This window comes from Dendrobates tinctorius, unplaced genomic scaffold (genome assembly GCF_039654945.1).
Source record: "Dendrobates tinctorius isolate UK_male_01 unplaced genomic scaffold, ASM3965494v1 ptg000160l, whole genome shotgun sequence".
Lineage (NCBI taxonomy): Eukaryota > Metazoa > Chordata > Amphibia > Anura > Dendrobatidae > Dendrobates > Dendrobates tinctorius.
In genome coordinates this window covers 1,381,827-1,612,286 of record NW_027361827.1, presented here as the reverse complement: position 1 = coordinate 1,612,286, position 230,460 = coordinate 1,381,827, and the positions used below count along the sequence as shown (strand labels likewise).

Sequence of the window (230,460 nt, the reverse complement as noted above, 5' to 3'; positions counted from 1 at the left end):
GAGTATACTCGTTTCTTGGGTTTTCCTCCGAGTATTTTGGCGTGCTCTGAGATTTAGTTTCTGTTGCCTCAGCCGCATGATTTATGGCTGCTAGACAGCCTGAATACATGTGGGAATTCCCTAACAAACAGGCATTCTTCACATGTATTCAAGCTGTCTAGCAGTCGCAAATCATGCAGCTGAGACGACGAAAACAAAATCTCCAAGCACGCCAAAATACTCAGAGGACACCCGAGCATGCTCGGGAAAACCCGACCAACGAGCATACTCACCACTAGTCAGGTCTCATCTTTTAGACGCTTCACGTCTTTGCATGACGTGATTAAAGAAAGCTCATAAATACTAAACATACGAGTAGCAAGTACGGTAGTTTTGATATTGCAGTGCATATGTTAATTTTTTGATCATTTCTTTGGCACTTTTTTAGGAAAGTTATTGTGACCAAAAGAGTGTATTACTAACAGATCAACTTTGAAATTTATTTTATAACATTTAGTGTTAATGGGGGAATAGAAAAGTTTTGTAAACCACTATTTTAATCAATAATAATTTCTATTTTGTTTTTTAATAAATAAATGCAATAACACTGGTATACAGTGATTTTGGTGCCAACGAGGTCTGAAAGGTTTTATGTTAAGTTTATGGTGCTGATTAGGAATATGACTTCAGTTTTGCAAGGTTGGCTCTTGTTCCTGAGATATTTAAGAATTAATTACAGCAGAATTCTGGCTTCAAAATGTCACTTTTACAACATTGTGAGCCTACAAATTGAAATGCAATATAAATATATGGGATATTTCATTACCTAAGATGCAGATAAAGAGTCAAAAGACCGAAAGCTATTGTTATCACACACAAGTCACATTGGGGGATTGCATTATTTTCACGGAGGAATTATATAAAAAAAAAAACTAGAACAAATGCAGCAAAACTAATGGGATTTTTGAATTCAGCCCCATCAAGATACCCTACATCCATTCAAGAACACTTGGCACCTGAAAAGATTTTTGTAGACCTTTGTAATCAATCAAAGAAATTAATGCAAACTGACACATGAAAATGTATTTGTAATTTCTTAATAAAAACTCATCAGCATTGTCCAGGTTGTGGTGTTTTCTGTGGTTCTTTATCAGTGTAAGGACTCATTCAGACTAGCGTATTGTATTACGTGGGCTGCTCATGTGCGTAAATATAAAGGAACAGGATAACCGCCAACTGCCCAGACCTCAAGGCGCAACCAAATACGCCTACCATATACATATTAGTTGAAAATCGAAAATGTGGATATTCTCATAATTAGACAATAAGTAGTAAAAATACTGCAACATAGTTATCACACATTTATAATTCTGTTTCTCACATTGGTTGAGAGTTTGTTCCCGGAAGTCTTATCACAGCATGTTGGCCAATATGCAGAATCTACTGTGGACATGCCTTTCAACTTGACATCAATTTTCTGGACATTAACCCCTTCACTACCAAGGGTGGTTTGCACGTTAACTCCCGGGCCAATTTTTACAATTCTGACCACTGTCCCTTTATGAGGTCATAACTCTGAAACGCTTCCATGGATCCCGGTGATTCTGACATTGTTTTCTCGTGACATATTGTACTTCATGTTAGTGGTAAAATTTCATTCAAATAACTTGCGTTTATTTGTGAGAAAAATGGAAATTTGGCGAAAATTTTGAAAATTTCGCAATTTTCCAACTTTGAAATTTTATGCCCTTAAATCACAGAGATACGGCACACAAAAAACTTGATAACTAACATTTCCCACATGTTTACTTTACATCAGCACAATTTTGGAACCAAAATTTTTTTTTGTTAGGAAGTTATAAGGGTTAAAAGTTGACCAGCGATTTCTCATTTTTACAACACCATTTTATTTTTAGGATCCCTTAAGGTGCTCAAAACAACATTCCAGAAGTTTATTAACCCTTTAGGTGCGTCACAGGAATTTTTTTGAATATTTAAAAAAAAAAATGAACATCTAACTTTTTTTCACAAAAAAAATACTTCAGGTTCAATTTTTTTTATTTTACCAAGGGTAACAGGAGAAATTGGACTGTAAAAGTTATTTTGCAATTTGTCCTGAGTACGCTGATACCTGATATGTGGGGGGGAACGACTGTTTCGGCGCATGGCAGAGCTCAGAATGGAAGGAGCGCCGTTTGACTTTTTCAATGCAAAATTGGCTGGAATTCAGATCGGACGCCATGTCACGTTTGGAGAGTCCCTGATGTACCTAAACAGTGGAAACCCCCTACAAGTGACCCCATTTTGGAAACTAGACCCCCCAAGGAACTTATCTAGATATGTGGTGAGAACTTTGAACCCACAAGGGCTTTACAGAAGTTTATAACGTACAGCGGTACAATTAAAAAATCATATTTTTTCCACAAAAATGATCTTTTCACCCCAATTTTTATTTTCCCAAGGGTAACAGGACCCTAAAAGTTATTGTGCAATTTGTCCTGAGTACGCTGATACCCCACATGTGGGGGTAAACCACTATTTGGGCGCATGGCAGAGCTCGGAAGGGAAGCAGCGCCATTTGACGTTTTTGGCTGGAATTGAGATCGAACATCATGTCGCGATTGGAAAACCCCTGATGTACCAAAACAGTGGAAACCCCCCACAAATGACACCATTTTGGAAACTAGACCCCCTAAGGAACTTATCTAGATGTGTGGTGAGAACTTTGAACCCCCAAGTGCTTCACAGAAGTTTATAACGCCCAGGCGTGAAAATAAAAAAATATTTTTTTTCCACAAAAATGATATTTTTGCCCCCAAATTTTTATTTTCCTAAGGGCAACAGGAGAAATAGGACCCCAAAAGTTGTTTTGCAAATTGTCCTGAGTAGGCTGGTACCCCACATGAGGGGGTAAAACACTGTTTGGGTGCATGGCAGAGCTTGGAAGGGAAGGAGCACCATTTGACTTTTTCAACGCAGAATTGGCTGGAATTGAGATCAGACGCCATGTTGCGTTTGGAGAGCACCTGATGTGCGCAAATAGTGGAAACCCCCAATTCTAACCCTAACCCTAGCCCTAACCCTAATGGGAAAATGGAAATAAATACATTTTTTTTATTTTATTATTTTTCCCTAACTAAGGGGGTGATAACTTGGGGTTTGATTTACTATTTATGGCGGTTTTTATGCTTGGCGGCTGTTGCATGCTAAAAGACGCTTTTTATTGTAAAAATAGTTTTTGCATCACCACATATTGAGAGCTCTAATTTTTCCATATTTTGACCCACCGAGTTATGTGAGGTCTTATTTTTTGCGGGACGAGTTGACGCTTTTATTGGTATCATGTTCGGGCATGTGACATTTTTTGATCGCTTTTTATTTCGTTTTTTGGGACGCAGAATTTACAAAAACCAGCGTTTCATGAATTTCTTTTGGATGGTGCGTTTACGCCGTTCCGGGTGCGGTAAAATTTATAAGGCGGTTTTATTCTTTGGGTCAGTACGGTTACAGCGATACCTCATTTAGGTAGTTTTTTTATGTTTTGGCGCTTTTATGCAATGAAAACAATTTTATATAAAAAATAATTATTTTTGCATCACTTTATTCTGCGAGCTATAACTTTTTTATTTTTTCGCTGATGATGCTGTATGGAGGCTCGTTTTTTGCGGGACCAGATGACGTTGACAGCGGTACCATGGATATTTATATGCGTCTTTTTGATTGCGCGTTATTGCACTTTTTGTTCGGCGGTATGATGATAAAATCATAATTTTTTGCTTCGTTTTTTATTTTTATTTTTTAAGGGGTTCGCTTAAGGGGTTAACTATTGGGACAGTTTTATAGGGCGGGTCGTTACGGACGCGGCGATACCAAATATGTGTACTTTTATTGTGTTTTTTTTTATTTCCAAAAAATGAATTTATTGGGGAATATTTATTTATTTATTTTTTTTAATTTGTTTAGCGATTTTTTTTTTAAATTATTTTTACACTTTTTTTTTTTTTTTACTTTATTACAATGTCCCAGGGGGGCATAACTGTCCTGTGACAGATCGCTGATCTGTCACATCACAGATCACTGTGACAGATCAGCGATCTGTCACAGGCACTGCACAGGCTTCCTCATGCCTGCGCTTTGCAGGCACTGAGGAAGCCAGCTTCCTGCAGGCCCCCGGAGGTCCCCGTCGCCATATTGGATCCGGGGACCTGCAGGAAAGGAGTCCCCCGCAGCAGCGCTGCACATTGCGCTGCCGTGGGGGGCTCAGGGAAGCACGGAGGGAGCCCGGAGGGAGCCCTATGTAAAACTATCATCCTTTTTTCATATCCCATTGAATATGATTGATGGAAACTCATTATGGGAGGATGTCTCTTTTATTTGGTTGTTAATAATAAGCAAGCTAATGTACTGTTCATATATAGATATTGCAAAAAATTTTTGTAATTTATTTCCATTTGATTTGTTATGTTGCAGTATTTTTACTACTTATTGTCTAATTATGAGAATATCCACACTTTCGATTTTCAACTAATATGTATATAGTAGGCGTATTTGGTTGTGCCTTGAGGTCTGGGCCATTGGCGGTTATCCTGTTCCTTTAGATTTACGATATGCATCTAGTGGGCCATAGTAAAATACTTGTGGAGAGACTCTTTTATTATGGCTGCCCGCTTTTGGTCCACAAAAAAATGGGCGCGGTCCTGTGCGCGTGCGCAGTGCGGTCGGTATCGGCGCACTATGTTCCGGCCATCTATTATGAGTCGCGCGCATTACAATGACGTCATATGGGTGGTTGTTTACCACGAATACACGCGACCCTTTTGATGGCGGCAGACCATTCTGCAGACGCCGCCCGACCCCACTCGGCATGCGCCACTGTGATTACCGGCACCTGGGACTTTGTATGTATGTATATATATATATATATATATATATATATATATGGGCTTGCGATATCAGACAGACACCTCCCCTTGATAAAGCTGTGGCGAAATGTGCGTCTGGGTTAACAGCGAGGCGTCCCCCTCTTCATATTTACATCATGGGAAAGTGGCAATGAGCATATATGACACTATGGGTATTATCCCCTGGGATTCTATATGGCCTTTATTTGCATATGCTCCAATTGTTAATGTGTAGATGGTGACTTTTCTACTTGGGCACCCTTATGTAGCGTTCTAGTACAATAATCTGGGTATATTGCAATATTTTTGTAGGACTCTGCACATTGAGGTTTGTAATCTCACCTACACTTACCGTATGTTTTTTTGCCCTACCCTGTACTTGTAATGGTGACTCCTCACATGCTATTTTTTCTGGATTGCTCCTTCAGTCTACCTCGTATATATTTATAAATGTTTGATAAATTTTAATATATTATAATAAAGATTCATTTTCTATGCAATTTACAAATTTTTTTTGTGGTTTATGGCTACTCCATTTTTTCTCTATAAACACACACATACAGTATAATACAACCCCCTCCACACACAGTATAATTCAGCCCCCTCCACACAACAGTATAATGCAGCCCCCCACATTCACAATAATGCATACACACAATATGTAACTCTCCTCATTCCTCATTCCCCCGCTGCACTGGCTTTTGCAGAGTGTCTCATCAGCTCCACTGTTGAAGCATGGTGAGTCAGAAGCAGAGCGGGAGTGATGGGAGAGGGAGCATTATCTGACGCTCTCTCCTCTATCACTGCTTTCAACTGTGTCGGCATCTATGATGCCGATAAGTTTAATGCGCGATGCAGGGGCGGATCTTCGCCCATCTTACTTACGGGCCCCATAGTGGCCGCGTGGTGTGCCACTATTAGCTGCACGCCACTGTTTGGGGGCCCCTGGAGGAGCGGGGACACTTGGCAGCTGCCAGGTCTGCCTGCCCGTAATTTCAGCCCTACAGGCATGCCAAGTATTGGCATGGTTCTGATTGGCCGGCACGGCACGTGATGCTCCCTGTATAAATGCCGGATCACGAGTGCTGCCACCATTATGCTCTTATTAGTGTAAGGATGCAACTGGAGTGAGTGATAGATTCTGACTGCACATTCTGCAAAAACGCTGTGTGTACTCTGCAACTCCTATATGTGCTGTTTCTGTGGTAAATGTCGCTGTGTGTACTCTGCAAACCTGTCTGTGAGAGTACTGTGCTAAAAGCTGCTGTGCATACTTTGCACGCTCTGCCTGTGGGAGTACTATCCATAAGCCGCTGTGTATACTCTGCACCCCCCTGCCTGTAGTGGTGCTATCCTTTAAATCCATCTGTGAGAGTACTGTGCTAAAAGCTGCTGTGTGTACTCTGCACCCTCCACCTGTGGGAGTATTGTACTTTAAGCCATTGTGTATACTCTGCACCCCCCACCTGTGGGAGTACAGTCCTTTAAGCCATTATGTGTACACTGCACCCTACACCTGTGGGAGTACTGTCCTTTAAGTTGCTGTGTATACTCTGAACCCCCTACCTGTGGAAGAACTGTGCTTTTAAGCTGCTGTGTAAAATTCTGCACCCTCCACCTGTGGGACAACTCTGCTAAAAGCTTCTGTGTGTGCTCTGCACCCCCAAACTGGGAGTACTGTGCTTTAAGCCACTGTGTGTACTCTGCATCCTTCGCCTGTGGGAGTACTGTCCTTTAAGCCGTTGTGTGTACTCTGAAAACCCATCTGTGAGAGTACTTTGCTAAAAGCTTCTGTATGTACTCTGCACCCCCACCTGTGGGAGTACTGTCCTTTAAGCTGTTGTGTATAATCTGCACCCTCTGCCTGTGGGGGTATTGTATTTTAAGCTGCTGTGTATATTCTGCACCCTCCGCCTGTGGTAGTACTCTGCTAAAAGCTTCTGTGTACTCTGCACCCCCACCTGTTGGAGTACTGTGCTTTAAGCTGCTGTGTGTTTTCTGCACCCTCCACCTTTGTTGGTTTATATTTCACTTTTGTACTTTTGTCTTGAATACACAGACATCCCTTTGAGCCTAGATATATTAGGTTTGGCTCTTTATTTTATGTCACTTTCCCATAGGGCAAATATAAAGAAGGTGTAATTACACATTTTTTCATATATGTGGACCGTTGTGTATGCTGTTTACTAAACCTATATAGGTATATATTTTAATCAATTTGAGCACACATTGCTTTTCTATATGTATGTACCACTATTATATAATAAAGGTATTTTAATCTCATTTATGTTTTAATATTTTAATTATTTTAAATATTCTTACTGTTGACCATAAATTCGGGTTTTTTCTTTTGGTTCGGTATGAGACTACTGTGCTGAAAGATTCTGTGTGTACTCTGCACCCTCTGCCTATGGGAGTACTGTTCATTTAAGCTGCTGTGTGTACTCTGCACTCCCCGCCTGTGGGAGTACTATTACCTTAAGCCGCTGTGTGTTTTCTAGTAGTCTGAGAAATAATTGATTGGTGTCATCATCTCATTGCTATTAGTAGGCCCCAAAAATAATTTTTCAGGCTTGCTGTGTTTTTTTGCACTACTTTTGCAAATCAATATATCACATCCTCGGTCTCGTTGCCATTTCTAGGCCCCAAAAAGAATTTTTCCAGACTGACCTGTATTCTTATTAGTCTGGGATATAAAAAATTGGCATCAGCCATCTCTATGCCATTAGTAGGCCAAAGAAATAATGTTTCAGGATCACTGTGTGTTTTCTATTAGTTTGTGAGAAAAAATAATTTTCATCAGCCATTTCGTGGCCATTTCTAGGCCAAATAAATATTTTTTTTGCCCCGTGTATGTTTTTAGTAGTCTGGGAAATAAACAATTAACATCAGCTGACTTGTCCTCTGCAGCGTTATTTGTTGAGCAGTGCGTCTAAAAAAATCTGTATACTCTGAATAGTCTTTTTAACTAGTAGTGTGTCTAAAAAAAAAAATATCTACCCTTCAGCAGTCTCTTTCTTTCTCATTTGTGGGCCTAAAAATAATTTTGCTCTATTGCTGTGTCTAGAAGAGTAGTGTTTCAAAAAAGTTACTCAACTCTGCAGCCGTCTTTTTGTGAGTAGTGTGTCTGAAACAAATTTGTTTTTTACTCAGCTGCTGTATCTGTACAAGTTGTACTGTTCCTTAAAAAAAATAATGTGCCTAAAAGCAGCTCTGTATTCTGCAGCTGTGTTTGTGAAATTAGTGTGCTTAACGAAAAATTATACTCTGCCTCTATACCTGTATCTGTGGGAGTACTGTGTGTAAAAACAAATTTTTCTACTATGGAACCGTGTCTGTGCTATAAAATCCTGTGTGGGTACTCTGCTAAACACCCTCTATCAGGTGATGGTGCTGGATGTTGAGACATGCTGAGCAAGGTTTTGCATATTATTGCCAAGCTAACCATCCCTTTCCCAGCTGCGCTGGCGACTTCCTCCTCCTGTGGCTTGTGCTTCCACTGAGCCCCCAATGTCAGGTAAGGAAGCAGTCAGTAGTGCATCTACCAGCATGTGCTTGAATTCCCACATTTTAGGATCCTGCTCTAGTGGCGGAAATAAGAATGACATGTTGTGCTTGTAGTGGGGATCCAGGAGGCTGGCCACAGAATAATCAGCACTTGTAACAAGCCGTGCAACTTGGTGGTCATTGCGCAGGCAGAGCAGCATGTATTGCCTCATGTGTACCAGGTTGCCCATAGACAACGACAAGCTGTCTTCGGTGGGAGGTGTAGCGTCTGTGTCTTATCATCTGTATCCCCCAGCCATGCTCCAGTGATGCCAGTGAGCTGATTTGAGTACCACCCTGCCCTGAACACAATTGTTCCTCATCCTCTTCCAAACCTGAGCCCTGGCTGGACATTTGTGTACCTTGCTGCTGTTGGTACAGGAACACATCCTCAAAGATGTGTGGATGCCTGGCCTGATAATGTTCTGAATGGTCCCTGTTCCTCCTCGTCTTCTACTTGTGCCACCACTTTATCAATCATTACCTTAAGCTTTGTTTTTTCTAGGAGGCATAGATGTGGGATAGTAACGCTGATGATGCGTCATCAGTGCTGGCCATCTTGGTGGCGAAGCGCAATACGGCACACATGTCCAGCATGGAAGACCACTCGTTGGTCGAGAAATGGTGTTGTTTTGCAGAGCAATCCTACGTACTCCATTTCAAACTCCAGTATTGCCTTCTGCTGTATGCACAGTCTCCATCATGTCCAAGGTGGAGTTCCACCTTGTGGGTATGTAACATATGATAAAAAAAAGCCAAGAAGCCAGCGCTGCCTATGGTCAGCACACAATACATAAAGTGCATATGCACATGTTGATTTCTAACTGTACTTTAAAATGAGACATTTAGCAAACAATTGATCAATTCTTTGAGCCACCCCGTCACGTCACAGCATTCTCATATGGGACAGTCCTACTCTGTTTTTTATATACGCGGTGCCATTACGGCCTTTTAAATGTATTAAAAAAAGACAATATTAAATGCAAACATACCCGAAGCATTTCTGAATCACTCCCATGGCGCCAGAAGGGCAAACGCAGATAGAGGCAGACGAGGTCTGGACATGACATCTGGACATTTCAGATCTGACCTCCACACTGCCAAACCAGCAACCATAGATGAAGGGTGAAATAGGACCAGACACAGGTGCATATTCAAATAGAGCCTATGGGGGAGGCCGACATGGCACAGCGTACATAAAAAAACGTAGAGTAGGACTGCCTCATCTGAGAATGCCGTGACGTGGCGGATGGCTCAAAGAATTGATCTATTGTTTACCAAATGTCTCGGTTTAAAGTAGTTAGAAACCAATATATGCATATGAACTTTATGTATTGCGTACTAAACATAGGCAGCGCTGGCTTCTAGGCTTTTTTGATATTGGTTTGTGGCTGACCCCCACTTTTTGCCGTGCGTGCTTGGTTATGCACACCATTTTATCTGTCTTTATCGTCATTGATCTAGGCTATTGTACACACTTACAGCAGCCCTACCCTCCCTCATAGGCTCCACTTGATTATGCATCGGTCTTGGCCTGTTTCACCCTTCATCCATGGTTGCTGGTTTGACAGTGTGGAGGTCAGATCTGAAATGTCAGGATGTTGTCCGAACCTGGTCGGCCTTTATCTGCGCTCGCCCTTCAGGCACCATGGGAGTATTTCAGAAATGCTTCAGGTACGTTTGCATTTAATATAGTCTTGCAGATTTGGTGCAGTGTATGTGCGAAGCTCCACCAAACTCCCAGCAAGCTCCAGTGACCAGCACCACCCACTCATTGGCTGGCAGTAAACTGCACCATCACTCATCTCTATCATCATTCCAGCATTGGAAAGAACACAGCAGTGATCCTGTATTTGTGAAAGCAGCACAATACATACATACATACACCCCCCCAACACTTCACGCTGTTACAGCTGCTGATTGGACAGGCTGCTCCCATCAGTATTTGTGTCATTAGAGACACAGTGCCCACACATACACTGCACCAAATCTGCTGCTGTGTGAAGACATCAGTGACACAGAGCTATCTCATTCACACAGCAGAGGCTTTGTCACAGTCTGTTCTCACTGCTGCCAGCAGCCTTGGACAGTGATGGAAGGAATTACTGATAATGAGTTATGTATTGCAATCATGGAGTGGCCCAGAATACAGGACGATTTTCACTCCTCACTAGTTTCACTTTGCATAGATAACTGTTCAGCGTGTGTCTGGGGGAGGAGCAGCTGGGTGGTCTGCTCTGAGGCTGCTGGAGGGGGAGAATTCGTTACTGTGTGATGAGGGCTGCTTCATGTGGACGGGGAGGGTCTGTAGCTATGGAGGGTGGGGTTGTTGCTATAGAGGGCATGTTTGGAGTAGAGTAGGAGGTTACGACTAGTTCTCATTTCAATGCCATAACACCCCCCCCCTGGACGTTCTATTCAGAATATCTAGAAAACCGTGCAAACTAGTGACAGAAAGTAAATTACTTATTGTCATAATTCTGCAGCCCAGATATGTACTGAGATTATGTGAAAAGCCCGGACAACCCCTTTAAGGGCCGGCCGTGGTGTCCAGTAGAAGCCAAGTTAACTGCTAGGCTTTGACCTCAGCGCTTTTGCACCCTGATCCCTCTTTTGCTGTGCAGCTGGGGCAACATGACCACCACCTTTTCCTCTGAACTGCCCATATCACCCGTATGGCCTTGACTCCATGTGTGGTCTAGAACCTCATCATCCCACCTCTCCAGTCTGTCTTTAACTCTGCTGCCCTACTAATGCACTTCTCCCCTCTGCTAATCCTCTCATTGTCTCCCAGTTCCATAGTGTATCCACTTCAAGCTACTAACACTGACCTACGAAGCTGTCCATAATCTGTCTCCCCAATATATCTCTGAACTACTTTTATGATATCTCCCACTTTGTAATTTCTGGTCCTCCCAAGACATCCTTCTCTCCTCAACAATCATACGTTCCTTATCAAATCGCCTGCAAACTTCTAAGTATCCTGTAGAATTTTGTGGCCCAAAATGTCCGATTATCCCATACATTCTGAAATTTCAAACAGGTCTTGAAAACCCATGTCTTCAGAACAGCTTACTACCTACAATGGCCTCGCTGCCATCTCACCAACACAAGAGCTGCTGCAGCACCCGAACCTACTATCCGCTTCCCCATTCTGTAGAATGCAAAGCTGCAAGAATAGGATCAGAACCCCTCTGTACCTGTCTCTATTAGTTTGTTCATTGTAATTTGTGTGTTTTGTATGTAACCTCTCTTCATATATAGCACCATGGAATCACTGGAGCTCTAAAAAAATGTACTAACAATAATCCTCTGCATTCTGTTTCACTCAATCCTCAACCCTGCCCTCATTGCCAGACTACAGCAGAAAGCTGCAGCACTTCACACGTTTCATCATCATCAGAGATGTGTTGCGGTGGTGCACTGACTTCACTACAAGTGATTGGGCATCAGTGCACTCAATTTCTTCCAATTGTTGGCCAGGTCTAAGTGAATGGACTACGGAACCACAGCCAGCAGTCACCAAAAAGCAGAAGTGACTGCAAGGGGGTGAGGTGGAAGACAGATGCCCATGGGCCGCAGGAGCAAAATCTGCGCTTTCAGAAGGGGACCGGGTGGAAGCAGGGCTGTGGAGTCGGTAAGCCAAACCTGCGACTCCGACTCCTCAATTTCCCTTACACCAACTCTGACTCCAACACTCTGACTCCCACATATATTGCTTATATTTAAGTGAAAAATGTATTGTAGTACAATGTGAACATCAGACATTTAATCATTTCTATGATCCAATAATCAAGATATTTAGATAGAACATAATATCTATTTATTGGAATACAACTTTAGAACTTTAGAAAAAAACTAATAAAAATTGTAAATATGTAATACACTGTATACATGTACATGTATACGGTACAGACCAAAGTTTGGACACACCTTCTCATTCAAAGAGTTTTCTTTATTTTCATGACTATGAAAATTGTAGATTCATTCTGAAGGCATCAAAACAATGAACTAACACATGTGGAATTATATAATTAAAGTGTGAAACAACTGAAAATATGTCTTATATTCTAGATTCTTCAAAGTAGCCACCTTTTGCTTTGATTACTGCTTTGCACACTCTTGGCATTCTCTTGATGAGCTTCAAGTGGTAGTCACCAGAAATGGTCTTCCAACAGTCTTGAAGGAGTTCCTAGAGATTCTTAGCACTTGTTGGCCCTTTTGCCTTCACTCTGCGGTACAGCTCACCCCAAACCATCTCGATTGGGTTCAGGTCTGTTGACTGTGGAGGCCAGGTCATCTGGTGTAGCACCCCATCACTCTCCTTCTTGGTCAAATAGCCCTTACACAGCCTGGAGGTGTGTTTGAGGCCATTGTCCGGTTGAAAAATAAATGATGGTCCAACTAAACACAAACCGGATGGTATAATAGCATGCCGCTGCAAGATGCTGTGGTAGCCATGCTGGTTCAGTATGCCTTCAATTTTGAATAAATCCCCAACAGTGTCACCAGCAAAGCACCATCACACCTCCTCCTCCATGCTTCACCGTGGGAATCAGGCATGTAGAGTCCATCCGTTTACCTTTTCTGCGTCGCACAAAGACATGGTGGTTGGAACCAAAGATCTCAAATTTGGACTCATCAGACCAAAGTACAGATTTCCACTGGTCTAATGTCCATTCCTTGTGTTCTCTAGCCCAAACAAGTCTCTTCTGCTTGTTGCCTGTCCTTAGCAGTGGTTTCCTAGCAGCTATTTTACCATGAAGGCCTGCTGCACGAAGTCTCCTCTTAACAGTTGTTGTAGAGATGCGTCTGCTGCTAGAACTCTGTGTGGCATTGACCTGGTCTCTATTCGGAGCTGCTGTTAACCTGCAATTTCTGAGGCTGGTGACTAGGATGAACTTATCCTCCGCAGCAGAGGTGACTCTTGGTCTTCCTTTCCTGGGGCGGTCCTCATGTGAGCCAGTTTCTTTGTAGCGCTTGATGGTTTTTGCCAATGCACTTGGGGACACTTTCAAAGTTTTCCCAATTTTTCGGACTGACTAACCTTCATTTCTTAAAGTAATGATGGCCACTCGTTTTTCTTTACTCAGCTGCTTTTTTCTTGCCATAATACAAATTCTAACAGTCTATTCAGTAGGACTATCACCTGTGTATCCACCAGACTTCTGCACAACACAACTGATGGTCCCAACCTCATTTATAAGCCAAGAAACCCACTTCCCACAGGACACACCTGTGAAGTGAAAACCATTTCCGGTGACTACCTCTTGAAGCTCATCAAGAGAATGCCAAGAGTGTGCAAAGCAGAAATCAAAGCAAAAGGTGGCTACTTTGAAGAACCTAGAATATAAGACATACAGTATTTTCAGTTGTTTCACACTTTTTTGTTAATTATATAATTCCACATGTGTTAATTCATAGTTTTGATGCCTTCAGAATGAATCTACAATTTACATAGTCAAGAAAATAAAGAAAACGCTTTGATTGAGGTGCGTCCAAACTTTTGGTCTGTACTGTGTATATATACACACACACTATGACTTATCTCGGCTAAGATAAAGCCTAGATCCTCAGGCTACATTCACACTATGGTCGTAGCCAGGATCAAACCTGGGGGGGGGGCAGAACCTCATGCTGTTCCGCAGAATTTCATACTGCACACCTCAGCTGCTGCAGAACCTCATACTGCACACCCCTACACTTGAAAATAAAGCCTGCACATTAAGAAGATGTGGTGATGAATGCAGTCTATTTATTCCAACTATCAGTTGATGTTGATGTTACTGAAGACGAGCAATGCCTGTCCTGGGCGTCCTTTTGGGCAGCTATGAGGTGTACCTGACTGGTGCTAAAAAAAGGAGTGTTAGTCTGTGTGCTATCCGGCTTTCATTCTTTTTGGTACAGATATGATATAGACAGATATGGATAAATGGATATATAGATAGAGCAGATTTCTAATCTGCTTTTGCTATTGAAAACATTAGCTATGAGCTCAAAAACCTTTCAGGTGATGCGGTTTTTTAAAAAGCTGATCTGCTTTTGCAACTGAAAAACGTATCCTCAAAAACCGCAGGAAAAACGCTGTGTGTGAATGTAGCCTTAGATCAGGAATAGAACAGTCATTTATAGGACATTTCATAACTTTCCCAAATTCCTATGAAAAAATATTCAGCATATTCTGCATTGAACTACTGTACCCAATTTTTTATGTATTTTAGGAGTCGGAGTCAGTCCATTTTATACCGACTCCAACTCCACCAAAATGAGCACTGACTCCGACTCCACGACTCTGACTCCACAGCCCTGGGTGGAAGACCAAGCAAAAGAACTGAAGGCACTCTCAGCCAACCAATCAAAAACCACCTCAACTTGTTCTGGCTTCACTTTTTTTCCAGCGGTACTTATGCCTACGAAATTACGCAGAACGTCCTGACGCCTCCGTGCACCTGAGGAAGGTGTGTCATTTGGGCACGTAGCAGGCTGACTCCAGACTACATGACTCAGACCCCACAGCACTGGTCACTACTGAGCATGTACATAAAGTGCAGCACAGATTCATCTCAACTAAAAGCCCATATCCTTACATCAGGAATAGAACAGACATTTCATAAATTCTTAGGATTTTTTTTTTTTACAGCACATACTGCTTTGTACTACTATACCCAATTTATTTCCCCTATTTGATGCTCTCCTCATTGTTTTCAACCAAAAAAGTGGAGAGTATTACACAGCTTGTATACACACAGCAGCATATGCGCAGTAGCATCTATTAGCAAACGATGCTCTCAAATTGCGCACATGCGCTGACCACTATGTTCCAAGCACCAGTGTGGGAGCGCACACAAGACGATGAAATAGTCACCGCTGAACATAGCAACGATCCCACAGCAGTCCTTGGAACACAGTGGGCAGCACATATACAGATTGAGAGCATAGCTTTCCCATAGATGCTACTGCGCATGCGCCGCCACCATTTTGTTGGAGCAAAAGCACAGGCACATTATTTAAAATAGGAGGCTAGTCAATGAAGGTTCAGTGAGTTGTCATTTAAGTCCACAATGATGACGATGAGGCCAGAGCACCGAGAAAAAAAAAAAAGGACCTATCCACAGGCACGTCCCGGAGCATAAGTATCTCTAACTCAAAGCTGCAAACACAGATAAAACAAGAGCCGCAAAGCCGGATTTCTTCAACACAAGTATCATTTTAATCAGTGTAAAAGCGCCAACCTGCAATGCCTGTAGTTTACTTAGCAAAATCCTGATGACAGGTTCACTTTAAATTAATTTCCTCCCGGCAGCGGCGCTTTCACTGAGGCAGCTGCACGGCTTTACAACACTATTAGCCTGCAGATTAAATCGCACATCAGCAGCTTAATAGCGGTTTTTAACATGACAGGTTCTCTTTAATGTAAAACCCCCCAAAATATTGAAAACATGCCAAGTGTTTTTATATGTAGGATAGGATATATAGAGAGGGGCCTCATTCAGACACCAGTTTTTCACATATGCGTTCGATCTTTTTACCCAGGGGCTATTCACATGTCAGAGTTTTTTGTGGACTGAGTAGTCACCAAAAAATGAAGAGGTCAGTTTTTGATACTAGCCCAGATCAAACTCACCAATTCAAGTCTATGGTCGCAATTCATCAAAGCAATCTTGCTTTGAAAAATCTTCAAGTTGGGAAAACATTTTGTAACTTTTTTTAACCCTAGTTTCTACCAGCTCTCTGAAAATGGGGGCATGACCCCACAGCTCGTCAAATTCATAACAAGCTATGGTGTTCCTTACGCCAAAAATCTTACTCCATTTGAGGACTCCTGTGAGAGGCTCCTGATTCATTAAGAAGTGTGATCTTGATAAATCAGAAACATGTGAATCTTACATGTCCTCTCATCGAGGCTGACGCGAAAATCCCTCGTCTTCATGAATCGATGCCTAGGAGTCAGTGAAAAACTTAGCACATGAATGATAATCTAGTGCGGTCAGTTTGTAATGTATGTTTGAAGCTTGAGAAACCCCCATCAGTTTTTGGTTGCTTACGGGAAAACTGATGGTAAAAACTGACACTGGTCAAACACTAATGAAAATCAAATACAAAAGACTGAAATTGGTATTTTTTTTACACCTGAAAAAGCACCGATGTCTGAAAGGTCACAGGCTATTTTTTTATTTTTTAGTACAAGTCAGTCTTTCATAATCTTTTGCCATTTAGAAAATGATTGTATAGTAAACAGATCTGGAAGAATTACATGCACAAGAAATACACACCAAACAAGACAGAAGGTAAAACTTTTATATTTTAGCAGCAAAAATACCTGTTTCAAATTCATTAAATTAATTATTGAAATAAGTCAAAGTACTGTAGACTTATATAGTGTTACCAAAACTTGATTTAAACACTGACAACAAATTGCATTTGTCACGGAATATTTAATATAGATCTGATATACACTCAATATAGGACTGAAATCAGTGCAAATTAATACAAAAAACATGTACATAGATAGAAGCAGTCTTGCAAAAAAATACAGTCTTTCTGCTTGAGTCCTACTAAAGCGGAACGCTTTTAAATACAAAACTTTACACTTCAGAAACAAAATTGAAAAACTTGTATAGTTCAACACAAAGAGGATAGCAAGGTAGACACGGGTAACGCCAAGAGAAGTTGATCTTCAAGCTTAAACCACAAGTAAACGTGTGAGATACACTAAAAAGGCAACCTGACAAAATAATGCGGTTATTAAAATCCCATGCAGGTTGCTATAGGGCTCAAAAGTCCCAGGTAATGAAATTGGCAGGTTGAGATGGTAGATGATTCTGACTAGTGATGAGTGAACGTGCTCCGACAAGATGTTATCCGAGCATGCTCGGGGTCTAACAGTGACTTCGGCGTGCTCGAATCTTATGTTTGAGTCCCCGTGCTTGTTTGGTGGGCAATCCCCACATTTGTTGTTACTGTCGAACAGCTGCGGAATATGCAGCGTCGGAGACTTGAACATATTTTTTTCAGCACTCCGAAGTCACTTGGTTAGCACCCGAGCATGCTCGGATAACACATTATAAATACACTAAATGCGGCTCTCACTAGTCATCGGACATGGCTGCAGTGCTGATTAGCCATGCTCTCCTCGCTGTTGGCACAACCGCTCTGCCTTGATTAGAACCAATCGTCATCGACAACAGGGGGCCCTTTGTAAAGATCTCTGCGAGACACATAGCATCCTGCCCATGACTTAATAACCACGTTTGCTTACCAGATCCCCGTAAGTGCATATACACAAAAAAAGATGAAGGCAGCATAAAACACAACAATGGCACAGTGGCAGGGTTATAGTATGTGAAGTATGCCAGCTTATACAGCAGTCAGTGTTGGTTAGAAAACACGACAATATTGCTTTAAAGTGTATTAATAATGACCAACCACCAATGCAACACCCTGAACAGATAAATATATATGCGGGATAGGTTTAAGGTGCTTGGAGAACACTGCGCCTCATACACAAGCTAATGCAAATCAAGTTTGCCATGAAAAAATAGACTAAATCCCCAATATATAAACTACTAAAATCCTTACAGTGGTTTGTGTCTGGTACAATGTATTGCAGTTGACAGGCAAAATAAAGTGCAACATGGCCTAAAGGGTCACTGAGGTTTATGTTAGGTACTTAATAAAGGAGCCACTATTGCACCCCCGATGTGTCACATACAAGACTTCATGGGAACAAACCTATTTCAGGGTTTTCGGTCGGTTATCCTACTAATATAAAGGGTCAACCTCTGGCATCCAACTGTATGGCAAACGGAGGAAAAGTTCAGAATTAGTGTCCAATATAGGGACCCTTTCATTTCTTAATTCAGACTTCACCTGGCTTTAAAGTGTTGTCCACTACATAGACAATACAATTTAATGGGAAACCTGGTATCTTATTTTAATTTAGAAGGGGGACTACTACATCTTTAAAAAAGGACTGCTAAGGTAGTGAACAACCCCCTTAAGGATATTTTCATGACAGTATATTAACATGTGGTTTCCTAGTAACACAGCAGTTGTCGCAGTTACAGTGCCACTTCCACTTTGGTAGCTTGTGACTTTTTTTTAGCACCTGTGCATAAGAATACATACAACAAAGCAAGAGTTGTCAAGATCTGGGTAACCCACCTGAAGTTCTCTCCTATGTGGGTAAATCCTCTACCCACAGCCCGGTATAGAGGTGAAACGGTGTGGTTGGAGGCCCACTATACATGTTTAGTCTGCCTGGAAATAAATGACTGCAGGAAGAAGGATAAAGAAGGATGTTTCTTGATCAATAGATCAGAGGCATTATTATATTGCGTGATGGGGTTGTCATTGCATCCCAGTAATGGAGTCTAAGGGGCCCAAAAAATCCCTTTGGCCCATATTAGGATACATTGGCGGCAAGTTGGCTCAATGGTTAGCACTGCAGCCTTGCACCCCTGGGTTCAAATCCCACCAAGGACAACATCTGCAAGGAGTTTGTTCTCCCCATGTTTGCGTGGGTTTCCTCCGGGTTCTCCAATTTCCTCCCACCTCCCACATTTCAAAGACGTACTGACAGGGAATTTAGATTGTGAGCCCCATTGGGGACAGTGTCAATAATGAGTGAAAAGCGCTGTGAAATTAATGGTGCTATATCAATGAGTAAAATAAATAAATTTAAAGGGTTTTTCACATTTAAAAACAAACGATTAAAGGGAATCTCTTTGTAGGATCAACCCTTGTAAGCCATCTATATATGGGCATTTAGGTCGTAGGAAGTTGAATAAAATGATACCTTGTAAATTAGCCATTAAAGAATATGGATCAAACACTGATCTGCATGAGAATCTACCTCTAGTGCTTATTTTTAAGAAAGGGCTGTGTTACCAGTGTGAGACATGAACTAACACAGTGCAGTAAATTTGAATTTGTAAGAAGACAAAACACATTTGCTGCAGCTCTCACAGCTCTGCTGTATTGCAACACTGTCTACCTATGAGCTGGAAGCTGAAGATGAGAGGAAAATGCAGATGTGTCAGGTATAATCACACACTGCTCTGCAGTGAGATCAGCCATTTCACATCACACTGGTAACTTCCCCTTCATTATAAGCTCTGGAGGCAGAGTATCATGCGGAAACGTGTCAGGCCCATAGTCTGGAACAGCTCATTTACATATAAATATTGATTTTTCTGCAGATATCAGAAAGCTGGATAAAAATGAAACCTAGAAATCGGTGATTCTCATATTTTATGACCTAAATACCAATTTGGCTTAGGAGCATTGATCTCATTGATAAATTCCTTTAAAACACTTGCAAAACAACAAACTCAGAAAGCACTTACCACCCTCAATGCAGTGCCAGCTCTCCATTTTGGAAGCAGTAGTGATGTCATGATTACAGCGTACATGACCACTGCAGCCAATCATTGAGCTCAGCAGCTCTGCTGATATACACAAGACAAGCTGCTGAAATCAGTAATTGCCTGCAGTAGTGTTGAGCACTGTATTAGTGACATCATTGATGGAGAATGTAATTAAAGACCGGCACAACGGAGGAGAGCTGGACAAAAGGAAGGGCGAGTGATATCAGACATTGTTTGCGACCCACAAGCTTAAAGTTTGCCCACTGTCTTAAATTATATTTTCTGAAACAAGGGATGTTAATCTGGTGCAAATGAGTACCGTATATACTTGAGTATAAGCCAAGATTTTCAGCCCATTTTTAAAGGCTGAAAGTGCTTGTCTCGGCTTATACTCGAGTCATATACCGGGGGTCGGCAGGGGAGCGCTGGTGTCAGATCATACTTACCCCCTCCTGGTGCACGGTCTCTGCAGCCCCTGCTTCTCCCATGGTCTTGGCGCCCCGGCTCTTCCTGCGTTCAGCAGTCAAGTGGTACCGCTCATTAAAGTCATGAATATGCGCATATTCATGACTTTAATGAGCGGTATCACATGACTGCTGAAACCTGGAAGAGCTGTGGCGCCAAGACCGTGGAAGCAGGGGCTGCAGAGACCGTGTGCCAGGAGTAGGTGAGTATGACAGGGGGAGGACGGGGAGCAGTGCAATATTCACCTGTCCCCGCTCCACCGCTGCGCACCGCTCTGTCCTCTGACTGTGACGTTCAAGTCAGAGTGCATGATGACGTAGTCAGTGTGCGCTCTCTGCTGAACGTTACTGCAGAGACCCGGCAGACAGAGCGGGGTGCGGCGATGGAACGGGGACAGGTGAATATCGCCAGTGCCGGGGGCCTGAGCAAGCGGCAACACCAGCACCTGGCCCACATAGCGCGCCGGTGTCCCTGCCTGCTCAGGACACCGGCATCTGGCCCCCAGCGACGAGAGGTGAGTATGTCATTTTTTTTTAATAGCAGCAGCAGCAATATATGGTCTGTATTTATCTATGGAGCATCTTTTTGGACCACCATTAACCCTTGTGCAGCACCACCCTCGGCTTCTACTCCAGTCAATAAGTTTTCCAAGTTTTGTGGTAAAATTAGGGGTCTCGGCTTATACTTGAGTATATACGGTAATTGGTTTTTATGTGAGAGAATTAATCTATAGGGTGGAGTTTGTAGATTAATTTAGTGAAGGCATGGACAGCCATATTCCTTATAGTCGCTTGGCAGGAAAAATGAGGTCTGTAGACGAGACTTACTGGATTAGACCTACATTAGGAATATTTATTTCAGAAGGATCACAAGTTAAGACTGTAACCATCACATATGCATATATTTTACATTTATTCCAAAGTAATTTATCCAAAAATAATTTACAGTGACAGATGCTCTAAGAAAACGTTACACAAAAGTGGGGATTCCTATGAACTACTTAGACCTCAGCTTTTTGTAGGTAAGGGGTGGGGGTTGTCATCTACTAGTATGAGAAAACTAGTCAGGCTAGTCCAAATATAAGACATATTTAATTCTTTTTTCCTAGCTATGTTCCTTGTAAGTATCTATGGATGCCTGCATGAAATGTAATGATACACAGATTTAAAAACACTGAACAGTTACTGGTCGTCAAAGTAATATCAGGCGGCTGCAACAACAGCAGATCTGAATTTTCGGTATGTGAAGGCACAATGGAATGATGAGGCTAGTGAAAATTACTACATAAATATAAGGTTTGAATTTGTCATGCTGTTTAGTAGATTTTTATTACAAATGGTAAATTCAGCAGCTTAGAGTATTCACTAAAGCTATGCTACATATTTCACAATATATTAATTCGATTTTAATCCTAAAAATAAACTCTGAATCACAATTTATACAGAAAAAAAAAATGTTATTACAGAAAAAATAAAAAATATATAAAATAAAAATAATGCAACTAGTCAGTCACGTTGTTCATGATGTGCTATATTCATTACACACAACATATTGGATTACAGCTTACGCGGTTTTCCCATAAAAATATTGTTTTAACCGTATCTGATGTCACAACAATCACTTTAAATATTTAACAGACAAATTATGTTGTGTAAGAATGTTATGATGAATTAAAAGGGATATCTAACTTTCAGGACATTTTTTAAACTTCTAGACAAATATTTAGGGCTAAAAACGATTTTTTGCAATTGGGTTTCATTAAAAAGTTTGCCCCGTTGTTTCAATAGCCTCTGTGTATTGCACTGTCTATTGCTGGCTGCAGAATGAGTTAACTGAGAACAGTCTGGGAAGTTGGGAACTAGCTTTTCTGTTGTTCTGAACTCCTCTCAGCTGAGAAAGAAAAGGCCTGTAACAAGAATTTTTTTTTAAAGAAACCCAAGTCTAATAATGACTTTTAGCTGCAAATACATGCATTTAAGAAAAAAAAAGTCCCCAAATGTCGATTTTTTTTTTCTGCTTAAAAGAGCTATTTTTCTTGGAATAGACAAATGATTAAAGCGAACCTGTCATCAGATTTGGCCGCTATGAGAAACGGCCAGGGTTTATGTACAGCATTCTATAATGTTGTAGATAAGCCCCCGGTCCGACCTGCAAGATAAGGAAAATAAGTTTTGTTATACTCACCCAGGGGGGTGAAGGTCTGGTCTGATGGGTGTCGCAGGTCCGGGTCCAGCATCTCCCATCTTCTTGCGACGCCGCCCTCCTGTTTGCTTCATGGCTCCCAGGCATCGCACTTGTGCGCAGGCGTACGTCTCTGCCCTGTTGAGGGCAGACCAAAGTACTGCAGTGCACAGGTGCTGGGCCTTTCTGACCTTTCCCGGCGCCTGCACACTGCTCTGCCCTCAACAGGGCAGAGGTGTACACCTGCGTATAAGCATGATACCGGGGAGCCATGAAGCAAGCATTAAGATGGGAGCCGCCGAACCAGGACCTGCGATGCCCATCAGACCGGGACGCTCCGGAGTATAATAAAACTTATTTTTCTTATCTTGCAGGTCGGACCGGGGGCTTATCTACAGCATTATAGAATACTGTAGATAAGCCCTGAAAGGCAGTGGCTGCATCTAATAGCATCCAAAACAGCTGACAGGTTCGCTTTAAGGGTGTTGGCCAATGAACATTTACCACCTTTTAATATAAGTGATAAATGTATAATCACTTGGTGTCCAAATGCTGGGTCCCTACTGTTTAGGAGAATGGGGTCTCCATTATAAGGCTGTGTGCACACGCTGCGGATTGGGGTGCGGATTCATCCGCGCAGATTTTGTAAAATCTGCAGGTCAAAAGACCTGCGGTTTTACCTGCGGATTGCTCTGCGGTTTTGCCCTGCGGTTTTTCATCTCCTCAATAGAGGAGATGGCAAACCGCAGGAGAATCCGCAGAAAGAATTGACATGTCAATTCTTTCTGCGGATTGAAAACCGCAGATAATCCGCGCGGAAAATTCCGCACCGTCTGCACTGCGGTTTTTGATTCCCATAGGGAATCATGGTACTGTACACCGCAGCAGAAACTGCTGCGGGTCCGCAGCTGCCAAAACCGCTGCGGAACCGCAGCAAAATCCGCAGCGTGTGCACACAGCCAAAGGGTCATAGTGCACATGCAAGACAATGACTCCATTCATTGGATTCCACATGACAATAATAATTGTAAGAAGTTTAGCACCTCAAACCTCACATTAATTATAAGTTTGGAATAACTTCAAATTACTCCTAAAAAGAAAGTTTCTGTAAAATGTACACCAAACAGAGAAAATAGTTATTCCACAGTGTAAATGGATTACCGTATATATTCTTTATTTACAAAAACAAAAATATTTTCTAACAATTAGCACTGAGCTAATGATTTTATTCTGTTTTACAATAAATAATTATATTTTCTTTATTTACATTACAATTTAACTGGATCATTGACAACATTCAGCTTACACTAGGCTAAAGAATGGGAATTACACGCGTGGATGACCACACGTCCTGCCTTAGAATTATTAATTTCAGCCTTGGTGCTTCTATAAAGTCATTAGTGCCTCGGAACTTAAAGTGTAATTGCCCATTTAGAAATATATAAAAATGTCGGAAGTTTTGATCAGTGGCGCTCCTCGCTCTGCTTCTCTTGAGAGACTAAAGATCAGCTCAAAAATGTGTTTTTTTTTCCAAATAAAATACCCTTTTCCTGGAATCACATTAATTTGTGACAAATTTATGAAAATGTTGCATGGGGGATTACAATCTTTATGCAAATTAAGTATGTCTAGAGGTTTTTCTTGAATATTTATGTCACTTGAGTAAGATAACACAAAAATTATGTTACATTTTTAAAAAGCCATATTCATAAATGTGTCTAAATGCTGGCCAAGCTTCAAGCCACTCCAACAATGGCTCTAAATTCTGACACAAGTGGTTAATAATAGTGATGAGCGAGTATACTCATTGCTTGAGTGTCCTCTGAGTATTTTGGCGTGCTCGGAGATTTAAGCTCCCGTCACTCAGCGACGCTACAGCGATCCCGACAACGATACGACCTGGTAGGGATCGTTGCTGCGTCGCTATGTGGTCACTGGTGAGATGCCATACAGTCAGATCTTCCCAACAACGCAGCAACGATACGGCAACCCGTAGCAACCTTTGTAACGATGTCGGCGGTCGTTGGGACCCTGTCACATAGCAGCTACTCTGACGATTCTGACCTTGAATCGATGCAAATCCACGTCTATGTGTCTCACTTCTGACTCGCTAACGAATTCATTGGTAAGATGTCAAACATACCGATGCATGCTACCCAGTGGGACCTCAACGATCAAAAAATGTCCAGGTCATTCTGACACGACCAGCGATCTCAGGGGGCCTGGTTGCTGCTACCTGTCAAACGTAGCGAGATCGCTTTTGTCGTTGGTTTTCCCGAGCATGCTCTGGTGTCCTCCGAGTATTTGGACTTCGTTGTCTCAGCTGCATGATTTGCGACTACTACACAGCTTGAATACATGTGGGGAATGCCTGTTTGTTAGGGAATCTCCACATGTATTCAGCCTGTCTACAAGTCGCAAATCATGATGCAGCTGAGACAACGAAATCCAAATACTTGGAGGACACCCGAGCATGCTCGGGAAAACCAGAGCAACGAGTACACTTGCTCATCACTAGTTAATAAATATGTCCCACAGCATTAGGCATTATTTTGGACTGAAAAGCACTCAAAAAAGTAGCAAAAAACTTTCTATTGACCAAAACACCCAAGGACCAAAACTTGTGAGCTAAGGCATCAACCATTGTCAGAAAAGTACAGTTACACATTAAGCAGACATTTAAAGGCCAATATCCTAATCTAGAAATACTTTTAGGCTATGTGCCCACGTAGCGTTTTATTCCGGACACTAAAAACCGGACTCCTTCCCAGAAATCGCGCGTTTTTACCGCGATTTTCGCGTGCGATATTCAAGCACTTTCCAAGCGATTTGAAGCATCGCTTGGAAAGTGATTGACAGGTTGGTCACACTCGTCAAACATAGTGTTTGACAAGTGTGAGCAGCTTTTTACTATTGAGGCCGCCTATGCGGCATCAATAGTAAAAGATAGAATGTTAAAAAGTATAAAAAAATCGGGGTATATTTACCTTCCGACGTCCCGCGCTGCCATCCCGGGCCTCAGCGTTCCCAGCGATGCCTTGCGAGACCTGTGATGACGTTGATCTCGCATTACTATAGCGATCTCGCGAGACCGCTAGAGTCACGCAAGACTACGTCATCACAGGGCCTTGCCGATTTTTTATTTTTTATTCTTTTTTTTACAGGGGTATGGTACCCAGGGCCTGGAGGACAGTCTCCTCTCCTCCACACCGTGGGTACCAACCGCACATGAGATGCTTAACTTCCTGCATGGTGGGCATAGCCACATGCGGGAAGTAAGTGATTCTCATGCATTCCTATGGGTGCGGAATCGCGGCAATTCTTTGCGATTCCGCACAAAAGAAAGATCATGCTGCGATTTTTTCCGCGATGCGATTCCGCCGCGGAAAAAAACGCAGCATTAGCACAGCATGTGTGGAATGCCATAGGAATGCATGGGGGGCGGTCTGTACACGATTTGTAAACGTTTTTGCGCCGAAAATCGCGGCAAAAACGCTTAAAAATCGCATCGTGGGCACACAGCCTTAATGTTCCATATAGTGTCTATTTTTAATAGGTACACGAAGAGTAATTTGAAGCTTATGTGCCAATAGATAAATAACGCAAAATGCTTTGTTTTCCCAAACATCAATGCTTGTAGCTGCATAATGGACGTTCAAAGCCTGCGTACTTTAGACATGTGGTTGAAATGCCCACTTCTGAACTTTGGCTTGATTTCCCCCTAGGTAGTGAAGGGATAACGTAAAATTATGTTGCTGCAGCATTTTCTGTACAAAATATTCTAGCATCATGTCTAAACACAATGAATACAGCCTTCCACTCATTTTTACAATATAAACATATATAAAAAAAAATCTTTGCTTCCGCAAACGTAGTAAACAGATAACTAATATAAAATCATAGTCAAAATACCACATACTAAGAAGTACAAAGACTATAGAACTCCCCACTTACTGAAGGATTAGTAGGACACCTCTCAGACGTACACATGGACTTTTGTTGTACACACACATTAAATTGTTACCAGCACAATTACGTAACACAGTCACACAAACGGTACTTTGGTAAAACCTGATCACTAGGTTTAAATTAGAATAAATATAAAAATAATCTATTGCGCAGAGCTTACTAAATGGTCCACAGTTGCTGAATAAGTAATCACACATGTTTCATCAGTGGCAATACATTGAAAGGAATAAATTCTTCCTAGAATCACACACTAAAAATGGGAACTTTATTCTAAGCCACTTCCTTTTCAAATCTGTTTAAGTCTTAGCTATCACATAATCCTTGGCAAAATCAAGTTTTCCTCGTATAGCCGAAATTCTAATAGGGAAATACCGATAAAGCTTTTTTGTTGGGGGGTGACTCAAATATTTAAAAAATACTCATTATATTACGATTACCACTGAATACAAATATATGTTCTAAAAACAGTGCTTTAAATACAGTACAGAACATGTATGGGAATTGTTAACCTGCAAGCTGTTTAATAAGGCGGGTCACTAAATGGTCAGTTCAGGCTCCCTTCCTACTTGGTTACTGGTTCAAGTGTTTGGACATTGTGATCACCGAAGGGAGAGACTAGCACAATTTACCCTTGATACATCCAAGCATAACCACAACAGTAAATAATCACCCAGTGCACAGTGTGTAAGCCACAAATGTTCACATATGCACCCTGACAGCCATGTTGTAGCATGCAGACGCTACCTGTTAACCCTAGAGTAATATCTACAGTACTACGGTATGGATACAAGCCTACAGCCCTGATTATTTTATTACTAAAACGGTCACTGGAAGCTGCAGGGACTGCATCACAAGAAAAGTATACTATGGAAGTAGCATTCTGTAGCAGGGTCCCTCAGAAGGCATTTTATGGGACCTTGGTCCTCTAGTGCCTCAGGTCTGCACAGCAGTGTTTTACTGAGAAGTTCCAGTGTGCACTCTTGCTTTTAGCTTCCATTGTCATTGGAGAGAGTAACAGGATCTCCTTTTGATTCTTTGGAGCTCGATGAGGTTTTCTTCTGCTTCTGCTTAGATTTCTTTAGCATATGGACCTAAAACAAAACAAACAATCTATTAGATATATGCGATGACTTACATGTACTGGATATCAAAAGCCGTGGTGCTTGTGTTTAGGGTTGGCAACATCCCATTGCAAAGGACATGAGAAGACCAGCACCCAGGTGTAAGTTTGCAGATTTCGTAGATTTTATTCCATGCTCTTCATAAAACAAACAAGTGAGTGCCGGTCTTCTTATGCTACTGGATATCAGAGAGAGGATTCCAGACACCCTCTATTATCCAAACGAGAAAGATGCTGAAAAGATCATTTCCCTGTGCACTTGGCACGCTCACTAATAATCAATGCCAAGGGATAAGAGCAGTAGAACCTAAACGGGTCTTTCTTTTAAAAGAACATTCATTGACAACATTATTAAAACATGTATGTTGATTATCTTTTCATATAGGTACAGTGGGGAAAAAGTATTTAGTCAGCCACCAATTGTGCAAGTTCTCCCACTTAAAAATAGGAGAGGCCTGTAATTGACATCATAGGTAGACCACAACTATGAGAGTCAAAATGAGAAAACAAATCCAGAAAATCATCTTGTCCAATTTGGCAAGATTTATTTTGCAAATTATGGTGGAAAATAAGTATTTGGTCGCCTAAAAAACATGCAATATTTCTGGCTCTCAGAGACCTGTAACTTCTTCTTTAAGAGGCTCCTCTGTCCTCCACTCATTACCTGTAGTAATGGCACCTGTTTGAACTTGTTATCAGTATAAAAGACACCTGTCCACAACCTCAAACAGTCACACTCCAAACTCCACTATGGTGAAGACCAAAGAGCTGTCGAAGGACACCAGAAACAAAAGCCTTGTACCAGGCTGGGAAGACTGAATCTGCAATAGGCAAGCAGCTTGGTGTGATGAAATCAACTGTGTGAGAAATAATAAGAAAATGGAAGACATAGAAGACCACTGATAATCCTCCCTCGATCTGGGGCTCCATGCAAGATCTCACCCCATCGGGTCAAAATTTTCACAAGAACGGTGAGCAAAAATCCCAGAACCACACATGGGGACCTAGTGAATGACCTACATAGAGCTGGGACCACCGTAACAAAGGCTACCATCAGTAACACACTACGCCTCCAAGGACTCAGATCCTGCAGTGCCAGACGTGTACCCCTGCTTAAGCCAATACATGTCTGGGTCTGTCTCAAGTTTGCTAGAAAGAACTTGGATTATTCAGAAGAGTACTGGGAGAATGTCATATGGTCTGATGAAACCAAAGTAGAACTGTTTGGTAGAAACAAAACTCGTGTTTTGAGGAGACAGAATGTTACATCCAAAGAACACCATACCTACTGTGTAGCATGGGGGTGGCAACATCACGCTTTGGGGCTGCTTCTCTGCAAAGAGCCCAGGATGACTGATCCGTGTACATGAAAGAATGAATGGGGCCATTGAAGATGAAACTTGGATGGGTCTTTCAGCATGATAATGATCCCAAGCACACTGCCAGGGCTACAAAGGAGTGGCTTCATAAGAAGCATATGAAGGTCCTGGAGTGGCCTAGTCAGTCTCCAGATATCAACCCCATAGAAAACCTTTGGAGGGATTTGAAAAACAGGCCCAAAACATCACTGCTCTAGAGGAGTTCTACATGGCATGGAGGAATGGGCCAACATACCAACAACTGTGTGTGCCAACCTTGTGAAGACTTACAGAAAACGTTTGACCTTTGTCACTGCCAACAAAGGATATAACAATAATGAGAAGAACTTTTGTTAATGACCAAATACTTATTTTCCACCATAATTTGCAAAATAAATCTTGCCAAATCAGACAAGGTGATTTTCTGGATTTGTTTTCTCAATTTTGACTCTTATAGTTGTGATCTACCTATGATGTCAATTACAGGCCTCTCTCATCTTTTTAAGTGGGAGAACTTGCACAATTGGTGGCTGACTAAATACTTTTTTCCCCCACTGTACATCAGGCCAACTCAAAAGTTTGTGTGAACAGAAGTTTCTTTTGTACATGCTGAACAGCAGTAATAGGCAATGCATTTTTCTTTTACAGGACGCCGATGTGTTCTGTTTTTTACTCCTCTAACCTGCGGGGATTAGATGCCTTTATATATAGTAAATAAATTATTTGCTTTTCATAAAGTATTGCTTTCCTCAGAATTCAAACTCAGAACTTCTACCATGGCAGGTAGTAGGATTAGCAGTGAGCCACACTAAAGCACTAAATAATATTCTCCTTTGTTATGGGCACATTGCACTGGTATATAGAGGTGTACATTTTAATGAATTTGGTGCAAAAACATCAGTGAATACAGAATAAAAGAAAAAAAGAAAAGGCTTTAAAAAACACCCGCAAATGATGGATCAGTCCCTTAGTCCATCAGAAATATACCATGACTTAGTGTTCAGTTTTTGCTTTTTTAAGGTCTTACCTTTGGTCCTGCAGCAGAAATAATAATCTGTCCTGGTGGCTGAATCCAGGGCTCACCATCTACTTGGACTGGAATAGGTTTTAGAAGTGTAACACGGAAGTAGGAACCCTGGGCAATTCGAATACCTGAGCGAAGTCCTCCTTGAACTTGGCCCTGGCCATACAAAATGCAAAAAAAAAAAATGCCAAAATTATGTTAAAAGTCATTGACTTCCAATAGCAATGTAAGGCTGGGTTCATACTGCGTTAATGCAGTCCGTTTAACAGATGGCGTTACACCGCGGCATAACGCGATGTAACTCAATCCGTTAACGCTGCCATTCACTCCCATTACCGAGCGCATCGCTAACGCATGCCATAATCGGCATGCGCTAGCGATGTGAGGTCATTCTGTGACGGACCCACAGACGCTGTCTGCAGCGTCCGAGGGTCCGTCACTGCTAGCGCAGATGAAGCATCTGCGCTAGCGATATAGCATAACGCGATCACGTTATGCTATAGCGTTATCACAGTCCGTCAACGCTATGCGTTGAACGGACTGCATTAACGCAGTATGAACCTGGCCTAATTACGTCACAATTTAGGATAGACAAGCAGCAAGAAGAACCATAATGCACACATTTGTGCTATAATTAAAATATAAAAAAAATATGTGACTTAATAGCACTGTTGACAGACTTACCATATGAACTACTCCAGTTACACCAACAACTTCAAGCAGTCCATCATCTATCCTTGGCTTACCATAACGATTATCGTTATCAGAGCCCCACAAATCAGCTCCTGAACCCCAACTGACAAAAAAAAAAAAAAAAAAATTCAAATTTGGCTTAATCTCTTTAGAAATTGTTTTAAGGGTTTCACATTTATTTCTGGGTAACAATAGGTATTATATAATTAGTGATATGATAGCTGCACTAGAGCAGATTTTTATGTGACACTTATGCAAATTGAAGAGTCATAAGAATATTAAAGAGCTAAAAAATTCTGTAGCACAGAATATACAACTTATCCAGAAAAGTTAAGTTTATAAAATATATATATATATATATATATATATATATATATATATATAAAAGACAAAGTTATGACTCTCCGAGATCATGGGAATTAAAGAAAAATATTGCACCATCAGAGACTAAAAGTGGCTGCACAAGTATTGGGTTAAAGAGGACCTGTCCGCAATCCTAGAAAATAATTCTATACCCATAACATAAAAATTTAGAGGAATCTTTTCATAAACCTTTGCCAGGCGCAGTGTTCCACATTTCCAGGATGTGTAAACACATAGCCCTTTGATCAGGAGAAAGGTAATAAGCTGTTGTAAATTCAACTGAACATTTACAAGATGAACAGCATATAGTTTGGGAAAAAAAAGCTACAAATAGTAGTTATTTTACGGGTATTCTATGTAATTACTAGAATAGACATGTCAGGAGAGCCAAGAGCCCTCGTTAAGATTCCATAAACGGTTTCTAAGTCTAGGAAACTGGTCAATCTCATTGGCAGAAGCGATATTTTGGTTATCTATTGTTTGCTTGGTTTTTCGTTTAACCCCTTAGCGAGGGAGCCAATTTTGACCTTAATGACTAGGCCAAATTTTTGAAATCTGACCAGTGTTCACTTTATGTGGTAATAACTCTGGAACGTTTCACTGGATCCCAGTGATACTGATACTGTTTTATCATCACATATTGTACTTGCGTTTAATTGTCAAAATATTGTAAATCTGGCGAGAATTTATAAAAATTAGCAGTTTGAAAACTTTTAATTCTTATGCCTTTAAATCAGAGAGCTATGTCAAACAAAATGGTTAATAAATAACATTTCACACATGTCTACTTTACACCTGCATCATTTTTTAAACACTTTTTAATTAGGAAGTTAGAACGGTTAAAAGTTGACCAGCAATATCTCATTTTTCGAACAAAATTTACAAAACCATTTTTTTTTAGGGACCACATCACATTTAAAGTGACTTTGGGGAACCTATATGACAGAAAATACCCCAAAGTGACACCATTCTAAAAATGGCACCCCTCAAAGTACTTAAAACTACTTTCAAGAAGTTTATTAACCCTTCTGATGCTTCACACGACCTAAAGCAACTTGTGAAAGGAAAAAAATGAACATTTAACTTTTTTCACAAAAATATTATTTGTTCGTTTGACAAGGATAACAGGATAACAGGAGAGAATGGACCTACAAAATTGTTGTGCAATTTCTCCTGAGTACACCGATAGCCCACATGTGGGGGAATACTACTATTTGGGCACACTGCAAGGCACAGAAGGGAAGGAGCACCGTTTGACTTTTGGAACGCAAAAATGTCTGGAATCGAGACAGGACGCCATGTCGCATTTGGAGAACCCCTTATGTGCCTAAAAAGTAGAATCCCCCACAAGTGACCCCATTTTTGGAAACTAGACACCTTAAGGAATGTATCTAGATGTGTAGCAGCACCTTGAACCCCCAGAAGCTCCACAGAAGTTTATAACGTAGAGATGCGAGAATTAAAAAAAAAAAAAAATTACTATATCACATTTTACCCACAAAAATGTACGTTTAGCCCCAATTGTTTTATTTTAACAAGGGCAACAGGAGAAATTGAATTCTAAAATTTGTTGTGCAGTTTCTCCTGATACTCCATGTAGAGGAAAAATAGTGTTTGAGTACACGGTAGGGCTCGGAAAGGAAGGAGTGACATTCTGGAACGCAGACTTTGATGGAATGGTCTGTTGGCGTCAAGTCACATTTGGAGAGATCCTGGTGTCACAATGGATAATAAGAGAAAATGGATTCCATAATTTGTTGTGCAATTTGTCCCGAATGCGACTATACCCCATATGTGGTCATAAACTTCTGCTTGGGCACATGGCAGCGCTAGGAAATGAAAAAGCACTATTTGCCTGGGATAGATTGTGAATCCCATGTCGCATTGAAGAGCCCCTGACAAGAGAAAACAGCAGAAACCCCCCACACGTGACCCCATTTTGGAAGCTAGACCAGTCAAGGAATTCATCTAGGGGTGTATGTAGTGCGTATTGTGAACCTATAGGTGCCTTACAGAATTTTATAACATTTTATATGTGGAAATTGTCATTTTAGTGGTAAAATGTAATTTTTTTATTTGCTGCAAATTTGACAGGTAAACAAGGGTTAATAGGCAAAACTAGACCCCACAATTTATTGCACAATTTCTCCTGAAGGCGGTGCTGCTCCATATGATGTCAGAACTTACAGTTAGGCAACATGTCAGGGCTGAGAAGGAAGGAGCGCTGCTTGGCTACTGGAGCACAGATTTTGCTAGAATAGTTAACGGGCGACATTTGCGGAGCCCCGAAGATCCCAGAACAGCAGAAAAAAAAAACCGAAAAGTGACCCCATTGTAGAAACTGCACCTCTCAATTAATTAATCTACGGCTGCAGCGACTATTTTGTAACATCCAAGCAAGGCGTGTTTTCTGGAGAAATGCAAATCTGCCAGTCTAGTCTAGTTATCCCCATACAGTGTAGAGCCCCCATATACTGTAGCGCTCCCATACACTGTGCCCAGCTTGTGCTTCTGGCGATACACACCCGTAAATTAAGTGCTCTCTCCGTTACAATAATGCCAAACATGTAGCTGCTTACTGTGGTTTAGGCACAGTGGGGCTCAGAAGGAAGGCGGCATTTAGATTTGGGAGGGCATAATTTACTGGATTTTATTTATGGGGATGGGACTCGCTTTTCCAGAGTCTTTGTTATAGTAGTTAAGTGGTGACCCCCTATAGTTCCCGTGACAAATGATGGACCTGAATGGGGGCAGTTTTTGTGGGGGATAAATTAGGGGGTTTTATTGGTAACATTTTGGGGTACATAATATTTTTGATTGCTTTCAGAATAAGACTGGATCTTGTGTTCTACGCTGAGCAGCAACGTTGGGGTTTCTGTGTAAATCCTACAAAATTGCAATTTAAACAAAACCTCAGACGGAATAACCCACTATAATGAGGCAGATGGAGACACTTTGTATTCAGTTTGGCACCTGTCCGGTGGTATCGATCTTTTTAGGCGCGCGAAGATCTGTAGTTGTCCACACTTGTGCGCTAAAAGAAAATCTAAAATGATGGGACACAGCAGGAACAGAGACCAGTCCAAAGTTACTCCATCTGCCTCATAAGTGAGTGGTTCTGTCCTGGGTTTTTCTGAATTGTGGTTTTGGGGAATTTACATGGAAACCTCAAAATAAGCGCTCAGTGGAGAGCGCAGGACAAATGTGAGCTGAGCCTTATCCCGATTTTTGTGAGGTAGAATGAACAAATAGACAGCAGTACACAAATAGTTCTTTTTATTTTTGATTCCCCGTGTGGTATAAGTGATAAGGCGGATTTTTCGGGTCCATGCGATTACAGCGATACCAGATTTACCGTATATACGAGTATAAGCCGAGGCCCTTAATTTTGCCACAAAAAATGGGAAAACTTTTTGACTCAAGTATAAGCCTAGGGTGGGAAATGCAGAAGCTACTACTAAATTTAAAAAATAATAGATACCAATAAAAGTAAAATTAATTGAGACATCAGTAGGTTAAATGTTTTTGAATATCTACATTGAATCAGGATCCCCATATAATGCTCCATACAGTTCATGATGGGCCCCATAAGATGCTCTATACAAAATACGTCCCATATAATGCTCCATAAAGTTCATGATGGACCCCAAAAGATGCTCCATATTAGAATATGCCCCATATAATGCTGCATAAAAGGTTAATGATGGTCCCATAAGATGTCCCATATAATGCTCCATAAAAGTTGATGGCTCCATAAGATGCTCCATAGAATAATATGCTGCTTTATAAAGATTGATGGCCCCATAAGATGCTCCTTAGAATTATATGCCCCATATGCTGCTGCGATTAAAAAAATAAATAAAAAATGACACTCACCTCTCGTCGCTGGGGGCCAGGTGCCAGTGTCCTGAGCAGGTGGGGACGCCGGTGCGCTATGGGGGCCAGGTGCCGGTGTCACTGCTGGCTCAGGCCCCCACTTGTGATATTCACCTGTTCCACCGCCGCACACCGCTGTGCCTTCCGGGTCTCCGCAGTGACTTCAGGTAGAGGGCGTGCACTAAACACGTCATCGTGCCCTCTGACCTGAACGTCACAGCCAGGGGACGTGGAAGATACAGCCCAGTGGTGGAATGGGGACAGGTGAATATCGCATAGCTCCCCCGTCCTCCCCACCCCCCCCTGGTGCGGTCTCTGCTTCTCCGATGGTCTCCGGCACCGGCAGCTTGTTCCTGTGTTCAGCGGTCACGTGTACCGCTCATTTAAGTAATGAATATGCACTCCACGCCTATGGGAGTGGAGTCACGTGCATATTCATTACTTTAATGAGCGGTACCACGTGACCGCTGAACACAGGAAGAGCTGCTGGCACTGGAGACCATCTGAGAAGCAGGGAAGTGCAGAGACCGTGCTAGGAGGGGATGAGTATGATTTGACAGCCGCCAGCTCCTGCTGCTCCCCCTCCCCCGCCGACCCCCTGGGACAATGACTCGAGTATAAGCCGAGAGGGGGTACGTTCAGCCTAAAAAAATGGGCTGAAAATCTCGGCTTATACTCGAGTATGTTCGGTATATTGTTTTTTTTAGGTTTTGCTTCTATCACACAGTAAAAATGCTTGTTTATGAAAAGGAGGTTTTCTTGTCACCATATTCTGAGAGCTATAACTTTTTTATTTTTTGACGAAAAGAACTGTATGAGGGTTATTTCTGGTGGGACGAGTTGCAGATTTTTTTGGTACCGTATGGGGTACATAATATTTTTTGATCGCTTTTTATTCAGAGTTTTCAGACAGAATTAACAAAATCAGCAATTCAGTTATTTTTTTGCGTCATCCACTGAGTGGTAAAATTGATAAGACTGTTTAGTTCATCTGGTCGGTACGATTACAGCGATCCCAGAGTTATTTTTTTTATGCTCTTCTCTTTACAGACTAAAAATAATATTTTACAAAAATGAATTTTAGCATCATCATATTCAGAGAGATGCACCTTTTTTTTTTCCAGAATGAGCCGTATTAAGGCTTGTTTTTTGCGATTTTCACTAACCGGAATAAATGATGTGTCAGTTTTATACAGCGGATCGCTCCAGACGCGGCAATACCAATTATGTGTACTCTTTTTTTGTCCTAAAAGCTGCTTTTTGAGTGTTGAAATGGATTTTAGTGACTTGTGTGCAATTTTTTTTGTACTTTTTTTATGTTTTCTTTTTTTTTTTTTTTTACTTAGTCCTACTTTGGGACATGTATAATTTTTATTTTGATCACTTGTCTCATACACTGCAGTACTCGTGTGTACAGCAGTGTATGAGACTGACTGTGCTTCTTGCTGGAGCTTACAGGCCACAGTACCCTGGGGGCCATCATATGACCTAAGGGTACCATGGTAACCATCTGGACCCTTGATTCTCAAAGCAGGGGTCCAATGGTTATTAAGTGAGTCTTGTGACATCCTTGCAACAACTTAAGTACAGCTGTTGTGATTGACAGCCGTGTTTAAGAGGTTAATCAACCCCCGATCGGTCGCAAAACCAGCCAGGTTCGATACTGCAGTGTCAACGGTCATGTACCGCTGACACCTGCACGGTGGCGCTATTCCCTTATTCCCCATCTTAAAATGGCAATGAGGGAATTTGTACCCTTAGCAACTGCCATTTTAATGCGTATTGGCAGTCCTTAAGGGGTTAATAACGTCAGCATAGTTAGGACTTTACTCTTGCTTCTGGTTAGGAAGTACTTTTATAAAAATAAGTTTATCAACTGTTACACTGGAATGAACCACAAATTTTGGTTTTCACAAAGTATGCAGCTTGAGTGTTTTCAGATCTTTTAGGCTAATGTTCCCACAAAATCAATAGTTGGTGAGTTTTCGATGTTGCAGATTTTCTGCACCTATTATGTAAATTAGGTAACTTACATTTTTTTCATTGCATCTCTGAGTGTGTTAACTTGAATCCTTTTTTATTGCTGTGATTTTGATTTGTCCCTTTGTATGCCATGCTGGATATCACCTTCTCAGCCAAATCCTGACTGATGCCCACCCATTCTTGTCTAATCAGTGCTTGGCATTTATCATAATTTCTGAGCTTTTGTTTGTCCACCTGCTTTTTGAGGACTGATGACAGGCTCTCAATGGGATTAAGATCTGAAATTTCCTGGGCATGAATCCAAAATTTTGGATCACAGACCCACTTCGTTATCTCTTTTGCCTTGTGACATGGTCTCCATGATACTGGAAGATGCATTGTTCATTACCAAATTGCTCCTAGAAAAAGTTGCTCTTGGAGGATGTTTAGTGACCATTCTTTATTCAAAGTAGTGCTTTTAGGCAAAATTGTGAGCGAGTCCCACCCTTGGATGAAAAGCAACCCCACACATGAATGGTTTACTGTTGGCATGTCACAGGACTCATGGTGTCACCTTTAGTGATGAGCCAACATGTTTGGACAACGTGTTACCCGAACATGCTCGAGTGTTAGCCGAGTATCTTGGCCATGTTCGAATAATATGTCCGAGTCCTCACGGCCATTTGATGCGGGGATTACCTGATTGTTAGGCAATCCTCGCATGTTTTGTGGCTGTCTAACAGACGCAAAACATGCAGCCGTAGGGTCTTGAACATATTACGCGAGCATGCCCAAGATACTAGGATAACACGTTAACAGAGGTTCATTCATCACGAATCACCTTTTCGTGCAATAATTTCTCTAGATGTCCTGAACTGTTTAAAGGGGACTTGATCAGAGAAAATAACTTTACTCCAGTTCTCTGGGGTCCAATGTCTGTACTTCCTGCAGAATGTAAATCTGTATTTGTTGTTTCTCTTTAAAAGAAGTGGGGTTTTATTTTGCTGCCCTTCTAAACACAAGGCCAGCCTCCAAAAGCCTTTGCCTCACTGCGTGTGCAGAAGCGCCAACACTTGCTTGCTGTCATTACTAGGCAAACGTCAATGGTGTTTAACAGATTCTGTGTCCTCTTTAACAGACGATCAATGAACTTACTGATCTTTCTCGGGTCCACTGTACATTACTTTACAGCAATTGAAACACTCACTTTGAATGGGTTTGTGTGAATAAGTTAATTTTCATGGCAAGAAATGACTTTGTAATTCATCTGATTATCCTCCATAATAATCTAGATTTAATGCCAATTACCACTAAAAGGCAAACAGAGTTCTATATTAAGAGAAGCATAAAGTCTAGATCGGGAAGTAATTATGCCCTCATATGGAATACTGTGTCCAGTTCTGGGCACCACTTTTTATAAAAGACATTACAAAACGTCGGGGACGGTTTAGTGAGTACTGCATTGAGAAGGGGGTTGGACTCTAGGACCCTTGAGGTCCCTTCCAACTCTAATATTCTATGAACTTTAAGAATTAAAGCAGTTAATTTTGGGAAAACTAAAATTTCTGTGAGTCTCAAAACTTTTGGCCACGAAAGCACATGAAAAAAACAAAACTGTTAATACTTTCTCATATTCACCCCCTTCCAAAAAATGAATGAAACATTGAAATCACAACTCTGGTCTTATTCATAAGAATGTCAAAACTAGCGCTTCTGAAAAATGGATGCCTATCTTTGTACAGAAACATGACTAAACACTAGTAAAAGTCTTGTAAGTTTAGCTGTTGGTGCTCCAGCATTCACATACTAGAACATGAACTGTAAAGTTGTAAGGTGCTATTTCCCGACATAATTTGGACCCAGTAGGCATCATATGACATAACTGCCTGAATAGACAGGCTATAGCGTTATTAAAGGGACTGCCCAGATCAGTGGGGGTCTGCCAGCAAACCATGATTAGCTATTAGTTGGTCCCACAGCAGTTACAAGTTAACAATGTACAGAACTGGAACAACATTGCTCTGTACACAGAGTAGTGGGCATTTTCAGGTACTACAGGTCCGATTACTTTCAGTTCATTCACAGCTGACTTGCAGTGAGCAGTCACTTCATGGCCAATGTGCAAAGTTCCAGCTCCGTTTACTCTTAGCTTCTGGACTCTGTGATTAGTTGGGTTGTCCTAGCCAGCCCTCTAATAAATGTAAACATTTAAACGTAGATATTTTACTTTACATTTAATCTAGAAATAAGCGTCAATTTTGGTTTATCACATTATCTACCTGGGAATATTTAAGAAGATAAGTCCTTCAATATTTGGAAGCTCCACTTCTTGCTGGTCAACCTGAAGCTTTAGATCTTTATGTAAATTTCGATTGTGACTTAGCTTCTGCAAACCAGCTTTCACATACACGCCTTTGTTGTGGAACCTTGAAGATAAATGCCATATGTATGGTATAAGTGAGAGGCAGAACACGCCTAAAATAAAGCTGTGTGTGAAACACAGAAGAAAATTACCTGCTATTGAATTTTCCAGGCTCAATTTCACGGGCATGATGAAAATCTAAGCTTAATTCAGCATCAATCCCAATCCCACAATAGTTGTTCATTTGCACAATCTAGAACATAAAAGCATTGGTAAAAAAAAATAAATCATAATTTTCACTGCAAAGTGGTATCCAAAATTGTAATTCCGCAAGGAAAAAAAAACTGTCTTTATTGACTGAGCAGACGAATTAGGACTTAATTTCTTATGGCGCATTAACACTGTCCAGTTATAATGAACATTATTCCTAGGAAAGCTTAATTTCCAATAATTGTCCAGTGTAACCAGGTCACCATTCACTGAACGAACAAGCAAAACAAAATGCTAGTCCATCGGGTGAAATTATTTTTTAAGCTGGTTTAAAAATAATGGTTTCTGGCAGAATGTATGGACACAGAATGATCTATTACCTGTCGTTCTGTGCAAATGGAAAATATGGTCAGCCTGACTTAGGGTACCGTTACACCTAGCGATGCACCAGCGATCCCGACAACGATATGGATCGCTGGTGCATCGCTAAATGGTCGCTAGTGAGCTGCCACACAGGCAGATCTCACCAGCGACATAGCAGGGGTCGGGGGTCGCTACTTACCTGTCAGACGCGGCGATCCTGACGTCCTCCCGCCCGTGTCCACGCGTCGCTCGTCGGCGCCACAGGAAGCGCCCGACTAGAAATGGTCCAGGATGTTCTTGCGCGATCAGCGGGGGAGCCGGTCGGAGGTATCAGACATAGCGATATCGCTAGCAATATCACTGCTACGTCACAAAATCGGTGACGTTACAGCGATATTGTTAGCGATATCGCTATGTGTAACGGGGGCTTAAATATTGTACTATTGTACGACTGCTGATGGGCAAAGATGTAGCTGACCAGCAGTCATTGGGTAAGTGGAAACTTGCCCACAATTCTTAATATACATTGATAAACAATTCTAATATTAAATATCAGCCTAATGAAGCGACTATCTGATTAACTGCTAAAACCTGCAGTTATTCTCAATATTGCCTCCCTAATATCAATTAAGCATAGAAACAAATCAATTGTCTGATAAAAAGGAAGCTAGCAATAAAGCCGCTAATTCTACCAATAATGTTAGGAGAGGCCAGCTAAGATTAGTTTTGTCATGAGAGGATACCATTAGCATTATAGCCAGCATCAAGCATGAATAGAAAAGACAACCATCATACCTTTGGTGGTTCAGGTTCAGATATACCATTTTCCATTGAATCAACCACCTCCTGAGCATCTAGAAGTATGGTCCAACGATCCATGAGGACATTTTCAGCTTCATCTACAGATATGAGGATTGAAAATGGATCCTCACCAGTATAGCCAGCTCCCCATCGAAGAACTCTCCCTAGATCATTTCCTAGGGAAAAATATGCAACTTTATCAATTTCTACACAAATGCATCAAAATTTCAGGTCACTTATTAAAAAAAGCAGCTCTGTAGATAGCATTTTACCTGGAACACTTTATTTACATTTCCATTGTGGCCAACATTTATAATATAAATCACAATGCATAGCCAAATCCAAAAAATGATGGATACCTCTGGATGGACCCCACTGATTTATAACCTCAATCTACCAGAGCTTGGACACGGTGTAAAATGTAGAAATCAAGAAGGAATGACTTGGAAATCTCTTATAGCCATATCATATTCCCAACAGAACATACAACACAGATTAGAAGATGTAAGTCAGACATTTTTCCATTTCATTTGAAAAAAAAATTAACTCATTTAGACATTAATGGCAGAGACACATCTCCAAAACGTTTGGAGAGAACTAGGTCTATCATCTTCTACTTACAGCAGTCTGAAAATGTCTGGGAAATAGGGTGGCAAATTTGTTGAGTTTTAGGATAGGAATGTTGTCTCATTCTTGTCTGATGTAGGATTCTAGCTGCTCAACAGTCCTGGGTTTTTGCTGGATTTTTTTGTCTCATACTCTGTTAAATGTTATCTGATGATGAAAGGTCTGGACTGCAAGTGGCCATTTCATCACTCGAACTCTTCTTCTGTGAAGCCATGCTGTTGTGATAGATACTGTATATGGTTTAGCATACTCTTCTTGAAATATACCACCCCTTCCCTGAAATAGATGTTGTCTGGATGGAGCATATGTTGCTATAAAACATTCATGTAATGCTCAGCATTGATTGAGCCTTTTAAGATGTGCAGGCTTTTGAACTATGTGTTGAGAACAAGATGGATGGTTCCTCTCCTCTTGATTCTGCAGGACATGGCATACATGGTTTCGAGAAATAATTTCACATTGTGATTAATCTGATCAGAGAATAATTTTCCATTTTGCCTCAGTCCATATTAAATTGACAGCAGAGTTTCTGGATTCTGTTGATATGGCTTCTTCTTTGCATGTTAGAATTTTAACTTGCATTTGTGGGTTACACAAAGTTTGCTCATGCCTGTTTTTAATGCAGTGCTTCCGAGGACTTGTCGTTTGCTAACATGTATTTCCCCAGAATCTCTGAATTTTTAGCTGTTGTGTACTGTTGATGGTGAGATACCCAAAGTCTTTGCAATTCTGCAGTGATAATTTTTTTCTGTTCCAGAATTTTCAGATGCAGTTCACAAATTAGTGAACCTCTGACCATCTTTGCTTCTGAGAGACTCTGCCTCTCTAACATGCTCTTTTTACAGTCATGTGAAAATTGACCTTCCAGCTCTTAGTAACACTTACGTTTCCAACTTTTTGTTAACCCAACCTTTTTGAGCTGGGGTACTGCCATCAATTTCTAAACGAGTTAGTTTTTTCAAATGATATTGAAACAGGTATGTCAACTTCTGAGGTGTTCTATGTTCTGCTGTGAAAAAAATGCCTATTACAGATTTCCAAATTACTGCATCCTTTTTTCTTTACATTGTACACAGCATCCCAACTTTTTTAAATTGAGGTTCTACAATGGAGCAATCAAGTCCCATCAATATATTCATCATTATTTTTCTGGTACATGCTGTGGATATTGCTATCAATAGGAAACTGACGGTAGTGATTTGTGTTTGTCACTTTCATTAATCTAAGTTTGAACAATGACAAATTTGAAATAGGTGAACAAAGCCTTGTAAATACAGTTTTACTTTTTTATCTTTTCCATGGTTTTTATTCCAAGAATGATAGTAGTATAACAAACTTCACTAAAGTTTGTTCATGATTGACTTAAACAATATTTTACAATGTAAAATATCTGCAATGCTATTTTACATACCTTTCAGAAGTGTCACCCTATTTCAATAAGTGAAATTTGAAAACTCTATCCTTATTTATAGTACTGCAAATTTACAGTGTCTGAACACATACAGTTACACATTAATCATAGAGTTATAGAATGTTGGAGTTGTAAGGGATTTCAAGAGTCATAGAGTCCAACCCCCTGCTCAATGCAGGATTCACTAAACCATCTCAGACAGATGTAATAAGTTATTGCAATAAAGGCCAGTATACTGTACATTAAAATGCACATTGTGATAAAGGTCATTTTATCTAGAGAAAAAAAGTCCTGAAAAATGCTTCCATTTACCTGTTCCAAGAGGAAGGACAGCTATAGAAGGTTCTGTACAAACTAACTTGTGCCTAATTTCCTCAAGGGCACCAAGCACCCATCCAACTGTACCATCACCACCACAGACAAGTACTCGGAAATAGGGAACTTGAGAGAATGCATGAAATCTGTAAGGGTAAGCACAACTTTAGTCATTATCCAAACTGAAGATTAGGCTGCATAGTATTCTTTTTCAAAATATTCTTGAAGCATTTAATTATATAATCAAGATTCATTCACTCATTTATAGTTCAACAGTGCAATACCTTGGATCATGTTACTTCTGTTTGAAATTCTGGTAATTGGTCATTATAATGCTCCTCTTTTCTTTTAAGTGTATTGCTAGGAGGCCTCACAATACCTAAGTGATGGCGACCCTCCACAACCACAATTTTCACACTATTGGAATCAAAACTACAATGACTTCAAAGCTTTAACTAACAGACTGCTAACATTATGCTCAAAGGTTGCATCACAGAAAGAGATAGCATATCCCAAGACTTGTTCAGGGAGGGTCTGACTCCATTGACCCCCCCCACTGATCATGGGCTTGAAGGGACCATACTGCTGGTTTATCATGATGTCCCTTTCAGTTATTATCCGACCCTCCCTAGCTACAAACTATGCAAAGTCTGCAGCATGGCTCCAGTTACATAAAGCTGAAAGATATCCAAGAAGTATCATTTCTCCTTGAGGAGAATGACATGCTAAGCATGTCGAGATGAGGAGACTTAAAGCCGCAATGCTCCTCTGGGAAATACGCTAATTATGCAAATTGTCTCTTCAGAGAGGAAGAGGACTAGAACTCTAGTGCCACCTATTGGAAGTAGCAATCCTAAAAGTCAATGTCGATCCTTTAACGAGCCTTGTCACATGACTTATGATAAAAGCCAAGCCAGAATCTCAATTTGCAGACACTGTGTTTCAGGATACTGCCCCTCGTCAGTGCAAAGTGTGAGATCTGAAGAGACAATTTGCATAATTAGCATGAAGCTGAAAGCAAATCCTAGTAATACTACATCTATACCTGTGTAAATAACCCTTTAAAGGTCTTCTTCACACATTACACTTTTACTGTGAAAAAAAACAATTTTACTGCATCTGCAAAGTGAATGAGATTTCTGAAACTCAAGCACATGCTGCTTATTTTTTTCCTTGCAAATCAGAATCTTCAAAGCTTGTCAACTCTCAGTGTTTTTGCAGTTTTTTTCACCATGGAAATAAATTGGATAAAAAAAAAAGGAAAAAAAAAAATCATCAAAATCGTGTATTTTCCTGTTAAAATCCGCTGTAAATGCTAAATGTGTGCACATAACCAAAGGGGTTGTTCACCACTGGGGAATGGTTTTTTTTTTTTTTTTTTTTTTAGAACTTAACCCCTTAGCGACCGCTGAGTAAAACTCCGCCGCAAAGGGGTAGCTGAAGCCCCAAAAAATATGATCACAGTTGGATTTTCCAGTGTCCGATCACATGATTGCCGTTATTCAGTGAATAACGGCGATCACCATAAAAAGTGTGCCTGCTGCTGCAATGGTTTCTCTCTCCTCTGACATGATACAAGTCAGAAGAGAAAGAAATGATGCCCCTCCCAACCTCCGCCATCCCCGGCCACTCCTCATCAGTCCCCTGCCCGGCGTCACCTTCCTGGAAAAAAATGGTGGGCGCAGATCTGCTGGCCAGTACCTGGCAACTATAGGACATTTTTCCTCTTGGTTCCCTTTGATCACTGTAATAGGGTCTATCACAGTGATCAAATTAAAACACCCTTAGTTAGATAAAAATGATAAAATATATAAATATTTTTTCCATTCTTTGCAGTTGGGCTTAGAGTTAGGTTTAGGGTTATGCAAACTGGAGTAGCGAGTACTTGTGCTCAACAATAATGATGACATTCAATATGACGGACTGTGGGTTCAAAATGCTTACTATACCCCTGGATAAAATCTTTGTGGGGTGTGGTTTCCAACATGGAGTCACTTGTGGGGGGGTTTCAACTGTTTAGGCACATTAGGGGCTCTCCAAATGCAACATGGCATCCACTAATTATTCCAGCAAATTTTACATTCAAGACGTCAAATGGCACCCCTTCCCTTCTGAGCCCTGCCGTGCGCCCAAACAATAGATTTCCCCCACAAATAAGGTATGGCGTATTCAGGAGAAATTGCAGAACAAATTTGGGGTTCCATTTTTTTCCTTGTGAAAATAAAAAAGTTTGGGTCTGAAGTAATTTTTTGTGAAAAAAATGAAATATTCATTTTTTTCTTCCACATTGCTTTAGCTCTCGTGAAGCACCTGAAGGATTAATAAACTTCTTGAATGTGGTTTTGAGCACCTTCAGGGGTGCAGTTTTTAGAATGGTGCCACTTTTGGGTATTTTTTGTCACACATACTCTTCAAATTAATATCAAATGTGAGGTGGTCCCTAAAAAAAAATGGTTTTGTAAATTTTGTTGGAAAAATGTGAAATCGCTGGTCAACTTAACTCCTCTAACTTCCAACTAAATTACGGTATGTTTCCAGAATTGTGCTGATGTAAAGTAAACATGTGAGAAATGTTATTTTTAAACTATTTTGTGTGATGTATCTCTCCGATTTAAGGGCAGTAGAATTAAAAGTTTGAAAATTTAGACATTTTAAAATTTTCCGCCAAATTTCCATTTTTTTTCACAATTAAACACAAGTCACATCGAATACATTTTACTACTATCATGAAGCACAATATGTCATGAAAAAAAACCTCAAAGTGACACTGTTCAGAAATGCAAAATGTAGCCTTGTCATTAAGGTCAAAATTGGCTCGGTCACTAAGGGGTTAAGTAATTTTTGCAATTTGGTTTCACCCAGCAATAGACAGTGCAAAAGGGGGCAAACTATGCAGTGTTCCCAAAGGTGAACTACCTCTTTAATGTTTTACCTTTTTTCATAAAAATTCTGATTTGTACGCAAAATAAAATACACTTGTTCTAGAATCATAGAATGGTAGAGTTGGAAGGGACCTCCTGGGCCATCTGGTCCAACCCCCTGCTCAAAGCAGGATTCGCTAAATCATCCCAGTCAGATGTCTGTCCAGCCTCTGTTTGAAGACTTCCATTGAAGGAGAACTCACCACTTCTCGTGGCAGCCTGTTCCACTCATTGATCACTCTGTCAAAAAGTTTTTTCTAATATCTAATCTGTGTCTCTTCCCATTCAGTTTCATCCCGTTGCTTCTAGTCTTTCCTTGTGCAAATGAGAATAAAGTTGATCCTTCTACAATGTGACAGCCCTTTAGATATTTGTAGACAGCTAAATGAGATAATGTTTTCTGTGCTAAAACGACTACATGCAATTATGAAAAATCTGTACACTGAGTGGCAGCATAACTGCCTAATATATCTGTATGTAGACAAGAAATACCATTCCGCATACCAGGTACCCATCGCTGTTTCTGAAAATGATTCTTAGAATTCTTTGAGATTTAGCAAATAAATGTGTGCATCAGTTTCAGTTTGCTTTTCTGAAGAAAGAACCTAGGTGCTATCAAAATGATAAGTATCTGGTATTCATAAATTGCCCTAACACCAGGGAATAATCCAGGAAAATCAAGTTATGCAATCTTTAACACCGCAACTCATAACACTTAGTCGGAAAAACAATAGGTGGCGGCACTGTACTGTTTTGTTCTTAAGAGGACTATGGAGTGCTGACAATAAGCAGCTTCACATACATAGTAACTTGTGTGGATAGTAAATGTCATGGGTACAAAATAAAACGATTTAGTCATGGAATAAAAAAGTAAGGGTATGTTCCCACGGTCAGCAAATGCTGCGGGTTGGGTGCTGCGTACATCCACAACGTCCAACCCGCAGCGGCCAGATGTTACAGCATAGTGGAGGGGATTTCATGAAATCCATGTCCACTATGAGTGCACAGATGCCCGCGGATCACCTGCGGAGACGGACATGTGGCGCGTCTTTCCAGACCGCAGTGTGTCAATTTATCTTGCGGAGACGCTAGTCTCCACAGGATAAATCTCACCTGTCCAATGTATTGGATGCGGTGATTCCACACGGTTCAATGAACACATGCAGAATCCCTACGTTCAATAGCCGGCAGCGCTTTGGGACACAGCGGACATGTGCTGCATCCAAAGCGCTGCCAGTTACTGACCGCGGGAACGTCCTAACATACTGTATGCTTTATTGTGCATTCTATTGTTTCTTATTATGGCTATGTACAGAAACATTTTTACACATCTTGTATACAACTTGTACTCACTAAGACACTAAAACACATGACGCGTATATGGAGGAATGCTTATATCTCATTGGTAATAGTCCTGACGTTGCAAATGAACACAATAAAAGAAAGTACTGGTAGTTAAATAGTGGTAGAAGTGATCATTCATACAAAACTAGGACACAAAAAACAGCAAGTCTTTTCTAGTGGATCCCTTAATGCATTACAGCAACTGGCCAGAATAGCAATTAAAATCATCCATGAAGTCTGAAGGAATTTAATTTCCGATCAACAACCCAATAAAAGTTCTTCTGATCACAAGGGTACTCCTGGACAGGCAGTAAGGCAATGTTTCCTAAAGTGATTCCCTGTGAATAAACTGATCAGAAATGGTCATTGTGATCAGCTGTAATCTGCCAGAGAGCCTGACCACAAGTGCTCAATTTCTCTGGACTTCCCCCCCACCACAATGTTAAATTAATGAGCCACCTATGCAATGCACAGATTCCTAAGGGCCCCCTAGAGAGACCCTAACTGATGGAGATCCTAATAGGGAATTTAAGAAAAAATGTTTTCAGAAGCCAATGTCACTCAAAAGTTGAATAATAAGTTTTATTTCTATGGCACCAACATACAGAGGGGACTTGTACAGACAAAGACTTTGCAGACTAACACATAACACAGATACCAGGAAGGCCGTGCCCGCAGGCTTACAGAAGGGCTACTGCTGCACAGTGACAAGCAAGCGAAAGCTTCAGAGAATTTATATATTACACTGGAATGTCTCTTTACTACTTTCTAGCAGCTAGTAATGATAAAACTTGGCTTAGAAAGCTCCATGCATATCCAATCAATATAAGGTATTAAATAACAATGTTGGAGACAGAAGGCAGCAGTAGTATAATGTCTCTCTAAGGTGGTGGACTAGGAAAGCTTTATATATATATATATATATATATATATATATATATATATATATATATATATACATACATATATATATACATATATATATATTTTTTTTTCTTTTTATCCATTTTTGGAAATGTATATAGCCATCATACTGTATTATACATTTTTGACTGTTTTAGGCCTTTATAAATGACTTAATCAAAATGAACTGATGAAATAAAATTGAATGTTTGTCTACGTGTGTAACTTTTGTACAACCACTTTGTTATTTCAGACAAGTGGAAATTTTGAGTCCTGCCCCAGACTAGCCGTTTGCCTGTTCCCGGAGTTACAGGAACACAACATACACATTCCTGTATCTGTCATCTACGACACCTGCATCATGTTCTTTCCATTATTCAAGTAGGAAGCTTTCACCAGCTTTTGAGAAAACAGAAACCACAAATTCTTGACACAAGTGATTTTCTAGTAAGTAGTGCCAGAACCTGCTGAAATATCTGGCAACTACCGTATTATCTTCTGGCGTATTAGACGACTTTTTAACCCCTGAAAATCTTCTCAAAAGTCGGGGGTCGTCTTTTATGCCGGGTATCGTTTTTATTGAAGCAAGCTACAGGCGTCGGGAACGCCCGGGGTATGGAAAAAAGAGAGTGTGGCCTGCGCCGCTTCACTGCAGTCCTCTGTAGAGATGGGCAAACCCAAACAGTAAAGTTCTGTACTATTCAGGTGCCCGGACACCAGGTGTTTGTCTCGCTGCCATGTGCATGACAGCGCGTCAAACACAGCTTCTGATTGGCAGGGAAATCATCCCCGCCGGTCAGAGAGGCGCGGTTTCCACACTGTCAAAAGACAGCGGGAGCGCTCAGCTGTGATCGGAGGTATAAACTTTACCCCCGGTTACTGGTGTCAACTGAAGAGACAACCGCTCCCATCATCCAACAACATCGTCTTATACGCAGGAAAATACGTAAGGAAAAAGTTGCAGCAAAGTTTGGGCATTAGTGTAAGCATTTGATGAAGCCTATAAATAAAAATGTACACATATGTTTTATTATAAACCGAAAGAACTTGATCGGCTCTTCCTCCTATATTATACATACATTTACAATGGGGGAAAACGCTCTGACTTACAAGGCATCACAAGGTGTGAACAAGATTTGTGAAAAGGGAACATTTATGTTGAAGCAAAACCTATATTCCCTGCAGACTGTACTCTATCCTGCCATTTGTAAATGGCAATTCATTTCTTTGTAACATGCCGCCAATGTCACTACTTAACCCCTTCAATATAAAATAGACAACATACCCGGGGAGAGGACCTCCGTTTGTCAGTTCAAAAACCTGATGTGGATTCAACAGTTTGCGAAAACTGCAGAGCAGATCACGGCCCTTGAGACCTCCGCTCTTAGGGTTGACAAATACTAGAAGAGGGCAGGAAGTCGGAGGTAATTTTTCATGCTAAAAAACAAACAAAAAAAGAAACAGTTAAATTAAAACATATTATAGATAAGCTAATCAGGAATATATTTACTACAGTAGTGAAGGTCGCCCACCAGAAGAACTTACCTGACACTTAGTCCTGTCGTATAAGCCATTAAACCATTCAAGGAAAGATGTGAAAAGTTCATGCATGACACAAGATAAAACTGTCCTAATTTACTACAAAACCTAAACTACAGGGCAAAAGCTGCTTGTAACTGCATGGTCGGCTCATATACACTTCAATCTTACCAGGCGAGTAGAATTTCCTAATGTATCATTGACTGCTTTACTAAACTGGCTTCATCATACTACCATGCACACTGGGTAGGCAGAGCATCCTCTGTAAAAAAAAAAAAAAAAAAAAGCTACCGTATTCCAAAATGAATCAACAGATATTGCTGCAGGATTAGGTAACAGTGAATGTAACCTTTATTTTTTACGTCATTGCACCATATGTTCTAAAGCACACATGTCAAAGTCTGACCCACAGGGTGATTATATTTCGCCAGCCACATGGACAGCACACTTTCAAATGCATCGGCATCCTGGATGCAAATTCAGTTTCAAGCAATGATGGAAGAGGGAGTTGTCCCCTCCTTCCATCATTCTTCCTCTGCATCTGACATCTCAGTACAGTGGAAGCAATGACATCACTATTTCACACCCGCTGGACCGAGCAGTGCAGAGCTTCAGAGGACTAGCTGCAGAGACCTGAGCAGCAGGGAAACAAGGATAGGTGGCTAATTATTTTTTTTAACGTGAGGACTATTATACTTTACAGAGGACTATATGGGGTAATTGTACTGTATGGACGACTGTCGGGCTCCTTGTACTGTATGGAGGATTATGTGGGGCCCATTATATTGCATGGAGGACTATGTGGGGCCCATTATATTGCATAGAGGACTATGTGGGTCCCATTATATTGCATGGAGGACTATGTGGAGCCCATTATATTGCATGGAGGACTATGTGGGTCTCATTATATTGCATGGAGGACTATGTGGGGCCCATTATATTGCATAAAGGACTATGTGGGGCCCATGATATTGCATGGAGGACAATGTGGGGCTCATGATATTGCATGGAAGACTATGTGGGGCCCATGATATTGCATGGAGGACTATGTGGGGCCCATTACATTGCATGGAGGACTATGTGGAGCCCATTATATTGCATGGAGGACTATTTGGGGCCTGTTATATTGCATGAAAGACTATGCAGGGCCCATTATATTGCATGGAGGACTATGTGGGGCCCATTATATTGCATGGAGGATTATGTGGGGCCCATTATATTGCATAGAGGACTATGTGGGTCCCATTATATTGCATGGAGGACTATGTGGAGCCCATTATATTGCATGGAGGACTAGGTGGGTCTCATTATATTGCATGGAGGACTATGTGGGGCCCATTATATTGCATAAAGGACTATGTGGGGCCCATGATATTGCATGGAGGACAATGTGGGGCTCATGATATTGCATGGAAGACTATGTGGGGCCCATGATATTGCATGGAGGACTATGTGGGGCCCATTACATTGCATGGAGGACTATGTGGAGCCCATTATATTGCATGGAGGACTATTTGGGGCCTGTTCTATTGCATGAAAGACTATGCAGGGCCCATTATATTGCATGGAGGACTATGTGGGGCCCATTATATTGCATGAAAGACTATGTGGGGCCCATTATATTGCATGGAGGACTATGTGGGGCCTATTATATTGCATTGAGGACTATGTGGGGCCCATTATATTGCATGAAAGACTATGCGGGGCCCATTATATTGCATAGAGGACTATGTGGGGCCCATTATATTGCATGGAGGACTATGTGGGGCCCATTATATTGCATGGAAGACTGTGGGGCCCATTATATTGCATGGAGAACTATGTGGGGCCCATTATATTGCATGGAGGACTATGGGGCCCAATATACTGTGTGTAATGCTATGTGGGGATGACAGTTGGGGCATCATACTGTGTTGGTGCCACCATTTTTTGTCAGGAAGGTTGAGGGGGGGTGCAATAGGGTCATCATACCATGTGTGTGGCGGGTACTTTGGAGGAATTCATTGTGGGGATATCATACTGTGTTTGGGGTCACTTTTGTTGGCATTATAGTTGTCATTATACTTTACTACCTGTACTATTTATTAAAGTCTTTTTTACCCTTTGTTATTACAAATTGAACTTCGGCCATTCAGCCATATGCTTTTTGCTGCTCTTAGATAACATATTATTCCGGTATGCCCCTTTTGTGATTAAGTTATTCTAAGATCTATTAATGAAAATGTATTTTGTGCATCTCACAACCCCTTCAAGTTTGTTTCCATACTAAAAGGTACATTCTTATATTTGATAACGAAAAATCTTCTTCAATTGTAGATATTTTTTAAATAAATAACAAGGTCGGCCCGCGACTTTATCCAAGTTTTTAATGTTGGCCCTCTGTGAATTTGAGTCTGACATCCCTGTTCTAGAGAGATTCTTTAAGCTGACAATACACTTCAGACAACATTTGATGCAACTAGATATTTTCATCAGGATCAACTGACTATCTAATGTGTATGTGGGTCTCTGAACTATTTTTTGGCAGCAGTAGTCAGGGGAAATCCGGATCAGGCATGTTGGATTTCGCCCTGCTCAATGAATTGTTACTGCAGGAGATAAGATGATGCTGAGTGGTCTAGCTTATATCCCCCTCTCCAATAATAAAATATAATGCTCATTAGGGCAAGCGCCATGTTTAGGATAGAATAGGGAGGAATAACAGGCATCACAAACGTATGGACTAGTTTAAAAGCTTTAAGCCGGGACCACGTTTTTGCCACGTGACAGTGGCTCTGTCAGGGATTCGGTCTGAAGCCTGAAAAACGGTACAGATGTATCTGCCAATGTGGCCACTGACTTTAATAAAACAAGTGGAGACACTTTTTGATCTGTCTGACCTAATTTTTTGTTCATGGCAGCCGTTGAAGTGGGCACAAAAGCAAGTTCAACTGTGCTCTGTGCATGCCTCCAAAAGCCACAACCAAAAATTAGGTCAGACCATAAATCGACTCTGGTTCGTCAAAGTCTATGGCCCTGTTGGCAAATTCATATGTCTTCATCCCATTTTTCAAGTGGAAGCCCAAATAGCGCCACTGATGTGTGGTAAAAATATGATATGAAGAGAGCCTTTCAAAATCTTTATTTTTACGACTATGATACTACATTAGGTGTTCACTACATGATCATCAAGCTGTGCCAGCTCCATTCAGTATATGCTCTGAATGTAAAGTATGAATGTCAGAAGTAGATAAAACCTGTAATAAATGCTGGATTATGGATCTCTTGGATATTGGTTTTGAGCTTGCATGAAGGGCACAAAGAGAAATGTTTCATTAAAACTTAGCTTCTAAGAAATCTGCAATAATTCAATAACTTCAACAACACTGCTGCCCCCTGTGGTAAACTGTGTTACTGGATGTAACTAAAGAGAGACAAAAAAAACTGACTGGCACATCCAAACTAATGTGAATAGGTGCATACCAAGAGGAGCTACCCCCATATACAATATACAAAGAATGGTTGCACTAAAATTTGGTGGCCAAATATTATCTGGTGGGCAGATAATATTTGGCCAAATTTTATGCTGAGAGTCTCATATTTTTTTCTATAATTCTAAAGCTGTATTGCAATTCTAATTACATATATTCCACATTGATATGCCTTAGCATGATAGAGTGCAACCATTCTTTGTATAATGCATGTAACTAAAGTCAGATAACATCTATCAAGGTCAAATCTACAACAGCAAGGAAGTAGAGTAGAAAAAAACTACATACACAAAGTGAAAGTAGTTAAGTGAAACCTAATGCAGAAGCCTCTCGTAAATGACAGGAAATCTGATCTAAAATACAGTCATATGTTAAAGTTTGGGCACCCCTATTATTGTTAACCTTTTTTCTTTATAACAATGTTGTTTTTTGCAACAGGTATTTCAGTTTCATATATCTAATAACTGATGGACTCAGTTATATTTCTGGATTCAAATGAGGTTTATTGTACTAACAGAAAACGTGCAATCTGCATTTAAACAAAATTTGACCTGTGCAAAAGTATGGGCACCCTTATCATTTTCTTGATTTGAACACTCCTAACTACTTTTTACTGACTTCCTGTAGCACTAAATTGGTTTTGTAACCTCATTGAGCTTTGAACTTCATAGCCAGGTGTATCAAATCATGAGAAAAGGTATTTAAGGTGGCCACTTGCCAGTAGTTCTCCTATTTGATTCTCCTATGAAGAGTGGCATCATGGGCTCCTCAAAACAACTCTCAAATGATCTGAAAACAAAGATTATTCAACATAGCTTTTCAGGGGAAGGATACAAAAAGTTGTCTCAGAGATTTAACCTGTAAGTTTCCACTGTGAGGAACATAGTAAGGAAATGGAAGAACACAGGTACAGTTCTTGTTAAGCCCAGAAGTGGCAGGCCAAGAAAAATATCAGAAAGGCAGAGAAGAAGAATGGTGAGAACAGTCAAGGACAATCCACAGACCACCTCCAAAGACCTGCAGCATCATCTTGCTGCAGATGGTGTCACTGTGCATCGGTCAACAATACAGCGCACTTTGCACAAGGAGAAGCTGTATGGGAGAGTGATGCGAAAGAAGCCGTTTCAGCAAGCACGCCACAAACCGAGTCGCCTGAGGTATGCAAAAGCACATTTGGACAAGCCGGTTACATTTTGGAAGAAGGTCCTGTGGACTGATGAAACAAAGATTGAGTTGTTTGGTCATACAAAAAGGCGTTATGCATGGAGGCTAAAAAACACAGCATTCCAAGAAAAACACTTGCTACCCACAGTAAAATTTGGTGGAGGTTCCATCATGCTTTGGGGCTGTGTGGCCAATGCCGATACCGGGAATCTTGTTAAAGTTGAGGGTCGCATGGATTCAACTCAGTATCAGCAGATTCTTGACAATAATGTGCAAGAATCAGTGACGAAGTTAAAGTTACGCATGGGGATGGATATTTCAGCAAGACAATGATCCAAAACACCGCTCCAAATCTACTCAGGCATTCATGCAGAGGAACAATTACAATGTTCTGGAATGGCCATCCCAGTCCCCAGACCTGAATATCACTGAACATCTGTGGGATGATTTGAAGCGGGCTGTCCATGCTCGGCGACCATCAAACTTAACTGAGCTGGAATTGTTTTGTAAACAGGAATGGTCACAAATATCTTCATCCAGGATCCAGGAACTCATTAATAGCTACAGGAAGCGACTAGAGGCTGTTATTTTTGCAAAAGGAGGATCTACAAAATATTAATGTCACTTTTATGTTGAGGTGCCCATACTTTTGCACTGGTCAAATTTTGTTAAAATGCAGATTGCACATTTTCTGTTAGTACAATAAACCTCATTTGAATCCAGAAATATAACTGAGTCCATCAGGTATTAGATATATGAAACTGAAATAGCTGTTGCAAAAACCAAAACTGTTATAAAGAAAAAAGGTTAACATTAATAGGGGTGCCCAAACTTTAACATATGACTGTACAGTGGGTACGGAAAGTATTCAGACCCCTTTACATTTTTCACTCTTTGTTTCATTGCAGCCATTTGGTAAATTCAAGAAAGTTCATTTTTTTCCTCATTAATGTACACTCTGCACCCCATCTTGACTGAAAAAAACAGAAATGTAGAAATTTTTGCAAATTTATTAAAAAAGAAAAACTGAACTATGAAATGGTCATAAGTATTCAGACCCTTTGCTCAGACACTCTTATTGAAGTCACATGCTGTCCATTTCCTTGTGATCCTCCTTGAGATGGTTCTACTCCTTCATTGGAGTCAAGCTCTGTTTAATTAAACTGATAGGACTTGATTTGGAAAGGCACTCACTTGTCTATGTAAGACTTCACAGCTCACAGTGCATGTTAGACCAAACGTGAATCATGAGGTCAAAGGAACTGGCTAAGGAGCTCAGAGACAGAATTGTGGCAAGGCACAATTCATGTATGTTATTCATTCACACGGAAGGACAGAAAGTAACTGACAGATACAGGGCCTGAAGGCATCACTGTTACAGTCTTTATGTTAGCATTTAAGCTTGGTGTAGAAGCTTTACCTCCCTACTCCAGCAAAAACAAGTGATAGTAATGTTTCCTTATCGGTTAATAGTTGGGTTAGTATGCTCCCAATTTTTTTTTTTTTAACAATTTTCTAAAGAGATGTCCTTAATCTAAAGGCCCTTTTACATTTAGCGATGCACCAGCGATCCGACCCGGTCAGGATCGCTGGTGCATCGCTAAATGATCGCTAGTGAGCTTTCATACAGAAAGATCTCACAGCGATGCAGCAGCGACGCAGCGGACGATACTCACCTTTCACACACAGCGATCCTAACGTCCTCCCGCCCGCCTCCACGCGTCGCTTGTCGTCACAGCAGGAAGTCTCAGCAGGAAGCGCCCGACGAGAAATGGAGCCGGACATTCTCGCGCGATCAGCGATGGACAGCGGGGGAGCCGGTCGTTGGTAAGTATCACAAACCCATATAACAACCAGTGACGTTTTAATGATATTGCTAGCGATATCGCTTAGTGTAAAACCCCCTTTACTCTGTACAGAACGTCTTACCAAGACACAGGTTTACATGCTCCTCTTCACAGGAAACATTTTTTCAGAACAGCCTATTTACAGAGATACAGCCCAGCAATACACCATAAGATTTAAATACTTGGAATGCTGTGCTGATCCAAGCGTTCACGTATCACGTAAAAATGATTTTTTTAAATAATAGCCATTAAGATGACAACTAAGCTTACTAAGGTTTGCAAAAGCTAACTCTAATTAAAGACAATTTTCATCTCTTTGGAAATAAGTAACCGAGGTCACAAATAAACAAGCATTGTCCCTATCCGACGCAGAGACTCGTACCCTGATATGTGGGATTATAGTAGCCGTTAGCTGCTTGTTGTTAACAGTAGTGTCTTTTGCTAGCATAAATATTCGCTCCGCCTCAGAAAAACAGGAGATCTGCAACACAACAGCACCTGGAAAAAATATATAAAATAGTCAAAAATTCTACAAATATTTGGACAGCGTCTGACTTTTCTCATTAACCCCTTCCTGATATGTGACATACAGATACGTCAAATGTCAGATTCCCATGTACAGAGCAGGCTCGGGCTCTGAATCCGCACCATACCTGGAAGATGCCAGACACAGCTGGCACCTTGCAGTAACAGTGTGCATGCACTGGCTCTTAATGGCCCCCTGTGAATCTGGGAGAGCCAAAGGGTTGTCATGGCAGTTAGGAGGCCTCTGCAGCTGTGAAGCTGTGTGGGCTGGACAATGAATTTAGGGTATTTCCATACTGGAATGGGGTCATCCTAGCAGAGAAGGACAGTTTGGGCATATGTAATCTACTTATTTCCAACTACGAGCATGTATAACATTTTGTACATGTGATAAACAACACTCCAATATCTAAGGGTACCGTCACACTTGGCGACGCACCAGCAATCCCGACAACGATGCGACCTGGTAGGGATCGCTGGTGCGTCGCTACGAGGTTGCTGGTGAGATGTCAAACAGTCAGATATCACCAGCCACGCAGCAACGATACGGAAGATACAACGGTCTCTCAGACCTGTAGTATTGAGGTCGTTCGTTGTTGTCCCTGTCAAACACAGCGATGCATGCTGGCCAGCGGGACACCAGCGATCAAAAAATGGCCTGGGATATTCGTGCACGATCAGCGACATCGCAGCAGGGGCCCAATCGCCGCTGTGTGTCACACGTAGCAAGATCGCTGTTGCGTCACAAAATCGGTGACGCAACAGCGATCTCGCTATGTGAGATGGAGGCTTTACTGATAAATACTTAGCATTAAGTGTAGCTTCTGTCCTTTGCTGCTATGTTACTTTTTGCCATGTGATATATAGTATGTTCAAAGCATTATATAGGCTTCATAAACTTTTTGGTCTTCTACCTGAAATTATTTGGCAGCTTTTTAGCCTTTAGTTGTTTGCTACAAGACTGCACCATGTGATTTTATAGGTGTATATTCAGACACAAAGCAAGGAAATATGCCAAAACATATAGTGGCATGTAAAAGTTTGGGCACCCCTGGTCAAAAATACGGTTATTGTGAACAGTTAAGTTAGTTGAAGAAGAAATGATCGCTTACAGGCCCAAATTTAAAGGTGACACATTTCCTTTGCATTTTAGACAAAAAAAAAATAATAATATATATATATATATATATATATATATATATATATATTTTGTTTTTCATCTTATATATATTGTAAAAATTACAAAAAGGAAAAAATATATATATTTTTGCTAAAGTACAAAGGAAATGTGTCATCTTTACCTTTAGCCCTTTTAGAGATCATTTATTTTTCATCTTGCTTAACTGTTCACAATAAGTTATTTTCACCAGGGGTGCCCAAACTTTTACATGCCACTGTATTATGCACTTAAAATTTTACAATGCCTTGCCAGGCAACTATAGAAATTTCACATAGGAAAGGCTACATTCTAAACGGTACATTACCTTGAGGAGCATAAGCTGGAATGACAGTAACCACATTTTCTGTAAAGAAAGCAAGACATTTCAAAATTATACACATTAAATATTAAAGTTGGTTTGTAACTAAATAAGTGAAGCAATCCATCCACAGCATAGATGATAAAAGAATGACTGCTGGATGTTCCAACAGTCATAAGAACAGGAGTCCCTGAGATCCCACTGGCCCTGCACAATGCGATCCCAGGTGGACCAATGGGTTACTTTGACCGCCACAGGACTGCAGAAGACCCCTGTTGCTACTTTGTCAGCACTCCTGTAAAGATCAGCTATAGGCTGACTTGTACTTTTGAATAATAACACCATTCATTTTATCATGTGATGTATTGTAAAGTGGGGAAATAAATCCAAGTGCATTGAAATTGCAAAAAAGTGCAATTACACAAATTTTTTTTTATATATTTACATTGTTTATTTACTGTATCTGTTAGTCCCATTAGGGGACTTGAAGCTGTGATCAGATGATTACTTGTACTATATATAGCAGTACATCATCACTGCTACCTATAGCTAAAATCATGGTCTCCGGTGAACGCTAGCTACAGGCTGGCTTTCATAGGAGAATTGTCATGAAAAGCACAGAGGTCTTCAGCAGACCTTCGACTTTCATGGCAACCCATCGGTGCCCCGTGATCACTTCATGGGTGCCAACAGGGCCCCTTACCGGCATGTGTTAAATGTGGATGTCAGTTTGATAGCGGTATTTAACAAGTTAAACAGCCCTGTGTAGAGCACCGCTCAACCTGTGGCTGTTAACAGGCACATGATGGCTAATGCAATCAACTGGCCAGGAAAACCCACATCAAAGACAGGGACACGACATATAAAGCAAATGTACATCATATGTTGGGAAGGAGTAAAAAAAAAATGTAATACGTAATCAAACCATCATTTGAATATGAAATTGGTAAACTCACTATACAAACAGCAAACCCTCACTAAACTCCAGCAAAAACAAATTTGTTATAGGTCTTGGAATGGGGATACAAGCATAAAAAAAAAAGATCAATGCATGTTTAGCATCACTGCTATGGTACTGACGTGGACAATCATGTTTCCAGGTCACCTTTACTGCGCAACAAACGCCGCAAAAATAAAACCGAAAAACCGATGGCGTAATTGCATTTTTTTCACTATTACACTTGGAACTTTTTCCTGAGCTTCAGTATGTTATATGGCAAAATGAATGGTGTTATTGAAATCTAATCTAACTCGTCCTGCAAAAAACAAGCCCTCACACATCTATGCGGATGGAAAATTTAAAAAGTTACAGTTCTCTGGCCACTAGACGGGACTTGTGAGAACCACCTCTTACCTGAGCACATCTGTGGCTCTTCTTTTGATTAGCCTTCCTGGATCACCATCATTCCTGCAGTATGGCCCACATGTGGTGTCACTCATGGTCAGGTAATCAAAAGAAGAGCAGTGGGTTTAGTCCATTCTACTGTCACAGATTAGTATCATGAACGGTGATACGGAACATGCGAATCGAACCTCTCCTCTACCGGTGACGTTAGATTTACTAATACAATATTTGTCCCTAAATGTGCAGTGAAAGCCAATGGTACATGTCAGCATAGTGAAATCTGTCAGCTTATAATCCCAGCCTTCTTCTCATCTTAGATTGCATTAATGGGCCTTAGAAAGGATCACATTAAAATCAGATGACCTCAACGCACAAACAGAGCTCTTTAAAGTCATTATCTCTAACAAGCGATCAATGATCTCTCTGTCCAAATCGAAGACCAAGAAAGTTTTACATTTCATTCCATAAGAAATTCTGCTCACCCTTTATTTCCAGGCTGTCTTTCAATATATTGCTATACTCCTCATTAGAAAGTAACACTGGTAGGCCAATGAGCAAGAGTTCTACTTTAACATCAGGCTTTGTGTTTTCTTCTAAGTAAAATCTGGTCTGGTTCATTTGCCGGATAGAAGTCTAACAAGAAAAAAGTTACACAAATTGTCCAGATTTGTAAGGGAAAGTTTGCTGGTTCTGAATAATTCACTACTAACGGATTGTTTAGTCATGACATTATCATGATTAGAAAAGACTACTAACCTTCCGTATGTCTTGAAGTCTGTCCAGAATTAACTCTTCAGCTGGCAGAACCATTCTCTGCACTAAGGAAACACAGTGACAAAAAAGATCATTGTTCTGCTTAACTAAAAAATAAAGGTTCTGACTCAGAAAACGGCAAATCCTCAAAGCGCACAGTGCATGTACTGGGGAGATTCACAAGTCTGCAGTGACTGCAGGTATTCATTTAGACCGGGTGACCCCTGTAATGCCATGTTTTGTAACAGTCATGCCTTTTTATGTTATTATTAGTTATTGTGGATCATAGAATGTCTTTAATAAAACAGATGAGGTCCTTGTATCACTACAAAAAGCATGAAATAATCATCTTCTGAATATGGGCAATACTTCTATATTACACTTTATTTTAGATCTCACTGCAGCATAGTTTCACCATAATAATACTAACGCTAAAAGCAGCTGTGATAGACTAGTCTTGTCTATGCCTATAGTCTGGCTTTGCAAACTATGGTAGGTTTTCTCTGAAACAACAATGTTTCAGGGTGAAACATACCTGACTGTAGTCATGTTGTCAGATTCAGCCTTTTCGGGGTCCAGGCAGCATAAATCTAATGGCAGGTTCCCTTTCAATGGTATTTTTTGGTAACTAGTTACCGCATTCCATCATGTGTGGTCAGCTTCAGGTACAGCTCCAGCAGTTTTTGCATAGGTTTATAAATAAAATCGAATATTGTATAATAAATGAGCTCTTTAGCTTTGAGGCCACCGTCACACTGTCAGTATTTAACATTAGTATGTGTAAGCCAAAACCATGTGAGGAAAAATCAGAGGAAAAGTATAATGGAAACACATTCTGCATTTATCACCCACTCCTGGTTTTGGCTTACAAATACTGACCGAATACTGAATGTGTGCATGTGGCCTAAAAGTTCAGATTTACATAAAAAACTGGGTCCATCATCTCTTTGAAGAGAAATATGTTGCTTCTTACCTTGTTTGCTGCTCATAAGAACTTCTACCAATCTGAAATTCTCTACATTTTCATTCTGCAAATTAAGACATGGCATCTATTATGGCATTTCGAACACTAAACCTATAAAAGTAACACTATAAATCTTTACGTTCAGTACAAAATACCCAAATGCCTAACCATGTACCCTGCTACTAAAACACACAATCGCTTTGTGGAATAGCCAGGAATAACTGGAATTGGTTTTAGAATTGGTTACGTGGAGGCTGTTGGCACACATTTACAGTATCAATATTATATGACATAAATGTACGCTCAGTATCTGACCTCTATAATTCGCTTCAATCCTGGGACAGGAGATCAAATGCCCTGCAATCTACTGCAATTCCAAGAATGGACAACCACATGATCTTAAAGGAGGGTCCTAGCAATCAGATAACCCACAGGCCCAACATTTATTTATCCGATTGCAATAGACAAACTTTGCTTACGACTAAGGGCATGTGATACGTCAGAAACGCTTCAAGGTGTTTTAATGTTTATTTTTCCAGGATTTACCAGTTTTTAAGGATTGCTAAATAATTACAGACGTTAAGACATGTTCTAATCTAAATTCTGATGTAGATGGTGGTCATGCTGGCTCGTGAATGAGCTTTCCAGTGCCACTGCCATACCCATGTGAGTCCACAATGGCTGTTACAATGGTACAATCTGGCCATGCATGGCTTATCACACTGGGCGAGAACGGACAGCTAAGGATGCATCGATCTTGTTAAACGAAACCTGCCAGCAGGATTGTGCACAGTAACCGACACACAGTGTCAGGTCGGCGCCGTTATACTGATTACAATGATACTGAAATCTATCTTGTGATTTTTGTGTAATCTTTATTTTCAGTTAATGTTATGCTCGTGCTCCAGGGCGGCCTGTGGGGGGGGGGGGGGGTCTTCACGTGGTGCTCTGATTAGGTATTTATACTGATGGGTTATGACAGGTCACTGATCCCTCACTAACCTGCCCCCTATTTTACATACTAAATATTATATATATTGAAAAATAAAATCTACTTCAGCAGGCAGGTGGCGTACCTGCACTGCAGCATGATCGCATGTATAATGTGCATTTAATTATTTTATTTGCTGGTATAAATAAACACCATCTTGCTACAGCATGAAAAAAAAAAAATTCTCCACCAAGATGGCACCACGGGCACCTGCGCAATAGCATTTATCGGATCACCAATAGATGCTACTTTGCCGGCGCTGTCATCTTAGTGGAGACAATTTTCTTTTTCCCTTAGCATGATGGCGCTGATGATGCCTACGCAATAGCATCTATCGGATCACTGATAGATGCTACTGCTCAGGCACGGCCAGCACCATTTTGAGACATTTTTTTTCTGAATTCATACCAGCAAATAAAATAATTAAATGCACACTATACATGCGATCATGCTGCAGCGCAGGTGCAGCCGTCTGGCTTCCGAAGGATATATTTTAATTATTTTTTTCAATATATATAGTATTCAGTAAGTAAAATTGGGGTCAGGTCACTGAGGGGTCAGGTCACTGAGGGATCATTGACCTGTCAGAAGCAATCAATATAAGCACAGCATCACAAAGACCCCCCCCCACAGGTTGCCCCAGAGCACGAGCATATCATTATCTCAGAAACTGAAAATAAAGTTTACACAACAACCACAAGACCGATTTCATTAACCAAGGTATCATTGTAATCAGTATAATGGCGCTGACCTGATACTGTCTGTAGGTTACTGTGCACAATCCTGCTGACAGGTTCCCTTTAAGCAGCTGCACACCTATGTGTAATAAATTTAAAATAATGTAGATCATGTACTAGAGATGTAATTTCACTTGTACATTACAATTTGAAATAATGTTAAGTCACTAATTTGTATCTCTATACAGTATATGAATGCTCAAAAAAGTTAAGGGAACACTTGCGCATCACAATATAACCTCAACTCAATTAAACTTAAGCGATTATCAACCTGAGACATAAGCAACAGTGGATAAATTTAACTTGTCATGGCGCAAATGAAATTGGCAATGGTTAAAATGGGGAGGTAATGGCAAGACATCCATTGAAAGGGAATAATAGTTCTGCAGGTGGTGGACAGAAAATTCCTCTATACTTATCCTTACTAACTAATTCTTCTTTAGCCTTTCGATTTACTAGTGTCCTTTTAGCATGAGGAGTTATCTGCAGCCCATTTAGGTTGCACAAGATGTCCAGCTCCTCCAGAATGGTCCATGCCTCACGTGCTATCACAGATTGATTTGCTTTGTCCGTTGGTGCAGTCTCGAGAGCATTGAGCAGAAAATTGGACATGCGTCATTACATGAGGAGAGCCACACTTGGTCTTAGAAGAGCATCATTCCCTCAATAAAACTAGGATCTGCTTCTTTGTATGTGAAGGAACTGGAGGAGCACTGCAAGAACCCTACACCAGCAGGCTTCTGGTGTACATCTTTCTGACCAAACCGTAAGAAGGGTTGAGGGTGAGATTAGAGAATGAAGTCATCTAGGGGAACATGTGCTTACAGCCCAGCATTGTGCGGCTCCATTGGCATTTACAAGCAGTTTTCAATTGCAGGCTCAAACTGAGCACATCTGACAGACGTAATCAGTTTGGGCCCAGCAGCTAGACCCCCAGCGATTGGGAAACTATCACCTATCCTATGGCTTTTAAACTTGGGACACCCCTTCAACTTTATGAGCTATTTGAAATTCTGCCCTCAATTGGTTGATCATTTTGGTTTTAACTGACTGGTTGATACATCATTTTTTTCTCAATTAAATACACAATTTATATCACTTAAGATTTTCAACTTGAATGTTTCATTCCTCCAGATCTAATGTGTGATGTCAGTGTTACCTTTATTTTTTTTTGAATGGTATAATAAAAACCACCATGGTTACTTACCGGTAGCCGGTTTTTCCGGAACCCATGACAGCACACCTGAGATAGGGATCTGCCCCGCCAGGACAGGAACCTACTGAAATATAAGGGGCGACACCTCTCCCCCGCTTCAGAGCATTGAGAGGACTTCCCGGTTAGTTACATGTTTATCCAACACCACATCACACAAATACACCCTGTTAACGTGCACACCCATACGGTGAAAAGGGGGGGGGGGGGGATATACGGGTGCTGTCATGGGTTCCGGAAAGTAACCATGGTGGTTTTCCCTTCACCCATGACAGCACACCTGAGAGATTTTTGGAGACTTCGAACACCTTAGGGAGGGACAACCGCTTGCAGCACCCTTCTACCAAAGGTTAAGTCAGCAGAGGAGGATAGATTTAATCTATAGTGCTTAAAAAAGGTTGAGGGTGAGGCCCAGGTAGCAGCCTTACAGATTTGCTCAATCGATACCTCTGCCTTTTCAGCAGAGGAGGTCGCCACGGCTCTGGTGGAATGAGCCTTGATGCCGTCAGGAGTCGAAACACCACTAGCTGAGTAGGCTACACTAATGGCCTCCCTAATCCATCTGGCAATAGTCCCTTTTGATACTCCATAGCCCTTCCTGGCACCCTGAAAGGCTACAAATAGGGACTTGGACCTCCTCCACTGGCTAGTCACTAATATGTACTCTAAGAGGGCTCTTTTAACGTCTAGTTTATGGAATTTCTCCTCTCCTGGGTTTTTTGGATTCTCACAGAAGGACAATTTCCTGGCTACGATGGAAATTTGATACCACTTTCGGTAAATAAGCAGGGTCTGTTTTTAGGACTACCCTGTCCTGGTACACCTGGGTATAAGGTGGATTAACTGAGACGGCCTGCAAGTCACTTACTCTACGGGCCGATGTAAGGGCCACTAAAATAATGGTCTTTAGGGTGAGATATTTTACTGGTAGTTGTTGCACTGGTTCAAATGGCTCTTTCGTGAGAGCTTCTAACACAAGGTTTAAATCCCAGGGAGCTATTTTTGGTAATGGGATTGGTTTAGACCTCTGGCAGGATTTAATGAATCTGGCCACCCATCTGTTTGCTGCTATGTCTTCCATGACAGGCACCGCCGCTGTCAGACTGGGATCTCGTTCCAGAACAGGAACCCAAATGAAGCGGAGGAGAGGTGTCGCCCCTTATATGTCAGTAAGTTCCAGTCCTGGCGGGGCGGATCCCTCTCTCAGGTGTGCTGTTATGGGTGAAGGGAAAATGTTAATACTTCAAACAATGAAAACCCCTTAGAAAAGGAGAGAAACATTTTGTAGTACACAAAAAATAAATATATAAAAATTACCAAGCGTCCAAGCTGAGGCAGAACTTCTTGAATGACGCTTTGCACAGTGTTCTCATGGTTAACCGTAATGGCTATATAAGCCACACCCACTCTAGGAATAATAAATGGCAAACATAGTTAAAGCAAGAAAGCAATGCAGCAACACTAAAAAAAGCATGAAAAGCTGGAAATGGTCACTTCACATCCTTCTATTTTGATTTAAAAATAAATAAATGTGAATATACAAGGAAGTTTTGACCTTTCTTTAGAAAGAACATGATTCTATTCCTGTCCAACCCACAAAAATTGTAAGATGCCACTTTTCTTTAGGTTTGTTAGAAACATAGATGAAGGTTTTCCCTAGAAGAGTGGCGATAAAAGGTATCTGCAACTAGGATCAATCTCTGTCTATATGGGCTTGTAGGTTATAGAAAGTTAAATAAAATGATACCTTGATATCTGCAATTGGATGTCTTATTGCAGAGAAATCCACGCTATGTAAATGAACTATTCAGGGTTATGGGCCGGACATGGATCTCCCTGAAAATCTGCCTCCAGAGCCTATCTAATATATAAAGCTCAAAGTGTGTGTGTATGTATGTCCGGGATTGGCATCTGTACTGTCGCAGCTACAGCCACAAAATTTTGCAGTCACACGTCTGGACCCCGAGAGCAACATCCAACACTGCGGAGACACCATCACATGTTTCTCAACGCAGTGATTCTAGAGCAATGCCCCCATCGCTTATGGGAAATATGCAAAAACATGTACAGTGCCTACAAGTAGTAGTATTCAACCCCCTGCAGATTTAGCAGGTTTACACATTCGGAATTAACTTGGCATTGTGACATTTGGACTGTAGATCAGCCTGGAAGTGTGAAATGCACTGCAGCAAAAAAGAATGTTATTTCTTTGTTTAATTTTTTTTTAAATTGTGAAAAGTTTATTCAGAGGGTCATTTATTATTCAACCCCTCAAACCACCAGAATTCTGTTTGGTTCCCCTAAAGTATTAAGAAGTATTTCAGGCACAAAGAACAATGAGCTTCACATGTTTGGATTAATTATCTCTTTTTCCAGCCTTTTCTGACTATTTAAGACCCTCCCCAAACTTGTGAACAGCACTCATACATGGTCAACATGGGAAAGACAAAGGAGCATTCCAAGGCCATCAGAGACAAGATCGTGGAGGGTCACAAGGCTGGCAAGGGGTACAAAACCCTTTCCAAGGAGTTGGGCCTACCTGTCTCCACTGTTGGGAGCATCATCCGGAAGTGGAAGGCTTATGGAACTACTGTTAGCCTTCCACGGCCTGGACAGCCTTTGAAAGTTTCCTCCCGTGCCGAGGCCAGGCTTGTCCGAAGAGTCAAGGCTAACCCAAGGACAACAAGGAAGGAGCTCCGGGAAGATCTCATGGCAGTGAGGACATTGGTTTCAGTCAATACCATAAGTAACGTACTCCACCGCAATGGTCTCCGTTCCAGACGAGCCCGTAAGGTACCTTTACTTTCAAAGCGTCATGTCAAGGCTCGTCTACAGTTTGCTCATGATCACTTGGAGGACTCTGAGACAGACTGGTTCAAGGTTCTCTGGTCTGATGAGACCAAGATCGAGATCTTTGGTGCCAACCACACACGTGACGTTTGGAGACTGAATGGCACTGCATACGACCCCAAGAATACCATCCCTACAGTCAAGCATGGTGGTGGCAGCATCATGCTGTGGGGCTGTTTCTCAGCCAAGGGGCCTGGCCATCTGGTCCGCATCCATGGGAAGATGGATAGCACGGCCTACCTGGAGATTTTGGCCAAGAACCTCCGCTCCTCCATCAAGGGTCTTAAGATGGGTCGTCATTTCATCTTTCAACAAGACAACGACCCAAAGCACACAGCCAAGAAAACCAAGGCCTGGTTCAAGAGGCAAAAAATCAAGGTGTTGGAGTGGCCTAGTCAGTCTCCTGACCTTAACCCAATTGAAAACTTGTGGAAGGAGCTCAAGATTAAAGTCCACATGAGACACCCAAAGAACCTAGATAACTTGGAGAAGATCTGCATGGAGGAGTGGGCCAAGATAACTCCAGAGACCTGTGCCGGCCTGATCAGGTCTTATAAAAGACGATTATTAGCTGTAATTGCAAACAAGGGTTATTCCACAAAATATTAAACCTAGGGGTTGAATAATAATTGACCCACACTTGTATATTTAAAATTTATTAAAATTTAACTGAGCAACATAACTTTTTGGTTTGTAAGATTTATGCATCTGTTAATAAATCCTGCTCTTGTGTGAAGTTTGAAGGCTCTAATTTATTTGCATCTTATCAAACCTGCTAAATCTGCAGGGGGTTGAATACTACTTGTAGGCACTGTAAATCAATCAGCCGCGGAGACACCATCACATGTTTCTCAACGCAAGCAATGACTAGCCAGGTCCTACTCCACACTGATGAGGGGCAATACCCCGAAACAGCTGTCTGTGGATGGATACCATGTTTTGGCATAGGTGGTTTCCTTCATTGGAGACTGCCCTTCCCGTGGTTGTTCCTTCCCGGTGAAAGACCTGGCTAGTCATTGCTTGCGTTGAGAAACATGTGATGGTGTCTCCGCGGCTGATTGATTTACATGTTTTTGCATATTTCCCATAAGGGATGGGGGCATTGCTCTAGAATCACTGCGTTGAGAAACATGTGATGGTGTCTCCGCAGTGTTGGATGTTGATCTCCATGAGGTCACTCATCTTCATTTTCATAGTCTTTTACTAGGCATTGCTCCTACTAGCCAGTTTCCTACTACACACTGATAAGGGGCAATACCCCGAAACAGCTGTCTGTGGATGGATACCATGTTTTGGCATAGGTGGTTTCCTTCATTGGAGACTGCCCTTCCCGTGGTTGTTCCTTCCTGGTGAAAGACCTGGCTAGTCATTGCTTGCGTTGAGAAACATGTGATGGTGTCTCCACGGCTAATTGATTTACATGGACCCCGAGAGCGTCATAGGCTATGGTGTGAGGTGAAATTTTAACCCCGCGCGTTCCAATTCACCAAACAATTTTGCCACTATGTACATAATGGGGAAAAAGTGTATGTATGTATGTATGTATATGTCTGGGATTGGCATCTGCACCGTCGCAGCTACAGCCACAAAATTTTGCAGTCACACGTCTGGACCCCGAGAGCGTCATAGGCTATGTTGTGAGGCAAAATTTTAACCCCCCACATTCCAATTCACCAAACAATTTTGCCTATTCTTATTTCTATGGTGTTATTGTCCTTCTGTAAAGCTGGAAATAACACAATTTATTACCGTGCCAACAGAGACCACCCTTTGACACAGACTGCAGGGGGAGCCCAGTATCACACAGGATAGGATTAGATACACATCTCAGCAGTCAGTATCACACAGGATAGGATTAGATACACGGCTCTGCAGTCAGTATCACACAGAGTAGGATTAGATACACGGCTGAGCAGTCAGTAACACGATAGGATTAGATACACAGCTCAGCAGAAAGTATCACACAGGAGAGGTTAAGGTACACAGCTCAGCAGACATTATCACACAGGATAGGGGTAGATACACAAATACACATGTTGTTTATCAATAGGCTCTTGAATGAGTTGAAAATAAAATACTATCAATACTTGGGTAATCGTTTAGTTAATTTTTGTTGCAAATCTGTAGTGTTGAATATATGATGTGAAATGTTTTTATGTGCAATATAATCATTATAATTTGTTATAACTAACCACAGTTGGTTACTATGTCCAGGCAACGCCGGGCTCTTCAGCTAGTATTAAATAAAAGAGGGTGTTTGACATGTAATGGCTGACAGTCCTCTCTTCTGATCTACATGTCTCACACTGGTAACTCCCCCTTTAATATCTAAGCAGCTCTGGAGGCAGATTATCAGGGAGATCAGTGTCCAGCCCATAGATCTTAGATCATTTACATTTAAGAAAAATACTGATTTCTCTAGAATAACACATAGGATTACAGATATCAAGATATCATCTTACTGAACTTTCTCTGACCTACATGCCCATATAGATAGCTTAGGATGGTTGATCCTTCCGACACTCTTTAAGCTGTTTGAAATGTTGCAAAATCTTGCAACTTTTGATGTTTTTAACTTCGTCCATGCCAGATACACCAACTTTTTGAAAAGAGGTGTGAGCTTAGTGGGTAGGGTGCATGGCCGAGCAGCCTTAAAATTAATCATAAATTTATGTTACAATTAATTAGGTTATAAATTACGAAAGAACCGCACTGCTGCACCTGACTGCAGGACATTTCCTGCAGTGGGGCACGGCAGCTAAAACATGTGCCACATTCATTTGGCACATCTTACACCAACATACTCCATCAATACTAGAGTACTAAGAGACTTGATGAATCGGGACCATAATCCCCACTATGTGTACACCCTCGTAGAGATAAATCAATAAAATACTGTTTTAAAGTTCTTGTAGAGCACATTCACACATTAATAGGGTAGCAACACTATCAGCAGCATTCATCATGGGGAAAACAGCATGTGAAACTGAAAGAGCAGGTTGTGGTTTTAAATGTTACAGGGAACTAATACACAGCCTGTGGTCACTGTAGTTTGATATCTGAGCAATCAAAATGTAATAAAGTATTGCCAAGAAACAATAGTAACAATTAAAGTAGAAGTTTCTTGTATTAATTAGATGTAAAATCCTAATAAGAATTTTGAGTTCATAGAGGGGGGAATCCTCTAAAGCCAGAGCAGAGAACCAGTGATTTTAAGTTGTGGTACTACAAGGAAATTCAACACCACCTTATTTATGGTGGTCAAGAAGCTGGACATCTTGGGATCAGTTTCTCATCAGGGGACCCATCTAACAAAAATGGGTTGCCTAAAGCTTCAATAATGTCAAAACATAAATAATATATAAGCATGCCCTCTTAATTACAGGTGACAGATATACATAAGAGTGGCTGTACAAATAAGAAAGGCATGAAATGTATTGGGGAACTTTATAGACTTTATACCCGGAGTTTACATGTTTAGTTTCACTAATGGAGATAGAGGTTTGGAAACAACATATGGTCACCATGATTGATCATATTTTCTCAGATGAAGAATTCCTCTTCTGAGACCAAATGCAAATCCAATTCATATCACACATTCACCCTTTTACAGGTACCGCAGTTGAGGCATGAGTCAATTACCCCACCCAAGATAAAGGGTATCAAAATATCCTCTTATAGAGGCATTTAAAACCAGATGCTCTACAGGCAGAGTATCAACATTCAACACACATATATTAGGTGTTAGGCCCTCCATGACCCAACTTTCTGGTAAGCTGAAATGACAGTTTAATTTGTGCAATAACAGAAAAGCTTTGGTGGGAAGCACTTGAGTCCATTCCTCTAGTTTCTCCAGATGAAACAAACAAAATACTGCTACTTCAATTTTACATCAAAGTTACTCAACTCTTTCCAAGGTATAAAGAATGGGCAGGTTGTCACATGGTTGCTACAGTCCTCATGACGATTTTTTGTGCCTTCAAATGAGATTGCTCTGCCATTCAAAAGATTCTAATCTGAAGTGGTTGACATTATCACAGGCAGAAAAATTTCAGACGTATATATAACCATTTGGATCTTAGATGAAGAATTGTAATCTTATGATGATAGGATCTCCTTCAGAAAGATGCGCTTTATGGGGAGGAAGGCTACTGCTGTGCACTGGATGGGATAAAGATTGTCCTCTATACAGTGGGTACGGAAAGTATTCAGACCCCTTAAAATTTTTCACTCTTTGTTTCATCGCAGCCATTTGGTAAATGCAAAAAAGTTTTTTTTTTTCTCATTAATGTACACTCTGCACCCCATCTTGACTGCAAAAACAGAAATGTAGAAATTTTTGCAATTTATTAAAAAAAAAAACCTGAAATATCACATGGTCATAAGTATTCAGACCCTTTGCTCAGACACTCATATTTAAGTCACATGCTATTCTACTCCTTCACTGGTGTCCAGTTGTGTTTAATTAAACTGATAGGACTTGATTTGTAAAGGCACTCACTTGTCTATGTAAGACCTCACAGTGCATGTCAGACGAAATGCGAATCATGAGGCCAAAGGAACTGGCCAAGGAGCTCAGAGACAGAATTGTGGCAAGGCACACATCTGGCCAAGGTTACAAAAGAATTTTTGCAGTACTCAAGGTTCCTAAGAGCACAGTGGCCTCTATAATCCTTAAATTGAAGAAGTTTTGGACCACCAGAAGTTTTCCTAGACCTGGCCGTCCAGACAAACTGAGCAATCGTGGGAGAAGACCTTGGTGAGAGAGGTAAAAAAGAACCTTAAAATCACTGTGGCTGAGCTCCACAGATTCAGTAGGGAGATGGGAGAAAGTTCCACAAAGTCAACTATCACTGCAGCCCTCCACCAGTCGGGCCTTTATGGTAGAGTTGCCCGACGGAAGCCTCTCCTCAGTGCAAGACATATGAAAGAGAGTTTGCTAAAAAACACATGAAGGACTACCAGACTTGGAGAAATAAGATTCTCTAGTCAGATGAGATGAAGATAGAACATTTTGGTGATAATTCTAAGAGGTATGTGTGGAGAAAACAAAGCACTGCTCATCACCTGCCCAATACAATCCCAACAGTGAAACATGGTGGTGGCAGCATCAAGCTATGGGGGTGTTTTTCAGCTTCAGTCACAGAACGACTGGTTGCAATTGAAGGAAACATGAATGCGACGAAGTACAGAGATATCCTGGATGAAAACCTCTTCCAGAGGGCTCTGGACCTCAGACTTGGCCGAAGGTTCACCGTCCAACAAGACAATGACCCTAAGAACACAGCTAAAATAACAAAGGAGTGGCTGCCCGACAACTATGTGACCATTCCTGACTGGCCCAGCCAAAGCCCTGACCTAAACTCTCTGGAGAGACCTGAAAAAGGCTTTCCACCAACGTTCACCATCCAACCTGACGGAACTGGAGAGGATCTGCAAGGAAGAATGGCAGAGGATCCACAAATCAACTTGTTGCATTATCCCCAAGAAGAATCATGGCTGTATTAGCTCAATAGGGTGCTTCTACTCAATACTGAGCAAAGGGTCTGAATACCTATGACCATGTGATATTTCAGTTTTTCTTTTTGAATAAATTTGCAAAAATTTCTACATTTGTTTTTTTTCAGTCAAGATGGGGTGCAGAGTGTTCATTAATGAGAAAAAAATGAACTTTTTTGAATTTACCAAAGGACTGCAATGAAACAGAGTAAAAAATTTAAAGGGGTCTGAATATTTTTCAGACCCACTGTATGTCGATGAGAAAAAACATAATAATAAAGAATAAAGAGATTAAAAGTTCACTTCTACATGCCTCACAATGGTAACACCCCCTTTAATTTAAAATATACATTGAAGACAAATTCTCAGGGAGATAATTATATTTAACTTTCAATTACCTACATGCCCATATACACGACTTAAGGGGGCTTTACACATAGCGATATCGCTAAAGCGTCACCGATTTGTGACGCAGCAGCGATATCGCTACATGTGATACCTCCGACCGGCTCCCCCGCTGGCTATAGCTGATCGCGCGAGATCAGCCTGGTCCATTTCTCGTCGCAGGCTTCCTGCTGGCGCCGGCGAGCGAGCTATGGACGCGGGCGGAAGACGGCGGTCATTGCTTCGTCTGAAAGGCAAGTATGACCGCCGAGCATCGCTAGTGAGATCTGCCAGTGTGGCAGCTCACTAGCGATCATTTAGCGATGCACCAGCGATCTCGACCGGGTCGTATTGTGGTCGGGATCGCTGGTGCATCGCTAAATGTAAAGGGGCCTTTAGGATGGTAGAATCTGACCAATAGCATTGAATGTAAAACTGACAACATAGCGCTTTTCCAGAGTCTTACCTTTTAGTTAAATAAGCACTCCTCTCATCAAAATTTTTATTCTCCTAATATAATGCAATCATCATATATTATATGGCACTGCATACTTACAATTGGTTATTTTTCCTTTCTACCCAGCTAATTTTTTAATCACAGATTAAAAAAAGACTAGCTGAATACTTCTAAGCGCTATGTAGAAACGGGAGGTAAATATTCCCTGTAGGACTCATCAGTCACTGCAAAAGTCCCTGGCATGGGGGGGGGAGGCACAGCTGGGTCAGGAGCTGAAGAGTGGGATAATAAATGAAGGGAAAAGAGACTTCCTGTTTCTACACAGAGCAGAGGAAAGCAAGGAATTAGCTGGGTAGAAAGGAAAAATGAGCAATTGTAAGTGCACAGCGCTATATAATATAATGAATCCATATAGAGGAAAGGTCGCACTCAACAGAATAAAATATGGCTAATTTATTGACACATAGTTACATGTCAGGTCAGAGTGGAAATACAAGAGTGTTCACAAGCTGACAACGGCCGTTTCGCGCTGTTCTAGCGCTTCCACGGGACCCGTGTCAGCTTGTGAACACTCTTGTATTTCCACTCTGACCTGACATGTAACTATGTGTCAATAAATTAGCCATATTTTATCCTGTTGAGTGCGACCTTTCCTCTATATGGATTCAATGAGTTGATCGCTGCAAGGTCAAGCACCCAGGAGCTCTGGACGACAGCTTGCTGCCAGACATATACCACCAGCGGATACCTGGTAATAGCGGTGCCGTCCGCAATCTTTATTTTTGTACTTGCTATATAATATAATGATTGCAATATAATATGGGGATTAAAACTTTGATAAGATTGCTTCTTTAAAGCAAACCTGTCTGGTCCTCGGAACAGTGGGCGGCGCATATGCAGATTGAGAGCATCGGTTGCCGACAGATGCTACTGCGCATGCGCCTCCATTTGCTAAAGCAAAATATTTTTTTTTTGAAGACCAAAATATTATGCGCAGGTGCAGTAAGTAAAATAGGAGGCAGGTCACTGAAGACCTGTCATTTAAGCCCAGAATGATGATGATGATGAGGCCAGTGCAACAAAAAAAGCTCCACCCATGGGCCCGCGCCAGAGCACGAGCATCTCATTAAGTCAAAACTGCAAACACAGATTAAACAACCACAAGACGGATTTAATCAATCCAGGTACCATTTTAATCAGTGTAACAGCGCCAACCTGCAATGCCTGTAGTTTACATTAACATGACCACTGATTCATTACTGTCCACAGGGTGCATGAATCGGACACTGGCCCAATAACTTTAGCCAGGTTTTCTTTTTACACAAAAGATGTGGTGTTTCAGAAAGATCATGCATTTAAAAGCTGGCTGGGGACCTTGACGCTTGGGTGACTTGTTCAAGAAATCGATTTTTTACATCTTCTCCCCACCCCCCCTCCCTATAAAAAAAACATTTAGGGAGAGATCTGTAACACAAGGGGAGCAGGGTTGGGAGAATCTTTCGGGGTCTCACCTTTTGAACTAGTAACCCGAGCGGCAAGGACCCCGGCTAGCTTTTAAATGTCTGTTTTCTGAAACGATGCAGCATTTCAAATTAAAGTATACTCGCTAGAAGGGAAGGAAATGGGCTCCGATTCATGTTTTTTTGTAGTTTAGGCAGCATGTAGAGTGGGGGAAAAAGAGGGCACCAGCAAATCTCAGTCAGGATTTACCTGTCACATGCCAAAAAAAAGTCTAAGGACAAGCATCACCAAAAAATAAATATAAATAATTTGACAGACAAGAAAAACAAGTAAAAGCATATATGGCTATGACAAAAAAATATATAGGACTACAACACTATAGTGTTGGGTCTAATTCTTGGGAGTCTGCAAGATGTTAAAGTAGGCAACCAAATAAATACCAAGAAAAAATATACATTCATAATAGTGCACGCAACAGTATGCTACTGAGGGGAATAAGCTATGGCTGCTGAAGTAGGCCCAGAGTAAGGAAAAAGGTGCTATAAAGTGCTATGGTTAAAATAGCCAAATGGAATAACATATATACATTATATATATATATATATATATATATATATATATATATATATATATATATATATATATATATATGAAATGCCCAGGATATATACATCTTATGCAACCGAATAGAGATCAGGTAAAGTGTATGTGCAATAAATGGACAACTAATGAACACAATATCAGAAGCAAAAGATGCAACTAAAAATAACAGCCATAGATCCCATGTAATGAGGACTTGAAAAGGCATGCACTGCTGGCACAAGAGTGAAAAATAATCATCTGTACATAAAGTCTGTACAAGACAGAAAAACATATGCACAAGAGAAGAAATATTGAAGCTAAGTGGTAACCTGTAAGGATATACAGACAAGGATGCAGAGACTCCATGCGTATCACAACTCTGGAATTTGGCTTCATCAAGAGTAATGGTATAGTGGATATAATATATAAATATATTACCTGGATTTTGTTCCAGTCGTGCAGGATGGTTGTCAGAATCATAGATAGAAATGGCAGTTGTTAATGTGCACGTGAGCACTGGAAACAGAGTAAGAAATCCACAGCGGAATGCATCGCCTGCCCAGGAAGTGCATAACAGATCCGCCAAAAAAATGCAGAAGTGCCTGCACAGGTGCCATGCAGAAGATTTTCGGCCAACACAGGCGCAGAGGCATGGATGGCTGGGTTTCAAGACCCATCTGTGACCACTAACGCGCCTGCGCACATGGGGTATATAAGACAAGACAATACAAAGATACTGGCGCAAGTACTATCAAGTACAGTCATTCATACATCTATGAGGTGCTGACACAGCTGCACTTGCTAGTATACCTCTTTGGGACATTACTTATTTTCTTATTGATCAGTTTCTCACTGTAAGTGAGGCAGATACAAGGAAAACTCTCTCCCTGACGTGTCACAAGTCACTGGCAGATCTGATTATGTCTGCATAGACCCAGCAGCTATTGTTATGAATGAGTCACCGTAGGAGGCAAAAACAAAAAACCAGAGAAGTTGGCAGCTATCGGATTGCAGACCCCTGAACCTATTAACAACAACTAGCAGTAGCCGTGGGGGGTTCCTACGGTGCCCTAGACCCCTCGATCACAACCGGAGAACTAAATAGCCTAAAGACAGAAAGGGAAATCTAAACTGCCCCAGAGCAGACCCCAAAGCAATAGGCAGCCCCCAACATATAATGACGGTGAAGCAAGATGAAAAAACACTCACACAGATAGAAAGATAGGCTGAGCAAATGATGGGGCCAAAGCTAACTAAATAGGACAGGATAGAAAAGCTGCTGTCTGCAATCCGCCAAAACCCTATCAAAATGAGAGCCAACAGACTGATAGGGAAAAAAGCCCTGAAGACGCTAGGCTTCAAAAAGACTATATCAGTACTCAGGTATTTTCTGAAGACAGAGCAAAAAGGAATTCAGCTCACCACAGCAGGGAATGGCAGAAATCCAGAAAAACAAGGCAAAACAAAACCAAAACACAAATGCAAAAAGCAGAGCAGAAAACTTAGCTTTTGAGGAGCAGGAATCAGACTGGTCTCCTAGAATCCCTCAGGGAAATCACCAGCAAGGCAGAAGGGCGTCGGCTGCCTTATATCCAGTCAGCAATTCCAGTCACCCAGTCATCATCATCCTGCTCGGGTGCTTGGTAATCAGCCTCACTACCTTCCTTCACCAGAAGAGGGAGTTCATCAGACCTCAATGGTGAAGGGGAAAATGAACTCACAACAAGCTATACTGTAAGATAATGCGATAGCTGGGTCCAATAAAAGCAATAGCATTGTTCATGCTTCTATTCACTATACAGCCTCTTTGCACGCTATGTAATCCAAAACAGAAAAGCCCAAATTAAAAATATATTTATTTTTTTTAAACTGCTTAAGTAGCCAATGTGATATATGTCAGAGTGAGAATGGTGAAACAGTAGACAGGCAGCACAAAAAGTGCATTTTATTTTGTTATCACAGCTAAGCAGAAATACAAAGTAAAGTTTGCATTTGTTCATTCAATGATTTATTTGATATTTGACTGTAATCCAGGTAACCATAATAAGGTGGACATATAAAGTATGTATGCAGTAATAACTCCTGGGCATAACAAGCATGGAAGAACCTACAACACAGTTCAGAAACCACAAAAATACAGCATTCCGCAGTCACCACATCCTCCTCAAAATGGTCAATTGATATGATGACAAATGTCATACACCTTCCTGTTTTGAAGTAAAAACACACACTTAACCAGTGATTCCATGCATACACATTAACAGTAAAACTGAAAGGCACAGGAAGAACAAATTATTAAGCAATATACGCTGAGCAAATAAACAACGTTCAGTAAAAGATCAATGAAAACAAAGGTATAGTGGCAGCAACACAATAAAGATTTACCTTTCCTTGCTCTATTAGGAGACTAAAAATTATAAATCAGTCACAGCCTCAAGAAAAATCTAAAATCAGAGGCACAACTATAGCAAGCATAGGATACAGCTGGCTTTGGTGCTTGAAGGGGGCGCCCTTATTGCACAGGAAGTCACCAGTGCTTAGGATGTCCTCCTACACTCGAGGAACCAGTTATAGAGTTTACATTTTGGCAGAGTATCTTTAAGGGGTTATCCACTACTAGGGCAACCCATTCTGAGCTACAACATTCCCCAGTATCACATCACAACTGCCTTTATCCTGTGCCATTCCTGCAATGTTCAGAAAGTTGTGGGAAGCAGGGTGTGTTGCAGTCCGCGCTGCCGAGATTCACAAATCACCTGGGATACAAGATGTTGTAGCAGTGTACTCCTTTTTTTCCTCCTACGCGTTTCGGCGCCCTTCCTGGCACCTTCCTCAGGGATAACAGGTGCCAGGAAGGGCGCCGAAACGCGTAGGAGGAAATAAAGGAGTACACTACTACAACATCTTGTATCCCAGGTGATTTGTGAATCTCGGCAGCGCGGACTGCAACACACCCTGCTTCCCACAACTTTCTTAAGCTTTTTCCACGTGCGAGTGGTTGGTGGAGGTCCTGCAGCAGCTGATTCTGTGATATGCTCTCAAGCCAGTTGTGGGTTACACAACTGGAATAGGTGAGTGGAACTGTATTATACCGCTCATACTTCAAGTGTCACTAGTGATAGGGCACTATTGCGCCTCTTGTTCCCCCCACCATTTTTGTATTGATTCCTGCAATGTTGGCGCCTGATCTTCCGGAGCTCCCGTGACATTGTTATGCCACGTGAGCACTACAGCCAAACAGCAGCCGCTTCACTCTCGCTTCCTTCTGACATAACTGACATCTGGAGGAAGTTAGAGAGCGACAGTAGCTGTTTCGTATAAAGGAAGTGAAACTGAAATGTCCGCCGACTGTTATGCCATGTGAGCCCTGCACCCAATTCCACACGAGTTCTGGGACACCAGGTGCCAACATCGCAGGAACAGTGACCAATCCAAAAGCGAGTATAGGCTGTTTTAAACTTTTTCATGGGGAAAAACGGCAATTGAGAAGGGGATGTCCAAGCAGTTATGGCCCTAAAATCTCAAAAAAGAACAAAAGTCCCTTTTATAGTCTTTAAATTAAACTCCAATCTATTTGCTGCTACTTTAGAGTCACTGAAAGATAGAAGAGTGCATGATCATCAGCAGCGGAGTAACAACCACGGTTTCAATTGTCGCGACCATGTGGGTGGGGGTCCAATGATGGCAGCACAATCTTCAACTGGATGTGCATCCTCGAACGCACATTTAGCTGACTTGTACTGCGGTGCCGAAATCATTCAGGTCAGTGAGCGGCAAGACATGAAGACGGCCAATCAGAGGCCAGCAGCTGATGTTGGCATGCACGTGACTGGAGGGCCCATGGCAGTGACGTCATGCCCTCCCGTTGCTTGTAAGCTGAGGTCAGCTGCTGGCTTCAGAACAGGATGCAGGGGAGCATAGGGATGGTGAGTATAATGGCTTATTTTTTCTATGTATTAAAGAATAGCAGCACAACAGGGGACATATATCCTCATCATTCTATGTACTCCAGTATGGATGATAATATATATATATATATACACACACACACACATACACACTAGCTGAAGAGCCTGGCGCTGCCCCCGGGCATAGCAACTAACTACGGTTGGTTATTACAAATTATAATGAACATATATATATATATATATATATATATATATATATATATATAAAGCTCAATGTGCGTATGTATGTGTGTGCATGTCCGGGATTGGCATCCGCACTGTCGCAGCTACAGCCACAAAATTTGGCACAGTCGCACGTCTGGACCCCGAGAGCGTCATAGGCTATGTTGTGAGGCGAAATTTTAACCCCGCGGGTTCCAATTCACCAAACAATTTTGCCCCTATCTACATAATGGGGAAAAAGTGTGTGTGTATCAAGCCCCGCCCCCATTATGTCATAATGGTTGCCATGGTGACGCTGATGTCATCATAGGTTGCAAGCCCCGCCCCTCATTGTCATAATGGTTGCCATGGCGACGCTAATGTCATAATAGGTTGCAATGACGAAGATGCTGTCACAATGGTTGCCATGGTGACGATGATGTCTTACTAGGTTGCAATGGTGACGGTTATGTCATAACGGTTGCCATGGTGATGATGATGTCATAATGGGTATATGGGCACAGGACTATGGGATGGAGGATGTGTGATGGGTATATGGGCACTGGACTATGGGATGGAGGATATGTATGACGGGTATATGGGCACGGGGCTATGGGATGGCGAATATGTATGATGGGTATATGGGCATGGGACTATGGGATGGAGAATATGTATGATGGGTATATGGGCATGGGACTATGGGACGGAGGATATTTATGATGGGTATATGGGCACAGGCCTACGGGATGGTGGATATGTATGATGGGTATATGGGCACGGGACTATGGGATGGAGGATAATTATAATTTGTTAGAACTAACCACAGTTAGCTACTATGCCCGGGCAGCGCCGGGCTCTTCAGCTAATATATATATATATATACAGTGCCTACAAGTAGTATTCAACCCCCTGCAGATTTAGCAGGTTTACATATTTGGAATTAACTTGGCATTGTGACATTTGGACTGTAGATCAGCCTGGAAGTGTGAAATGCACTGCAGCAAAAAAGAATGTTATTTCTTTGTTTAATTTTTTTTTAAATTGTGAAAAGTTTATTCAGAGAGTCATTTATTATTCAACCCCTCAAACCACCAGAATTCTGTTTGGTTCCCCTAAAGTATTAAGAAGTATTTCAGGCACAAAGAACAATGAGCTTCACATGTTTGGATTAATTATCTCTTTTTCCAGCCTTTTCTGACTATTTAAGACCCTCCCCAAACTTGTGAACAGCACTCATACATGGTCAACATGGGAAAGACAAAGGAGCATTCCAAGGCCATCAGAGACAAGATCGTGGAGGGTCACAAGGCTGGCAAGGGGTACAAAACCCTTTCCAAGGAGTTGGGCCTACCTGTCTCCACTGTTGGGAGCATCATCCGGAAGTGGAAGGCTTATGGAACTACTGTTAGCCTTCCACGGCCTGGACAGCCTTTGAAAGTTTCCTCCCGTGCCGAGGCCATGCTTGTCCGAAGAGTCAAGGCTAACCCAAGGACAGCAAGGAAGGAGCTCCGGGAAGATCTCATGGCAGTGGGGACATTGGTTTCAGTCAATACCATAAGTAACGTACTCCACCGCAATGGTCTCCGTTCCAGACGAGCCCGTAAGGTACCTTTACTTTCAAAGCGTCATGTCAAGGCTCGTCTACAGTTTGCTCATGATCACTTGGAGGACTCTGAGACAGACTGGTTCAAGGTTCTCTGGTCTGATGAGACCAAGATCGAGATCTTTGGTGCCAACCACACACGTGACGTTTGGAGACTGGATGGCACTGCATACGACCCCCCCAAGAATACCATCCCTACAGTCAAGCATGGTGGTGGCAGCATCATGCTATGGGGCTGTTTCTCAGCCAAGGGGCCTGGCCATCTGGTCCGCATCCATGGGAAGATGGATAGCACGGCCTACATGGAGATTTTGGCCAAGAACCTCCGCTCCTCCATCAAGGATCTTAAGATGGGTCGTCATTTCATCTTCCAACAAGACAACGACCCAAAGCACACAGCCAACAAAACCAAGGCCTGGTTCAAGAGGCAAAAAATCAAGGTGTTGGAGTGGCCTAGTCAGTCTCCTGACCTTAACCCAATTGAAAACTTGTGGAAGGAGCTCAAGATTAAAGTCCACATGAGACACCCAAAGAACCTAGATAACTTGGAGAAGATCTGCATGGAGGAGTGGGCCAAGATAACTCCAGAGACCTGTGCCGGCCTGATCAGGTCTTATAAAAGACGATTATTAGCTGTAATTGCAAACAAGGGTTATTCCACAAAATATTAAACCTAGGGGTTGAATAATAATTGACCCACACTTTTATGTTTAAAATTTATTAAAATTTAACTGAGCAACATAACTTTTTGGTTTGTAAGATTTATGCATCTGTTAATAAATCCTGCTCTTGTGTGAAGTTTGAAGGCTCTAACTTATTTGCATCTTATCAAACCTGCTAAATCTTCAGGGGGTTGAATACTACTTGTAGGCACTGTATATATATATATATATATATATATATTTTTTTTTTTTCAAACAATGTGAAAAACATATAGCCAGCTCACCATAAAGGAGTTCCTCTTGATGCAGTAATCGGTGTTCACCCTATACTTTGCACGGATCCAGGCAGGGAGTATGCCCCAACAAATAGAAATATGAGGAAATTGGGGACTACATGTTTCAGCACTATGTGCCTTCCTCACAGTCCGTGCTGAAACATGTAGTCCCTTGCTGGAATGCTACTAATTGATTGGAGTTCCTCATACTTTTTATGATATAATGGATTAATAAAGAAGAAGTTTTTACAAATCTGGTGAACTTTCATCCTTTTGCTGGATCCCAATTTCCTCATATTTCTATATATATATATATATATATATATATATATATATATATATATATATATATATATATATATATATATATATCTCTGAGTGTATAGCCCTGCCCACGCCGCATAGCCACATTCACTATAATATCCCACATCATCCCGTCAGCCAGAGCCACCGGACTACTCCCCCTAATATCCCACATCATCCCATCAGCCTGGGGTCAGAAAAAGAGTGCTGAGTGGAATGGCCCTAACTTCCATACCAGGGATCCCTTTAATAGTAGCCTGGGCCGAGAATCAGAGCACTGAGGGATTTACCTTAACTTCCATACCGGAGATCCCTTTAAGAGAGGCCTGGGGTCTGTACCAAAGCGCAGAGTGGATGTGCCCTCACTTCCATTACGGGGATCCCTTTAAGAGAGCCTGGGATCAGAACCAGAGAGCTGAGTGGATTTGCCCTGACTTCCATACCAATGATCCTTTTAATATAATCCTGGGGTCAGATTCAGAGCGCTGAGGGATTTGCCCTAACTTCCATACAGGAGATCCCTTTAAGAGAGCCTGGGGTCAGTACCAGAGCATTTGAAGGCAATTGCCCTGACGTCCATACCGGGGATCCCTTTAAGAGAGCTTGGTGTCAGAACCAGAACGCTGAGTGGAGTTGCCCTAACTTCCATACCAGGGATGCCTTTAAAGGTACTGTCACACTTAGGCGTTTTGGAGCGCAGCGACGCCCTGCGCACGGCCGCCGCTAAGCCCCGCCCCCTGCCGCGCCCCGCCGGTAGCTCCGCCCACCGGCGCATGACGCTGCATGCGCCCTGCGTCCCCTATCTTTATCACAGGGGGCGCAGGCCGTGCGCAGTATGCGTTTGGCGGCGCATGCGCCTTTTTGACGGTGCGCCGACGCAACCAAAATGCAGCAGGTTGCGTTTGGCGCAGGTCGGCGCACCGTCAAAAGGACGCATGCGCCGCCAAATGCATACTGCGCACGGCCTGCGCCCCCTGTGATAAAGATAGGGGACGCAGGGCGCATGCAGCGTCATGCGCCGGTGGGCGGAGCTACCGGCGGGGGCGCGGCAGGGGGCGGGGCTTAGCAGCGGCCGTGCGCAGGCCGTCGCTGCGCTCCAAAACGCTAGTGTGAAACTAGCCTTAGCGATGTACCAGGGATCCCGACCAGCGATATGACGCGGTCAGGATCGCTGGTACATCGCTAAGTGGTCGCTAGTGAGCTGCCACACAGGCAGATCTCACCAGCGACATCGCAGGGGTCGGGGGTCGCTACTTACGTGTCAGACGAGGCGATGAAGACGTCCTCCCGCCTGCGTCCACGCGTCGCTCGTCTCCCCAGCAGGAAGCCCAGCAGGAAGCTGACGACGAGAATACACACACATACATATACACACACACCAGGATGGGGCCCTTGATAGTAAAATATATATATATATATATATATATATATATATATATATACACATATACACACACACACACACACACACACACACACACACAGTATATATCCATGAGGTCAATTTGTTATGTTACCTACTTCATCCAGCCAGGATAAACTTTGATGACTTCTCGCTCCTTCAACTTTGCCCTGATTAACCAAGCCTCAGGTGTCGTTTCCTTGAACACAGAACTGCCTTTGCCATCATCTGTAGCTCCATTCCTGTTAATGATGTCATCAGAAACCAACGTTTGCTGAGTCAGTGTCTGAAGTTCATAGTCTTGTGGGTCATCAGGAATGTAAAAAGCCCTCAAGGAGGCTTCCTGCAATATGGAGACAGAAAATGTTACATTTCCACTGTATTGAAATCTAACTAGCCATTTAATGTACTTCATGTGCATTGGTAATGATTTTAAAGTAACGTAAAAGGGGTTTTCTAGTTCTGGAAAACCTCTGTCCTCAGGTGCACTTTATTTTATAAAAAACAAACTGGCTTTAATCACCCTCCCCGGATCTAGCGCTGAATCTCTGCCACCCAGCATCACTTAGGCTAGGTTCACATTTGCGGATGGCCGAGCTGCAGAGGTCTGCGGACTTCGCCCGAGAAGCTTCGCCCACTGCCGCACCTCCTCCATCAAGCTCTGCCTACTTCCGCATACTTCTGTATGCGGCCGGCGTACCCTATCTTTAACATTGGGTACGCAGGTCGTGCAGATGTATGCGGATGCCTCCGCATGCGTCGTTTTGACGATGCAGCGACCGCATGAAAGTCCAACATTTTGCGTTCGACGCAGGTCGCTGCATCGTCAAAACGACGCATGTGGAGGCATCCGTATGAAGTGCGTACCCAATGTTAAAGATAGGGTACGCAGGCCGCATGCAGACGTATGCGAAGCTAAAGTAGGAGGAGCTTGATGGAAGAGGTGCGGCAGTGGGCGGAGCTTCACTGAGGAAGTCCGCAGACCTCCACAGCTCGGCCATCCACAAATGTGAACCTAGCCTTAGACAGTGCTCCAACCGATAACTGAACTCAGTGGCTCTCTGTGGCTTGTGCTGTGAATTTTGGAAGAGCAGCTGGGCTCAGTTAGGCTGTGTGCGCTTTTACCGCATTTTCGTTGTGTTTTTCCATCTGGATGTGCCACAAAACCCAGGGAGTCTTGACCAGCAAAGTGAAGGAGAATCCTGTAGTCTGATGCACACGTTGCTAATTTGTGACAGACAGATTTTGTGCAGATTTAAGGCTATGTTCACAAGTTGCATTTTTGCTTTCTTTTTATGCAAATTTTGAGCTGCATTTTACAGTACCAGCAAAAGATATGAGATTTCAGAAATCACATGAACACACATTGGGCTTTTTTTTCCCTGACTTATTTGGAAAACTGTAGCATGTCACTTATAATAATAATAATAATAAATTTTATTTTTATAGCGCCGACATATTCCGCAGCACTTTACATTTCAGAGGGGATTTGTACAGACAATAGACATTACAGCATAACAATAATCACATACAGTAGATTATAACAAATACCAAGAGGAAAGAGGGCCCTGCTCGCAAGCTTACAGTCTATGAGGAAAGAGGGAGACACGAAAGGTGGGTGGTAACAGTTACCCTGATTGTATGGACCAGTCATAATGTTAAGTGTGTAACAGTACAGACACAGAGGGCTAATGGAGGCATAAAGCATGTGGGAACATGATGCGGGGAACCTGGTTATGGTAAAACTTTTGGCTGTGCCACACAGGGATAGGTTAGGTTAATATGTTGAGGCGGTAGGCCAGTCTGAATAAATGCGTTTTCAGGACACGCTTAAAATTGTGGGGATTGGGGACTAATCGTATTGACCTGGGAAGTGCATTCCAAAGAATTGGTGCGGCACGTGTAAAGTCTTGGAGACGGGAATGGGAGGTTCTGACTATTGAGGATGCTAATCTCAGGTCATCAGCAGAACGGAGGGCGCGGGTAGGGTGGTATACTGAAACATGGGAGGAGATGTAGGGTGGTGCTGAGCCATGGAGGGCTTTGTGAGCACTTTTAGGCTGTGTTCACACACAGCGTTTTTTTTCGCGGATTTGCCAAAAAATCCGCTTAAAAAACGCTTAAAAGAAGCTTCCCATTCATTTTAATGCATTTTGCACTTTTTGTGCATATTGATGCGTTTTTTCCGCGAAAAAAATGCTTTGCGGTAAAAACGCAGCATGCTCATTAATTTCACAGATTTTTCTGCATTTCTTTGTGTCTGGGGCCGCGCGGAAAAAAAACGCATAAAAACTGCACTTTTTTTGCGCAAAAACGTGCAGAAAAAAAGCGCACGGTTTCTGAGAAGGAGTCCGGTTTTTATGCTGAAATTTTCTGCATATGTGTGCACATAGCCTTAAGCTTTTTTTTTTCACCTACAGAGGGTACAAAAAGTATTCAGACCCCTTTAAATTTTTTACTCTTTGTTTCATTGCAGCCATTTGGTAAATTCAAAAAAGTTCATTTTTTTCTCATTAATGTACACTCTGCACCCCATCTTGACTGAAAAAAGACAGAAATGTAGAAATTATTGCAAATTTATTAAAAAAAAGAAAAACTGAAATATCACATGGTCATAAGTATTCAGACCCTTTGCTCAGACACTCATATTTAAGTCACGTGCTGTCCATTTTCTTGTGATCCTCCTTGAGATGTTCTACTCCTTCATTGGAGTCCAGCCTTGGTAAACTGTAAAGATTTTTTTGCAGGCACTGTATAGTGATGAAATTACATAATCTCCCGATGAGTACATTTAGTTGAGATCTCTTACTTTTTAGTGGCCTGATATTTATTCTTTTAAAACTAAATATCATTTGGTAGTGAATGAGTAAAAAGTTTCTGAACGAGTAATGGGTTTCCGAATGAGTCTACGGGCTTGTTTACAAGTAGCAGTTTTTTGCTACATTTTTTCTGTCCATCCTTAAGAGTGGAAAAAACTTGGAATTTTATGGCAGCAGAATGAAAGTTCTAAAAGTCTCATTCACATACTGCATGGAAAAAAACAGCATGTCATTTCTTTCAGTGTATTAACTTCACTGTTTCTCTTTTAAAGGCTGAGTATCAAAAAATACAAATCTGTTCCAAGGAAAACGGCAAACTGCTATAGCTTCAGTGAATTTTTTTCAGTTACAATCAATAATGTGTAGGACAGGTGACATGAAAATAACATGCCATCTAGCAGCAGATGCCATTAAACTGAGTATTTGTCAACGGCAGGGACCCCTCATCAATATAATCAGTATGGATTAATAGCCATTTTAAAAAGGATACATAAAAACAATTTAAAAGGATCACAGTGTGACATTATATTACTATTTTAACAGAATTAATTTGCAAAAAAAAAAAAGAAGTTTCATGGTAGATATTCCATAACAATTGCAAGTAAAATGGGTATTAAGATTCAGTTTACCACCACTTCTTCACTTTTTGCAATTCTTGGAACTGAGATCATCCTAGGCTGATTCCGCTTTACTGAATCATGACCATCATATATCTTCAAACTCTGCTTGCCTAAAAAAAAAAAAAATAAATAAAATGACATGCTACATAGTACAAATTACACATCACAACTAACACATATGGAGCAAAATACAAAAAAAAACACAAACATTTTCTTCTATAACTCAGTTGCTCAATCTATGTAGATGACAATATGCATACACTGTACCTTTAACTTTATATAAAGCATGGCATTTACCGGCACACGCTGTATAATGGTTTTTTCTCCCCTTAAAGGGTTTTTTTTACGGAACAATAAAAGCCATATGGACGCGCCATACAGAGTCACACATTTTTCAAAGGGCCGTAACACGGATCCATACAGTATCCGCGCGTCATCCATAGTGGAGCTTTCATCACAGCTTTGCAGTACATGTGGGCCCAACGTCTGTTCATATTATTTTCACCCAGTTGAAAAAAACACCAATAACTTAATGACTGAGACGGCCATGTACACACACTATTTTGACCCAAGAAGCGACGTTAATCTTCATAATTAGGTCTTCCCCAGTGATGAGCAAACATGCTTGGATAAGGTTATAGGTGCTGTTGTGTTTGCTGTCATGCTACCATCACCATACACTACTCACAAAAAGTTAAACAAAAAGGATATTTGTCTTTTGGGTGAAATTTCCGAATGAACCTAAAATGCACTATAACCTTTTCAGGTGAACTTATTGTGATCTTCTCTAAAGTTATGAATAGAAATGTACAACTGTTCAATGTTTCAGTACTTTTTGCACAGCTCAACTTTCTCTTCTCTAACAAGGATCATAAAGGCAAAATTCACAACAGATGTTTGATCCATGGATTGGCCAATACATTTCAGGGTTCACTTAGAATTGGTTTTAAACAGTCCTTTACTTCATGTTGTTCACATTTTGCCATCATGAGACCAAGGTGACACCTAACAAATGATCAACAGTATCATAGAATCATAGAATGTTAGAATTGGAAGTGAATTCAAAGGTCATCGTGTCCAATCACCTACGCAAAGGATTGAATAAACCAGATCATCTCAGACAGATGTATATCCAGCCTCTGTTTGAACACTTCCATAGAAGGAGAACTCACCACCTCTTGTGGCAGCCTGTTCAACTCACTGATCACCCTCATTGTCAAAAAGTTTTTCCCAATATCTAATCTGTATCTTCTCCCTTTCAGTTTCATCCCATTGCTTCTCGTGTTTCCATGTGCAAATGAGAATAATGATGATCCCTGTACACTGTGACAGCCCTTCAGATATTTATAGACCACTACTAAGTCTCCTCTTAGCCTTCTTTTTTGCAAGCTAAACATTCTGAGAGCCTTTAACCGTTCTTTCTGGACATACTTTGCAGTTCTCTTACCATCCTGGTAGCTCTTCTCTGAACTTGCTCCAGTTTTGAAATGTCTTTTTTAAAATGCGGTGCCCAGAATTGGACACAGTATTCCACATGAGGCCTGACCAGGGAGGAGTAGAGGGGAATAATAACGTCACATGATCTATACTCTATGCTTCTCTTAAGACATCCTAGAAGTGTGTTTGCTTTTTTTATTCTTTTATTCCTTCAATGGAACAGTGAAGATCAGTTGATGTTACATTTGCTTTCTTCGAGAACACAGATGCAAAATAGGAATTTAAAAGTTCGGCCTTCTCAAAATCATTTTTTGACCACTTCACCCTATTCAACCTGTAAAAATCCTATAGCATCTTTGACTTTTATTTTGCTTTTGACATACCCCAAAGTTCTTTTTAGCTGCTTTTGATCTGCTTTGTAAGCCTTACTTCATTACTGGCTTTAGCTCTTCTAACTCTTGCCTTTCATTCCCTGCTAACAGCATAACAAGTACTTCTCACAAAATTAGAAAATCAGCAAAAAGTTTTTTTATTTCAGTTCTTCAATACAAAGTGAAACTTATTATATAGAGTTATTGCAGAGTGATCTATTTCAAGTGTTTATCTCTTTTAATGTTGATGATTAAAGCCAATGAAAATCCAAAAGTCTTTATCTCAATAAAGAAGAAGAATTAACAAACACCTGCAAAGGCTTCCTAAGCGTTTAAAAAGGTCCCTTAGTCTGTTTCAGTAGGCTCCACAATCATGGCGAAGACTGGTGACTTGACACATGTCCAGAAGGCAGTCATTGACACACTCCACAAGGAGAGTAAGCCACAAAAGGTCATTAATATAGAAGCTGGCTGTTCACAGAGTGCTGTATCCAAGCATATTAATGGAAAGTGGAGTGGAAGGAAAAAGTGTGGTACAAAAAAATGCACAAGCAACCGGGATAACCACAGTCTTGAAAAGATTATTAAGAAATAGCCATTCTAAAATTGGGGGGAGATTCACAAGGAGTGGACTGCTGCTGGAGTCATTGCTTCAACATTAAAACAGTAAGCACATACAGACGTATCCAGAGTCGCACTCCTTGTGTCAAGCCACTCATGACCAATAAACAATGCCAGAAGCGTCTTACCTGGGCCAAGGAGAAAAAGAATTGTATTGTTGCTCAGTGGTCCAAGGTGTTGCTTTCAGATTAAAGTAAATTTTGCATTTCATTTGGAAATCAAGGACCCAGAGTCTGGAGGAAGAGGGGAGAGGCACACAATCCAAGCTGCTTGAGGTCTAGAGTGAAGTTTCCACAATCAGTGATGGTTTGGGGAGCCATGTCATCTGCTGATGCAGGTCCACTAAATTTTATCAAGACCAAAGCCAGCACAGCCATCTACCAGGAAATTTTAGAGCACTTCATGCTTTCCTCTGCAGACAATCTTTTGGGAGATGGAAATTTCATTCTCCAGCAGGGCTTGGCACCTGTCCATACTGCCAAAAGCACCAATACCTGGTTTAAAAACAACAGTATCACTGTGCTTGATTCACCAGCAAACTTTCCTGACCTTAACCCCATAGAGAATCTATGGGGTATTGTCAAGAGGAAGATGAGAGACTCCAGACCCAAAAATGCAGATGAGCTGAAGGCTGCTATCAAAGCAATCTGAGCTTCCATAGCACCTCAGCAGTGCCACAGGCTAATTGCCTCCATGCCACGCCGCATTAATGCAGTATTTGATGCAAAAGGAGCCCCGACCAAGTATTGAGTGCATTTACTAAACATACCGGTTATAGTCGAGTATAAGCAGACCTGAGCATAAGCCGAATCACCTAATTTTGCCACGGAAAACTGGGTAAGTTTATTGACTCGAGTATAAACCGAGTATGCATTGTCTCTTTATCAATGTCCTGCTACGCGTGTCTCCCTCCATCCTGTCCTGGTATGTGGCTCCCCCGTTTTGTCCTGGTATGTGTGGCTCCTCCGTCCTGACCAATGTGTGGCTCCCCCTGTTGTATGCATGGCTCCCCGGTCCTACATGGCTCACCCTCAATCTCATCGTTGTATGCATGGTTCACCACCCCCCCACCCCCCCGCGCGCTGTCACATCTCCGTTGTCCCGGTGCGGTAGCTCTCCCGTGGTACCGCTCATTAAGGTAATGAATATGTGCTTCACGTCTATGGGAGAGGAGACGTGTGCATATTCATTACCTTAGTGAGCAGTACCACGTGACCACAGAGCACAGGAAGAGCTGCCGGCGCCGAGACAGAGATGCAGTGATGGCACGAGGAGGGCGAGTATGATGTCTTCTGTTAACCGGCGGCTGCAGCTTTCACTGTGCCACAGCCTCTGCTCAGCCACTCCTCCTCCATCACTGACTTTCTGGACAATGACTTGTGTATAAGCCAAGAGGGGCGTTTTCAGCACAAAAAAATGTGCTGAAAATCTTGGCTTATACACGAGTATATACGATTCATTTCAGTAGGCCAACATTTCGGATTTTAAAATAACTTTTCAAGCTGGTTTTATAAAGTACTCTAATTTACTGAGATAATGACTTTTGGGTTTTCATTGGCTGTAAGTCATAATTATCCACATAAACAGAAATAAACACTTGAAATAGATCACTCTGTTTGTAATGACTATATATGAGTTTCACTTCTTGTATTGAAGAACTGAAATAAATTAACTTTTTGATTATACTCTAATTCAGTGCGAAGCACTTGTATAATCTTTTTTAGATATGCCCCCCTCTTTCCATTTGATATACATTTATTTTTTCCTATTCAACAAGTGATTAATTTGTGTTCATCCACCCTAGTCTCTTTAAATGCTTCCAATTGTTCCTTCTTTTCAGAATTGTAACAGATTGTGCGGTGAGAATTTCATTTAGCACAAACTCCCATCCTTCTTGGGCATTTCTGTCCTATAGAATATCCAACCATTGGACATTTCCTACGCTCGGAGTCCATTAAAATCTGCCTTTCTGAAGTTCAACCTTAAAGTTTGAGACCTAGCTGGTCTTCCTCCTCTTGTAATCTAAAATTTGAGGATAGCAGGATCACTGCCTCCTAAATTCCCAGCCACCTTTACTCCCTCAACCATTTCCTACCTGTTGGTAAGATTTAGGTACAAGATTCCAAATACTCTTGTTCGCGCTTCTACTTTTTGAAAGATAAAGTTTTCAGCAAAAGATGATAAGAATTTTCTGGACCCAATACTTTTGCATGAGAGAGATTCACAATTCACACATCTGGAAAGTTAAAAATCTCCCATGATCAATATGTTGCACTTTTTTGAGAATAGAGACATCTCATGTAAAAAAAAAAGTAGTTCATCCATACCTTCATTCTGTCCATGTGGACTATATTAAACCCCTACAATAGTGTCATTTATGTTCTTCTCTCCTTGATTTCTTATCCAAACAGTTTCTACAGAGCTACCAGTCTCTGAAGCTTGGATCTCTGTGGAGATATACGTTTTCCTAACATACAATAGAACAGCTTCTCCCTTCTTGTTAATCCTGTTTCTAATAAATAAGTTGTAGCCTTTAAGGTTTGTATTCCAATCACGTGTATCATCACACCAAGTTTCAGTGATGATCATGAAATCATATCTCTCTTCCTATGTTAGTTGCTCTAATTCTCCTTGTTTCCCATTGTGAGGCTTCCAGCAGGATGTTCTCATACGTAAGTGGCCACTGAGCTTAGTGTCACAGATTGTCATCAGGAAATCGCAAGAGATACAGAGACATCAGAAAAATCACAGAAGGGAATAGAAGTGGTTATCCTTTGATTCACGCTGCCTGTGGTTGGCGCTCATAGCAAGTCTGCAATTCTGCTGCATAGAGGTGATTTGAGCATCACCTATAAGTAGCAAGAATGATCGTGAGGCTATTGAAGCATGCCAAAAGTAAAAAAAAAAAGTATTTAAAAATATAAAAATAAAATCATAAAAGTTCAAATTACCTCCTTTCTCCCCAATCAAAATAAAATAAAAATGAAACCTACACATATTTGTTTTTGCCGCGTTCAGTATCGCCCGAACAATAAAAAAAAAAAATTAACCTGATCGCTAAATGGCGTAGCGATAAAAAGAATCAAAACGCCAGAATAACTTTTTTTGGTCACCGCGACATTGCATTAAAATGCAATAACGGGCAATCAAAAGAACGTATCTGCACAAAAGAGGTATCATTAAAAACGTCAGCTCGACATGCAAAAAATAAGCCTGCACCCAACCCGAGATCACGAAAAATGGAGACGCTACAGGTCTTGGAAAATTGTGCAATTTGTTTTTTTTAGCAAACTTTGGAATTTTTTTTTCATGACTCAAATAAAAGAGAACCTAGACATGTTTGGTGTCTATGAGCTCGTAATGACCCGGATAATCATAATGGCAGGTCAGTTTAAGCATTTTGTGAACCTAGCAAACATGCCAAACAAAAAAACAAGTGTGGGATTGCACTTTTTTTGCAATTTCACCTCACTTGGAATTTTTTTCCTGTTTTCGAGTACACGAAACCAATGGTGTCGTTCAAAAGTACAACTTGTCCCGCAAAAAATAAGCCCCCACACGGCCATATTGATGGAAAAACAAAAAAAGTTATCGATCTGGAAATGGCAAGGTAGGGGTTTATCCATTAGGTTGCCATAGGTTGCTTTATTTTGGATATAATTTATTCTGGTCTGCTAGAAAGCCTGACAGCTTTTCCCTGCTTCTGTGCTCACTTTGTTGCCTTGTGCCACTATCCCTCCTTTTGGAGATAATTTGTTATTGCTCTCTTCTGGGAATATCTTAAAACTGTGGGAACTTGTTTGACTGACATCTATTTGTATATTTTGTTATTTTTGGCACTTATGTCTATGAGGGTTTGATGTTTTAAATAGTTTAATGAAATTTATGTTTTATTGGATTATACAGGGTTACGTCTCTGTAAACTGCTTTATAGTAATGTATACACTTGAATTCTACAATCTGTTAGTGTAAGCTGTGATGTAATAAAAAATAGCCAAGACTTGATTATTTGTTTACACTGAACAATACTAAACGGCTGTAGATAGCTTATGACTGACGGAGGTTCTACTTTGCAGCCCGAAAATGTGTGGAAGTCATCAAGAGGAGCAACTATCTTGCTATGGAGATAGTGGATAAGTCTCTCCCTTGCTTTAAAAAAATATCTACATACGCCAGAGCTGTAATGGAAAGCTCAAAACATTTTCGGGTAGATTATGTACTCAACATATTTACAATTGTTCCTGCTAATGATTTATTGGACATCAAATCTTCTAATTTGCTGTATCCGCAATGTATCTGATTCTTTGTATCTAATCATTAAACTTGATTTGGTTTAAAAATATTAAAACGGTCTGGATGCCACCAGGACCCTTATCTCACTTTCTAATAGTCTATTTCCTCTGAGGGCAAATCTCGGGACGCAGTCTGTTAATAACTTTAGATCTGATATTACTCAATAGACCTGCCACCGAAATTCTCAGGTCTTCGGCTTGCCTAAATTTTGTAAATAAGATGTTAATAAGGGATCCATAAATCCATATTTCTAGAATATTACATTGCATTACTTGCTCAAGCTATTTCATGAGCAGATTTAGTACGTAGCATTATAGTTGTCTGAGACGCCAGAGATTTGTTCAACCGCCTAATGAAAGAGAAATCGGGTGGTTAACCTCCAATACGGCATGGGGCCTGCACAAGGACAAAGCTGAAGTGTTTAATATTTAGCATATAGGCAGACAACAGACACTCTGCCTTTCTAAATAGCACTTAGCATCTATTAATAATTAAAGTAAGAGGCTATTCTTCTTCAACGGACATTTGTACTTTGAAAAAAAAAAAAAAAATGGAATCTGGAAAGGAAAGTGATCCTAAACCAAAGTGCACCAAAATGCTTCAGAATGCAACCAAGAAGTATACAGTTGACTGAGAATAGATCAGGTAGAGAAAACACAGTCGCCCCCACATATCTACCAAATCGACTTCAGAGCCTAAATGTCTGTGACAGAGTGGAAAGGATCTATAGATCAGTTATATGTAATGCACCGGTATTTTCCTTACAGCTAAAATTAGAAACAATTCCCTGCAAGAACATTTACTATGCCTAAAAGGATTTCCGGACACACACAAAGGATGTGGAGGGTTCTAGGAAACTAATCCAAGGTCTACTACACATCTCAGCTAGAGCCTTTCCTGTGCCTAACTGTTTCTAAATTCATTTCCTTCCACTTTTTATGTACATTTATAGGCCTGGGCCGATTAGGATTGTTGCTAGGCTTTTGTTTGGAGGGTTTACCTCTTGGTTTTATTGGAGTTATAGGAAATCTTGTTCTTCTTCTTATGTTAGACAAGACCTGCCATGAACTCTGGAAAATACGGCCAGACAGGATACTTAAAGAATATTCATAAAGTTAACAATCAAAACTTCTCGACTATGTTGTAAAAAATATATAACTAGGGATGTAAAACAATTATTTATTTTTAACATTTTTTTTTAAACATTTCTACCAACAAACTGATTTCAATACATTAGGTTATTTTGTGTATATAGAGATATTCACACAGAACTAAGGATGAAGTGGACACTCCAGATTATTGCATCGCCAAATGTGCTGGATCTGCAGAATTAGGAAACTTTAGCAGCCTGTTGTAAAAGAAAACTCAAGACTTTTCTGAAGAACTGAAATGACGTCTACTGATAACCACAGAGACTGCTGTAATTATAAAAGGATGAACATACAAAATACTAAGAAAAAATAGCTGAGATCAAAACAACTTTAAAATCCACTAGCAGCACTTAACCTCTGCACGATTTGATGCGGGATCACATGCTGAGCCCATTTCTTTCCACGCACGTTATGGCTGATGTAATGGGTTGCACTGACAACCAGGGGCTGCTGAACACCCTCTTGCCTGTTATTATGACCCACCTGTGAATGTCAGCATTTGGCTGGCTTTCATAGGAGACTGTGATTTCTGTTATACATAGTATGAAGCACTGCTATGTATAAGCACAAGCAATCGGGCAATCGCAGCTTTAAAGTCCTCTAAAAGGACAATTAAATACAGTAAAAAAAAAAGTTAAATAAAATATACATTTTTGGTATCGCTGTATTCAGAAAAGGCTAATCTATCAAAATATAAAATAAATTAATCCAATCGTTAAACTGCATAATGAAAAAAAAAACATCAGGATTACATTTTTTGGGCCGCCACATCACTGCAATAAAATTGAGCAAGAGGCGATCAAAGCAACATATTTACCAAAAAATGAAAATGGCATCAAAAGCAAACTCTTTATCATACAAATTTTTTATTTTTTATTTAAACACTTAAATAATATTGAAACAAACTATACGCTTTATATCTGCATACTTACAGTTGTGCTCAAAAGTTTACATACCCTGGCAGAATTTTTGCTTTCTTGGCCTTTTTTCAGAGAATATGAATGATAACACCAAAACTTTTTCTCCACTCATGGTTAGTGGTTGGGTGAAGCCATTTATTGTCAAATTACTGTGTTTTTTCTTTTTAATCATAATGACAACCCAAAACATGCAAATGACCCTGATCAAAGGTTTACATACCCTGGTGATTTTGGCCTGATAACATGCACAGAAGTTGACACAAATGGGTTTGAATGGCTACTAGAGTTGAGCGAAACAGGTCGGCCAGATTCATAAGTCGCCGACTTATGGCAAAGTCGGGTCTCGCTGCCCGAAACCCGACCACAGTGTCAAGTCGGCCATGCGGTCGGCAAAACGAGCGCCAAAGTCATATTTCCCAGAATGCTTGCACGTGACGTTTTTCAGCCACTGAGCAATGAGAAGACGTGCAGCGTCCGGGGGGAGAGAGAGAGATTTCGCGCACTTTAAAAAAGCGGTCCGGCATGTAGGTGTGTTAACTGTCCTCCATTCCCTGCCGACTTTGCTTCCCCATTGACTTGCATTGGGTTTCGTGTTTCAGTCGGACCTTCGACTTTTCACGATAGTCGGCCGATTTCGTTCGACTCGACTTTTGAGAAAGTCGGGTTTCATGAAACCCGGCTCGACCCTAAAAAAGGCAAAGTCGCTCATCTCTAATGGCTACTAAAGGTAACATCCTCACCTGTGACCTGTTTGCTTGTAATCAGTGTGTGTGCGTAAAAGCTGAATGAGTTTCTGCTATCCAGACAGACTCTTGCATCTTTCATCCAGCCACGGACGTTTCTGTATTGTGAATCATGGGGAAAGCAAAAGAATTGTCAATGGATGTACAGGAAAAGGTAGTTGAACTGTATAAAACAGGAAAGGTATACAAAAAGTTTTCCAAGGAATCGATAATGCCAATCAGCAGCGTTCAAACTGTGATTAACAAAAGGAAAAACAGGTGCTCTGTAAAAACAAAACCATTGTCAGATAGACCAACAAAAATTTCGCCCACAACTGCCAGGAAAATTGTTTGGGATGCAAAGAAAAACCCACAAACAACATCAGCTGAAATACTGGACTCTCTGAAAACCAGCGGTGTGGCTATTTCAAGATGCACAGTAAGGAGGCACTTAAAGAAAAATGGGCTTCATGGTCGATTCGCCAGAAGAAAGCCATTACTGTGCAAATACCACAAAGTATCTTGCCTACAATATGCATAACAGCATAGAGACATGCCTCAAAACCTCTGGAACAAGGCAATTTGCAGTGATGAGACCAAAATTGAACTTTTTGGCACAACCATAAACGTTACATTTGGAGAGAGGTCAACAAGGCCTATGATAAAAGGAACACCATTCCTACTGTAAAATATGGAGGTGGATAGCTGATGTTTTGGGGGCTGTGAGCTACTAAGGCACAGGAAACTTGGTCAACGTTGAAGAAAAGATGAATGCAGCAGGTTATCAAATACTGGAGGCAAAATTTGCAATCATAAGCCCGGAAGCTGCACATGGGGACGTACTTGGACGTTCCAACATGACAATGATTCAAAACATAAGGCCGAGTCAACCTGTCATTGGATGAAGTGAAGGTTCTGGAGTGGCCATTTCAGTCTCCTGGCCTCAATATCATTGAACCACTCTGTGGAGATCTCAAGCACACAGTTCATGCTAGACAGCTCAGGAATTTACAGGAACTGGAGGCTTTTTGCCAAGAGTGGACAGCTTTGCCATCTGAGAAAATAAATAACCTCATCCACAACTACCACAAAAGACTTCAAGCTGTCATTGATGCTAGAGGGGGCAATATATGGTATTAATAAATGGGGTATGTGAACTTTTGATCAGGGTCATTTGGATGTTTTGGGTTGTCATTATTATTTAAAAAGAGAAAACACAGTAGTTTGACAATAAATGGCTTTACCCAACCATTAACCATGAGTGGAGAAAAAGGTTTGGTGTTATTCATATTCTCTGAAAAAAGGCCAAGAAAGCAAAAATTTTGCCGGGGTATGTAAACTTTTGAGCACAACTGTACATGGAAGTCATATTGCCAGGTCATTTTTATCATATAGTGAACTGTTGTGAACGCTCTCGATATGACTTCTGAGTCGGGGCTCCCTCTGGTGGTTACTGTGGGTAGTGGAGCTGGCCGAAGTCTGCCACTTGACGACGATGATTGGAAATCTGGGGTTACTGACTGGAGTATTTAAGTGAGCAAGCTTCCTTCAGTGGCTGCTGGTGATTAGTTTCTCCCTGTGCATTCTGAGGTCTGTTGTCTCCTGCCTGATCCTGCATTTTTCAGTTAAGTTGTTCATTTGCTAATCCTTCGCATCTGATCTGGTTTTGCCTCTTTCTGCTTTGCTGTGAGGGTTCAGCGAGCTCCCTGCTGGGGCTGTGCTGGACCCCGCTCCATATGTTACAGTTTGTGTCAGTTTGTTCAGTCCCCTGTTATATTAGTCTCTTTTGCTTTGCTGCCAGTTCTCACCAGAATGCTCATATAGTGGGGGAGAGGTTGTGAGACCTCAGTGTTTTTTGTACATCAGACGTGTTGGATTTTTTAGGGCTTTTGTGTGATTGCAGACATTGTCTTTCCTTTCCTATCTAGTCAGTTTGGGCCCCATCATTTGCTCAGTCTATTTTCTGCCTGTGTTTGTGTCTCATCTTGTCTCACCGACAATATATGTTTGGAGGCTATCTATTCCTTTGGGGTTCTACTCCGGGCAGTTTAGATTTCACCTTTCTTGCTTAGCTAGCTCTCCGACTGTTCCGAGGCATCTAGGGCATCGTAGGTACGCCCCATGGCTACTGCTAGTTGTGTTGTTAGGATTAGGGGTCTGCAATCCGCTACGTTACCAACCTTTCTGGTTTCCTGGTGGCCTAGCCTATTCCTGCCATCCTCCTCGGTGACCAGTTCATAACAGTGAACATGGTAAATAAAAAAAATTCTTAAAATAAAAAACGGGCATGGCACTTTTTTTAAAAAATTTCGTCGCACTTGGATTTTTTTTCTTATTTTCTAGTACAATATGTGGTAAAATAAGTGGAGTCAATCAAAAGTTCAGCACTGAAGTTGAACCACTAATCTGAGTTTTCTGACCCTAGTGTTATATTTACCAACTGCTGTCTTCAGCTATTCCTGGCGCCGCTTCGGTCTTACGCCATAATCTTGTTACCTTAAATTGTGACCTACCAGAAGTTAGAAGTAACGGTCACAAGCTCTCAATGTAAGTCTACGAGAGCCTTGTTTTGGCTCTCATAGGCTTACAATGATTTGAGTAGTGACTTCCGGATCACCCAGCAAACACTGGAGCGATCCCGCAGGTCATGACCTGCACATGAAAGACCAGAACAGAGCTAGAAGCAGGAGAAGACTTAAGATTAGTTACACCACTTCATCAGGAAAATAAAAACTAAAACACACTGGAGTGGTGCTTTAACCCCTTAGTGACCGAGCCAATTTTGACCTTAATGACCAAGCCAATTTTTACAATTCTGACCATTTTCACTTATGTGGTAACTCTGGAACGTTTCAACGGATCCCACTGATCATGAGACTGTTTTTTTTTCATGACATATTGTACTTCATGCTAGTGGTAAAATTTCTTTGATAAGACTTGCATTTATGAAAATAAACAAAATTTGGCAAAAAAATGTTGAAATTTTGCAATATTCAAACTTTTAATATTTGTGCCCTTAAATCAGAGCGTCAAGTCACACAAAGTAGTTTTTTTTAAGGACCACATCACAATACCCAAAAGTGACACCATTCTAAAAACTGTACCCCTCAAGGTGCTCAAAATCACATTCAAGAAGTTTATTAACCCTTCACGTGCTTCACAGGAACTAAAGCAATGTGGATAGAAAAAAATAACATTTAACTTTTCTCACAAAAAATTTACTTTAGACCCAAACTTGTTTATTTTCAGAAGGGTATCAGGATAAAATGGACCACAAAATTTGTTATGAAATTTCTCTTGAGTACACCTATACCCCATATGTGTGCGAAATCCACTATTTGGGCACGTGGCAGGGCTCAGAAGGGAGGCAGCACCGTCTGACTTTTTGAACGCAAAATTGGCTGGAATCGACAGCAGGGACCATGTCGTGTTTGGAGACCCTCTGATGTGCCTTGACAGTGGAAACCCCCCAATTCTAACCCTAACCCCAACACAGCCCTAAACCCAACTCTTACCCCAACACAGCCCTAACCCTACTCCTAACCCCAACCATAAAGAATGGAAAAAAAAAACCACAAAATCGGTGACGCTTTAGGCCTCTTTCACACATCAGGTTTTCGCCGTCAGGCGCGATCCGGCGCTTTTGACAGAAACCGGATCCGGCGAAATGCAATGCCGGATCCGGTTTCCCCCCATTGACTTGCATTTGCGCCGGATGGCCATGCGTTTCATCCGGTTTTCGCCGGATCCGGCGCGTCCGGCTTTTTCACACAATGAAAGCCTATGAGCGCCGCAATGCGCCGGATCCGGCGAAAGCCGGATCCGGTTTTTTGGTCTGAGCATGCTCAGTAGCTCTGCCCACAAGACATATATAAAAGCAAGACAGTGGGACCCACAGCCACACCCAACATGCCACCCAAGACAGCAACCAGGCGCAGGAGAAGGCAGGAGACCACTGCAGCACCATCCGCACCACCACCACCCCAAATGGAGCAGCAAATAGAACATGCTGAGGAGGGGAGGCCAGCAGCAGATGAGAGACGGTAATTATCAAATAACCCATTCCTCCAAACTAGGGCTATTGAATATCAAGATATTCATTGGCCCTTTGTTTCTCTTTATTCAACAGCCGCCCAATAGATGCAGCAGCTGCAGCAGCAGCAATGGCAGCAGCTGGAACACCACCCACAGGCATGGAGTGTGGCCACCAGGAAGACAGCACATCATCTTCTGGGAGCCCTCCCTCGCATCGTCAGCGTTTGACGGTAAGTTTTTATTTCCAAAATCCATCTTCTCTGTAATATATGTCTATTCATTGCCTTTTATTTCAAAACAGGAATCACAAGATGAAGAGGAGCTCCCAGAAGAAGAAGGAAGGGGTGGACAGACACCTGGAGTGGGCTCACAATTGGTAAGTTTTTTTGCATCAAACGCAGAAACACAACATCACACTACACACAACACATAGAAAACAATGTTCTGCAGACCACACACAGCAAACAAATGCCTACATCCAAAGACATAACATTTTTTGTTTTCTTCTCTAGTCTTCCCAATCTGGTGCTTGGCCAAGAGGTCCTCGCAGTGCCTCCCAGGGTCGTCGGCGACAGCAACGCGGCGGTCACCAGCGTGTAAGTATAAATATTTTTGCTTTGTTTTTTTGCACTTTTTATTTCATTTCTTTTGTGGAGGCTAATTATGTTATTTTTGTCTTTTTCTTTAACAGCCTTCACAGCGTGCTCCCGACTCTGACGGTGAGGATGGAGGGATTGATGTGGACCGCCTCATCGATCTCGTCAGAGAAAGGGAGCCGCTCTGGAATATGGCTGACCGCCGCCACGCTGACCTGATCGTTACCCGACGACTCTGGGAGGAAATCTGTTCGCTCCTTGTTGGCCGCTGGGAGGACCTCGAAGCTCGGGCCCAGATTAAAGAGCGTAAGTATATACAGTACCGGTTGCTTGATGTAAACCAGTGTTTCCCGAACTCCAGTCCTCGTGGTCCCCACGGATCATGTGTTCAGGATTTCTATTTACTATAGAAATCCTGAAAACATGACCCCTGGGGACCATGAGGACTGGAGTTTGGGAAACACTGATGTTGTATACTAACCACTCCTTTCTCGTTTCAGGGAACAGAATTGTGAATCGGTGGCGGTCTGTGAGAGATCGTTTCAAGAAGGAGTTCAATAAAGAGATGCGGGCCCCGAGTGGATCTGGAGGACGCAGGAGCAAGTACAAGTACGCAGAAGCCCTATTGTTCCTCCGGGAAACAATGGTCACCAGAAGGTAAATATTACACACCACATGTGAAAAAAAATGTTATATGTAAAATTTTTTTTCAGCCAGGGCCATACCATGTCAGTATTTTAATTGTTTTTTTTTATTTTTATTCCACAGCACGGTGAGCAGCACTCGGGAGCCGGCACGTTTGGACCCTTCTGAGGCGATCCCTGAGGAGACCGGCACTGAGGGACACTTCGACCGCCCCGGTACATCTGCACCTTCCCAGCCTTCCCACACATTCGACCCATCTGTCCCATCCACCAGCACAGGAACATCGTGGCCGCCTACATTACATGAAGCTGCTGGTGAGGAGATCGCTTTCCCTTTACCCCACCCTTCTGCCCCTGCCACCTCTAGTACACCTGCGGGTACTGGGCGGCAGCGGCAGAGGGGTCAGGAAAAGACTTATGCGCCAGAGTTCTTGCATCTGAATGCATCTTTCCAGAACTGTCTAAAAGTCTTGTCAGAGCAAATCTCCGCAGGCTATCAGCAGATCAACTCCAGCATTCTGGAGGTGAAGACACTTCTGCAAACCATGCATTCAGAAGCAAGATCTTCGCCAAACCACACCTTTTTCAGGTCTGTTGTGGAGCGCATGGAAACGCTCTCTCCTGCCCAGCAGATGCATGTAATGCATTCATGCCACGCTGCTCTCCAGCAAGTTACCTCCCAACCTCCTCCTCCTCCCACCACAGTAGTTCCTCCACCTGCACCCCCTCCAGCCACTTTCCATCCTCCCCCTCCTATTACATCTACACCCCCTCCAGCCACTTTCCATCCTCCCCCTCCTATTACATCTACACCCCCTCCAGCCACTTTCCATCCTCCCCCTCCTATTACATACCATCCACCTCCAGCCACTTTCCATCCTCCCCCTCCTATTACATACCATCCACCTCCCCAGCACCATCCACCTCCCCAGCACCATCCACCTCCCCAGCACCAGCAACCTCCCCAGCACCAGCAACCTCCCCAGCACCAGCAACCTCCCCAGCACCAGCAACCTCCCCAGCACCAGCAACCTCACCAGTACCAGCAACCTCCACAGTACCTGCAAACTCCCCAGTACCAGCAACCTCCCCAGTACCAGACATCTCCCCACTTCCAGCAACCTGCCCCGTACCAGACATCTCCCCACTTCCAGCAACCTGCCCCGTACCAAACTCCTTCCCCATACAACTTGCCATCAACATCATCTGCTCCTACAGTCCCTGCCCAACCCTCCACTCCACCACCTCTTCTGCTTCCCACATGTCCACCCATTCTGTAGTTTTTTCCACACCTTCACCTCTAACTGTTCCTTCCCCACCACGATCCCAGTCCTCTCTCCACACTCCCAGTGTCGAAGTGTCCCGCAGCCCCTACAGCAGTATTTCCACCACACACTACACAGAATTATAATGTGTGTATTTAAATAAAAATGACCAGTTTTATGGTTTGAGTTTTATAGTTTCAAAGTTTTATTAAACAAGTTTATTAAAATTTTAAAAAAGTTTACTAAAAAAAACATTTTTTCAATAAAAGTTAAATTATTTTACACTGGTTGTCTGTCATTTCTTTCTGCGGCGAAAAAGGTTAAATACAGGGTATTTAAAAGGTGAAATGGTATTCAAAACTAGGTATGTAACTGTGGGTAAATTTTAGCTTTTTGCCACAGTTGTGTTCCTGGTTGTGTTTGAAGCAAAGTATTTCACCTAAAAAGTTGTGTTTATTGTTGGTGATTTCCTAACAATGTACACAACTTTTGTTAAAAGGTGAAATACTTTGCATAAAACACAACCAGGTACACACCTGTGGCCTAAAGCTAAAAATAGAGACCATGACAAGATAGCCAACTTTGGTTGGCAAAGGTATATACTGTTGGTACAGAAGGTACACAAGTTTGGTTAGGGCACAAATCTTTCACACTCTGTCATCCTGCCAGTGTACTCTGCCTTGAGGTGACAAAGTATAGTGCAAAATTGTCCCTCATTACTGAAACCGTCACAGAACTTCTAGTGGTAATGTCATGGTAATCTTGCAAGGTGGTTTCTTCAGAGGTGTCCTCAATGGAAATGGGTTCCTTGCAGATAACAAAATTGTGGAGTACCACGCACGCTTTGATCACCTCGTCCACAGTTTCTGTCTTGAGGTTGATCGCAGTCAATAGGACCCGCCATTTGGCTGTCAGAATACCAAAGGTACATTCAACCATTCTTCTTGCTCTTGTGAGGCGGTAATTAAAAATGCGTTTTGGTCTTGTCAATCCTCTGCTAGAGTACGGTTTCAAAAGGTGTTCTGACAGCTGGAAGGCTTCATCCCCTACACAGACAAATGGCATAGGTGGACCAGATGTTTGCGGCAGCGGTCTAGGTGGTGGGAACTGGAAGGTGTTTCCATACAGTTTACGCCCCACGGCAGACAGTTTGAAAACTTGAGAGTCATTGGAGTGGCCATAGGCCCCAATATCAACCGCAATAAATTTGTATTCCGCGTCAGCGATGGCCATGAGGACAATTGAAAAATATTTCTTGTAATTGAAATATTCCGATCCCGATCCAGCTGGCTTTACAATGCGGATATGTTTCCCGTCCACAGCGCCCAAGCAGTTTGGAAACTGACATATCTGTTGAAACTTGTCAGCAATTTCAATCCACCTCTCTGTTGTGGGCTCTGGTAAAAACTCTTCAGCTAAGGAGTCCCACAGTGCACGGCATGTGTACTTCACAATTCCAGATATGGTGGAAATCCCGAGTCTGTACTGGAAATGCAGTGACGAAAGGGATTCTCCAGTTGCAAGAAATCTGTGGGGAATTAAAAAACAATAAATTAGTTTTAAATCACAGCATTACATACCAAAACTGACCTATAACACTTGGAGATACAAATTACCACCAACAAGATTGCAGTGAAAGTGTGCTCTGATGCGATCATATCCAATAAATGTGGCTTACCTTAAAGTCACCATCAGACGCTCTGCGGGTGAAACAGAGAAGCGGCAATAGGTGTCCGCTTTTCTTATGAGGTGTGCAATGCGCTCCACCAAGTAATCAAAATTCTCCATTTTCATCCTAACGTATCCAAAAAATTTATCCGGGTTTCGTCGAAGGTCCATGCATAGTGTAGAATAGACCCCACGCGTCATTCTCTTGGCTGTGATGGGGTGGATCCACAAACGTCGTCTACGATGCCTGATGCGCTGCTGTCTCGCTCTCTCCTTCTCCAGAACAATCACACTCAAACGATTTGCCTCCGCTGTAAAATCCGCCAAATTCTTCAAAATATTTCCAATGACAACATCCATCTTCGCCAGTAACTTGCTCTTCTCTCCAACCTGCACTTTCTCCTCTACAACCTGTCAAAGAAGGGCTGTAGGAACATGCTATATATAGTTTTCCAGTAGCCAATCCCGTTCGGAAGGCCACAAGGGTCAATTTTAAAAACCGGATCCGGCGTAATCCGTCGAAAAACGGATAGAAAAACGGATGAACCGGATGAGACGGATCCGGTTTTGTCTGTCCAGAAAAAGACGGATCCGCCAGAAAACCGGATCCGTCACATCCGGTTTTACGAAACATTTGCCGGATCCGGCGTTCCGGCACGACGCCGGATCGCGCCTGACGCCGAAAACCTGATGTGTGAAAGTAGCCTTAGCGATATCGCTATGTGTAAAGGCCCCTTAAGAGGGACCTAAAACTATTTTTCCATTATTACTTTGGTTATATGACCACATTTATCAACTGAAAATTTGTCATATGATCCTGTCCCCGTTGTGGATTTTTTTCATGTATCTGTAGATATTTTTTGTTACAAAGGATCATATATTTGTGTGTTCAAGAGCATTAGTATACTATTATCAGTTTGTTAGGTCAATCTTAGAGTTTCATTAATCTCTATCTTTCATCTCTTTTTAATGCTTATTGTTTTCCCACCTGCATATCAATAGGTCTTACCAAGGACAGATTGGGATAGCCGACGCGGAGTGGGGGCGCAAAAAAAAATCGTTCTCTTAGGGTGCCAGCCTCCAATGTCAGGTAGCGATAGTAGGGCAATGTAGGGACCTGTGAGGTTAGGCTAGGCTAGTTTTAATTATGCAAAATTGTTATTGTACTGGGTGGAATTTTTATCAAGTATCTAATGAAGTTTCAAACTTTTTATGGGAATATATGTTTACACTAAGTCTTTTTCCCTGGTACTATTGGACATACGTTTAAGGACACACAGGTATAAAACCAGTTTGCACAGCCCCCAGCATTAGTTGGAGAACTGAGGTATGACAGAGTTGCAGGCGGCCATCTTGAGCAGCGTCTGCAGGAATGAAGAGTGTGTAAGGTTGTGCTGGAGAGGGATGTGGTGAAATCCCCTCGTAACAGGATCCGTCTTAGTGAAGAGCAGCGGCAGATTGAGGCTCAACTGAACCGGTATCCGAACCTGTCCAGATGCAAGGGAATTCCTGCTGTATAAGGTGTTAAAGAACAGAAAGGACCCAGGACCAGTGAAGTGAAAGGTGCCACATCAAGCACAAGCCTACTCGGCATTGCCCACCAGCAGGAAGAGCTCTGCATCCGTCTGCGTGTCCTGATTGTTTCATTCGGCGCAGACCCGGCAGTAAGAAACACTAAAAGCCCGCTATGATGCAGCAGTAAGTAAACATGCTCGCATCACAATATGCAACTAAGCCTTTAGTTAGTTAATTAGATATATATTGACTCTACGGACCACGGTTTTCCTACTAGAATCAACGGCCAGAAACCCTAGTTTTGTCACTAGGTTTTCGTGCTGTTCAGTAACGAAGGATTCTATACTACATATCGGTGCTGACACAGAACACCGTGAACTTCAGGAAGGACTTGTGTTTTCCTCTCTGCTCTCTGGAAGAGGAGTTTCTCTGTGGGACAATATAAGGTGGAGCAGTCACTCAGCTCCATTAGGCTTAGTCAAGGACGGGAGGGGAATGTTTGGTTGGGAAATAGGAATAGAAATATATATTCTTAAGATTGTGAACTACTGGTCAGTCCGTGCTTTGTACTCACTTAATGAAGCCAGTTTGCTCTCAGGGTGTAATAAGGTAACAGCGGCCGGTTCAGACAGGCACGCCAACAGGTAAATTCCCATACAGTAAATAGTAGAAACAGTTCTCTTTGGTGCCAAGCTGTCCAGCACAGTGGATATAGCCTTCTGGCAAAATGTTTGTTTGATAGCGTTTCTTTGTGTGTTTATCAAAACCGAGTAGGGATATCTTTGTTTCTAAGTAAAGCCCCCGTCTCACATAGCGAGATCGCTGAAGCGTCACCGATTTTGTGACGCAACAGTGACCTCGCCAGCGATCTCGCTACATGTGACACGCAGCGGCGACCGGCCCCCCCCCACTGGATATCGCTGATCGTGCTCGAATGTCCTGGGACGTTTTTTCCATAGTTGGTGTCCCACTGGCCAGCATGCATCACTGTGTTTGACGCCGACGAGCGACCTCGTTGGCGACGCAGAACTCAGGGATGCAGGCGGGAATCGTCAGAAAAGCTACTGTGTGACAAGGTACCAACGACCGCCGAGGATCGCTGGATGTTTGCTGCGTCGCTGAAGAGATCTGCCTGTTTGGCAGCTCACTAGCGACCATTTAGCGATGCACCAGCGATCTTTACCAGGTCGTATCACTGTCGGGATCGCTGTTGCGTTGCTAAGTGAAACGGGACCCTAAAATAGTTACTGACAGTGGGCTGTGTGGAAATTTGTTATTGTCTCATCTGTGACTCCACTGTATCCTGAACACCACCCTCGGTACATGATTTACAATAGAATCCTAAGGTACTGTATCAGGCTAACTAAGGGCACAAGCGATTATAGCACAATTAAATAACATACTTGAATCCGTAGATGTAGGCGTTTCTTTTATTGGTCCTTGTGTTGCTGTGTCTGTTTCATTATCATCATCTGTCAATATAAAAATAAATATCTAAATACTATTTTTTATTTTGCCATCCCCTATATTACAATCACTGCTGAAAGCACACTCAGTGTGTGGAGCTGATGATTTACAATACATGTGTTATGAAGACAAAACAAAATGTATAGGGAGTTTAAAACAACATGTGTTTAGACAGAAAGTGTCGTATACAAGGAGCCTAAAGGGAAACGGTCACCAGGTTTACTGCCACCTAATCTAAGAACAACATAATGTGGACAGAGACCTTGATTGCAGAGGTGTGTCACTTAAGCTGGCCATACACATTAAAGAGGGGTTCTGTTAGCACAGAAACCAAGTACAGTCCCTCGGTGCTTCACGATGTGGTCAAACATTTATATACACCTTCCTGCCTGCTTGTTTTCCATCTATTTCCGACCTTCTCTAGCGCTATGAAGCCAGAGCTGTCCAAAAAAAAAAAAAGTGGGGACTTGATGACGGGCGTTCTCTGTGAGCCATCCCCTCAAATAGCTCTCCTTTCATTGATTCATGGGTCTAAAACAACCATAAAGAAAGGAATTATGAGGTTCTGCTTAATAGCGGCCAGAACAATTATTCCCCGGTACTGGAGAGCGACATGGGTTCCGTCTGCGGTGGAGTGGGTGTCCGAGATGGATAGAGTGAACCGAATGGAGTCGCTGATGGCTCAAGATGATGAATCTGTGACTGAGCAGGGACAAATGTGGTTCCTCTGGGAGACATTCAAGGAGAGTTCGGAGTTTCCGGGCTGGTTAACTGAGTTTCCATAGTTTTCGTAGGGTAGCTGGGACCGAGGTTGGTTTATTTCCCCCTCCCCTTCCCCCATTTCTTACCCTCTTTCTCTATTCTCTTTCCCTCTTCTTGACTTTATTTCTCTATATCTGCCTTTTTCCTACACAATCTCAGAATGATTAGTCCAAAGGTTACTAAAATGTGAATGGACATGACGTGTCTGATTTGAGATATCTAGGATTACAAGCTTGTTTTGTCCCTCACAATGTTGTATCTTACCTGTCTGTATATTCTGATGTATTCATATGTATATCATCTTTCTGGATTGTTGTACCTTATTTTGAAAAGTTTACTAAACACATTTATGGAAAAAAAAAAAAAAGTGGGGAGGAGAGAAAGAAAACAAGCAGATGGGAAGGTGTATTTAAATGATTGCCGCCTCATGATGCACCGAGGGGGCCTGTATTTGCTTTCAACAGGCATTCTGTGCTACCAGAGTCCCTTTAAATGGCTGCTGCTGAACGATGCTTCAGCTTGATCATTCTGCTGACAGCCATCGCAACCGAAACTCTTTCATCCATAGGAGTGCTCATTCGGTCGAGCATTATTGTGTTCTTTATAAGAAAGTTGCCATCAGACAGTCCAAAATTGAATAACCATGATCTCCCCTGACGTTCAGTTGGCTGGCGCCCTTATACACAAAGTGTCCGCTGAACCAGTCAATCTAATGTGCCTGGTGGCTTTTGCTGGACCTTTTGCAGTAGGTTTCACAAAATCACTGTTCTACCGGCAGGAGATTGCTTAGAGAGGACTAGAAAACCTTCGGCCATGTAGTCTTCATATTAATTAACTCTCTACAACCTTGCCCTTCCACCACTGATTCGCAGCTTTTGTGTTAACTGTGCATAGGCAGAAAGTTGTCAGAGATGTAGGCAGAGTTATATGCATTAAATGCCACACCCAAGTAGAAGGGCCAGGAGGCACTATTAGACGCAGACATACAGTGGGGAAAATACCGTATATACTAGAGTATAAGCTGACCCGAGTATAAGCCAACCCCCCTAATTTTGCCACAAAAAACTGGGAAAACTTATTGACTCGTGTATAAGCCGAGGGTGCACAGTGAGTGGCCTCAGTTATCTGCAGTGTGTGGCCCCAGTTATGATGCACAGTGAGTGGCCCCAGTTATGATGCACAGTGAGTGGCCCCAGTTATGATGCACAGTGAGTGGCCCCAGTTATGATGCACAGTGAGTGGCCCCAGTTATGATGCACAGTGAGTGGCCCCAGTTATGATGCACAGTGAGTGGCCCCAGTTATCTGCACAGTGAGTGGCCCCAGTTATGATGCCCAGTGAGTGGCCCCAGTTATGATGCCCAGTGAGTGGCCCCAGTTATGATGCCCAGTGAGTGGCCCCAGTTATGATGCACAGTGAGTGGCCCCAGTTATGATGCACAGTGAGTGGCCCCAGTTATGATGCACAGTGAGTGGCCCCAGTTATGATGCACAGTGAGTGGCCCCAGTTATCTGCACAGTGTGTGGCCCCAGCTATGATGCACAGTGAGTGGCCCCAGCTATGATGCACAGTGAGTGGCCCCAGTTATGATGCACAGTGAGTGGCCCCAGTTATGATGCACAGTGAGTGGCCCCAGTTATGATGCACAGTGAGTGGCCCCAGTTATCTGCACAGTGAGTGGCCCCAGTTATGATGCACAGTGAGTGGCCCCAGTTATGATGCACAGTGAGTGGCCCCAGTTATGATGCACAGTGAGTGGCCCCAGTTATCTGCACAGTGAGTGGCCCCAGTTATGATGCCCAGTGAGTGGCCCCAGTTATGATGCCCAGTGAGTGGCCCCAGTTATGATGCCCAGTGAGTGGCCCCAGTTATGATGCCCAGTGAGTGGCCCCAGTTATGATGCACAGTGAGTGGCCCCAGTTATGATGCACAGTGAGTGGCCCCAGTTATGATGCACAGTGAGTGGCCCCAGTTATCTGCACAGTGAGTTGCCCCAGTTATGATGCACAGTGAGTGGCCCCAGTTATCTGCACAGTGTGTGGCCCCAGCTATGATGCACAGTGAGTGGCCCCAGTTATGATGCACAGTGAGTGGCCCCAGTTATGATGCACAGTGAGTGGCCCCAGTTATGATGCACAGTGAGTGGCCCCAGTTATGATGCACAGTGAGTGGCCCCAGTTATGATGCACAGTGAGTGGCCCCAGTTATGATGCACAGTGAGTGGCCCCAGTTATGATGCACAGTGAGTGGCCCCAGTTATCTGCACAGTGAGTTGCCCCAGTTATGATGCACAGTGAGTGGCCCCAGTTATGATGCACAGTGAGTGGCCCCAGTTATGATGCACAGTGAGTGGCCCCAGTTATGATGCACAGTGAGTGGCCCCAGTTATGATGCACAGTGAGTGGCCCCAGTTATGATGCACAGTGAGTGGCCCCAGTTATGATGCACAGTGAGTGGCCCCAGTTATGATGCACAGTGAGTGGCCCCAGTTATGATGCACAGTGAGTGGCCCCAGTTATGATGCACAGTGAGTGGCCCCAGTTATGATGCACAGTGAGTGGCCCCAGTTATGATGCACAGTGAGTGGCCCCAGTTATGATGCACAGTGAGTGGCCCCAGTTATGATGCACAGTGAGTGGCCCCAGTTATGATGCACAGTGAGTGGCCCCAGTTATCTGCACAGTGAGTGGCCCCATTTATGATGCACAGTGAGTGGCCCCATTTATGATGCACAGTGAGTGGCCCCAGTTATCTGCACAGTGAGTGGCCCCAGTTATGATGCACAGTGAGTGGCCTCAGTTATCTGCACAGTGAGTGGCCCCAGTTATGATGCACAGTGAGTGGCCCCAGTTATCTGCACAGTGAGTGGCCCCAGTTATCTGCACAGTGAGTGGCCCCAGCTTTGCTTCACAGTGAGTGGCCCCAGTTATCTGCACAGTGAGTGGCCCCAGCTTTGCTGCACAGTGAGAGGCCCCAGCTTTTCTGCAGTGAGTGGCCCCATCATGTTGCTGCTGCCGCTGCCTCCCTTACAAAAAAACCAAAAACCTGTATACTCACCTCAGTCGCTACCCCCTGCTCATCAGCGTTGCGCTCTGCAGTGTCTGTGCAGGCAGAGAGCGATAGCGCCCTCTGACCTGAATGTCACTGCAGAGGACGCAAGACAGCAGAGCGCAGGGACAGGTGACTATGCCTCCCAACCCCCCGCGTCCATACTCACCGGGTCCTGGCGCTTGTCTCTGCAGCTCCCCTGCTTGTTGTTCCATGTTGTCGGCGCTGCTCTCTTCCTGGTTCAGTGGTCACGTGGTACCCGCTCATTAAATATGCGCATATTTAATGAGCGGGTACCACGTGACCGCTGAACCAGGAAGAGAGCAGCGCCGACAACATAGAACAAGCAGGGGAGCTGCAGAGAAGGGTGAGTATGATCTGACACCGCCGCTCCCCCTCGGTATATGACTCGTGTATAAGCCGAGAGGGGGACTTTCAGCCCAAAAAAATGGGCTGAAAATCTCGGCTTATACACGAGTATATACGGTAAGTATTTGATACACTGCTGATTTTGCAAGTTTCCCCACCTAGAAAAAAGTCAAGTGGTCTGTAATTTTTGTGAAAGGTACACTTTAACTGTGAGAGAGATAGAAACCTAAAAGAAAAAAAAAAAGAAAATCACATTGTATGATTTTTACCCAATTAATTTACATTTTATTTGCTTGAAATAAGTGTTTCAAACAATAGAAAACAGAAAAACAGAACTTAATTTGGTACAGAAACCTTTGTCTGCAATTTTAGAGGTCACACCCTAAAAATATGATGTTTCCCCATTATGCTTCATGGTTGGGACAGTGTTCTGTGGTTGCACTCATCCTTTTTCCTCCAATCACCGAGTGGAGGTGATACCAAAAAGTTCTATCTTGGTGTCATCTGACCACATGATCTTCTCCCATGCCTCCTCTGGATCATGGGCTGGCATGAACAGGGAGACCTTGAGTGCCATGCAGGATTTCAATCCATGACAGCGTAGTGTGTTACTACTAATGGTAATGTTTGAGACTGTGGTCCCAGCTCTCTAAGTCATTGCCCAGTTCTTCCTGTGTAGTTCTGAGCGGATTCCTGACCTTTCTCAGAATCATCCTTGCCCCTTGAGGCGAGATCTTGCATGGTGCCTCAGACTTAGGAAGACTGACAGTCATCTTGTGTTTCTTCCATTTTAGATAGCTCTTTGGTCTTGGCCATGGTGGAGAGGTTGGAATGTAGTTAAGTTTGTGGACAGGTGTCTTTTATACAGGTAAGGAGTTCAAACAGGTGCAATTAATACAGGTAATGTGTGCAGAGTAGGAGGGCTTCTTAAAGAAAAGCTAACAGGTCTTTGAAAGCCAGAATTCTTGCTGGTTGATAGGTGATCAAATACCGTATATACTCGTGTATAAGCCGACCCATGTATAATCCAACCCCCCTAATTTTGTCACAAAAAACTGGGAAAACTTGTTGACTCGCGTATAAGCCTAGGGTGCACAGTGAGTAGCCCCAGTTTTGCGGCACAGTGAGTGGCCCCAGATAATGCTGCACAGTAGGTGGCCCCAGATAATGCTGCACAGTAATTGGCCCCAGATAATGCTGCACAGTGAGTGGCCCCAGATAATGAGGACAGTGAGTGGCTCCAGATAATGCTGCCCAGTGAGTGGCCCCGGATAATGAGGACAGTGAGTGGCCCCGGATAATGCTGCCCAGTGAGTGGCCCCAGACAATGCTGCACAGTGAGTGGCCCCAGATAATGCTGCACAGTGCGTGGCCCCAGATAATGCTGCACAGTGAGTGGCCCCAGATAATGCTGCACAGTGTGTGGCCCCAGATAATGCTGCACAGTGTGTGGCCCCAGATAATGCTGCACAGTGTGTGGCCCCAGATAATGCTGCACAGTGAGTGGCCCCAGATAATGCTGCACAGTGTGTGGCCCCAGATAATGAGGACAGTGAGTGGCTCCAGATAATGCTGCACAGTGAGTGGCCCCGGATAATGAGGACAGTGAGTGGCCCCGGATAATGCTGCCCAGTGAGTGGCCCCAGATAATGCTGCACAGTGCGTGGCCCCAGATAATGCTGCACAGTGCGTGGCCCCAGATAATGCTGCACAGTGCGTGGCCCCAGATAATGCTGCACAGTGAGTGGCCCCAGATAATGCTGCACAGTGTGTGGCCCCAGATAATGCTGCACAGTGTGTGGCCCCAGATAATGCTGCACAGTGTGTGGCCCCAGATAATGCTGCACAGTGTGTGGCCCCAGATAATGCTGCACAGTGTGTGGCCCCAGATAATGCTGCACAGTGAGTGGCCCCAGATAATGCTGCACAGTGAGTGGCCCCAGATAATGCTGCACAGTGAGTGGCCCCAGATAATGCTGCACAGTGAGTGGCCCCAGATAATGCTGCACAGTGAGTGGCCCCAGATAATGCTGCACAGTGTGTGGCCCCAGATAATGAGGACAGTGAGTGGCCCCAGATAATGCTGCACAGTGTGTGGCCCCAGATAATGCTGCACAGTGAGTGGCCCCAGATAATGCTGCACAGTGAGTGGCCCCAGATAATGCTGCACAGTGTGTGGCCCCAGATAATGAGGACAGTGAGTGGCCCTATCATGTTGCTGCTGCTGCCACTGCCACCTTACAAAAAAAAAAACAAAAAAAACTGTATACTCATCTCCTGCTGCTCATCAGCGTTGCCGGCTCTAGAACGGGGACAGGTGAATATGGCTCCCCCCCGTTCATACTCACCCCTCCTGGCGCTCTTCTCTGCAGCGCAGCCCCTGCTTGTTCCATGTTCTGGGCGTCGCTGCTCTTCCTGCTTCAGCGGTCACGTGGTACAGCTCATTAAAGTCATAAATATGCTCATGGTCACGAGTTTAATAAGCGGTACCATGTGACCGCTGAAGCAGGAAGAGCAGGGGCGCTGAGAACATGGAACAAGCAGGGGGGCCGCAGAAAAGAGCCAGAAGGGGATGAGTATGATCTCTGACACCCCCGATCCCCCTCCCCCACCGGTATATGACTCGTGTATAAGCGGAGAGGGGGGGGTGGACTTTCAGCCCCAAAAAATGGGCTGAAAAATCTCGGCTTATACACGAGTATATATGGTACTTATTTCATGCCATAAAATGCAATTTAATTATTTAAAAATCATACAATGTGATTTTCTGGTTTTAATTTTAAGATTCTGTCTCTCACAGTTGAAGTGTACCCACGATAAAAAATACAGACCTCTGCATTGTTAGTAGGTGGGAAAACTTGCAAAATTGGCAGTGCATCAAATACTTATTTTCCCCACTGTTGCGCAGTTTGGGTGTCACAGTCCTCCTACCCTATATTCCTGGCGCTCCCATCTACATTATATTTAGAGGCTGGAAGGTAGGTAGGTAGAGCAGACGCTGCTATGAACAATTCAAACGGTTTACTGGATAACGGATCAATGATTCACTGCTTCTTCACTATTGAGCCACAACACTGGACCTCGGCTGGATGACAACGGGACTGATACTCTGATATGGCATTTCTAGAATTGTGGCTTGGTCTTGCTGCGATGGGCTCTGTAGCTTTAGGATTATACCCTCGGTCTCCTGGACTACCTACCATAGCAGGCAGAATGCTGAGTGCCACTTGCCAGTATTCCGAACTGTCTGGGTTCTGTATTTAGATTTCTTCTGTTGTCGGCTCTTGGTTGTCAGGGCTCTGAAAAGCCTGTCTGGAAAGATACTCAATCCTAGCAGCCCTTGTACCCTACTCCTCACCTCTAGTCCATGTGTGACTCTCTCCAACTGCTCAGACATCCTCCAATAAAGTCCCGTGCCGACCCTTATACTGCCACCTGCTAGTCTACAGTGGTATAGCAAAGCAACAACTTACGTTTCATCTGACAAAATGACACCAGGCAATACATCAAAGCATGAATTTTTTCTAATGGCCCTTTCTGGGTCATTACATATACAGAGCTCAGCATTCACATAACTGCTAGATATGCAGAAGATAAAACACTGTTTTATCAAAACTACAGCAACCCATAAAGTGATACATCACTGGAATACGGTTCTCATCCCCTACATCATGCTCAGATGGTGGAACAAAAACCTGGTGACAGATTCCCTTTAACTAAATAAAGAAAAAAAGTACGGCTTACTAGGGATAATAGTGGATAACGTTGGGTGTTACTGTAACTCCATGAAACACATTAGAGTTATCACTGTGGCAACTCCACAGCAAAAATTGAAGTCCGCAGTGTAAGTTGGCATGCAGTGAATTTCAGATCTGCTATTCTAGTCCCTTTATGCAGCGGATTTTCTTTGCATATAGAACGAATCTTACCAATAGTAATAAGAAACTGCTGAGAGGACTTCAGTGTCACTCTTTCAAGCAATATGTGGAATTAGTTAAACATATGTATCCAGAGCAATGCATACTTAACAACTGAACTGAAGACAGTAATTGCAGTTCAAGAGTCAATTTTTGTGTAAAAAAATAAATAAATAAATAAATAAATGATATATTTAATTCTTCTTTTTTTCCTTGAAGGTACTGAAATAACAAAAAAGTGTGATCTGTTTTTTTTTTTAAAGCGTTGTTTGTGAATGGCAGAGTTTTCCAAAGTTTTTCTAATGTCTTTAGCTGCACAAAGCTGACATCTGTATACTACGTTCTGGCCATATGGACATGTAAGCCTCTGTCAACAATTCTGTCACATTTGACATTAGAACATCAGTCACATGCAGGACTTTTTTTTTCTCCATGCCAACATTTTGGAAAATACGACAAGACCCTGGCACACTCCATTGTAAATCAATAGGGTCTATCGAGAGTTGTTGTGATCAGCACAGAGGTAGATAAGAACATAGCATTATCGCATGAGCAAAACACTAGGGCTATGTTCACACGTAGCATTTTCAAAGCGTTTTTTTTTTCTGCAGCCAAAACCTGCTCGATTGGCAGTAATAACAGCGTTCGAAATGCATGTTTTGCTGAGTTGTTTTGTGTGTGTTTTTATGGTGTAGATTACGTGAGTGATTTTTCTACAGGATACACTTAATAAATGTAGTTTTATTCACCAAAAACAGAGAAAAGACATTGCAAAAGTGCAGCAAAAACATTGCTTTCCGTGGGTGAAAAAACGCTGCAAGAACACTGAAAGAACTGACTTCTGAACGGAACTTCAAAACTACTGCAGTTCACAAAGTTAGTAAAGAAAAATCAAGCATGTGCATTACATTTCTGAAAGCAGCTTCTTTTCTGCACAAACATACACAGCAAAAATGCTGCATGTAAACATAGCCTTATTTCAGTCATGTAAAATATGTTTTTAAAGAAGTTGTTCACTATTTGGACAAGTTCTTCTCATACCCCTCACTTGGCACAGACAAATATAATAAAGCCTATACCTACCTCCCATGCTGGCGCCGTTCTCCCTTTGGCTCCCGTACCGTTGTTGTAACACATCACGCCGTCGCCCAATCAGTGCTGGTGTTACGGTCCCCGACTCCTGTCAAACTGAACATGAAGAGGAAGTGAGGGCAGCTGCAGCCCGGACTTCCTCTTCATTATCAATTTGTCCGAAGGCGGGGACAGTAACACAGGCACCAATTGGGTGCCGGGATCATATGTCACAACCGCTACACGAGAGCACCAGGATCGCGAGTGCCAACACCGCTGGAAAAGCAACGGCACAGGAGGGGAGTATAGTTGTCTTTTCTTTTATTTTATCTGGGCCAAACATTTAGGTTAAGAAGGCATTGCCCGAGTACTGGATAACTCCTTTAAGGCCGCTTTCACACTTCAGGCTTTCGGTATCCGGCATAGTGTGGCGAAAAACCGGACTGCTGGATCCGGTGCCTGTTACGACCAGAACTGGCTTTTTCCCCGTGCTGTTTCATTGCTGCCGCATTGCGCCGGAAGGCAATGCGGCGCGTCCGTTTTTTTCCGGATCCTGAGAAAATAGCCAGTCCGGCGTCTGGAAAAACCGTTGCATGCAACGTTTTTTTTCCAACGACGGACCGGTTTTTCGCACTGCGCATGCCCGGAAACCTTCTCTGCCAGGAATATATCCGGCAGAAAGAAGGATCCGGTGTCTGTGTATGCGGCCGGATCCGGCAGTCCGGTTTCTCGCCGCCCCATGCCGGATACCGAAAGCCTGAAGTGTGAAAGCGGCGTAAGAGACTGACACTTTCTTGTTAAAGCATAGACAAAATAATTCTGAAATATATTACTAGAAGTAGCAGACTAGTAAAGTTTAGCAGAGCCATACAAACCATGTTCAGCTTGGAGACTCTCTGATATCCTAAAGCAGTGCATTTTACTAAAATTTCGAGACTGTAAAACAATACAGTTTGGTGGAAGCACCATATTTCGCAGTCTTCCAAATGTACATTCATGGTTCAGTATCACATAACAAGCTGCGTGAGCCTAAAAAATAAGAGAAAAACAAAATTAGGAATGTTCCAAATATTTGTTGAATAGATGACTCCACAAACCATGAGATGGTCACTGGGCTCAGCGGTCTCTAGGTAATCTCACTTTACTCCCACTAGGCAGAAATGGTACTAGCTAGCTACTCATGCTGTGCTGAGGGTGAACGGACTGTTGGGCAAATACAGAGGAAACACAACAGATCTGAAATTGAAGATGGATTCAGCAGTGGTGTCGCAAAAGATGAGCGACACTGTATTATTTTTTTGCCAAGAGCAAGTCTATGGAGATAAATAACTTCATCCTAGAAAACATCTGTAAAAGGACCTAAACATTTTCCTTTTTTGCACTATTTTTTCCTCCAACGCTTCGAAGAGTCATAACTTTTTTCTTTGATGTTGACATAGCAGTATGAAGGTTTTTTGTGTGGAATAAATTGTAGTTTAAAAAAAAAAAAAAAATCATTAATTTTTCTTATAATGCGCTAAAAAAACGAGAGAACAATTCCAATTTGGTGAATAGTTGAACAAAATCATAATTCTGCCATTGGTTTTTTGTCTTTCATTCTGCAGTAAAAATTACCTGAACTTATGTTTCTGCAGATCACTGCAATGGTGCCGATAATAAGTAATAAGTAAAACTAAAAAAAAAAAAAAAAAAAGAAAAACATGGTACATATTTTTAATTTTAGTGGTCAACAAAAAACAAGAACATTGTGAAACAAAATATTTTTTCTGCAAACAGAGCTGTTTGGGGGCTTGTTTTTTGAACCCTGAGATGACGTTTTTGGGGTAAATATGAAACTCTGATCACTTTTCACTGTATATGTTTTGGGGAAAGTGTGCAGACTGAAAAACAGCAACTCTAGGGCTTCATTTTTTTTCTTTTGACTGTTTGACCTATGGTTTAAACACTTGGGGTATGTTCATACGTTGCGTTTTTGCAGCTGCTTACAAAAAGCAAGTCTTGCTTAGTTTTTGGTGTGTTTTTTTACTGCGCTTTTGTCAGGGTACATTTGTCTCTTGTGCATGCTGATAAAGTTTAGTGCATAAGAAAAAAAAAAAATCTGATTTAACTTAAAACAGGTTTAAATTTTGGCACCAAAAACGCAGCAAAACCTGATAACTGCGTTTTTTGCACTACCCATTGCTTTCATTTTGCAAAAATACAGCTCTTTGAAAAAAAAAAAAAGTCAGGAATAAATTAAAAAAAAAAAGTGTGATTTCTGAAATTCCATAGATTTTGCTGGTGCTGTGAAACGCAGGTGAAAATATGCATAAAAAACGCTGCAAATGCGCAACATAGCCTTATATTTTAATGGATGAGCTTTTGTGGTCATGACAATATCTAATATGCTAATTTTGAAAAAATTTTCTGAAGGAGTAAAAAGGGATTTCAATATATATACACACACACACACACACACACACACACACACACACATACATACATACACACATTATATATATATATATGTCACATATACATACACAAACACATTTTTTTAATTTAATTTTTAAATTCTTCCCCCTTATTTGTTCCCTTAGGAGGACAACACACAGTATTGCTTTCCAAGGTGAAGTTGTCTCCTATGAAGCTCAAAAATGTGCGACACAAAAGGCAGTTATGATCACATGGAGGTTACAAATCGAAACTGATACGCAAGTGCATCGTCAATGGAGTCATCATTACATGCTTCTGTTAGAGGTTGATAATGACATTTAAAGAGAACCTGAGAGCATGATTTTGTGATGTAAAAGTAAAGATATGGCCAATAGCATACAAATTAAGCTGATACCTTTGTTGAGGAGATCAACTTTTTAATTCTTTTGTATCAGCATTTGAAGATTTCTTGTAATAAAATGTAGGTGCACATAGGCTTGACTCTTTTAAAAGATCATCTGTACAGGCATATTTTATGAGGGGTTTATATACGATAGCTAAGGGCTGAGTATAGCTTTTGAAGGACCAACTTTAGCCTTTTTTTAAATACACACAATTGGGCATGAAGCAACTACAAACACGAACATCCATACCTGAATGCCACACCATTCACATCTCATGCCCGACAAAACTTCAGAGGAACCACAAGTCTTTTTGCAGACCTCACAACGAGCACTTGAATATAAATTTCCCTCTCGCCAGTGATGATGATGTGTGTCCTATAAAAGAAAAAAATTCATTACCTTGATTTAAATAATGCCTTCAACCAAATATACAAGCTAATTATATGTCACACAAAAAGGTATTTACAGTGGAGACAGAAACTATTCAGACCCCTTTAAATTTTTCACTCTGTTTCAATGCAGCCATTTGGTAAATTCTAAAAAGTTCATTTTTTTGCCATTAATGTACACTCTGCACCCCATCTTGACTGAAAAAAATGAACAGAAATGTAGAAATTTTTGCAAATTTATTAAAAAAGAAAAACTGAAATATCACATGGTCATAAGTATTCAGACCCTTCGCTCAGACCCTCATATTTAAGTCACATGCTGTCCATTTCCTTTTGATCCTCCTTGAGATGTTCTACTCCTTAATTGGAGTCCAGCTGTGTTTAATTATACTGATAGGACTTGAAAAGGCACACACCTGTCTATATAAGACCTCACAGCTCACAGTGCATGTCAGACCAAATGAGAATCATGAGGTCAAAGGAACTGGCCAAGGAGCTCAGAGACAGAATTGTGGCAAGGCACAGATCTGGCCAAGGTTACAAAAGAATTTCTGCAGTATTTAAGGCTCCTAAGAGCACAGTGGCCTCCATAATCCTTAAATGGAAGAAGTTTGGGACCACCAGAAGTCTTCCTAGACCTGGCCGTCCAGCCAAACTGAGCAATCGCGGGAGAAGAGCCTTGGTGAGAGAGGTAAAGAAGAACCCCAAGATCACTGTGGCTGAGCTCCACAGATGCAGTAGGGAGATGGGAGAAAGTCCCACAAAGTCAACTATCACTGAATGAATTTAAGAAAGGAATGGATGCTTTTCTTGTAACAGTATAGAAGATTACGAATAACAGATTATAGGTAGATGGCTGACCCAGCTTAGGGGAAGGAATTTTTTTCCCTATGGAGAAAATTGGCTTCTACTCTGTGGGTTTTTTGCCTTCCCCAGGATCAACAATGCAGAACAGCTGCACTAAAAATAGGCTGAACTAGATGGACATAAGGTCTTCCTTTAGCCTTCAAAACTATTACTATGTATGTTACTGCAGCCCTCCACCAGTTGGGCCCTTTATTGCAGAGTGGCCTGACGTAAGCCTCTCCTCAGAGCAAGACATATGAAAGTCTGCATAGAGTTTGCTAAAAAACACATGAAGGTCCCCAGATTATGAGAAATAAGATTCTCTGATTTGATGAGGCAAAGACAGACCTTGTTGATGATAATTCTAAGCGGTATGTGTGGAGAAAACCAGGCATAACTGCCCAATACAGTCTCAACAGAGAAACATGGTGGTGGCAGCATCATGCTATGGCTGGTTTCACACTTGCGTTTTTTTGCGCTGCTTTTTAGCGCAAAAACACACATGCGTTTTTTCCTCTATACTTTAACATGGGTGCGCATATGTGCGCATACATATGCGAACGTACGCGCTTGTATGCGCATGCGCTTTTTTTGCAGTGTGCGCTCGGGCGCACAAAATGCATCCTGTTGCATTTTTTGTGCATCCGACTTGCCCCCAAAAAACGCATGCACACGCAATGCGTTTGTTTTACAGCAAAACACCCATTAAAGTCTATGGGTGCGCATACGTGCGCATTGTAATGCGCACGTATGCGCAAAAAAAGCATGTGTTTTTTTAAAAAAAATGTACCAAAGCCCGCAAAAAAACGCACACAAGCGCATGATGCGCTTTTTTCATGCGTTTGTGTGCGTAAAAATCGCGCAGCAAAAAAACGCAAATGTGAAAGTAGCCTATGAGGGGTGTTTTTCAGCTGTAGGGACAGGACGACTGGTTGCAACTGAAGGAAACATGAATGCGGCCAAGTACAGAGAGATCCTGGATGAAAACCTCTTCCAGAGTGCCCTGGACCTCAGACTTCGCCAAAGGTTCACCTTCCAACAAGACAATGACCCTAAGCACACAGCTAAAATAACAAAGAAGTGGCTTCAGAACAACACTGTGACCATTCTTGACTGGCCGAGCCAGAGCCCTGACCTAAACCCAACTGAGCATCTCTAAAGAGACCTGAAAATGGCTGTCCACCAACATTCACCATCCAACCTGATGGAACTGGAGATGATCTGCAAGGAAGAATGGCAGAGGATCCCCAAATCTAGGTGTGAAAAACCTGTTGCATCATTCCCAGGAAGACTTATGGCTGTACTAGCTCAAAAGGTGCTTCTACTCAACAATGAATCACTATATCGGAAGATTTGTGGATTAAAGTCCGCGCTGCCAGCTAATCCAAAACCAGATGTAGCGTAGAAATGAACAGTGGTTTATTCAACGCGAATTGGAGTCCACATGACTCCTTCCTCAGGATAATCACAATAAAACAAGTCTACTCAATACTGAGCAAAGGGTGTGACTACTTATGACCATGTGATATTTCAGTTTTTCTTTTTTAATAAAAAAAATTGCAAAAAATTCTACATTTGTTTTTTTTTCAGTCAAGATGGGGTCAGAGTGTACATTAATGAGAAAAAAATGAACTGTTTTGAATTTACCAAATGGCTGCAATGAAACAAAGAATGAAAAATGTAAAGGGGTCTGAATACTTTCAGTACCCACTGTACATTTTGAAAATGCAAAATTGGACACTGTCATGTGAATAATGCATATGTGGTGTAGTAACCACTGTGTCCGCTAGGGGGCGCTGTGTGGATGTCCCAGGAGAAAGGATGAATGGCAGAATACTGAATGGCCATTATGTATCTCAAAGTGGGTGGCTTTGAGATGGAGACTTATGTGTTGATCAGCAGTGATACTGCTGAGGTGCTGCTTTAATTTGTCAGGGAGAAGTCTCCAGGTAACTAGGGAGATGGGTGGGCCAGTTACCTACAAACCCACCAAAGGGAGTGTTTATAAGTGTCATAATAAAGTATGTGTGTGTGTGTGTGTGTGTGTGTGTGTGTGTGTGTGTGTGTGTGTGTGTGTGTGTGTGTGAAGGCTTGAAGGACCTGTGATGAGGTCATAGCCATGTGACCCGCTGGGCGTGGCTACGGACCATATAAGGCAACCAGAGTAGGTCACATGAGAGAGAGTGCATGGAGCTGATTGGGCCATGTGGAAGGTCCCGGCAGGCCTAGGTGGAAGAAGGTGCGCTACCCTCCTGAAGACCACGTGCTGAGGCTGTTGACCTGGGGAGGGATATGTATATTAGCTGTATGTGAGGAGGGATAAGCCTCCTGTGTTTGCTGAGGCTCCAGGACTGAGCCTGAAATCATGGACACTTATGCTTGCTTTCGCCTGAGCTAAAGGCTATTCCTTGTGTTATGTGCTGCTTTATGGGTTATGAAGAAATAAACCCTGTGAACTTTTAAAAGGAACGTGCCTCCTGGTTGACTCCCGTGGCTCCTGAGCGATTTGAATCCCTACACAAAATTTGCCTTGCTTGTTTTTTGGGGCACAGCGGGAGGAAGGGGGTATCTTTGAAAAGTTCAGCAAGAGTTAGAATGCTATAAATTATGGAAATAACCAATATTTAGCCACTACCATTTACTTACTCTCTATTCTACTGTGGTACCTGCTGTTGCTACAGCAATGACGACTTGTAAAGGCAATAACTGGTCTCAGCAAGAAAAAGTCAAACGTGGAAATATCAATGGTGAAACCAGTGATTTGTTGAAGTTTCCACATGAATGATGGACAGGGACTTTGGAGACTTCAACAGATAAAAAATTGTTGTAACCTATGACATTCCCTACTCTTGGCTAAGGTTTGTAATGTTCCACAAAACCACTTTAAAATATATTATGATTTCCCCGTAGTTGAGGAGCAGGAGCTGGTCTATGTTCATCATTTATTCATAGGTGCGGTACTGCCTTCTATAACTTCAGCCTCATAATACAGCGTTACCTTTCCATACAGATAAATCATTTTATGTCATGTTCTAACTGGGATTTCTTATACACTTATTATTTCTCTGAGTGAGCAACGTACTGATTGACTAGTGTGGGAAAGATGCAGCTGCAATGCAGCAGCCTCATAAAAGTTACTTAAAGAGTAACCGTCATTTTACTTCTTACTTCATAGAATAATAGTACACAAGAAAATAAGCAACTTTGCAATATAGCTGCTTCTTTCTCCACCAGGACTGATCATTATTTTGTCCTCCCTTCATAGAATCTCATCACCAGTAACCGCCATCTCAGTAATGTAAAAATCTGTCTTCACTGAACACTTATTTTACCCAAGAATTAAGAATTTTTAACATGAAAGATCAGACCAGGAGGAGAGGAAAAAAAAAAAAAAAAAGATTGCTCTGATAAGATATATTACAAAATTGTTTATTTTCATGTGCACTATTGATTTATGAAGTAAAAATTAAAGCGACGGTTACTATAAGCTTTCTGTGAGACCATTAACAATAACGGTAAATTCACACTCTGCAGGTTATGTTGTGGAAAGTTCTGCGGCGGTCTTTCCTAACTCAGCCCAGTCAGATGAATTGAATAGTCTTTCAGTTGGATATTCTGTAGCAGATTTCAGCAAAATCATTAGCTGAGCCCACTCCAGACACCTGACCCTAATAGTAGCCAAACTAAGCTTGTCTGATCCCTGTCAACCTCTGCCATTGGTAAAAAGTGGCCAGTGTAAACTCTTATTTTATTCCCACTGACCCCCAATGTATTAGTTTTTATTTTAAATAAATACACCAGACATATGGGCCTTTTTGTTTAGCATGCCCAACGTTCTAAACTTTATGATCGTAAAGACCATGAAGGTACAGGATTCTCTGGGGATGTGTCTTTAGATTGCTCTGCATTCTTACCTATTGCCCGCTTGTAAAGACCATAACATTAGAAAACTGAGCACAGTAAGAAACTGAAACGGAGTAGTGGATTTAAATGTGCGGTGTTTCAGTCCTTTCCTATGTAATGCTGCTGGAAAATGACCATGGGTCATGCAATTTGGATGACTAGTCCAAGGTCGGCCCTAATCGGCTTCCCCCTGCCCGGCTCATTTCTATTGACAAGTCTCTACCTATCTGTGATAGAAGCAGAGACCTGTCAATCTAAGGCAGCAGAGAGGGGAGAAGACCCTTGAGGAACAGCCTCTTGGACTAGTCACCTAACATATATGGTCCCCGGCTGGCTTTTCAAAGTATGTTTTGTCTGAACAGCCGTAGCAGCGTGTGTTTCATACTGTGCACGGTTCGGGCAGCATGAATTTCCTTTTAAACAAATATGATGTAAAGAGAAGAGCTTTTACAGTAATTATACAATTACAAATAATACACAGTGTCTGTACATGTAAAGTCCTGGAAAGTGTGGCGCATCGAGCACACACACAATTTAGTAGCAAAGGATAGAAAGAAAAAGTCCTTTTGCATCTATTTGCCAAGTAAGCATTGGCACATTTTTTTAAAGAAAAAATTTTAACGGCATTAAAAAGCAAAGTTTAAATGAGCAGAAGAAAAATAAAAACAAAACAAAAACCAGCATACATTTCAATGGTGTATGTTTACAACTATACAAAGTAGGTGCATGGATTAGCAGCAAACATGAACAAAACCAAACATCTATTATGCAATGGTAAATAAAAAATTATACCACTAATAACAGTGACATTATATTTTTTTATATAATGTCACTGTTATTAGTGGTATAATTTTTATTTACCATTGCATAATAGATGTTTGGCTCTTTTCAGGGAATGTTTGCTGAACAGAAATCTGTAATACAAGTAACAATAATATACACTAAAATCTGAAAACTACGACGTGTAGAATACCAGATGTGCCTAGGAGTTTACTGAGCTTACATGGTCATGTTGGCCATCATGGTGACACTGCCGACAATCACCACAAGTAAACAAAGAGCAGTCTGCATGCACGTAAAGTTCACAAACTAAAATATAAAAGGAAAATATAATTATTACATTTTATGGAAAATTGACTTGCTAAATGTTGCAATATTAAAGAACACGTTTACCAATGCTTAAAGTGAACCTGTCGGGTCCCCCGTGCCCCCAGCAGTTATGTCTGCATATGGAAATTCCCTGCCTAACAGTCCCTGCTGTTACATTATACACACAAAGATCTTTAGAAAAAGTATTTTTAAAGTCTGTTTATAATATGTAAATGGGGCATTAGTGTCCCCAGACTAATTGGACCCCTTAGCATGTTATCACGCCCCTATGGTGGGTGTACGAGTGTTGGCTTATGAGAGGCGCACTACGCATGATCGCAAGTTTCTGCACTCCCGGTCATGCAGAGTACGCCTCTCTGAAGCCGGCACTCGTACACCTGGCTTCAGAGGGTCAGTGCATTGAGGGAAAGAATGTGTGCGCATGCACAAGGTATATATAACACTGGCACTTGTATGCCATGTTATCGCACCCACAGGAGCATGATAACATACTAAGGAGGCCGACTAGTCTGGGGACACCAACCCGCCGTCGATTAGTTAAAGGCCTCATTTACATATCATAAACGGAGTTAATTACTTTTTCTAAAGATCTGTTTGAGTGTGTAATATATTATAAAAGGACTGTTAAGTAGGATATTTACATATGCAAACACAACTGCTGGTGGTTCTGTGGGCACAGGAGACCTGACAGGTTCCCTTTAAACATTTTTGAGAGTTAGGAAATCATTGTTCAATACTGCTAGTATTTTTATATTTCTACTTTTAGTATCTCCTTAAAAGGGAGTATGTCAATAGGTCCAACCCTCCCAAGACGTCTATATGGGCATGCAGGTCATAGGAACCTGAATAAAATGATACCTTGAGATCTGTGATCCGATGTCTTATTCCAGAGTAATACACATTTTTCTTACTACATAAATGAGCAGTTAAGATCTATGGGTCGGGCATAGATCTCCCTGAGAATCTGTCTCCAGGGCTTACTTTAATTTTAATAGGACGTTACCAATGTGAGAGAAGGAATGACTGACCGTCTGCTCTCCTGAGCTACTTATCTCACACTGATGAGACCCTCATTCATTTAAGTGAGTGTGCTTGGCATAGAGCGGTCTGCTTTGTTGCATTGCTGTTCCGATCTGCAAGGTATCACCAAGCATTTTCAGACAGCTGCATCGAGTGTGCCACTTGAGCTACCAGAGTGGACTGCAACGTTGTGATGCTATCCCAATCTGCCCTGTATTCAGTTAGCACTTTTCAGCTATAGCGGTGACAATCAGGTCAGAGCAGGAGAGCAATGTGACACTCCACTCCGCGCAATGCCCTACCACCTGAACGACCATCATTGTCGTGATGGTATCCCACTATGCTCTGTATTTAGTAACAGTGCTAGACTGCCAGTGCTGCAGCTGAAAAGTGCTTACCGAGCACAGCGCACAGCAGTGCAACAATGAACGCCTCTCTGCGCATTCAAAGTGACATATAGGATTGAATATCAGTCAGGGCTGAGGAAATTTCACTATGTCAGCAACTTGGTTAAAGAGAGCACAGAGCATCATTAGTGGAAAGAAATCAATAAAAACAGGTGGATACTGATGTTAATGGACATCAATCTGCCAAAAGTAACAGGCAAGCCAATACAAAGAAATCTAATAAGATATCTAGCATTGCATAAATTTGCACAGACTGGCATAAAAATGTATTTTCATGTCTTCTCCTTTTTAATAAATATGCAATAAATTACTACATTTTTAAATATAAACTATAGGAAAAAAAGGCCTTATACAGCAGTGTATCTGCTATTCTGTTACCCTGTAATTATTCAAAATATTTACAAATTTTCTCCAATTTTAATTTTGAAATTAAAGGGGTTCCTGCTTTCAATAAGAAAAGACCCCCCTATCAGCTTTGATTGCATGATATTTTACGTTGAAGGGAATCTTTCAGTAGGATTTAACTCCCAAACTATTTCTATACGCATGTAGCTCTTTCAAAGACAATAAAGCAATATCTTTACTTGGCCAGTCTGTTACTGAGAAATTAGCTTTTGAACTGATAAGCAATGGCAATGACAGATCTAAAGCCTCCGGCATTCCAGCTCTATTAGCAGCCCAGCACCTACTGCTCCTGCTTGGCTGATGGGGCAGTCAGTAAAGCAGGATGCGGGGGCACTGGGCAAGGACAGGGCTGGAGTGTCAGGCTTCAGATCTACCACAGTCCTTCGGCCTTATCTGCATATCAATCGAAACGCTGATTTCTCAGTAATGGAAGAACAGGCTGGCCATATAAAGGTATTGCTGGACTCGTCTTTGATAGAGCTACATGTGCATAGAAATAGTTTGCGGTGTGTGGGGGACGGAAGGGTGAAATCCTGCTGACAGCTTCTCTTTAACTGAGGATTTATCATAAAAATGTTCAGTAAGAGATAGGAAAGTCACAGTATTGCCAGGGCTCACTGGTCAATGATGTTCTCAGCTAAAAATAAACTTGTCTAACAATTTTAAGTTTAAAAAATCCTGTTGACAATTAAACAATAAGTTAGTAGGGGTAGAACATACGTGATGTAACAAACAGTTTATAGATACCAGTCAGTTTTTTCCTCCTGAAGGTTGTCAAACCAGCCTTTCTGGTGCCTGGAAGAACCATGTTTTCTTCTGTTCTTTCCATAAAGGGACTGATTTTTGTAATTTAAAGACCTCTCTAGGGAAGTGGTTAGACTAACAATGTATACACACTATTTTAGGCTGGTGTGAATGCTTTTCTGTAGCATACTCTGTCAATTGATACCATATGCAAGAACCCATGAGAAGGAGCTTGCAGCCTGGAAAGAATGGCAGTGTGAGATTTGTCAACTATCTCTTGCAGAGGACTTAAGTGACTGACTATGCTGTAACAACTGGGTACAGTTTATTAGTTACTAAAATACCAAAGTCTGAATTATACCAACACGGCAAAAAAGCGCTTCAAAACACAATAATGCTTTGTGCACCTTTTCTTTGAAAAGTCTTGTTTTGTCCTTTTCTCGGCCATTCCATGAGAATTTTTGGCCACTTTTTGGAGGGTTTTACTATAATTTTTGTGAAGTGCTATTTACTGTAGCTCTCGCGTTATTTTATTAATGAAGAAACTGCTAGTGGTTTTTTTTCCTTAAACAAAAACTATAGCAAGAGTCGGCCAGGCATCTTCCGAGCCTTCCCATTAAAGCGTATTGTAAAGTACACAGTGTCGTCCAAGCGGAAAACACTACAACAATGGCCAAGTCACTTCTTTTAACACTTGATGTTAGCAGAAACCTGATGTGATTAAAAAATTAAGTGCACAAACTCTATTGTATCTCATGTGGTTTCTGTGACAGAATTTGCCTGAGAAAGACTGTGTGCAAATACCCCAAACAAGCATGCAAAAAAGGTAAAAAATAAATTGATGATGTAGAGTAAAGCTCAATTCCCACCATGTGACCCAAGATCAGAATCTCTAATTTTACTGTAGGCCAAGAAGAGTAGATGAAGTAACTATAACCTGCAGGCTGATCGAGGGACAACTATTAAATTATGTGAATTTAGATTGATGTTGGGATAAGCTATGAGATCAGAAAATTCAAAGTGCATACAGTAAGCCAACGATGAGGAGGTCACAATAGCCAGTTCTATCAGAAACACCATATATCACAGCGTGGGCACAGTTTACTTATAGAGCTGTTTTGTCAGTGGTAACTGGGTGCAGAATAGTGAATATGTGGGTTATGCAATCAATTTTGCATTTCTTTCTATAAAAATAGAAAACGGTTTTTGCTTTTCACTTAATATGTGCCTATCTAGATGCATCTTCCTATAAAAATGTGAAAAGATTTACCTTCACATCTTAAAGCCAAACTGTCCTCGAGAAGTTTTCGACAAACGGTGCAGAACTTCCTTTTGTAATGTCCTGGAGGCCGGAAACAATGGGAAACTGGAACCTGAAAATAAAAAACACATTTTTTTTTCCAAGGACCAGCATTATTCAAGTATTCAGAAAAGATACTAAAGGGTTATTCCCATCTCCAAGATCCCACCCCAATACCTAGTATGTGTAATAATAACATTAGCAAATACCTCCAATTAGAAATGTAGCATAGCTACATGCAATGCCTGTACATGGGGTAAGCGACAGTTAATGTGAAGAACTATACTACATTTCTAATTGGAGGTATCTGCTAATATTATTATTATTACACGTATTACATATTGGGATAGGATCTTAGAGATGTGAATACCCTTTAAACTTAGGTTGCATTAATGTTATTTAAAGCAATTCCAGTTCTAAATATTCATCATCAGACCTACCACCATACAGCACACTATTGCCTTCACATACTGGTTTTTTTTTTGCAATATGTGGCAAGGAATCCTTGGCTGCTTGCTCCGAGATGTGGCTTGGATAATGTTCAGGTTGTTCATCTGCTTTGTGCCAAAATCCAAAACAAACACATTACATGTGCGTCTTTGGCTCTAAACGAGCGAGTTGCTAACAAGCTTCTGCAAGCTTCCCCTTAAGGTAAAAACTACCTGACGGCAGAAACTTACTATATAAGGTAGACAATTCTATATGCCGTGTGTCTGTGCCTGCCAACATTATTACAATCCAATAGAAACAGAAGCAAATGCCAGCCATCAGTTACACTAATAGATTGGAATGAGTGAACCATTGTTTCAATTGTTTGATTATTAACTCTGCTTTTATTGAAGTACAGGAAAAATACAACATTTGCATTTATCTCAGGGAATAAGGATACTGTACGATTGGTTTAAACGAATTGCAGAAAACATTTTAGGTGGAAATAAGATTTAGAGATGAATTATACAAGTTGGATTTGGTCTCTCATAACTCAGTTAATGTATTATGTCTAAACCAATACTTCAATTTTAAATTGCAGAATTAATGGAGAATCAGGAGGATGAACCCTCCTAAGCAGGCTATATAGGCATGCAAGCCATAGGAAGCTGAATAAAAGGATACCTGATATATGCGATCAGATGTCTTATTCCAGAGAAAGCCATGGTTTTTTAAATATGTAAATGAGCTGGTAAGATCTATGGCTCTCCCTAAGAATCCAGTGTTATGAGTGAGACATGTAATGACTGACAGACAATCTGCTCTCCTGATCCACATCTCATTTACATATTAAGAAAAACCTGATTGCAGATATGAAGGTATCATTTTAGTGAACTTTCTATGACCTGCATGGCAAAGTGGGTTAGGAGAGTTTACAGGAGGAGGACAAAAGAGCACCGCGCCGGAGTTGTAAAAATCTCAAAAGTAGTGACTAAAGATCAAGGAGGTATAACAAGTGGGTGAAAGAATCGTCTACCTACCTTACAAGGATTGAATGGTCCAGTGTAAGTAGGGTGATCCTATGAAGGAGATTCCTGATCCACCAAAAGATCCATAGAAGTGGCTGTAGCATAGGATTCTGTGCACTGGAGCAGGGGGGTGGGAGCCAGTGAATATGTAGATACTGGCGGTAGACACCAATGGCACAAGGAGGGTGCTGTACACGCCAGGCAGAGGACAAGTGGGGACAGAGGAGCGTCCCCCCCTGGATAGTGGGTCCCACCTAAACCTCACCAAGAGTGGAGGCGCGCGGCGTGCACCGGCCGAGAGACGCCGCTGACAGTGCCGAGGTGTCGGGGGGCGTGGTCTGGGTGACGTCACCTAGAGCAGGGAACTGAACACAGGGGGAATGGAGGCTGCAGCCACTTCTGTGGATCTTTTGGTGGATCAGGAATCTCCTTCATAGGATCACCCTACTTACACTGGACCATTCAATCCTTGTAATGTAGGCAGGCGATTCTTTCACCCACTTGTTACACCTCCTTGATCTTTAGTCACTACTTTTGAGATTTTTACAACTCCAGCGCGGTGCTCTTTTGTCCTCCTCCTGTAAATTCCTTTCCTGACAGCCACCAGCAAAGAGGCTGTCCCAGCGCCTGCAGCTCTAGTTTGCATTAGGGGGAGCGCCGGTGTTTACTTTTAGATTTCCTGGGTTTGGAGAGTTGATCCTACTGATAGATTCCCTTTAAGGGCTTGATCTGAGCAGATCTTTCCAGAATTTCCCATATATAACTGCAATATTCTGTTTTAGGGCTCATGGACATTCGCTAAATTCTGGATCAAAATATTTTCAAAATAAATAAATTACCGTCCAACTAATTAGTAAGAAATGGTGTGTTCAACTGTTCATACCTGTACAAGGCAGAGAATGTACCAAAAGGTTGACAATTCAAGAAGAAAAAAAAACAAAAAAAAACAAAAAAAAACAAGAACGGTTGAATTCCCTTTAAGAAGTTAAAGGGGTTTTCCCACAGACAAAATTTCATTTTAATCAAAAGATCTTGGAATAATAATAACATCCACGAGTTACGGGAATACACTTGTCACTCATCCACCAAACACTCTCTATCACGCATAGACTATATATTCGGTTCTGGCGGTCTAGCAATGTGGGTGGCTGATATAGATCATGGAAGTAGGGGAATCTCTGATCATAGTCCAATCGTCCTTAAACTCAAATATGGGCAAGTAACCAGGGGGATAGCTTGGAAATTAAAGCCTTTCTGGTTACAACTGATGGGGTCTCCGGACAGAACGATTAATCAGTTGAATTGCTTCATCACGTCCCACCCGGAACCCCGGGATATTAATTTATTTTGGGATGCCCTTAAGGCATACCTGAGGGGCTGTTTGTCCTCCACGATCTCTTATATTAAGTGGGTAACCGCAGGGAAGGATGACGAGGTGGAGCAACGACTGAAAGATTCAGAGGCAACATATATATCTAACCAAACTAGTGGGAACAGGAATGAGTGGCTGGCTGCCCAGAGGTTATATACTCAGCACGTGGACACTATATCTAAGCGTAAATTATTCTTTACTCGTCAATCCTATTTCGAATTGGGGAACCAGGCGGGCAAATTTTTGGCCTACCTGGTGCGCCAACATAACACCTCTAATATGATATTGCAAATTCGTAAGATGGACGGTACACTGGTGTCTTCGACCGAGGATATTCTCGGCTGTTTTTGGGATTATTATAGGTCACTATATGAATCTAAAAGTGACTTTGACACTTTGGGGTGTTTAGACTATCTGTCAGATATATCATTCCCCACATTAGATTCGGAACAGCGAGCCTTTATGGACGCTGAGTTCACCGCAGAGGAGATAGATAAGGCTATGACAGATATTTCTTCTAGGAAGGCCCCTGGACCTGATGGGTTCCCTATTGAACTATATAGGAAGTATCGGGTTATATTGACGCCACTTCTGGTAAAGGTGTTTCGGGGAATATGGGAGGGGAATTCTATGCCTGAATCCTATTACGGGGCTAATATCATAGTGCTTCGGAAGGAGGGGAAGGACCCTTTAGACTGTGGATCCTATCATCCCATTTCATTAGTGAACGTGGACTATAAAATTTTCACCAAAATTCTGGCTACCAGATTGAATTCCATTATATTGAATCTCATACATCCAGATCAAACGGGCTTTATGCCTGGCAAAAGTACCTCTATTAATATCAGAAGAGTCCAATCAATAGTCCAATATAGCTCCCTGGTGCCAGACAATAGATGGGCATTGGCATCGTTAGACGCTGCCAAGGCTTTTGACTCTCTTGAATGGCCTTTCCTTTCCGCATGTTTGCAAAGGTATGGCTCTGGCAATCAGTTTATAACATGGATCAAAATATTATACATGAAACCTAAGGCCCGTATTATAATAAATAATTCTATATCTGAGTCTTTCGAGTTGCATAGGGGAACTTGTCCTCTTTCCCCGGCTCTCTTCGCCCTTGGGATTGAGGCACTAGCGATAAGCATGAGGTCCTTCCCTAATATCCGAGGTATAGATATAGCAGGTCGGGTAGATACCATAGGCCTATATGCCGATGACATGGTGATATTCTTGAATGATGTGGAAGAAACTTTGCCGCAGGTGATATCCCTTATAGATAAATTCAGTAAATATTCAGGTTTACATATAAATTGGGAAAAATCTGCCCTGCTACCCCTTTCCCATGCTCCGATTCCCCAGCTAAAGGCTCTCTCCTCGTTGCCTATTGTATCTAGTTTTAAATATTTGGGCATTCACATCTCTAATAATAGTACGCTTGATCTACAACTTAATGTCCATCCGCTGCTGGATCTAGTTAAGGTTAAATTTGCATCTTGGAGTAGGCTCCCTTTATCTGTGGCTGGACGCATCAACCTGATTAAAATGATATTACTCCCTAAATTTGGCTATTCGCTCCAACACAGTGCGGTAGCGGTGCCCAAGTCCTTTTTTGTTAATCTTAATTCTCTGGTCACGTCCTTTATTTGGGGGAAAACTAGGCCTAAACTCAAATTGTCCACTCTACAAAGACCAAGGAAGGGAGGTGGGGCGGCGCTGCCAGATTTTTTCCTATACTACTTGGCTGGGCAGGCGAAAGCTTTAAATAAATGGATGCCGGGTAGTTGCCTCCCTAATTCTGAAAGCCACCTGCTCCACGCTGCACAAGCGGATTGCCCATTAGGTTTCCTTGAGTTGGAAAGAACTAGCGCTCCACGTCTGCTGCCCCTGCTCCGGCTGGCACGATTAATATGGAGACAAATCAAGAAGGTAATAGGGTTTAGAGATGCTGTAGCTGAAATGCCCCTGTGGAGTAATAACTATGTTCCCGAGCTGCTGAATCACCCATCCGCTGTTTTTTGGACTCAGTGTGGCGTCTCGTCAGTGGGAGACTTGTATGACCAGGCGACCTTAAAGTCTTTTGAACAATTGCAGGCCACACACGATATTCCGAGATCTCAATTTTTTCGCTATCTGCAGCGGAGATCGGCTCTTCAGTCACACATGAGGGATGGGGGTGTGAACCATACCATTTCATCTTTACCTCTGATAGGAATCCTTAATTCGCAGGGTCCCCAGGGTCTCATATCCTCTCTGTACACATATATGCTGTCGGTAGGGGCAGAATCGGCCATAAGCTCTTTTAAGATGAAGTGGGAACAGCTCATTCCTGATACGCAAGAGGAGGAGTAGGAGGAGATTCTGGAGTCTCCGATTGGAGTGTCACCATCCATTAATAACAGAATGATATAATTATATATAATAAAACAATCATATTTGACTCCACTGAGACTTTTTAGGATGGGTCGGCTTCAATCGTCGGAGTGTATACGATGCCACTCGCCAGATGCTGATTTTATCCATATGGTGTGGCAATGTCCCACTATCCTGCACTACTGGAGAGAGGTGACTACACTACTGACATCCCTGGTGCAGGCCCCTGTCCCTCTAGAGCCATTGGTCTGCTTGTTTGGGGTGTGGGAGGAGGAGATCTGGGATCGCTACACTGGGATCTTCTTGCGTGAGACGCTGTTTATGGCACGGAAGGTGCTGGCACAGAGGTGGATGGGGGGTTCGGATCCTTCCCTTAGATTTTGGATTAAACTGGTGAATTCAATTATTCCATATGAGCACACGCTGTTCCAAAATAGGGGATGCCCGGGTAAATTTGGAAAGATGTGGGAGAGGTGGAATTCCTCTCACCTCACTTTGCAAGACTGAACATCACATGCGACATAATATGGTATGGGAAACCAGGCTGCGGAAATAGCGGATAGTAGTTGATGTAGTGGTAGCTGTAGTTTAGGAGTTTTAGTTAGTTTTTACTGCTGCATGACATGACAAAGTATGTGAAATTAGAGTGATATACATATGGGGAAACACATAAACAGTCATTTTTTGCATATGTTTGGAAGGAAATGTAGACATTACCTTGTTTATCTATAAGAGTGTGCAATCTCTTTGTATTATATTTTATTATGGATGGAGGCATGTATGCTTTGTAAAGTGCTTGTTATCATAAATCATTGTGTATGTTGTACATTCTTTGTACCCTGAAGTTTAATAAACGAATTAAAAAAAAAATGTTCCTGCGCTGCAAAACAGACTAGACATTGCAGACAGACTACCCAGTATTTAAGTTCAACAGATTTATCATAGTGGTTTGTGCTGTTTGCCGCATCCTTACGAGGTTTACATACTTTAAGATGCACCGAAATTCCAGCACACAATGCCATCTTTAGGCTAGGCCTCTTTTTTGATGACCATGTCCTTTTTCTAGCTAAAAACCAAAAACTCATTATAAAATATAATAATCCTACAGGTTAGGTTAAAACAGAGGCAGTGGGAATTTCTGGAGTTCTGCAAACCATACAACAAGTTTGATATGAAACTTTTCAAGCAAAAAGAGGACAAGGAATATACAGCACAAGACTGTTTATCAAATTTTGTCATGTTTTTGGAGACAAAAAATTTACCTATGGTAGTAAAGTGAGCAATCATTTTATTTTTAATGCAATCAGTTTATTAATTACAATTTTAGAAACCAGAGTGTTGTAGTTAGGAGAAATTAATAAAATAGACTCTGAAATTCTGCAGTTGTTCGGAAAAAAAAAAAAAACCATACACCAGACTGAAATCTTTCACAGCAAAAGAGTGGCATAAAAGCTTTGAAGTGTTCCAAAATTTTGGTGCAACTTGGGAGTTGAGCCAGAATTCTGCAACTGTTGGCGTTTTCACGCCAGTTTCTTCCAGTTCTGCCAAAATGGCCATCGCTTGAGTGGGACAGGGGCGTCACAGCTCGTCATAATGAACTGTAGTCTTCCCTACACCAAAAAAACTTGCTACACCATTTCTGCTGCGGCACACGGAGTCGTATGACACTTGTCTGACGCTTCGGAGTCATCAATACTGCTGTATGGCACACTTGAGCTACCCCAGTCCTGCTGAAATAGATGCTTGCCAAATTCATCAATTTGGCGGGCCCCTCGTCTGAGTGGCTACACATGCTATTCCAAGTCAGTCACTGGAGTAGCATTTCTGGTGCACAAAATGCCGGCCCTTCTGATGAATTTAAAGGGTGGCTATAGCTACACTATGTTCTGTCCGGTCTCCTACCAAGTTCCACCCATTTTGGCGTAGCCGATTCCAACTGGTGTTGTAAACTCCAAAAGTCGTAACATTCTGCGCGACTCTTCGTTGTGCAAAAACGTTGCCACTTTGCAAAGCTTCTCTGAAGCGTCTCAGAACTTCAGATTTATATACACACAGCAGAAATCATGCAAGTGTCTGATACATGCTGGGTGTGGATCACGCAGCATGTGTCAGCTGTTAGCTTCCCTCGAACAGTAGGAGAAAACTGAAGTACTATTCGGTAATCAATCATATTATTGAAGCCTTCAAATTGTTAGCTACAATTTGGGTGCTCCCAGTTATGTAGGAAAAAAATGGTCACAAATTAAAGGGGTGTAAGCTGGAAACGGTTCTGAAAATTCACATGTAATTTTACCAGCAATGCCGGTATTATACAGAAGACTGTTCTATGTAAAAGACTGGTGAAGAATAAGAATTTCCTGTGCCGTCAGACACTGGCATGTTTGTGGTCAGCACGGTCATGTGTAACATGGATGCTGTTTAATCTGAAACAGCTTGTGTACTATTTGGCTTTATGCGGCATTATACAACAAGGCGCACCAGCCGGAAAAGGGAAGTGGTTGATGACGTCAGATTGTCAGTTTTCTGTTTTTCCATAAATAATACTCTTCAGAACCACAATAACAATGTGCACTACCACATTTATTGAGCTGCACTGTACAGTTACGACACTCATTAGCAATTTATTAGCCTCATGGGTTTTAGTTCCTTTTAATCTAGATTAAAATAATGGAAGAAATAAAACTCAGGCTACACCAAGTCTTTTCCCACTAAACTAAATATCAATTTGCAATCTGATTACACTGCACTCTTCTCATCATGACAGGTTTGCTTTAATTAATGTAACTGTAAAAAGCAAGCCAGTACAGAGGGACAGGGAAAGGAAGTGTGCAGCTACAGCCAGTGTACAATGTGCAAATATGACAATTTCCTTTTTTCTTGCCCCCTTTTTCATAGTTCATGTAATATTTCCAGAAAAAAAAAAAAAAAAAAACACAAAAACTCAGAAACGACCCTAATAGGTTAAAGCAAGTCCATTAATTTTTCTAAGGCTTAATGAATTACTCATTTATTTTTTTCTTATTTCTTTATATTAACCCCTTAACCCCCAAGGGTGGTTTGCACGTTAATGACCGGGCCAATTTTTACAATTCTGACCACTGTCCATTTAAGAGTTCATAACTCTGGAACGCTTCCATGGATCCCGGTGTTTTGTTTTTTTTTACTAGGAAGTTATAAGGGTTAAAAGTTGACCAGCGATTTCTCATTTTTACAACACCATTTTATTTTTAGGGACCACATCACATTTGAAGTCACTTTGAGGGGTCTATATGATAGAAAATACCCAAAAGTGACACCATTCTGAAAACTGCACCCCTCAAGATGCTCAAAACCAGATTCAAGAAGTTTATTAACCCTTCAGGTGCTTCACAGGAATTTTTTGAATGTTTAAAAAAAAAATGAACACAACTTTTTTTCACAAAAAAAATTACTTCAGGTCCAATATTTTTTATTTTACCAAGGGTAACAGGAGAAATTGGACTGCAAACGTTATTGTACAATTTGTCCTGAGTACGCTGATACCTGATATGTGGGGGGGAACCACTGTTTCGGCGCATGGCAGAGCTCAGAAGGGAAGGAGCGCCGTTTGACTTGTTCAATGCAAAATTGGCTAGAATTCAGATCGGACGCCATGTCACGTTTGGAGAGCCCCTGATGTGCCTAAACAGTGGAAACCCCTCACAAGTGACCCCATTTTGGAAACTAGACCCCCCCCAAGGAACTTATCTAGATATGTGGTGAGAACTTTGAACCCCCAAGGGCTTCACAGAAGTTTATAACGTACAGCCGTACAAAAAATGATCTTTTCACCCCCAATTTTTTTCCCAAGGGTAACAGGACCCCAAAAGTTATTGTGCAATTTGTCCTGAGTATGCCGATACCCCATATATGGGGGTAAACGACTATTTGGGCGCATGGCAGAGCTCGGAAGGGAAGCAGCGCCATTTGACTTTTTTTGCTGTAATTGAGATCGATTGCCATGTCGCGTTTGGAAAGCCCCTGATGTGACTAAACAGTGAAAAACCCCCACAAATAACACCATTTTGGAAACTAGACCTCCCAAGGAACTTATCCAGATGTGTAGTGAGAACTTTGAACATCAAGGGCTTCACAGAAGTTTATAACGCCCGGGCGTGAAAATAAAAAAATCATTTTTTTTCACAAACATGATGTTTTAGTCCCCAATTTTTTTTATTTTCCCAAGGGTAAGAGGAGAAATTGGACCCCAAAAGTTGTTGTCCAATTTGCCCTGAGTATGCTGATATCCCATATGTGGGAGAAAACTACTGTATGGGCACACGTCGGGGCTCGGAAGGGAAGTAGTGACGTTTTGGAATGCAAACTTTGATGGAATGGTCTGCGGGTGACATGTTGCATTTGGAGAGCCTCTAATCTGCCTCAACTGTGGAAACCTACCACAAGTGACCCCATTTTGGAAACTATACGCCCCAAGGAACTTATCTAGATGTGTGGTGAGCTCTTTGAACCCCCTGTGCTCCACAGAAGTTTATAACGTAGAGCCATAAAAATACAAAATCATTTTTTTCCACAAAAATGATATTTTTGCCCCCAATTTTTTATTTTCCCAAGGGTAACAGGAGAAATTGGACCCCGAAATGTGCTGTGCAATTTGTCCTGAGTAGGCTGCTACCCCATATGCGTGGGGTAAACCACTGGTTGGGCACATGGCAGAGCTTGGAAGGGAAGGAGCACCGTTTGACTTTTTGAACGCAGAATTGGCTGGAATTGAGATCAGACGCCATGTTGCGTTTAGAGAGCCCCTGATGTTCCCAAACAGTGGAAACCCCCCAATTCTAACTTCAACCCTAACCCCAACACACCCCTAACCCTAGCCCTAACCCTTCTCCTAGCTCTAACCCTAAGGGTGTGTGCACACGTTGCGGATTCTGCTGCGGATCCGCAGCGGATTTGGCCCTGCAGATGCGCAGCAGTTTCTGCTAAGTTGTACAGTATCTTTATATTCAATGGCAAATGAAAAACGCAGTGCACATGCTGCGGATTATTCCGCGCGGATTTGCTGCAGTTTTAAATCCGCAGCATGTCACTTCTTTGTGCAGAATCTGCAGCGGTTCGACACCTGCTCCATTACCAGGTGTCAAAACCGCAGGCTAATCCGCACTAAATCTGCAGGTAAAACGCAGGTCATTTGGAAAAATCCACAGCAGAATCCACATCGTGTGCACACAGCCTTACCCTAACCCTAACAGGAAAATGGAAATACTTTTTTAAATTTTATTATTTTTCCCTAACTAAGGGGGTGATAACGGGGGGGGGGGTTTGATTTACTATTTATGGCGCTTTTTGTTTGGCAGCTGTCGCACACTAAAAGACGCTTTTTATTGTAAAAAATAGTTTTTGCATCACCACATTTTGAGAGCTATAATTTTTCCCATATTTTGACCCGAGTCAGGTGAGGTCTAATTTTTTGAAGGACGAGTTGATGTTTTTATTGGTACCATTTTCGGGCACGTGATATTTTTTGATCGCTTTTTATTCTGATTTTTGGGATGCAGAATGAACAAAAACCAACATTTCATGAATTTCTTTTGGGGGGTGCGTTTACACCGTTCCGCGTGTGGTAAAACTGATAAAGCGGTTTTATTCTTCGGGTCAGTACAATTACAGCGATACCTCATTTATGTCGTTTTTTATGTTTTGGCGCTTTTATGCAATGAAAACAATTTTATATAAAAAAATAATTATTTTTGCATCGCTTTATTCTGCGAGGTATAACTTTTTTATTTTTTCGCTGATGATGCTGTATGGCGGCTCGTTTTTTGTGGGACAGGATGACGTTTTCAGCGGTACCATGTTTATTTATATTCGTCTTTTTATCGCGCGTAATTGCACGTTTTGTTCGGCGGTATGATGATAAAGCATTGTTTTTTGCTTCGCTTTTTTTCAAGGGGTTAACTAGTGGGACAGTTTTATAGGGTGTGTCGATACGGACGTGGCGATACTAAATTAGTGCATTTTTATAGTTTTTTAATGTACAAAAAAAAAGAATTTATTGGGGAATTTTTTTTAATTTATTTGGGGATTTTTTATATACTATTTTGACATTTTTTTTTTTTTTTACTTTATTACATTGTCCCAGGGGGGACATCACTATCTAAGTGTCAGATCGCTGATCTGACACATTACACAGTGCTGGACCACTAAATTTGTTGTGCAATTTCTCCTGAGTACGCCAATACCACAAAGGTAGGGGAAAAGCCACTGGGTGCATGGCAGGGCTCAGAAGGGAAGGAGTACAGTTTGACATTTTGAACGCAAAATTGGCTGGAATAAATGGTGGCGCCATGTCACGTTTGGAGACCCCCTTGTTGTACCTAAACAATGGAAACCCCCCTATTCTAACTCCAACCCTAACCCCAACACACCCCTTTACTGCAGCCGTAACCCCAGCCCTAACCATAACCCCAGCCCTAAGGGTGTGTGCACACGCTGCGGATTCTGCTGCGGATTGATCCGTGCGGATTTTGCAAAATCTGCAGATAAATCCTGCAGTTTATTATCTCTTCAATGGAGAAGATGGTAAACTGCTGAGGAATCCGCAGAAAGAATTGACATGTCAATTCTTTCTGCGGTTTAGAAACCGCAGATAATCGGCACAGAAAAATCCGCAGCATCTGCACTGCGGTTTCCATTTCCCATAGGGAATAATGGTACTGTACACCACAGCAGAAACTGCTGCGGATCCGCAGGGCCAAATCCGCTGCGGATCCGCAGCAGAATCCGCAGCGTGTGCAAACACCCTAACAGTAATCCCAGCCCAACCCACTTAAGCCCAACACTAATGGAAAAATGGAAATACTTTTTTTTAACTTTATTATTTTTAGCTAACTAAGGGTGATAAAGGGGGGTTTGATTTACTATTTTTTTTTATTTTGATCACTGTGATAGGGTCTATCACAGTGATCAAAATGAACCAATAGGAAAAATTTCCTATATTTGCCAGGTGCCAGCCGGCAGATCTCAGTGGGCGCACTGTGCATGCACCAATTTCTTCCCGGAAAAAGATGCCAGGCGACAGAGCCGGAGGGACCAGGGGATGTCGTAGGTACCGGGCGGGCTTGGGCGACCCCATTTCTCCTCTGATGGTGCTAAATCGTATCAGAGGAGAGAGAAATAAATGGGAAACCAGGGGGTAGCCGAGACCCCGGGGAAATTACGATTCTGGGGGGCACTGCACCCTTCTTCCTCAGCTACGTTAAAAAAGCAGCGCTGTGGTTTAAGTACCCTTAACTGCCGCCATTAAAAGGCGAATCGGCGGTCGTTAAGGGGTTAAACCTACATTAACTCTTTCACGACCTTGGGGGTTTCTGATTTTTGCTCCCCTTCTTCACAGAGCCATAACTTTATTTTTCCATCGATATAGCCATGTGAGGGCTTTTTTCTTTGCGGGAAAAGTTGTACTTTTGAACAACATCACAGTTTTTACCATATCGTGTACTGGAAAAGGGGAAATAAAATTAAAAATGCGGTGAAATTTAAAATAAAAAAAACCGAACAATTCCACAATTTTTTTTTTTTTTTTTACCATGTTCACCAACTGCTAAAATTGACCTGCCATTATGGTTCTCCAGGTCATTACTAGAGATGAGCGAATATTTCAACATTTGGTTCGGCTCACGATCGCCGAATTTGCAATATTTGCAGATTTAATCGCTGAATATTTGCCGATTAGAGTCAATGGGAGGAAAAAAACAAACGTATGCACAACTAAAGCCATTACAGCACTGCGGGGTCACACTGTCAGATGTCAGAATGACCCTGTAGTGATACTGTGATCCACAGCAGTGACCCGCAGTAAAAAGCTTACCACTGATCAGTAGGCGCCGGCTGATAAGAGAATATTCCTCCCATCGGGCTATGTCTGCTGTCACTGACAACAGTGATGGCAGAAGCCACTGATGGGAGTAGTCTCATCAGTCAGCGCCTGTGCCCATGTCTCCTATAAAAAATGAAAAGTCACTGTCCGCTGTAGCCCATGTAATACAGAGTGTCCCACGGCAATCTCACTTGTAGAACAGTCACATTGGGAGATGTGACTGCTCTACACGGCTGCCGATGATACATTGACAGGAGCGTCATTGCTCCCACAGTGTAAAGCGCTGAGCTACTGTGAGAGGTCACATGAGTTCATGATTAACTTCGGTGAACTTTCTCACGCAGCGGTGGTGCCATGAGATCACCAGAGCTCATCAGCTGATGAACTCGTGTGACCTCTCTCACATTAGCTCAGTGTTATACACTGCAGGAGCGATTACCTCCTTTGTCAGTGTATAGCCGGCTGTCTTTGAGAACAGTCACATCAGTAACTGGTCTCAAAGTCATCAAGATTGTCATGGGACATTATGGATTATTATCTTACCGGCGGACAGGTGAGGAATATTGTGGATTATTATTATACACACATCCATTACTAACCTGTAGGCTTGATGTCACCTGACAATACAAAGGTGATCTCAACCCCCCCAACCATTACCCCACTTGCCACCACAACAGGGCAAGTGGGAAGAGCGAGGCTAAGCGCTAGATTTGGAGCATCTTATATATGCGCCTTTTCTGGGGTGGCTGAGAGCTGATGTTTTTAGTCTGGGAGGAGATCAATATTCATGACCCCTTCATAGGCTATTAATATCAGCCAGCAGCTGTCTGCCTAGCCTTTGCTGGTTATTAATTTTAGGGGGACCCTACATAATTTTTTTTTTTTTTTTGGGGGGGGGGTCTTACATTTTAAGGTCCCGCACTTGGCTCAATACCATCTCCCAGGCCAATTCATATCCTCGCCTGAAAAGACCACGGACACCTGGCTTTCTTGCGATCATAATAAAACTAAGAACTTTACGTCTTTTTCTACAAATAAAACTTTCAATTTTCATAGTTTTATTAACTTTAACATCTCCGGGGTCATTTATTTAATTGATTGCATGTCCTGCCGAGTACAATATGTGGGATGCACGATCAGCACATTGAAAAAACGCATCAGATGCCATATGTCTGATTCTTCCAGTGCAACAGCGGTGAACAGGTCCGCTGCCTTCCGGCATTTCTCGCAAAAACATGGGGAAGATTTATCAACTTTTGTATTTATAGGCATAGAAAAAGTACACACATCTCACAGGGGAGGAGATTTCAGAAGGAAGGAGAATCCTTCTGGATGTTTATACTTAATACCAGATTTCCCTCAGGCCTTAACATTGAACATGATCTTATTTTACGGTACATTTAAAAAAAAGGAGGGGGGGGGGGAATTTTTTCCCCCTCAATTCACACATGCACGTTTTTTATAACATTATTTGGCACTATGTTTTCTTTTTCTTATTCTGTTTTTCTTTATGTATAGTTGTTTTTACACAAATTTCTGCCATTGTGTAGCATACATGGCTTTGTTAATGTGTTAACGCATTTACTTAACATGTTCACTGATGATTAGGCAATCTGTCTCAGGTGTGCCCTTTTACTACCTCCATCTGCATTGGCCAACAAATATACCATGTGATTCTGATTGTATATATATATATATATGTTCTACCTTGCATATTATGCACTACTATGAATAAGGCTCCTTAGCCAAAACGCGTTGTTCAGTGTGCTGCTGGTGATTTTATAAATTTCTGATAATGAATTTTTTTCTGAATTTTACCACATATGCCTCGCTGGATTTCCATTCCTTTTCATATGCAGTATAATAAGCCACATATTTTGCTCCATACAGTATAATGAACCCCATATATTGCTCCATACAGTATTGTGGGCACCACATAGTGTTCCATACAGAATAATGAACCCCATATAATGCTCCATACAGTATAATGAGCCTCATATATTGCTCCACACAGCATAATAGACCCCATATATTCCTCCATTCAGAGTAATGGACCGTATATATTGCTATATTGCTTCATGCAGAATAATGAGCCCCATATATTGCTCCATACATAATAATGGGCCCCATATAATGCTCCAAACAGTATATGATAGGCCCCATGTAATGCTCCATTCATAATGGGCCACATATAATGCTCCATTCATAATGGGCCCCATATAATGCTCCATTCATAATGGGCCAAATATAATGATCCATACAGTATATGGGGCCCCATATAATGCTCCATATCTATATATATATATGGGGCCCCATATAATGCTCCATATCTATATATATATGGGGCCCCATATAATGCTCCATATCTATATATATATATGGGGCCCCATATAATGCTCCATATCTATATATCACATGACAGTAATACAGAGAATACAAAATGAAGAAACGGGTAAAGTGCACATTTCACCTCTCTCTCTTCAGATTAACAGCAGCAATCAGCAATATATAGCCGAAATTTGCCTTGTGTTTTTTCTACTACTTTGATGAATTTGACAACCAGCTATATTGTGTTATCCTCTATTTGCAAGTCGTGTATGGAACATGTTCAACAGCTGAGCCCGCTACATACATTGCTTGCAGACAGAGGCTTAAACAATATAGTAGGTTGTAGAATTCATAAAGCTAATAAAAAAAAACTATACAACCACCATGCTCCATGACATTAGAATACTTAAGGGAGCATTAAAGGATTGTCAAGTCTTTGGCTACAAGTCTGCAGGGTCTCTATGTGACTGCAGACTTGTGAACCATGGGAGTCGTCACATCTCACGCACTGCGCGCGGTTAAGATTTTATGGTGCAGAGAGCTGGCGGCCATGTGACTGTAAGTAACGTATGTCATTTGCATACTTCCAGCCACATTCTGACTAGACATGTCTGGCCTCACTTAATATACTTGCACTGAGCAAGGCTGCAGACATCTAGTAGGCACGAGACCAATTGCATTAAAATTGCATACTTTTGGTCATGCGCCAGCATCGGTGAATCCTCACAGCGCACAATCGTGAGGATTCACAAGTCTGCAGTCAAAGAGTGCAAACCACACATGAACAATATATGATAGAACAGGAAAGGAGATAATCTTTACACAGTAGTCTGTGTTTACAGGTAATATCATCCTGGATTTCAGCCCTATTAGAAGCAAAAGGAGTTAAAATACTTCCACCAAAATAACTTCCAACAGAAACCCCAGGACTCTCCTAAATTACAGAATTACCTGATATGCATTATTAAAATAACCATCGCAGAGGTCCCAACACGGTCCCCAGGCATTTTTGACAAAGCAGTTTTATCATTATGGTAGCTGGAGGAAAGTCATTGTTGATCTTGTCCTGGTGTGCACATATAATCCCTATAAAGAACAATTTTTAATTCATACAATATATAAAACCACCAATTCCCAGTGAAAGAAAATGGCAAATGCCACAATAAAAAGACCTATGCTGGGATGCTGCAAGGCCCTAAAATATACTAATCTGATACCTTCCTATCCGTGGAGGTTGGCACCCTAAGGATCCCGATTTTTTGGCGCCCCCACTCAGCGAGGACTGTCCCTTGCTGCCCTGTTGGTCCCTGATATCACAGGTGTGAAAACAATGACAGAGATGAATAGTAAAAATGCCCTAGAGCTAATGCAGAAATCCCAGACAATTATGCAAAAACATTATCACATCATGATATCAAGGTCCACATAATACACAAATATGTCCTAACAGTGAGGCACATAAGATACATAAGATAAGATAGTGGCCACTTATCATTCGTGGAGTCACCCCAACGCGTTTCCCCGCACCAGCGGTTCATCAGGAGGCATAGCAGATGTATAAGATGTCCATCATAGCAGATATCAAGATGATCTTGCCCTGGAAATGTTTCATTTCCACAAGAATTAGTAGATACAAAAGGTCACACAGCCCTGGTCCCAGTGTTGACTACAGCCCAGGACAAATGTATAGTCTTCCCTACAGCCTGCATAGTCTCTTTCTGGTGCACTTGGGAAGTTGCCCGATACGCCACAATAGTTTAGGATCATATTAACCTTGCATTGCAATTGCTCGTAGCTACTGATGTCCAAGCAGCACATGCAGACTTTGAAAAGCAAACCAGTCAAAGTAACAACAACTGCATGGGGCTACGGGACAAGACGACAGCATTGTAGGCAAGTAGTCATTACAGTCTGATATAATTCACACTAGCTATGAACCTGTTCTACGCCCGGGTGGCGAGCATTTTTATTGATACATGGTCTCCCATCCTGGTATGGGCTGCCACCCTCCTATCCTGGTACGCATGGCACCCCTCATTCCTATCCTGGTATGCATGGTACCCTCCCCCCCCCCCAATCCTGGTATGCATGGCACCCCATTCTTCATCCTGGTATGCATGGTCCCCTCATCCCTATAATGGTATGCATGGCCTCTTCATCCCTATAATGGAATATATGTCCCAATCACCCCCCCAATCCTGGTATGCATGGCACCCCATTCCTCATCCTGGTATGCATGGTCCCCTCACCACCCAATCCTGGTATGCATGGTACTCCTTCATCCCCCAATCCTGGTATGCATGGCACCCCTCATCCCCCAATCCTGGTATGCATGGTCCGCTCACCTCCCCTATCCTAGTATGCATGGTCCTCTCACCCCACTATTTTGGTATGCATGCTACCTCTCACCCCCCTATCCTGGTATGTATGGTCCCCTCACCCCCATTCCTGGTATGCATGGTCCTCTCACCCCCCTTTTCTTGGTTTGCATGGTCCCCTCACCCCCCTATCCTGGTATGTATGGTCCTCTCATCCCCCTTTTCCTGGTTTGCATGGTCCCCTCACCCCCCAATCCTAGTATACATGGTCCCCCTCACCCCCCTATCCTGGTATGCATGGTCCCCCTCACCCCCCTTTTCGTGGTATGCATGGTCCCCTCACCCCCCAATCCTGGTATGCATGGTCCCCTCACCCCCCTTTCGTGGTATGCATGGCCCTCTTACCCCCCCTATCCTGGTATGCATGGTCCCCTCACCCCCCTTTCGTGGTATGCATGGTCCCCTCACCCCCCAATCCTGGTATGCATGGTCCCCTCACCCCCCTTTCATAGTATGCATTGTCCCCTCACCCCCTTTTCATGGTATGCATGGTGACCTCACCCCCCTTTCGTGGTATGCATGGTCCCTTCACCCCTCTTTCGTGGTATGTATGGTCCCCTCACTCCTCTTTCGTGGTATGCATCGTCCCCTCACCCCCCCCTTTAGTGGTATGCATGGTCCCCTCCCCCCTCTTTCGTGGTATGCATGGTCCCCTTACCCCCCAATCCTGATATGCATGGTCCCCTCACCACCCTTTTCGTGGTATGCATGGTTCCCTCACCCCCCTTTCGTGGTATGCATGGTCCTCTCACCCCCCTTTCCTGGTATGCATGGTCCTCTCACCCCTATTAAACTACACACATATATAAAAAAAAAAACAAACATTTATACTCACCCTTCTTTCCTGTGCTCCAGCGCTGTCATGTTCTGCTGGAGGCCGGGGCAGGAGTGCGGCCGGAATCGCGCATGCCCATAGCGCTGTCCGGCGCCATATTGCTGAAGACACACTGAAAATGTGTCTTCAGTAAAATGGCGTCGGATCATTTGACAATGGCTCTAGGGGCCAAAACAAGTTTCATTCTCAACCTAGCAATAAGACCACTCATAGATATGAATAAGGTGTGTGTTTAATGAGGCACATCTGATGCATATGATATGAGAATGTAGACAGACAGGCCCATTTTGGAATGTATATTGAGATTGTTTGAAGACTGAGTGCATCTCGACTTGCCCCTATTGAAAGGAATCATATTTCAAGCACGTAAACTTCTTGCATTTCATTGATTAGACACACAACCTCCATCTATGGGAGAACTACAACAACAGAGAAATAATATAATCTGATTGGAAAGAGGAGTCTATCACAAATGTAACTCTATTCGCAAATTTGAAAAGAAATGGAGTCCTTGATTGGATACTCCAGGACTGTCCAGAATATTTAAAGGGAATCTGTCACCCCTTTTTTGAGATATCACATAATGATATAATTCAATAGTGTGTCACATAAGGATTCTCTTAGTACTTATTGCTTCCCCCTGACAATGCACCTTTCATGCATAAATACCTTGTTTATATCGGTTCAGATGTATGTAAACTGCCGCTGTCCGGTCCGCTGGGCGGGGCTTATTCAACTGCTCCCCCCTCCCTGTCTTGCTCTACGCATTTCTTGTGTAGAGCAAGACGGGGGGGGGGAGCAGGTGAATAAGCCCCGCCCAGCGGACCGGACAGCGGCAGTTTACATACATCTGAACCGATATAAACAAGGTATTTATGCATGAAAGGTGCGGGGTCAGGGGGAAGCAAAAGTACTAAGAGAATCCTTATGTGACACACTATTGAATTATATCATTATATGACATCTCAAAAAAGGGGCGACAGATTCCCTTTAAGATCATATTCCTCACTTGTTATTCCTCTTTTTTCCTTCTTTTCCCACCTTCTATGAATTTTAGGGTATGTGCACACATTGCGGATTTAGCTGCGGATTTTGCTAAATCCGCAGGTAAAATGACCTGCGTTTTACCTATGGATTTAGTGCAGATTTCCTGCGGATTTTCGGTGGATTTCGCCTGCGGTTTTACACCTGCGGATTTCTATAATGGAGCAGGTGTAAAAACGCTGCGGATACCGCAAAAAGAATAGACATGCTGAGGAAAATAAACCGCAGTAAATCTCCGCAGCATGTGCACAGCGTTTTTTAGATTCCATTGGTTAAAATGGTACTGTACACCGCAGCAGAAGCCAAATCTGCTGCGGATCCACACCAGAATCCGCAACGTGTGCACAGACCCTTATTCTCAGTTACTCTAGAACTGCTCTGAAAATGAAAATGGTCCTCTCTAGAATGTTAGGATTTGGGTTTAGGGTGGGTTAGGAAATTGAAGTTGAGTTACTTTGCTTATGTGTTATACTATGGAATATCATTCATATTATTTGAAAGATGGAAATGATTTAACCCCTTAACGACCGCCGTTACGCCTATTAAAGGCGGCAGTTAAGGGTAATTATTTTTCAGCACCGTTCTCAGAAATAAGGGTATAGCGCACTGAGAATTAAGGGTATAGTGCCCCCAGCGTCAGAAAATCTCCTGGGTCTTGGCTACCAGGGGTAGCTGAGACCCCGGAGAACATAATTCGGGTTGGTTTTTACCGTCCTCAGTGTTGCGATCGCTGTTATTCACAGTTATAATGGTGACCTCAAAAAAAAAAAAGAAGTCTGGTTTCCCATTTATTTCTCTCTCCTCTGATATGAACTAGCACCATCAGAGGAGAAATGGGGTCCCCTGAGCCTACCCAGTACCTAAGACATCCCCTGGTCCCTCCGGCTCTGTCGCCCGGCATCTTTTTCCGGGAAGAAATTGGTGCATGTGCAGTACGCCTGCTGAGTTCTGCTGGCTGGCACCCAGCAGCAATAGATTTTTCCTATTGGTTCATTTTGATCACTGTGATAGACCCTATCACAGTGATAAAAAAAAAAAAAATAGTAAATCAAATCCCACTTTATCACCCCCTTGGGTAAAAATAATAAAATCAAAAAGTATTTCCATTTTTCCATTAGGGTTACGGTTGGGGTTTAGCGCTAGGGTTAAGGTTAGGATCGAGGCTAAGGTTAGGGTTAGTCTTATGGTTGGGATTACGGTTAGGGCTGGGATTAGAGTTAGGGGTGTGTTAGGGTTATCGTTAGAGTTGGGATTAGAGGTGTGTTAAAATTGGAGTTAGAATTGGGGAGGTTCCACTGTTTAGGTACATCAGGGGGTCTCCAAAGGCGACATGGCGCCCACCATTGATTCCAGTCAATTTTGCGTTCAAAAAGTCCTCCATCCCTTCTGAGCCCTGCCATGCGCCCAAACAGTGGCTTTCTCAAACATACAGAGTATTGGCGTACTCAGGAGAAATTGCACAACAAATTTTGTGATCTTTTTTCTCCTGATACCCTTGTGAAAATAAAAAAAAGTTTGGTTTTAATGTAAATTTTTTGTGAAAAAAGTAAAATGTTTATTTTTTCCTTCCACATTGCTAGTTCTCATGAAGCACGTGAAGGGTTAATAAACTTCTTGAATGTGGTTTTTGCATCATCACGGAACGGATGATACCCCCCTGCCCATCCAATGGTAAGCTCTAAAATGCGTAATTAGAGGTGTCCTAATCAAAGAAGGCACTAGACTTAAGAAAGCAAAAACCCATGAGATAGAAAATCTTTTGAAGCAAATACATTCCCTTGTACAATCCAATAAAAAAATCCATCTGCTGATATCTTGATTAACTTGAACAAGCAAAAAGATGACCTGAAGGGACTTCTAGACCAAAGTTACTCAAAACATAGCGAAAGGTTACAGGCAGTAGTTTTTTTTATGAGTTTGCAGACAAACGTGGTGGCCCTCTAGCTGAGGCATCCATCGAAAGCCCCAACAACATTTATCCAAATTATACAGGATGCTACAGGATCCGAAATCAATGTATCCAAACAAATTGCTGAGTCATTCAAAGGATATTATAGCAAACTGTACAATAATTGAGGGCCAATATGTAGATAAGTCACCAACCCAACTTCATTTGAAAATTGATCAATACTTGAAAGACAATGCTCTGCCCTCAATACCAGATGACACAAAGGCATCCTTAGAGCAATCATTTGAAGAAGAGGAGGTACTTCAGGTCATAAAAAGCTCCCCATCTAATAAATGCCCAGGTCCAGATGGTTACTGTGCCAAATTTTATAAAACATTTGCTATGCAATTAACACCATTCTTAACCAAAGTATTTAATTCAGTTTTGAATTCAAACCTTTTTCCCAGACAAACACTGGAAGACCATATTTCAGTGATACCGAAACCTGGGAAAGACCAAACATTATGCTCAAGTTACAGGCCAATATCCTTAATTAACATTCATGTTAATCTTTTCTCTAAAATCATAGTGACCAGATTAGCCCCGATGCCTCATATCATGCACAACGATCAAGTAGGATTTGTGCCCACAGAGGAAGGCAAGTGACAACACGATAAAACGATGCTGCTTATGTCCTATACGAAATTGAAAAAGATCTCCGCATGCATTCTCTATCGGTTGATGCTGAAAAGGCATTTGACTGGGTTAGCTGGTCATTTCTACATAATTCTCTTAAACAAATCAATTTAGGTTCCAACATTCAACAAAATAATGGCTTTATGTCAAGATCCCTCTGCCAAGGTCCATCGTAATGGCAACTATTCAGAATCTTTTGCAGTGTCGAATGGAACAAGACAGGGGCGTCCTCTCACCCCGTTAGTGTACGTTATTGTGATGGAACATCTGGCAATGGCCCTCAGGAAAAACTCCAACATTCAAGGAATCCCATTAGGGCATAAATCTCGTAAATTGGCGCTATACGCAGATGACCTCCTATTGTACACCACTAATCCTAAAACATCACTGCCCTCTATTCTGAAAGAATCTGAGACATATAGTCGACTGAGTAATTTAAAAGTAAATCTTACTAAGTTAGAGATTTTGAACATCAAATATCCCAAAGTAGGAGGCACAATTGTAAAAGGGGTCCTTTCCGTTGGTGTAATGGTTCTATGAAATATCTTGGGGTCCAATTGCCCTCAGACTTGTCCCAGCTCTTCCATCTGAATCAAGAGCCTTTGCTCAGTCGTGTCAAAGCTGAGCTCAAGGCTTATGACAAAACACGATAATCTTGGTTCGGTAGAATTAACGTATTAAAGATGGACATTCTTCTGAAACTGCTTTATGTATTTCAAGTGGTTCCAATTGCACTCCCCTGTTCCTTTTTTAAGCAACTAAATACAGTGTGTAACAATTTCATTTGGAGATCAAAAAGATCGAGACTGGTCATTAAATTTTTGGCTAGATCTAAATCTCAAGGGGGGACCAGCCTCCCAAATTTTCAACTCTATCGTGCTGCGGCTGTGCTGGGGCGGATGGTGGACTGGTTTCACGGTGCGAATCAGAAGCGTTGGGTCACAATAGAGTCATTCCTATCGTGCCTAGATTTAACTTCTCTACCTTGGATTCTAAGCACTTTCGTTCTTCAAAGGGACCACTCCCCCCATTAACAGTTGATCTTCTCAGACTTTGGGACCAATTGGTAAAGATTTCTAAGATTCCAGCACCTATGACACGATCATTGACAATCCAGAATTCCCGCCTGGAGTTGGAGAAAATTCCTGGTCTTCAACTATAAAACTAGACTCCATCAGGTCCTTGCATATTTCAGAAATATACCATCACTAGACGACCTTAACGCTCTATACCCCGATCAAACCATACCTTGGTTTTCATACCTCCAGTTCCGTTCATTCATTGGTTCCCTTCAGCAGTTCTCGGTGCTCAAGTCTCACCCTTCTCAGTTTGATTTGTTGCTGACCGGACAATTTGCACCCAAGCATAGGATCCCCCAAATATATTATATTTTGTCAGACTAATACAGAGCTCCTATGGTTCAAGAAAGAGTGGGAGAGAGAGATTGGGATGACCTTTTCGGAGGAGCAATGGAACAAAACTTTCTTTTGCACACACATACTTCCATTGGCTTGCCAAGCTCAATAAAAAAATTACAATTTGCAGATCTTCATAAGATATTTCCCTCTGTCTTCAATAAATGCTGGAGATGTGAAAATGCTGAAGGCACTATGCTTCATATCTGGTGGGAATGCCCTCAAATAAGTGGCCTCTGGAGCAAAGTCTTCGATGTTCACAAACACATTACAGGGAATCATCATCTAGAACTCCCCAGATCGGACTTCTTTCTATGATACCAGGGTCTTTTAAATCTATCAAAAGAAGATTGCTGAGACACTGTTTATCCGCCACTAGAACAGTCAATGCCAGACACTGGCATCCTAGAATCACTCCATCTATCCAAGAATGGTCTCTTGAAATGGATTTTTTGCGCAGAATGGAAAGACTCTCTGCTCACAATAAAATTAGCTCAGACAACTTTTTCCATACTTGGCAAGGATGGATTTTATTCAGAGATTCCCCGGAGTACTCTTCAATCTTTCTGTCTTGATGAAGACACTATATATTGTACTTGTACATAACAATCTGGGTGGATTCATAAACCTTGCTCATCTCCTCCTCTCCCCTTAGGATTTCTTCTTGACTTTTCTATTTTGTTATAATTTTCTACTAAAAGTTATTTTCTTTCCTTTGTCAGGCTTGACAAAGCCCAACTTGATTGCAAGAAGTTAATGAACAATTTGTTAACATGAGATACCAAAAACCCAACACATAGACAGCCACGAAATATCCGGACAAGGAATATATAATAATTATATGTATTTATTCAATCATGACAAAAAAGGGGGTAACAAAAGTGGCACATATCAAATAGTGCACGCAACAAGATACATATATACACATTATCTCATAAGATAATATATAAAATAAATACAATCCAAGCAATTAAAGGCATAATATATTAGACTCTCCAGGATAAAAATGGCATAGAAAAAGGGGGAAAATAAATAATATGCACACAGTGTCAATATATGAGTGACAAAATAAAACTAACAGATAATATTAAGGTGCAATAGTGTCAGAGTACCAATCGCAAAAATATGCAAAAAGTGCCAAGCACTGGAATGCTCATACAGAAGGGATGTAATTGATAAGGTGCACAAGTATAGAGGGATACTACCCACAGCGTATATCAAAGTGCCAAAATGCCATAAGATATAAAGAGGATTATACCCCTGATGAAGCAACTTGATTCCGAAACGCGCGTCGGGGTGCGCGTCATCAAGATGGCACGGCCCTTAAAGGTATAATCCTCACATTATAGGAGGAAAATGCGCAGGACAGGTCATCACTGATAAAGTAGTAGATAACCTCTTTATATAGATAGAAAGGGGATGCACAATGTCCTAGGAGACCTTAGATTGTTACTCCTGTGTTTTCAGAACATTTGTTGGAGGCTTCACAGTATTTTCTGGTAAAATTTGTTAAAGATTACATTATATATATATATATATATATATATATATATATATATATATATATATATATATATATATATATATATATATATATATATATATATATATATACACACTTTTTTATTTTTTAACAACATAGAGGGGTAATTATTACTTACTCTTACAAGACCTGGAGTCAAACAACTGCAAAAGATCTTCACATGCTTCAGGCACTTTTCATGGGACATAAAATTGCAAACTGGAAAGAAAAAAAGAAAGAAAAAAAATCTCATTTTTATACATAAATATACCCTGAATTGTGGTATTTTATTCACCACCACATGTACAACATTTCAACTCTACACAGTGCCTTTCTCAGGGGAAGATCCAAAACGTGGTGGACATTTTATAAGCAACTTTTTTATGGTCTGGTCTGTAAATACCAGGGCTGTGGAGTCGGTAAGCCAAACCTGCGACTCCGACTCCTCAATTTCCCTTACACCAACTCAGTCTCCCACATATATTGCTTATATTTAAGTGAAAAATGTATCGTAGTACAATGTGAGCATCAGACATTTAATCATTTTTATGATACAATAATCAAGATAGTTAGATAGAACATAATATATATTTATTGGAATACAACTTTAGAACACAAAAAACTAATAAATTGTAAATATGTAATACACTATGTAATATCGATTACATATATATACATACACATATATATGTATATATATAACACTATGTAAGTGGCAAAAAACAGTTTTCAACAAAAACATACTAAATAACATTTGTCTATGAATTTGTTCTAAGAAATAGAATTGCCTCCATCAGATCCTCCTTCATAGATGACCTCAAATCTGACCTAATAATTTTAAAGCTAGAGAACAACCTCTCTACACCAACTTGGGTTGGAGGCAAAGCCGTAACCACATGGGCAACATCTCTAACAATTTCCAAGTATAAAGGAATTGCCTCATGCACAGTCAGTTTTGATGAACGGTTGAATTTCTCTATTTCTTTGAGAGCCAGTGAAACATTTTGCTGAAATATGGTCAATCTGCTTACTATAGGAGACGGAGTGAAATCTTTTTCCTTGCGGCAAAACTTTGACAAGTATTTGGATGACATGGAGCAGGCAAAGTCAAACTCCTCATCTGATGAGGATGAAGATATGGCAGCAGTAGCACTGTCAGGACCCAAGTCCTCTTGCGCCTGGCAGTCCTCCTGTAGGCCACTCAACCTAACTGCTACCTCAGTCAGAGCTTCTTTTCCTTTAGTAAGCTGTTGCTCATCAAGCAGTATACGATGACTTGGGTTCACATAAACAGCTGCCAGAAAAATTTTATTTTCCAATAGCTGTGTCTCTTTCCGTTTCATTGAAGCAGAATTGCCATCTGCGATTAAACCTCCTCTTTGGGACAGGCAAAATAGCAAGTTCTTCCACTCCCTTATGAAAATGCTAGGAGTTAAATCCTCTGCTTGTAAATTTTTAGTTACAGTAAATGGGTGATTAAGCAATTCCTTCAATTCAGCCACCTGTGTCCATTGGCCTTCATTTAGGGTTACATGAGGGTTCGCCATATCTATAAGACACAGTTTTAGTTCAAGTAATCGCTCAATCATTAAATATGTGCTGCCCCACCGAGTGGCTTGATCGACAATTGCCCCTTTCCCAGCACGTCTCTTCAAGATGAAATCAATTTTAAGGGTTCTGGAGGCAATAACCAATTTCTTCACTTTTCCAATCAGATTTCCAGCATGTCCCTGTTGCAGACTATCTCTTATTGCCAGCTGCAGCGTGTGCACAACACAGCGCATGTGATGAATATGAAAGTGTTTTGAAGCAGCTTCAATAAGATCATCTATTTCTAAAGTATAATTTTGCTGTTCTTCTGTTGTAATATCTGTTTGTTCCACAGATACATGAACAGCACTGTGGCCTCCCATCTCAAACATACTGAATCCTAAATTTTCTTCTAGCTGTTTTTCATTAAGGCCCTGTCACACACAGCGATCTCGCTAGCAAGATCGCTGATTTTGTGACGCCACAGCGAGATCGCTGTGTGTGACGGGGGATGAGCGACCGACCCCCCTGCCGGGTATCGCTGATCGTGCTCGATTGGCCTGGGCCATTTTTTGATCTCTGGTCTCCCGCTGGCCGCACGCATCGTGTGGCAGCGAGAGACCAGCGATCAGCGACGCTGGTTTCTAATGTAAACATCGGGTATCCAGGAGCCGCGGCTCCTGGATACCCGATGTTTACAATAGAAACCAGCTTGCTCGCTGGTCCTGATCGCTGGAGGGGCTGTCTATGTGACAGCTCACCAGCGATCAGATCAGCCTAATGATGTCCCAGCGATCCCATCCATGTCGGATCGTTGGTGGGATAGCTGGGACATCGTTATGTGTAACGGAGCCTTTACTCTCATTCATCAGTTTAATTGTACTTATGTTAGAAGCATTGTCCGTTACAATAGCAAGAACCTGTTCTTGTGTGAATGTAGCCTTAGATCAGGAATAGAACAGCCATTTATAGGTCATTTCATAACTTTCCCAAATTCCTATGAAAAAGTATTCAGCACATTCTGCATTGTACTACTGTACCCAATTTATTATATATTTTAAGAGTCGGTCTATTTTACTCCGACTCCACCAAAATGAGCACTGACTCCACGACTCCGACTCCACAGCCCTGACCTCAATCAGAGTTTCTTTTCCTTTAGTAAGCTGTTGATGGTCCAGCAATATACAATGACTTGGGTCCATATAAACAGCTGCCAGAAGAATTTTATTTTCTAATAGCAGTGTTTCTCTCCTTTTCATGGAAGCATCAATGCCATCTGCGATTAAACCTCCTCTTTGGGACAAGCAAAACAGCAAGATCTTTCACTCCTTTATGAAAATGACAGGAGTTTAAAGGGAATCTGTCACCTCGTTTTTGCCCTATGAGATGTGGCCACCGCCATCAGGGGCTTATCCCACTCCACAGCCCTGGTAAATAGATAGGTAAGTTTGCATATTTCATAGCGTGAACTTTAATAATAGTTAGCTTTAGGGCAGGGATGCATAACTCTAGTCCTCAAGGGCCACCAACTTGCTACTTAAAGGCAGAGCTGTGGAGTCCGAGTCGGAAAATGGACGGACTCCAAAAATATATAATAAATTGGGTACAGTATTTAAATACAGGATGTGCTGAATATTTTTTTCATAAGAATTTGGGAAATTTAAGAAATGTCCTATAAATGTCTGTTCTATTCCTGAGCTAAGTATCTCGGCTTTTAGTTGAGATGAATCTGTGCTGCACTTTATGCACATACTCAGTAGTAAAGCTCCTCTACAGACCAGAGCAAAAAGGCATGGATAAGGAATGCCTGCAGCTCTGCACTCATTTCAAGAACTGCTAACGTGAATAGAAAAACAGGATTAAGGCAGGAACTTCGTAAAACTTATCTAAAATTTCAATAAAGTGTGCATAAATCAATCGTCCAGTGTATTTCTCTCTCTTTATACTTCATGCTTGAGTTTGCTTTTCCTCTGAGCTCATGTTTGGAGAGGTTAGTTTATCTGATGCTTTTCATGTTGTTATTAGTTCTGCCAGCAGTTTCGGTTTCTTTCTGGGCTATTCAGCACAAACTTGCTCCCTCCCTCCTCCCTTCTTCATAGACCGAAGCATCATGGTGTGAAACATTTACTGAGCTGTACCCTAAGAAACACCTGAGATTGTTAAAGTTCATAGTAAAGCTATCTAACAGCATATGTTACAAACTTTTTATTTGTAATCATCTGCACTAATGACTTATGCAAAGTTTGTTTCATTTCCATCCAAAATTACACGATTCCCTATTCTTGCAGGAAATACAATATACTTTTTTATAGGACAAAATTATTTTGAGAGAAAATTTATATGATTACAAAATGCCTAAGGCTAGTTTCACACTAGCGTTTTAAGGCGCAGCGGACGCTCATCGTGAAGCTTCGCCCCCTGCCGCGCCTCCTTCAGTCAGCTCCGCCTATGGGTGCATGACGCTGCATGCGACCTGCGTACCCTATCTTTAGCATTGGGTACGCACGCCATGCGCAGGTATGCTTTTGCTGGCGCATGCGTCCTTTTGACGGTGCGCTGACCGCACCAAAATGCAACACGATGCGTTTGGCGCAGGTCGGCGCACCGTTAAAAGGACGCATGCGCCGGCAAAAGCATATCTGCGCACGGCCTGCGTACCCAATGCTAGCGTCATGCACCCATAGGCGGAGCTGACCGGAGGATGCGTGGCAGGGGCGGAGCTTCACGGCACGCGTCCGCTGCGCCTCAAAACGTTAGTGTGAAACTAGCCTAAGAAGCTTCCTGTGAAGTCAGCTGTGTTTGGGCATTTACCATTAACTCAAGAAAAAAAATAGTGTGTGTCAATGTATGACAGATGAAAACAATTGCTGTGAGCTCAACATCAGCCCATACTCAGGCAGTGATAAAAAGTCTCCTACGAGGGCTTCCAATCTAAAAAGACATTTACAACGCTTACAGCCAGAAATTTTTCAAAGCTGTGACTGAGAAAGATCACAGTAACACCAGGAAACCAGTACCCAGCACTTCCCGCTACACAAAGGAGGAGGAAAGCGTCTCAAATATCAGTTACAAGATATTTTGTAAGTGACAAAGTTACTGTAACAATGACAACAGATATGTGTAACCCCTTCCTGACATCAGACGTACTATCCCGTCCATGGGACCCGGGCCCCTATGCCCATGGACGGGATAGTACGTCTACCGCGATCAGCGGCGCCCACGTGGTGAGCGCCGCTGATCGCGGCCGGGTGTCAGCTGATAATCACAGCTGACACTCGGCACAATGTGTCAGGGGCGGTCACGGACCGCCCCCGACACGTTAACCCCTTGCACACCGCGAACAAACATGATCGCGGTGTATCGGGAATTAAAGGGAAGCATCGGCAGGGAGGGGGCTCCCTCCGTGCTTCCCTGAGCCCCCCACGGCAGCGCAATGTGCAGCGCTGCTGCCGGGGGCTCCTTTCCTGCAGGCCCCCGAATCCAAGATGGCGACGGGGGCCTCCGGGGGCCTGCAGGAAGCTGGCTTCCTCAGTGCCTGCAAAGCGCAGGCATGAGGAAGCCTTGTGCACTGCCTGAGACAGATCGCTGATCTGTCACAGTGATCTGTGATATGACAGATAAGCGAGAACAGTGATGTCCCACCTGGGACTATTTAATAAAGTTAAAAAAAAAATAAAAAAAAAGTGTTAAAATAATTTAAAAAAAAAAAATCGCCAAATAAATTAAAAAAAAAAAAAAAATATTCCCCCAAATAAATCCATTTTTTGAAAATAAAAAAAAAGAAAAAACAATAAAAGTACACATATTAAGTATCGCCGCGTCCGTAACAACCTGCCCTATAAAACTGTCCCATTAGTTAACCCCTTTAGCGAACCCCTTAAAAAATAAAAATAAAAAACGAAGCAAAAAATAATGATTTATTATCATATCGCCAAACAAAAAGTGTAATAACGCGCGATCAAAAAGACGCATATAAATATCCATGGTACCGCTGAAAACGTCATCTTGTCCCGCAAAAAACGAGCCGCCACACAGCATTATCAGCGAAAAAATAAAAAAGTTATAGCTCGCAGAATAAAGCGATGCAAAAATAATTATTTTTTATATAAAATAGTTTTCATTGCATAAAACCGACAAAACATAAAAAAACGACCTAAATGAGGTATCGCTGTAACCGTACTGAACCGAAGAATAAAACCGCTTTAGCAATTTTACCGCACGCGGAACGGTGTAAACGCACCCCCCCCCAAAAGAAATTCATGAAACACTGGTTTTTGTTCATTCTGCGTCCCAAAAATCGGAATAAAAAGCGATCAAATAATGTCACGTGCCCGAAAATGGTACCAATAAAAACGTCAACTCGTCCCGCAAAAAATAAGACCTCACATGACTCAGTGGGTCAAAATACGGAAAAATTATAGCTCTCAATATGTGGTAATGCAAGAACTATTTTTACACTAAAAAGTGTCTTTTAGCGTGCGACAGCCGCCAAACATAAAAACCGCCATAAATAGTAAATCAAACCCCCCCCCGTTATCACCCCCTTAGTTAGGGAAAAATAATAAAATAAAAAAAATGTATTTATTTCCATTTTTCCATTACGGTTAGGGTTAGGGTTAGGGCTAGGGTTAGGGCTGAGATTAGGGTTAGGGGTGTGTTGGGGTTCAGGTTGGAGTTAGAATTGGGGGTTTCCACTGTTTGGGCACATCAGGGGCTTTCCAAATGCAACATGGCGTCAGATTTCAATTCCAGCCAATTCTGAGTTGAAAAAGTCAAATGGTGCTCCTTCCCTTCCAAGCTCTGACATGCGCCCAAACAGTGTTTTACCCCCACATGTAGGGTATCAGCCTACTCAGGACAAATTGCAAAACAATTTTTGGGGTCCAATTTCTCCTGTTACCCTTAGGAAAATAAAAAATTGGGGGCAAAAATATCATTTTTGTGGAAAAAAATGATTTTTTTATTTTCACGTCCGAGCGTTATAAACTTCTGTGAAGCACTTGGGGGTTCAAAGTGCTCACCACACATCTAGATAAGTTCCGTGGGGGGATCTAGTGTCCAAAATGGGGTCACTTGTGGGAAGTTTCAATAGTTTAGGTACATCAGGGGCTCTCCAAACGCACATGACACCCGCAGACCATTCCATCAAAGTCTGCATTCCAAAACGTCACTGCTTCCCTTCCGAGCCCCGACGTGTGTCTCTACAGTAGTTTTCTCCCACATATGGGGTGTCAGCGTACTCAGGACAAATTGGACAACAACTTTTGGGGTTCAATTTCTCCTGTTACCCTTGGAAAAATAAAAAAATTGGGGACTAATTGATCATGTTTGTGGAAAAAATACAATTTTTTTATTTTCATGCCCAAGCATTATAAACTTCTGTGAAGCCCTTGGGGGTTCAAAGTGCTCACCTCACATCTAGATAAGTTCCTTATGGGGTCTACTTTTCAAAATGGGGTCATTTGTGGGGGGTTTCCACTGTTTAGGTACATCAGGGGTTTTCCAATCGCGACATGGTGTCCGATCTCAATTCCAGCCAAAAAGTCAAATGGCGCTGCTTCCCTTCCGAGCTCTGCCATGCGCCCAAATAGTGGTTTACCCCCACATGTGGGGTATCAGCGTACTCAGGACAAATTGCACAATAACTTTTAGGGTCCTGTTACCCTTGGGAAAATAAAAATTGGGGTGAAAAGATCATTTTTGTGGAAAAAATATGATTTATTAATTGTACCGCTGTACGTTATAAACTTCTGTAAAGTCCTTGTGGGTTCAAAGTTCTCACCACATATCTAGATAAGTTCCTTGGGGGGTCTAGTTTCCAAAATGGGGTCACTTGTAGGGGGTTTCCACTGTTTAGGTACATCAGGGAATCTCCAAACGTGACATGGCGTCCGATCTGAATTCCAGACAATTTTGAATTGAAAAAGTCAAACGGCGCTCCTTCCATTCTGAGCTCTGCCATGCGCCGAAACAGTCGTTCCCCCCACATATCAGGTATCAGCGTACTCAGAACAAATTGCACCATAACTTTTGCAGTCCAATTTCTCCTGTTACACTTGGTAAAATAAAAAAAATTGAACCTGAAGTATTTTTTTTGTGAAAAAAGTTAGATGTTCATTTTTTTTTTTAAATATTCAAAAAAATTCCTGTGACGCACCTAAAGGGTTAATAAACTTCTTGAATGTGGTTTTGAGCACCTTAAGGGGTGCAGTTTTTAGAATGGTGTCACTTTTGGGTATTTTCTATCATATAGACCCCTCAAAGTGGCTTCAAATGTGATGTGGTCCGTAAAAATAAAATGGTGTTGTAAAAATGAGAAATCGCTGGTCAACTTTTAACCCTTATAACTTCCTAACAAAAAAAAATGTTGGTTCCAAAATTGTGCTGATGTAAAGTAAACATGAGGGAAATGTTATCAAGTTTTTGGGGTGCCATATCTCTGTGATTTAAGAGCATAAAAATTCAAAGTTGGAAAATTGCGAAATTTTCAAAATTTTCGCCAAATTTCTGTTTTTCTCACAAATAAACGCAAGTTATTTGAATGAAATTTGACCACTAACATGAAGTACGATATGTCACAAGAAAACAATGTCAGAATCACCGGGATCCATGGAAGCGTTCCAGAGTTATGACCTCATAAAGGTACAGTGGTCAGAATTGTAAAAATTGGCCCGGTCATGAACGTGCAAACCACCCTTGAGGGTGAAGGGGTTAAAAGACAACTCATAGAGCTTGTTGTGAAGTATGATGTGCTATTACCATTATTTGCACGATCAGCTTTTACAGGTCTAAATGGAGAAATGGCCTACAAACTTGGTGTTTCTCTAGAAAGAGAAAGTATTTGAAAATTAGTGATTGAAGAGTATCTTAACCAAAAGGAGGATCTTAAAAAGACGTTTTGTATTTCTTAAAATGAATACCTGCACACGTCACAGAATGAACATTTAGCTATCAACATTCAATTTGTTTGTGACAACAAGAAAATAGTTACCAAGACACTACCCAGTTTCTCCAGACCTTTGTGGAAAAAATTCTGTAAGATTATGAATGCAAAAAAAGAACAGGTTCTTGCTATTGTAATTGACAATGCTTCAAACATAAGTACAATTAAACAGATGAATGGGAATGATGAAGGTGAAGAGCAGCTAGAAGAAAACTTCAGGAACACACAGATATTACTACAGAAGAACAACAGAATGATACTTTACAATTAGATTATCTTGTTGAAGCTGCTTCAAAGCTTTCTCATATTCATATGTGCTGTGTTGTGCACAGGTTGCAACTGGCAATAAGAGATAGTCTGCAAGAGAGACATGATGTAACTGACTGAGGAAATTGCTCAGTTATTGCTGCCAGAACCCCTAAAATTGATTCCATCTTGAAGAGACAGGCTGGAAAATGGGCAATTGTGGATCAAGCCACTCGGTGGGGCAGCACCTATTTAATGATTGAGCGATTGCTTGAGCCAAAACTCTTTCTTGTAGACATGGACAACCCTCAGGTAACACTAAATGAAAGTCAATGGACACAAGTGGCTGAATTGAAAGAATTGCTTCATCACCCATTTACAGTGAGTAAATAATTAGCGCAAAGTACTGCAGTGCGCAGGCGCCGGATCTCTCTGACCTTTCTTGGCATCTGCGCACTGCAGTACTCTGCTCTGCCCTCAATAGGGCAGATATAGTACGCCTGCGCAGGAGCTGCGGCAGAAGTAAGGAGGAGGACGTCATCGCTAGAAGATGGGAGGCGCCGGACCGCGACACACATCGGACCGGACCCCCGGGTTAGTATAATTAATATACTCGTTTTTCTTATCTTTCAGATTACATTGGGGCTTATCTACAGCATTACAGAATGCTGTAGATAAGCCCCTGATGGCGGTGGCCACATCTCATAGGGCAAAAACGAGGTGACAGATTCCCTTTAAACTCCTGTCATTTTCATAAAGGAGTGAAAGATCTTGCTGTTTTGCTTGTCCCAAAGAGGAGGTTTAATCGCAGATGGCATTGATGCTTCCATGAAAAGGAGAGAAACACTGCTATTAGAAAATAAAATTCTTCTGGCAGCTGTTTATATGGACCCAAGTCATTGTATATTGCTGGACCATCAACAGCTTACTAAAGGAAAAGAAACTCTGATTGAGGTCAGGGCTGTGGAGTCGGAGTCGTGGAGTCAGTGCTCATTTTGGTGGAGTCGGAGTAAAATAGACCGACTCTTAAAATATATAATAAATTGGGTACAGTAGTACAATGCAGAATGTGCTGAATACTTTTTCATAGGAATTTGGGAAAGTTATGAAATGTCCTATAAATGGCTGTTCTATTCCTGATCTAAGGCTACATTCACACACAGCGTTTTTGCTGCGTTTTTTGAGGATACGTTTTTCAGCTGCAAAAGCAGATCAGCTTTTTAAAAAACCGCATTACCTGAAAGATTTTTGAGCTCATAGATGTTTTCAATAGCAAAAGCAGATTAGAAATCTGCTCTATCCATTTATCCATATCTGTCTATCCATATCTTATCTGTAGCAAAAAGAATGAAAGCCGGGTAGCACACAGACTAACACTACTTTTTTTAGCACCAGTAAGGTACACCTCATAGCTGCCCAAAAGGACGCCCAGGACAGGCATTGCTCGTCTTCAGTAACACATCAACATCAATTGATAGTTGGAATAAATAGACTGCATTAATCACGACACCTTCTTAAGGTGCAGGCTTTATTTTCAAGTGTAGGGGTGTGCAGAATGAGGTTCTGCAGCAGCTGAGGTGTGCAGTATGAGGTTCTGCCCCCCTAGGTTTGATCCTGGCTACGCCCATGGTGTGAATGTAGCCTGAGGATCTAGGCTTTGTCTTAGCTGAGATAAGTCAGTGCTGCACTCCAGCACCAGAGAAGCTCCTCCTCTACAGACAAGGGTACAAAGTAAACACACTCAGAAAGAAGGAAGGCCTGCACTCATCTCAGAAGAACTGCTAGAGTGAACAGGATAACAACATTAATTACTTCTTAAAGCATATTTAAACTTTCAATAAACTGCGCATAAATCAATAGTCCAGTATACTGTATGTTCTCTCTGTATGCTTGATGCTTGTTTTTACTTTGAGCTCATATACTTTTGGGAAGCTAGCTTTTATACAATATACAGGGAAAATACAGCAACAGGATTGATGAGGACTTATATGAGGACTTGTATAGGTATAGAAGCCAAAACATCAAGTTATTAGCTCTGTTATCAGTTTCTTTGTTCCTGGAGTATGATACACAACAAACTTGCTCCCTCCCTCCTCTCCTCTTCATAGACTGTGAAGCATTTAGTGAGTTGTACTCAAAGAAAAGCGTGAGATTCGAAATTCAAAGTAAAGCTATCTAATAACATATTTTACAAACTTTATATTTGTCATCTGTACTATTGATTTATGCAAAGTTAGTTTTATTTCTATCTAAAATTATACAGTGGGGAAAGTATGTTTTTGATACACTGTCGATTTCCACCTACAAAGAATGGAGAGGTCTGAAATTTTTAATCATAGGTACACTTCAACTGAAACAGAATCTACAGGAAATGTCTGACCTCTAATTGCAAACAAAGGTTTCTGTATCAAATATTAAGTTCTGTTTTTCTATTGTATCAAATACGTATTTCATGCAATAAAATGCATATTATTTAAATCATACAATGTGATTTTCTGGATTTTTTTAGTCTGCCTCTCACAGGTGAAGTGTACAATTGCAGACGTCTCTATTCTTTGTAGGTGGGAAATTTTGCAAAATTGTCAGTGTATCAAATTCTTATTTTCCCCACTGTACATGGTTCCCTGTTCTTGCTGGAATTATAATATACACTATTTTATAGGACAAAATTATTTTGAGTGAATTTATATGATTACAAAATGTCTAAGAAGCTCCCCATGAAGCCAGCTGTATTTGAGCATTTCACAGTGACTGAAGATGAAAAATATTTTGTGTGTCAATGTATGACAAGTGACCCAGAGGAAAACAAATGCTGTGATGCCAAAATTAGTGCATACTCAGGCAGTGATAAAAATGCTCCTACAAGTGCTTCCAATCTAAAAAGACATTAACAACGCTTCCACCCAGAAGTTTTCAAAGCTGTGACTGAGAAAGATAACAGCAGCATCAAGAAACCCACGCCCAGAACTTCCTGCCAGGCAAAGGAGGAGGAAAGAGCATCTTAAACATCTTTAAATCTTTAACAAGATATTTTGTAAGTGACAAAGTTACTGTAACAATGACAGCAGATATGTGTAAAAGACAGCTCATACAGCTTTTTGTGAAGGACGGTGTACCATTATCATTATTTGCATGACCAGCTTTTACAGCTCTTAATGGAGAAATGACCCGCAAACTTGGTGTTTCTCTGGAAAGAGAAAGGATTAGAAAATTAGTGCTTGAAGAAGCCCTTAAACAAAAAGGAAGATCTTAAAAAGACTCTCAAAAGATGCTTCGTGTTTCTTAAAATGGATGCCTGCACACATCACAGAGTGAACTATTTTGCCATCAATGTTCGATATGTTTGTGACAACAAAGAAATTGTTACCAAGACACTGGCAGTAAAAGATACTAAAGCTCATCACAGTAGCCAGTTTCTCCAGGCCTTAGTGGAAAAAGTTCTGCAAGATTACGAACTCAAAAAATAACAGGTTCTTGCTATTGTAACGGACAATGCTTCAAACATGATAAATACAATTAAACTGATGAATGAGAGTAATGAACAACAGCTAGAAGAATATTTAGGATTCAGTATGTTTGAGATGGGAGGCCACAGTGCTGTTCATGTAACTGAGGAACAAACAGATAATACAACAGAAGAACAGCAAAATTATACTGTAGAAATAGATGATCTTGTTGAAGCTGCTTCAAAACACTTTCATATTCATCACATGCGCTGTGTTGTGCACACGCTGCAACTGGCAATAAGGAATAGTCTGCAAGAGGGACATGCTGGAAATCTGATTGGAAAAGTGAGGAAATTGGTTATTGCGTTTGCCACCAAAACCCCTAAAATTGATTCCATCTTGAAGAGACGTGCTGGGAAAGGGGCAATTGTCGATCAAGCCACTCGGTGGGGCAGATCTTATTTAATGATTGAGCGATTGCTTGAACTAAAACCATTTCTTGTAGATATGGCGAACCCTCATGTAACCCTAAATGAAGGTCAATGGACACAGGTGGCTGAATTGAAGGAATTGCTTAATCACCCATTTACCGTGACTAAAAAATTACAAGCTGAGGATTTAACTCCTGGCATTTTCATAAGGGAGTGGAAGAACTTGCTATTTTGCCTGTCCCAAAGAGGAGGTTTAATCGCAGATGGCATTTCTGCTTCAATGAAACGGAGTGAGACACAGCTATTGGAAAATAAAATTTTTCTGGCAGCTGTTTATGTGGACCCAAGTCATCACATACTGCTTGATGATCAACAGCTTACTAAAAGGAAAAGAAGCTCTGACTGAGGCAGCAGTTAGGATGAGTGGCCTACAGGAGGACTGCCAGGCGCAAGAGGACTTGGGTCCTGACAGTGCTACTGCTGCCATATCTTCATCCTCATCAGATGAGGAGTTTGACTTTGACAAGTATTTTGATGACATGGAGCAGGCAAAGCGTTGCCACAAGGAAAAAGATTTCACTCCGTCTCCTATAGCAAGCAGATTGACCATATTTCAGCAAAATGTTTCAATGGCTCTCAAAGAAATAGAAAAATTCAACCATTCATCAAAACTGACTGTGCATGAGGCAATTCCTTTATACCCGGAAATTGTTAGAGATGTTGCCCATGTGGTTACGGCTTTGCCTCCAACCCAAGTTGGTGTAGAGAGGTTGTTCTCTAGCCTTAAAATTATTAGGTCAGATTTGAGGTCATCTATGAAGGAGGATCTGATGGAGGCAATTCTATTTCTTAGAACAAATTCATAGACTGCACAAATATTATTTAGTATGTTTTTGTTGAAAACTGTTTTTTGCCACTTACATAATTTATTACATAGTGAGATATATATATATTACACACACACACACACACACAATATATATATATATATATATATATGTAATCGATATTACATAGTGTATTACATATTTACAATTTATTACAGTTTTTTGTGTTCTAAAGTTGTATTCCAATAAATATATATTATGTTCTAAGTATCTTGATTAATGTATCATAAAAATGACTAAATGTCTGATGTTCACATTGTCACAGGTTTGGCTTACCGACTCCACAGCCCTGATTGAGGTAGCAGCTAGGATGAGAGGGCTACAGGACTACCAAGAGCAAGAGGACTCGGGTCTTGCCAGTGCTACTGCTACCATATCTTTAGCTTCAACAGATAAGTTTAATTTTGAAAAGCATTTGGAGCAAATGGAGCAGGCAAAGAGTTGTCGCAGAGAAAAAGGGTGTGTGCACACGCTGCGGATTCTGCTGCAGATCCGCAGCGGTTTTGGCCCTGCGGGTCCGCAGCAGTTTTTGCTGCGGTGTACAGTACCTTTATATTCTATGGAAATCACAAACCGCAGTGCACACAGTGGGGATTTTTCCACGTGGATTTGCTGCGGTTTCAAAACCGCAGCATGTCACTTTCTTTGTGCGGAATCTGCAGCGGTTTTATACCTGCTGCACTGTAGAGGTATCAAACCGCAGGGGAAAACCACAGGCTAATCCGCAGCTAAACCGCAGGTCTTTTGACCTGTGGATTTACCTGCGGATTTTGCAGAATCCGCAGTGTGCGCACACACCCAAAGATTTCACTCCCGTAACAAACAGATTGACCATATTTCAGGAAAAATTTTCACTTGCTCTCAAAGAAGTAGGAGATCATCCGTTCATCAAAACTGCCTATGCATGAAGCAATTCCTTTATATACCCTGAAATTGGTAGGGATGTTGCCCATGTGGTTACCGCTTTGCCACCAACCCAAGTTAGTGTAGAGAGGTTGTTCTCTAGCCTTAAAATAATTAGATCAGATTTGAGGCCATCTATAAAGGCGATAACATTTCTCAGAACAAATTCATAAACTGTTCAAATGTTATTCAGTACGTTTTTGATGAAAATGTTTTTTTCCTTACTTACTTCATAGTGTATTGCATATTTAAAGTTTATTAAAAGTTTGTGTTCTAAAGTGGTTTTCCAATAAATATATTTTCTGTTTTATCTAAATATCTTGATTATTGTATCATAATGGTGAGTAAAAGCCTGATGTAACCATTGTACTACAGTAAATCACTTAAACATGAGCCATGTATGAGTGAGTTGGAGTCTTGAGTAAGAGAAATTGAGGAGTCGGAGGTTTGGCTTAACGACTCCACAGCCCTGCTTAAAGAGGTTGTCCAGGAAATACATGATGCCCTGGCATGGGGATAGGTCATCAATATTAGACTGGTAGAAGCACCTGTCATCTTCCTACACTCTTCAACACTGAAATTACAACACCTAAAAGTAAATCACAGGATGGATAGACAATAGAGTTGGGCGAACCCGAACAGTAAAGTTCGGCGTCCATACCGAACATCTACTTCACCAGTAAGTCCGTGTTACTGTTCGGGTTTGGCTGCCCGGACACCGGATGTTGGTCGCTCTGTCATGTGCATGACAGCGTGGCAAACACCACTTCTGATCGTCTGTGAAATCATCTCCGCTGGTCAGAGAGCCATGGTTCCAACGCTGTCAAAAGACAGCGTGAGTGCTCAGCTGTGATCGGAGGTAGAAAGTTTACCTTCGGTCACTGGTGTCAGCTGATGAAACTACAGCTCCCATCATTTGACACCTGCTGCCATTAAGAACAGCGAGAGCAGGAGCGGCTGATGGGTGTATTCATTAGCCGGCTCCTGGGCTGTATATAAATAAATTAAAAAAAAACGGCATGTGTTCCCCTGTATTTTTGACAACCAGCCAGGCAAAACTCACAGCTGGGGGCTGCAACCCTCAACCAGCCTTGTTGAAGCTGACAGCTATCAAGAATAGGAGTCCCCACGCTGTTTTTTTTTTTTTTAACTATTTAAATAATTTAAAAAACAGGCATGACTGTTGTCAGTGAGGCCATTAAGGGTGGCCTGAGGAATGACCAATGACATTCCAGATGTTCTCAATTGGAGAGAAGTCTTGAGATTCTGCAGGCCATGGTAGCGTGTTTAGAGCACAAAGGCTGCTCACAGTAGCATAAGCAACATGCGGCCTGGTGTTGAAAAACAGTTACTGTGACATGTTGAAGAAATGGCCGTACCGCTGGATCCAGTATGATCTTTAATCACAATAACTGTAACAAATAATCCCATAATGGAGTATGTAAATGACATACTGAGCATGTAGAGATGAGCGAGCACTTAAATGCACGGATGCTCATTACTCAAACCGAGCAATTCCTAATACTTGGATGCTTATTTTGAGAAACGAATATAATCGGAGTCAATGGGAAATCCAAACATTGTTCCGGCAGACACTACAAGGAGGTCTGGGGGCAGTGAAAATGTTGATATGGATGGAAATAGTGTTGATTGCAAGGATAACAGCATGGGGAAGACCCCTGGAAGCATCTGTAACACCCAGATCGCAGAACAAGAAATTGCGGTTTACAGAAAAAAAAGTTAAACATTTTTTCCTGTATAATGACATGCATATAAGGCAAAATATAAAGAGGATTTAAAATAAAATTATTATTTAAGTAAACCAAAGTTGAATTTTTCATAAAAAAATTGAAAATTTCAGTGCAATTTCTGAAGGAAGCAAGAAGTGCCAAAAATTAGGGACTCTGAGGGACTCAGATACACCCTGTATTAGACTGTCACGTCCGCCATGTCTGTTTGTCTCAAGAACTCCTGGAGCGATGCGCATGCTTTGTCTGCTGTCCGGCATGTCCCCTAGAGCAGTGTGCACTAGGGTGACCGCAAAAAATCGATGTCGGAATTTTGTCCGTCTGGACCCCACAAAACGATTCCCCTTTCCAGATATTGAGATCGCCAAAATTTGAGCTCGATCAAACGACGTTAACCCGTGCCGCTCGTCGCTCAAAGTTTGAAAAAATCCAAATTGAGGTATTTTAAGATTTAGGTATTTTGCATAGTCTGTTAGACTATAAAGAATGTGACAACAACATTGCAGAAATAGCCCTGACCAAATTTTCGAACCATTTGTGGTATTTGAATGCAGAGTTGGTGGGATTATCGTTTTTTGATCCCACCATTACAGACAATGAAAAGTTGTTAATGGCTAATAAATTGCTCAGTAGCACAGATGAACCATCAGCGCACGCTAGGGTTGTAAATCCAAAAGTTAGGAAAGAAAAATTAAAAGAGGTACGAAGTAACCGACTTTAACGACCTTCTGACAAAAGATGAAGAACAAAAGCAATATGTCCTGCAAGTTGTAAGCAAATGCCGAGCATTATATTCTGACGTTTCAAAAACTACTTTAACAAAAGCTCTAGAATAGATTAGATAACTATTTAAAATTATCAACTCATGTAGGTTAGCGTGCTCTGATGGTTCATCTGTGCTACTGAGCAATTTATTAGCCATTAACAACTTTTCATTGTCTGTAATGGTGGGATCAAAAAACGATAATCCAGACGGACAAAATTCTGACATTTTTTCCCCTCCATATGAGATCCGGTCACCCTAGTGTGCACACTCACCTCATGTCTGAGCTACAGGATGCCTGCGTTTCTGCTCTGCCTTCTGTGATCTTCTCGTCATGTCTGGAGAGTCCTTGATCATGTGACATTTCTTAAGATCCTGCACTGTCTGGTTCTGCAATCATCTCGTCATGTCTAGAATCCCGGATCATGTGTTCTTCCTGGGATCCTGCACTGGTTGGTTCAGTGATCATCTCGTCATGTCTGAAACCCTGATCATGTGACGTTTCCTAAGATCCTGCGCTGTCTGGTTCTGCTATCATCTCGTCATGTCTAGAATCCCGGAAGTGCTCCCCTGGTCCTGACCTGGAGGAGGTGCTGTGCCCTATATCAGGCCGCCTCTTCCTATGCTCAGGGCCTGATTATTGTGTGGCTTCCCTGCATGGCTGCTTGGTCTGTGGGGTTGCTCCCTCTATTCTGTGCCCTTGCACTCTGCCCTGTCATGCGTCTCTGCTCGTATTCCGTCTCTTGTCCCGTACCTTGTCTTATGTTTGTCCGTTGTGCCATGTTCATCCTTGTCCTGCTTGGACTTGTAGTCCTTCTGTTATTCTCTGCCTTGCCTGTTTTGCCATGTCTTGCTTTAGCTATGCTTTGACTTGTAGTCCTTCCTGTGTTCTCTGCCTCGCCTGTTTTGCCTTGTCTTGCTTTTGCTATGCTTTGACTTGTAGTCCTCCCTGTGTTCTCTGCCTTGCTATTCCTTGCTTTGTGTTCCTCCCTATGGTCTAAGTCTTTGCTTGCTCTGCCTCGCTCTCCCCTATGGTGCTCTGTAGTGCTCCCTGGCACACGCACCATTTCTCCTCTCCTTAGTGCTCATTTCTATGTCTAGTCCCAAGGTCTTCCCTTGGCCCGGCTCTGGGCTTCTGCCTACGCTCCGCTGCTAGACTCTGTCCTCGCTCTTACCTGGCTCTGTTTCTGCTTGTTCCTTGCTTTGTTCCCTGCCTTGTCCTTGCATTGAACCCCAGCGTGGGTTCCCCTTGGCCTTCTCCTGTGCCGTGGTAAGTGCCACGTGTTTGTGTACAGACGTGTGCACTGGCCAGTGTGGCGTGCCCCCTGCGTGGCTCCTAGCACGCACCCTTCCTTGTGCCCTGGCGTGGCTCCTAGCACGCACCCTTCCTTGAACCCTGGCGTCGCTCCTAGCACGCACCCTGCCTTGAACCTTGGCGTGTCTCTACACGCACTCTGTCTTGTACCTTGGACCCTGGCGTGTCTCTACACGCACCCTGTCTTATGCCTTGGCGTGTCCCTACACGCACTCTGTCTTATCCTATGTTTTGGCGTGGCTCTACACACGCACCCTGTCTCGTTTGTGAACCTTGGCGTGTCCCCTACACACGCACCTCGCTTTGAACCCTGGTGTGTCCCCTACACACGCACCTTGCCTTGCACCTAGCCTTGAACCCTGGCATGTCCCCTACACACGCACCTTGCCTTGCACCTAGCCTTGAACCCTGGCATGTCCCCTACACACTCTCCTTGCCTTGCACTTAGCCTTGACCCCTGGCATGTCCCCTACACACGCACCTTGACTTGCACTTAGCCTTGACCCCTGGCGTGTCCCCTACACACGCACCTAGCCTTGGACCTTGGCGTGTTCCCTAACACCCGCCCTGCCTGGATATCTTCGTGCCTCCTTGCCTGAACCCTGGTTTGCCTGCCGGATGCCCGGAACCTGCCGACCGTTGCCAGAGGTCCGGAACCAGATGACTACGGCCTGATGTCCGGAGCTGACGTCCGCAGCCTGATCCCTGGACCCTGTCGGTTTGCCAGCAGTCCGGAGTCCGATGCCATCATGCCATTACCTGTACCTAGGCGTGCCACCTGGCACGCACCATGTTATGGACCTTGGCGTGCCCACGCGCGCACCTTGCACGTTTTGCTTGTTTACACTGTATGTGATCCTGAGTTATTCTAATGAAGATACCTTGCACCTACGTCTAGTCTCGCCTTGCTTCCTGCTCGTCCTTGTCGTCAGACACTCGTCTAGTGTCCCCTGAGCCGACCGTCTGGTCCCAGCAGTCGTGGTGACTCACCCCCTTGGTCTTGCCCCTGACACTCCCTGTATAGGGGGTGGATTCTCACAAGGTTAGCTCGCCCTCGGTGGGTGGGTGCCACGACCCAGAGGGTCCACTCAAAAAATGGGCTCAGCAGGAGCTGAGTCCGTCACATAGACATAAAGGAGTGCCTTATAAACATCCTGATCAAATTGCAATGTTAGTGGTACTCCTAGACTCATAAAAGGTCATGTAGTAAGTGCAAATCCTGCCAAACATTACAAGCAGGGTCATCTATACACCCTTGAAGGCATCAACTGAAGTGCCTCATAAAAAAATTAATAATGTGTAGTTGTGGTACGTCTACACTCAAAGGCTTTGCACCTGGAAAAAAAATATAAGTAGGGTCATCCAGTCATCCCTAGAAGGCAACAACTGGCGGTGGACCTCATTCAAATATTAAACATGAAGGCCATGTGCACACATCCGGAATTCCCGCGGATTTTATGCATTTTTGCTGAGTTTTTTTGCCGCGAAAACGCATAAAATAAGCAACCCATTGAGTTCAATGGCATTCCGCACATGCTGTGCTTATGCTGCGTATTTTTCCGTGGCGGAATCGCATCGCGGAAAAATACGCAGCAGGCTCATTCTTTTTGCGGAATCGCGGGAATTCCGCACACATAGGAATGCATTGTTCCGCTTGCTTTCCGCATGTGGCTATGCCCACTATGCGCAAAGTAAGCGGAAAATGTGCGGCTGGTACCCAGGCTCCAGAGGAGAGGAGACTGTCCTCCAGGCCCTGGGTACCATATCCCTGTAAAAAATAGATGTTTGACGAGTGTGACCAACCTGTCAATCGGTTTTCCAAGCGATGCTACAGATCGCTTGGAAAACTCTAGCATTCTGCAAGCTAATTACGCTTGCAAAACGCTAGTTTTTTGTGGGAATTACGCATGCGGATTTCTCGCGTATTTCCCGTGGAAGGGAGTTGCGGAATTGCCGCAGAAATTTCCGCGGGAATTCCGCACGTGGCAACATAGCCTAAAAGCACTTTAAGTGCTGCTGTCATCTGGTGGTGTGGAAAAGTTGGGTCTAATCCAGGCTTTATTCATTGTTATCAGCATGAGTGTGTCAACACTTTGTTGACATGTGAAAGCGCCTGTCTATTATGACCCCCCCCCCGGGTGGCACTATAAACCCGCTCATTCAAGACACTACCAGCAGTGCAGGTCAACACTTCCAAGACAGGGGGACAACTCATGCCAGGTGTCCAGCTTTGAGACCAAATAGCTAAAAGTTGTAGAGGAATTAGGGAAGAAATTTTGTCAGCCAGGTATTGCTTGACCATCTTTAAAAACTTTTCCCTCCTTGTTAAAAATACCTGGTCATCAGGGCATGGACGCTGGGAGGATGTCATGGAATTGGCCCAGGCCTTTGACAGTGTACCCCTGCCTTTGCTGTACCTGGTGTGGGTCTTCTTCACCTCTTCTTCTTGGTTTGGCAAGGAGCTTCCCCCCCTGTGGTTAGCGATGTTTGATGAGAATTTTTTCAACATATTTTTCACAATGGCCTTCTAGTATTGCACCATTTTAGAAGGTCTCTCCACCTCAGGAAGAAGAGATGCAAAGTTCTCCTTGTAATGTGGGTCTAGCAGGGTGAACAACCAGTACATTTTTTTTGGCCAAGATGAAAGTAACGCGAGGGTCACGGAAAAGGCAGTGGTACATAAAGTCTGCCATATTTGCTAAGGTCCCTACAGCCAAACACTTCCTCATCTCCACCATGATGATTACTCAATCTTCTCATTCCCCTCCTCAGCCCATAAACGTATGAGAGATGTGATAAAGCTTGTGTGGGTACTACAGTTGTGGCCAAAAGTATTGACACCCCTGCAATTCTGTCAGATAATATTCAGTTTCTTCCTGAGAATGATTGCAAACACAAATTCTTTGGTATTATTATCTTCCTTCTAATTTGTCTTAAATGAAAAAACACAAAAGAGAATGAAGCAAAAAGCAAAACATTGATCATTTCACACAAAACTCTAAAAATAGGCCAGACAAAAGTATTGGCACCCTCAGCCTAATACATGGTTGCACAACCTTTAGCCAAAATAACTGCGACCAACCGCTTCCGGTAACCATCAATGAGTTTCTTACAATGCTCTGCTGGAGTTTTAAACCATTCTTCTTTGGCAAACTGCTCCAGGTCCCTGATATTTGAAGGGTGCCTTCTCCAAACTGCCATTTTTAGATCTCTCCACAGGTGTTCTATGGGATTCAGGTCTGGACTCATTGCTGGCCACCTTAGAAGTCTCCAGTGCTTTCTCTCAAACCATTTTCTAGTGCTTTTTGAAGTGTGTTTTGGGTCATTGTCCTGCTGGAAGACCCATGACCTCTGAGGGAGACCCAGCTTTCTCACACTGGGCCCTACATTATGCTGCAAAATTTGTTGGTAGTCTTCAGACTTCATTATGCCATGCACACGGTCAAGCAGTCCAGTGCCAGAGGCAGCAAAGCAACCCCAAAACATCAGGGAACCTCCGCCATATTTGACTGTAGGGACCGTGTTCTTTTCTTCGAATGCCTATTTTTTTCTCCTGTAAACTCTATGTTGATGCCTTTGCCCAAAAAGCTCTACTTTTGTCTCATCTGACCAGAGAACATTCTTCCAAAACGTTTTAGGCTGTTTCAGGTAAGTTTTGGCAAACTCCAGCCTGGCTTTTTTATGTCTCGGGGTAAGAAGTGGGGTCTTCCTGGGTCTCCTACCATACAGCCCCTTTTCATTCAGATGCCAACGGTGACACTGCTGTACCCTCGGACTGCAGGGCAGCTTGAACTTGTTTGGATGTTAGTCGAGGTTCTTTATCCAACATCCGCACAATCTTGCATTGAAATCTCTTGTCAATTTTTCTTTTCCGTCCACATCTAGGGAGGTTAGCCACAGTGCCATGGGCTTTAAACTTCTTGATGACACTGCGCACGGTAGACACAGGAACATTCTGATCTTTGGAGATGGACTTGTAGCCTTGAGATTGCTCATGCTTCCTCACAATTTGGTTTCTCAAGTCCTCAGACAGTTCTTTGGTCTTCTTTCTTTTCTCCATGCTCAATGTGGTATACACAAGGACACAGGACAGAGGTTGAGTCAACTTTAATCCATGTCAACTGGCTGCAAGTGTGATTTAGTTATTGCCAACACCTGTTAGGTGCCACAGGTAAGTTACAGGTGCTGTTAATTACACAAATTAGAGAAGCATCACATGATTTTTCGAACAGTGCCAATACTTTTGTCCACCCTCTTTTTTATGTTTGGTGTGGAATTATATCCAATTTGGCTTTAGGACAATTCTTTTTGTGTTTTTTCATTTAAGACAAATTAAATGAAGATAATAATACCAAAGAATTTGTGTTTGCAATCATTTTCAGGAAGAAACTGAGTATTATCTGACAGAATTGCAGGGGTGTCAATACTTTTGGCCACAACTGTAGCTTCTTTTGCGCCATCAGACAGCTCCTGTTCCTCAGCCTCTACCTCCTCATTGTTACCCAATCTGTGCTGAGCAGATGGAAAGGCTGGGCTGGATAGTATCTCCCTGCCTCAGGTCCTTTCTCCAGCTCCACCTGGTCCATATGCAAAGCTTCATGTTTAATTGTCAGCTGCGACTGTTTAAGTAGGCACAGAAGCGGGATTGGTGCGTGGATGATGACTTCATCGCTGCTCACCATTTTTGTGGCGTCCGCAGTCTTAGAGAACCGCACAAATGTCAGACATCCATGCCTACTCTTCACTTTTTATGGGTGGAGGCTGACCAGAATAGACTGGCGTGTTGGACAAGGTATTTCACAACTGGTCTCTGCTGCTCACAAATCCTTGCCAGCATGTACAGTGTGGAGTTCCAGCGCGTGGTCACGTTGCACACAAGACGTTGAGCTGATATTTACATGTGCTGCTGCAGCACTGTCTGAGAATACCTGGACCAGAAGCTCTGGCAAATCTGGGTATGTTTTCAGAAACCGCTGAAATACCAAGTGGAGCATGTGGGCCAGCTGCCAACAGGTTACGCCCATTTTCACAGGTGACCATGCCTGGTTGTAGGTTCAGCGGTGAGAGTCACAGATCAGTCTCGTTCATTATTCCTTTCAATAACTGCCGTGGTGTGTGGTTTGTCTCATAGACAAAATAGCTTCAGCAGAGCCTGTTGCTGCTTTGCTAAGGCAGTGCTGCAGAGCTTCCAGCTTTCGGCTGATGTGGACAACGTGCTCCGATATAGCACATTGGAGATGGAGGATCAGGAAGAGGTGCAGGAACTGGTGTAGGAGGTGAAGGAAACCCTGATACAAATAGGGTCAGCAATCCTTGTGTGAGGTAGCGCTGTCATTTAAGTAGGGGATCACTCGCTTGGCAGCCACAAAATCAGATCCGGCACAGGTTTTCCATAAACTCAGAATGGTCCATGCGGTTCATTAAACATCATAAACCATGACGAGCAATATATAAAAGCATAGCGTCCATGACAGAGCTTCAGTCTGTTAGCAATGTCCAATACGCAGGCTTTTCAGCCTCACAGTTATATCTCACCCCGTCAGGGTTCTCTCATGGCTGCTTCTCCATACTGCAGACATTCATTCTCTCCAGGGAACTCTCAGGCACTTGCAGCCATTAAACACAGCGTCCACACGTGCTGTCAGGCAGGAAGCCCCATCTCAGCGGGACCTTCCACACTGGACCAACCAGGTCCCAGCATTCACCACATATGACCTACCCTGGCCACATTATATGGCTCATCGCCACGCCCACCAGGTCCCATGACTCTGACCTCATCACAGGTCCTTCAAGCCTTTACACACTCTTTACAATAGTGCTTTAAACACACCCCGCCCATCTCTCTAGTTACCTGGAGACTTCTCCCTTACACATTGAAGCAACACCTCAGCAGTATCACTGCTGATCAACACATAAGTCTCCATCCCAAAGACACCCACTTTGAGATACATAACTGCCATTCAGTATTCTGCCATTCATCCTTTCTCCTGGGACATGCACGTAGCGCCCCCTAGCGGACTCAGTGGTTACTACACCACATACCTCCCCCCTCTGTTCAAACTTGTGGGGTTGAACACACATAACACCAGGGTCTCGCGACCGGGCACTCACTACACCTTGCCCCACAGGTCAAGAGAACCGTCTCCATCTGTCATACGGCCTCGTTCCTACGTTAGACCTCCCCCGCCTCTAGCGGTCAGTATATTGGTCATTGGCTTTGACCCTCCAGTCACGGTCTGCGCCACTGGTTAGTCACCATCCTTTCTCTAGCTAAGCGTCTTGTAACAAATGGTACCCCTCCACATCTAAGTTTACTTTTCAGTGCATTAACCTCACAGTTCTTTGCATCTGCTGTCTCTGTAGCAACCTCCAGTTCACACTGTAATCAACAGTGCAAAGTATTGGCACGTTGAGCCTCTTTCTCTGCTTCTTCCACCTGGCGTTTCAACTGCTTCAGACGCACATCATTTCCCTCCGCCAGGTCTTGGTACTGCTCAGAATTACGCCTTTCATCATCCATTTGCCTTAGTACAACCTTCAGTTTTTCTCCGTACGACGTACTTGTTTGCTAGCAGATTGTCGCATTTTAATTTCTGCATCAAGCTGTTCCTCCAGTAGTTCAACCTTTGCTTCTAAGTCCTTATTCTGGCGAACTAATTGCTGACGGCCATTCTCATTCTTCTGAGCCTTACTACGTTCTGTCTTCAGATCAGCATCCATCTGGTCAACCTGAAGTGTGGCCTTTCTCAGATTGTCATTGGCTAATTCAACGTTGCCGTGTTCTTCCTCCACGTCTTCTTCAAGCTGAACAATGCAAGCCTCTAACCACCTCTTTTCTTCCAAAGCCAGAGCACCTTCACCTTTGTTGTTGGCAATCACATCAGCCAGTTCATCTTTTTCCTGCTGTTCTTGTCTTTTAGCACACACTGCAGCAGCAAGCTCCATCTGCAAACGAATCACCTCTGCTTCCATACTTTTCAGTTTCTTTTTGTCTTCACACTGTTCCTCACTCAGGCCTGGCCGCTGTAAGTCTTCGTCCCCCTTCTCCCGCAGAAGACCTCTTACAGTTTTTGTTAGTACTCCTACCTCTTCTCTGAGGGACTTATTCAGACCTTGCCACGATGCCAGGTGACCTTTGAGCTCGAAGACTTCTTTCTCTTGTCATCCAGTCTGTGCTCCCTTTCTCTCTTGGAGCCACAGTCACCCCTAGAGTCTGAGTCACGCCGATCATCCGAGTCAACCCTCCAGTTACCCTCTGACCGTGTGTCCACTTCAGTCACCTCATCTCCCAGCCCACCATTTGTCTTGTCACAAGACGTCAGGTCCATCAGTTGGGCAGCTGTACTTCTTTTCCCGGTCAGTTCTACCTCTGACCTGTCCACGTCAGGAGAAGGTCACTGTCTCAGTGTCTGCGGGCCCCACAGTCGAAACGTCTCCATCGTCTGACCATACGTCAAACAAAACAAAGTCCCGGCCCCTCTCCAAGGCATAGACTAAGTCCCGTGGTATCCCGCTCCCTTGGCAGACACCACCTTTGGTCCCCTCAAACATTACTCCGTCTACTGTATAGTTCACCGTGACCCCATGTTTACAGCGAACCCTGGCGTTTTTCTTGGTCAGAGATAAAATGAGCGGAGTTCCTGTCAGAGTCACCTGAGTCTACCAGAGACTCCTTCCTGGTGCAGCATCACGGTACACACCTGTGGCCCATCATTATCTGGAAAATACATGCCGCACTCCTCAAAACTCATACAGACACACTGCGGTTCCTCAGACATACCCAGTGAGGCAAACAGTGCTGCCATTTCCTGAACCACCCCAATATGGGTCACCGCCCCCTCCCGGGACTCCACCCCTTTTTGGGTTACCACCCCAATTTGGGTCACCGCCCCCTCTGGGACTCCACCCCCTTTTGGGCTACCACCCCAATTTGGGTCACCGCCCCCTTCTGGGACTCCACCCCCTTTTTGGCAACCACCCCAATTTGGGCCACCGCCCCCTTTTGGGATTTCCCCATGTCCGTTATACCGGTCTCCTTAGACCACAGTTCACACAACAGTTTGTCTCTTTTACGATACCACACAAGTCTTTGTTGGCACCCCCACAGCTCCTGCTGTCACCGATCACCGGCACCAACGGCTGCTGTTCACACACAGCGGCTGGTGTCCTCTTCATAACCCTGCCGAGTTACAGGAAGCCGCTTGTCCCCTTCGTAACCCCGCCGAGTTACCAGAAGCCGCTTGCCCCTTCGTAACCCTGCCGAGTTACAGGAAGCCGCTTGTCACCTTCTTGACTCCCACTGAGCCACCGCAGGCTGAGTTGAGAAAGGAAAAAAAAAAAAAAAAACACCACACAAAACTCACGTGTCCTTTCTGTGTGCTATTCAGGACGTTCTGTCTCTGCCTGAGACCGTCCAACACACAGGGTGCACCGGGTGCTATTCAGGGAGCGTCCCTCCTCCCAGGGCTTCCCAACACACCGGCCTCACCAGGTCCAGGGACTTAGGCCGGTTTCACATTTGCGCTTTATGGCGCAGCGACGGCCTGCGCACAGCCGCAGCTAAGCCCCGCCCCCTCCCGGCTCCCTGTCCGCCCCATCCGGTCATCGCCGCCTACTAGCGCACATGGACGCTTGCGATCTGCGCACCCTATCTTTAGCATAGGGTGCGCAAATCGTGCGCTGCGCACTTCAGAAGGTGCGCCCGTGTGCACCGAACGCAGCATGTTGCATTTCGGCGCACACGGCGCACCTTCAAAAGTGCGCAGCGCACGGCAAAATCCTGCTAGCGCACGGCCAGCGCACCCTATGCTAAAGATAGGGTGCGCAGATCTCAAGCGTCCATGTGCGCTAGTAGGCGGCGATGACCGGATGGGGCGGGCAGGGAGCCGGGAGGGGCCTAGCGGCGGCCGTGCGCAGGCCGTCGCTGCGCTATAAAGCGCAAATGTGAAACCGGCCTTAGCGGGTGCTCTTCAGGACATCCGTCTCCGCCTGAGACTGCCCAACACTCACGCCTCACCAGGTCCAAGGTCATACCACGTGCTCCAGGGATCCGATTCTTCTCCTAGAATCTCCCAACACTGACCCTCCAGGACCTTGCTCACTGAACCCTCCAGGTACAGTCTTTCCCACTGACCCAGGTCAATACAACACGAACACCTGTCCGTTACCTGTGTCGGCCACACAGGTCCTCGGATACCTCTTCTCCACAGAGACACCCTATAGCAATCACCAGTCTCTTTCTCACTGACCCCGGTCAGTACAACACGGTTTTCACGACCGTCACCTGCTGGACGCGCAGGTTCTCGGACCCCCCTACCGCAGAGGTATCCTATAAGTCTCTTTCTCCTGGGGAAACAGCCGCACTGGGCTAACCGATCCGAACAGTGCCTTACTCACTAGGCCGCCCCATGGTTCCAGAACCACAGCCGGGCAGTGGCTTCCCCAACTGTCAGCTTAGCAACCAACTTTGCAGTCCTCTTCCGTTGCGCCTAGCAACAAGGCTACAACATTGCCCTTTGCAATTCTCCACCAACTGTGAGGTAGCGCTCTCATTTAAGTAGGGGATCACTCGCTTGGCAGCCACAAAGTCAGATCCGGCACAGGTTTTCCATAAACTCAGAATGGTCCATGCGGTTCATTAAACATCATAAACCATGACCAGCAATATATAAACGGCATAGAGTTCATGACAGAGCTTCACTCTGTTAGCAATGTCCAATACGCAGGCTTTTCAGCCTCACAGTTATATCTCACTCCGTCAGAGTTCTCTCATGGCTGCTTCTCCATACTCCAGACATTCATTCCCTCCAGGGAACTCTCAGGCACTTGCAGCCATTAAACACAGCATCCACACATGCTGTCAGGCAGGAAGCCCCATCTCAGCGGGACCTTCCACAATGGACCAACCAGGTCCCAGCATTCACCCCCATGTGACCTACCCTGGCCACATTATATGGTCCATAGCCACGCCCACCGGGTCACATGACTCTGACCTCATCACAGGTCCTTCAAGCCTTTACACACTCTTTACAATAGTGCTTTAAACACCCCCCCCGCATGGGTTTGTAGGTAACCAGGCTCGCCCATCTCTCTAGTTACCTGGAGACTTCTCTTACACATTGAAACAACACCTCAGCAGTATCACTGCTGATCAACACATAAGTCTCCATCCCAAAGCCACCCACTTTGAGATACATAACGGCCATTCAGTATTCTGCCATTCATCCTTTCTCCTGGGACATCCACACAGCGCCCCCTAGCGGACTCAGTGGTTAATACACCACACTTGGTATCGGTAACTTATGCGCCATGCCATGGTGGGACTCTGCCCCAGCTTCCACAATGTTCGCCCAGTGTGCCATCAGAGAAATGTAGCATCTCTGGCAACAAGGACTTGTCCACGTGTCGGTTGGTAAGTGGACAATCCCAGTAACTGCATTGGTAAGGGCTCGGGTGCTGTTTCTGTTCACGTGCTGATTCAAGGTAGGGACGCCACAATGGGAGAAATAGTCGAGGCTGAGGACAATACCGAGGGACCAAATTTGTACAACAGTAGCAGGACAATTGTTTTTTTTATTTCAAGCTATTGAAATTTCACACAAAGCAGATTCTACAGTATGATAATAGTCAATTTTTGGTACAAAAATATTTTATCTGTACCAGGCCAAGTGGTTTTTAAATTTTTTAACACACCGTAATTTTGCACAAACCACGTTAAACTGTATGGATGACTATTTGAATCCAGAAAATAATTTTGAAGGTAAATATTTTGAATAGTTGATGTACTTCTACACTCAAACACTTTGTAGAAAGTGCAAAGCCAGGAAAAATTATAAAAGGACGATAATACAATAATCCTCTTCAGGTGTCCGCTTCTTCTTCTCCTTCCTCAGTAGGCGGGGGGGACTGCCTTCACCTGCTTCCTGAAGCTCAATTCCCAGGTGCTTGGGCTGTAAGTGACTTGGCTTCGAGTAGTGCCGGAGGCCCCATGTAGAAATGGGCGACAGTCCCCTGTGTCACATGCACCGTCGCCTGCTCCCGCATAGGGGGTGGGGAACCCCAAGGACAGTACGATCTCTCAGGGGTGGAAGTAGCCAAGTCTCGAGGAGCCTTTTCCAGGCCCGTTCATTCCTGAAGAAGTGTTCTTCATGCTCCACCCTTCCTTCTCGGATGATGCGATGTTGCTTCTCCATCTGGTTGAACGAAACGTGATGACAGGTCCCAAACTCTTTGATAGACCCCCCTCTCCGCTGATGGTTGTAGATAACGACTTCCCCCTGGGATTCCAACTGTCAGTACCTTGCGGCTAGAAGGCCCTTCTAGAGGGCATTTCTCCAGCCCTGGTCCTGGCTCACCTAGGGTCTCTTCTGCGGCAGTTGACCACACCAGCTATATATTTAGCAACGGATTGCAAAGCCCTTATCCCTGCCAAGAGACTGTATTCAGCCACTCTTCCTGCATCTGTAACTCTCTCTCCCTCTGTAGGATAAATTCAGATTGTATTGATACAAACAGCGAAGTACAAAATTAGCCCTAACAAGGACTATTAGTATGATGGCTCAGCTTCAGCACTATCTAAAACACTACAGAACTCTGATTCATTATACTGCATACACACAGGCTTAGACAAGCACTCTATCCCTCTAATAAGGGTCACATAGCTGTGCAATGTTGTTGGTGTGCAGAGCCTGGCGGACCCTGTCCTTTTATAACCCCTGATGAAGTCACACGCAGAGCCAATGACAGTAATGCCACCACCAACATGACTACGGCATTACAATGAAGCACAGGCATTCCCTGCTTACTTATTGACTGTGTAACAGGCGGGGATTAGAGTTTGAATTTGAGCACCAGCAAAGCACATCCCAGCACCCAGATACTTGAGTGATATCCAAGTATCACAGAGCACCTTCACTTTTTCCTTGTAGCATGTCATTTCCTGGGAAAATGTAATATATAAAGCTGAACGTGTGTATGTATGTATGTATGTATGTATTTGTCCGATATTGGCATCTGCACCGTCGCAGCTACAGCCACAAAATTTTGCAGTCACATGTCTAGACCCCGAGAGCATCATAGGCTATGTTGTGAGGCAAAATTTTAACCCCGCGAGTTCCAATTCACCAAACAATTTGGCCTATTATTCTTATCATTTCTATGGTGTTAACGTCCTTCTGTAAAGCTGGAAATAACACAATTTATTACCATGCCAACAAAGACCACCCTCTGACACAGACTGCAGGGGGAGCCCAGTATCACACAGGATAGGATTAGATACACGGCTCAACAGTCAGTATCACACAGGATAGGATTAGATACACAGCTCAGCAGTCAGTATCACACAGGATAGGATTAGATACACAGCTCAGAAGTATCACACAGGAGAAGATTAGACACATGGCTCAGCAGTCAGTATCACACAGGATAGGATTAGATACACAGTCAGGAGTCAGTATCACACAGGATAGGATTAGATACACAGCTTAGCACACAGTAACACACAGAATAGTATTAGATACACGGCTCAGCAGACAGTATCACACAGAATAGGATTAGACACATGGCTCTGCAGTCAGTAACACAGGACAGGATTAGATACATGGCTCAGCAGTCAGTATCACATAGGATAGGATTAGATACACGGCTGAGCAGTCAGTAACACACATGATAGAATTAGGTACACGGCTCAGCAGTCAGTATCACAGGATAGGGTTAGATACACGGCTCAGCAGACGGTATCACACAGGATAGGATTAGATATACGGCGGAGCAGTCAGTAACACACGATAGGATTAGATACACAGCTCAGCAGAAAGTATCACACAGGAGAGGATACTTGGGTAATCGTTTAGTTAATTTGTGTTGCAACCTGTAGTGTTGAATATATGATGTGAAATGTTTTTATGTGCAATATAATCATTATAATTTGTTATAACTAACCACAGTTGGTTACTGTGCCCAGGCAACGCCGGGCTCTTCAGCTAGTGTTGTATCAAAGTAGAGTAAATGGCACGCCACATATTACAATACAACAGAACCTTGGCTCTCATCGTTCAGACAACGATGTCATTGAATCACCTGCATTGCCCATTTCCTGTGGCTCATAAAAATGCCTGTAAGACGGAAGTAGCTCCACTTTAAGACATGAGGTTTTTTTTATGAGAAATGGATTTGTGGCGAGTCACAATGAAAATTAGAGACCAATGCATTTTCTGGTATCATTCCTACCTGAACTTTGCTGTCAAAAGTTAATCGTGCAATGTAAATGGACTAACACATTGTGAAGAAGCGTTCTTGGGAACAGATACTACACAATAGTCATGCAGTCTAAACAGTCTATCAACTGATGACTATTCATTCGTGGGGTGAAATGACCTGTTAGTTTGCACAAAAGATCACCATTCTTTGTAGATCATCTTCCTGTGTAAACATGAATCGCGTTGCTGAGAACAATATATTACAGATCGTTCAGTGAGCATCTAACACGGTCTGCCTGTGTAAATGGGATACTAAACAGCTGCCGATTAGTATCAAATAACTGTTCCACAGTTGCTTACTGCATGCATGGTGTAATGTAAGCGGATCTTTAGAAAAACAGATTATTTATACAATGAAATCAGAAAGAAACCAGTGCTCAATAACTGCCGATCTCACACACTTCCTGGCAGTTCACATGTCAACATTTTTTACCGTACATACTATGGCACCAATTCATCAATTACATCCTTGTGCTATACACCCAGAAAAGGATATTGCACAGGGAATGCAGAGTACTCCACAAGCTCTGTTCCAGGATTCCAGGGTGCATGAGGAACCGGAGCATTACTGGAACAATCAAAGCAAGACGGACAGCCAGCTCAGGAGGCGACAGGTTGCAGCTCCTATTAAAGGGAATGAGTCAGCCTAAACTAACAGTAGGCATATTAGTCTTATAGGGGACCTAGTCCCCTATTTAAAAAAAAAAATAAAAAGATTTTTAAGCGTTTTTGCCATGATTTTCGGCGCGAAAACGCTTAAAAATCGTGTACAGAACGCCCCCCCATGCATTCCTATGGCATTCCGCACATGCTGTGCTAATGCTGCGCTTTTTTCCGTGGCGGAATCGCATCGCGGAAAAAATCGCAGCATGCTCATTCTTTTGTGCGGAATCGCAAAGAATTGCCGCAATTCCGCACCCATAGGAATGCATGAGAAGCACTTACTTCCCGCATGTGGCTATGCCCACCATGCAGGAAGTTAAGCGTCTCATGTGCGGTTGGTACCCACGGTGTGGAGGAGAGGAGACTGTCCTCCAGGCCCTGGGTACCATACCCCTGTAAAAAAAAGAACAAAAAATAAAAAATCGGGGTATATTTACCTTCCGGTGTCCCGCGCTGCATTCCCGACATAGCGTTCCCAGTAATGCCTTGCGGCAAGGTCCTGTGATGACGTGGTCTCACGAGATCGCTATAGTAACGCGAGACCAACGTCATCACAGGTCTCGCAAGGCATTACTGGGAACGCTGAGGCCCGGGATGGCAGCGCGGGACGTCGGAAGGTAAATATACCCCGATTTTTTATTTTTTTTTTAGCATTTTAACATCCTATCTTTTACTACTGATGCCGCATAGGCGGCCTCAATAGTAAAAACCTGGTCACACTTGTCAAACACTATGTTTGACGAGTGTGACCAACCTGTCAATCACTTTCCAAGCGATGCTTCAAATCGCTTGGAAAGTGCTTGAATAACGAACGCGAAAATCGCGGCAAAATCGCGATCATAATCGCGGTAAAATCGCGGTGAAATCGCGCGGAAAAAACGCGCGATTTCTGGGAAGGAGTCCGGTTTTTAGTGAGCGTTTTAAAACGCTACGTGTGCACATAGCCTTAGCGTTTTAATCACTGTCTACATTTTTCAGAAACTGAAGTTTAATTAACCATGCTTATTTGGGTGCTTGGTGCACTACTCAGTGCACGGTTTCACCCACTGGTTTGGATGTTGCGCCTCGCTGAATGATGACTGACAGTGCTGGCTTGCTGGACACTTCTCTGAACACAGTAGTCTCTGCAGCCAAGACAGTGCCATCAATTACTAGTCTGCTGCCCTCTGTTGTGGATCAAAGACACTCTCTCTAGACCTATTTAAAGGGAATCTGTCACCCCCCCCGCAGGCGTTTTTAAGTAAAAGAGCCACCTTGTGCAGCACTAATGCTGCATTCTGTCAAGGTGGCTCTTTTTTTTAGCGTCCCTTCCACCGCCGAAATAATCGGTTTTAAAATTGGTCAGACATACCTGATATTTGTCAGGGAGGCAGGGCTTTCCCCCCCTGGACAGATAGCTTCACATACGTCAGTCATGTCCAGCTTTTGAATTTGGCGATGCCTCCTCAGCGTTCATTTCTTTTTCTCGCACCAGCGCTGTAATATTCTTTCAGTTGTGCAGCAGGACCTGTGATGACGTCAGCACCATGTGACCAGTAGGGGCGGAGCTCAGCAAGCAGTAGCGCCAGCAGGGCCTGTGATGACGTCAGCACCATGTGACCAGAAGGGGCGGAGCGCAGCAAGCAGTAGTGCCAGCAGGGCCTGTGATGACGTCAGCACCATGTAACCAGTAGGGGCAGAGCTAAGCAGGGCAGCAGTGCAGCAGGCACGAGAAAAAGAAATGAACACTGAGGAGGCGGCGGCAAATTCAAAAGCTGGACATGACTGACGTATGTGAGGCATCTGTGTCCAGGGGGGAAAGACCTGCCCCCCTAACAAATATCAGGTATGTCTGACCAATTTTAAAAACGATTATTTTGGCGGTGGAAGGGACGCTAAATAAAAGAGCCACCTTGACAGAATGCAGCATTAGTGCTGCACAAGGTGGCTCTTTTACTTAAAAACGCCTGCGGGGGGTGACAGGTTCCCTTTAAGGCCTATCTCTACGCAGACCTGTGTTTTGGAATTGAGACTCTAGACCTCAATGTTTGGTGTGTGCCACCTGCTATGCATACTGTGCTTTTATTTGCTTCCTTGACTGCTGGGATACACTTTATCCGATCTGCTGCTACTGAGATTCGGAGTCCTCAATGCCCAAGCCCACGTGCCTTCCTGCCTGCTGCATCAACACCTTGGCTCCATGTGCCCATCTACACCTGAGGCACGAAGGATTAATATCACAGGTGAGCCTAACACTAATGTCACCTGTTGTCAATATATAACCTATAAGTATGTGAACAGAGTCTTGTCTCCAAGTTTTTTGAGCGGAATCTTCAAGTAGCTGGACTCTGACTTGTCATTCCCTATGGACTCCGGCACTCTGGCTGCAATCCTGCTGTTAGTTTCCTTTGAAAAGGCTGCATGAATCAGAACCTGTCACTTGCGTTGCACTACCCAAACCATGGGGCAGCACTAATCAAAGCTGGGCTGCACAAAAGCTTCAATTAATGCTGCGGAAACCGAGTGACAGCAAACAATTCATTTTTACGTGACACTGAATTGTGGCAGATAAACTTTCCCTCCGCAACACACCAAGGGAATACGTAAGCCGTGGAGAGGGAAAGGTCGTTGTCAGCTTCTGGCTCGCTGGTTAGGCCTCTTTCACACTTCAGTTTTTTGCATCAGTTCAAATCCGCCAAAAAGTCATACAAGCGGATCCGTTGTTAACTGATGTGAACGGATGGCACAGGATCCGTTTTTAGACGGATCCTGAAAATGTGGAAATTTAAAGGAAATGCTGGCGAAAGAGAGAGAGAGAGAGAGAGAGAGATAGAGAGATAGAGAGATAGAGAGATAGAGAGAGATTTTTTTTTTTTGTCCGGCACCCAGAAAGAATTCCGGGTTAAATGAGTGTCTGGAGGATCCGCCAGAGAAAAAAACGTTACAAGCTCCGTTTTGAAATCTTTGAGGATGGTGACGGACAGCAATTTTTGGCGGATCCTCAAAAAAAACGGATGCAATGGACAGCAATCCGTCACAATCCGCCATTAATGCAAGTCAATGGGGAAAAAAACGGATCCTCAAAAAAAATTTGAGGATCCGTTTTTTTCAAAACCTGGCGGATTGTGACTGATTGTAAAAAACAGAAGTGTGAAAGAGGCCTTATGTGCCCACACATTTTTGAGGCGATTAAAATCAACTGTCTTCATTAAATGCTCCTTCTTTGAGTTTTGGAGGCGTTTTTCCATTTCCTGAAGTGATTTTGATGAGTTTTTTGAGACTGTTTTTTTTCCCTGAAACCTTTTTTTGCAGCCTTTTCATTGAACAATGCCTAGTTTGGAGCGCTTTTCATTAAGAACCACTTTAAAGAAGTACTTTTTTGCGAACCAGGCAAAACCCTAAAAAGACTGAACATGTGAACAAGTTGTGTTTTTGTTTGTTTTTAATCTGTGTGCACAAAGCCTTTGGTGGTCGGTCCTGTGTGAGGACCCCACACCTATGGAGCCCCAATGCGCTTATTACACATCCCCTGTAACATACACTATGATGCCTTGTTAAGAGTTATTTCTTACTCCCTTTACGAGACAAAGGCAAGATCACTGCTAAATTGTGAACTAAAATGTGAAGTGAACACCACCAAGCAATTCTGATCATCAGTTTCAGGCCAACACAACAGATCATACCAGATGGCTATTAAAGAAAAGGAAACACAAGCTGTCCTTACATGCAAAAGGGAGCAGAAGTAAACGGAGTAGAGAAAAGGAAAAGATTATACTGGGAGAATGACGACTGTATGCAGGGGTTGCTATCCTCAATATTCTAGAGGATTTGTGTTGACAACTAATGATTACTGCATTACACAGCCGGTAATCAGACACACCTTAAACAGTGTTGCAAGCCTTATCACCAGTCTTAAATCAAGAGTACAATTTTGTCATCAGCGACTAGACCATCATTTTCACTTCCACTGCTAGCATTACAGGAAAACTATTTTGACTAATGCAGAGCAGCCTGACACAGACGATGTATTTATCATGATTCATGGGGAGAGAATCAGCACAGCAGTCATCGGTTCGGGAGAACATTTGCTAAGAAGTTATTGTCACGCTGAGTGAATCACTACAGATTGGAAAGACGAGAGTTACTTCCCGATGTTGAAATGCCCTCCACTATTTATACATCATAATATGTGCACGTCACAGTGTAAGAGTATAATTATACATGCACACGTGTTACATAAATATGCATGCGTCTGAAGTCAGTACTAGTCAGAAGGATCGAGCTCAATCATTGCAAAAGGGTTTCTGAGACAAATGTGAAGTTCACACTAGCCGGTTTTTTCAGAATTTTTTTTTTCTGCAGCAAAACCTGATCTCTTGGTAGGAAAGAAGCATTTATTTCCTTGATTTTTCTTGCATTTTTTTGCTGCCGTTTTGGCATGCTAGATTTGTCTCTTGTGCATGCTGATAAAGTTCAGTGTTGACAAAAATCCTATTCTACAGTCAGGTTTTGGCACAAAAAAGCAGCAAAACATAATACCTGAATTTGTGGCGCGTTTTTTCAGTGTTTTTCTTTTCAATTCAATGGGTGAAAAACTCTGAACAAAAAACACTGAAAGACGTGACAAGATCCACTGTGCAAAAAACCATGCAAAGCCCAAAATCCAGACGACCATAAATCCCAGCTGTGTGCATGAGATTTCTGATATCGCAGACTCTGCTGGTACTGTAAAACGTAGCAGAGTATTTGCATAAAACCATGCATCAGTTTATGGAGTGGACACGCAGGAGAAGCTAGTGCATGCTACGACTTTTCATGCGAAGATTTGCTCTGCGAAAAAATAAATGCACATCTGAAGAGCCCCAATGAATAACACTGGCACGAGTGCTGTCAGATTATTTACGGACCGGACATACAGTAGTGTGACATAAAGTATGTAGATGCAGCCAAACGCTGTGCTCATACTTTTCTGACCAAAAGGGCACTCGGCTCAGCTGAGCTTTAGTAACTATGGGAAGCGTCAGTACTCAGATCCCCCCCACTGGGAAAAACGCCGGGCATATCCCAACAGGAAGGCTGCATACAGTGCATACCACTACAGATCTAGACAGGTTTTACGGTTTAGAACTAGATCTAGACAGGTTTTACCGGCTGACATCATCTGGGGCACAATGCGACGACCTGACAGGAGAACAGAAAATAAAGGCCTGGATTTACTTTCATAGGGTCGGTTAGGGTTCCAGCCTTTTTTTCAGGAAGAATCTAGTTGCAGACTAAGCTATTCTTCTGCTTATTTACAACTGGAATTATCCCTTAAACGTATGAAGGCCATTATTACGATAGTCATATCCAAGTTGATCGCGGTAGTGAGGTTTTGAAATTCCAATCCACATTTAGCAGGAAAATATGTGAAAAGGCAAAAGCATGCTCAACAAGAATTGTGCTAGGTCTGACTGAGCAAAACCTAGGATAAAAACAATGAGCAAATACCCTGCAGTAAGGAAATAGGTAAATGTAAATAACATACTTAGTACTTGGTTAACACTATTTTGATCATAAAAAGCATAAAAGCCATCCCACCGCGACAAGGTGTACCCAATGCCCCATCGCTAGTATTTCACCTATGTGCCAGCAGACCTCTAGAAATGGGGCAGATCTGGACCCAGGCCTGACTGGTTTGTACCAGTTTGTGGAAAGCTATATAGACAAGATGCACAGCCCAACAAAGCAGGGGGGGACCCCGTATGTTAATGGCCACAATGTGAACGTGCACCTACATATTGCACTTCTACCAACAGGTACGTCACCCCATTTTCTGGGTTTTACGTCAGGCCTGAATGTGGCCTGAGTTTTCAGCTGATTTGATCCAACTGTCCTCATATGACGAACATAAATGAATTACGTTAGAATTTAGGCTGCTATACATTGGATGCTGTATTCATTCTGACAGCAGAAATAGACGTTTCTGATTGATAAGCTACAGTAAACTGATTTAGTGGAGTGGAATCTAGCAAAGAAAAAGCATACATTAAATTGGGGCTTTGGTTTAACCCTACCGTTCCACTGATTGACTTTTAGATTATCTTCGGAATACTGAGCAATCTAAAATCATCAGCAAATAATAGAAGTGGTTTCACGTAGCCCAGTACTTTAGTGAGCATTTCATTTCTGAAGCGCTTTGCCATTTGTGAGGTATTGTAGGAGCGCTTTTTCCTGCATAATTTTTTGTCTATGGAAAATTCATGTTGTTCATGCAAGTAATGATTTGCACTATATAGATGTAATTAATGTAAAGTATGAAATTTGTATTACAGGTCGTTCTTTTTTAAGATTTCGTTGAATACTGTAGGGATATTATTGCAGAGATATTATATCTGTGATAAAAAACCTTATGTAGCACGCTAAGTACTGAGTTTTGTGGAGTTATATGGCCCACAGACTAATATGATTCTTTATCATAAAGAAAAACTAAATGAAGTGCATACAAGCTCAAAACAAAGACAAGCTGGCTTCTGATCTGTTTCCTCGATACCATGTAGTCCCGAGCTACCTAGTGTTAAGCAGTCTTTCATACTTTCCTTATTTTGGCTCATTTCTTGTAACAATATTTGGAAGTCAAAACCATAAGTAGTACATAAGAGAAAATGGTATGATAAAAAGATTTGCAGGTCTCATGTTTTGCATCCACATTTAAGAACGTTAATGAGTGTTCACTCTGGGCAAACAAGTTCTGTCAATCTACATAGTGTGAGACTGCAAGGGACGGAGCCTGCTAGGGCAGGACTGGGCACCCTCATTTGACAATGAATAAAGCTCATTTTGAGCACAAGGAAGATGAACGAAACCTGTCAGCACGATTGTGCACAGTAAAGGTACTGTCACACTAAGCGATATCGCTAGCAATATCGCTATAACTTGTGACGTTCTAGCGATATTGATAGCGATATCGCTGTGTCTGATACTTACCTACAACCCGCTCCCCCGCTGGTTATCGCTGATCACGCGAGAACATCCAGGACCGTTTCTCGTCGTCAGCTTCCTGTGGAGAGACGAGCGACGAGCGTGGAGCTGGGCGGGAGGACGCAGGATCGCCCCGTCTGACAGGTAAGTAGCGACCCCCGTCCCCAGCGATATCGCTGGTGAGATCTGCCTGTGTGGCAGCTCACTAGCGACCACTTAGCGATGTACCAGCGATCCTGAGCGCGTCATATCACTGGTCGGGATCGCTGGTACATCGCTAAGTGTGACAGTACCTTAACCTACAGACAGTATCAGGTTGGCGCCGTTATACTGATTACAATGATACCTGTGTGTGTGTGTGGGGGGGGGGGGGGGGGGGGGTCATGTGGTGCTCTGATTAGGTATTCATCAGTATGGCTGCTGACAGGTCACTGATCCCTCACTGACCTGCCCCCTAGTTTGCATACTGAATATATACATACTGAAGAAAAACAAACCTACTCAGGCAGGCGTCAGCCGTGGCCCCTGCGCTGCAGTATAATCGCATGTGTAATGTGCATAGAATTATTATGGTTGAGGTTATCCTGATATTCAGAAAAAAAAAAAAATCAATTTGATAATGGCGCCTGCACAGTAGCAGCTATCGGTGTATATATAGGTGATCCGATAGCTACTACTGCACAGGCGCAAGCAGCGCCATCTTGATGGAGGAGGAAATTTTTATTTCTCTAAGATGGCGCCACCGTCGCCTGCACAGTAACAGCTATCGGATCACCTCTAGATACAGATAGCAGCTGCTGCACATTTTCAAATGGATTTTCTTTTTTAATTATCAGGATAACCTCAATCATAATAATTCTATGCCATTACACATGCAATTATGCCACAGCTGGCAGCTGCCAGCAAAAGGAGGGTTTGTTTTTTTTTCAGTATGTATATAAACTAGGGGGCAGGTCAGTGAGGAAGCAGTGACCTGTCATCAGTCTGCATTATGAATATCTAATCAGAGAATCACATGACTCCACCCCCCTCCAGGTCCGCCCTGGGGCACAACCATATCATTAACTCAAAACTGAAAATAAAGATTATATAACAACCACAAGACGGATTTCATCAACCAAGGTATCACTGCAATCAGTATAACAGCGCCGACCTGACACTGTCTGTAGGTTACTGTGCACAATCCTGCTGACAGGTTCCCTTTAAAGAAGGGAAGGTTCATATGACCATGTTTCAATTGTATTTTCTTATTTGTTTTACAGACCATTCCCTTAATTGTCAGTCCTGCACTGCAAAAATGCATCCGATTAGGACATGCACCGATTCAAGAGCAGACACATAACTGTTTAGATACAAAAATAAATATGTTTGTGTGAATATGCCCTAGAACTGTCATGTCAATTATACAGAAGTATTTATGCGATTAGCATTTTTCTACGAATTGCAATGGAAAAACAGAGATAGAATAATCATCTTGTTCAATAAGTTGGAAACAAAAAGGTGGTGAAGTTCTCCTTACAGGGACGGATGAAGCTACTGATGAAACAAGGGAAGAAGTGTCACCACACAGCTTTATCATCGTGTAGTCAAGCAAGCCATCATCACTGGGTCCACAAGGGACGAGCCGGACACAACTGATTTGATGCAGTTTCAGCTATTGCGGTGTTCTGAGAGACAGCAGCTCAGCTTTATGACAGTCGTTCTGTGCCACAACAGCTCATGCTATAATAGCTGCATATTAAAATATGATATATTCAGAATATTTTCTATAAAACAATTACCAGATATTTTAGTCTGCTACTCAAAATAATTGGATAATCCCAACCTCGTAATGAACTAATATTTAGAAAATCTGGAACAAGGTCACTCAGCCGTTACAATCAAAATAGTGCACATTTTAATTAGAATTGACTCTAAAGGAGACTTCTCATATATTAGAATACGGAAAGAAAAAGACTAGATTCTTCACCTTGGCTTTCTGCGTCTCCGTACATCTCACATACTCGCCGTAATATGAAAAGCAGTACAGAACCCACAGGAAACGCTGCCATGGTAAACTTAAAGGGAACCTGTCAGCAGGATTGTGCACAGTAACCTACAGACAGTGTCAGGTCGGCGCCATTATGCTGATTACAATGATACCTGGTTGATTAAATCCGTCTTGTGGTTGTTGTGTGACCTTTATTTTCAGTTTTGAGAGAATGATATGCCCGTGCTCCGGGACGACTTCATGTGGTGTTCTGTTGTGAGTTCATTTTCCCCTTCGTCACTGAGGTCTGGTGAACTCCCTATTCTGGTAAAGGAAGGTAATGAGCCTGATTATCAGGCACCTGAGCCTAATGAGGATGACTGGCTGAGTGGAGTCACGGACTGGATATAAGGCTGCCGACGCCCTTCTGCCCTGCGGGTGATTTCTCTGTGGACTTCTAGGATACCAGTCTGATTCCTGCTCCTCTAAAGCTAAGTTTTCTGCTTTGCCTGTTAGCATTTGTGTTTTGTTTTTGTTTGCCTTGCTTTTCTGGATTCTGCCATTCCCTGCTGGGGTGAGCTGAATCTCCTTTTGCCGGTTGCTCTGTCTTCAGAATATTCCTGAGTACTGACATAGCTTTTTTGAAGCCTAGCGTCTTCAGGGCCTTTTTCACTGTCAGTCTGTTGGCTCTCATTTTCATAGGGTTTTTCACGGATTGCAGACAGCAGCCTTCTTGTCCTTTCCTATCTAGTTAGTTTGGGCCCCGTCTTTGCTCGGTCTATCTTTCTGTCTGTGTTAGTGTTCTTTCTTCTTGCTTCACCGTCATTATATGTTGGGGGCTGCCTTTTGCTTTGGGGTCTGCTCTGGGGCAGTTCAGATTTCCCTTTCTGTCTTTAGGCTATATAGTCCTCCGGCTGTGATCGAGGGGTCTAGGGCATCGTAGGAACCCCCCACGGCTACTGCTAGTTGTGTTGATAGGTTCAGGGGTCTGCAATCCGATAGCTGCCAACTTCTCTGGTTTTCTGGACTTAGCTAGCATTCCTGTTTTTGCCTCCTACGGTGACTCATTCATAACAGTGTTCTGATTAGTTATTCATCTGTATGGCTTATGACAGATCACTGATTCCTCACTGACCTGCCCTCTATTTTATATACTGATTATTTACATGTTTTGAGAAAAAAAATTACCTTCAGCAGGCAGGCAGCATGATCTCATGCATAATGTGCATTATATTGTTTTATTTAGTCATTCCCCTTTAAGTGGTATGTGCCTGCAGAGGACTCTGACTTAAGGAAAGGTAGATTGTGGGAGAAATTCAGCAAATTGAATTTCAAGATGAGATCTCGTTGCAGAGATTTCAATCTAAGCATGCGGCGCCCCCGGTAGCCATTTTCCCGGAGGCCTCCGCATCGCAGCAATGGATGTGCGGGGTCTCCGGGCTTTCACAAAATGCCAGCGCAGCCCCCACACCACGGAGCACCGCCGAGCCTGCCGCACCAGCCTGGGAAGGGAGTGTTATCGCCCTGCAGCGTCGGACGGCCGCAGAATCGCCTGGGTCTTGCCGCTGCCACACTACTTGTAAGTATATAACAACTGTAAGTCACACCCTCATTTTCCCCAAAAAATTTTTGGGAAAAAAAGTGCGTGTATTTTATGCAGCGTATTTGGTGCATAAATTCTGAAGCTTTTTACACTGCAAGAAAAAAATGAATGTGGCAAACCCCGCTTTTATGCACACCTAAGGAGGTGGATACCCCCGCATCATAAGTCAGAGGGCGTCCACAGTACCCTCATCTGCCTCATTATAGGGAATCTTCCACCTGAGGTTTCGTTTGAATCACGTATTTCAGAGATTTATATGGAAACCCCGATGTAAGCGTTCAGTGTAAAGCACAGCATAAATGTGCGCCGAGTCTTACTGCGATGTTTGGGAGGCAGAATGAACAAGTCAACAGTAGGTGAGGAATTGGTTTTACTTATTTTTTTATGCCGTTCCTTGTACAGTATTAGTGATTAGGCAACTTTATTCTTCGGGTCGGTGCGATTACAGAGATACCAGATTTATATCGAGTCTTATGTTTGGCTGCTGTCACACACTAAAAGACGCTTTTTATTGCAAAAAACACATCCCCATATTTTGATAGCTATTATTTTTCCATGTTTCAGCCAACAGTTAAGTGAGGTCTTGTTTTTTGCAGGATGAGTTGATGTTTTTATTGGTATCATTTTGGGCACATGACTTTTTTTTAATCACTTTCACTTGGGGCTGGCTTATGCTCAGATTGAGATCTCGGCACCACTATATTATTAACCCCTTTACTCCCAAGGGTGGTTTGCATGTTAATTCCCGGGCCAATTTTTACAATTCTGACCACTGTCCCTTTATGAGGTAATAACTCTGGAATGCTTCCATGGATCCCGGTGATTCTGACAATCTTTTCTCGTGACATATTGTACTTCATGTTAGTGGTAAAATTTCATTCACATAACTTGCGTTTATTTGTGAAAAAAAATGGAAATTTGGCGAAAATTTTGCAATTTTCCAACTTTCAATTTTTATGCTCTTAAATCACAGAGATATGGAACTCAAAAAAACATAATAAATAACATTTCCTATATGTTTACTTTACATCAGCACAATTTGGGAACCAAAATTTTTTTTGTTAGGAAGTTATAAGGATTAAAAGTTGACCAGCGATTTCTCATTTTTACAACACCATGTTATTTTTAGGGACCACATCACATTTGAAGTCACTTTGAGGGGTCTATATGATAGAAAATACCCAAAAGTAATGCCAGTCTAAAAACTGCACCCCTCAAGGTGCTCAAAACCACATTCAAGAAGTTTATTAGCCCTTCAGGTGCTTCACAGGAATTTTCTGTTTAAAAAAAAAAAAAAAATGAACATTTCACTTTCTTTCACAAAAAAAATTACTTCAGGTTCAATTTTTTTTATTTTACCAAGGGTATCAGGAGAAATTGGACTGGAAAAGTTATTGTGCAATTTATCCTGAGTACGCCGATACCTGATATGTGGGGGGGGAACCACTGTTTGGGCGCATGGCAGAGCTCGGAAGCGAGGGAGCGCCGTTTGACTTTTTCACAGCAAAATTGGCTGGAATTCAGATCAGATGCCATGTCTCGTTTGGAGAGCTCCTGATGTACCTAAACAGTGGAAACCCCCCACAAGTGACCCCATTTTGGAAAATAGACGCCCCAAGGAACTTATCTAGATATGTGGTGAGCACTTTGAACCACCAAGGGCTTCACAGAAGTTTATAACGTACAGCCGTACAATTAAAAAAAAAATCATATTTTTTCCACAAAAATGATCTTTTCACCCTCAATTTTTATTTTCCCAAGGGTAACAGGACCCCAAAAGATATTGTGCAATTTGTCCTGAGTACGCTGATACCCCATATATGGGGTAAACCACTATTTGGGCACATGGCAGAGCTCGGAAGGGAAGCAGCACCATTTAACTTTTTTGGCTGGAATTAAGATCGGATGCCACGTCGCGTTTGGAAAGCCCCTGATGTGCCAAAACAGTGGAAACCCCCCAATTCTAACTCCAACCCTAACCCTAACGGGAAAATGTAACTAAATAATTTTTTTTTTTATTTTAATTATTTTTCCCTAACTAAGGGGGTGATAACAGGGGGTTTGATTTACTATTTATGCCGGGTTTTTATGTTTGGCAGCTGTCATATGCTAAAAGACGCTTTTTATTGTAAAAATAGTTTATGCATCACCACATTTTGAGAGCTATAATTTTTCCATATTTTGACCCGAGTCATGTGAGGGCTTATTTTTTGAGTTGATGTTTTTATTGGTACCATTTTCGGGCACGTGACATTTTTTGATCGCTTTTTGGGACGCAGAATGAACAAAAACCAGCATTTCATGAATTTCTTTTGGGGGGTGCGTTTACATCATTCCGCATGCGGTAAAATTGATAAAGCGGTTTTATTCTTCGGGTCAGTACGGTTACAGCGATACCTCATTTATGTCGTTTTTTTATGCAATGAAAACAATTTTATATAAAAAATAATTATTTTGCATCGCTTTATTCTGCGAGCTATAACTTAATTTTTTTGCTGACGACGCTGTGTTGTGGCTCGTTTTTTGCGGGACAAGATGATGTTTTCAGCGGTACCATGGTTATTTATATGCGTCTTTTTGATCGCGCATTATTGCACTTTTTGTTCGGCGGTATGATAAATCATTTTTTGCTTCGTTTTTTATTTTTTAAGGGGTTCGCTAAAGGGGTTAACTAATGGGACAGTTTTATAGGGTGGGTCATTACTGACACGGCGATACCAAATATGTGGACTTCTGTTTTTTTTATTTTCCAAAAATGAATTTATTAGGGAATATTTTTTTTTTTTTAATTTATTTAGCGATTTTTTTTAAATTATTTTTACACTTTTCTTCTTTTTTTTATCTTTATTATAATGTCCCGGGGGGGGGGGGGGGGGGGGACATCACTGTCATGTGACAGATTGCTGATTTGTCACATTGCAGATCACCGATCTGTCACAGGCACTGCTGCAGGCTTCCTCATGCCTGCGCTCTGTGGGTAGTGAGGAAGCCAGCTCCCTGCAGGCCCCCGTCGCCATATTGGATCCGAGGACCTGCAGGGAGGGAGGCTCCTGCAGCAGCGCTGCACATTGCGCTGCTGCGGGGGTCTCAGGTAAGCACGGAGGGAGCCCCCTCCCTGCCGATGCTTCATTTAACTTCATTTGTCCTGCGCTGGAGTCATTAAAGGACGGGAGAAGAGGACATCATCGCATGAAGAAGGGAGGCGCCGGACAGGACAGCAACACCCATCGGACCGGACCGCCCACCTGTGAGTATAATATAACGTGTTTTTCTTCTCTTTCAGGTTACATCGGAGGCTTATCTACAGCATTACAGAATGCTGTAGATAAGCCCCCAATGTCTATGCCGGCAGCTGAAAGGCCAAAAAAAGGGTGACAGATTCCCTTTAAAGGGATCATTAGTCAGGGCAAATCCACTCAGCGCTCTGGTTCTGACCCAAGGCCTCTCTTAAAGGGATCCCCGGTATGGAATTTAGGGCAAATCCACTCAGCTCTCTGGTTCTGACCCAAGGCCTCTCTTAAAGGGATCTCCGGTATGGAAGTTATGGTAAATCCCTCAGCGCTCTGATTCTCACCCCAGGCTTCTATTAAAGGGATCATTGGTATGGAAGTCAGGACAAATCCACTCAGCGATCTGGTTGTGACGCCAGGCATCTCTTAAAAGGGATCCCCGGTATGGAAGTTAGGACCGTTCCACTAAGCACTCTGGTTCTGACACCAAGCTCTCTTAAAGGGATCCCCGGTATGGAAGTCAGGGCAATTGCCTTCAAATGCTCTGGTACTGACCCCAGGCTCCATTAAAGGGATCTCCTGTATGGAAGTTAGTGCAAATCCCTCAGCGCTCTGATTCTGACCCCAGGGTTCTATTAAAGGGATCATTGGTAGGCAAGTCAGGTCAGGGCAAATCCACTCAGCGCTCTGGTTCTGGCACCAGGCCTCTCTTAAAGGGATCCCCGGTATGGAAGTTAGGACCATTCTACTTAGTGCTCTGGTTCTGACCTCAGGCTGACGGAATGATGGGCGATATTAGTGGTAGTTGTCCGGTGGCTCTGGCTGACGAGATGATGTGGGATATTAAGCCATGTGCGGATCCGCAGCGTTTCAGGCTCTGCAGGTCAGCAGCAGATTTAGCTGCGCTGTACAGTACCATTGTTTTCAATGGTAAACTGAAAAACGCTGTGCACATGCTGCGGAAAAAAAATCCGCAGCATGTCAATTCTTTGTGTGGATTCCGCTGCGGTTTCACAACTTCTCCATTGTAGAGGTGTGAAATGGCAGGTCTAAACAGCAGGCTAATCTGCAGGTAATCCGTCTTTTGACCTGCGGATTTACCTGCGGATTTTCCCAAATCCGCAGCAACTAAACCTGCGTGTGCACATAGTCTTAGCGGTAGTAGTCCGGTGGTTCTGGCTAATGGGATAATGTGGGACATTAGGAGTAGTAGTCCGGTGGCTCTGGCTGATGGGACGATGTGGGATATTAGTGGTAGTAGTCCAGTAGCTCTGGCAGATGGGATGATGTGGGACATTATAGTGCATGTAGCTATGCAGAGTGGGCGGGGCTCTACACGCAGCTATATTTATATATATGGCTTAAGTGGGTGTATGCATGTATGTGTATGTCCGGGATTGGCATCCGCACCGTCGCAGCTATAAAATTTGGCAGTGTCACACGTCTGGACCCCGAGAGTGTCCTAGGCTATGTTGTGAGGTTAAATTTTAACCCCGCGCGTTCCAATTCACCAAACAATTTTGCCCCTATCTACATAATGGGGAAAAAGTGCGCGTATCAAGCCCCGCCCCTCATTATGTCACAATGGTTGCCATGGCGACGCTGATGTCATCATAGGTTGCAAGCCCCGCCGCTCGTTATGATGTCATAATGGTTGACTATGGGATGGAGGATGTGTGATGGGTATATGGGCACTGGACTATGGGATGGAGGATATGTATGACGGGTATATGGGCACGGGACTATGGGATGGAGGATGTGTGATGGGTATATGGGCACTGGCCTATGGGATGGAGGATATGTATGATGGGTATATGGGCATGGGACTATGGGATGGAGGATGTGTGATGGGTATATGGGCATTGGACTATGGGATGGAGGATATGTATGATGGGTATATGGGCACGGGACTATGGGATGGAGGATGTGTGATGGGTATATGGGCATGGGACTATGGGATGGAGGATATGTATGATGGGTATATGGGCACGGGCCTATGGGATCGTGGATATGTATGATGGGTATATGGGCACGGGACTATGGGATGGAGGATAATTATAATTTGCTATAACTAACCACAGTTAGTTACTATGCCCGCGCAGTGCCGGGCTCTTCAGCTACTATATATATATCATATATATATACACACACACTCACTGGCCACTTTATTAGGTACACCATGCTAGTAAGGGGTTGGACCCCCTTTTGCCTTCAGAACTGCCTCAATTCTTCGTGGCAGAGATTCAACAAGGTGCTGGAAGCATTCCTCAGAGATTTTGGACCATATTGACATGATGGCATCACACAGTTGGCGCAGATTTGTCGGCTGCACATCCCTGATGCGAATCTCCCGTTCCACCACATCCCAAAGATGCTCTATTGGATTGAGATCTGGTGACTGAGGAGGCCATTTGAGTACAGTGAACTCATTGTCATGTTCAAGAAACCAATCTGAGATGATTCGAGCTTTATGACATGGCGCATTATCCTGCTGAAAGTAGCCATCAGATGTTGGGTACATTGTGGTCATAAAGGGATGGACATGGTCAGCAACAATACTCAGGTAGGCTGTGGCGTTGCAACGATGCTCAATTGGTACCAAGGGGCCCAAAGAGTGCCCAGAAAAAATTCCCCACACCATGACACCACCACCACCAGCCTGAACCGTTGATACAAGGCAGGATGGATCCATGCTTTCATGTTGTTTACGCCAAATTCTGACCCTACCATCCGAATGTCGCAGCAGAAATCGAGACTCATCAGACCAGGCAACGTTTTTCCAATCTTCTACTGTCCAATTTCGATGAGCTTGTGCAAATTGTAGCCTCAGTTTCCTGTTCTTAGCTCAGAGGAGTGGTACCCAGTGTGGTCTTCTGCTGCTGTAGCCCATCTGCCTCAAAGTTCGACGCACTGTGCGTTCAGAGATGCTCTTCTGCCTACCTTGGTTGTAACGGGTGGCAATTTGAGTCACTGTTGCCATTCTATCAGCTCGAACCAGTCTGCCCATTCTCCTCTGACCTCTGGCATCAACATGGCATTTCCGGCCACAGAACTGCCGCTCACTGGATTTTTTTTCTTTTTCGGACCATTCTCTGTAAACCCTAGAGATGGTTGTGCGTGAAAATCCCAGTAGATCAGCAGTTTCTGAAATTCTCAGACCAGCCCTTCTGGCACCAACAATCATGCCACGTTCAAAGGCACTCAAATCACCTTTCTTCCCCATACTGATGCTCGGTTTGAACTGCAGGAGATTGTCTTGACCATGTCTACATGCCTAAATGCACTGAGTTGCCGCCATGTGATTGGCTGATTAGAAATTAAGTCTTAACACACAGTTGGACAGGTGTACCTAATAAAGTGGCCAGTGTGTGTGTGTGTATATATATATATATATATATATATATATATATATATATATATATACACACACACAGTGGGGAAAAAAAGTATTTAGTCAGTCAGCAATAGTGCAAGTTCCACCACTTAAAAAGATGAGAGGCGTCTGTAATTTACATCATAGGTAGACCTCAACTATGGGAGACAAGCTGAGAAAAAAAAAATCCAGAAAATCACATTGTCTGTTTTTTTTTTCATTTTATTTGCATATTATGGTGGAAAATAAGTATTTGGTCACAAACAAGCAATCAAGATTTCTGGCTCTCACAGACCTGTAACTCCTTCTTTAAGAGTCTCCTCTTTCCTCCACTCATTACCTGTAGTAATGGCACCTGTTTAAACTTGTTATCAGTATAAAAAGACACCTGTGCACACCCTCAAACAGTCTGACTCCAAACTCCACTATGGTGAAGACCAAAGAGCTGTCAAAGGACACCAGAAACAAAATTGTAGCCCTGCACCAGGCTGGGAAGACTGAATCTGCAATAGCCAACCAGCTTGGAGTGAAGAAATCAACTGTGGGAGCAATAATTAGAAAATGGAAGACATACAAGACCACTGATAATCTCCCTCGATCTGGTGCTCCACGCAAAATCCCACCCCGTGGGGTCAGAATGATCACAAGAAAGGTGAGCAAAAATCCCAGAACCACGCGGGGGGACCTAGTGAATGAACTGCAGAGAGCTGGGACCAATGTAACAAGGCCTACCATAAGTAACACACTACGCCACCATGGACTCAGATCCTGCAGTGCCAGACGTGTCCCACTGCTTAAGCCTGTACATGTCCGGGCCCGTCTGAAGTTTGCTAGAGAGCATTTGGATGATCCAGAGGAGTTTTGGGAGAATGTCCTATGGTCTGATGAAACCAAACTGGAACTGTTTGGTAGAAACACAACTTGTCGTGTTTGGAGGAAAAAGAATACTGAGTTGCATCCATCAAACACCATACCTACTGTAAAGCATGGTGGTGGAAACATCATGCTTTGGGGCTGTTTCTCTGCAAAGGGGCCAGGACGACTGATCCGGGTACATGAAAGAATGAATGGGGCCATGTATCGTGAGTGCAAACCTCCTTCCATCAGCAAGGGCATTGAAGATGAAACGTGGCTGGGTCTTTCAACATGACAATGATCCAAAGCACACCGCCAGGGCAACGAAGGAGTGGCTTCGTAAGAAGCATTTCAAGGTCCTGGAGTGGCCTAGCCAGTCTCCAGATCTCAACCCTATAGAAAACCTTTGGAGGGAGTTGAAAGTCCGTGTTGCCAAGCGAAAAGCCAAAAACATCACTGCTCTAGAGGAGACCTGCATGGAGGAATGGGCCAACATACCAACAACAGTGTGTGGCAACCTTGTGAAGACTTACAGAAAACGTTTGACCTCTGTCATTGCCAACAAAGGATATATCACAAAGTATTGAGATGAAATTTTGTTTCTGACCAAATACTTATTTTCCACCATAATATGCAAATAAAATGAAAAAAAAACAGACAATGTGATTTTTGTGATTTTTCTGGATTTTTTTTTCTCAGTTTGTCTCCCATAGTTGAGGTCTACCTATGATGTAAATTACAGACGCCTCTCATCTTTTTAAGTGGTGGAACTTGCACTATTGCTGACTGACCAAATACTTTTTTCCCCACTGTATATATATATATATTCGTTATAATTTGTTATAACTAACCATAGTTAGTTACTATGCCTTGGCAGAGCCGGGCTCTTCAGCTAGTGGTTTATAACCGTCAGTTACTGACATAAACCCCTTAGATCATGCACAGCGTATGGTCTAAGGGGCTCACCGCAGCCAGGTGACCAGGGAGGCAGTGGGTGTCGAGCGTCAGCTATGATATTAGCTCAAAGTACGGCGGCAATCGAGCGCTCACAGCTCCTGTCTGCGCAAAATCGCCAGAAAGTACCCAGTACGTCCAAGGTTGAGAAGGGTTTAATTGCCCTTTTTATTTTATTTTTTTTTTCTCTTTTGTGTTGACACAAAATTAGTTTTTATTTAAAAGAAAAGACATTTGAAGGAATTAGCAGTAAAAATATGGTCTGGCCGCACCATACTTAATAGCTTGCTAAATTCGAAATAACACAAGATTCTGTTTTCTACTACGGTATATGCAGTATGTGTGCATCTCAAATTGCTCAAGAAACTGTGTATATATCCTGTATAATCCTTTGCAATTAGCGGTCACACTCACTAGAAAAGGAAGACATTTTAGAGAGTGTGAGAAAGGTCACAGATGCCAAACACAATGTAAAAGGGTAAGAATTCAACGGCTAGAGCAAATACTTCTCTGTATCTGCCACTAGATTAAAGCCATCCCACAGAAGTCATCTTGCACTACAATAACCCAAGTGTGTTATTGGAAATGTGTTAGATGCTGCACAACTACCCTCATCTTTCCATAATCACCGTAGGCTTCCTTTAGACAACTGTGATTTTCCTTGTTTTTTTTTCAGATTTTACTCAGTAATTGGTCAGTTTGTTTCATTACCGTTTCAACAGCGACTTTCATGGAGAAAAATTAATTTGCAAAGCATCTTCTATCCATTGCAATGTTAAAAATGGACAGCACCTCGATGGCAATGTGTGCCAATGTGGCCTGGCACCCCCCAGGCTAAAAACCAGCCCCAGAAATGGCACATCTTATACATGCACCAATTTTGGCACTTAGCCTCGCTCTTCCCACTTGCCTTGTAGCGATGGCAAGCAGGGTAATATTTGTGGGGTTGATGACACCTTTGTGTTGTCTGGTGACATCAAGCCCATGGCTTAGTAATGGAGAAGCGTCAATAAGACACCTATCCACTACTTATCCTATAGTTATATGATAGATAAAGACACAGCCAGAATAAAGTCCTTTATTTGAAATAATCACAGACTCCTTTATTGAATCTTAATTAACCATACTTACTGCATTACCTAATCTCTGAATCTCTCAATCTCCTGCAACAAAAATAAAATAATAAACCAACATAAATTCTCCCTGTCAGATGTAGTCCATTTAATGAGTGTGCCACAGGATCTCACGTGTAAAACAATCACATCAGGAGATGTGACTGCTCTACTCGGCCTCCGGAGATACATTGACAGGAGGTAATCGCTCCTGCAGTGCATCACTCGGAGTTCGTGCTCTCACGGCACTGCTGCGTGAGAATTTTCTCATGCAGCGGTGCCGCAAGTGACAGCATGAACTTCGATGAACTCTTACGGCGGCGCAGTGATACACTGCGCATGGATTACATCCTGTCAGTGTATCACTGGAGGCTGGGTAGAGCAGTCACATCTCCCGATGTGACTGTTCTACACGAGATCGTCGTGGGACGCTCGTTATTAAATGAACTAAGGTGGATAGGTAAGAATATGTTGGTTTATTATTTTATTTTTGTTGCAGGAGATCGAGGGCATCGGAGATTAGGTGTTTGGTGAATATGAATGTTTTTTTTTTGTTTTACAATTGAACACAGCCTCCAGATGATGGGACTACTGCAGACACATGCACATATTCTCCGCTCACACATTCTCTGCCTACACACTCTTCCTCCTTCCTTTCTGCAGAGTTTTTGGCACACAAATCTGTAGCAAATCCACAGACCTTTTTATACCTGCGGTTTGGCTGCGGATTTGACTGACTCAAGGTAAGTCGATGGGTGCAGAAACGCTGCAGACTCGCAAAAGAGAATTGAAATGCTGTGGAAAATAAAACGCTGCGAATCAGTGCAGAATTTTCCACAGCATGTGCACACCAATTCTGGATTCCCATTAATATTGCTTGCGCAATCCTTTGCGGATGTGGTGCAATTCCGCACGGGAAAAAAACACTTTGGATCTGCAACAAATCCGCGTTTGCACAAAGCCTAAGGCTTCACAGGCCCTTAAAACTGGAATGAGACCCAGGAGACTTTCCGACGATGTGGGGTCCCATACCCTTATTTTTCAGCGCCGTTAAAAAGCTTATGAGCGGTTAAGTACCTGACAATTTTCTTCATTTTTATAAAAATATACTCCAAGAACCACAACATTTTTTTCTGTCAATATATCTTCATTTCTTTTTTGTGGGACAATCAATGACCCCATGCTGGGGTACATAACATTTATTAGATTTTAATTTTTTTTTTTCTTGATCAGGGAAAGAAAGAAGACATCATTTACACAAACATTTTGTCTTAGGGTTCCGTCACACCAAACGATGTACCAGCAATCCTGACAACTATACGACCTGGTCAGGATCGCTGGTGCATCGCTGCATGATTGCTGGTGAGCTGCCAAACAGGGAGACACACCAGCGATCAGGACCAGCGAGAACGCTGGTATCCAAGGTAAATATCGGGTAACTAAGCGCGCGCGTCGCTTAGTTACCGGCTGTGTACCTTGGATACCAGCGTGCTCGCGCTGAGAGCTGGTATCTAAGGTAAATATCGGGTAACTAAGCGCGCGCGTCACTTAGTTACCCGCTGTTTACTTTGGATAACAGCTCCCAGCGCGAGCACGCTGGTATCCAAGGTACACAGCAGGTAATTAAGCACCGCACACACTTAGTTACCCGATATTTACCTTGGATACCAACTCCCAGCGTCTGCTTTCAGTGCTGGGAGCTCGCTGATCGATGGTCTCCCGCTGCCACACGTGATGCGTGCTGGCCAGCGGGAGACCAACGATCAAAAAATGGCCCAGGACATTCCTGCACGATCAGCGATACCCGGCGGGGGGGGGGGGGGGGGTTCGGTCGCTGATATGTGCCACACACAGCAATCTCGCTATGTGTGATGGGCCCCTTAAAGTCAGCACAGAATGACTGGTCAAACTAAATCCTGTCACTCAGTGCATCATGATGGGGTCAATGATTTATATACATATTCCCACCTGTTTGTTTTCCCTAAGTCTCCACCCCCCTTCTTTGATTGACACTTCTGGCTTCATAGAGCTAGAAAAGGGCAGAGATAGATGGAAAACAAGCAAATGGGAAGGTTTATAAAGGATTGCCTCTACCATGAAGCACCGAGCGCCTGCACTTGGTTTGAACAGTCGTTCTGTGCTGACAGTCCCTTTAAGTTTTACAGCTTTCACTGTGCGGTATAAAGGACACGGTAACAACTCTGTGGGTCAGTACGATTACAATAATACCACGGTTACATATTTATATAGTGCTTTAGTCACATAAAACCCTCACAAAAAAAAAGCTTTTTATTTTTCAGACACTGCAGATATGCGAGGGCTCATTTTTTGTGAAATTCGCAACCACTTTCATCAATATGGAGTACATTTTCTATAGTGTTCATCTTGGAGATTAAACAATGCATTCATTTTATAGTGTTTAGACACCTGGTCATATGTGAACTTTTTAACTTATTTTTCATATTTTTAACCAGCCATTGACTGAAGTAAATCAAAGGGTTTAAAGTAATGGGATCAGAGTTATTGTAATTTTGGCAGTCGTGGCAGAAGTTGGAATGTGTAAGCTCAGCTCATTATGACTGAAATGACAGGACCCACAAGATCAACATGAGAAGAAAACATTATAAAATAGATATGGTCAATCTAAATTTTATGTCACTAATGAACATGCTTTCATTTTTTGTACATTAACCCGTTCTCTGGATAGGGATTAATTTGAATAGGGAGATACAAGGGAAAACAAACATGTAGTTTTAAAGGCTGAGATCACTGCAGCAAGCCATACTGTTTAGAGATGCACCACAAAGACCACATGTGCCATGCATGTTTTATTTTCAACATTCTATATTACTGCCAGTGTATTCCACTCATGGTCACCGGCTGCCTGATTTCCACTATAGTATTTCATTTATACCCGGGAAAATAATAAAGATTTATGGGAAGTGACTGGTCCTCTTTAAAGACAGGAATTTCTTACTTGGACACTAAAGCGTTTCCTGAGACCTAGTCATAGTAATTATTATAAATGTAAAGGAATTGAAGAGCCACCAATAACATGAAGATGAGCTGTCCGGCATCACAGACGCTGTTGATAGGGAATGTGCTATTTTTGTGCTATTATATCAACAAATATGAACAGCTGGAAGCGACAATCTCCACTGCAAAGTACACATGGTTAGATCAGCACAAGCCAACCATGCTGATTTTCATCTGTACACTCCAAGTATGGGCGTGGGGTCGTATTATGGCTGCATACATGCTGTGACAGGGTCACTGGGACAGTGTATGAGGGGGATATGTGTCACTGTGCATAATGGCGTCAGTGATGTGAAACCAGAGTATTTTCCTCCAGCACACTACATGTTGTGAAGGTTAAGTTAAAGTTGCATACATGGGCTGGTTTTATGTGGGCATCCATAGAGTGGGTGGGAAGATATCCACCATATCTCCACCTGCAGAGCCGGCACAGCTGTGTGTTGACAGGACCTGTGTGATGTCATGGTCATGTGATCAGTCACATGGTCTGGGTTTAAATAGCTGGGCTTAAGAAGCAGTCGGGTGGTGTTGTAGTTTGCAGAGGAAAGACTCAAAACGGTGGCTCCAGGTCGAGCTGAAGACACATGGTGGTCTGAGCAGGCGAATCCCTCAGACATATGGACTTATACATTATCTTTTTGTGTTGCCATTATGCCAGTAAGGCCAGACAATAGCGAGAAACTTGCATGAGGCTCGCGCCTCAATACCCGGCACTGCCGCTGGCCCTCGGACCAGGGCACTCAGCTGCATAGAAATACATGCAGCTGAGCGCTCCGGTTCAGAGTGCCGGCGGCAGTGCCGGGCATTGAGGCGCAAGACTCGTGCGAGTTTCTCGCAAGTGTGACACTGGCCTAATGCCGCATTTACTTTGCTTAACCCCACTATGATTTATGCTGTTCCACAATAGACCAGCAGGTGATTTACTAAAAGAAGCGTTCCTGTGACTACCTTTGTAAGCAGCTAAGTGAGTCAACCCCTCACAATGCTTTATCGCTAAGGTACGCACAAACATCTTTCCCCTGCTAACAATATGCTTACACCAATGACAGCATGCTGAGGCTGTGCGGCTCATCCATGTTCTTGGCTTAATGACAAATGGGGACACTTTCTTCCGTTTTGCATCTGTTTTTGTTTTTAGAGTTCTAAATTCCGTTAACAGATGACCACGCATTAAGATGTCTCCCAAAGACCAATGTAATATTTAATATAAAAAAAATATCCAGTTGCTATTCATTTCTTTTTTACAGACAAAAAAAAAAAAAAAAAGGTAGTTTGACTGTTTTTGACCCAGCTGGTATGACATTTTATGACACTTGGATCCTATACGTGAATATATTATTTCCGCTTTTCTGATCCAAACACAAATAACTACTGGACATGTAAAACAGCCTCTGTTTTCAGTTTAGATACTTTGAAACAGAAAAAAAAAATATTGGTATAGCTTACCGAGTGCAGAAAGTATTTGTGCTACGATCATTGTAAAGGATTATTCAGAAGAAACACACTAAAATTCCTCGGGAAAAACTACAATTAAATCCACTTGTAAAACGTTTGGGACCAGATAAGGCCTGTTTCACACATCCGTTTGTCACCATCAGTCAAAATCCGCCGATTTGCAAAAAAAAAAAAGGATCCGCCATTTATCTTGGCGGATCCGTTTTTTCCCCATTGACTTTCATTATCGGCGGATTTTGACTGAGGATCACATCCATTGCATCCGTATTTCTGCGGATCCGCCAAAATTTTGGCGTCCGCTGAGATCATCAAATGGACAATGCAACATTTTTTTGTTGTCCGGATCCGTATTTTCCTCTTTTGCTACTTGTTTAACCCTAAATCCAATCTGGCTACTGGATAAAAAATCTCTCTCTCTCTCCTCCACTCACCGCCCGAGAGCTCGCCTCCACTCACCGCCTCATTGCCCGAGATCTCGCCTCTCCACTCACCGCGACATCGCCTGAGACCTCGCCTCCTCTGCCCGCTACATCGCCCGGTAGTCATTTTTTCATTTCAGCCGCAGTTCCTTTAAAATTCCGAAATCGGTGGATCCTGGCGCACCAACGGTCCGGTGGCTCCCGTTGGTGTTTCATCGCCCACGGATCCGTTATCCGCCATTTTAGCAGCTGCCAACGCACAGGAAAAATGTAAGTGTGAAACAGGCCTTAATAATTTGCGGTGGAAGGGTTTTGTTTGAAATTTTTTGGCGCTAAATTCTTCAAGATTGCCTTGAATGTTTTTTACAACTTGTTGTTAGCCAAAAGTTGCTAATTTTGCAAAAAACGCCAAAAATTGTGCTAAAATGCTGGCACACTAAATATAGTGAGCATATGTAAAATAGACGTAAAAAAAAGCTGCGACTAGAGTAATGAATTGGGTGAAAGCAAAAAAAGAAAAAAAAATACAAAAAACAAGGACAAAGGCATGATGAATCAGAGCCTGAAGATTTTAAAGCTACAGTGCTCAGCAAAAATTAGAACACTCCCCCTTTGAAAAGTGAGATTTAGTTGCCTAGTCACGCCCCTCCAGGGTAAGCCTGGCCCGTGGCACAGTGGGTCCACACACCACATTACAGAAAGGTTAATAATATAACTTTCATTACAAAAGTCTTCAGATTTACTCAAATTAGTTATGCAAAAATGAATACACCCTATGTCAAAAACTACTACATCTAGTATTTTATTTGACCGCCATGATTTTGAAGTACCGCACCAAGTCTTTAGGCATGGACATAAGTTGGTGACATATTGCAACATGTACTTTGTCCATTCTTCAAGAACGACTTCTTTTATAGGCTGGATGTAGAGTGATGAGCAAAGTATTTCTTCAGAATTCTCCATAGGTTTTCAATCGCATTCAAATCAGGAGACATACTAGGCCACTGTATCACTTTCACCCTGTGCACATTTGCCATGAGCACAGAGTGATGCTAGCATCTTCTATTTCAATATAGAGCAGTTCATCTGTTAATCCATGATCCCATCAATGAAAAGTAGCTTCCTAATACCAGCAGCACTCATGTAGCCCCATAACAGGACACTGCCACCAATAGGTTTCACTTTAGACACCATACATTTTTCTTTGTACTCCTCACCTTTGTCACACCATATTGTTTTGAAGCCATTTTTTATTGATAGCGATGCCCTTGCCTGGTTGTTACAAATCTCTCTCTCTGTAGGGCTGATTTCAAATTCAACTTGGGCCTCATTCAGCCATTGGTATTGCACTTACATGTTGTTACAGTTTGTTTTTTGTTATCCATCTATAGTGCTACTCGCAAGTCCTTGTTTTTACACAAACTGTGTGTCCGTGCAAAACATAAAGGAGGAAAGTCTGTTTTCCAGTCGCACAGATGAAAAGAGCCAATACTTATCTATAATAAAACATGCAAGAGGAATGAGGGAAGAGTCAGCTCACCAGTAGAAATAAACAAATTTGTTCAGGTTCCCTCTTTTTCGGCAAGCTATAGCGCTTGCCGAATAAGCTACAGAGAGAACACAGCTTCCTGGATATTCTGAGAAAGGTCATGAATCAGCTCAGAACTACACAGGAGGACCCAGTCAATGACCTGAAAAAAATCTGTGACCACAGTCTCAAATATTACCGTAAGTAGCACACTGCACCGTCATGGATTAAAATCCTGCAGGGTACGCAAGGTCCAGGATGGTTTAAAGTTCGCCAATGAACATCTAGATCAGGGTTTCTCAACTCCAGTCCTCAAAACTCACTAACAGGTTGTTTTCAGGATATCCTTAGCATTGCACAGGTGATAATTTCATCACCTGCTCAAGTATTAATTCCATCACCTATGCAATTCTAAAGAAATCCTGAAAACATGACCTGTTGGTGGGTCTTGAGGACTGGAGTTGAGAAACAGTGATCTAGATGATCCAGAGGAGGCATGGGAGAAGGTCAGTTGAGCCCAAAACAGAACTTTTTGGTGTCAACTCTACTCACCGTGTTTGGAGGAAGAAGAAGGACGAGTATAACCCCAAGAACACCGACCAACTGTGAAGCATGGTAGGGGAAATATACTGTGGGGATGCATTTCTGCAAAGGGGACAAAACCATGGGGTCATGTATCGTGAGATTTTGGCCAACAACCATCCTTCCCTCAGTTAGTGCATTGAAGATTGGTCGTGACTAGCTCTTCCAGCAGAACAATGACCTAAAACTCACAGCCAGGGAAGCTAAAGAGTGGCTCCGTAAGAAGAATTTCAAGGTCCTGGAGTGGCATAATAGAAAATATTTGGAGGGAGTTGAAATGTTGCCCAGCGACAGCCCCAGCACCTGAAAGATCTGGAAAAGATCTGTATGGAGGAGTGGGCCAAAATCCCTGCTTCAGAATGGTCAAACTTGGTTAAGCACTGCAGTAAACGTCTGACCTCTAATTGCAAACACAGGTTTCTGTACCAAATATTAAGTTCTGTCTTTCTTTTGTATCAAATACTTCCAGTATGTCATGCAATAAAAAGCAAATGAATTATTTAAAAATCATACACTGATTTTCTGGATTTTTTTTAAGATTCTCTCTCTCAGAGTTGAAGGGTACCTACGAGAAAAATTACATCCCTCTCCATTGTTTGTAGGTGGGAAAACTTGCAAGATGCAATATAGCCGCACTGAACCAACGCATTTCGGAGTGAAACCTTACGCACGTTTCTCTATCTATGGGTCAGAGAAAAACACGTATAGCACATAAAGTTGTGGCCAAAAGTATTGACACCCCTGCAATTTTGTCAGATAATACTCAGTTTCTTCCTGAAAATGATTGCAAACACAAATTCTTTGGTATTATCTTCATTTAATTTGTCTTAAATGAAAAAAAACACAAAAGAGAATGAAGCAAAAAGCAAAACATTGATCATTTCACACAAAACTCCAAAAATGGGCCAGATAAATGTATTGGCACCCTCAGCCTAATACTTGGTTGCACAACCTTTAGCCAAAATAACTGCGACCAACCGCTTCCAGTAACCATCAATGAGTTTCTTACAATGCTCTACTGGAATTTTAGACCATTCTTCTTTGGCACACTGCTCCAGGTCCCTGATATTAGAAGGGTGCCTTCTCCAAACTGACATTTTTAGATCTCTCTACAGGTGTTCTATGGGATTCAGGTCTGGTCTCATTGCTGGCCACCTTAGAAGTCTCCAGTGCTTTCTCTCAAACCATTTTCTAGTGCTTTTTGAAGTGCGTTTTGGGTCATTGTCCTGCTGGAAGACCCGTGATCTCTGAGGGAGACCCAGCTTTCTCACACTGGGCCCTACATTATGCTGCAAAATTTGTTGGTAGTCTTCAGAATTCATAATGCCATGCACACGGTCAAGCAGTCCAGTGCCAGAGGCAGCAAAGCAACCCAAAAACATGAGGGAACCTCCACCATGTTTGACTGCAGGGGCCGTGTTTTTTTCTTTGAATGCCTCTTTTTTTCTCCTGTAAACTCTATGTTGATGCCTTTGCCCAAAAAGCTCTACTTTTGTCTCATCTGACCAGAGAACATTCTTCCAAAACGTTTTAGGCTTTTTCAGGTAAGTTTTGGCAAACTCCAGCCTGGCTTTTTTATGTCTCGGGGTAAGAAGTGGGGTCTTCCTGGGTCTCCTACCATACAGTCCTTTTTCAGACACCGATGGATAGTACGGGTTGACAATGTTGTACCCTCGGACTGCAGGGCAGCTTGAACTTGTTTGGATGTTAGTCGAGGTTCTTTATCCAACATCCGCACAATCTTGCATTGAAATCTCTTGTCAATTTTTCTTTTCCGTCCACATCTAGGGAGGTTAGCCACAGTGCCCTGGGCTTTAAACTTCTTGATGACACTGCGCACGGTAGACACAGGAACATTCAGGTCTTTGGAGATGGACTTATAGCCTTGAGATTTCTCATGCTTCCTCACAATTTGGTTTCTCAAGTCCTCAGACAGTTCTTTGGTCTTCTTTCTTTTCTCCATGCTCAATGTGGTACACACAAGGACACAGGACAGAGGTTGAGTCAACTTTAATCCATGTCAACTGGCTGCAAGTGTGATTTAGTTATTGCCAACACCTGTTAGGTACCACAGGTAAGTTACAGGTGCTGTTAATTACACAAATTAGAGAAGCATCACATGATTTTTCAAACAGTGCCAAAACTTTTGTCCACCCTCTTTTTTTTTATGTTTGGTGTGGAATTACCGTATATCCAATTTGGCTTTAGGACAATTCTTTTTGTGTTTTTTCATTTAAGACAAATTAAATGAAGATAATAATACCAAAGAATTTGTGTTTGCAATAATATTCAGGGAGAAACTGAGTATTATGTGACAAAATTGCAGGGGTGTCAATACTTTTGGCCACTCATGTACATGGCATTTTTTAAACAATAATAAATTAATGGTAAAAAATGACACTTCGATGAAGCACTGATGCAAAACACTGATGAAAGGGTACCAATTTTTTCACATACTCGTTTAAAAGATCATCTGTCAGTAGGAGCAACCTTCCTAAGTTGTCTATACACGGGGCATGCAGGTCGCAGGAAGCTGACTAAAATGATCTCTCAATATCTGCGATCTGATGTCTTATTCCGGAAACATCCACTTTTTTCTTATGTAAATGAGCTGTTCCAGTTTATGGGCCGGAAACTGATCTCCCCGAGAATCTACCTTCAGCTTATTTTAAATAAAAGGAGGAGTTACCAGTGTGATGTGTAATGTCCACTCTCTGCTCTCCTGATCTCACTGCAGAGTTGTGTGTCATTATACCCTGACATCTCCAGGTTCCTCGCAACTTCCATCTCACAGGCAGACAGGGTTGCAATACAGCAGAGCTCAAAGAACTGTAGCAAAAGTGTTCGTAAGGAGACAAAGTTCAATTCTATGCTACTATTGTACTGCGTCTGTTAGGTTTCACATTAGGAATGCCCCATTTCATTTAAAGCAGTGTTCCCCAACTCCGGTCCTCAAGAGCCAACTACAGGTCATGTTTTCAGGATTTCTTTAGTATTGCCCAGGTGATAATTGCATCACCTGGACAGCCAAGAATTCCATAACTTGTGCAATACTAAGGAAATCCTGAAAGCATGACGTGTGTGGCTCTTGAGGACCGGAGTTGGGGACCACGGATTTAAAGTAAGCTCTGGAGGCAGATTCTCATGCAGATCAATGTCCGGCCCATAGATTGCAACAGCTCATTTAAATTTACAATAAACATGTATTTTTCTGGAATAAGACATGAGATCGTAGCTATCAAGGTATCACTTTATTCAGCTTGCTATGATCAACATGCCTATATAGACTGCTTAGTATGCGTGTCCCTACTGACAGATTTCATTTAAACACAGATGTGATGAGGCCTTATGCTTCTGTGCGCACTCTACTCCCGTACAGTATCCTGCCTAATCAATTTTATTTTATCCTTTCTACAGCAGTACAGCTGCCAATGTGGTTTTCCATCATCAGCTGGTTTTAGCAGAGCTCAACTCTCCTGCCTTCCTCCACAACAGCAAAATATAATCATCTGTATCAACAAAGCAGTATTTGCAGTTTACCATCACTGCAGCAGACAAAAAAACAAAAGCACAGCTTCACTAATCACTGCCCCTATACACAGAGCCCCATTCTGTAGTATCTCTCTCCTCTCAGCCCCTGCCCCTATACACAGAGCCCCATTCTGTAGTATCTCTCTCCTCTCAGCCCCTGCCCCTATACACAGAGCCCCATTCTGTAGTATCTCTCTTCTCTCAGCCCCTGTATATAGCCCATCTCTGCAGTACCTCTCTTAGTTACCAGCACTCTGTTCCAAGTATAAGATCCTGCACCACAATGAAGGATATTCCACCCCTTTCAGTAAAATCAACACTCATAGTAAGGATCCGTTCTAGATACAGAAAAGCTTTACTGGCAAGATGTTAAATGAGGTACTGCATCGACCATGAGCTGGGACTACTACAAGACTGTTAAAATGGCACCTTAAGTGTGAACAGGGCCTGTATTTAGAGGGGTGGGGAGTGATATATGCAAAATGAGGCAGATTTAAAAATTGGTTAAAAGCCTCAATTTTGTGAATATTCTTTAACTCCTGGACCGATGCTGCTCATCCCCCTGATCCCTGTCCCTTGCCAGTCTCATAACTTAAATAATGTCACATGACTGCTATAGTAAATGAGTGGTCAGGATTAAACGGCCATTCTGGCGCGGCATTTTAAACCAATTACACCAGCCACATAAGGTGTAAGATCTATTTAATTGTGAACAGTTTGTTTTGAGAAATCAGGTCAGATCTACTCTAAGCGATTCTCACATTCTGGAAGCTTGACTCATCTGAACTGTTTTTATTACTACGTTGCCGTGTTTCCATTTAGACCAGCTAGGGCACAATCATTGGCAAACCAAAGAAGCTAATCAATGAAAACCTGGTTCACAAATCATTCGCCAAGCACTCCCTGGTAGGCATCAGCAGAGGAATCCCAGAAAGAATGGGTTGTGACATACGCACTGTGGAGATTAACACTGCCATAGATTATTAGATGATTCAACCTCATTATTTTCGTAGGATATTACACTGGACGGCAGGAATCATTCTACTGTAATATTCTGGGCATTATTTCTGGCATACTGTAATTTTCTCCATGGTAATACTCACGTATTACTCACCATGGGAGTTCTCACTAGAATTTTATAGGTTTCTATGAATAATTTCTCCATACAGTGGCCATTTTCAGTGACACACTCCTAATTGCGTGGCAACATTAGTGCATACTTAAGCCTGATGAAATTAAAGTTTTACTACCAAGCCCCAGCCCTCCATTGTAGACATAATCCAGCCATGGCAGCCTGCCAAGCCATGGCCATTGTGCGCCCAAAAAGCATGTATACTCTCTACCCGCCAGCTCAGTCTTCTGTGCCCATACAGGGTTACGGTTAAGCACATGGCTTAACAGAAGCTGAAGCCCAATATTTGTTCACTGCAAAGACAACAATATTCTGGAGCTGAATAATGCTGCATTCAATTGCACAGGATGAAAAATTAATCAGCGTACAGGGCTACAGCTGATCAGATCCAATCACACACATCTTTGTGGTTCCATAAGGCTAGCAGTACTTTTAGCCTGGGTTCAAAGATTACGTATGCAGTGTGGGTTTTTTTGCTGCAACTTTCCAAAATTGTGGCCAACAAAATTGGCAAAAATGACATGTGGTTTTCACAAATGAACGTAGGGCACAAATAAGTTCATGTGGAACCAGTTTAGCACCCAAAGCAATCCGCATAATTTGAAGAACATTATGACACACAGGGATATTTCTTTGGGATGACAACAGGAAAATTGTCCATGTCCATTTTTCACTACAAACAGAAATTGAGAAAGAGGATACCTGAGAAGCACCTATGATCCATGTGCAGAATGTTAACACAGAAGAATCCATGATTTGTGGAAGGCCACCGAGTATCAGCTGCACATGGACAAAACACAGCAGGTGATATCTAGTTTGCTAAAGTGATTGGCACTGCTCACTTCCACATCGGGAGGCAAGGATGTTACACCAGCAGATAATTGCCAGGACACATCCACATGTCCTAGCCACATCATTTTGCTGGTAAAACTCCTAATACCCACACAACTGTGCCAACATACCATTAGAAAAACCCCAAAAGGGTGGCAGCTATGAATTAGAGGTCAAACGCCCACAATCATTAAGGCCTCTTTCACATATCAGTGTCTTCACTGTGGGGACAGTTTACACACGTATCGGAGACACTGACACATGTAGACCCGTTCAAATGAATGGGTCTGTGCACATATCTGTGTTTTCTCATGTACTGTGTGTCCGTGTGCGCCACACGTCGACTTGTCTGTTTTTGTGCATCTGCACAGATCACACGGACCCATACAAGTCAATGGGTCCATGTAAACAAGTACTGCACACGGATGGCGTCCTTGTGCGTTTTTAAAGTCATAGGGTTCAAATTGAATCAAATTGTTTCAATACACAGACAGAACACGGATGCCACAAGGATGGTACACACATACAGAACACGGATGTAACAAACGGACACATATCTCCGGTACCGTTTTTTCTGGTACCGGAAATATCAGGACATGTGAAACCGGCCCAATCTATGGCATGTTCTAGCACTATTCAAGATGAGAATACTGTTTGAAGGTGTCATCTGAGATCAAGCAAAATTGGGTAGTGCTGTCAAATAACAAAATTAGTATTAGTAACCTGTTGAACCTCCTGCGCTGACTCTCTGCTGAAACCCACCAGTCTATATACAGGGCTGGAGTTACAACCTCCAGTATGTCACCAGCCCAATGTCAAATTCAGATGTCCGTGAAATATGGTCAACATACGGACAGTGATGCAAAGGCAACAGATCTCCATACCTGAAGGCAACAGTTCATATATGCCCATAAGGTTATGAAGTTTGGATTACGAGATCCACGACCGGTCCATGCAAGAACCGTGTTTCATGGACATCTGAATTTGCCCTTAACGGTCTTGGGCTCTCCAGCTTAACATCAGGATTGAGGTCAGCAGTGACTACAGTTGTCATGTGTTCTAGACGAGACATCACAACTGAAGCCATATCCATAAAGACCTGCGGAGAGTCGGCTAGGGCTCCACCAGAAAAGTAATGGACATTTTTGGTTATTTTACAAGCTTTGTCCTAATTCTGCCCAATCACACCAGGCGGATTGTGCACCAGGAGTGTGCAGTAACGAACTGCAAGTGAATTAGGTTTTACAAAAAAGTGACCGAGCAAATGGCTGCGATCTCACAAATGAGCTCAGGCGGCTGCCTAGCAACAGGCAGAGGTGACTGCTCCGTTTCCGCACGCTCCAGTGGAAATCCAGTGTGGTCACCTCCGCTAAAGAATAATGGTGTGCAGGTAGCATTGATCATCTTACCATCAAGGGCAGTTTACAGTTTGGGGGGGAAAGATGGCCATTGCCAGGCATCCTAGGGTAAGAATACTGCCGATGCACCTTGCATTGTTGCTAGATACAATTCAATATATAGATTCTGCATAAAATTATGTGCCCCGTTTCTCGTGAACATGAACATGGAGCACAACTAGTCAATGTGCCCGTCTGCGAATAAATGTTGTTTAAAGGGACGAGTTTTCCTTTGGCATGACCCCATTATCGTCCTTTATGAACGAGTAAATATATCAAGTGTTGATCACACTGAACAGAGCACTCTAGCAGATAAGCGCTGCCGCAATATGAGTTACCACATTGTTTTACTGCCATCGATTACCTCCAAAACAAACAAGACTGCACGTGAACATGAAGTGGGAAGACCGTTGTGAGAGCTGAGTAATCCTGTATGACAGATATGAATTAGCCAGATTGCAATCATCCAGCCACTACTCCCTGGGAACATGTGTTCACAAGATCAGATCACACAGATCCAGCCGGGCTGACAGCATCTCACGAGCTGGGGGCATGCGGCAGGCACCGGCCCATGGTATCACAGTAGATGCGTCACACAGCATTGAATACTATCCCACTGATGCCATGATATTACATTAGATTAGCAAATCTGACTTAGATTTGTCTCCTGTTGCTTATATAGCACTAGCACATTACACAGCGCAATACAGATGATCATAGGGTAACCAGCAGCCCATGTTCAAAGTGTTTCATTTTCTCTCAAATATTCTTCTAATAACTAATATAACTAGGAAGTCAAAATATTGGAATACACTCAAACAATAAAAGCCAGCACACATCTAGAACACGGCAACCCTACTGTCGTGGGGTTGATGTAACTAATTAGGGCTAGTGATGCGCCATTTATGGAGGGCAAAATGGCGCACTCAGAAGATCAGCAACTCCAACAACTATTTGCAACACAAGCGGCGATAAAAGGGAGCGTTGTCCTACTAATGAGCAGGATTTGTCACCCTACAATAATCACTGACTATGGCATGAACCCCACATTTTCCACTTGACGGCCACACACGCTGGCCAGTTGGATGATTTCGGCAGGCTCGGAGGACCACCTAGTGTACGTAGGGGGTCAGGGGTGGAAATGATGGAGCACCTGCCCACTCCAGGTGTGCGCCAGGTAGTCACTAGCCTGCCCTTATCTCTATATACCTACTGTATACCTAGGGCAGCATGCCAGGGCTTCTCCATGCCACAGCACGTAGTCCTCTGTGCCCCCACTGAAATACCACTGTGCCCACCCCTCAGCATTACCTGTGTGAGCCGCACACCAGCACCATGCCCCTGTGCCACGTCCTTACCTTCGCACTGGTAGCCGCCCAGCCCCCAGATGAAATCCGTGCAGTGGTGGCAGAAGGTGGGCTTGGTGAGAGTGACTTTCCTGAAGCTGTGCCCAGGGGCTGCAGCCTGCCTGGGGGTCTGGTGCTTGCTGCCAGGTGAAGAGGGGCTCAGCTTCTGCTGCTGAGGGGGCGTCCTGCTCCTGCCACCCCCAAGCTTGGGACTAGAAGATGGGCTGCTGCTGTTGCTTCCTCCTCCACGGTGGCCCAGATTTCCAAACCTGGCTCTGGCTCCGTCTGCAGCCATCTCTCCCTCTCACAGACAGGGAGGAGGGCCCAAGACACGCGAGGCAGACAACGAAGCGAGGACAAGGGGGATCCTGGCACAGGGTCTGACGGCGCTTAGTCCACAGGGGGCAGCTGAGACAACATGTCTGCTCCTCAGCAGAGAGCGCGGCTTGTGAGGAGGACTGCTCCGGGCTGAGGGCAGGCGCCGCCCACTACCGGGTGTCACGGAGGACTTCTGTGCCCGAGCGTCAGCGTGGAGAGTCATTCCCACACCTACAGCCCCACACACACGTCCCCTCAGCGAAGGAGAATGCCATTACTTCAGCTGCAACTGAAAGCAGCACAGTGGGGACGGCGCTACAGTGTGTCCTGGGCAAGGAGAACCGCTGGATGTATTCCAGACACATACCCGTGTAGTACAGACACATACCCGTGTGTTACAGACACATACCCGTGTGTTACAGACACATACCCGTGTGTTACAGACACATACCCGTGTATTACAGACACATACCCGTGTGTTACAGACACATACCCGTGTAGTACAGACATATACCCGTGTGTTACAGACACATACCCGTGTGTTACAGACACATACCCGTGTGTTACAGACACATACCCGTGTGTTACAGACACATACCCGTGTATTACAGACACATACCCGTGTGTTACAGACACATACCCGTGTGTTACAGAAATATATCCGTGTGTTACAGACATATATCCGTGTGTTACAGACACATACCCGTGTAGTACAGACATATACCCGTGTGTTACAGACACATGCCCGTGTGTTACAGACACATACCCGTGTGTTACAGACACATACCCGTGTGTTACAGACACATACCCGTGTGTTACAGACATATATCCGTGTGTTACAGACACATACCCGTGTAGTACAGACACATACCCGTGTGTTACAGACACATACCCGTGTGTTACAGACACATACCCGTGTGTTACAGGCACATACCCGTGTATTACAGACACATACCCGTGTGTTACAGACACATACCCGTGTGTTACAGAAATATATCCGTGTGTTACAGACATATATCCGTGTGTTACAGACACATACCCGTGTAGTACAGACACATACCCGTGTGTTACAGACACATACCCGTGTGTTACAGACACATACCCGTGTGTTACAGACACATACCCGTGTGTTACAGACACATACCCGTGTATTACAGACACATACCCGTGTGTTACAGACACATACCCGTGTAGTACAGACATATACCCGTGTGTTACAGACACATACCCGTGTGTTACAGACACATACCCGTGTGTTACAGACACATACCCGTGTATTACAGACACATACCCGTGTGTTACAGACACATACCCGTGTGTTACAGAAATATATCCGTGTGTTACAGACATATATCCGTGTGTTACAGACACATACCCGTGTAGTACAGACATATACCCGTGTGTTACAGACACATGCCCGTGTGTTACAGACACATACCCGTGTGTTACAGACACATACCCGTGTGTTACAGACACATACCCGTGTGTTACAGACATATATCCGTGTGTTACAGACACATACCCGTGTAGTACAGACACATACCCGTGTGTTACAGACACATACCCGTGTGTTACAGACACATACCCGTGTGTTACAGGCACATACCCGTGTATTACAGACACATACCCGTGTGTTACAGACACATACCCGTGTGTTACAGAAATATATCCGTGTGTTACAGACATATATCCGTGTGTTACAGACACATACCCGTGTAGTACAGACACATACCCGTGTGTTACAGACACATACCCGTGTGTTACAGACACATACCCGTGTGTTACAGACACATACCCGTGTATTACAGACACATACCCGTGTGTTACAGACACATACCCGTGTAGTACAGACACATACCCGTGTGTTACAGACACATACCCGTGTGTTACAGACATATATCCGTGTGTTACAGACACATACCCGTGTGTTACAGACACATAACCGTGTGTTACAGACACATACCCGTGTGTTACAGAGATATACCCGTGTGTTACAGACACATACCCGTGTGTTACAGACACATACCCGTGTGTTACAGACACATACCCGTGTGTTACAGACTTATACCCGTGTGTTACAGACACATACCCGTGTGTTACAGACACATACCCGTGTGTTACAGACACATACCCGTGTAGTACAGACACATACCCGTGTGTTACAGACACATACCCGTGTATTACAGACGTATACCCGTGTGTTACAGACACATACCCGTGTGTTACAGACACATACCCGTGTGTTACAGACATATACCCGTGTGTTACAGACACATACCCGTGTGTTACAGACTTATACCCGTGTGTTACAGACACATATCCGTGTGTTACAGACTTATACCCGTGTGTTACAGACATATATCCGTGTGTTACAGACACATACCCGTGTGTTACAGACACATACCCGTGTGTTACAGACATATACCCGTGTGTTACAGACACATACCCGTGTGTTACAGACTTATACCCGTGTGTTACAGACACATATCCGTGTGTTACAGACTTATACCCGTGTGTTACAGACATATATCCGTGTGTTACAGACACATACCCGTGTGTTACAGACACATACCCGTGTGTTACAGACACATACCCGTGTGTTACAGACACATACCCGTGTGTTACAGACTTATACCCGTGTGTTACAGACATATATCCGTGTGTTACAGACACATACCCGTGTGTTACAGACACATACCCGTGTGTTACAGACATATATCCGTGTAGTACAGACACATACCCGTGTGTTACAGACACATACCCGTGTAGTACAGACATATACCCGTGTGTTACAGACACATACCCGTGTGTTACAGACACATACCCGTGTGTTACAGACACATATCCGTGTGTTACAGACATATATCCGTGTGTTACAGACACATACCCGTGTGTTACAGACACATATCCGTGTGTTACAGACACATACCCGTGTGTTACACACACATACCCGTGTGTTACAGACATATATCCGTGTAGTACAGACACATACCCGTGTGTTACAGACACATACCCGTGTAGTACAGACATATACCCGTGTGTTACAGACACATACCCGTGTGTTACAGACACATACCCGTGTGTTACAGACATATATCCGTGTGTTACAGACACATACCCGTGTGTTACAGACACATACCCGTGTGTTACAGACACATACCCGTGTGTTACAGAGATATACCCGTGTGTTACAGACACATACCCGTGTGTTACAGACACATACCCGTGTGTTACAGACACATACCCGTGTGTTACAGACTTATACCCGTGTGTTACAGACACATACCCGTGTGTTACAGACACATACCCGTGTGTTACAGACACATACCCGTGTAGTACAGACACATACCCGTGTGTTACAGACACATACCCGTGTATTACAGACGTATACCCGTGTGTTACAGACACATACCCGTGTGTTACAGACACATACCCGTGTGTTACAGACATATACCCGTGTGTTACAGACACATACCCGTGTGTTACAGACTTATACCCGTGTGTTACAGACACATATCCGTGTGTTACAGACTTATACCCGTGTGTTACAGACATATATCCGTGTGTTACAGACACATACCCGTGTGTTACAGACACATACCCGTGTGTTACAGACATATACCCGTGTGTTACAGACACATACCCGTGTGTTACAGACTTATACCCGTGTGTTACAGACACATATCCGTGTGTTACAGACTTATACCCGTGTGTTACAGACATATATCCGTGTGTTACAGACACATACCCGTGTGTTACAGACACATACCCGTGTGTTACAGACACATACCCGTGTGTTACAGACACATACCCGTGTGTTACAGACACATACCCGTGTGTTACAGACATATATCCGTGTGTTACAGACACATACCCGTGTGTTACAGACACATACCCGTGTGTTACAGACATATATCCGTGTAGTACAGACACATACCCGTGTGTTACAGACACATACCCGTGTAGTACAGACATATACCCGTGTGTTACAGACACATACCCGTGTGTTACAGACACATACCCGTGTGTTACAGACACATATCCGTGTGTTACAGACATATATCCGTGTGTTACAGACACATACCCGTGTGTTACAGACACATATCCGTGTGTTACAGACACATACCCGTGTGTTACACACACATACCCGTGTGTTACAGACATATATCCGTGTAGTACAGACACATACCCGTGTGTTACAGACACATACCCGTGTAGTACAGACATATACCCGTGTGTTACAGACACATACCCGTGTGTTACAGACACATACCCGTGTGTTACAGACATATATCCGTGTGTTACAGACACATACCCGTGTGTTACAGACACATACCCGTGTGTTACAGACACATACCCGTGTGTTACAGACATATATCCGTGTGTTACAGACATATATCCGTGTGTTACAGACACATACCCGTGTGTTACAGACACATACCCGTGTGTTACAGACACATACCCGTGTGTTACAGACACATACCAGTGTGTTACAGACACATACCCGTGTGTTACAGACACATATCCGTGTGTTACAGACACATACCCGTGTGTTACAGACACATATCCGTGTGTTACAGACACATACCCGTGTGTTACAGACACATATCCGTGTGTTACAGACACATATCCGTGTGTTACAGACACATATCCGTGTGTTACAGACACATACCCGTGTGTTACAGACACATATCCGTGTGTTACAGACACATACCCGTGTAGTACAGACACATACCAGTGTGTTACAGACACATACCCGTGTGTTACAGACACATATCCGTGTGTTACAGACACATACCAGTGTGTTACAGACACATACCCGTGTGTTACAGACACATATCCGTGTGTTACAGACACATACCCGTGTGTTACAGACACATATCCGTGTGTTACAGACACATACCCGTGTGTTACAGACACATATCCGTGTGTTACAGACACATATCCGTGTGTTACAGACACATACCCGTGTAGTACAGACACATACCCGTGTGTTACAGACACATACCAGTGTGTTACAGACACATACCCGTGTGTTACAGACACATACCCGTGTGTTACAGACACATACCCGTGTGTTACAGACACATACCCGTGTGTTACAGACACATACCAGTGTGTTACAGACACATACCCGTGTGTTACAGACACATATCCGTGTGTTACAGATACATACCCGTGTGTTACAGACACATACCCGTGTGTTACAGACACATATCCGTGTGTTACAGACACATATCCGTGTGTTACAGACACATACCCGTGTGTTACAGACACATACCCGTGTGTTACAGACTTATACCCGTGTGTTACAGACACATACCCGTGTGTTACAGACACATACCCGTGTGTTACAGACACATACCCGTGTAGTACAGACACATACCCGTGTGTTACAGACACATACCCGTGTATTACAGACGTATACCCGTGTGTTACAGACACATACCCGTGTGTTACAGACACATACCCGTGTGTTACAGACATATACCCGTGTGTTACAGACACATACCCGTGTGTTACAGACTTATACCCGTGTGTTACAGACACATATCCGTGTGTTACAGACTTATACCCGTGTGTTACAGACATATATCCGTGTGTTACAGACACATACCCATGTGTTACAGACACATACCCGTGTGTTACAGACATATACCCGTGTGTTACAGACACATACCCGTGTGTTACAGACTTATACCCGTGTGTTACAGACACATATCCGTGTGTTACAGACTTATACCCGTGTGTTACAGACATATATCCGTGTGTTACAGACACATACCCGTGTGTTACAGACACATACCCGTGTGTTACAGACACATACCCGTGTGTTACAGACACATACCCGTGTGTTACAGACACATACCCGTGTGTTACAGACATATATCCGTGTGTTACAGACACATACCCGTGTGTTACAGACACATACCCGTGTGTTACAGACATATATCCGTGTAGTACAGACACATACCCGTGTGTTACAGACACATACCCGTGTAGTACAGACATATACCCGTGTGTTACAGACACATACCCGTGTGTTACAGACACATACCCGTGTGTTACAGACACATATCCGTGTGTTACAGACATATATCCGTGTGTTACAGACACATACCCGTGTGTTACAGACACATATCCGTGTGTTACAGACACATACCCGTGTGTTACACACACATACCCGTGTGTTACAGACATATATCCGTGTAGTACAGACACATACCCGTGTGTTACAGACACATACCCGTGTAGTACAGACATATACCCGTGTGTTACAGACACATACCCGTGTGTTACAGACACATACCCGTGTGTTACAGACATATATCCGTGTGTTACAGACACATACCCGTGTGTTACAGACACATACCCGTGTGTTACAGACACATACCCGTGTGTTACAGACATATATCCGTGTGTTACAGACATATATCCGTGTGTTACAGACACATACCCGTGTGTTACAGACACATACCCGTGTGTTACAGACACATACCCGTGTGTTACAGACACATACCCGTGTGTTACAGACACATACCAGTGTGTTACAGACACATACCCGTGTGTTACAGACACATATCCGTGTGTTACAGACACATACCCGTGTGTTACAGACACATATCCGTGTGTTACAGACACATACCCGTGTGTTACAGACACATATCCGTGTGTTACAGACACATATCCGTGTGTTACAGACACATATCCGTGTGTTACAGACACATACCCGTGTGTTACAGACACATATCCGTGTGTTACAGACACATATCCGTGTGTTACAGACACATACCCGTGTAGTACAGACACATACCAGTGTGTTACAGACACATACCCGTGTGTTACAGACACATATCCGTGTGTTACAGACACATACCAGTGTGTTACAGACACATACCCGTGTGTTACAGACACATATCCGTGTGTTACAGACACATACCCGTGTGTTACAGACACATATCCGTGTGTTACAGACACATACCCGTGTGTTACAGACACATATCCGTGTGTTACAGACACATATCCGTGTGTTACAGACACATACCCGTGTAGTACAGACACATACCCGTGTGTTACAGACACATACCCGTGTGTTACAGACACATACCAGTGTGTTACAGACACATACCCGTGTGTTACAGACACATACCCGTGTGTTACAGACACATACCCGTGTGTTACAGACACATACCAGTGTGTTACAGACACATACCCGTGTGTTACAGACACATATCCGTGTGTTACAGATACATACCCGTGTGTTACAGACACATACCCGTGTGTTACAGACACATATCCGTGTGTTACAGACACATACCCGTGTGTTACAGACACATATCCGTGTGTTACAGACACATACCCGTGTGTTACAGACACATACCCGTGTAGTACAGACACATACCCGTGTGTTACAGACACATACCCGTGTGTTACAGACACATACCAGTGTGTTACAGACACATACCCGTGTGTTACAGACACATATCCGTGTGTTACAGACACATACCCGTGTGTTACAGACACATACCCGTGTGTTACAGACACATACCCGTGTGTTACAGGCACATATCCGTGTGTTACAGACACATATCCGTGTGTTACAGACACATACCCGTGTAGTACAGACAC

At 42.6% G+C, this 230,460-nt stretch overlaps 1 protein-coding gene across 1 annotated transcript; it reads right to left on the bottom strand.

Annotated features, from left to right (window-relative positions):
* Nucleotides 1-20,825: 20,825 nt before the first annotated feature.
* LOC141052408 (diacylglycerol kinase theta-like) lies at nucleotides 20,826-223,124 on the bottom strand. The gene is made up of 23 exons (XM_073549637.1): nucleotides 222,526-223,124; nucleotides 155,230-155,309; nucleotides 129,901-130,003; nucleotides 125,948-126,033; nucleotides 120,056-120,181; nucleotides 117,863-118,016; nucleotides 107,757-107,825; nucleotides 87,125-87,225; nucleotides 83,796-84,019; nucleotides 65,407-65,497; nucleotides 61,158-61,212; nucleotides 60,188-60,249; nucleotides 59,914-60,064; nucleotides 58,093-58,131; nucleotides 56,466-56,581; nucleotides 49,349-49,500; nucleotides 42,893-43,041; nucleotides 40,537-40,718; nucleotides 39,321-39,421; nucleotides 39,086-39,232; nucleotides 30,597-30,708; nucleotides 29,916-30,068; nucleotides 20,826-27,501 (listed from the first exon to the last, which is right to left on the bottom strand). Exons 1-23 carry the CDS (start codon nucleotides 222,806-222,808, stop codon nucleotides 27,397-27,399), a joined length of 2,841 nt encoding a protein of 946 aa, XP_073405738.1. The 5' UTR covers nucleotides 222,809-223,124; the 3' UTR covers nucleotides 20,826-27,396.
* Nucleotides 223,125-230,460: the final 7,336 nt, after the last annotated feature.

What these genes read in the sequence shown, in the direction of transcription:
- LOC141052408 (XM_073549637.1), bottom strand. Translation starts at nt 222,808, where the DNA reads ATGGCTGCAGACGGAGCCAGAGCCAGGTTTGGAAATCTGGGCCACCGT. An exon ending in GACTTCAAGACATACGGAAG is followed by an intron (nt 60,065 to 60,187) that starts GTTAGTAGTCTT and finishes TTTTCTTGTTAG; the next exon opens with ACTTCTATCCGGCAAATGAA. An exon ending in CTGAACCTGAACCACCAAAG is followed by an intron (nt 39,422 to 40,536) that starts GTATGATGGTTG and finishes TTTATGTTCTAG; the next exon opens with ATTGTGCAAATGAACAACTA.